Source organism: Bacillus rossius, chromosome 8 (genome assembly GCF_032445375.1).
Source record: "Bacillus rossius redtenbacheri isolate Brsri chromosome 8, Brsri_v3, whole genome shotgun sequence".
Lineage (NCBI taxonomy): Eukaryota > Metazoa > Arthropoda > Insecta > Phasmatodea > Bacillidae > Bacillus > Bacillus rossius.
Window position 1 is genome coordinate 57,020,874 of NC_086336.1, and position 269,138 is coordinate 57,290,011.

The window sequence follows — 269,138 nt, forward strand, 5'->3', positions numbered from 1 at the left end:
GAATGACATTACATGATTATTTAACAATTGTACATCATTTTCACATTATTACAGTATCCTTTAATTGTTATTAATTTGGTTGTTTTTAAAATAAGTATTAATGATTTAATTTAGTGCATTGCCACACCCGGCCGGGCGCTGTCGTTGCCTTGGTGTTCGTCGCGGTGCACTTTCACTCACTCGGCGGACATCACACTCGGGCGTGTTCGATGCACTTAAGAGTAAGTGTTGTTGTGACATAACGGCCTGTGCGAACCAGAGGTAGCACCGGCGGTTGGCGTCAAATAATTACTATTGTTCTAGTGTCTCATTCATTGATTGTTTTATGAATCGAGTCCCCGGGGTCTCGTGTCCTGAAGTTTATTCGAGGTTATTGAGGTCACACCCAAGGCGCTCGTTTGACTCATTCCGGCTGGGCTAGGGGTGCGCTCTGAAAATGGTATCCGGTTCTGGCGGTGCGGAGCACTGGCTTAGAGGCCATGGTCGGTACGACGACAACATAAATATAGAAAAACAGTTTTATATAATACTTGTAATGTAAATATACATTGGATTACCCCTTTTTTTTAGAAATTAACTATCAATATCATTAAGTGCCACAGTCTATTATTCTTTTTAATGTTTGTTTAATATACTTCAACTGTAATAAAACTATAATAAAATATTAACATACAAACAAATCAATAAAGGACTACAATTACTTTAAGTAAACAGCAGATGATATGTTGGACAAATGCACAGAAACAATGGTTATTTTAGTGTTTTTAGTTCAAAATCCATTCATATAGAATGCCGTCGCCCGGCTTCTCGTGTTCGAGACTCGGCGGTGTTCCTAGCGGGAAGGCTGTTCTGTTGCGGGGAAACGAGTCCGGGAGGGCGCCAGGCTAACGCGGGGGTTAGCCACGAGGTGGGTCATGAGGTTCGAAAGCCCCTGCGTGGCCCACTAGGAACTGCGGCGGTGGTGATGATGCTAGGGGTCCCTAATGCCTATTGCCCCACTGGCCCTACACAGCATAGGACGCTGATCCCTAACTGGATTGGTGAGGTTTAGAAATAATGTACACGGTTTGCACTGTCGTTCACACGTCGCGCACGGAGTGTGCGGAGTGGATTTTTAATTTCGTTGGCAAATTACACGGCACTTACAATCACACGAATTCCCTAACATAAAGTACATTGTCAATTACACACGAGGCGCTCTGACGCGCCGTCACTAACGTTATTCCCTCACGCCAGTTGCAGTTGAGGGAGAGTGTTTGATTAGAGTCGGCTAATCGCGTAATTGGTAATCGGCGACGCGCGGGTCCACCTGTGTGGACCGCAGCTCGCTATTAAATTGAGAACACGTCTACTTTTGGATGTAGCCAGTGCCTGTGCACTTGGCGATTTAAGCAAAATTCTGTGATGGCGGGAGTCGGCCCGTGCCGTATATTGCACGGCCCCACGTAATGCGTTGTGTGGGGCGTGTTAAATTGACGCGGCTGGGTTAGGCCCTACACCGGAAAAGGACCGGGCGTACACAGGGAGTATTTAAAAAAGGTTTCGGTTGTGACTTTAATTACCAGATTGAAGTTCGATGAATACAAAGAGATGCTGTCTCCCTGTGGGACGTGCGTCCGTCCCGGTCCGCGAGTCGCGCTGTACTAACGTTTGGCCCTGACGCGAGGGGAGGGGTGAGCTCCCTGTCGCGTCAGAGTTTCCAAAGTTCCGTTATTCGTACAAATCTATATAATTAACTAAATTTAAGTGTCTCTAAATTCAAACAATAAAACATAATGATTAATTTAATATATGAATATGTTTTAGAAATGACGTTTAGTAAATTTGTATAAAATAAGTTTGAATATTAGTGTCATACTGGAGACTGTCTGTTTCTTGTTAACTACTCCAGTGGCGAATGATAATGCTAATTTGGGGCGGTTTGAGTTACGTCACATATTTCACTATTGGATTTAGGCTGAAGGCCGCAAGGGTTGCACTTACAGCTGTTTTAGTAGAAAGCTACACGTGAGTGACTCGGGCACTCCTACGTCGCACTTGTGTTGCATGCAGTGGCGAGGCGTGAGGTTTACATGAGGGGAAGCAATAACTCCATTCACACCAAAACATGATGAGGTTGGGGGGGGGGGGGTCTGGGGGCCCTCCGCCGGGAAAATATGGATTTCAAGGTACAAAATGGTGCTATTTAAGTAGTTTTCTTAACTGAACATTGACTATTCCACAGGTAGAAAAATTGACATTTTTTTTAAATACATTATTTTTGAAAAATAATGATTGACTTACATTATTCTGATAGTAAAATACCTACTCTACATTACTTATATACTAAGTGGGAGTGGAGTATCATCGTACGCCCACAAATCCCCCACGCACTGCCAGCCAACAGCCCGCGGGAGAGATGCGCGCGCCCCGAGAGACGACCGCCGACTGAAACGCGACATCGCCACCTGCCCTGCCGAACTGTGGCGGACATAGCCGAAGCAGTCGGCGGAAAAATTCCGCAGTCTGCTTCGGCCATGTTCGCTCCAGTTCGGCAAGAAAGCGTTACCTTCGTAGCTTCTACCGCGTATTTTTCCAGCCAATCCCCTCCCTGAACCTTTGTACCATGCCACCCCCCCTCCCGAAAGGAAACTACTGCGGCAGCCTTCCTGCTGAAAGCGGTCCTGCCAGCGCTTCTAAACCTAGCAACGCTTCTAAAACAGCATGTTTTTGTGTCAACGAGTTCTTTTTTTATAGCGCACAGCGCACAGTATTGGGTCCCAAGAAGATAGTGTAAAAAATACATACACCTAACTGCACGAGCCAAAGTAAAATACTATTCTGAATAAAATATTTATTTAAAAAATACAATGTCTGGAAACTGCCTGGGCAAGCACTGCTTGCCTTGCTTGCCCTGACGAGACGCCACTGGTTGCATGGTGTTATTAATTCAATGTGGCGGGTTCATTAAAGTTTGGTGAATTTACTGTATACATGGCTTGGTTTGTCTTGCCAATTAATGAAAGGCGTTGAAATACCTAAGTTCCGCGGCGCTCGCCTGAATCGGGTGGGCCATGGCTAGGGGCACGTTCCGTTAGCAGGGTCGGATACTGGCGGTTGCAGGTCGGGCTTTAGGGTGGCCTTCGGTCGGACGACGTCAAGCACAACACATAATTAAGTCTTCATCAATATTTTTAAATATATGGTTCGCTGCGACTAGTTTTAACTCAATGGTAAGCAATAAGACAAGTACAAACAGGACTACTGAGTATGAGAACCAACTAACTTTAATATTGTCAATTTACAGTTATCATATTCGACTTGTTAAATATGTGTATGAATAACACCTTTTCGTTTGAAGTTAAGGAAAATCAGTGTTTTATCCTACAAATGAAACTTAAGACATGTAATTATGTTTCTCAAAATGTAATCAAGTCTGTATGTAAGTGAGGATAACATCAGTAGAAAAGGTACACATTTAAACACTTCTCACGTGAATATATCGGTGTATATTATATATTATTTTGTACAAACACACTTAAATTCATATAAAAATACTTTATTGTTGTAAATAATTTAAATACTTTAGCACAGTAAAAAATCTGATACCTATTAATACAGCGTTACTTGATTATTCTACACTATTTTAGATGCCTTCAAGTTCCTTTTCTCATTGTCAATTTAAAAATTTGACGCCGAACGCCAATGCTCTTCAATGTCGCATAGACCGATATGCCTCATCAACGTCTCGCAAAGACGTGTTCACCGAATGCGCTCGTGCGCGCAACATAATGTAGTTCGTGCAACGAGGCGAACGCCAGGCAACGAGTGTGCTACGTCGGCGGAAGGATCCGGCCGGGCGAGGCATATCCCTCCGCCGAACTACAACAAATGCAATTATGTATATTTTTTCACAGGTTTTTATTAGACAGTATTTTCATCATTTAATATTTCAGTCTTTTCAAAATTATGTTTCACTGTGCGCCTTGTCCCGAACCTGGCCGGTTCAGTTTCCCGCGAAAATCACATTTTTCCACGGGAGGGTTGACGGGGGGAGGGGGGTCGCGCGCGATGAGAGAGGCAGTGTCCTTCAGGAGCTCCGAGAGGCCGGCAGCCTTCGCGCAACGCGGAACCATCAACTCTTGCTTTCACCGACATGTAGTTTCAATAGTTATAATCTTTTCTTAATCTTTTATGTACAGTTCCGTGGTCGGCCTCAATTTACTATAAGGTATTTCATTTAAATAAATCAGTGCTCCAAGATGAGTGTTCAGCAAATTACGTATGTACTGTGTGGAGTCTACGAGACGTTACGTCGGCGCTTCACGAAACAGCCTAGCTTACCGGCTAAATAGTTTCAGCCGGCACAGGGCAGCCAGTAGGCGACACGTGCCACCAAACTTATTAACGAGTCAATATCTGGGACAAGCCTAAGAGTCATGTAGAGTCACCGGAGTTACGGGCCTACGTGTCATTAGCCCAGTGTAATACGTTGCCGTCGTCCGGGGTCTCGGGCTCGAGTCCCGGTGTGGCTCCTAGTGGGAAAAGGCGGTTCTTGATCTGTGTTGTCCGGGTGGGCGCCAGACTAGCTCGTTTCTAGTCGTGAATTTGGGGTCGTGGATGTGTGTGCCCCTGCGTGGCCCACTAGGGCCGGCGGCGGTGTTGCGTGAGATGATTTTAAATAAGAGACGTGGAGTTGAGGTGGCGGTGTCGTACCTTTTATTCAGAGGAGCGGGTCGTACACAATACAACACTCTACAGAGGTCCCCGGGGGGGTTTTTACTTGTTATTCCGTGGCGCCGTATTGTTTGTGTTCCGCGTTACGTGGCCTTGGATGCTGTTACGTCTCAGACGTCTCACTGGGTACGCAGGTAACGTAATTTCGTAACACAAAGGCGGGACACAAAATACACTGAATTAAGGGGGCGCGCACAGGTTACGTGGCACTCGTTACTCGGGTAACGTAAGTTAGCAGTACAAAATACGGGATACAAAAATACACTGAATTAAGGGGGCGGGCGATTGGAGACGGCCAATCCCGTATGCAAATGTCTCGGCGCGGGTGTTGTGCCCACTGTGGTGAAACACGCACCGCAATTAAGTTTGTCCAAGTTCCCTTGCGGGTTTGTGGTCAGCACCGTGCGCGTGACCTTAAATAAAGTTCTGTACGTTGCGGGAGACGGCCCGTGCCGTATGCTGAAGAGCAGCCCCGCTGACCAAGTGTGGTGCGGGGTGTCTTTAAATTGATGCGGCCGGATTAGGTCCTGGACCGAAAAAAGGGACCGGGTACTCACGGAGAGGTTAAGTAATAAAAGGGGTTTTGTTAATTAGTGACTATATTTACCGGACGTTACTTTCAGTGTAGACAAAGGATGTTGCCTCTCCGTGGGACGTAGGTCCGCCCCGGTCCGTGAGCTGCGCTGAACTGCCGAACTGGCATGGCGTCCGAGGGAGGCTCGGCCTCTCTCGCGCCAGGCGTGACCTCATTACGCTAGACTCCAAACGGGTGTGTCTGGAAGAGATTTTATTGTCGCTAAAATCCTAATTTAATGTTTCAGGAGGAATGGGTACGGTTCTTCTCTTGTCTACTCAGGTTTCCGCGGTTTTGCCTTTAATTGCTGTTCGGCTCGCCTGACTCGGGCGGGCCATGGCCAGGGGTGCGCTCCGCCAGCGGGAGCACACACTGGCGGGTGCAGGTCGGGCTCCGGGGTGGTCGTCGGCCAGACGACGTCAACGTAATGTGTAATAGTGAAATGTTTTTGTCGTCAGGGTTTAATATGTCATGTTAGAGTTTATTCCGTAACCGCCGCACGGTATCGTGCCACCAAACTTACTAATGAGTCAATATCTGGGACGAATCTAAGAGTCAGGGCCGCAAGTCGAAGTTCACGAGGTGGGCGCTGATGCTCCAGAACTTCGACTTCGCGGTCGAACATGTCCCTGGACGGGACAACTAGTTCGCCGACGAACTGTCGCGCCATCCCGACCCAAACATCACCTTTCAGGATGACCAGGATTGGGAAGGGCTGTTGCCGCCAGAGAGATTCGCGCTGCCAGTCACTCCGGGGGAGGCTCCCGCAACCTTGTTTCACATCCCATGGGCCCCCGACCATTCCCTCATCTTGCCTGTGGGGACCCTGAGCGACTTAGTTGAGTTCGTGAAACAGGCCCAGCGGACAGACGACCCCAAACAGGCCGAGGTGCAGTCATGTGGGGAGCAGGCTCACCCCTACCACAGTTGCATAGACGGGGTGTTGGAAACCCGGGTACCGGGGGACATGGACGCCTGGCGCCTTCATGTGCCGCTCGGTGCCCGTGAGCAGGTAATTGCCTTCCACCACATGCACGAGCTGGCGGGCCACCCGGGCGCACACCAGACACAGCTGGATATCCGTAAGACCTTCCATTGGCCAGGGGTGACGCAGGATGTGCGGGACCTGGTGCGGCGCTGCCAGCAGTGCCAGCAGAGGAAGACGAGGCGGTCTGACGGAGTGGAACAGCAGCGTCCCCGCCGGCCCCGCGACCCGTTTCACACCCTGGCCCTGGACATAATGGGGCCCTACCTGCGGACCACCTGCGGAAAGAGATTCTTGGTCGTCATCACCGACATTTTCACCAGGTGGGTCGAGGCCTTCCCGGTGTCCAACGTGCACGCTGGAACCATAGCCGCCCTGCTGGACCATAAAATCTTCTCGCGGTATGGTTTCGCGCGCGCGCTGTTGACGGACAACGGCTGTCAGTTCAGCGGGAGGTGCTGGCGAGCTGACTGTCACCGATGGGGCCTTGACCACCACACCACACTCATCTACCATCCCCAGGCCAACCCCACTGAAAGGAGAAACCAGGAGGTCAAGGCGCAGCTGCGGCTAAGGTTAGGGGACGACCACTCCAAGTGGGATGTCCACCTGCCAAAGCTGCTCTATTGTCTCCGGTGCCGCATCAACGCCGTCACCGGTCATTCCCCTGCCGAGCTCCTGTACGGGAAAAACTTGGCATTGCCCGGGGAGATCAGGATGGCCGACGTCGCCATGGGCACAGTGGTGCGCCCCGATCTAGAGGAGGGGGGGGAGGACGCCAGACAACAACATGCCCAATTCCTGGCGGCCTACACGCCCCTGAGTAGTCACCCCCCACCCCCGATCCAGCCAGGTCAGCTGGTGTATGTCAGGCAGCACCACTCGTCATCCGGGGCACAGAACTTTTGCGCAGGGCTAGCGCCCAGATGTTCGGAGCCACGAGAGGTCCTGTGGAGAACGGGCCCCTCATCCTATGCGGTCCGGACGCCAAGGGGGTGACCCGCTAAAGTACATCGGGACGACCTGCGCTTAGTCGCGCACGGGGTCAGATTTGGCCCAACGACCCCTCTTCCCCACCCCCACACTGCAGGATGCCACAGAGACACTGCGGGAAGGAGCAGAACCCGAACTCGCCACCCGGGGGGACACGCACACGGACGACCCAGACGTGGGTAACCACGATCAGGCATCCGAATGCACCGAACCCGACCTCCGGGACACCCCGTTCAGGTCCCCAGTGTCGCTGGTAACAGTTCCGCATGTCCCCGCGGAGGTAGGGAGTCCGTTAATCTGGTTCCCTGATGAGGAGGGGGGAGAGGTTTCTGAGGAGTAGGACAACGAGCCACTGTGGCCGCTGGACCTGAGCCTGGTGGACGCCACATTCCGGGTGTCCGTGGACGAGCCCGAGGATGGGGAGGAGGAACCGGACGGGAGGGGTAGGCGTCACACGCGCAGACGTCGGGCCCTGGTCAGGACGTGCTGCATGGACGACAGCGAGCCGGTAGAGTTCATCCCTGTCCCCGCAGTGGAGACGAGTTTCCCGACCACCCAACCGGACACGAGTGAGTCTACCACACTTTGCCCAGTAGAGACACACACCAACACCGTCCCCACCACACGACCACAGAGGGCCCGCCGACCCCCAGCCTACCTGGCAGAGTACGAGTGGTCCAGGTCCCCGTTGAGCTACTCCACCCAAGTGCTGCCCGTAGGGGGCGTTCCAGTGGTGCCAACACACGTGGCCGGACCCATATCATCTCCCCCATCCACGTCGTCCGTTCCACCACCACGCCACACCCTGACCACACTGACCCCTCCACCCACATGTCACCATATTGTGCTAGGAGAGGCGCACGTCTCCGCCCAGTCCAAGTGGGGTAACGGACATGGGTCAGGGCGTACCCCCTTGTCATTCATCGAGTGGGAGAGGCATTCAGAGCAGAATCATTACATCACAACACACCACCATGTCTTGCTTAGTGTAAGGCTCGCAGTGCGGCGGACATCAGTGAAGTGCTCAGCGTGTGAAGCGAGGCGTTGATGCACATAGCGGTCTCAGAGAAGGGGGGGGCATTTGATGCCGACCGCCAATGCTCCTCAATGTCGCATAGACCGATATGCCTCATCAACGTCTCGCAAAGACGTGTTCACCGAATGCGCTCGTGCGCGCAACATAATGTAGTTCGTGCAACGAGGCGAATGCCAGGCAACGAGTGTGCTACGTCGGCGGGAGGATCCGGCCGGGCGTGGCATATCCCTCCGCCGAACTACAACAAATGCAATTATGTATATTTTTTCACAGGTTTTTATTAGACAGTATTTTCATCATTTAATATTTCAGTCTTTTCAAAATTATGTTTCACTGTGCGCCTTGTCCCGAACCTGGCCGGTTCAGTTTCCCGCGAAAATCACATTTTTCCACGCGAGGGTTGACGGGGGGAGGGGGGTCGCGCGCGGCGAGAGAAGCAGTGTCCTTCAGGAGCTCCGAGAGGCCGGCAGCCTTCGCGCAACGCGGAACCATCAACTCTTGCTTTCACCGACATGTAGTTTCAATAGTTATAATCTTTTCTTAATCTTTTATGTACAGTTCCGTGGTCGGCCTCAATTTACTATGAGGTATTTCATTTAAATAAATCAGTGCTCCAAGATGAGTGTTCAGCAAATTACGTATGTACTGTGTGGAGTCTACGAGACGTTACGTCGGCGCTTCACGAAACAGCCTAGCTTACCGGCTAAATAGTTTCAGCCGGCACAGGGCAGCCAGTAGGCGACACGTGCCACCAAACTTATTAACGAGTCAATATCTGGGACAAGCCTAAGAGTCATGTAGAGTCACCGGAGTTACGGGCATACGTGTCATTAGCCCAGTGTAATACGTAATGTGTAATAGTGAAGTGTTTTTGTCGTCAGGGTTTAATATGTCATGTTAGAGTTTATTCCGTAACCGCCGCACGGTATCGTGCCACCAAATTTACAATCGAGTCAATATCTGGGACGAATCTGAGAGTCAGGTAGAGTCGCCGGAGATACGGGCCTACGTGTCAATAGCCCAGTGTAATACGTAATGTGCAACAGTGAAGTGTTTTATTCGTCAAGGTATAATTTGTCATGTTAGAGTTTATTTTGTAACCGCCGCATTGTGTGGAAGAGTACGTACTTCAGGCGTAGTAAAATCGTGTGCCACCACTGAGGAAGTGGGCTGCGCGTGTGACTATTCGATTCGGGACAACCGTTACGGCCAGAACGGGCAGCACTATATATAGGGCTATGCCGTAATAAATTCATCAGGCATCAAGCAGTAACTTTGTGTTCTTCAGGCGTCCCGAGTGGCCGTAACAGCTCGGGGGGCCCTACTGCGTTAACTCCTACCTCTAGCCACAAAGCCGAACCCTCCCTGAGATCTAAAACCATATAAAAATCACGTAAAATTCAATGGAGGTAGTGGGGACGGTGTTAATTTACTTAAAATTAGTATCCTGGTTCTTGATTGGCTTAAATGTGGTACAGATCAATTTTTTTAAAAATAACAGTCACACACCGAAACTGTCAACGAAAGGAGTTTAGCACGGAAAGTCACAATTTTAATATTGTCATATTTAGTATAATGGTGCCATATTTAATCGAATACTAATATTTAAGTTGTAAACTGCCATGATCATTAGTCAGTCCTTAGAGGTGTCTGGGCATTCTGTCAATGTTGCAACAGCAATTTTCTTAGAGTCAGAGGTGATATATATATGGCTCAGATTTAAATAATACAGTTTATTATGACAAATATGATAATTACAAAGTACTTGAAACAAAAGTTATTAAAACCATCTTTGATATATGTGTTTTAGCACATTTAGTATTTAGTATTTTTACTGTAGCAAACCTAACCTAACCATCCGACACCTTTTAATAGTGCTTTTAATGAAGCTAACCTAACGTTATCACCCACTTACTCTTTCAATGTATTTTAAATGTAAATAACTAACCATTCGCATGGAATAAAATAAATTATAATATTTACTCCTAACACAATCATTCGTTAAAATGTAAAGTAGCATTTTGCAATGTTAATTTTTTTTATTTTCCGAAAAGTGGCTTTCCTTCAGAATTAATGTTTTAACAAATCAACATACAACTTCTAATCAGAAATAGCACCTATGCTATTAATTGAATTTAAAATACAAATTTCCGATGTGATTATTTTATAGAAATTATAAGGAAAACAACTGAGAAGAAAAAAGAAGAACATACACAGCCGTGGTCTCGGCATGGAATAGTGCTTATTGTAGATATTGCCCGTGATCAGTTGATCTTGTACGGTATAGATGGCAGCATGAGTGTTGATTTTCCAGCAAGCGATTAGCGATCACGTGGCTGTACATTGAAGTGACAGAAACGGTCGTTGGCTAGTGGTAATTCAATCACTACTTTCAAAAGTAGCCCGCGTATTGTTAATGCTTCACACGGCAGTATGCTGTACTTGCGCGGTGTAATTAAAGATTTAATACTTCAAAATATTTAGACTTAGTAATTTGTGAGTGGATTACGAAACAGTGACTGCTTTTTTACGGAAATATAATGATTTCTTTCAGTAATATCAAGCGGTTTTTACAGTTTCAAGGAGATACCTTAAGTGTAAATGTATTTATGGTGTGCCTGAGTGTTTAGTGGCGTTCACGGTGTTTTCATATGAAGAAATTTGTGGCTAGAAAATCTGCTTCAAAAGGATTACCGAAACTGATGATGACTGCATTATTTAAAGACACCTTTGGGGTGAGTTTACTCTTGTTTAAGCTAATTTAAAAAGTGCTTTTATTTAAATATTCTCTTGTAGAACAAATATTAATGAATACTTATAAATGATCTTTGTATTGTTGTGTTATTGCTGAGTGTTGTTTTGGTGCCGGTGGGGTTAGCCGAATTTGAGAAACATGTGATTGAATTTATTTACCAGTATCAAGATTTACATTCTGTTGTAAAAGCGGAACTTGGTGTAGTTCGATTTATTTTAATAAGGTTTCCTTCGTTGGGATCCCTCCACCCTATTATTATTTAATTAGTTAGTTTTCCACACCTTTTTGTATTTTCGAGGGTTGAGTTTTGTTTGGCTATAATTGGTAATGCTTAGTAGTTTTCAGACTGTTTAAGTACTGGTACCTACTTATTTTTCATGTATTTTTATTCAAGCTAATACTGGCAGCTAGTACAGGTTGTCATAATACATTTTTATTAGAGAACAGCCTTAATATTCTTCAATAATGAGTAAGGAATGAAGTTTGCACAGTGCAACAATGGATCCCAATACTGACATTAGGGTAGCTAACAAACGGCGATAGTTGGTCGTGGTTTTTCGTGATTGACTCCTTTATCTAGATACATACTACCACTGTGGCTCTTTTAGCATGAGGCTTCTACAATATACAACATACACAGTGTACACAAGAATGACATTTATGTTCGACGTGTTTTTATTGCATTATCTTAACACTTAAAGACCTTAGGTTCCGGAATTAATAATTTCGGGGTAGGCATACCCATATACAATATAGGATGCTTGCTTTGACAATCGAAGAGAACCGAACCACTAAAAATGTCGTGGTCTTCGCATTTTTAGCGTTTACTGACCACATTATACGTTTATAAGTGTATGTCTATCCCAAAACCTACAATAAAATCAAATCATTTAGGCATCGTTTTTATGTCATATAAGCATATACGATGAATAGGCCCTAGCAATTTACATCAAATACGCTAAAAATTATCTTGTATGGTATCTGATTAAATAAATTCCAAAAGAAATTGTCACAGAGTACATTTAACGAGTGGCAATTTTCTTTTTTTTTTTTTTGGGGGGGGGGGGGGGGGGGGAAGGACAATTTTTGGACGGCCGCGTCGTCATAGTTTAAAGCGTGCATACGATACGTCGAGGGAATTCAACATTATTATAAAAAAGAACATTAAAAGAAACTTTCAGTGGAATAAAGTCGCCCGTGTAACGGCATGGATGCATTGCTCGGCTGAAAACAATAAAAGCGATTAAAGGAAAGAGCTACGTGATAAATGTTAATGTGCGTCCCGAACCACATGTTTACCCCTGGCTGCTCCTATTTATCTATAGACCTTGCCACGGTTGTACAGAGGACACGGACCGACGCGGCCCCACATGTTGCTTCGAAAACTAAAGTACCTACTGTATTTCTCGAACGCCCCTTCCTAACAGCTCCATATGATTTTTTATTTTCAATAATAAATATCGTTTTAATGAGCGTGGTGAATCCAGGAAACGTCTCGGTGGTGGAAACCGCGAAGGACGTGAGGTTATTTAATGCCAGTGTGATTATGCGGCGAGTTAAAATTGCCATCTGCGGTAATTAGGGAAGGCCATACTTCAACACAACAGTGAAAGAAAATTTTTAACATGTGAAAATACCTCCTCCTATCTGGCAGTGATTCTCACCCAGAAGCTTTTACCCACCAGTCAGGAGTTAAGTATATCGCTAGACTATTGTGCGCCTTCGGATAGGCCTAAACCATGTCTGTAATGCAGCAGCGAGCAGAAAATGTAAAGTTAGTTGTAACCAATCACTAAAGGCCGGAAATTTTCACGGGAAATAATAATACTGAACGCTCATTAGACTGCAGCAAGGTTATGACCGTGCCAGCGGTTTTTCCCTTGTGATTGGCGGTCTTCTGCAAGAGAAGCTATTGGTCGGGCCATTCAGGACGTGTTTGCTTTCCCACAAAATTGCTGCGATTCGTTTACCGACATTAGACATGAAACTGAGAGAAAAAATTGACCAGTTACGAAACTCGGGCGAGGATATAGGATTTTAACACTCAGCTAATTTCGAAATAATTTTCCAAAAAAAATGTGTCCCTGAAAATAACACGTATAAACGTGTGTATACACAAATGTACGTCACAGAGTAATGGTGAATGGTTTGGGATGTTGGCCTAAAGTTTATTTTATTTTGTAAATACCAATACAAAAATTCTCGGGTTCAATGACCTCCAGGATAAACTCCAAAATACTTGAGAAAAAGTCACCTATGCTGATTTGTGTGATTATATTCTTTGATTAAAGGTCTTTGATTGGCGCATAGTCATACCGATTCACAGTGAACCAATAGCAGAAGCAGCACAAAGGTACTATTATTTGAATTTTTGCATATCACGAAATGAATCCGCGAATTTTTCCTGTCTTTAATTAAAGCTTTTTTTCACTGCTTAGTTTTTTTTTTTACTCACACGCGCACGTTTGTATTCACTCGATTTTTGTGCTGGCATGATTTGGATCAGCGAGACTTCAACTCATATTAATATAATATTACTTAAAGTATGTGGGCCACAGTTAAAGATTGGGCGCCGAGCATGGGGTCATAAGGCTGTGCACGCACAAAGCACACTCGCACGGTAGTTGAATGTACACGAACAGATCGCAGCTGCCACACTGGAAAACAGCTCACGCACTGTGCACGGAAATTCATCGAACTTCTAGTTTTACTCTGTGCTGTGCGACGGTATCTGTTCGTGGCCAATCAACGTACACTTCGTCAGCGGCATAGAGCAAATAACGATTGTTTTGATACGTGCATTTCAAAGATAAAGACTGAAACTAATGCGAGGCATGGCTTGCTATTTAATAATTCCCAGTCATTAAAAACAAAACATCATTGAATTAAATGCTTGGATTTACGTAATCAAACTTCTATAAATAATAGCTAACCATAATCAAATGTTTGAAACTTAAAATGGTGACCGGGGGGGGGGGGGGTGTAGGCGGGCAAAAAGTGGGATGTTTGAACTGCTGTTTTGTGTGCAAATGCAGCTTCGAAGTTTGGTTCTGCATGTAGTTTGCTTGCCGTCGCGAATGTAGCCCAGGCTTGAACTAATACTTAGCTACTGCAGAAGCTGTGAGCGAAGCATCGTGCGCTTAGTGAGATCTCACACGGGATCTTTCATCGGGGAAGAAAGTGCCGCATACAGAGCGCGGAGGCGAGCTTCCGTGCCGTTTTCCACAACCTGCCCCCCCTCCCCCGCATTTCACCACGTGGCATTGTCGGGCTAGGCGGCGCGCCGAACACAAAGGCAGGGGATCCGCTTCCGGTGCGCCCCCGGCTCGCTCTGTGCGTCGCGGCGTGCAGCGGGACACAGAGGCGCAGACAGCAGCCCCCCCCCCCCCCGTACCCCCTCGGCGGCCCGCCCCGCATGCGCATTATGGGCCCCGCCTACCCGGGCGCACACACGGTGCGCAGAGCTTCAGGAAAAACAACGCGATTTCAAAATTACTCAAAGCGGGGTCTGTTTACGAAAAGCATGTAAGAGTTCGCTGAGGGCCGAAAAGTACTTCTGATTTCGGATTAAGTTTTTAAACTGCACTTTTAGAAGAGTTAAAATGGTTAAAACGCATGTTTTTCAGAGTGATTTTAGGCGTGAAACAACCGGTACAGGTTCTTGAAAGCACTTAAAGGACTTGCATGACACCTTTACCTTCATTTCTCGACCATGTAATGTTACGGTCACCGCTCGAGGCTGTACCGCGCTAGAAGCACCGGCGAGCGTCGTGCTTATCATCCCGCCTCGCAGACACAGAGGCGATGCTGCGAACATTCTACAACCCATCTAGAAAGTTCTCCGGCGGACCACGAGCCCTTGGCCCACCGGCTCGGCCTGCCTGCCATCTTCCAAGGGCTTCCCTCTTGTCGTCGAGGCAATGCTGTGTCGGTAAGGCATCCGCACATCCCTTCACGAGTGTGACTACCTGACAACGGAAGGACCCAACAATAAAGTTGGATTTGCAATATAAAAAAAAAGCGAGTGCATTACAAACCATACACACGACCTGGCGGAAATCAGTTCATAATTTGAAATCTCGTGTGTTAACTTTTAGCCAGTGAAATTTCTCGATGAAAATAACCTCTGTCGGTAATTTTAGTAAAATAAATATTTTAAGAATTATTTTTCCGCGACTGCTGACCTACACTATTTTTCAATTCAAACTTTATTAGTTTATGATAGGGTAAGCAAATGTTTAGTGAAGAACCTGTACGCCATTTTTTTTTTAGTATTTTTATGTGCATTTATCACGAGTCACTTAGCTATATATATATATATATATAATTTTATAATTTTATAGGAAGAATTACCAGAGAAAATCTAGTTTCGATAAATTCCTATCACCACGTGATATATAAATACAAACATTTCCCAGCTCCCATTCGAAATGGCACCCTGCTCTGCTTTCATTCGTTGTTACGCCATGCGTCCGCAACAGAAATAAAATATGTTCATCTCCCTCCTATGCGCACGACCGTTCGTTATGTGGTGGATCAGTCAGCATGCTCGACACTGTTGTTGTTTAGGTTGAGAATCCAGCCTGACGCCGTGGCGGCGGCGCGGTCGAACTTCTGCGCGTCGCCTCTATGGTCAGAGGGGCAGTACATATCCTCAATTAACATGTATCCATAATTTCCTGCTTCAATGCGTTATTTTTAAATTACGCGTAAAATCATAATATAACTATCGTTAAATGTTTATAAAATGTTTTTTCATATAAATTGAATACGTATTTTGTTATTGGTTTTTATGAAATAAAATGTCAGTTCTTATGTCAACCCTACAATGAACTAAAAGCGCTTAATCGTGATGTATACAGTTTTAGATTTTCGTTTTTGTCGTGTATTTCTTAATATTTTTATAGAATTCATAAATCGATAGGTTTTCCCACAATCCTACAAACTTTTGTTTTTTAGGGTTTTGGGAAATCCATTTTTTTTTTTACTTAGAATGATATACAAAAAATTAAGTAATGTATGTCAAAGACTACATGCAGACGATTAGATAATTTAAAACTGCATACAACGCGATTACATGCTAGGGTTTACATAAAAATTGGCCTTTAGTTTTATTAAAACTATTAAATAAATAGGTATTAGATACATTTATAAAACACTTTATAAACAATTACGACAGTTGTGTTATGAATTTATTAAAAATAATGTAAAAAAAAACACGAAATTTAATAAGCAAAATAATCTAGGATACTGCCTCTTAAAGTCGGTTACCTCAGGCGTCGGTTGGCCGAGATCGCTAGGGTGTTACTGCGTATGAACATCCAGGAACAATGACGCACCTCTAGCCTCCGACTTGATCTTGTGTGCACTGTCATTTTTGAAGTGAAAATAAATAAATATTCAAGAAAACTTACAAATATTTGTAAATTGATACATTTACATGAAAACACCCGTATCACCACAAAATAGCGTTCGCTGTTATACTGGGTATACCCGGGCATTTATACTTGTGTCGTCCCAGTACCGCCAATAGTTAAAGTAATTTGTAAACCGTTCCCTGAATAGCTTCCAGTATTAACTGCGAGCATAATAAGCATTTTATAACAAAATAAAGTTCAATTGTTTAATATTCCATTATCTTTTCCATGGTTTAAAAAAATATGCTTGAATGAAGCATAAAATAAAATATAAAATTGTGCGCCAATTTTCGTAGTAAGTACCTACTCAATATTATCTCGAAAAACGTATTTAATGTATGCAAAATTAACCATAGCCGTATGTTGTACAAAGCCACAATATTTGTCTTGTAGTATTGCAAACTATTTCTCGGTAACTGGTTTCCAAAGTAATCTTTTGTAAAAGTACAGATATTTTTTTTTTCCGCCTGTGTATTAGCGTTTAGGCGGTGTTGACGTGATTCGAGAGTCCGTCACTTTGATCCTGTCTCTATGTGAACGCACGACGTAAAAAAGACACCGCCCGACATTTCTGTCTTACTTGACAGTTCTGTCACGAGACAGCTAGCGGCACGTCTTCCTTCATTGTCTGCCCATCTCTATTTGGTCCGTTGCTGTCGTCGTGCTTCGCTGGGACGTCTGGAAGGTCTGGAAGGTCTGGAAGGTCTGGAAGGTCGCTGCACTCGGCACATGAACTGTATACGTCCACCAGGACCACGTTACTCGAGCACGTTCTGACGCAAATACGTTCTTCATTTGAGTGGTCACAGCTGAAACCCAGAAGTACCTATATTATGTATTCTAATTCTACCCGGATTTGTTATAAATTCACATATCATTTCTCATGCAAGAGGTAAAAAAGAAGTTTTTTTGGTAACTTAGGAATAATTTTTGCGATAGCTGCTATTGGTTTATTAGGTTTTGTTGTCTGAGCCCATCATATATTTACAGTAGGAATACACGTAGACACTCGAGCACATTTTACTTCAGCTACTATAATTATTGCTGTACCACACGGAGAAAAAGGTTTGTTTGAATCAAACAAATATTTGTTTATATATGGGGAAACAAATATTTACTTGGCGGAACAAAATATTTCGTTAGTTTAATCAAACTCGGTAAGTAACAAAAATAATTTGTTACACCTAACCAAATATACATTTGAGTTGACAATATAATTTTGTTGGGTCAACAGAATCTTTCCTACTACAAAATATTTGTTTGAGTTAACAAAATATATTTATTTCGCCTATATATAAACAAATATTTTGTTGAGGCAAATAAACCTTTCTCTCAGTGTAGCTTTTTCAGCGACCGAACGTGCTGCCTTGCAGCGAAGGCTATACGTCTTACATTGTTTGCCAGGGTGGTCCGAAACACACCGTGGTACAGCAAACTACACTTCATGGACACCCGCACCAGCTGCGCCTATTACCAGCCCTGGGGTCTGCGAGTCAACTTGTAGATCACAGCAAAAGGTTTACTTGAGTCGTTCACTCGCACACTTTTAAAGTAAGCTGGTTACAAATTGGGAGGAAAATTGCTTCCAAACTTCTCCATCAAATAAAGTTGGACAGATAACCTCAAATATTTTTCAAATTATGCCACACAAACAAAGTTTATTCGTGGACTGAGCGAATTGAAACTTTTCGATTTTAATCTCATTTCGAAATTTAAATGCTGCATTACAGTGCTAGATGTAAATTCTGAACTTGTTATAGTTGGGTCCATTCAATAATTTAAAAAAAAACCCTCGTTAAATTTAACTCACGTTTATACTCGTTACATGATAAAAATAATAATATGTGATTATGAAAGTTATAGACACACCATTTTCTGTTTACAAATAAAATTATTTTATACGCGACATTCAAAAATAATCTTTGACAATGTGACATGATTTAAATCAAATTTGAGGATGTGACCAACTTAATTTGACGGAGAATGAAGTGATTTTTCGTCCAATATTACCCCTCCAACTCTATTGTCAAATAATGTTGGAGACATAAGTTTGATAGTGTGACATGGTCTTTAAGGGGCCCGCCTCGTCAGGGGTGTGTGTGTGTTAGTTAGGCGGGATGATAAGCGCGACGCTCGATGGTGCTTCTAGCGCGGTGTCTCCTCTGAGTTTGGGCGTCACAGGATAACTGTGAAATTTGAGCGGTGACCGTAACATTATATGATGGAGAAATGAAGATAAATGTGTAATACAAGTCCCTTAAGTGCTTTCCAGAATATATACCGTTTGTTTTACGCCTAAAATTTACTCTAAAACACGCCTTTTAGCCATTTTAACTCCTCTAAAAGTACAATCTAAAAACTTCATCCAAAATCAAAAGTACTTTTCGGCCCTCAGCGAACTCTTAAATGCTTTTCGTAAGCAGACCCCCACTCGGATATCTTGAGTAGTTTTGAAATCGCGTTGTTTTTCCTGAAGCTCTGTGTGCCCGGGTAGGCGGAGCCCTCAGGGAGGTAAAAGGTGGTTTACACTCTGTTGCTTTTGTTCGCTATGGACAGTCGTCTTAATTCGCCGGTGAAACTGCAACAGACGCGGCTTCGGTTGGTAGGCCTATCATCTGTGTCAGAACTGTAGCTGATTAAGTAGATGGGAACTGTGTGCATTTGCAAAATACAGTCTCATTTCTTTGGTGCTCGATTATGAATTGTAAACGCCGCCAAAATTTGCATGAATGAAGAACATAGTGGATATTCACTTTCCGTAAGGGCTTTGTCTTTTTAGTACATTAACCTGTGTTGCCTTCACATTAGAAACTTCTGCCCGAATGCTGCCCAATATCCTAAGAAATCCGGACGATGGTGATTTTTTTTTTTTTTTAACCCACTGGGTGCTTTACCAAGTTTTGAAAAATCTCCTTCACCGGCCGGGAATCGAACCCGGGTCCCCTGGCCCACCAGTCGCACACGCTAGCCACTGGACTAAGTGGGCAGGCTAAGTTACTAAATTTATACTTACTTAGTGTAGTTAAAAACTAACTTTAATTTTTCTTGCAAATAATTAATAGAAATAAAATTTAAAAAGGAGTGATATTACGGTTGTTTAAGCATAGATTCAATCAAATATTTTTTTTTAAATTGAATACTCAGTATTCAATATTAATTAATATTGTTGTGTATAAAATTATTAGTTTTAATTTAGTAAAATAATCGAAAAATAATTTAAATAAATAAACATGCTGAATTTTATTGTAATTTATTAATTTTAACTATGCATTAAATAATAACGTAATAATTTATACTGCAAATAAAAAATACCTGTGGGAACATAACTTCACTTGTATAAAGATACTTGAAAAAGTTTATAAACACAATTTCTATCACTAATATTCACAATAAATAATTTTTTTTTTTTTTAATTATATGGACCAGTATTCAAAATCAATCAATAAAGTATAAGATTTAAAAGCACTTATATAATTTTTATTTGTATGTAGCTTTTTTTCCATCTTGTGAAAATATTGTTGCATGGTGCGCGCGCATCGAAAAAATTCACTCTCATAATTTTTTTCATAACGAGCCTCAAGAAGCTAAAAGCAAGAAAAAAAAAAAGTTAAAAGCAAACAGCGGGCAAAGACGTTCAGTGTCCCCCTTTCCCCGCTGTAAGTATAATTCTGTGTACGCTCGTGCCGGCGTCTCGGCGGCACAGTCTGTGCGGCTGAGCGCACAGCAGTTGGCAGCATGTACTGGCTACTGGGGGAGCGGCGGCGACAGAAGTCAGCGGGCCCTGCAGTCCGCGGGAGGCGGCGAAAGTCCCGTGCGGTCCGGTGTCGTAACGGCCGATGCCCGCCTCCAGCGAGGGAATTACATAAACAAGCAGTCCTCCCGCGCCGTCACGTTATTTATCTGCCACTGCGCGCCTCGGCACAAGAGCTCGTGGCTGGCGCCATCTTGTTTACATACACACGAGTGTAGTGTTTACTTTGTTTCTCAACAAACTTCAATCCCTCCAAAATAAACTACAGTTTTTTTTAAACAGTAGGGGCACACTACTACTTTATTCTGATTGGATAAAATTTCCACCTTCTACGAGACAGGATACTTTCATCGTGTTGGGAATTGAGTACATACGTAGAACTGGTACTACTTTTGAACAGACTATTTTCAATTTTGCGACAAGCTGCTCGACACAGTCTATATCACTTAAGTTGAAACTTAAGTTATAATGGAGAAGCGCAGACTCAAAACTACTGTTTGATTAATTGAAGGGGGGGGGGGGATGTTTGGGTGTGGAGGGAATGTTTTGGAATGGCTCCATGTACCCATAATTTATTTATTTATTTATTTTTTTTTTCTTTGCGGTTTATCAACGTGTCAAGACAAGCCAACAATTAGAGTTTCCTAGAGTTAAAGAAGACAATCGCACTCGTTATGTAGGCTATCATATTTTTCGGGACGTGAACGTTACAAAATCTAAGTTGTCTGTGTAGTCAGGAACTGCCAACCTATTGTCCATCACCCGTGCGTGCTTGCATTGTAGCTCAGCTTGTGGAAGTCGCGGAGGGAGGGGGGGGGGGGAGGTTAACCGTCGCGCATTTTAAAGCTGACGATGTATTTTCTTTTCTTTTCTACAGAGAGTGCGCTTGTGCGGAATGTTTGCTGTGTAAGTAATGTTTTTTGCTGTCGGGAAACGGACGCACGTGACACGTCTAGGTACATAAACCGTATAAATAGCAGGGCAAAAGACGTCATGGTTGTTCGCAATAATATACTCGTGCATACATTGTCATCGCACACGATTTATAACCGCGAAGCATCTTCATCTTAACCGATTGTGAGCACACGGTCTAAGGTTGTGTACCTCATAATATATATTTTGTCTTCACATTAATTATTTAATTATTTTCATAGTATGTAGAAATAATTTCCATGATAAATTTTCACGGGATTTTTTTTTGCTGGGTCTTTGTTTATTATAGTTTGGTGGTGAAATTATTAAACTTTCAATTCTTTTTCATAGTCACGTAGAATATTATAATACGCCATGATTAAACACACGGATTATTTTGGTCGCAAGATATATTGCAGACATGTAAACCTTCGAAATACTTTGAAGATTGGCTTGGATCACAACTCCCCTCTACTACCAGCCAATTACCAGTCAACTACCAGTCAACTAACAAATAGCAGCGAAGAGACCGAATCACATGGTCCCACTCAAAAGATAGAATCTGCACTAATAAATCAGCCAATATGGATGGAAGGATATGTTTGTAAAGTATATGTAGGACTGTGAATTTTTGCCTGACACCAACTGAACCAGCGAAGTTTCCGGGTCTCTAGCCATGATCAAAAAATAAAGCAACCGATTTATTTACAACCTTGATTTTATTTCTTTACTTATTAAATTTGTGTTAATATCTAGCTGAGGCGTATATGACCGGTGTTATGTAAAAATGGGTTAATTTAGAACGGAATAAATTGAGTTTAAAGTTGAACACAGTGTCATTTAAATAATATTTGTTTTATGTAGTGTTAATTTACATATATATATATATGTCAATAACCCTCTTTTTTTTTGTATTTTGTTGGTTAACATCCATCCATTGTTTTACGCGTAATGTTTAGAGCAAAGAGTAGGAATTGTCAGGAGACGGCTTGCTGTGCGTAGTTTAAGTCACTTTTTAACCTCGCCGTGCGTAGTTTAAGTCACTTTTTAACCTCGCCATCGCTATATTGTTCCACGCAAAACATTTCGTGAATGGTGCTTTACCACGTCTGATGATGGTTAGTAAGAATTAACTAAAATATCCGTCGTTAAAAAGTGTTACTTTCATAAAAAAAGTGATTTAAATCTGTTTCCACCATGCAAACACTGAACTTAAGTAAATTTTTGGAGCGTCTAATTAATATAGCGCAACATTTAGCTGAAGGAAAAAAAAATGGCTTCACACACTTACCACGTAATCATGCAAACGTGGCCACTGCCTGGTTTAGAGACGGTATTAGTTCGTGATAACTGCCTTTGTGACGACGTGTGTGATCAGACCTTCGTTTATTTGACACGCTCTTGCAGACCGCTAGCCACGGGAAAACTTTTACATCTCGTCCTTGTGGTTCAAATCATCCAATCGGCCGCCAATAAAAATTTAACCATTTCCCGATAATTTGCAAAATTGGCACAGACAGGAAAAATTCGTGGATTCACTTCGTGATATGCTAAAATTCAAGTATTTATATCTTTGTGATGCTTTGGTAATTGGGTAACTGTTAATCTGGAAGACTATGGCCCAATTAGAGACCCTAAATCAAAGAAGTATCTGATCACAAGTTACTTCGTTGAGACGTCTCGCGAGTCGGCAGCCAATGAACAGGTAACGTTGGTCCGAGTGTTCAGAGGATTGTGGAGTCTATCCTGGAGGTCATTGTACCCGCGAAATTTTCCAGTCCCTAACTAAAGGCCTACCGAGAAATGATGGGGTGTTCAGTAGTGTAACTGTCATTAACTTATCGTAGGCTAGACTCCACACACTTGAAATAAACAAGTGACTTGTTCATTGGTCGCTGTCGCATTTCACCTTCTGTCCGGATTGCACGTAGTTGGATCGTGTGGAATTTGTAATTTCGTTATTGGCGTCTTGTCCTTCATAGCGTGCCAAACTACCCATGATCCAATTAAAATTCGCATTTAAATGGTCTGTAGCATGTCATACGCGCCAGCCTGCCTGTCTCCAGGGCCGGCGCTTCCATACAGGCGAACTAGGCAACCGCCTAGGGCGCCAAGTAGCTGGGGGCGGCGCAGCACGACGCATAACAGCTGATATAATATGTTTAACGATTACTGAAACTAGATAAAAATGGATTTTTGTAACAGTTTGGAATGTTTATATTGATGTAAGTAATTATTTAAAGTCCACGGTGACCTGTTTATGATTTGTAATAAGTAAAAAATTAAAAAAAAAAACACAAGCCTGCTTACATTTGATTGTTGACGAAATCTTAGGCTTACGTGATGTATTTTGAGGCAAGGAAATTTTTTTTGGGGTGTCCGGCCGGGGGGGGGGGGAGGAAGGCATTAAGTTTTTTAGCCTAGGGCGCCAATTTACCTTGCACCGGCCCTGCCTGTCTCCAATTAACAACGCCAGCAGTTATCTGCTCATCATTCGAAACCGCTTATATTTCGCGAAAAGATTTCCAGATCAGCCGTGAGTTTAAACTTTATAGCATTGTCTGTGTTTCTTTTAGGTGCATGCCTACTGTCAATACACCGATATCAGCCATCCAGTGATGAATCAAACAAGTCCTGGATGGCCCGGCCGAATAGGGCAATGGCTTCTCTTGCAGACGGCCGACCATCACAAGGGTACAATCACTAGCGCAGGTTTACATTATTACAGTCTAATGAGCTATCAGTAGAGACCGGAAAAATTCGCGAATTCATTTCGCGATAGGCTAAAATACAAATAGTTATACCTCAGTGCTGCCTCTGCTATTGGCTCACAACTCACCTGGGTGACTCTGGGCCAATGAGAAACACCCAACCAAAGCTTTATCAAATCACAAGCTACTACGTTGGGACGTCTCACAAGACAGCAGCCAATGAGTGGGTGACATTTGACCGAGTGTACGTAGAACTATGGAGTTCATCCTGCAGGTCATTGAACCCGCGAATTTTTCCGGTCCCTAGTTATAAGTTAAAACACGGTAGCACCGTCTGTGTTTCGTGATTGGGTGAAGTTCTTCCAGGTACATGTCGATTGATACAACTTCAATCACAGTGATTCAGTGCGGAAGCACATACGTCCTGAGTGGCTCGGTCAAACAAGGCAACGGCTTCTCTCTCAGACGGCCGCCAATCACAAGGAAGAAACCGCTGGTGCGGGTATACCTTGTTGCAGTCTAATAGGCGTTTAGATTTATTCGCGAAAAACACATGTCGCTACTTATCATTTACTTCCTCACGACCCAGTGCCCTAGTGAAGAGAAGCGACGGGCCAACTGGGTTGCCAGCTTGAATGGGGGCTTGTACTCGCATGTCGTCCACGGAAGTCCAGCCGAGGCGCTAATGGGGGAGCGCTAACTGCAGGGCACACACGCGGACCCCTAGCGCGTGGTCGGCAGTCATGACGCGTCCAGGGTCTTTAAACACCGCATCGCAAACTTCGGCTGCAGCCCTTCACGAAGAAAAAAAAGTGACCGACTTGTGTTTAGAGGCATTTTTCCTGAAAACATTTTTTCGTAACTCCCACTAGACTGCAACAAACTATACCGACCCACGTCAGCGATAACTTCCTTGTGATAGGAGACTGTCTGCTAGAGAAACAATAATTGTCTTATTGGGCCGGGCCATTCAGGACGCGTTTTTTTTTCCCACACTGACTGGCTGTGGTTCGTGTACCAAAATCTGTGTTGCCCATTATCGACGATTTCCCATGACGTCCGGCGTAACCCAGCAATGTCGTTGTTCATGAAACTGTTTCAAATCAACCATACCCGTTGCAAGAATCATTCAAAGAACATTTTTGTAGATTTATTTATTAATAGAGACCGGAAAAATTCGCGCATTCATTTCGCGATAGGCTAAAATACAAATCGTTATACCTCAGTGCTGCCTCTGTTATTGGTTCACAACTCAGCTGGATGACTCTGGGCCAATGAGAAACACCCAACCAAAGCTTTATCGAATCACAGGCTGCTACGCTGGAACGTCTCACAAGACAGCAGCCAATGAGTGGGTGACATTTGACCGAGTGTACGTAGAACTATGGAGTTCATCCTACAGGTCATTGAACCCGCGAATTTTTCCGGTCCCTATGTATTAAAAAAAAAAAAACTCCAGGTCGATATGAAAGTCACAGGCGGTAGAAAAACACCAGGCATGTCGGGGTCGGAGCCGTCCAGCACTGGCCTCGCATGAGCTCGGGAAACCGCGCAGGGAACAGACATCAGGATGGCCGGGTCGGCATGCGAACCCAGGTACCCCGGGATGCAAGTCCAGTGACTTAACCACTGCGCAAACACACACAGTTCGAAACTTCAGCCGGTTTTGTGATAGAGTGACCTTCGTGTTGAGTCCTCAAGCATCAGCATATTCGGATGATATCGGGCGTTCATTTAAAACACGCCAGAAAAAAAATTGTGTAAAAAATAATATATTATTTCAAAGAAACCATTTATGACAGTTGCAAGTTTTGCGGTGGTCATAGGAATTACGTCAACTAAACATTACCCAGACACTCAGTGTTTCTTGTTGAATACTTTCTCTGTTATTTGCAATTAAGTTTGATCAGCTCTATTTTCAAAGGCGTATACTAGCCCTAGAAGCACTTTATACCATGCATTTTTTACGAAAAGATGTTGATACTAGCACAGAGTTAAAACAGTAGCCGATGAGCAGGTGGCATTTGTCCGAGTACGTAGAGAATTGTGGAGTCCATCCTAGTGGTCATTGAAACCACGAATTTTTCCAGTCCCTACAAATCAGGCTGTCTGTCTTATTGCTTCAAATAGATGTAGTCTCAGCAGTTGCTGCTATAGAAAAATCATTCACAGTATTTTTTGATCACACCTCGTATGTGGTGCGTAGTATAGCTATAGCTAGAGACCGGAAAAATTCGCAGATTCATTTCGCAATAGTCTGAAATTCATACACATATAGATTTAAGCTGCTCTTGCTATTGGCTCACTGTTCGTCTGGGCGACTCTGGGCCAATGAGAAACCCTCAACCAAAGAAGTAACGAATCACGGGAAAACCAGTTGAGACGACTCACAAGTCAGCAGCCAACTAACTGGCGTTATTTGCCCGAGTATACAGAGGACTGTGTAGACTATCCTGAAGGTCATCGAAACCGCGAAATTTTCAGGTCCCTATCTATAGCTAGCGCCATGTATTTTTCGCGAGTAGATTTTCAGACCAGCTCAGCTGTGTGATAAAAACACTACAGTATTGCCTGTGGTTGGCTGGATTTATTCCAGGTACTTCTCTACTGCCAGCACACCAATCTTAGCCATCCATTGCAGAAGCAAACATGTCCTGAATGGTCTGGCAATGGCTTCTCGTGCAGTCGGCCGCCAATCACAAGGGAACAATCGCTAGCGCGGGCATACCTTATTGCAGTCTAATGAGTGAAAAATACTTGCCTCTAGCTAGACACAGGAAAAAAATTCGCGGATTCATTTCGTGACAAGCTACCACTCAAATAATTACACCTTTTGTGCTGCTTCTGTTATTGGTTCACTGTTAATCTAAAGGACTCTTGGCCAATTGAAGATCGTAGATCACAAGTGACCCAACTGAGACGCCCCACAAGTCAGCGGCCAATGGACATGCGATATTTGCTCGAGTATGCAGTCTATCCTGGAAGTGATTGAACCCGCTATCCCTATCTATAGCCTGGAATGTATTCAGGTCATCTTCGCCTGCTTGTGATTGACATTCCTGGGTCCCGACGTATGCTCCTTTGCAGGTAGAGTAGGGTTACAACCAGCCTCTGTACAGTCCAGATCATTTCTTTAAGAGACTGCAGCTAAGTTAAACGCGTGTGCACTAGGGTCATCCTCCCTTTGGTGAAAGAGTGCCCTGCCGGGGCGTCCCTATGTGAGAGGAGCCGACCTTGGGCGCCCATCCCACTGTACTGACCCTTACACCCGTACACTCCCAGATCACCAACCAGAGCTTTAGGTTGGATGTGGCTGCGGTCGCATCCAGGAGGAGATACACTTCTTCCAATCTCAATCAAGCTCAGCTAACCAGACAGATTATTCCGACCTACGGCCGGCATTCTCACATTCCCCTCCCACATATGCGCCCTATAAGGGTAGGGTGGGAGAAACTTCCAGTTCGTTTTATAAACATTCCAGAGCTTATTTAAAACAGAACTGTTAGGGATAAACCCTCTTGTTTGATCTGGAGGGTATTAGAGCTTCGGCACCGACCAGCGGCTGGGGCCACCGACCCAGCATGGTCACCGCCCCACAGCCCCTTTTACCGCACTCAGCTATGACCAGACAGTCGGGCTGTGTCCTGAGCCCTGAGACTTTAAACAGCGCTGCTGGCGCCTTCCCCGATCTCCCACATCACGCTGAGACCCAGTGAACCCGTGGTCCGGTGGAGGGTCTATCCAACCTCTGCTAGCTGTCAGGGCTAGTACCGGAGCTGTGTCGTCTCAGCTAACCAGACAGTCGTCTGCGAATGAACCCTTGGCAAGAGAACTTCCCGATGCTCCACTTTTCATTTATTCATGTAACAATGATATAATTTATACTTTTTTTGTTTATACATAATGTTGAACTTTAATAATTATTTGCTCTTTTTAACTTTCATCTTTATACAACTAATGTAAAGTTTCTTAGGTTATATTTTATATATTTATTTCTCAGCTATTATACATTTACAAATGTTTACAATCGTCAAAATACCGCATGTAATTTGAAGTGACTAGATTCACTCACATACAAGCTTGCTTTCCTGGTTAATTAAGTGAATATTGTTAACAAAGTGTCAAAATTATGGGAAATAAAAAAAAAGTTATTATAACTTCCTCCCGGGAGCCCTCAGTCGCCGCGGGCAGGGACTCCACCGCGCGCGCGTAGTCGCCTCGGCCAGTCTCGCGCGGGTCGCCGCACTCTGGGGCAACGCCTCGCCCGCCCCCGGTCCTGTCGCAACTGCCCTTTCCTCCCCTCGGCGCGGCCAACTGGACAACTGGCGGGACGGGCTCGACCGGTGGCTGACGACACCTCCGCCAACCTTTCAGCTCGCGGTCTCGCGCCGCTTATTGCCATAACAACCATTCTGATAGCTCTTCTTCGTTATTTTTGTTGAGCCACAAACGTCCTAACCAGATCTTTACTAAAGTTATTTTCCAGCTGGAAGATCAAGTAAGTAATAATGACCATAAACATTTGTGCAACATTAGTAAATATCTGTTGAGAAAATATGAAACGTAAAATGTTAAAAAAAAAAAAAAAAAACCATTGGAATAAATTTATAAGCATATCCATTTTTAATAGAATAGTAGTTACAAGAAAACGAATTAACCAACACGACGTGTAAAACCAAGCCTTATATAACGAGAGCCAATACAAACCTTAAAAGTTCTACCGGGCCAATCTGTGTCATTTTATCAGAGATTTGTGTGGAAACCTTTATACATTGAAATAACTCCTCTCATCTATATAGTATATATATATAATTTACAAATTTAGATTAAAATGTATTTAGCTTACGAGTTGTACTTTTCTGTTGGTGTGGCGAGAAACTATGCTCACTTCCGGTGGGCACATACACTTAGTTTTAGTTAGGCTAGGAAAATAAAAATTGCGTTCAGAAGACAAGTGAAGCTACCCTGTTCATCGCCAACTCCTAAGTTGCGCGCGTCACCGACATTGATCCAACTGGCCAACTTGCAGGGCAGGACATAATCCACCAATAATTTCGAACTTTAGGTAGCCGCGTGTCAAGTGCGGCAAATAAGAGCGATGAGCCACCTATCAGATTCAAGGACCCGACTCGGCCAATGGTCGGTCGGGTTCTCCTGCATCAGAGGAGCCGCTGCTCCATTCAGCTTCTGAATGCCTAAGTATTCTGTGCCTTGGCGATCGGTGGCGAGAGTCCAAAATGACATTCTACATTACTGTAGGGACCGGAAAAATTCGCGGGTTCAATGACCTGTAGGATGAACTCCATAGTTCTACGTACACTCGGTCAAATGCCACCCACTCATTGGCTGCTGTGTTTTGAGAAGTCCCAACGTAGCAGCCTGTGTTGGGTGTTTCTCATTGGCCCAGAGTCATCCAGGTGAGTTGTGAGCCAATAGCAGAGGCAGCACTGAGGTATAACTATTTGTACTTTAGCCTATCGCGAAATGAATTCGCGAATTTTTCCGGTCTCTCTATGCATTAGACTCCACAACTCCACAGGCGCCTCTGCAGTCACACTCGAACCGATTTCGTACTTTCGTTCGTTGGCGGAGGGGTTCGTGGCTGAGGAGGTCACACGCCACTTGGGATCTGTATTTTCCTTTAGGACAACTTTTTTAAGAGTCAGCATATTAATTGGGCAGATGGATGGCACGTAAAACAATATATTACAAAAGGTAAAAAAAAGAACCTTCTTGATTTTTACATCGCTAATATTCATACACTGCCGTTGAACTTGCGTTTACATTAACACGTGCGAAAGTCTTGCAGTCTGTCGAATTTAACATTAACGTGGGCGAAATGACTTGTACCCATATAATTATTGCTAAAAATGCACTTTTGTATTAATTATGTGTGAAATAAAAAAAAACTTTTTATTTTTCCACCATTTCAATAATTGGACTTAAATATTAGTAGAGACCTGTAAAACCTTATGAATTTTCCACCACCAGGGTATAGAATCATGTTGTACCCTCTACCATGATTAGGCAACACGTTTTCATGTTTAATATTGGCGTATTATCTTTTAAGGATTGTCAAATAGCCCGTGCACCGAAGGCAGATGTCATTAAAACTTTTAACTGTTGGCAGTCTTGTCTATTGACGAATAATAACGTGAATTTTGCATGTCCCTATTAATTAGGAGCTACGAAGATATATATATTTTTTTCTCTCGCCTCGATACTATCTCAACTATGTAGCCTACCAGGCAAAAAAAATTACATTAATTTATTCGCAGTAATGCACAGAGATATATTTTTATTTTCAAATATGTAGTTAAAAAGGATTAAGATTAATGATGATTGATCATCTATATATAGAGACCGGAAAAATTCGCGAATTCATTTCGCTATAGGCTAAAATACAAATCGTTATACCTCAGTGCTGCCTCTGCTATTGGTTCACAACTCACCTGGATGACTCTGGGCCAATGAGAAACACCCAACCAAAGCTTTATCGAATCACAGGCTGCTACGCTGGAACGTCTCACAAGACAGCAGCCAATGAGTGGGTGGCATTTGACCGAGTGTACGTAGAACTATGGAGTTCATCCTACAGGTCATTGAACCCGCGAATTTTTCCGGTCCCTACCTATATAAAATAATTTCCCAGCCTGGTTGCAGCGGCGCGTTCACAAGCTCTGCACGGCAGTTAGTCGCGTTGCCTAAGCCGCCTGACAGGCGGGAATGCGGAAGCGAGACTCCAGCCCGGCGCAAGCTTAATCCCGCCCCCCCCCCCCTTCTCCTTTCCCTCTTCCAGTTAATTTGGGTTAAGGACCGTTCCAAAATGATGCGGAAACGTAAAAACAGCAACGAATCCGTACTCGCAAAATTGTTACATTTCACCATCCGTCTGCAGATTCCGCAATGCACGGCAAACGCAACAAATTTCGAGATGCGTTCATGATTTTGCACGCATAATGAAAATAAAACACAATAAGTTATACAACACGTATTTAAAACGCAAAGAAAACACTGCTACCGCCGCAACCAAACACCCGGCTGCTATTTGGTCGCACGGAGTAACGCGAAACGGAAGAGTTGAGCATTTACGAGCTAATCCGTACGGTCCATGTCTTCTTTCGTGCGTTTGTAGATGATCCGTTCCGTGAGATACGTCTCCGCTTCCGTGTCATTGTAGTACGGCCCTAATAATTGGGGACTGCTGTTTCGCGAAATATAAATTCTAACAACCGGGCTGCCCTTGAAAACATTTGTGCGCTTCCTCCCCGTGAGGGGCCGCAACATTGTGGTTTGGGCTCGTCCTTCAATGCCCCACGCTCACCCAGCCACACTCGGTGTGCAGAGCTTCAGAGAAAACCACACGAGTTGAAGGCCGCTCCCGCTGCCAGAGCGGTGTCTGCTCACCAAAAGCATTTGAGGGTGGATGACAAGTTCTGTTTCCTTATTTCGCTTTTGAACTTAATTTCTAGAATAGTGAAAATGGCTTAAAGTGGGTATTTTCAGATCAATTTTTTCAGGCACAGATTCTTGAAAAAAACTCAAGCGAACTGCATCTTTATCTTCATTTCTCCCGCCACACAATGTTACGGTTCATCACTCAAATGTCAATAGTTTCCCTACGCGCGCGCTTAGAGGCGATCCCGCGCTAGAAGCACCGACAGCAACCAGTGCGCAGTTTGCTCTTCTTCGAGCGCAGGCGCGTGATCCCGGGTGTATGCTGTTTGCCCGTTAGTGGCGACCATCACGAGAAGTCACAACAAATTTATTTCCAAGTGCCTTTAAGTAGGGTCCGGAAAAATTCGCGGCTTCAGTGACCCCCAGGCTGTAGACTCCGCAGTCCTCTACACACTCGAGCAAATATCCCCTGCTCGTTTGGCTGCTGAATCGAGAGAAGTCTATACTGGGTTGCCCGCGATTCGACACTACTGTGGCCCAGGCCAATACCAGAAGGATCGCAAAGGTAATAATTATTTGAATTTTAATCTATCGCGAAATTAATCCGCGAATTTTTCCGCTCCCTAGCCAGAAGGCCATGCATATTTGTTAAATCTCGATTTTGTGAACAAAATAAATAAAATAAAAACTCCCGCATTGATTAAAATAAACAACTAAAATAATATACTTAAATATATATATATTTTTTAAATTTTTAAATTCGATTTAATTTAAAGTAATGCATGTGACTTAATCAACTAGGCAAAACTCTTCGTAACGATCTTAGCCTAACCTGGTTACCATGAGTACCAGATGAGTACTTGAAATAACGCTAAGATAACATGTGCGTTTATGTACGTATATGAAAATATATACGTATGTATATATAATCAACTCGTGCTATATTCCTCACAACCATATCATACTTATTAATTTTTTACATTATTTGCAAATCACTATGTATTTCAGGAATGTTGACACTTAAAAGCAAGCTTGTGCTTGACTGCTACTAGTCTTTTCTTGCTATGTACCCTGTTTAATGCGGAGGGATGGAGGAGGTCAGGAGGGGGTACGGGGAGGGGGTGGAGGAGGTCAGGAGGGTGTTGAGGAGGGGGAGGAGGGGGGAAGTGTCAGCTGCGCGGCGGGTCGCTGGCCAGGTCCAGTATGCTAATGGCCGAGACCGGGCTACAGTTACACGCTAGGGCCGGCGACCACAGACAAGACATCGCCGTCCGACGCTGCTGGCGACCCGACCAGGCCACGGCCCGGCCGACGATGTCCTCCACACTCGCGTCATAACTAGAGACCGGAAAAAAAAACTCGCGAATTCATTTCGCGATAGGCTAAAATAGAAATCGTTATACCTCAGTGCTGCCTCTGCTATTGGTTCGCAACTCACCTGGATGACTCTGGGCCGATGATAAACACCCGACCCAAAGCTTTATAAGAATCACAGGCTGCTACGCTGGAACGTCTCACAAGACAGCAGCCAATGAGTGGGTGGCATTTGACCGAGTGTACGTAGAACTATGGAGTTCATCCTACAGGTCATTGAACCCGCGAATTTTTCCGGTCCTAGTCATAACTAATTATTTACTCAGATATTTAACTGTTTTTTTTTTTAATTTATTGATTTTATTTTTGCTTACTTATTGAAGGGCCAGCAAACAGTAATTTTAAAACCATAACGTGAAGTTACTAAATGCAACAAATACATACAAGACAGACACTGCAGGACAAATTAAGACCAAGGCAAGATACAGACAATCACACATGACAAACAAAATGCTACAAAGGGTTAACCTAAGATTAAGTATATTATTCAACCAAGAGGTGAAATAAAACCCCTAGGTATATTTTTAATTATACTAACAGATGCTGGAAGTAAATATTGGATTGCCTAGAGAAAGGATTAAAATTTTTTTTATATTTACAAAGCTGTAACTTCAAAGTTTTGTGTTTGGACAATATGTTCACATCTATGGTTGTGAGATGAAACCTCCATCGAGGCGTGATCCTTAACTGCAATGCTGTCGAAAATATAGAAGTGATTTTGAAAAACTATAATCTATAACTGAACTTACCTGCTTTTATTTTAGAAATTAGCTATATATAAGTATTTAAAATTAATTCTTTATAACTTGAATTTTGTTTTTTTTCTGTGTTATATTTAAAAAAATAATAATTCCAGAAATTTTTATTCGTAAATTTTCAAGCCGTTTTGATTTCGTCTCAGTAGTGGGGTTGCCATGAAAACAAAATTAGTAAAAGCCTTACACCACAGCAGTACTTATCAATCAATCTTTTTGAAAAAACAAAAACATTAGTTAAAATTATAAAAAAAAAAAATATTTGTTAGCATATTTTTTCCTGTCCTTGACATCGGTTTGTAACACTGCGTTGAGACACTAGTTGCCAGTCACGTGACCCCAGACACCGCCGGGGTGGGGGCAGGGACGTAGTTAGACTAGTTTCCACTCGGGGCAGGAGCTCATCTTAGCGCCCTCTATTTTTCTTCTTCAAACCAACACCTCGTATCGCCACCACATTTTCACGATTCCAAATATACTACATATAAGCTTATATTTTTTAAAATTCAAATTTGGATGGTAAATAAATAAATAAATTTATTTGTAGCAGTTTCATTCTTAATACGTCGCAAGTTGGATTGTACTCGAAAAATACCAGGTTTTAAAAATATTTTATGATGTTATCTTTCAACACAGATAATTCAGTTGGTCTGCCCTCCAACATTTATTTTTTTGTGTTCTAACGTTACGATGATCAAGTATATATCTATAGTAACAATTACTCTGCCGGTTTCAACCCCCCCCCCCCCCCCCCCCTTCCTTCCACCAATGCGGCGCCCGGGGCACAAGCTCCGCCTGCCCCCTCTAGTTACAGTGGAGTGCCTGAGGTGTTGGCGAGGCGGAAGAGATCAGAGCACTGCGCCTCTGCACGGCTCGGAAACGGGGACGCACCACAACGCCGAAATACCACAACGCCGAAATGCCAAATTGACCACAACGCCGACAGTTAGAAAACTGCTGTGTACCACAACGCCGAATTACCACAACGCCGAAATACACTAACGCCGAAAAATGTAATTGCAGGACTGCCACAAAGGTTAGGTTGGGTTAGACTAGGTTAGGTTAGACTAGGATAGGCTAGGTTAAGTTAGGTTGGGTTATATTACGCTAGGTTAGGTTAGGTTAGGTAAGGTTAGGTTTGAATGTGGTATTTCGGCGTTAAGGTACATTTAAGAAACACACACAAATTCATTCAGTTGTTAATTCGGCGTTGTGGTACACAGCAGTTTTCTAGCTGTCGGCGTTGTGGTCAATTTTGACATTCGGCGTTGTGGTATTTCGGCGTTGTGGTAACGACCCCTCGGCAACGGAGCCAGGACCCGGTGGAAAGGACAGCTGATGGCGGGAAGGCTCGAGCGCCACGCCCGGAGAGGGTTGGTGAGAGGGGCTGTTATCGCGTGTCGGGGCGGAGATGAAGGCCGCAGATTGGTAACTGGGACGAGAGACTGCCCGCCTGCACGTCTGTCGTCTCACGCCACTGCTCGCCCGGCGCGGCGTGGTCTCGTGGATAGAGCTCTTCCGTGGCATGTATCGTCTCAAACTACGCGCGAGGTAGCTAGCTCCGCGCGAACAGACTATACATCGTCAACAAGCTTTGCCGTGGAGAACGGGCAAGCAAGGGGTTCCCATGTCACGAGTGGCGGCGTAAGCCGTGCGAATGCATCACGTGATAAAACATTAATAACTCACGCCTTCTAACTATATACATATGAAATAGAACTGAAATATTAATGTAAACCTACAGATATTTGTTAATTTGTAAATTTACACCCAAACAACAGTATCACTGCAAAATTGTGTTTTCCAGTAATGATGGGTTCGGATTATTACCCGGAAATTTAAGCTTTGTGTTGGTCCCAGTACATCCAATGGTTAATGTTACTTGTAAACTGTTCCCTGTAATAGCTTTCCAATATTAACTACACATATTACAACTATAATGAAACACTATCAAATCATATTTTTGAAATTTCTTTTATCTTTTTGATGGTTTAAAAAAATTTGTGCCAATATTTCGTAAGAAAAAGCCAATATTATCTCAAAAAACGTATTTCATAGATACGCAAAAATAACCATAGACATGTGTTGTACAAGTATTTTATCGTCTCGCACAACATAAAAATGTCGAAGGAAAATACATGCATATTGTGGTGTTTAAATAAAACCCACGCGATTTGAAAACTACTCGAGATATCCGAGTGGCGTCTGTTTAAGAAAACCATTCAAGAATACGCTGACGTCGAATGAGTAGTTCTGTTTCTGTATTTCGTTTTCGAACTGCAGTTTGAGGAGAGTGATAATGGCTAAAATGCGTGTTTTCAGGGTAATCTTTAGGCAAGGAACTCCCAGTAGAGATTATTGAAATCACCCAAGGGACTTGCATTACACTTTTATCTTTATTCCTCCGCCATTTAACGTTATGACTACCCCTCAAATCTCACAGATTCCCTATGCACGACGTAAAGACTGCGCGCCAGCTTAGAGGCGATACCGCGCTAGAAGCGCCAGCAAGCGTCGTACTTATACATCGCAAATCACATCTGACTAGCTTGCGCATATAAAATTAATTTCATATGGTACTTTAAAAATATTAATTTATAAAAAGAATGTATGCGGGATGATAGATGAGTCTTTTTTTACATTCGTATTTTTTTTCCCTCCCTTCATTCACTCCCTTCATTCACTCCCTCGATTATCAAATGACTTGCATTTTAATCTCACGCTGTAAACGTCTTTTTTGGTTACCGGTATATTAAGTTATCTCCTTGGCGGCGCTAAACTAATTTAATCGACGCGAAAATACTTAATGCTGTTTTGTAATAAACCGGCAAGGTAATAAAATAAAGGAGTAGGAGGTGCAAAAACTCAATTGTATTACACACCACAAAATTAGTGGCTACCTAAATAGAGTGAAGTTTCAATGGTTTGTTTGCCTGATAATAACTTATACATTACTTCTCCTAATAAATTAATGTAGTTATGTCAGCAATATATTATGAAAACTACTATCTAGCGGATGGGCCCATAACTACTTCAAAAAACTAGGTCTCAGTCTCGGTAATCTGAGTTTCTCCCCCATGACCGCGACACACGGGCTGGAGCTGCTTATTTACCGCAGTGTGTCTGCCCGCGCCCGAACACGTATGCAACACTCTGCGCTCCGGAGCGCACCGGTCTGCGACACGTCCAGGCGCCCAGGGAAGTGTGTGTGTGTGTCTTCCTCGTCGCTCTCGGTGGCTCGAGGTCGCCAGACACGCCTCTCGCCTCCGGGGTCGGGGTTCGAGTCCCGCACACTCGGTCTTCGCCTTCGTGGCGGCAAAACACAGCCACGTGTTCAGAATGTTCCGGATGATATCACGAATCGGCGTGTTTACGTAAATATATATGCATGCCAGTGAAGTTTGTAGAAGTGAGGTACCCGTCAAGAAATTCATTATATATATATATATAACCACTGAAAAGTTCTTAAGGCTTAAAATATACTTTTGGAATAAAAATTAAACTTTAACGTGTAATAAATTATATGGGCATCGGGAACAATGATAGTTTTGAAAACCGCAATGAAAGTTGCATATAAAAAATGCGTAGCTTCATCCAAGATGCATATAACTGTTAACTGCTAAACGATATCTTGATTCCTTTGAAAGTGAAAACACGCGTGGCAAGAGAGAAACATGGCGGACGGTACCGCAAGCCGACAGGTCTTCTCTGCTCTGCCCCCCCCCCCCCCCCACCCTTCCACAACCGCATCACCCAACCAGTGCACTCGGTCTACTCTACAGTAAAAGTTATTCTAACGTTTTCCTTATTTTTTAGTTGTCATCACGTTAGAATCGTTAATGCTTAACACTCTTGATGCACAAACATAACATTTTTACTAAGCAATAATTAAAAATGTTAATTTTGGTTTTAAAGTGAGGAAATATCATACCAATTAAAATTTATTTTTAATACTGCAAACTTTGGCGCTTTTATTGAAGCACGAATTTTTCTTTACAACTAAGAAAAAAACTGTCTTTACAATCAAATTACACCTTAAGGTGTCGATTACATTTATATTTACCTACACCAAATATAACTAAACAACCTTTAATTGGTTACATAATTGCCAATACTTTTAAATGAGAGTAATTATATCTAGTAACATAATTAGTTTCTTCCGAGCTTAGGTTGGTTATTTAAATATTATTGAGTCAATACAATACACAACATAAATTTTTATATCACCAGAAAACGTACTTTTCCTTTAAAAAATTCAATACTAAAGTTTATTATTCATATTCATCTTGGTAGCTTATAAATAATTGCATATTGAGGTAAAACTTCAAGCATTTGCTTCTACATATAATCTATTTTCATTTTGATGAATTTACTAAAAGAAAAAAAAATGTTTTATTATTTACTGCAATAGCGAAATTTTTTTTATCAAGAAATACAGAAATTCTGCTTTAAGTGGTACATGAATTTTGGGTAGGGGGGGGGGGGGGGGTTGTCCGTAATCTTACGTAGACAATGAGTGACCTTCATCCTGTTTCGAATGTCAAGTGTGCAAAATTTCATCGATATTGGAATAAAACTTTAGATTTGTTTAAGAAACAAACAAACGGAAACATTTCTTTATCAAGATTTTTTTTCTTCAGAAAACGATGTTTTTTTACAGTTAACGGGTCCGTTCACCTGCAATAAAATTAAATTACACTACAGCAGTGTCGTGAAGTATACCGGTTGTCGGTATTGTCCGTCACTTTTCTGGTTTTTGTTTGTCGGGGGATGGAAGCGGATCACCGTGTTTGTGGGCCAGCGCGCCGATCGCATCAGCGCTACAATAACTCGAGAGTAGGGTTCAACAACTCTCCTGAACTACTGGCGCGGCGGAGGTAACAATGGGCGGTGTGGATTTTATCCCCGACTATCGCCTACTCTCTCCGTGATAAAAGTGTTGCAGTTTCCGTTTCCGGCACGATGGAAAAAAAAGGGGGGGAGGGTTGGGGTGAAGGGAATGGAGGCAAAAGTGAAATTTCTGCAGAGTGGTGATGGTACCCAGTGAGGCGTAGCTCCTGGCGTCAGTGCGCGACGTTACTTTTTTTTTCTTTATGGTTTTCCTAACATCAGGAAACTGCACGCGGCATTAACATAAAACAAAAATCTCATTAAAAAAAATCTTTGGTGCTATGTGATTAGTGATGGACTTCCGCCTAAGAAAACTAGGCAGCTAACCGAGGCCCCCAGCCCGGCCCGCCAGTGGAACGAATTGTTATCTTGAATAGCTCTAATCACAAGTGTAAAACCAAATATGTAGTTGGTACTAGTCTATTCGAGTTCCACGCTTGCGTGTATTTTGTATTAACCAAACGGCCTCTTTCAGTTCCTGTCTCTCCCCCCTTAAAGCCCACTAGTTTCGCGCAGAACTGCAAAGAAATTGTACGCCAGCTGCTGCCTTGTGCATAGATGTGACTGGATCCTCTGTACGCATGTTGAAGACGCTCTTAGCGCCTCTAGTTTCTGGACAAATAACATTGACTCCTGGGTATCCCAGTCCTGGACCATTCATTCCCGTAGGCGTCAGTGTTGAGGGGCCCGTCTAGTCGGCGGAGTATCTGTTAGTGAAGCTGGACGATAAGCGCGACGCTCGCTGGTGCTTCTAGCGCGGTATCGCCTCTAAGCGCAAGGCTGTGGACTGGCGCGCAGTCGTCTCTTCGTGCATAGGGCAACTATGACATTGTATGGCGGAGAAGTGAAAATAAATGTGTAATGCAATTCCCTTAAATGCTTTCAAGAATCTGTATCGGTAGATTTATGCCTATTAATAACTCTGAAAACACGCCTTTTAGCCATTTTCACTCTTCTAAAAACACAGTCTAAAAACTTAATCCGGATGCAAAAACTACTTTTCGACCTTCAGCAAATTCTTAAATTATTTTCTTAAGCAGACCCCACTCGGATATCTTGAGTAGTTTTCAAATCACGTTGTTTATTTTCCTGAAGCCCTGCGCACCGTGTGTGTGCCCGGGTGCTCTATCGCCTTGCGCTGATGTACTCCGTCATTGGGGCACAAGCCCATTTGGGTTCTCAAGCCTTTTTTTCACCCAAACTCAGGGACGTACCCAGCTTAGATTTTTGGCTGGGGCGTTTGGGGTGGTGGGTGGGTGGGGGCTGGCAGCTGATGACAGGCTTCTGGGTCGTAAGTATGGAATACCTCTCAGTAAAATATGGACAAAGAAATTCTGAGAAGTAATAGCCGCTTTGGCTATGTTAACGCATTTCCGACGTCTTGAAAAGCATTTTTTTAGATCTCAATTTATTTTGAATTTGGGAATTATGTGGGGGGAGGGGGGGGGTGGCTACATCGTCCTCCCATTGGACCACCACTGCCCGAGCGCCAACTGCTGCACTTGTGCCCCTCTGACTTCTTGCTGGTGCTTCTCGCCGCCAGCAGTGACGTCACATCGTTGCTACGCTGCCGTCACAGACGCGGGGTTTTGTTTTTTATTCCTCCGAAAAGTGCCTCGGAGAGATGAAATGAAATATCCCGATGAAGGATAAGATATGCCAGATGTTTTCTTGTTCACAAATTCGAGTCCCGGGACATTTTGTTTTCGTTGGAAGAAAAAAAAATCACCGAAGAAAAAAAGTTACTTTAAAGATATCTGGAATTAAATCAGCTACGATACATCAAAGTTTTGTTAGTTAAATTTAATGCACCCCAGCCGTCTTTGTAGAAGTGAAATGTCACGGCCTAGAAGGTATTTTCTATAAAGTTTCAGAAAATGTGTGTAGTGTGAAATCAAGCTGAAATTTTAACGTGAGAATATTAGGTCAGATATCAATATAATTTTTATTAAAATCAAAAAAAAAAAAATTCTCGTGGGATATTTTTACATGTACTCCAAACTAGATTTTCTGTTTCTTGAACATAGCAAAACTGGAGACACGGGAGAAAAAAGTTTGTATATTTATCTAAATAATTTGCAAATCGCTTCTATTCCCCCCCCCCCCCCCCCCCCGTTTTTTTCCTCCGCCTACTCAACGCAGTGCACCTTAAATTTTAAATACTGGAAACAATTCAAAATCAGGAAAATTTTATTAAATTTTTTATAAATGAGTATAACAATTTTTTTATCTCTCATATATGTATAGTCATGTACAACTCACACATCCAAACATACATAAATGTAACTTCGTTAATTTTATGACTCAATGAACAACTATTATTTACTGTGGCAATTGTTTAAAATTTAAAATACATAGCTTGCTTGAAACACATAGGAAAGCACGTATACTTGGTTACTATCATTTATTTAAAATACATAATGTTTGATATAGTGAAACTTTAAATCAGGTTAATATGATGCATTCTTGGTGTACTAATTAATGAACGGAAAGAATACTAGTGGTTTTCATGCAACATTGTGGCCATTTAAGCGTGCCCAAGAATGAGTTAATTTTATAACCAATGTTTCATTATAGATGAATATGATACTTCAAATATTGGCACTGACCATACACATGAATAGATAGTTTGCCTCTAGGCTAGCTCAGTCTTCAGAAAACATTAATAAGGACCCCTGGTTTTCTGAAGTTAGTAGATTTTTCTGATAAACACAAATAATATGTCTTTCCAATTAAGAGTAAAAATACTTCAACACATATAATAGGCACGAAACGTGTATAATTCTCAGTATAAACAACAAAATTTCAGTTGATTGAGAATCTTCATAAACAATGTCTTAGTTCAATATTAAAATAAATATGGAATACTTATACATTCCACGTTCATATTTATATTACCATCAGTTGAAAAATTGTAGTCACTAGCAATAATTCTCATTTACTGCTTTTAATTGGCACATAAACCGCTAGGCTCTTACATGCTATTCGTAATCAAACAGTTTCAATAAATGCTGAGCGGCTTGTGAATGGGGCGTTAACACCTGGAGCTCTGCGCGCCCTTTGGCGCCCGGTCAGGCGGCGACCTTATGGAGGTACCAGTCAAAAACACGCTGTTAGCATGATCTTCAGTTAGTGTAATTATACTGATCGTATCCCTGCCTCAGGCACTCCAGGCTGGGTTGTTACCACAACGCCGAAATACCATAACGCCGAATGTCAAAATTGACCACAACGCCGACAGCTAGAAAACTGCTGTGTACCACAACGCCGAAATAACAACTGAATGAATTTGTGTGTGTTTCTTAAATGCACCTTAACGCCGAAATACCACAATCAAACCTAACCTTACCAAACCTAACCTAACCTAGCGTAATATAACCTAACCTAACTTAACCTAGCCTATCCTAACCTAGCCTAACTTAACCTAGTCTAACCTAACCTAGTCTAACCTAACCTAGTCTAACCCAACCTAGTCTAACCTAACCTAACCTTTGTGGCAGTCCTGCAATGACATTTTTCGGCGTTAGTGTATTTCGGCATTAGTGTATTTCGGCGTTAGTGTATTTCGGCGTTGTGGTATTTCGGCGTTGTGGTGCGTCTCCCTCCAGGCTCGGACCTAAGTGCGGCGCGTGACGGAGGCTGTCTCGAGCCTCAGAGTCGACCTCGGCGACCCAGTTCGGGCACGGCGGCCTTCAGCGGCCTTGCAGACGCGTGTTGCAACTTGAAACAAGAGCGCGCGGAGGATCGCGTGGCAGGGGTCGATCCAGCAAACGGCCGTTTGTTTCGCCTCGAGACAATGACACCGTGTCAAGGTCGGAGTGTTCTCAAGCTGCACCTGCTACACTATACTTTTTTTTTTTTTTTGTAATTTTACACCAACTGTTGTTGAAAGCACGAATCTCCTCAAATGGTTGTTTTTACACCAGCACGCGTCCGTGTATTCTGACACATAGTCTGTGAAATATCATACCGGCGTACTGTAAGTTTAGCTTAGCTCCAGTGAGGAGTGCGAACTGAGGAACTTGACAGACATTGAGTGACTCGCGCGAATAAACATTTTTAAGTCCCGGTGATTGGTGATCGGACATTTTTTTAAGTACGATTATTTGCTAGTAATGTAAATACTAGTAATTAATAAAACTGTAATGCTATCCTTTGCGAACCCAGTTATCCCTACATAGAACGTAACAATATTTAAGAAAGAAAAAAATTCTACCTTCATATTTTTTCAAACGCTTTTCGCAAACAGTCATCGATGTGATGTCTTGAGCAGTTTTCAAATCGCGCGTGTTCTTCTGAAGCTATTGTCGCACACCGTGTTGGTTATTTCATTTTCTTGTGATTACTTTTTACTGAAAGATTTTCTCATAACGTTATTCTGGTAGCTCTTTTGCTTCTGTTGTTTCAATCACAAATTTTCTCACCAGTTATTCACTAAATGTTAAGTTCGAGCAGTAATAATTACGAAAACTTGCTCTACGTTTTACGACCAATGGAACATCTTTTGAGAAAATTAAAACATCTTCATCATCAACAGCTTCCAGCCTGTGGCCCGGCCAGCGAAGTAGAATTCCTTCATCTTCGTCTATTCCTACACCATTCTTCATCCTTCACTTTATTCCAGTCTTCTCTCCTGCACTCCTTTAACTATCTGCTTTTCCCGCCTCATCCTCCTTGATCTTCCTTGGGGTCTTATTCCTGTGTACTTAAGCTCCAACATTTTTCTACGCAGCCTCTCTTTTCCCATCCTGTGATCTGCTCTCGCTCGCACCATCTCACTCCTGATCCTGTCTCGCCTCGTAACTGACTGGCTCCTCATAAACTTAATGCATACTGTTCATTTTGCTTTCTTATCCGCAGTCCAAGTCTGCTCCGTTAAGCGACAATGGGCACATGGGAAGCCTTCTTTTCACAGACGAGAGAGCCAAAACCCGAAGTTCCCCGAAGTTCATGCTTTTTTCTCCCGTATCTTTAATGTAGCTATCCTAACCAAATCAACCGTCCACAATGTTTTAAAGTATTTATAATGTAGCTAACGTAACCTAATTGACCATCAGTATCCTTTTATCAACACCGCCATATTTATTTACAATGAACAAAGAAAAATGCACGATCGGACGTTTGGCTCTCTCGTCTGTGAAATGAAGGCTTTCCATGGGCACATGGTTGGTACTGTACAACAAACGTTTGCATTTTAATGGCACCTCTCTCTTCCGTACCGAAAGTCTCACACGCGTGTATCCTCCCTCCAGCACACTTGCTGTGTACTTGGAGGTGTGGGATGGTTGGCGCGCTCGGGGGCTGAGCGCCGGGAGAGGCCTGGCCTGCTGACAGCACTGCCGCGGAGACTTTCTCGCACGGTTGGCAGAAGACGACGCGGCGAGTCCTGCTACGTGCGTTGTTTCCCGCCGCGAGGCCACCTTTCTCCTCCGTGGAACAATTCCAGGCTGCTACAGGGGGGAAAAGAATACGCGTCACAACATCACCGAAATAGCAGCGGTTCTAAAAAAAAGTGCGCGCCAGGGAGCACTGGTTCTCCCTGGGAAAAAACTTCCGGGCATTACGTGGCATTCCACATATAAATGTGCCCGGATGTAAAAAATAAATAAAGTCAACTCTATAATGACATTTCATACGGATGTACCGCTCTTTTTGTCAACATGCCGTTATTTTTATTTAAACAACCCTTTCACACAGTTTGTTCGAATAGTGATTCAGTTCAGTACACGCTTTACCGTTTGTAAACACGCCTGAATAAACTCAAGGTATGTTTCATTTTTATTTTTAACTCATAATTTTTTAATGTAATAATTTACTTTAGTTATATTATATCTCAGAAATGTGTACATGGTGCGGCTACAGTTATTTGAAGGTTTTGAAATGCGCTCCGCTTCGAAAAGTCTGAGAACAACTGGGATAAATTCAACGGTCTGCTAACAGGAAGAGTCTGCTACCTGGGTCTTGAGATTTTAACGGTAACCACAATAACATTATATGGTGGATAAATGAAGGTAAAGTTCATAATGCAAGACATTCGAATGCCCTCGGGAATCTATACCGGATGTTTCATGACTAAAAATTATTCTGAAAAGATGCCCTTTGACTACTTTCACTCTTTTAAAAATACTGTCTAAAACCGAAAGGCGGAAACAGAACTACTCATCTGCCCTCTAATTATTTTCGTAAACAGAAGCCACTCGGATATTGCTAGCAGTTTTTAAATCTCTTGGTTTATTCTGAAGCACTGCGCACTGTAGGCGGGGGCCTTAAAGCGCCATCTTGCTGTCCTCGGGAAAGACAGGTCTGATAAGTTGTAAGAAAAATTACATTTCCTGACGTATGGCCGGTTACGCATCAGAGAACAGCTGTATAATTGGCTTGTATGCACGCACCTGCTTACAGCAGGAAAAGTCAATGCACCAATTTAAAATAATTTTACTTTCGTGCCCATACGCGGATACAAAACAAATATGACTTCAAGGTGATCCGTTGATTTATTTTGAGACACGTTCAAGATGTAAAGTATATAGAACACTGTGTAGCTTTACGAAATACGTCTTAATTTTATTTATTCAAACCAGATGCTTTTGAATAGCATACATGCATTTTGAACCTCTTTTTTTTTCATCCTCTCTCCGAATTATCATATCCCAGAACTTTATTAGGTTATATCTGAGTAACCGAAAATATAGTTGAGATTCTGACCGACAAAAATCATTGTTAACAAAGTTATTTACTGGAACAAGCATTGCTTGTAAGTTAGGATTTTTATTGATTGTCTGTTACATGTACAATAATTAAAAAAAGTGACAATAAGCACTTCGGCATGTTAATTGGAACACGGGTAACTAAATTTATCGTAAATACTGTGTATTTAATATAAAAAAAACATTGTTCTTGTTTCAATTTTTTTATTTAATTCTACTTTCTCAGAAACGTAAGACCAGCGCCCTTGAGGCCATCTGGCACACGGATTGAAAATCACTTTTTTAAACTTAGTATTTGCTAAGTAAAGAGTGTTAAAACATATTTCGCGTGGCAACCACGTAGGTTAAAAGTGGAAATTCACAGATAGAGATATAGTATGTGTAGGGTGCACAGATATTTGCAACACGTGTGCAAGTATGCAAGATAACATTTGCTTTGTTTATTGATTGTTGCTACTCATTACTCTTAACTTTAACTTCTCCAGAAGTCCTATTTTAAAGTTGAGAGTCGTAGATATTTTGCTCTTGGACTGATCTACTTGTTTTACATGTAATAATATCTCTACTGTTACAAGTTGCCTAATTAGACATTTAATTGCTTGTGTGAATTTTAAGATTTTACTATTCCCTTCATTAATATTCCCAGACAAATCTGTTTTGGATACAATTAACAACCTGGGGATTACTTTCTGACGATCAGTATATATATTATTTGTGAATGTTAGGTAGCGCGATATGTCATAGAGTGTCTGGCGCTGTTTGTTCACGATTACGTTGTAACTCTGTGACATGCCTTAAATACGACGACAAATTTTCTCAAAAGATTTGATAATTTTTCAGAAGTAAAGTACGTTAACTCAGTTTATTAACGCCAAGGTAAAGAGCTAGGATTAGTTGGCGCCCTGATCAACATCAGCCAAGTGATTGCTAGATTGTCATAAACATAACTTATATTTTTTTGCAAAGAATACTTATAATTTTATCGGTTAAATTTATTTGAGGCAGCAGTATGGCTAAAATATTTCTTTGTAGGAAGAACCATACTTAAGTCCCTACATGCATCCAGAAACTACCTTTTAATTACACAACTCATTCGGATAATTTAAGTGTTAAGATCTTGTTTGGTGTATAATGTTCTGTTCTTGTAAATCAGAAGACACGTTAATGAGCAAGCACTTGTTATTAGAGTGGAATTAGACCTTTCATTAAAAAAAAAATTGAGATATATTACAAATTTTTTTTTAAAAATAAAACCGCTCGGTTCCAACCGTGTTTTAAACCATTGTTGTGGATTAAATCAGTTAAATCAGCTTCCAATCACTTGCTTATTAAATCTACACGACGCCGCATGAGCAGATGACATCCGTGTGTCGCTAGCCGGCGTGTGAGAACGCAGCAATGTAGTGTGTGTCTGGCGGCGGAGGAGTGCATCGCGCGGGGCTGAGGGAGGTGGGCGGGGGTGACCTCGGGGCGCATCCCGGCTGTTGCGAGACAGCGTCGAGGTCGCCCCGCACCCGGGCTTGCGACCCACGAGACGCCATCCTGCCCAACACACGGGTTTTCTTGTTTGCCTTGTCATTTCATGTGCGGCTTCAGTTTTTTTTTTATATTTTGATTCGTTTTTTATACTTTTCGTTGCTGCACTACGCATGTTGGAACACTATATGTTGGCTGGAGCGTGCATTCTTTCTTTGATATTTCGAGGCACATTGGGGTAAATGTGACCTTCATTTGTTTCTGGACATCCTGTGCAGAATTTTACATTAATAACTAAAAAAAAAAAAAATTCTGCGGACCGACTGCGGTGGCGGTCCCGCGGGAGGGGTTTTGTGGGGGGGGGGGGGGGAAGTAACACCAATATTATGTATCGTATTTCAGCCATCAGTTGCCGAAAACACCATATAGAAGCATGAGGCATGTTCTCATTATAGCACATTTGCATGCTTGCGCTTGGACACGTGTGTTCAAACATGTGTGTATCCTACCCCCTGCGCGTGAAGACACCCGTGCTTGTTCGGTTGGCGGTGCCGCGCGGCGAGACGGCCTCTTGTGTCGCTCGTGGGAACGGAGCCGCTTCCCACGGGCCGCCGCTCCCCTCCCCTCCCAGCCTCGTGGCCCACAGGCCTGGTTCACACTCGACCTCCGTACCGTCACTATTTCTGGTTACACTGCATGTCATAGATAGAGACCGGAAAAATTTGCTAATTCATTTCGCGATAGGCTAGAATACAAATAGTTATACCTCAATGCTGCCTCTGCTATTGGCTCACAACTCACCTGGATGACTCTGGGCCAATGAGAAACACCCAACCAAAGCTTTATCGAATCACAGGGTGCTACGTTGGGACGTCTCAAAACACAGCAGCCAATGAGTGGGTGACATTTGACCGAGTGTATGTAGAACTATGGAGTTCATCCTGGAGGGCATTGAACCCGCGAATTTTTCCGGTCCCTAGTCATAGAGAAACCTCAGTAACGGTTAAAAACCTACGAATAGAAAACGACCCAGAATCTGCTGATGTCGAAAGTTAAAACCCATAGACAGCACAGAGAAAAAAAAAATATCTCACTGAAAACTACGAGACAGTTCCAACAGGATCGGTAAATTAAAAAAACAAACAAAAAACCGACCTTGGACAAAACAGTGACGGACGAACACAATAAGCTTTCTTTCTGTGTGTTTGCGTTTCTATATTTGATTTGTCCATTACTGATATTTCTCTATGAAATACAGTGCAACCAACAATGGAGTATGCAAAAAAAAACTTTTTAAACCAGTTATCTTCATTGCAAGAATCATTCAAAGAACGTACTATCATTATTTTTCGTTCATTTCGAAAGGTTTTGTTCTCTAAAATTATTTCTGAAATATATTTTTTTAATTGTTCACGCACAGTGATTTATCTCAGATTGAACGTTAATTTTGCATTAAACAAATTTCTCTCAACATTTCGATTAAAAAAAAAAATGGGTGCATGGCCGCTACGTGCGTTAGAATTACAACTTCTCACTTCAAGAGCACCCTTGAACGATTAAACTTAATCAAGTACAGAATGGAGGTTCCCTCTTGTAACAAATTTGACGACGGAAAAAAAAACCCGGCTGCAAAGAGTCCTAACGTTGTCTCACTCTAGTTTTTTTTTTCCGTTTTTTTCTCCTCTTTCCTCTTCGTCTTCATAATCGATTGCCCCACTCCTGGACGTTGTAATTTTCGTTGCGCTGTGCTGAGTCATCGCCTCGACTCTCACTGCCGGCCGCTATGCCAGGGGTGACCACGTCTGCACATGCGTGCTAACTATGCCAAGCTAATTGTTGCGCCGCATTGCATAGACGCCCAAAACATTGGCTGAAGCGTGATGTCTGAATTGCGGAAACAGTTTTAAACGACTTCGTTCATGAAATGTATTGTTTTATTCCACAACGGATATTCTAATTCATACTTACTAACCATCGTCAGACGTAGCGGCATTCCCGCGATGTTTTTGGCGTGGAAATATGGAAGTGGCGAGGTTGGAAAGTGACTTCAACTACGCCACAGCATGGCGACACCTGACAATAATTCCTAACTCCATGTGCAAGGCCCATTTTATTCACGGCGCTGCAATCCGCCGTGCTCGCGCGAGGTTGCCAACCTTGTCACGCTTTCCAAGGTCACTGCCACAGTTTGGTTCTGCTTGATGTTTGGTGTGAACTTGCACTGAGCAGTAAAGTACAAGTTGAATGTTTTATTTACAAGATAAAATGGAGGCAGTGCATTTGAAATCCCGCCTCTGAATACTAAAAGAGAAAAACAGTTAATTTAAGAAGCAGCAGTGGTTGGTGTAACTGCATTGAAAAAAAAACCACTACAGCTCTCAACCACGGAGGTAAGAAGTAGGGGAGTTGGTGTGTGCTATCTTAGTCGTGTTAATTCTTGAAGTGAATATGAGGACGACCCCTCGCCCCCATTTACTATCTGCACAGCAAAAAAAAAAAAAAAACTGTTGGTTATAATGAAGTTTGACGCTAATTTCGCGTAGTTGTGGTGGTATCATGTTTTTTTTTAAAAGCAACACTTACTACGTTATTGTATTTTATCGAGTGTTATTTTCTACGTAGGTATTAAACAACTACAATTTGTTTTGTTAGCTAGTTGCTGAACAGTTGACTTCAAACACGCAACAGACACCCGCGCCATAGACTGATAGCTCCGTGCGCGCATGCGAAGGCGCGAATGCAAAAGGCGGCCACTGCGAGGGGGCGGGTGGCGGGCCGCTGTTCGTCTGACGCCCCCGGTGACCTTGGGGCTCTCCCGGCCGTCGGTCACGCAACAGCCGTCACGACAAGCGCACATCACGGACATCTGCTAGACGTCGCTAGCAGCTGCTAATTGTCACATACCTCTACATATTCTAGAGACAGGAAACATTCGCGAATTCATTTCGCGATAGGCTAAAATACAACTCGTTATACCTCAGTGCTGCCTCTGCTATTGGTTCACAACTCACCTGGATGACTCTGGGCCAATAAGAAACACCCAACCAAAGCTTTATCGAATCACAGGCTGCTACGCTGGAACGTCTCACAAGACAGCAGCCAACGAGTGGCTGGCATTTGACCGAGTGTACATAGAACTATGGAGTTCATACTACAGGTCATTGAACCCGCACATTTTTCCGGTCCCTACGTTATTACTAATGAACAGGGCCGTATACTTTTCGCGAGAAGATTTCCTGACCAGCCGTTATGTTAAAACTGTGCACCATTGTCTGTGTTTCGTGGCTGGCTGGGTTTCTTCCAGGTGCATGTCTGCTGTCGGCGCACCAATCACAGCCATCCAGTGCGGGAGCAAACGCGCCCTGAATGACCCGGCCGAATGGCTTCTCTTGCGGGCGGTCTCCAATCACAAGGGAACAATCGCTAGCACGGGCAGTTTCATGAGCGATCAGATTATTTCGCAGAAAAAAATTACACGCCCCTACTAATAAAAATTACTTGAAATATATTTGGTGACGGACCATGAATTGTAGTGGAGATAACGTTGTAAAGTCTCAAGAATAATCCCTAAATACCAGTAATGACAGGAAATGGTGTGTGAGACAGATACATCGGGTCGGCGTGGCAATGGGTAACGGCTAGCCTCTCGCTACTAGTAGCTGCGCCCGTTTAGCGACTGTTTGTCACCTGGGGTTCGCGGGAAGTGAGCTTCGTCCGTCACTTGTCTGGCGACGGCCTTTATAAAATAAATAATAACTCGTTTATGAAACAGTTTCAGACTAAACACAACCTTTTAAAATTGAATTGGAGTGGAACTTTCAATGAACACAACTAACATCAAGTTCAGGGCGGGGGATGGAGGACTAGCATTTCAGTGATTTAGTACTTTTCATATTGCCTAAATGGAAACTTTTATGATACTAAGTTGAAAAGAAAAAATTGATAAATGCCACTTATGAAAATATGTAAATATTTTGCCCCAAAAAATTGCCCGTGGACGTTTTCCATCAAATGTGTCCGTTAGACACGACCCATTTGTAGGCAAATATTAGTTTGTATTGTTATGAACAAAATCCAATTTCTAAGAGATGTCTCAAGGGAGTGCAGTAGTGTAATATTTTGAGTAATGAATTTGTTTTGTCTAGTAGCCTCATCATGGATGTAGTGTGTGTGTGTGTGTGTGTGTGTGTGTGTGTGTGTGTATATATAACTACATCTTAAACCCCTAAATTCAATATAATATTCGGGAAGTTCCGTAAAGAAACAAATTATAAAAAAAAATATATAATATTACTGATGTTAAAAATACTTTGGGAGCCAAATCACAAAACAGCTTTAACAGTTTAAGGCCATCTACGACCTTGAGAGGCAGCCTCATACTGTTCGATATTTGCCATCGGCATGGCAAAAAAACTTCAGAAGCTAGTCGATTTTCATGTGGTTGTACGTCTGTTGTAGTCTTGCAAACATTACGTGGGTACTGCTGTTCACTGCCTATAACCACTTTGCAACTTCTGTGTTATAGATAGCGACCTTACTTCGCCTCGACTGCCTTCAAGGAACGGAATATTAGAATAAAAAAAATAGGAGAAATAATGGTGAAAGTATGCTCGCGTTCTTTAATGTTAAGGACAAATGTAATTAATTACTACGTGATATACGTGAACACATGATAGCTATATGTATATTCGGGTTTAAGTACTAACAAATATTTGGTAATTAATCGTGTACCACGTGAAGCCGATGAGGCAATTAGGCGTCCAAGTTAATGGATAGCATGTTCTGAAACAGGGAGAAGTGTTGAGCCGGACTCGGCAATGTGAACGTAACGTGCGAAGGACACGTGTGTTCCGCTTCACGCTGATTGGGCATCAGTCACGGGCCGGCGCATGCCATTGGCTGCTCCTGTCGGCTCGCGACCCTTTCCGTACTTTTCAAAACCTATCCTCCGAAGGACAAACAATGTTTAGCGAGATCACCTTACTGCGAGCACTTCCGTGTAATTTTATTTACTTATTTATAGGGGCATGAAGATTTCGGAAAAGATCTGAACACTTATTAGACTGCAACAAGGTATACCCGCAAATGTGGTGTCTTCCTTGTGATTGGCGGCCGTCTGTGAGAGAAGTCGTTGCCTTATTTGACCGAGCCACTCAGGACGCGTTTACTTTCGCACTGAATCACTGTGATTGGTGTTGTTACAATCGAAATGACCTGAAAGAAACTCACCCAATCACGAAACACAGACGATGCTACAGTGTTTTGACTTTCATCTAGTCCCGAAATCTTTTCGCGAAATCAGCATGTCTCTACTTATTTATCATCGTCTTTAAGGCGTGCTTAAGGGGGAAACATATAAACAATTTTTATAACACAATTTAAATGTGAAAAATTGTCTTCGCTAAGGCTGATAAAAAACAATTAAGAGTTTTTCGAAGACCAAAAAATAGCGTTTATTGACAGTATTACCTACTACAGCTGTAGTAATACTGTCAATATTTTGTAATTATTTTTTTAATTTATTTTTTCGCATCTTTTCCCTCGTGCTTAAGAAACTTTTATTTGATTGAAGTACCTTTTTGGTCAAATTAACATTTGGGTGTTTCCCTCGTTAAAGGCAAAGTTGGTGAAAATGGTTTGGATGCAATTTGCAATTTTTGGTAACTTTTGGCGGATTTTCTGCCATTCGTCGTGAGGTATGAAATCACTGTTAACCAGTGTACGCAGGAAGGAAGGAATAATAGCAAGTTCGAAAATAATACAAAATTTAATTCAATACTAAACTTTAAGAGTGTTCACAATGAAAACTACCGGTCACTATTAACTTAAAGCATTTCATTGAATTGTATACTACGCTGTAACAAAATCAGATTTTGAAAACTAAACTATAGAAAATGGTTATATCTTGCAATATGTTGACATCAAGATGGCGTATACGGTTTCTATCTCCCCCTTAAGTATTTAAGCCTTCTTCTGCACTTAACAGTTTGGCCAACTACAAAAATAACATTACAAAACTTACTGCAATTCTTGACAATTTTATCTTAACTAATAACTTTAAACCTAAAATCAAGAAATTATAAATTAATATAAAATATAAAATAAACTAACGTAAGTAATAAACGTTTAATAAATAACGTAGGTCTAAATGTAATTCATACAATAATGTAAAATAAAGGTAGATATACACATTATACGTATGTCTACATAAACATCTGTGGATGAATTAACCCGGCTGTGAACTGCCGAGAGTGATTCTGAGCCTCGCACCTCTGGAGGGAGACCACTCCAACCGCGCGCCGCAGATTCAGCGAAACAGTTGGAATGGTACAGCGTCTCGTGAGCTCGAGTACAAAAATCTGTGGCTATCACTTGACGACACCAGTCGGTCGCATGAACAGTCTGGAATAGAATTTTTTTAAAAAAATTTAAGCGATGGTTAACTGATTAAGCCCCCCTCAACTCCCTTACTAACTCTTCTTTTGGCTAGGTCACCTAAAATCTATGTTTGTAAATGAGAAAGGTATGTGTGTATGTACACACACACTCACTAGCTAATGCCCGCATGCTTTGCTATGCCCGTATTATATATATATATATATATATATTTGCAATTTGTTTGAAGTAGGTACATCCATACAAAGAAACTCTATATATGTCCCTCTATATAGTGCACTAATTATATATATATAGCGCTCTCCATAAAAATATATATATATCTCAATGTATCTATGTTTCTATCAATTACTTAGTACAATTCCCTATCTATATCTCTGTATCTGTAGGTATACCTCCCTCTATCTCTTCATACCTCTCTTTGTGTCTCTATATCTCTATCTCTTTATATATATTCCTATTTATATCTTTATCTTTACAAAACATAAGACGAACACACAAACATCCATTTATGTATACGTATTTATATTTACCTATCTGTATTTTTATCTATCTTTTGACTTGTCACAGGCGTGACATAGGTATTTAAAAACACGCGCGTATTCGAATGCAAAGTTGTGTCGAAATTTCAAAGCAATTGGTGAAGAACTTTCGGAGATAAAAGAGTTGTAACCAACAAAAATTTTCATTTTTATTTACCTACATAGATTTTTTTTTAAACTAATTTTGATTTTGTAACTGTAATTTGAAATTATTGCATCAAGTGAGTCCAAACAATCGGGAAACTGCGGCACCAGACGTGATCGCCGAGTGTCGCGAACACCACGTGACCCGGCGACCCCCGGGTGCAGCGGGGATCCCTGGGGCACAGCCCCTCGCGCGCCGCAGCTGCTGCCAGACGCTGACGTCAAGGCTCCCTCCTCGCCCACGGCAATTAGCGACGAGGGCGAGTCCGTGCGACAACTGCTTAAGTCGCCAGTCGCCCAGCAGCTCTTCATTTGTGGCTTTGAGAGTGGTCATTCATTTGCAACGAGACCTGTAAGCGTAGCGGTTGAACTAATAGGTAGGAACCGGAAAAATTCGCGGGTTCAATGACCTGCAGGATGAACTCCATAGTTCTACGTACACTCGGTCAAATGCCACCCACTCACTGGCTGCTGTCTTGTGAGACATTCCAGCGTAGCAGCCTGTGATTCGACAAAGCTTTGGTTGGGTGTTTCTCATTGGCCCAGAGTCATCCAGGTGAGTTGTGAACCAATAGCAGAGGCAGCACTGAGGTATAACGATTTGTATTTCAGCCTATCGCGAAATGAATTCGCGAATTTTTCCGGTCTCTACTAATAGGTAAAATCGCCTTGATCCGGATCTCCTGATAATTCGTATCAGATTTGTAAACATTTTATTTAATGTTCACATAATTAATTGTTTTTCTTAACTACGTTAGCAAGAACGTAACTATGAGTACGTGCGATGTAACAGCATTGAGAGCTTCCTCTGATGTGCAGTTGCACCAACTCCAAATGTCCTTCAGCCACGAATTTCTCCTCCTTGTGCCGTCCCCTTCAATGATGAGGTGCTTCTCACAACGTGTCCTAGGTACTGAGTATTCAAATAACTGATCCAGGAGAAATATGTCACCGCGTGTAAACCTGGCAACCGCTCCGGTCCGACCGAACATGGCGCGACACCGGCCGTAGAGCCGTGGAGGTAACCCGACCCGCTGGTTTGTCTAGTCCCTACGCTCGTGGCCTGCACAGCCTTCCCGAGGCTGACGGCCGAGCACTGGCCGTCATACACCGACGCTGGAGCCGTCGTGTGTAATGAGCACCTTCCCACGTGCAGCACACCTGCTCCTTGCTGCCGGAATATACAGTCTGCAGTCTAATTGCCCTGTGTCGGCCTTGCCGAGAAGCTGCAGGCGGGGAACGTAATTGCGAGTAAGTGCGGGTGGAGCTCGCGTCGCCGTCGGCGGTCCAGCGCGGCGGCCTCCCGCCTCCAGCTTCCTCCTCCTCCTCGCCCTCCTGGCCGCGTCCTCATGTACCAGTTGCCAAGAAATATTTAGTAATACTACAAGAAAGACATTGTCACTTTGTACAAAACGTGGCTATGATTATTCTTGCATATATATATATACCTGGGTTGCCGCTTTATCTCCCTCCAGCCCTCCGCTCCCCCCGCGCGGCACTGTTAGTTTGACATCCGAAACCTGCCAGCTGCGGAGTTGCGCGAGCCGCCGACACGTGTTATCGAGAGATTTCTGCCGTCGGGACGGCTCGGAACGACGCGACTGGCCCCGGCCGCTCTCGTGAGTTCTGGAATTGCGCCGGGGCCTATATATATGCCCGAGGACGCCAGGGCAGGGAGTCAGTGGAGTTCAGAGTGAAGTCGGGAGTTTTCCCGCGGCGGAGTTTCCGGGCGATAGAGCGGCGAAGTCCCTGGGCGAAGGTTCCAGGGCGAAGAGTTCAGTTCCGGGCGATAGTGTTGCGGGCGCGGCGGAGTTCCGAGCAAGTCGTCGAGTGGGATCTCGGCGAAGGGGAAGTGCGGCGGCGGCGGCGGAGTGCGGCGACGGAGTCCTGCGACAGAGGACCACGAGGGGTGCTGCGGCGAGAGTTGCGCCAGAGGTGCGGCCCAGCGAGGCGTGAGGATTGTGAGAAACGAGTGACTGGAGGAAGCAACATTTTTTTAAGTTCAATTGATTAATTTGCATTTTTATATTATTAGCTATTAATGTAAATAGTGGCAATAAATAAAACTGTGTGATAAAAATCTTTCATTGGGCTATCCTTTGCGAACCCGCAGTGAATCGTTGCGAACCCGCAGTGAATCGTAACAATATATCCCATATAGTATATATAGTATACATATAGTACGCGATACTGAATATTTCTTACGAAAATTGCAGCAAAATTTTATATTTTAATTGTCTTGAGTGTTTTTCACTTGAAAGGAACAATTTTATTTTAAAAAAATGTCTTTACTTGTTTGTAAATTACTTTTGAAAAAATAATCAAAGTAACACTTAATTACGTGAATATATAGTTTGGTATCACACGAAGATACCAATAAAAAAGTACTGTGAGATAGTCGCGGGTTTGGGTGACGTAGTTGTAACTTAGTTTCAATTATATTAAGTCACACAATATGTGTCAATCGTACGTGTGGCGGCGAGGGGAAAATGAGGGGGGGGGGGGAGAGAGAGAGAGTGTGTGTGTGTGTGAGAGAGAGAGAGAGAGAGAGAGAGAGAGTTGTGACACGGGCGGCAAGCAGCCCGGACGTCCGTCTCCCTCGAGTGACCTCTTTCGAATGACGAACGCCCTCCCACAGCTGATCGCTGATTCGCCGTCCCCCTCCCCACAATCTTTATCACGCACCAAGCTAAATGCGCCCAGGAGCGGAACTCCATGTGCACGCTCTCAGTGGTTTAATCAAGTGAAATATTTTTTCACTAAAACTTTGTCTTAATAGTAAAGACAGGGAAAAAATAAATTGCGAATTCGTTTCGCGATAGGCTAAAATTCGAATACTTAAATTTTACGCTTCTTCTGTTTGTTAACGAGCACTGAAAACCACTTGAAGTTGTTTACAAACACTTCTGGCAGAGCAAGTTGTATAGGATACATTTGAGACAACTGACATGACAGACTATGCGTATTTGAGACAACGGCCAATGTGTAAGGAACATGTACCCGAGAATGCAGAGGTCTGTGGAATCTATCCCAGAGGGAATCGAAACAGCGATATTTTTTTTCCTGTCCGTAACTAACAACCTTCTGATCACCGACAATTTAGTGGAATTCACCGATAACCAGTGGCTAAGGTAATGAAATATGCTGCTTAGTCGGGGGGGAAAAAATAAAATTACTGGAAATCTTTTGAAAACCAGGGTTATGTTTCGTTAAAATAATCAGTCGAATTTTATTGATTACAGTGGAGACGTTTCTACTATTTTTGTAGCCGTATTTCTCCTACTTAAAGCAGCTTCCTGTTTTTCAATTTAGATTGCACCGACTGTCAAACAGTCTTAACTGTCCAGCAATGTGGCGGAACATAAAGCACCAATCGTAGCTCAGTAGCCACTGTGTACGTGGAAAATCCTTATCATTGCGAGACCTCACACCTCGCGAACTGACCAATCAGACTCAAGGTCGTCTCTTCAGTCCGTTGCAGTCAATTAACGACCTAGTGCTCCTACAACTGAAGATACGCCACGCAATTGCGCTTCGGTAAGGTACTTAAGTCCGTGTTATCAGGCTAATATTGACAAATTTCTACAAACAAATACATTTTTTGTCAAATTAACATATTTTATAATTTAGTAGTTTGTGAAGACGCAAAAAAAACTGTTACTTTTTTCACACAAAAGCTGCGATTTTCTTGCAAAATTGATTTCTTGCAAATACCGACGTGTGCATGCAGGAACCGGGAGCATTTAGCTTTGCTGTCCTAGAAGTGATAGATCGCCGTCTAAGCTATAATTAAACTGTTTTCCGCGTTCTTTCACTCGTGAGTTCTTTATGGACGGACCTGCACACACTTTTTTCTACATTGAGATAATTGACTGGTTCTCTCGTTGGAGAAAAAATAGCGAAAAGCAAATAATTTAAATAGGTGTGATTTTTTTTTTGTCTTTACCATGCGAGAGTGGACCGAGTTTGTTTATCGCGTTATCGTTTTTTGATCGTGTCCCGTACGTCGCAGGTTAAGCAATCAGCCCGCGCTTAAACCAACCCTAGTGGAAGGGGGGGGGGGGGGGGGGGGAGTATTCCGAAAATGTCTCGCACCGTTTATGAAATCTTTCAATATGTTCAGGTACAAAGATATTTCCGAATAAATATTAAATTGTAGACAAAAACGTTTTCTCAGACAGTTCCATTTAAACAAACTTGTAAACATTGATGGTTGTCGCATACGTAATGAGAATGTAATAACAAACACATTTTATATGTTGAAGTTTGTATCTGCTTTTTTGCACGCTACTTAAATTTCGCATGTTCACAATGAATCGACAGTTTGCTGTCGAGTTATTGTGATTACACACTGTTAGAAATTTTCGAAAAACGCTGGTTACAAACTATCCAATGATCACCGATCATTTACAGCTTTATTTTTAAGTTTACGTGTGTTGAGTTCATTTACATTGAACAAGAATCATATTAATAAAAAATGGAAAAAAACGTCTTGAGTTCACAGCAAAAACCTTTTTTCTTCCGCACGTGTATTTACCTTGTTTACAACGGAACAATTTCGAAAATTACGTAGTTTCTACGAAGATCAAATTATCTGGAATTACTTAGACTTCTTCGTTTATTTGAGGGTATTACTTCGCTAAAAAGTGCGTAAATCTACTCTAATTTCTAACAGCGCAGCATGACACTAGACTTCGACACGTCGCGGGAAAGATGGGCTAACCTGGCTCACTAAAAAAGGAAACACACATTAAAAACTGAATGTAAAAAATAATCGCATTCCACGCCGAAAAAATCTCTACCACGTTTAGATGAAATGAAACACGTTTCATAGTCATGGTGTGTAAGTAGGTTCATCACCATAGTTATGGTACTTATGGTTATTGGTTGCTCTTAATATTTTTCTTTGGCGAGTGTTGGATTCACTGCCTTGAAAATACTTATTTTAGTTAATAAAAAAAACTAATTCTAACAATCACCTACGTACTTTGATTAGTGAGCAAGTATTTGATTTTTTTTCCTAACATGTCTTACTGCAGTTTTCAACTGTTTGCACGCTTCACACGGAACGTTTAGTTTGGTCGTTCTAAACTTGCGTAATGCACACGTGCTCCGGATGCCTTCTGCTGGTGTTGCAGGTACTCACACGAGGCGGCACTAGCAATTACCACTCGACACGACGCTTGCTTGCGGTGGTTAGCGCCCGCCTCCGCCACTCCGCTGCCGTGGTCGTGAACGTCCAGCTGTATCGGCTTACGTGGCTGTGGTTGTGTGCACCGACGTTTCGCTCCGTATCGCAGGAGGCATCTTCAGGCGGGAGCGTAATCAGAATTGTACTTCGGAAGGGAGGGGGGATAGAACCTCTTTGCCTGATGTTTGCTTTAAAATTATTTCTTTTTGTTGGTGAGCATGATATATGATTTTAGAATTTGTTAGGAATTTGTATTCCCCACCTTCTCCCCTGCGTACGCCATTGTGTTCATGGTCGAGGGACAAAATATCTTATCAGACTAGGGTTGCGAAGCCTGCTAGCTGTTTTTCACAAAAGCTTGGTAGTTTGTTATTTACGTTTTGTTGAACAGAAATTGTACGATGGTCTACACAGACTAAAATAAAATAAAAAATTATGATTTCAAAGTTATGGGAATCAGATTCCTTAAATAAGTTTAGAATTTCGTCTTCGTTTTCATTTTTCGAAAGCACCGAGAAAATCACCAGATGTAGGAACGAAAGTTCTGAACTGAAACGCACCCAGACTGTTAATACAGGTAAAGCTGTGAGCTGAGTCGGAGATATCACGTAACCCATGGAAAAGTTATAAACTGCAGTTTATGCAGTGATCACAATATCGCGACATTCGCGACGCGATGAACGCGATGCAAATAATTTTTTTTTTGACCAACCAATCACGTTCGACACATCTGTGACGGCAGCGCATCAAAAATCACGTACGTGACAGGCTTGCCTGTCAGAAATACAGGGTGTCCATGAAATAATCTCCCTGTTTTAATGGTATATTATAACAATTTAATTTAGACTGTTTACCACAAATCACACATAAAATTGAATGTAAACTAACCTAGTGCACCTTTAGTTATGCAGCACAAATCCTACCTAAAGTCAAGTTCTTACCACACTTTGGTTAACACGTCAATTCTTTGTCTCAACTCTGGCAAATCATTAGATAGCGGCGGAACGTAGACACGATGTTTTATAAAGCCCCAAAGGGAAAAAAAATATCGCATGGCGTTATGTCAGGTGAACTTGGTGGCCAGCGAAAAAGAGCTCTGTCATCTCGACCATTACGACCAATCCAACGGTCAGGGACTTCGACGTTCAACCACTCTAGTACAAAGAGATTCCAATGGGGAGGGGATCCAGCCTGTTGCCAAATAAAGTTTACAGGTTCTTTCACAAAGGTGGCGCTGCAGGCGAGAAAACAACAAGCAGTACTCGCTCATGCGCTTGTCTAAAACTGTTTGACTTACTCTTTAATTGTGACCTTGAACCAACACACTAACAACGCTCGCAGTTGATACTATTAAAATTTAAAACTGGGAGATTCTTGTATGGACACGCTGTATAATATTCTATTTCCTTCGCGTCGCGAGTACGACGTTTCTAAAATGAGCTTCAGAATTTTGTTTTCGAAATATGGTGCGTTGGTAATAATATTACAATTAGTGTCATTTTTAAGGTTTTGTTTACTTGGCTGAATTTATCTGTGAATTCTTTGAAATTATGTTCACTCACAGTGGGTTTTTGAATTAATGTTAGATTAGAATCAAACATAAGTACTTTTTTCTGAAAAATGTCGATTTTCAAAACTTGTAAACATTGATGGATGTCCTATTAGGCCTACATTTGCATAGGTATTGGCAAGACACATTTTATGTTCGTTGGTCTAATTAGCATTTTTTTCACAGGAGAGATAAAAAACAAAAAACTTCAAACTCCATACTTACTACTAGTTGTAACAAATTGCTACCTTTTTCTTATTCCAAGGTAAGATAAACACACACTTATGACTGATTACTATAACATAACCTTTTACGTTTGTTAAGATGTTTGCAGAAATGGTAACAGCGTTTCATTGAAAAATTTCTCGGTTATAAAACTTGGAGATGACACGTAGAAAATAATTACGAGGAACTTGAAGCAAAAATGTAAAAAATTAAAATATTTAAGTTTGGTCGGTTAGGTCGACGGTGTGATAGTTTAATATTTTATGAGTCGCATTTCGCAGTGAGGCGATGTTTTGCTGCCGCATCGCGTATTTCACGTCGCGCCAGGTCGTACTATTGTGATTTCAGCATTACCACGATCTGTGGCTGGTAATGAAGTTTGGTGATTGCTACCTTGCAAGTCTATTGCAAGAGTGATGGTCCTCTCTCTACTCGCTCTCTCGGCGAGCCTTGATCGTTTCTCGCTGCGTTTCCCGCCACGTGACCTCGGAGCTAATGACTGCTCTTTCGACCGCCGACCACACGAAACTGGCGAAATGTCAGGTACATCCATTCTTCACCATTTCGGCAATCCTGCATCAAAGCCCGTTTAAAATCAATCAAATGGAACGATTTCAGCAGTGACCACACTGTTTGAAATTACAGCAAATTTGCGGATTTTCCAACCAAGAATTGAACTCAAATAAACGAAGAATTTTTCGTAATTTCAAACACCTGAATCTTCGTAGAAACTACGCCGTATCTCGACTTCCGAGTTGTATGTTTTGTTTCAGACGAAGGTAGATTCACAGGTGGACAAAAAAGAGTGTTCTTTCTGTAGACTTAACCAGTTTTTTTTAAAAAATGTTTTGTTAACATACCAAGAACATTATTTTGGATTCATATTAAAAGTAAGTACAATCAGTGTCCGTAAATTTACGAAGAAAGCCGTAAATTAAAGAAGATCCCTGGGTGATTTGTAACCAGAGTTTATCGTAAATTGAAGATGAAAGTTATTAACAGTGCAGTCGATAGACTATTCACACGATTTATATTAGCCACACACACACACGTTTCTCAGTTTGCTGCAAAATTGACTGGCTTGATGAGGTTGGTTTCCGGACCGGAAGTGAACGACGCAAACCCCCCTCTCCCACGGGCGATAGAGCACTCGTTCGCCCTCCCTTCTAGCTGACTACCCTCGACGGAAGCGCTTGCGTGAGGCTAGTGGGGAAGTTACTAATAACCTTACTGTGTTGCATTCGAACACACGACTCTGCGTAGAGCAATGATAGCCACGCTGATCATTAAACAAGGGAGGCTGGTACGAGTTTTTTTTTAGTACAGAATATGTGTAAGGTTCTTGTGCTCACATAAGATATAAATTTCAACATACATGCACACCTAAGCGCAGTAAAATGAAATGTGTAGCGTCAAAGTTTTTTTTTGTAAAAGTAAAAGAAAAATGCTGTAAATTCAACCCAAAAAAAAAGGCTGCATTTCCACAAAGGTGTTTGCAAGCTCTGCGAAAATGGTTTGTAATATTTCAAGAATTTGCTTGCAACGTCATAAGAGGGTCGCTGCTAAGAGGGAAGACAGACCTTCTCTCTGGAAGCGACACTTTACCATAATAATTGTCTAAATCGTAGTTAAAATTAAGTGCCATCTATCGCAACATCCCGAGTCCATTGACCATGGTATGAGTGTTATATATTTAAAAAAAAATTAATTATAATGTTACGGTTCTTGTAATTAATTGAACAGAATACTCGGGCTTCAAAATATTTTCGTTGCTTTACAAACATAAGTACTTAAACCAAAAAAAAAAAAAAACAACATTTTGTTCAAATAACAGTTTTTCTTTACTTTTTAATCTGCGGGGTTACCTCTAGGATGCGAGTGATAGCAGAATGGTGGCTGGTGGGCCGTGTATGCTCGCTTCAAGAGGGGTCCTCTCTCGACTCTGAGCGCGGCCGGACTCGGCTATCCGCGACGCACCTGGCGTGTTCGCGACAGGCAGATACTGCGGTTACGGGCTGACGCATGGATAGGGGCAGGCATTTTTCGCGAAAAGATATGCACACCTATTAGACTGCAACTAGGTATACCCGCACCAGCGGTTCCTTCCTTGTGATTGGCGTCCGTCTGCGAGAGAAGTCGTTGCCTTGTTTGGCCCAGCCATTCAAGACGCGTTTGCTTCCGCACTGAATCACTGTGATTGGTGTTGTTACAATCGACATGTACCTGGGAAGAAACTCACCCAATCACGAAACACAGACGATGCTACAGTGTTTTAACTTTCAGCTGGTCACAAAATCTTTTCGCGAAATCTGCATGGCCCTACGCATGGAGAGTTGCGCGGCGCTGGCGAGGCGGCCGGCCAGAGCCGCGCAGCAGTTACGCCCTTGTTGCCCGCCGCCCCCGCGCCGCGACGCTCCGCGCGCCGCCGCCAGCCAGCCAGTGCCGCCCCGCCCGGCGCGCGACTCGCACCGCCCCGCTCCGCGCCTTATCGCCGCCGCCGCCGCCGCGGACAAGAGACGATGTGGTGGCGCGCGCCGTGGCGGTCCTCGGCGCACAGCGAGCCGCCGCCGCCGCAAGACGCCGCCCCCGAGCCGCCGCGCCCCGCCGTGTCGGCGCCGCTGCCGCCCCCGCCCGACTCGGCGCCGGCGGAGCCACTGCCGCGCATCAGCTTCTCGTTCCCGGGCGGCGAGAGGAAGCGCAGCTCGCTGGCGCTGGAGGTGCGGCAGGAGCCGTGCGACGGCGCGTCCAGCGAGAACATCCGCATCGTGGTGAGGGAGGCGAGGGAGGCTGCGGGGGAGGGGGAGGGCGACTACGCCTCGCCGCGGCCCGGCACGCCCGCCAGCACGCTCGCGCCCGACTATGAGTGCTACGAGGTGGCGCGAGGCGCCCCGGAGGCGGACTACGAGGACCTGGACTACCGCGAGCACCGCGCGCACCGGCCGCGGCGCCGGCCCCTGCTGGCGGGGCGCGCGTGGCGGCTGCTGCGGGGCTGGTGGAGCGAGGAGCGGGGGCGGCTGGGGGCGGCGGTGCGGCGGCAGGCGCGCGCGCAGGCCGTGCAGGCCTCGCCCCCGGAGGCGGCGGTGGTGCGGCGCCGCGGGGCCCGGCGGCGGGACGGCGCCCGGAGGAGCAGGCACGTGCCGGAGGTGAGCCGTCTCTCTCTCGCTCCTCGCCGTGAAGGGCGCGAGGACCACCCTGTACTCCGTCTTGAGTTGAACCAGTTTAGGATTGTTGTACTAACAAGCAGAGCCTTCGTCTGTAAACACCCGGTACTCAGCGCTGATGGAGTGTATCTCAGTCCTTTTCTAGCAGTCCAGCAGTGGCATTAATCTTTTGAAATTTGGACTTCAGAAGATTCCTGAAAATTCTGTTAGTGTAGGGTGAACCAGTTGATTGTGGGGAAGTTTGATGCAAACAACAGCTGTATGACGGATAGAATTGGTTATCTTAACTAACGTACCCATCCAAGGATTTTTTTTTTAAAGTTCTTAGTGTGTAAAGTTGTAAACATTTTTATTAGTCGGGTTCCTCTGTCTGTCGCCGTGTTGTTTTTGTTTGTCTGTGTTTATTGTTGACAAAAGTTTTGTCAGTCTGCTTGCTCGCGACGAAGTTGGAGCAGTCGTTTTCTGTCGTCGTCCCGTGGCTTCGTGCCGCGTCTGATGTCAGTGTGGAAGCTGACCACTACCACACCAAGTGCCCGGCCTCAGTACGATGTACCACATGCTGTCCCCGGCTTTCCTCCGGGTTCCCTGGACGCCCGCGTACCATTATCCGACTTGGAAGGGGAAAAAATATCTTCTGAGTGTTACAAGAATAGAATGCTCCCCCCCCCCCCCCCCCCCCCCACCCCCTTCAGGCGACTCCTTGTGCGTTAACCGGCTGACGCACGTCATCGAGTCTCCGACAAGTCAGAGCGACCACATTGTCACCAGATGTGGAGCAGCCACGAAGAAGTAGCAAGTGTTTCCACAGCAGATAACAGTTATAGACCTTTTTTTCCCCTACATGTTACATTTTTTTTTCAAAGAACTCAAACCAAGCGAGGTGGCGCAACGGTTGAACGTTGAACTCGCATTCCTGCGGACCCAGGTTCGAACCCCGAAATCGCTCCAGAAAAAAAAATGATTGTCTGTAAAGTCGGTTTACGGACGATAGTTTAACGTGACAACGTCATAACAAAACATTGATGAAATGATTGCATATTTTTATGAATAAAATTGAATCATTTTTACTTTAATAATAAAAGAATAAATACTTCAAATTATACTAGCAATCAGATTTTTAAAATGCAAGAATAATTAACCTTTATTGCCGAAATTGTTGTTGTAATAAGCAATGAAAACCACATTAACTTTTCACTTCACTTTATAAACAGTCGACGAAACAGTACACGTGTAGATGACTTGTAATTAATTTTAAAAACTGGCGTTTAGCTATAAATTTTAAATATAATTATGAACAAGTTTTAATATAAATAAACTGTAATAAAATATCTATCTATCATCAATTGTATGAATCACCATAATTTTTTAGTCGATTGTAATATAACCTATTATTACTGCACTCGCCGACAGCGTAACGGAACACAGCGTAACGGAACAATGAGCGTAACGGGACACTTTTTCGTGCGTGCAGCCGGCGTTCATCGATTGATTAGACGTTGTCACGTCAAAAAAGCTGTTACGATTCCGTACGAAAAGCCATGGCTGGGGGCGTGTACTTTTCGCGGGAAAAAAAAAAAAAAAAAAAAAAAAAAAAAAAAAAAAAAAAAAAAAAACTGATCGCTCACTAGACTGCAATAAGGTTTGCCTGCAATGGCGATTGTTTACAGGTAAATTGGCGGCCATCTGCCAGAGAAGCCATTGCCCTATTTGGCCGGGCCATTCAGGATGGCTGTGATTGGTGTGTTGACAGTAGACACGCACCTGAAACTAACCCAGCCAACCACTAAACACAGGCAATGCTACACAGTTTTAACACACATCTTGTCTGGAAGTATTATCACGAAAAAATACCTGGTCCCAGCCATGGCCGATTCATTACCCGATTTCCGTTTTTGTATTGTGTGTATGCGGATTTAATGACCTCGCTTCGACCGACAGAAAAGTGCAGATGCAGCATAAACTTGCGGCGAGTAAGAAAAAAAATGTTTTGTAAGAATTGAAGAAAGGCAAAAAGTACTTTCACATATTTGTATAGTATAATTTCTTAAAGTGAACACTAAGCGAATATAATCTCAAGTAATCTTTTTCTTATAGAATTTAATATACGTATATATATAATTTTCACATTGTATTCTACTCTATGGTGATTTGAATAATTGTATCAGGCAAGCTTTTCATTATTAGTAATATTTAATTATTTCATTATTAATACTTCATTTAAGCTTTGACAACCATCTAAAAATATCAAAATTAATGCAGAAATGGCTTGCTGTGCGTGATAGTCTAATCGAAATTATGGAATATTGAAACAGATTTATAGGGGGGAGGGGTGAATGTAATATAAAATAGTGAATGAGGTGCGAGTGGAGACAAGGTTACCAAACAATTTTCTTGGGTTCTTACTTCCCTTAAACTTGTCTGTTACGTTGTTCGAAATAACTGTTTTACGAACTTTTGAACTTCTAATAAAGTATTAGTTCAAGAAACTACTTCGACTCCCTAGTTCTGTGTTCAGATCATGGATAGGGTTAACAGGTACTGGAAACAATGAAAGTGCATTTGCCGTAGACATAACAAGTTTTTTGAGGTTTTGTTAACAAGCCGAGAAAATTTTGTGGGTTCGTGTTCAAAGTTATTAACCCAGTAATCATATATTTACGATGTTTTCTGGATGATTTTTACAGACGCGGAAATGTCGTGGATTCACTTTGTGTGAATTATCACTATTTTGTATGGACACAAAGGAGTCAAATGAAATCTACAATTTAATTGGTAAATTAATTTTTATTTGCACTCATTAATTCAAATATGTTTATTACTTTAACGAAGAGATTATTTTAACTATAACTTTTATACATGTTTGCTATTTAACTTCTTCCAATCTGTGTTATTCTGTTAAGGATAGGACGATGATAGGAAAAGTAGGAAACGAATGGGAGTGTTTGAAGTTTAATGTGCCTCGAAAAAGTCAAATCGATGGTTGTTCCAATCGAGTGGAAGAGAGATAGATGCGGCGCAAGCGTACAATGAGCGTAACGGGACACAGCGTAACGGGACTATGTGCGTTACGGGACACTTTTTCGTGCGTGCAGCCGGCGTTCATCGATTTATTAGACGTTGTCACGTCAAAAGTAAAAAAAAAACTTCAATGAGTGTTTGTGTGATTTAAATTTACAGGATTTTTTTTAAAAAATTAAGAAATCCACAAAAATAAAAAAAAATAAAAATTTCATCCAAAAATGTGATGCATTATTTTATAAAATTTAAATTGAAATGTTTGAGCTAGTTCAGTCTAATAATAGATTTTGATGTGTGGTCAGATTTAAAGCACGTTCGAGGTTATGTTTTGCAACTTTATGTGATGGAGGGAATTTGGAAGCCAAAGTTCTTCAAATAATTCACTTTCAAATTATTTGTTGTTAAATATAGTTGGAGACGAAAATTTGACAATGTTAGAGGACCACGAGAGCCGACCAATCAAGGTGGTTGATGATTCTGTCGAGTTTGGTGAAGGGTTCAACTGCTGGTGACTCACATACATGTGATCACTCGGCAAATGTTTTTCGATCAGCAAGAAGTTAAATGCTGAAAATACACACTCCTGTTTACGACAGTCGCGTATCTTAAGTACACAAAATTCTATCGAGATAGCATGGCTATCTTAATGCGTCAGATATTGAAATACTCCCATCTCTCTTCTCTTCTTGGCCCACAATCCACAAACACGGACTTTCCTGTATGCTGTATTTACTGTCTGAGCAGCCTCTTTCCTGGAAATGACAGGGCGAAGGTTAAACGCCACTCTTGGCCAATATTCTCCTTACGAGCGAAATTCCGGTATCTGTATGGTGAAGTTATTAGTGTGTTTACAATTAGATAATAGGGAAATCATCACCCAGTAGAGACGATGACGTCAATGTCTTCTAAATCGAAATAAATAATAACTAAACGAAAACCAATTGAATTTTATTCCAGGCTTTTTTTTAAATTGGTTTGTCGGATCAAAGGTCCCGTGCTTGATTTCTAGCCAATAACATTTTTTTTTGTTTATAGGACTGTGTGTGTTGTGGTGTTATTAAAGTCCCTTCATGTCTACACTGCGGAAGGGAATGATAACCCACCACAGAATCTCTCTGTCCTGACAGATCCGAGGGCGACGCGGCTTCCAACTACGTGGTGTTACTAACTGATCAGGACTCATCACCTTACAGGGGTTTCCGTGATTTTTTTAAATTTTATTTATAACCAGATAGATACATTTTTAGCTAGGCTATATTATGCAGTTTTTTATTCATAAAACATTTGATTCTACGTCCTCCGCTGAAAAAAAATTATCATTATATGATTTAAGACACCAAAGTTTTGATTTAATACAATTTCTTGGACATACGCCATTGCAGTTTTGCACTTTTTGTCATGGGGAATAAATTCATAAAATGCAAAATAATAAATACATGAATGAAAAACATAAACCCACAGAAAACCAGCCTAAATCAGCTGATGTCAAGCAGATGAATCCAACGATGAACCTTAACAGGTATTATGGACAACAACGACAGCAGCACAGAAGAACACATTCAAACTGAAATAACAGACCCTACAAGAATTCTGTGAAAGAAATTTAGGCATGAAAAAAAGAAATAAAAGCACAGACGAATACAGTGGGCCAACAATGACGAGGCAAACAATTACAACAAAACCTGGACAACGCAGCAAATAAACGAACACAACGATGAATGATATAAACAGGTGTTATGGACAACACGACGACTACAACATCGGCGTTGTCGTCATTGGGCTGTCCACAAATACCTGTTAAAAGTTCATCGTCGGGTTTATCTGTTGGACATCAGCTTGTTTTCTGTGGGTTAATGTTTTTTTATTTCTTATTTTCAGTTTATAAATTTTTCCCATGAAAAACAGTGCAAAGCTGCAATGGGGTTATTTACACGAAATTGCAATAGAAGAAGATGTCAAATTGCATGAATCATTGAAAGAACGTACCAAAGTTCTGGGCCGACAACCCTTCCCTTTGTGCTGTCATCATTTGGGGGGTTTTGTCGTTCTGTTAGTCCATTTTTCTTTTTTTTTTTCTTTGTTTGTTGACCATATTCCTGCTATTGAATATTATGTGGTGTTTATATCCTGTTGACAACAGCAATTTTTTTGCTTGATTTTTGTTTTTGTCTTTTGGTTTTTTTTGTAGTTTTCTTCTACAGACATACATGTGCTTAGCAATGGCTAGAGACCGGAAAAATTCGCGGGTTCATTGACCTTCAGGATAGACTCCAATATCCTCTGCACACTCGGGCAAATGCCAACTGTTCATTGGCTGCTGACTTGTGAGTCGAGACGACTGGTGTGTGGTGGGGCTGTGATTCGATACTTCTATGAGCGAGGGTCTCTAATTGGACCTCAGTCCTCCAGATTAACAGTGAACCAATGGCAGAACCAGCACCTAGGTAAAATTATTTGAATTTTAGCATAACACGAAATTAATCTGCGAATTTTAAAGGTCTCTAGCAATGGCGTATGTCCAAAAGCTTACATCAAGTCATGCACGTCCTCCACACACGTGTCCGCGCGAGTAGCGAGCGGGCCGGCACCAGAGGGCGGCCACGTGGAGTCGCCGGCCGCAGGTGTACGCGAGGGAGAGAGAGAGAGAGTTAGTTATTTTAACAGCAGGCCGGTCGGGCATCCAGCGGCGCACCCGCGGCTGGACGCGTGCCAGCGGCGCCCGAGGGACAGAAATACCCGCCCCGAGGGCTGAGTAGGAGACCTGGAGCGACTTGTGTGGGCGGAGACGTGTCTTCAGCACGGCTGGGGGATCCCACACACACAGTCACTGCCCAGCCTCCCCAACACACGACCAGTCTTGTGGTTGCTGTTGGAAGTAGAATACGGCAGGAACGTCGGATGTTGAAATTTCAGTTGCACCTTTAGTCAGAAATAAAAATTGGTTGTCTGTAAAGTCGGTTTACGGACGATAGTTTAACGCGACAACGTCATAACAAAACATTGATGAAATGATTGCATACTTTTATGAATAAAATTGAATCTGTGTTATTCTGTTAAGGATAGGACGATGATAGGAAAAGTAGGAAACGAATGGGAGTGTTTCAAGTTAAATGTGTCTCGAAAAAGTCAAATCGATGGTTGTTCCAAACGAGTGGAAGAGAGATAGATGCGGCGCAAGCGTACAATGAGCGTAACGGGACACGGCGTAACGGGACAATGTGTGTAACGGGACACTTTTTCGTGCGTGCAGCCGGCGTTCATCGATTTATTAGACGTTGTCACGTCAAAAAGGAGGGGGAAATAGCAAAGTAACCAAAGAGTGTAAACAAAGAATTCTACCACGGCACTAATGCTGGTGGTTTGGTCTTGCATTTGGAACTGGCGAGACGCTGTTCCCACACACACACACACACACACACACACACACACACACACACACACACACACACACACACGCGCGCGCGCGCGGCAGTTGGGACTGAGTGATCTCGAGCCCGCGGTCCGATTTGATGGGGGAAGCCATCAGTTCGTTAAGTCCATCAGTTCCGACTTATCGGTCCACCGTCCTTGCTCACACACGGCAGTTCCGACTGTGCAATTCCCACTGATATGTTCGAACTGATCGTGTGTGGTGGTTTAACAGTTACCAGACTACAGCACCGTCCGTAAATACCATAAGGCGGTAAAAAAGTCAGGGGCGGGTTTGTTTGCTATCTCAGTGATGTCAAAATCCCCTTTCCCGCCTGGATAGCAATTTTTTTTTAATGAATTGAACGCTAATTACTTGCTCATGTGTTGTTTACATATTTCTTTTTAAAAATGCTTTCTTTGTGGTGGCATTTATACGATTCTTCTTAGTGAGTGCCTGGCAAGATAAACTTCTAGCGTTAGCCTTTATACCGAAACGGTTTGTTCTGTAAATCTGTGGGTAACCAGAGTGGCTTCAACTTTAGAACAGACACCCACTCCAAAAAAAAAAAAACTTCCTTGCAATATATATATAACATTTTAAATCCTAGTTTATAAGTACCTATAACCAAAGCGTACGCAGAAATTATATTGTGTGGGGGGGGGGGGGGGGGCTGCTTGCTTTCAAATTATTTCCATTTGTTGTTGGTGGGAATCATAGATTATTTGAGGTTTTCGGTGTACGCCCGTGTTTATAACTGTTCCACGTTTACACGAACATTTATGCCAGCGGAATTAAAACTGCACGCCCGCTCGCTAACTGGGGCTTAGAGGCTACTGGGTGGGCACTTGACGCACGTGCCGGTGTAGTCCTTAGCGCTTCCTAACGACCATCCTGATAATGATAACTCCAGAGGGGTGGGCCCCTTAAGCTTAAACTATAATTTATTCATTCTTTGACACGCTCTCCTTCCCAGCCGTCGGAGGGGAGGGTAAGGGGGAGGGGGAAGCGTATGTGGGCCGGGCGGGGGCGGGGGCGTCCCGGAAGAAGGAAGTGGCCTCACAAACGTGTGTCAAGTTGGCGACCACACATTGGAATTTCAAGGTCAAAATTTGACACGAATTAGTGCTCAATTTGTGCTAATTTGTGCCGTAGAAATCAGAATTTGTGCTGCATTACGTAAAAAGTTATAGCAAATATTAAGGTGGTCGCCAACTTGACGTCAAGTTGGCGACCACCCAAAGAAAATATCAATTTTTTGGAATGAATTTTATGTCACGAATTAGTGCTCAATTTGTGCTAATTTGTGCCGCAGAAATCAGAATTTGTGCTGCATTACGTACAAAGTTATAGCATATATTAAGGTGGTCGCCAACTTGACGTCAAGTTGGCGACCACCCAAGGAAAATATTAATTTTTTGGAATGAATTTGATATCACGAATTAGTGCTCAATTTGTGCTGCGAGATGCCAAAATTTCGTGCTTATCGCAACGTAAACTAAAAAGTTATAGCACTTGATATGTTTGAAGTGAATTGACAGCTGGCGACCACACATTGGAATTTCAAGGTCAAAATTTGTCACGAATTAGTGCTCAATTTGTGCTAATTTGTGCCGTAGAAATCAGAGTTTGTGCTGCATTACGTAAAACGTTGTAGCATATAGTAAGTTGGTCGCCAACTTGACGTCAATTTGGCGTCCACTTAAGGAAAATATTAATTTTTTGGAATGAATTTTATATCACGAATTAGTGCTCAATTTGTGCTGCGAGATGCCAAAATTTCGTGCTTATCGCAACGTAAACTAAAAAGTTATAGCACTTGATATGTTTGAAGCGAATTGACAGCTGGCGACCACACATTGGAATTTCAAGGTCAAAATTTGTCACGAATTAGTGCTCAATTTGTGCTAATTTGTGCCGTAGAAATCAGAGTTTGTGCTGCATTACGTAAAAAGTTATAGCATATAGTAAGTTGGTCGCCAACTTGACGTCAAGTTGGCGACCACCCAAGGAAAATATCAATTTTTTGGAATGAATTTTATATCACGAATTAGTGCTCAATTTGTGCTGCGAGATGCCAAAATTTCGTGCTTATCGCAACGTAAACTAAAAAGTTATAGCACTTGATATGTTTGAAGCGAATTGACAGCTGGCGACCACACATTGGAATTTCAAGGTCCAAATTTGTCACGAATTAGTGCTCAATTTGTGCTAATTTGTGCCGTAGAAATCAGAGTTTGTGCTGCATTACGTAAAAAGTTGTAGCATATAGTAAGTTGGTCGCCAACTTGACGTCAAGTTGGCGACCACTTAAGGAAAATATTAAATTTTTGGAATGAATTTTATATCACGAATTAGTGCTCAATTTGTGCTGCCAGATCCCAAAATTTCGAGCTTATCGCAACGTAATTTAAAAAGTTATAGCCGTTGATATGTTTGAAGCGAATTGACAGCTGGCGACCACACATTGGAATTTCAAGGTCAAAATTTGTCACGAATTAGTGCTCCATTTGTGCTAATTTGTGCTGTAGAAATCAAGGGCTATAACTTTTTAAATTACGTTGCGATAAGCTCGAAATTTTGGCAGCACAAATTGAGCACTAATTCGTGATATCAAATTCATTCCAAAATATTAATATTTTCCTTAAGTGGTCGCCAACTTGACGTCAAGTTGGCGACCAACTTACTATATGCTATAACTTTTTACGTAATGCAGCAAAAACTCTGATTTCTACGGCACAAATTAGCACAAATTGAGCACTAATTCGTGACAAATTTTGACCTTGAAATTCCAATGTGTGGTCGCCAGCTGTCAATTCGCTTCAAACATATCAAGGGCTATAACTTTTTAAATTACGTTGCGATAAGCTCGAAATTTTGGCATCTGGCAGCACAAATTGAGCACTAATTCGTGATATCAAATTCATTCCAAAATATTAATATTTTCCTTAAGTGGTCGCCAACTTGACGTCAAGTTGGCGACCAACTTACTATATGCTATAACTTTTTACGTAATGCAGCACAAACTCTTTTTTCTACGGCACAAATTAGCACAAATGGAGCACTAATTCGTGACAAATTTTGACCTTGAAATTCCAATGTGTGGTCGCCAGCTGTCAATTCGCTTCAAACATATCAAGGGCTATAACTTTTTAAATTACGTTGCGATAAGCTCGAAATTTTGGCATCTGGCAGCACAAATTGAGCACTAATTCGTGATATCAAATTCATTCCAAAATATTAATATTTTCCTTAAGTGGTCGCCAACTTGACGTCAAGTTGGCGACCAACTTACTATATGCTATAACTTTTTACGTAATGCAGCACAAACTCTGATTTCTACGGCACAAATTAGCACAAATTGAGCACTAATTCGTGACAAATTTTGACCTTGAAATTCCAATGTGTGGTCGCCAGCTGTCAATTCGCTTCAAACATATCAAGTGCTATAACTTTTTAGTTTACGTTGCGATAAGCACGAAATTTTGGCATCTCGCAGCACAAATTGAGCACTAATTCGTGATATAAAATTCATTCCAAAAAATTGATATTTTCCTTGGGTGGTCGCCAACTTGACGTCAAGTTGGCGACCAACTTACTATATGCTATAACTTTTTACGTAATGCAGCACAAACTCTGATTTCTACGGCACAAATTAGCACAAATTGAGCACTAATTCGTGACAAATTTTGACCTTGAAATTCCAATGTGTGGTCGCCAGCTGTCAATTCGCTTCAAACATATCAAGGGCTATAACTTTTTAAATTACGTTGCGATAAGCTCGAAATTTTGGCTTCTGGCAGCACAAATTGAGCACTAATTCGTGATATAAAATTCATTCCAAAAAATTCATATTTTCCTTGGGTGGTCGCCAACTTGACGTCAAGTTGGCGACCACCTTAATATTTGCTATAACTTTTTACGTAATGCAGCACAAATTCTGATTTCGACGGCACAAATTAGCACAAATTGAGCACTAATTCGTGACATAAAATTCATTCCAAAAAATTGATATTTTCTTTGGGTGGTCGCCAACTTGACGTCAAGTTGGCGACCACCTTAATATATGCTATAACTTTTTACGTAATGCAGCACAAACTCTGATTTCTACGGCACAAATTAGCACAAATGGAGCACTAATTTTTGACAAATTTTGACCTTGAAATTCCAATGTGTGGTCGCCAGCTGTCAATTCGCTTCAAACATATCAAGGGCTATAACTTTTTAGTTTACGTTGCGATAAGCTCGAATTTTTGGCTTCTGGCAGCACAAATTGAGCACTAATTCGTGACATAAAATTCATTTCAAAAAATTGATATTTTCTTTGGGTGGTCGCCAACTTGACGTCAAGTTGGCGACCACCTTAATAAATGCTATAACTTTTTACGTAATGCAGCACAAATTCTGATTTCTACGGCACAAATTAGCACAAATTGAGCACTAATTCGTGACAAATTTTGACCTTGAAATTCCAATGTGTGGTCGCCAACTTGACACACGTGCCTCACAAGGGGGGGGGGGGGGGGGGGGGGGGCAGGACTATCAACAAACACTCGCTGGTCGGAGTCTGGGCGAACCAACTACGTCCCCAGGCGATCCATCAGGAGCGTACGCAGAATTTCATTCCAAGCAGTTGCTCACTGTTTGATTTAATTTTTTATTCATTCGTTGGTATGAACAAGAGACGAAATTTTTGGAGTAAAAAAAATATTGCGAAATGTCGTTGAAGGCAGTATGTTATTTTGGGCGATGCGAGGTGATCCGTTACAACTGAGTGAAGAAGCCGCCTCGCTTACGGGACTACTTCTGAAGTGTTCGTGTCAATAGTGATGTAAGTTTTTTAATACACGTGTTTAAATTTTAATTTCCCCCCTCCCCCTTCAAATCCCACGTTCTCCCCTCCTTAAAAATAATACCGTACCCGACCCGGGTTACTACGTGGACATACATTTTTCGAGAAATCCTATTTGGTGTCACTGGAATTTTATTTTGACGTGATAAAATCTTATAAATCGATGAATGCCGGCTGCACTCACGAAAAAGCATGACTTATTGTCACGTTCGGCCTGAGCCGAGCGTGCAAGAACCGGCCAACCACCGTGCGAGAAAATCTCTTTTTAACTAATTGTTCGTGATTATATTTAAACAAATTATTTAAATTAAATTTGCAAAAAAAAACTGTAACTAATATTTGAAAATTAAAAAGTATGCAATTTTTTATCGATGTTTTCTTATGACGTTATCACGTAAAATTATTGTCCGTGAACCGACTTTACAGACTTTACCCCCTTTTTTAACGTATGTCATTTGTAATTTCAATTATGGTAGGTGGGTCATGTGGTTTTAATTGACTGAGTTGTAATGTGTGGAGCAGCACTGAACAGTGGGAGGATCCGCTGAAGGCACAGCGCGGAAGAGGCGACGAGGAGGCGGCAGGGCGAGTGCTATTACTGGGCAGTCGAGTAGGTGACTCCCGCGGGGTGGTCGGCCCCTCCCCGAGATGGCGCGGCGCCAGCCTCCTCCCCTCCTTCCCTCCTTCCCACCTTCCCTCCTCCCCTCCTCCCGAGCAGGGGGCTGGCAACCATCCCTTAGTTCACACACCACACATCAGTCACTAGAGAAGTTGCATTCAAGCATTTTTTTTTTAACCATGGAAAAAATTAATCGAATGGTCAATCATTTGACTTAATTTTGTTTTATTTTGCTTATTAATATGTGCATTTAATACTGGAAAGCTATTTATGTGGTAGAGACGGATCTTTAGTGTATGTACAATGAGCGCATCGCAGGCCCTGTCTAGTGACAGTCCCCTGGGTGCGTCCATAGTGCACGGCTCGCTTGCCGAGAGTCCACGCGACTCTAGCTGGACCAACCCGTCAGTTGGCGTCATGAATTACTAATGTTGTAATGAAATGAATAGGTAGAGACCGGAAAAATTCGCGAATTCATTTCGCGATAGGCTAATATACAAATCGTTATACCTCAGTGCTGCCTCTTGTTATTGGTTCACAACTCACCTGGATGACTCTTGGGCCAATGAGAAACACCCGACCAAAGCTTTATCGAATCACAGGCTGCTACGCTGGAACGTTTCACAAGACAGCAGCCAACGAGTGGGTGGCATTTGACCGAGTGTACGTAGAACTATGGAGTTCATCCTACAGGTCATTGAACCCGCGAATTTTTCCTGTCCCTAGAATAGGACTCGCCTGGAGTGGGAGAATACCACACTTTGTCACCTAACCGCAAAGTTCACCCGGAGAAGTTTTCCGAATATTTCCGAATGAATGAACGGTCATTAGACTACATCCAGAAACAAATTCAAATCCCGATTTAAAAAAAGAAAAGAAGGTACTTTCACCAACAGAAAATTCTTCCTAAAGAACGTCTTATAATAACTCTAAGGTAAGTAGTCTTAATGATTTTATTCATACTAAAGAAAAAAAATTAGACGGGGTGCTGATTTTGAACGGGAATTCATAATAAGTTTGAAAATTTTATTTCAACGGGTAATTCATGATGGGAACGTTTCAAATACACTTATAAGTTACCCATCGGGAAAATAAAACACTAAGCATTATTTTCTCTAAGCGTTTTTAAAACTCTAGAAAATACACATTTTAATTTTTTTCTTCCATTCTATTTTTATTAATTTAGGTCATCTTAGATAATTATATTAAATTCAATATTCTTACCATCGACTGGATATCATCGAGAGCACTGGACTTCAGGGCAGTCAAGGAAACGGCGGACGCTACAAGGGCTGAACTATACCAGTCACACATAGCAATGCCAACTGCTGAATTGCTAAAAAAATAATCATAAGCAGCATGGTCCTTCAGGACCTTGTCGATGCTAGCTACAAGGACATTTGTCGTTGACGTGGGAGGATATGGGAAACAGAGCAATGGAGGAACGTATTTTTTAGCTTCTGACCTATTCATAGGGACCGGAAAAATTCGCGGGTTGAATAATTACCTGTAGGATGATCTCCATAGTTCTACGTACACTCGGTAAAATGCCACCCACTCGTTGGCTGCTGTCTTGTGAGACGTTCCAGCGTAGCAGCCTGTGATTCGATAAAGCTTTGGTTGGGTGTTTCTCATTGGTCCAGTGTCATCCAGGTGAGTTGTGAACCGATAACTAGAGCCACGGAAATTTCGCGGATTCATTTAGTCGCAAGCTAGAATGCAAACCTCCACACTGTCGCACTGTGTTCATGATTGGACTGCAGTTATCTGGACACGCCCCTCTATGACTGTGAGCCAACGATGTCCAGCTAGGGGAGAAGTAAGCGAATCAGGTAGTGCCAAATAACAAGGATAAAAATGTTCTCGCTAAGAAATCAACCAATGGGAAAGTAAACATGGGTCGAGCACACCTATAACTTTAAATTCTATCCTGAGGCCAGAGGAATCCGCGAAATTTCCGGGACTCTACCGATAACAGAGGCAGCACTGAGGTATAACGATTTGTATTTTAGCCTATCGCGAAATTAATTCGCGAATTTTTCCGGTCTCTACGAGATTCAGTTTTCTACACCTGACCAGTTGCCACAGCCAAATAGAAGCTCCGTCATGGAGCAGCCGCTGGAATTTCGGGCAGAGATGTCTATATCAGAGTGTTGCTGTGAGAAGTGTGTCAGGTTAGGCTGACGGGCTGCGCTGCGGTCTGCTGTGAAGGCACGCGATGTATGTGTGGTGCGATGCCCGCTCTGTGACGCAGCTTTGTGCGCCGCCAGCTCTCTGCCCCCTCCCCCTGCTCTATTTCCTCTGTACATCCTCTTCCCCCCCCCCCCCCATTCCACTCTCTCGCCGCCCGACATACTACGGGCCTGCTTCCTGTTTTCCTGACGCGTACCGGCTCGCCGGGTGCGTTCCGACACCGCCGCAGTTCGCGTCCTCCGTCATGCAGATGTGGCGGGACTATTTCTTTGTAGTAGACGTTATAACTATCTACTTAATACACGAGTTTATACAACTTCAATTAAAAAAATTGGTTGTCTGTAAAGTCGGTTTACGGACGATAGTTTAACGTGACGTCATAACAAAACATTGATGAAATGATTGCATACTTTTATAAATAAAATTGAATCATTTTTATTGAATTATCACTATTTTGTATGGATACAAAGAAGGAGTGAAATGTAATCTACCATTTAATTGATAAATTTACTTTTATTTGCACTCATTAATTCAAATATGTTTATTACTTTAACGAAGAGATTAATTATTTTAACTATAACTTTTATACGTGTTTGCTATGTAACTTCTTCCAATCTGTGTTATTCTGTCAAGGATAGGACGATGATAGGAAAAGTAGGAAACGAATGGGAGTGTTTCAAGTTCAATGTGCCTCGAAAAAGTCAAATCGAAGGTTGTTCCAATCGAGTGGAAGAGAGATAGATGCGGCGCAAGCGTACACTGAGCGTAACGGGACATAGCGTAACGGGAATATGTGCGTTACGGGACACTTTTTCGTGCGTGCAGCCGGCGTTCATCGATTTATTAGACGTCACGTCAAAAACTGATTAAATCTGAGTAAATCATAATTTAAACCATTTAAACAGCGTTATCATTAATACCATCATATAATAATAACACATTATTTAATGATAAAAAACTTACCTTTATTCGGGTGTGTTCTGACCTAAAATCGTCAACACTAATTCCATTTTCATTGGTTTTTTTTTTCTTATAGCAGTAATCTTCTTAATGCGCAGTGTTGCAACCTTAATTATTTCCAACTAAATCTGGCTGTTTTGAATTGCGTTTTTGATGGAGGAATAACTATATGGTTGCTAGTGGGAAATATAGTTAATGTCTTGATGTCTTGTTGGAATGTAACAGTTTTTCTGTGTATGAATAAATAACGAATTCTAGCTTTTGGCTTTATAAATTTACTTATTTGCGTGGGTTTTTTAGGGACGGTGTCCGGGGAGGTGGCAGAAGGGATATATTTCCCCTCATAAATCATAAACAAAATCCATTATTCCCACCAGTAAAAGGAAAGAATTTGAAAACAAACAACGAAAAAAAAAATTCTTCCTGTAATATAATTCTGCGTAAGTCTGCTTGGCAATGCAGAGGTAGAATTGGTCAAATAATTGTTTTTATGAAGAAAAAAAATCACGTATGGATAGTAAACGGGAAAATTCGCGGTTTTATTTAGTGAAAAGCTAACATGGGTTTAATAATACTTTATGTGCTGCTTCTGCAATTGGTTCACTGTTGATCTGGAGGACTCTTGGGGCCAATTAGAGACTCTAATTCAAAGAAGTATGGAATCACAGGTTAGCCGGTTTAGAAGCCTCACAAGTCAGCAGCCAATGAACATTTGACGTTTGCCCGAGAATGCAGAGAATCATGGGAGTCCATACTGGAGGTCACTGAACCCGCGAATTTTAACAGTCCCTGCGTATAGAGGGTCGGGATACTATACGTTTCCCTGGTAGCAGACAAGGAGCTTGAGATAATGAATATTTTTTTTTATTTTTATTTTTTATTTTTCGGGATATCGCAGATTTCGCGAAACGATTTTGAGACTAGCTGTAAGTTAAAACACTGTAGCATCGTCTGTGTTTCGTGATTGGGTGAGTTTCTCCCAGATACATATCGATTGTAACAACACCAATCACAGTGATTCAGTGCGGAAGCAAATGCGTTCTGAATGGCTCGGTCAAATAAGGCAACGACTTCTCTCGCAGACGGACGCCAACCCACAAGGAAGAAACCACAGGTGTGGGTATACCTTGTTTCAGTCTAATAGGCGTACAGATCTTTTCGCGAAAAACGCCTGCCCCTAGGGATATGATTTCGAGATCGGTTTCGGGTGCGCGTCTGTTTCCACACTGCAAGCACTGCATGTCACCCAGCCAGGCGGGCAGACAGCTGCTTCGGCGCGGTGTCCGTGCAGTAGGCCCTAGTGCTCAAGAGAGACGCAGAGCCGGAACCGGTGGCCGGAGCCTCCTGCTGTCCGGGAGTCCCGACGAGAGCTGTGTTAAGTGTGTAAGTAGGTCTTCCCGGCATGTGCCTAATAACGGACCGCGCCGGCTCTCGGCGGCCCTGCGCAAACATCTCCTCCGAGACGAGGCGTGCTACCCGTCCTGCAAACATCGGCCGCGCCCTCATTAACCTGCTGGCCTTCACGCCGTGTGCCTCTGACTCCTGGGGTCGCTCTTGATGCTGTAGGTGTGCAGAGAAAATCGTTGAAGAGGAGCTTTAAAATTCATATTCGGCACACAAATAGTTACTGGCGCATAATCTGGGTTCAGGTCACCTGCACGAATGAATTAATAGGGACCGGAAAAATTCGCGGGTTCAATGACCTGTAGGATGAACTCCATAGTTCTACGTACACTCGGTCAAATGCCACCCACTCATTGGCTGCTGTCTTGTGAGACGTTCCAGCGTAGCAGCCTGTGATTCGATAAAGCTTTGGTTGTGTGTTTCTCATTGGCCCAGAGTCATCCAGGTGAGTTGTGAACCAATAGCAGAGGCAGCACTGAGGTATAACGATATGTATTTTAGCCTATCGCGAAATTAATTCGCGAATTTTTCCGGTCTCTATGAATTAATAGATCAGGGCTTAACGTGTCGGCGACATCGAGATCTTTAGACACGAAGATCAGCTAAAATATTCATCTCAGATCACGCATGATCACGCAAGTTTTTTTGTAAATTCCTTTTTTTTTGACGGTGGATTATTAATATTGTAATCATACGCAAACTTTAATGAGTAATTTATTTTAATTTCGTCTCCTTGCAAATGATCTATTTAGTTTTTAGTAATTTTTTTTAAATAAAAGCCAATTTTTTATTGAAATAAGGTTAGGCATAATTGTTACGAACGTTTTAATACGTACCTTAAAATCTAGTTTACTACACGTCTCACGACACGTCATTTTAACACGACTCCTACATCTACATCACGCTGATCAACTCGCTGGCTGCTGGGCTGTGTTACGGATACACGCAATCATGCATTAGTATACACCGGAAAATTTTACGGATTCATTTCGTGACAAGCTAACATTCAAATAATTATTTCGATGCTTCTGCTATTGGTTCCCTGTTAATCTGGAGGACTCTTGGCCAATTGGAGACCATCGATCAAAGAAGCATCGAATCACAAGTTACCCATTTGAGACACCTCAAAAGTCAACGGCCAATGGTCAGGCAACGTTTTCTCTAGTATGCAGTCTATCCTGGAGGTGATTGAAACCAGCGAATTTTCTCCGGTCCCAATGCATTAGACTTGACAACCACAACTTTCTGCCGCCGACCAGCGTGAATGGTATAAGCTATGTTTAAAAGCTCAAGTAACCTGGGCTTCCGACCTTAAAAAACAACGAGTTCGGTGGGCAAGCGGGCTCCAAAGAGGTCCGGGGGGGGGGGGGATAAGGATATATTTTGGAGGGTATGTTACTTAAATTATTCATTTGTTGAACTCTTATTAAATAAAAAATCGTTAGAGAGCACTAAACTTCGGTGTTTAAGACCATAATTTGCATCCTTCTTTGTGCGATAGGTCCTCCCGAAAAGTGTGGAACCGCGCCTGTCGATGGATGTTTGTTGCGGGACCGAAACACTGCGAGTGCTCATAAAGTAACCATCACTAGTCCGGCCAATGACGCCTTAGCGACCTCGGCCACCAAGGATCCTGCCAGGGATACGCAGTTATTTCGTACCTCCATTCGTCCTACACTTCTGTGCGCAGGATGTTTTGATGGAGACACCCTTGGCAATGAATTATTCCAACCATCAAGGGCTTTAAAATGTGCATCGTTCTGTTGTGACACCACGTACCAGAGTGTTTTCTTACCTTATTGACAGTGACGACCTTCAGGATAGACAATCCTCTGTATGCTCTGGCTCAGTAAAGCCAGTTCATTGGTTGCTGACTTGTGAGACATCCAGGGACGTAACTAGAGCGGGCAGAATAGGATTGAGCCTCGGGCGCCGCTGAACTGGCAGAGTAATCTCAAATATTAAAAACAAAAACTAGTACTTTTCGCGTACTATCCAACGTATAATGTATATAATGTATAAAAATGAAATGACTCCAGATAAATCTATTTATTGACCATCTAAGTTGATTTAAAAATGCTTGTAAGAGTATAATTAATATGTGGTGGCGATATGAGGTGTTGTCGGTAAATGGTTTGTTTGTTTTAAAAATAAAAGATGGAAAATTGAAGGGGAGGGGGGAGGGGGTCGCAATATGAGTTCTTGCCCCGGGTGGAAACTATTATAATTACGTCCCTGGAGACGTCTCAAATGGTTTGCCTGTGATTCGACACTTCTGCGGTTGAGGATTTCTCGTCGGGTCAGAGTCGTCAAGATGAAACGGTGAGCCAATAGAAAAAGCAGTAAATGTATATGTATTTTAATTTTAGACCATCGCGAAATATATCTTCGAATATTTTTCCGGTCTCTTCTTATTGATACTTCTGCGAAGGTTGACCGGTGACTCCCCGGCATTGGCGTGAAAGGACAAACACGGCATCCAGCCGACTTGGGAAAGAACATTTTCATTTTCATCTGTACTCGATCCAGCTGGGAATCGAACCTGGGAATTTTAATCGACTTATCACTAGAGACCAGAAAAATTCGCGAATTCATTACGCGATAGGCTAAAATACAAATCGTTATACCTCAGTGCTGCCTCTGTTATTGGTTCACAACTCACCTGGATGACTCTGGGCCAATGAGAAACACCCAACCAAAGCTTGATCGAATCAGAGGCTGCTACGCTGGAACGTCTCACAAGACAACAGCCAATGAGTGGGTGCCATTTGACCGAGTGTACGCAGAACTATGGAGTTCATCCAACAGGTCATTGAACCCGCGAATTTTTCCGGTCCCTACTTATCACGTTAAAATACTGTAGCATCGTCCGTGTTTCGCGATTGGTCGAGTTTATTTCAGGTAAATGTTTGTCAGCACACCAGTATTTCAGTGCGGAAGCAAACGCGTTCTTAGTGGCCCTGTCAAATAAGACAATGGCTTCTTTTTTTTACACGGCCGCCAATTGCACTCTGGTGAACGTGCAGTTTTTTTTTTATTCTAGAGAAAAATGTCTGCCTTTACGTTGTCAGATTTCCTCAACTCTCTGGGTTCCAAACCCAGCTTCTCCAAAACAATTTTTTTTATCATATTATGTTTATTATTTTATGTGCTACAAACGTATTCTACCCTTTTTTAAATTACTTCCTGGTAATTAGTTTTCTTTATACGTGTAGGTGTTTTCAGACAGTGGGTAATTGTTTTTATTTAGGCTAGCTTATGTGTATATAATTTACAACGTGCAAACTTCTGTAGACAACGCCACACAATATAGACATGGGTCGAAGAAACAAATAAATGACAATAATGTTTTTTGGAGTGTGGGATGGAACTGGCGCAGATACAGCGCGGCTAGCAGGCCCTGCCGTGCTGTGACCTAATCTGAGAGCTTATCTGTCGCACGGCCGTGCGGCGAGTGTGTATCGCAGGCGTGTTATCGCTCGCTCGGCGCGGAGCCCCCGCGGGCAGTCACGCCGTGCCTTATCCCGGATTCAAACCACGCCCCCTCTCTCCGGCTTTCACCCCCGCGCCCCGCGCCCCGCGCCTCGCGCCCCGCGCCCCGCCAGCACTTTCCACGCGCTCCTAGCTATTGGCGCTGTTGTCACACCAGTCCAAGAGGTGGCAGCAGGCATGAGGATTGTTAATTGTATATTTGTTTCGAATGTACTATACCAACGTTTTTTGTTTCACTTTATGTAAGCTTTTGGACATACGCCATTGCTAAGCACATGTATGTCTGTAGAAGAAAACTACAAAAAACACAAAAGATGAAAACACAAATTAAGCAAAAAAAATTGCTGTTTCAGCAAATGTTTTTACCGTCATACAAATTTACTGAAGGAAAATAATAAACCTCCAGTGCTTGGCATTTCCTAATAGAGTTTCCGATTAGGAAACAGAAATCAAGATGGCCGGACCAGGACCATATTAAGTCGTGTAGCTTGACGTGGGTTAAAAAGAACACAATCGTAATTCAGCTTTTGTTTTAATATGCCTCGACGCAAAACTGTATAACAATCTAGAAACGTCAAGAGGAAGAATGAGGGCTGCTGTTCGCTGACATTTGAAAACGAGAGGGAATATTGCCGCGCCGTCTGCCTCGGGTGTCAGTTGGGTGATCAGCAGCGGCGATCTGCGAGCAAGGGGCGCGCCCACGGACAGCCAAGTGGCGACCCCGGCGACCCATCGGCAATTGGGCGGGAGGTGAGAGGTCACGGCTCGTGTCCTCGCCGGGGTGTACCGGGGGAAGGGGGAGGGTGTGAGAGAGAGTGTGTGCTCCGCCGACACACAGTGCCCGGGAAGTCTGCGCGACATGCACCAGGGTTCGGGCAAGGTGAGTCCGCCCGCCGTCTGCCGGCAAGTCGGGGTCCATCTCCCACTCAATACCTCCCTGAGCCTCAAGTCTCCAATCCACCCCATATTTTAATGGCTTGTTGCATTTTCACTACATTATTATTTTTTTATATATATATTTAAGACCATCCGTACGGATGTTTTGATATGAAAGCTTTGCTATGTGGTTTTCTGTAGAGAAAATAATTGTCACCACATTCTTATATACTTCAAGGTAACTGCTATTCGTGAACATTCAGGCAATTTTTTCACATTTGTAATTTTGACCATTGTTGCAATTTCAATCAGTAGAATAACATTTTTTTTTGTTCATGGTTGTGTAACGCATACAAAATGTCTTGTATAGTTTTTTTTTTTTCCGTAAACATCTGAGATTAAGAAACATCCGATGATTCAGCAGGGCTCGTAAGAGTGTACGTTTAAATACAAGTCTACTAACGTAGTTATTTGTATGTGTTCGGTTACGTTTCCAGGTGTTTTTTTTTTTTGTGTTTATGGCACCTAGCAGCTCATACTTAATATTTACTTTAAAGCGTTGCTCCACATGAATACTGTTTGAGTTACGTTACTAGGACCATTAAATTAATACATTTTGCATAATTAGCTGAAAAATAACCCATTTTTAATGCTTCCATAACGTAAACAAACTGAATTACAGAACGGAAACTTTGCAGTGTACTGGCATCTTAATGACAATTTATTAACATATATCACAGATGATTAATCTAACTTTAGCATTTATTAGCATTTATCTAATTTTATTGAAGTGAGAAAATTCTCAAATATTTCAATTTTTCTAACTAAAAATAAAGTTCCAGAAATTTCTTCTAAAGCAATGTACATTGTGCCATGAAGTAGCCAGCAGTAAAGATTCGATAATGTAATGTATCTACTTCCTCTTAATTACGCAGAAAAATGGAACCAATATTTGTATGTCATGAAAATTACAATATTTAAAAAGCCCGCCAGATGTTTCACGTAAATATTAAATAGTAAGTTGCTAGGTGCGCAACGACTTTTTGCCGGTAGGCTTGGTTGGAAATTGCTTTGCATGGGCCCACTAACTCACTGGCTCGAACTAGCCGGGCTGTGAGGAAATCGTTTTAAGTTTCCTTCCCCGCGAAGAATCGCAACACATACCATATTGCGCGCCTAATAGCCCGCACGGGGGTTTGAGGATATTTAAGGGGAAAACTGTTGCTGTGCTCGTATTTCGGGTGTGTGTTGACCCTCCTCGTGGCATGGTTACGTACAGGTATGCTGAGTTATAGCGGCGTAGGACCGTCGAGAAAAGCCAGCTCTTACCAAATACTAATTGTAACATTTTTCAAAGCCCACGATTCAAAAAGAAAAATCTAAAGACTATGGTCATAGCTGTAAACGTAACCATCTGCGCTTATTGCATAACGTGTAAGGTTGCAATGGTTTCTGTTAGTATTTGTTATTGTATTAGTAGAACTTGTAATTTCTTCCTACTATGAAGTATAAAACCAATATGCAGCGAAGTCATACAAAAATAAAATTATATTTCAAAAAACAAAAAAAAACACGTTTTCTATGTTGTATGAATTAAAAAGTAAAAAAAAAATCTTTGAATTTAAGTAATTTGTTCAAAAGTGAAAGAATGAACTACAACTTTTATAACGTAATTTTTTTAATAAGCTTAAAATAATCAAATAATAAAGAAAACAATTAGTTTTAATGAAAAAAAGCGTGGGTTGCTCTCTTCTTTCAATTTCTTAATGACTCTGTCCTAACGAATATACATTAGCGTTAGACAATTTAAGACAACTGATATCAAACACCCTACGCTTTTTTTCCATTAAAATTAATTGGCTTGTTGGTTACTTAATTCTTATTTTAAACTTATTAAAAAATTTACGTTATATAGAGGTGTAGTTCATTCTTTCAACTTGGATTTAATTTTTTTTTTCTTTTTAGTTTATACAACATAGAAAGGGTGAGTTTTCTGGAAAATTTTCCACCATGCCCCCGGACTCATGGATATACAAAAGGCATGGTAATTGCCTATAGCATATCACGAAAGTAGTGGTTTTTTTCCCCTATGCCTCTCGGGATTACATATTCTTGCAAAGTTTCAAATCGACACGACAATTAGAAGTAGGTTAAAATCGACTTACAAGATTTGATTACATATAGTTACAAGTGAAACTAATAAAAGAGTTGTTAAAAAATATTACATTTATGATATACATTTTTTCGAGATAATACTGAGCATTTCTTGCGTAAATGGGCGCACAATTTATGTTTTATTCAAAAATATATTTTTTTAAACCATGCAAAAGATAATCGAATATTAAATTATTTGACTTTATTTTGTAGTATAATGCTTATGTGCGTAGTTAATACTGGAAAGCTATTGAGGGAACGGTTTACGAATAACTTTTAACACAAAGCATAAATGCGCGGGTGATAATCCGGGCCCAGTATTTACATAACACTATTTTGTAGCGACACAGTTGTTCTCGTGTAAATGTACAAAATTTTACAAATATATCTAAAATTTACGTGAATATTTCCGTTCCATTTACAAAAAAAAAATTACAGTGTAGCTGATCGTCGTAGAGTGCCAGTTGTCGCGCGCTGCCCGAGGCGTGGGTAATTTTGACGATCAGCCGAGCGCGACGAGGAATTGATGGATCGCCCGCCAGCCGAGCAGGAACCTCATCTCTCTCTCTCTCTCTCTCTCTCTCTCTCTCTCTCTCGGTCTGTGCTCGTGCACGCTAGAGAGAGAGAGAGAGAGAGAGTGTGTGTGTGAGAGAGAGAACTCCACCGCCGGCCGTGATTACGACTTCAAACAACCGCCGCTGCTTTTCCTGCGGTTGGCGACGTGTCTCTCCGCGTAGTGATTACCTGAGGAGCCGGCGGTCGCACATCGGGGGAACCAACCCGTGGCTTTCTTCTGGGGACACGTCACTCGGTGCCGGTACGTCGTTCGTAGGACCCTTGAAAACTGCGTGTAACTCCACAGTCCCCTCCTCACTGGACGATCGCTTGGCGCCAGGGTCGTCGAGAGAAACTACGAGCATTTTGTCGGGCGCTTCTTCCCATTGCTATAGGGACCTGAAAAAATTCGCGGTTTCGATGATCTCCAGGATATTCTACACAGTCCTCTGTACACTCGGGCAAATAAATCCAGTTCGTTGGCTGCTGACTTGTGAGTCGTCTCAACTGGTTTGCCCCTGATTCGTTACTTCTTTGGTTGAGGGTTTCCCATTGGCCCAGAATCGCCCAGACGAACAGTGAGCCAATAGCAAAAGCAGTTTAAAGGTATATATGTATGAATTTCAGACTATCGCGAAATGAATCTGCGAATTTTTCCGGTCTCTACCCATTGCTCAAAGTAAAACTTTTCAAATCCGCGATTTAAAAATTAAATATAAGGACTACAAACGTTACCGTGAAAAATACCTGCTCGTAATCTGCGCCTATCGCGTAACTTGTAAGGCTTGTAATGAATTATACTAGCAAAAAACCTGTTATTTTTGTCCTGTCAGTGTAAACGCACACATTAAAAGAAAAATCATTGAATCTTTCAACCCCCCCCCCCCAATTTACCTTACTTGGGGTGAGGGTCCTGGGGATTTTGTCTCCATCTCCCCCCCCCCCCCCTTCCTCCGGCACCAATCAGGGCTGCCCAGGTTGTTCGAAACTTTTTTTCATTGAGTGTGTCTCGTTGGCTCAGAGTCCTCCGGACAATCTGTAGGCCAATCGCAGGAGAAGTCCTATAAATTTTTTGAAAATTTGGTTCCGTCTTTACTCGTTCGTGCCAGTGCTAAACCGTACTCAAGTGGTTCGGTGAATAACGGTTACGCAAAGGGTAGGTTTTACGTCACTCGAGGCGACAGGCATAGAAAGGCCAACTCAACAGTTCTATTATACATAGGTTAGTCGTGAGGGAACAGGGACCGAACTGCAGTACCAGCAACGTTTTTTTTTTAAGTTCCAGGCGTTTCAGACACAGTTATATATATATATATATATATATATATATATATATATATATATATACATACATACATACATACATAGGTACATACGTGAGTTAATTTTTTAGTACCGTTCATAACCCACCATAATACGACATTTTGGATCGGCAACACTCCAAATCGAAAAAGTATTGAGTTTTAAATTGGTCGAAATTTTGGGACTTAAACCTTCCCCCCCCTCCCCCCAACCGCTCGAAATTAGTGATTTTTCGACCCTCTAAACCCCCCCTCCCACACACACACACAGTTAGGTCTTAAGTTATCAAAATATAGGATTTGGATTTGGACCTGATTTTCGACGATATATTTTATTAAATTACTGCCCATATAGTTAAATTAATGAAACCGTTTATACTATAAAGTTTTTCTTTGGCTTTGTGAACTTTGATTCTTGCCATCTGCCACAGATGGCAACACTGTGGTTACAAATTTCCGTTCCATGCGACTTTCGTTCCATTCGCTAAATTTCTCCAGCCAAATGCCGTTTACCGAGAGCTCAGATGTTGCACACCAAAACTTCAGTAATGTTGCGGAGTTATTACGTCATGAAGTGTGATAAACTCCAGACACCATTCGTGAAGACGTTTCGACCTTGTCTGGTGGTTAGAGACAGGGTCATATCTGAGTGGGTCACTAGGTACTTGCCCTGGTTCCCTTGCACTGGCTTTGTCATCATCATGACTTCGGCCCGTTTCTTCTTCGCCGTCTGTGCAGGGACTCGTCCTTGAGAGCCTTCGTGGTAAACAACCGAGTCTGAAGAGTGATGTCTCTCTCGTCTGTTCTCCTGGTTCGAGATCGTGCCTCGTCGAAGACCTTCACTCATTCTCTGCTTTGAATATATATACTGTATAGAAGTCGCGAGTGGATATGATTTACTCTACGTTTTTCAGAAGCGTATGATGAGCAGCTTGGGAACTTCACCGCTGCAGTGCGCTGCCGTAACGCCCTGTATCGTCTTAGTTGTTATTTACACGTTAGAGCGCAGCTCTGTCGCCCGCTGTCATTCCCCGCACCCCCCCACCCATCATTCACTGCAGCTCAAGATCGTTCAACGGGAGGGGGAAGGGGTGTCTGAAGAGTTGGACACTTGTCCGCTAGGGACCACCACAAGTCGATGCCCTAGAGATGGTGGCGATTGCGGCGGTGAATTAACCAACTACCTCAAACCGTATTAGAAATTTTAACCTGGGCTGGCGACTTCTATACAGTATATATATTCAAAGTTCTCTGCGAGCGCCCTTGCCTCGCACGTCTGACTCCCGGACCGTAGTGGTCCTACACGTCGAGGGCCCCTGAGCCACTTACTTCTGCGGTACCTCAATATCTTGAGGAGGAGTCTTAGGAAAGCCTCTCACGGAAAATTGTGGGGAAAAAAAAAAAAATCTTTAAAACAACGAATTTACACCAACCTGCAACTTAAATTCAGACGATGATTTGACTTAAGAAATGTCGATATTCTTTTCCTGATAAATTATTATTGATACGGTCAAAATCGCGACATTATATGAGGCATTAAATTTCTTTGAAAGATTTCTGGTACGAAATAGTGGACATTGAAATTTTTAAAACATCGATTTTACACCAACCTGCAACTTAAATTCAGACGATTATTTGACTTAAGAGATGTCGATATTCTTTTCCTGATAAATTATTAATTGATACAAACGGTCAAAATCGCGACATTATATGAGGCATTAAAATCTTTAAAAGATTTTCTGGTACGAAGTCGTGGAAATTGAAATTGAAATATTGTATCAACCAGCATTTTGAATAACGTAGTGACAACCAAGGACACAAATGTGTAGGATTCGCGGGCCCGCGGATGTGGGGGTGGTTGCCTGGGGCTGGGGCCGCGCCTGCCATTGGACGCGGCTGTCGACGAACAGAACGAATGTATCAATCTAAAGATCCTTTGCCCTACCTCTCCGTCGCTGCTATTGGCGCACAGAGCAATTCCATGTGAATCCATAGCATTCCAAAAAACTTGAATAGTGAGTTGAAGTTACATTGATTAAGTTATTCGTCATTTTACACGTTGTAGATGGGAGACAGAGTGACAAGTGCCTTTTTTTTTTTTTTTACCTGTTGCCTTAATTTAATTTAATGGAACATCAACACAAAATGTAAATTATTGCATGATTATAAAATTTACACACCATTCGTAAATGAAAAAAAAAAAGCATTTTCAATGCAGTTTTGTTCACTTATTAAATAATATCCCCATACTACTAAATACTGGAGAAAATTATTAACTTTTTTTTCCATTTAGTTGTTAAATTATGCGCTGCGGCATGCGGTCTTGGGACGTTTCTAGTTAACTTTATGACAAAATTGGCTTGCGTACTAACTCTTAGGGCCGTTTTTACGACCTCCCGTAAAACTGAAGGATAGCCAACCGACAGTCAAGCTAACCTCCGGCTGAAAAGCGAATGGTGTTTTACGACTCGTATTTAGCCATAGGTTGGCTAACTGAGTCCTGACGTCTTTGGTGTATTGGTAATAAAATGAACTAGAATTTGGTTACTTTTGTTTTTTATGTGTTGCAAGACATATTTTTCCTGTAGTTTAATAGTAAGATGTTAGTTTGAATTTTATGCGATATTTTGAATTCTGATGGCTGCAACAAAAAAAGAGTAAACTATATGTGGTAACAGAATTACATAAAATTAAATTTTAAAATAAAAACTACGTTGACATCTAACTTCCATTGCATTAAACAATACAATTACAATTACAATTTAAAGCGCATAACTGTGTCCGTTTTGTTTTTACCGATACTCCTGTATTTCAAAGCACGATCTCTGTTTGGTTATGATAGGTTAATTTAAGACAAAGCATACGGAAATAAGTATCTACACACAAAAAAATATAGGGATAGGGCTAAAAGGTTTCCGTTACAGAACAACTATTCTTTTATGTCATATTTTTTTAATTTAATAATCCATATATGTAGACCCTTTATAAATTTGATAATTAATGAACCAGGTTCGCTTTAACCATTCACACAGAGTGCAAGTAGCTGAGGCGTACAGCTTTATTTATTTGTTTATTTTGTTGAAAATGAGTGAAAAAACAAAGGAATATTTTAAACTTTATTTCAATGAAAGAATGACTCCGGGAGCAGCTTAAACCTATCACGAACTCTGGCTAATGGAATCCTACGATGGTGACACAAGTTTAGCTGTTACATGGGCTGATAGCTCTTAAAATTTGTCAAGGTTTGAACCCTGCACTTAAGGGGCCCGCCTCGTCAGGGGTGTATGTGTGTTAGTGAGGCGGGATGATAAGCGCGACGCTCGCTGGTGCTTCTAGCGCGGTGTCTCCTCTGGACTGGCGCGCAGTCTTCTCGTCGTCACAGGAAAACTGTGAAATTTGAGCGGTGAACGTTAAATTATATGGTGAAGAAATGAAGATAAATGTGTAATGCAAGTCCCTTAAGTGTTTTCAAGAATCTGTACCGGTTGTTTTACGTCTAAAAATTACTCTGAAAACACGCGTTTTAGCCATTTTCATTCTTCTAAAAATACTGTTTAAAAACTTAATCTGAAATGAAAAGTACTTTTCGGCCCTCAGCGAACTCTTAAATGCTTTTCGTAAGCAGACCCCACTCGGATATCTCGAGTAGTTTTGAAATCGCGTTGTTTTTCCTGAAGCTCTGCGCACCGTATGTGTGCCCGGGTAAAGATACAGATCTCACTTAACATATGTCATGTAAATAAGCGCAGGTGTTAAAGAAAAGGTATATATACACACACACAACATACGAACACATATATCTTGTTATATTCTCGCCTCCGCGCCGTGTCGGATTGCTTCTACGATTACGACCTTGAAACCGACCTCTTCCCTTCCTTGTACGGTTTGTCTAGCCACGCGGCTACCTTCCACCCTCCTTCCCCTCTATCCATGGCAGAGGTGCAGCCAATGGAAGCGAAGTTCAGGCCCACGTCGGCGAGTCGATCTAGGGAAAGGAAGTAAGCGCCCTTTAGGCTCGAGCTTGTTATTTTAACAAGGGCTATTTCTAACATTTTTATTCGATACTTCCCTTGCGTTTGTTGTTCGGCAACAATTTTTTTTAAATATTATAATAAAATAGGTGCAAAAAAGCGAGCAAATGATAATAATTACGAAGACTTCGCCTTTTTTAATATACAATCATGATATTATACTTAAAAAAATCAACACGGTGCGTTATACCGGGACTTCATAAGGTTAAACAATCACATAGGAGGAAGAGGATTATTTTTTGTTGTACCCATTCCTGTAAGATCGTGTTAGAAATAAGCGAACTTAAGGGGCCCGCCTCGTCAGGGGTGTATGTGCGTTAGTGAGGCGGGATGATAAGCGCGACGCTCGCTGGTGCTTCCAGCGCGGTATAGCCTCTAAGCGCAAGGCTCTGAACAGGCGCGCATTCGTCTCGTCGTCACAGGATAACTGTGAAATTTGAGCGGTGACCGTAACATTATATGGCGGAGAAATGAAGATAAAGGTGTTATGCAAGCCCCTTAAGTGCTTTCAAGAATCTGTACTGATTGTTTCATGCCTAAAAATTACTCTGAAAACACGCGTTTTAGGCATTTTAACGCTTCTAAAAATACAGTTTAAAAACTTAATCCGAAATTAAAAGTACTTTTCGGCCCTCAGCGAACTCTTAAATGCTATTCGTAAATAGGCCCCACTCGGATATCTTGAGTAGTTTTGAAATCGCGTTGTTTTTCCTGAAGCTCTGCACACCGTATGTGTGCCCAGGTAGGCGGGCCTTACCTGTTAGGGTTGTTTTTTCATTACATTAGTTATTTTGGTTCTCGGCATGTTTAAATAAAAGCCATACAACATCCCGCTTTCTGCCACTCATGTTGAAGCAGAAAGGTTATAATATCAAAGAACTGAAGTGCAGCAAATATGCACATTTGACTGGAAAGGGTATTTCCCCACAGGAGAAAGATTCTCCATAGAACGGGTGTTTCCCACAGAATAGGGATTTACAGTACAGTCAGGGACTTCCCACAAAATAAGATTACATATTTGTTAATAATCAATTTATTTATTTCGTATTGTTCTACTATTTTTAATACAATTTACTAATCTATTTAATTTTAGAGGAGTATTTAGCTGGTATAGTTTACAACTTATTCAGATAATTTAAATGATATCTTGATTAGTATATAATTATTTGTTCCTGTATCACAAGAATCATTCATGATAGGCGCATGCATATTTCGCGACAAGATTCCGCGACTAGCTGAAAGTTAAAACACTGTAGCATCGTCTGTGTTTCGTGATTGGGTGAGTTTCTCCCAGATACATATCGATTGTAGCAACACCAATCACAGTGATTCAGTGCGGAAGCGAACGCGTTCTGAATGGCTCGGTCAAATAAGGCAACGACTTCTTTCGCAGACGGCCGCCAATCACAAGGATGAAACCGCTGGTGCGGGTATACATTGTTGCAGTCGAACAGTCGTTCAGATTTATTCGCGAAAAATGCCTGCCCCTATTTATGAGCAAACTATTGTTATTATAGTGGAATTATACCTTTCGTTATATATATATATTTTTTTAAATTACATGATTTTAAACCCGTGGTTTAAATCAGCCAACCCTGCGTTAGTTGAGGGAGATGCCTGGATTGTTTGCGGGTGAACGTAGCGAGCCCAAGGCTCGGGCTGTGGCGGGCAGAAGTGAGGTGAGCGGGGAGCGCGCGGCCAGCGGTGACCCCGCAATTAACCGGCCGAGGTCGCGTGCAGTCACTGACCCTCTGCGCGCGGCTTTCACTGATGAACTTGGCCGGCGCCTCCCAGGGCGCAGCGCGGTGGCTCGGACCGGGAGGCTCCGGGAACATGTTCCCCGAGGGGCTGGCGTGCAAAGGAGGGCGCAGTTGAGACTGGCCATGGGCATACTGACAAAACTTTCGTACAGTCATGAAAATTTTCATGAAAGTAAATTTTGAGCCTTGAATTTTATTATTTAACTAAATATAAATACACCCTATGAATAAGCGCGTGTAACTCAGTGCATGCGATAGAAGTGAAACTTCTTTGGCAATTCAAACCTCGATTCGTAAGTATAACAGCGAGAGAAAAAGAGAGAAAGAATATAATATTTTTGAAATAAACATGAATAAACAAAATTATTACTCATTTAAAAATAACTGCTCAGGAGATCAATAATTATTGATCAATCGATATGGTCAGTTAACAATATATATTACTCACTGTTGAAATAATAATTACACCATAATATGTTATATTAAGATTTTCAGGAACCCAAATATAGCACGAAAAATATTCTAACTGCAATTTATACACATTTTAAAAAGTATAAAAAATTTAAATAAATACTCAGTATTCAAAAAATATTAAAACGAGTATATAAACGTAATTATTTAATCTAGTAAATTATGTGGGATGATATTTATTGAATTATGAAAACCTATATATATATATATATATTCTGAGTGTGATTATGATTATTAATTTTATTATTTATTAGATAATAATGTAATAAATCAACTTGCAAATAAGTTATAAAAACGGGAATATAACTTACTTATATAAATACACTTGAGAAAGTTCATTAACACAATTTATATCACTAATATTCACAATAAATAAACATTTTTAATTATATGGACCAGTATTCAATATCGGTTACTAAAGTAGAAGATTTAAAAGCACATACATAATTTGGATTTGTATGCAGTTTTTTTTTTCATCCTGTGAAAATTTCGTTTGCATAATGCGTGCGCATCGTAAAAAAATTCAATTTCGTAATTTTTTTCATAACGTGCATCAAGAAGTATAACTTATCTATGGCTCGCGAAGGGCCGAGGTCCCTGCTTCCTCTTCCACGAAGCCGCTCCTGTCGTGGTGTCACTGAGACGAACCGGGCGAGATTACAAACACGATGCCGCAGCACACACTGTGAGAGCGTCTCGCACATGGTGCGACATCATTTTGGGGGAAGCCTTCTTTTCACAGACGAGAGAGCCAAACGCCCGATCGTGCATCTTCGGTTTTTTTTTTTGTTCATTGTAAATAAATATGACGGTGTTGGTAAAAGGAAAGACCATAAAAAGGCAACGGTATTTATAGCTACATATTAAAAAAGGTTATTTGCTAAGCAACCATAAAATTATTTTACAGTATTTTTAAATGTAGGTATACTTACCTAATATAACCAAGCATCCACAATGTTTTAAAGTATCCATAATGTAGCTAACCTATCCTAATCGACCCGCAAAATTTAATGCCGCACCGGTTTATACAATGGGAAAGAACGGCGTATGACGTATGAGTAAGCTACATCCCAAATAAATACACATGTTGTGGTACGGGAAAAAAAAATGGCTAGCATGAACTTCGGGGAACTTCGGGGTGCGGCTCTCTCGTCTGTGAAATGAAGGCTTCCCTCAGTTTGGCGTCAGTTATCGTTGCCGGGAACGATACCATGGTGCGCGTGTTCACCCCGCGCAGGCATCGCCGCGCCCGCCACTGGCGTCCGGACGACGGCACGCCCTTGGCCGTGTGTCGCCCCCTCCCCCCGCGTCGAGTGCCCAGGGTCTTCACTGCGGGCTCATGGAGATCCTGCTTCCTTTGGAAGACTGCAGGAAAGATATTGCAACTTTGTACAACACATGGCTAGGGATCGGAAAAATTCGCGGGTTCAATGACCTGTAGGATGAACTCCATAGTTCTACGTACACTCGGTCAAATGTCACCCACTCATTGGCTGCTGTCTTGTGAGACGTTCCAGCGTAGCAGCCTGTGATTCGATAAAGCTTTGGTTGGGTGTTTCTCATTGGCCCAGAGTCATCCAGGTGAGCTGTGAACCAATAGCAGAGGCAGCACTGAGGTATAACGATTTGTATTTTAGCCTATCGCGAAATGAATTCGCGAATTTTTCCGGTCTCTACACATGGCTATGGTTATTTTTAGAGACAGGAAAAAATTCGCGGGTTCAATGACCTTCAGGATAGACTCCAACATCCTCTACACACTCGGGCAAATGCCAACTGTCCATTGGCTGCTGACTTGTGAGTCATCTAGATAGGGTGGCCCGTGATTCGATACTTCTATGAGCGAGGGTCTCTAATTGGCCCTCAGTCCTCCAGATTAACAGTGAACCAGTGGTAGAAGAAGCGCTAAGGTATAATTATTTGAATTTTAGCATGACACGAAATGAATCTGCGAATTTTTCAGGTCTCTTGTTATTTTTTTTTTACATATGTAGAAATACGTTTTTCCAGATAATACTGAGTATGTCGTGTTTCATTCAAGCATAATTAAAAAAAACAGTGGGAAATATAATCGAATATTCAATCATTGGAATTTATTTTGTCGTTATTACGTTAATACTGGAAAGCTATTCAGGGAACGGTTTACAAATAACTTTTAACTATTGGAGGTACTGGGACAACACAAAGCATAGATGCCCGGGTAAGAATCCGAACCCAGTATCACTGCGAACACTGTTTTTTTTTTTTTAGTGATACGGATGTTTTCAGGTAAATGTACAAAGTTACAAATATCTGTAATTTTGTATTGAGCACTCTGTTACAATTACAAAAAAAATTGCAATGTGTTCCAGGATTCTCTCTCTCTCTCTCGCTCTCTCTCAACGCGCAGCATCCTTTTATCTCGGAAGGGGAAGGGGACACGGTTGGTGGAGTAGTCAGATCAGTAGCCCTTTACTCAGCCAATCAGGTTCGATTCGATTCCCGGCGAGGTCTTAGAAGAATACGGAGCGCGTTGTGTTTATTATTTTTTAGGGGCGGTGAGGGGTTTGATAGGTTTGCTACAATAAGCACTACTCTCAGCCTTTAGTAAAATTACATTTGTGGATTTTGTAGTCTTGAAAAGTAATAATATTATAAACAGCCATGTACAGTCTTATTATATTGCTTTTTTAGTATTTGTTAAAATATTTAGAAGAGTTGGTTTCGTCTGTACCCCAGACATGACACAACTTGCTACAGCCCTTCTTCGGGTTTCAAACCTCCCGGGAACCGCTTGTCCAGCAGCTAGGCCCTTCGCGCCGGGAGAATGCCGACCCCAGGAATGCGAGGGCGCGTGGCTTGTTAGCCTTCCCGGGCATCTCCCAGCGCCGACGGACTCGTTTTCCTCGACCCCCGCGCCCTCCGTCCGTTGCGACCACTTTCTACGCTTAAAAACACACTCGGGGCCATCAGCGACCTTGGTACTTCACAAACGGGAAGCAGAGCTGAAGTTATCGCGCGGGGCGTAATGGAAAGAAGGCGCAGCAGTCGAAAACGCCCATGTTACCGCATGCGAGATCACATTAGCAGCTGACACTCCAAGAGGTTTGTTTTCTTCATAGAGTTCGCTGCCACGTAGAGATCGGCTCGAGCAACACCGGCCTTGAACGACGAGCTGACCTGGTGACGTGGGCCTACATAACCGCCTCGGTCATACGGGTTTTTTTAAAGTTCAAGCCGATATTGCTGCTTTCGCGATGGTCTTAACTTATTGAAGTCAGCCTTGGGAAGGAAAAAATACATTACCATTCGTAAACTCTTAAATGAATGAACTTCGCTCATTGCCAGGTGTACATTATCCATAGGGGCAGGCATTTTTCGCGAAAATATCTGAACACTTATTAGACTGCAACAAGGTTTACCCGCACCTGTGGTTTCTTCCTTGTTATTAGCGGCCGTCCGCGAGAGAAGTCGTTGCCTTATTTGACAGAGCCATTCAGAATGCGTTGACTTCCGCACTGAAACACTGTGATTGGTGTTGTTACAATCGATATGTACCTGGGGAGAAACTCACCCAATAACGAAACACAGACGATGCTACAGTGTTTTAACTTTCATCTAGTCTCGAAATCTTTTCGCGAAATCTGCATGGCCCTAATTATGCACATTACGATCTAAAAGGTTGGCCAACTTACGAAATCGTCCTCGAATAAGCTGTCATTAAGAAAATATCAACCTTGTGTATGATCAGTATTTGATGTCTTTTTTCAAGAATATATTCAACTGTCACAAAGCTTTCAGATATCCTGTGTGCTTACTGTAGTTTTGGAGTCAGCGAAGAAAGGCGAGTTCCCATCAGTTGACTTCATATCAAAGTGTGAAATTTTGATATGTGGCCATTTAAATCCGACACGTCCATGTTGAAACCTGTCAGAACCAAGATGGCGTCTATTTGCCCTCGCAAGTTGCGGTTCCAACAGCACGTCTGCGCGGTTGAAGGAAGGACTGTTTCCCGTCAGCCTTCGGCCCGTTAACGGCGAGGCGTCCGTCAGGCGGGGACCGTTACCCTGTCCGTGTTCGTGTCCGTGATCGTGTCCGTCGTGCGGGACATCACGCCCGCGCGCAATGGCGCTTTTCCGCGGCTGGAATAATGGCCTCGGAACCAGGTCGCCGCGGTTATCCGGCGCTGTTTGACGGACGTCTGCCGTGCCGTCCTGCGTCTATGTAGGCCGCGGCGGGGTTCGCGCTCTTCATGAGCGGTTATTACTTCACGTCCCGCTTTATCACGACTTGATTACCCTAGGCAGCGAACAGACTTGCAGGTTGGCCAACCTCACTCTGGCTCGCTGTTTGCTTTTACACCTGCAACCTGATCGAGGCTAAATATCCCTCTTACAACTTATGGTTTTCGAAGCGAAATTTTTCGAATACAATGGAAATATTTGTTTTATGCGTGTTCTTAAAAAAACCCAAAATTAAAAGTAGTACTAATTGACAACAATAATCAAAAAATACATTTACGCATGCGTGCAAGGAAACAAAAAAGTCCTTATTTATTCCAAGAAATGCTGTGTGGCATTACATATTCAGTATGAATATTTAAAGTTTAACAAAAATGCATTAAAAAAGGTTTGAAATCACATGGGCCAACCTCTTTGGTGAAATTAGATTCAGTTCCAACTTTGGCGTGAAGAAATCCGCGTTTTATATTGAATACGGTGAAGAAAAAAAAATTGATTGTGGTTTCTTCGGCAAGTTTCCATCTTTCAGAATACCTGTCCATCGGGAATACCGAGTAATTCACGTCGTTATTAAAAATAATGGTTCAAAGCCTGGCATGACCGAAAAATATTTTTTTTTTTTTTTAGTGGGCTAACTGATGACGTTTTTGAGAATGTATTTTTTTTCACCCAAGAAAGTTTTTAATATTTCTCCGTAAAGATGTATCAATACAAATCAGGAGGTACAATTTAAGATGTTGCACTTTTAAATGAGTAACTTAAAGAATTTTGTTTTTAGGAAAGGTTCCAACAGCACTAAAAGCCTATATCTGTCAGAACTCCTTAATTATGAAAGTTTCACCGGTGCATTAGTCTGTTCCTCGCCTGCCTGCGACACGCCCCCTTCTTGAAACGAACCACACTGTGGGCCAATCAAAGGCGGTGATGTATTACTGCTGCCACTGGACAGCAGGTTTCCTCAAACGGCAGGCCACGTTCCCCGCTGTCGCCCGACTCTCTCTGCAGCTGCGAGGCTGCCGCGCTCTGCCCAGCGGCGAGGCTGAGTCCGCCTTCACTGCGGCGTCACTTCCAGAGCAACACCTTTCATCTTACACACTTGGAAAACGGGAAAAATTTTATTTTCAAGTCCCGTTGATATAGACCGGAAAAATTCGCGAATTCATCTCGCGATAGGCTAAAATACAAATCGTTATACCTCAGTGCTGCCTCTGCTATTGGTTCACAACTCACCTGGATGACTCTGGGCCGATGAGAAACACCCAACCAAAGCTTTATCGAATCACAGGCTGCTACGCTGGAACGTCTCACAAGACAGCAGCCAATGAGTGGGTGACATTTGACCGAGTGCACGTAGAACTATGGAGTTCATCCTACAGGTCATTGAACCCGCGAATTTTTCCGGTCCCTATACCCATTGATTGCACGATCTCGGAGCGCCAAGACTACCCATTAAGCAAAACCGGGACGCCAATCTTCAGCTTCGTTTCGTGGGAAGGCTGGTAAAACCCCTTAGGCAATGCGTGACCGGACGCACCAAACGATAGCGCGTTACAAATTCAAGGCAACGCCATTTTTTTGACGAAGTTATAAACTAAACTGTTATCAGCGCCTTTGGTTCGCTAGCAACCGCGAACTTCACTGAACGGATGGGTTTCGCCAAGGAGAAGGATAGGAAGTTGCCAGACCTTACTATATGACCGTGTGGCGGACATAGAGGAATTACACAAACTCACTGTTTGTGTGTCCATGAGCTACCTCTTATGATTTTCTATTATAAAACTAAAATTTTCTATTATAAACTACCCTTTTTTCACTCCCTTGGTGATGATATTTAATAATTATATGTAGTCTATGTCACTCTCCGGCCCATAAACTATCTATATGCCATCATTAATATGCGTTGCTCCGTTGCTGCTTGAAAGGACAACCAGACAAACACACTTTCGCATTTATAAAATTAAGTAGAGCACACTCAAGGTGTGCACAGTTTCAGAAGAAAACTCGTGATTTGAAAACTACTGGAGATATACGAGTGGCGTTGTTTACGGAAAGAATTTAAGAATGTGCTGAGGACGGATGAATAGTTATGTTTCCGTATTTCGTTTTTAAACTGTATTTTTTATAAAAGTGAAGATGGCTAAAACGCATGATTTAGAATAACTCGATACAGATTCTTGAAAAACCTCTAGGGAAGGACTTGCATCACACCATATAATTTTATGATCACCGTTAAAATATCATAGTTGCCGTATGTACGACGAGAAGACTGCTCGCCAGTTCACAGCCTTACGCTTAGAGGCGATACCACAATAGAAGCACCAACGAGCGTCGCACTTATCCCGCCTCGCCGACACAAATGGGCGGGCCCTCCGCGTAGTCACGATTGTGCGAACGTTTACGTTCAAATACCAAAATTTATATTAATTTTCTTGTACCCATAATGTGTTTGAATGTATTGGTTGATTCTTAAAGGCACTAGTTAATAGTAGATTCCTATTTGCGTATTTGCGGTGTTTTTAGTTACCACTTCCAATAAGCAAATATTTATGTAGGTATTGAATTAGATGGGCTTTTATGTAAATTAATATCGCTGTTTTACGAGCCAAAGATGGTTATGTATTATGAAATAACTAGTTTAACCTCCTACAACGAACACCACACCGTCTGTAATAAAATTTTATATGATATTTTATTAAAACGTATAAATTTATTTAATAGACCTAGATCCTGAACCCGAAGAATTCTAAAATACCCTAAGTATATCATTATATCATTCGGTACAAAACTTTTTTTTTGCTTTATTCTGTGTGGTTGGTAGTGTGAGAATCGTTAGTGACTGATTTCATCAGAGATAATAAATAAGGAATTATGTTTTCCCTGGGAGTGAAATCTCTGTTTACTTCTGTAGTCCTTGGTCGACTCCTCGCGAACCCTGCATTCACTTTCTACTCGCAAAAACAGCGGCCGGCGAATCTTCCTCCCCGTCCTTCTCTTCCCCCCCCCCCCCCCCCTCCACAAGCCTCTACGAAACTAACTACGGGTTTTCACCAATTACAAGAAAGCAGGCACCCCTCCGGGCAAGAGCTGTTCGTGCTGCTAACGGTAATGTTGGGTAAACAAGTAATGGTTGCACTGGTAAATAATTTTAAAAAAGTTCGGTAGATCGCCTTGTGACGTCGCCAACAAAACTAAACTCACTCAACTTTGAGATTATTTACGTCCCTATTTCACTTTACACGTCCCAAACATTTTGAACTTTTCCAAGTTAACATTTATTATGTTTAAGGGGGGAAAAGAAGTATAAACCAACCAGGGCTTTGAAGTTTCGAAATTGGGTCGACAACTTTGGTGGCCGCATGTGGTAAGGCGCCGTCCTCATGTGACTGTTAGACCGGTTTGACTCCAGTTTGGAACTATCCTCTTTATAAGCCTTACTGCGTCTGTGAGACGGAAAACAGGCTTCCTCTAGGCATTTAAATTTTTGTACAAATCCAAAACACTTTATCACAAATTTTTGAGCCATACAAATGTAAAAAAAAAATCTTAATTGATTGCATGGCATATTGATCTTTCTATCTCTCATCTCTCTTTGCGTTTGTTAATATTTCCGACAAATATTAATACCGTGAGATGAATAGGAACCCGGAAATTTCGCAGGCTAATTTAACGACAGGTTGAACTCCGAGTGGTGTGTTTTTGAGCAGTCTTCAGTCGGGCCACAGTTGTTAGGATACGCCCTGGGGGTAGTCTAAGCCAGGGATGGCTCCAGGGCTGGACAACCGCCCAATGCCCCGCGCCTAGCTGGGTTTTCTGTTAAAAATAAGGACGTTATTGGGAACGGGAAAAAATTCATTTCTATTCGCATCTAATTTAAAATTCTGGCCAATACCTTTCAATTTCAATTGAGTTTTCTTGATTTGATGTAGTAAAAACATTCAAAGATTTTATATTGCCTCATATAATCACATGAATTCACCGAAATTTAATGGTTAGAATTAATAAAATAAACCAGAGTACAATTTTGCTAGAAATAACATCAAAGGCCGCCATTGGCATAATAAAACAATAATAAAACGAACAACAACTGAACGTTCGTATCACAGTCGGGTCACTCAATTCCAAAATGTCCTCTCTTGATGATGGTAGCAAATGGACAACTGTTTGATGTTTGAGAAACCACAGCTTCATCAAAACAAGTCTAGCCTACAGGTACTTGAACCCGCAACATTTTCGGGTCTCCATAGACAGAACTGTCGGGGGTTCAATTACACCTAGGATTGACTTCACAGTTCTAAATAAACTCGGTAAAATGACACACACTCATTGGATGCTGATTCGTGAGACGTCCCTACTTAGTGAAGTGTTTACTTTGGTTGAGTGTTATTCATTGGCACAGAGTCCTCCAGATTAACTGTGAGCCAATAGCATAGGCAGCACTAAGGAATAACTATTTGAATTTTAGCCCATCGCGCAATGAATCCGCGAATTTTTCCGGTCTCTAGGTATATTTATTAGTATTTTTAGCATGTAACGAACTGAATTCGCTAATTTTTCAGGTCTCTCGGTATGAGTATTTTTTTGGTAGAGAAAAAAGAAAGTTTGATTGTAATGAGTACACCGTAAGCAATTGCGTGCTGATTGCACAGAACCGGCAGATTTCATGGCGGGTTATCTTTGGTACAGCTCTCTACTTTCGAGGAACAAAAACATACCCCGTCTATTGGTAGTGAAAGTTGGCTGGCGTCTTAACTGGCTGCAGTGTTTGATGCCGGGTCGGCTCAGCTGGCAGGCGGCGTGCGAGTTCCTGCTGCAGTCTCCTCAACCTCTCGACGTGGCTGTTCAGTTGTTAGAATCCATGCCGCGATTGGATATGGCTAGAGACCGGAAAACTTCGCGAATTCATCTCGCGATAGGCTAAAATACAAATAGTTATACCTCAGTGTTGCCTCTGCTATTGGCTCACAACTCACCTGGATGACTCTGGGCCAATGAGAAACACCCGACCAAAGCTTTATCGAATCACAGGCTGCTACGTCGGGACGTCTCACAATACAGAAGCCAATGAGTGGGTGACATTTGACCGAGCGTACGTAGAACTGTGGAGTTCATCCTGGAGGTCATTGAACCCGCGAATTTTTCCGGTCCCTAGATATGGCGTATCTATTTCCCCCGTTCTCGGAACCCATGCCCAGTTTGGACTTGTCCGAATTTTGACATGTAAAAAATCCACTTATCTCCTAGCCCTAACGGGATCAGTTGCCGAGGGAGTCTGTGCAGGCAAGGTTGTAGACCATTGTTGTGTGTCTGTGTGTGCGTGTGTGTGTGTGTGCAGCTGGAGTTCTACTGCTGGAGACAGGAGAAATTCGCGGATTCATCTCGCGGTTGTCTATAGTTCAAACAGTTTTTATCTTCGACCTGCTTCTAGGATTGTCCCACAGCTAATGTGGAGGACTCTGAGCCAATCAGGAAACCCTCATCAGAAGAAGTGTCGAATCACAGGCAACCCAGGCTATAAATCTCCCAGTCAAGCAACCCAATGAGCAGGGGAGTTCTGCCCACGTGTGCATGGGACTGTGGAGTCTAGCCTGGAGGTCACTGGAACCGCAACATTTTCAGTCCGGCACTTGTCGCTGCCTGTGGGTGCGAGGGACGCACCATGCGGTTCCTCATGTTTCTGAAACCGACGTCTGCGACTGTATTTTATTGTAATTTGTCTAGTCTTGTCAAAGACCCTGTCACTCTGTCGAACATTCGCGTCCCACACCTGACAGTCTGAAGGTTGTGACGACACCGAAAAAAAAAGTCACTAACGCAGCAGCCGTATGTTCGTACGACGTGTTGAATGATTTGAGTTACCATCGAATATTTTTTCATACGGGACTGCTCTGTCGTTCCTGCTCGGGGTTGCGCTACATCGCTCAGACAAGTGGGTTGGTCCCTCGCTGTAGGGCAGTGGAGTGGTGATAACTGGGTGTCCGCGGGCCACATCCGGCCGAATCGCTGTGAACGGTCCGCTTGAGTGGCCTGCCGGGTCGGGGGGTGGGGGTCTGGTGCTTCTAGCGAGCAGTCTTCTCGTCTTGTGACCGTAACATTAGATGGCGGAGAAATGAAGATAGGTGTAATGAAAATCCCTTAAGTGACTTTTCAGGTGAAGAAGTTGCGTCTGCATAATCAATTGAGATTATTTCACCAGTTACAATATTTTTCATTCCGCTGAACGACTCACAGAGTGTTCATATAAACTCAGGATACATTGAATAAGCAGTACTGCTCGCTCCAACACTCTACATGTTTTGTGCCTAAAAAGTACTCTGAAAATACGCGTTTTAGCCATTTTAAATATTCTAAAAATACAGTTAAAAAACTTAATCCGGAAACTACTTATCGACCCTCGGGGTACTCTTAAATACTTTTCTTAAACAGACCCTACTCGGATATCTCGAGTAGTTTTCAAATCGCGTTTGTTTTTCCTGAAGCTGTGCGCACCGCGTGTGTGCCCGGGTAAGGTAAGGCAAGTCTGTAATAAATTGTATTTGCCAGCATCGAGCCATTTACTTTTAGTGACAAACCTTGTATTACAGCGAAGGCTAAGTAATTATGCGCAACTTTCTAGTACACGCGACGGAATATGCTGTTGCAACACTGTTAGAAATTACAGTAAATTTGCGGACGTTTCAACGAAGAATTAACTCAGACTAACGAAAGGTTCTTCGTAATTGCAAATAACTGAATCTTCGTAGAAACTATGCCGTACTTCTACTTCCGAGTTGTATGTTTCGTTCTAAACAAAAGTAAACAAACTCTTGACAGAAGAAGTGTTTTTAAATGTTCTGTTAATATACCAAGAATATTACAAAGTAAGTGAACTCAGTGTCCGTAAATGTACGAAAATAGCTGTAAATCAACGAAGATCACTAGGTAATCTGTAACCAGCGTTCACCGTAAATGGAAGGTGAAGAATTTTTAACAGTGTATACGGCATCCCTAGGGGCAGGTATTTTTCACGCTCATTAGACTGCTATAAGGTATGGTCGTGCCAGCGGTTTCTTCCTTGTGATTGGCGGCCGTCTGCAAGAGAAGCCGTTGCCTTATTTGGCTAGCCCATTCAGGACGTGTTTGCATCCGTACAAAATTGCTGTGATTCTTGTGCCCACAATATACATACACCCGAAAGAAACTCAATCAATCAGGAAATACATACCATGCTACAGTCTTTCAACATACAACTAGTCCTGAAATCTTTTCGTGAACGATACATGGCCTTAGGTATGACTTTTTGAACTTTCGGTTATGGTCTGAATTATAAGTGCAATCAAGCCGTGTCTTTATAAGGCTTGTTATGCGTAGTAGCCATCGCTAGTGAATTATCTCGCAGCTAGCCTACATCCGTGTATGCTTCGTAATCGTTATAAATCTATCAATAAACCAGAGTTGCAGCATTATCACATTTAAAATCTGAAATTTGCCTCAAACTGTTTCTAAGACAATGAAATTAGATTGCAAGGATCTGTTATAACTGCTGCACTTAACACGATGGATTCCTGCAGTTTATTTCAGTAACTGAAGTTCACTGATTATACAGTTTAATTGTATGTATGAGTTTTACAGTTTAAGTGTATGTATGAGAAGTTCACTAATTCATCCATAGATTCTTTACAGAATTTTTGGTTGTTATCAATCCTCTGATTGAAATCTTTGATACAGATCTGATTATCTTACCAACACGAAACACATTTCCCCTTCCTGTTCTTCTCATGAAGGGAGTTTGTAGCCTTGTTGAAAATTCCACGACAAAGCGAAACTGAAAACTAATCTTCGGCGCCCCGCTGTTTCCGTTGCAGGAACGATTGTCAAAGAACCGGGCTGGCCTTCGGGCACGCCTCATCAATCATTCCTTATTTCCCTCCCTCCCGCCCGCTGGAATACCCGTTTGCGTTCCTGCGTAGTCCCGTTACATGCGTTTCTTTTTTTAAATCTAAGGTTGTTTGGTTTGTGGTCTCGTATGTGGTTCTAGTGCCAGTTTTAGAAAAGCACTTTTAATCAAGATTTATGTGGAAATGTGCACCGTATATATAGGATGTATCAAACAAATTAAGATTTTTGACGTGACAACGTCTAATAAATCGATGAACGCCGGCTGCACGCACGAAAAAGTGTCCCGTAACGCACATTGTCCCGTTATGCTGTGTCCCGTTACGCTCATTATACGCTCGCGCCGTATCTATCTCTCTTCCACTCGATTGGAACAACCATCGATTTGACTTTTTCGAGGCACATTAAACTTCAAACACTCCCATTCGTTTCCTACTTTTCCTATCATCGTCCTATCCTTAACAGAATAACAGATTGGAAGAAGTTAAATAGCAAACATGTATAAAAGTTATAGTTAAAATAATCTCTTCGTTAAAGTAATAAACATATTTGAATTAATGAGTGCAAATAAAAGTAAATTTATCAATTAAATTGTAGATTTCATTTCACTCCTACTTTGTATCCATACAAAATAGTGATAATTCAATAAAAATGATTCAAATTTATTCATAAAAGTATGCAATCATTTCATCAATGTTTTGTTATGACGTTGTCACGTTAAACTATCGTCCGTAAACCGACTTTACAGACAACCAATTTTTTTTCGAACCGCTATGAATGGGAATCGTTGCCTCCTGCAATAAGAATAAAAATGACGTAATAAATTAGCACTCAGCTTGCACCTCCCGGTTGAGAATCGTGCTCAAGTTTGCAGAAACAATTTTCCGTATATGTTTTTTGGTATTGCTTAATACTTCCACAGTGATCTAACAATGTTGCATACGTCAGAATTTGACTGTTTTCAAGATCCTTGAACCTTATTTTAATGGAGGATAACAAGTAATTTTTGAGTCCTTGCAATCCAGAACCAGCTGGAGCAGGCTTTTGTAACTCGTTTTCAATGACATTGGTAAAGGGGATTGACATGAAATATAAATTAAACCAGTCACTCACTGAATGATATTAGAAGAAAACTACAAGACATAATGTTAAATATAGGTTACACATACGTACTTACCTCTGCAAGAGTCACATAAACCCTTAGTGCGGTGCTTGACTGGAAGATGTCAAGTGATTTTTATTTATTTTCCTTTTTTTTTTTACTTTATATTTTCTTACAGTAATGGTTCGAAAAAAATAAATGTTTTTTGGTTTGTTTATAACCCGAAAGTTTAGTTATTTGCGATATTGTCCGTGGCAACCATGCATTCTGGGCGACGGGGGTGGTCCGGGTTCAATCCCCGGCGGAGGTTTTGCCCGGATGGAAAACGTGGCGGACGTTGACGATATTTGGTGGGTTTTCTCGGAGTGCTCCCTTTACCCTCGCCTATTCAAACCGCCAGTACTTCGTCATCATTTCGTAGAACACAGAAAAAGCAACCACGCCGTGACCACTGGTTACGGCTTCCCTGAATATTGCGAATTCTGCTACTAACGATCAAAGGATTGGACATGCGATATATATATTTTTTATTTCTTTCCTCCTGCGTGTCTCATGGTTACAGATGTTTCGCAAACCACCGTAGCTTTCTCTTTACACTTATGGCTAAATGCATTTTTTTTTCCTCGAAATTAGTTGTGTATTTAAACACTGCACCGTTGTCTGTGTTTCGTGATTGACTATTTTTTTTTTCTTCAGGTAGGTAAATGTGTACTGTCGGCTCACCAATTACAAGCTATTTAATCCAGAAGCAAACGCGTCCTGAATGGCCTAGCCAAATAAGGAAATGTTTTTTTTCCCCCTTGCAAACGGCCGCCAATTACAAAGGAAAAGCCGCAGGTGCGGGCATATCTTTACTGCAGTCTGTTGAGCGTGTAGTTTTTGTCGCATAAAATACTACCTGCCCATACTTATGGTTGGTAGGGTCATAATTTCAGTACGGCATAACCGTGCTGTTAAAGCCAATCACTGACGTTTAATAGAATAGCAACTGCTTTGCCATTGACCAAGTGAAATGCGGAAAGGTGTTCTTCGACATAGTAGCATGGATGTAGTATGTCGAATTCTAAAAGAAACTTTTGACATAGTCTGACTAAGAATCTGTCTGTAACTTACGTTCACTATACGAAAATACTGGATCAGAATTTGTACTGTTTTCGTTGACTTGCAAAACAAATGCAGCTTTCTTTTGTTCACAATTTTTTTTCTGTGGAAAATACCTAAATACGACTGGTTTCAGAGGATGGCAGAACATTAACAAGACAAAGTAAGTGAATTTTTTTTAAATTTATTGAAACGTAAATATCAAACAAATATAAGGGGGAAAACAATTCATTAATAATCAATCTGAACGTATTACTTTTTTTTTTAGATACAATGAAGTTATTATATATATATATTTTTTATTAATTACACGAATTTTATCTCGAAAATGTTTTCAACTGTTCAATATAAATGTCAGTATCTGAAGTTACTTTGAAACAAATGTTTATGAGCGAGTGTAAAATACGTAAACACGGACAACGAGGCGCACTTCGCGTCTGGACTCGCTGCTCGCACGCACGTCTCGATGTAGTTTCGAGCTCGTTGCGCTGGCGCAAGGCCGAAGTAGTAGCTCGCCGTTTTTTTTCTGACCGAGATCGAGATAGCAGTCGGACACGCTGAACCACAATGGAATACGATCGATAAAACGGTTGACGTCGAACGCCACACCTGTTCGATCAGACAACAGGACAAGCTGCGCTTAGAACTTTTCCCAGCCTTGATTTTAGTGAGTCCTCGTTCTGGAAAATACCTGTAGGGGGATTTACTTTCGTCATGACAGGCTGTCTCTAGAAAAATACAGCAAAGCAGGGGCAGTTAAGTGCCTCGTATGAAACTCTTTATATCTACTTGTGTATTCTGTAACTTTTTTTTCATAAGTGTTATATGCAGATTGTCAATCAGGTGGCAGGATTACAAGCTAAGCTTGACCAAATCATTAAATCAGAATTTAAAAATAAAGTTAAATACTATGTAAGGACCATGGAGGTAAAAAGTTAAGGAGTTAATTTTTGTGCAAAACTCCCGATTTTAATAATGGAAATAAAAATGAGACGTCCCCAACCCTCTTTCCCTTTTGGATAGCAATTTTTTTTTTATTTATCTATGATGGCTATTTTATGATTCTTCCTAGCTATTCCCTTTCAAACTGTATAGGCCTACACCAAACAAACTTCAGAACCATTAGCCGTTACACAGAAACGGTTTGTTTTACTAACCAGTGGATAACCAGAGTGATTACATGGTAACCGGGTGAAAACCTTTTTATCGTCCAGCTCATGATGTGCACCGTGTTGGCTAGACGCCGAAAGCATTGGCTGGTGTAGTGTTTGCACTGTGGAAACAGCTGTCAGTGGCTGCATTTTATGTAAGTGACTGTGTTTAAAGTCGATCATAAGTCATACTTACTATTCAACATCAGACGTGGTCAAGAAACATTTCCGCAATGTTCTGGGCATGACAATATGGCGATGGCGAGGTAAAAAAAAAAGTGACCTCATCTACGTCATAGCATGCCGTCTCCATGTTTATAATAGACACCCATTCCATGGTCTAATACCGGACAGCTCTACACTAACATCACAGGTGCTAGAGTGAAAAATAACCTGGCGGCAAGAGCTGTGACTAAGAAATATTTTATAGATAAAAGTTTAGATTATATATTATATAATATATTTTCCGTTGTCAAACATTTCAGTTCTTTTTGATAAATTTGAAGCTCTGGAGGTTTATTCCCCACAATAAATCTGTATAATTTTTAAATAAGTTTTTTCTAAGATATAAGAACGTTATTTTCGTTGTCATAATGCTGGAACCATATGTATTAAACAGCTACATTTTTCATGCTGGGCATACCGTCTGTCATCTATCGGACTGACGTAAAAACATCGTCAGGATTTCACACAAATATCTTGGAGCCGTTCAGAATTAGTAGATATTTGATGATACTGAGGAATCTGCCAGGACGGCAGTGCGCATGTCTACCAAGGACGTTGTAAACAGTAGACTAGTAAACTGTGTGGGCTGTACGTGGGAAGCCTTCATTTCACAGACGAGAGAGCCACACCCGAAGTTCCCCGAAGTTCATGCTCGCTTTTTTTCCCCGTTCTATCTCATTCTATAAACCAGTGTGGCATTAAATTTTGCGGTCTATTAGGATAGGTTAGCTACATTATAAATACTTTAAAACATTGTGGATGGTTGGTTATATTAGGTAAGTATAGCTACATTAAAAATACTGTAAAATCATTTTATGGTTGCTTAGCAGTAGCGGATCCAGAGGGGGGGGGGGGCTAAGGGGCTCAAGCCCCCTCCAAAAGCATCTGGGTCCACTATTGTTTTAGTGTTTGCCTTGATAAAGCCTAGCCTCAGCTGGGTCAAGCCCCTCCCAAACCAAAATCCTAGATCCGCCACTGTTGCTTAGCAAATAACTTTTTAATATGTAGCTATCCAGGGCTAGGAAACCGTTTGCATGATTTCACAGTATCTTTAATGTAGCTATCCTAACCAAATCAACCGTCCACAGTGTTTTAAAGTATTAATAATGTAGCTAACCTAACCTTTTACAATGAACAAAAAAAAACCGAAGATGCACGATCGGGCGTTTGGCTCTCTCGTCTGTGAAAAGAAGGCTTCCCTGTGCGTAGCCTGGTTGGCTTCGACCTGCGGCGACCGTGGCTCGGCGCGCGATAAGACTTTCCCCCGCAGATAAGCCCTCCTCGCGGCAGGCGGCGAGTGGCGGTCATTGTTCGCCACCCCTCCCCACCTCCTTGCCATCAGTCCCACTGCTAACCGCTCACCGGGGCACACACACGGTGCGCAGAGCTTCAGTCGAAAACTACTCAACATATTTACGCGGCGTCTGTTTACGACAACCATTCAAGAGGGCATTTGAATACTTCTGTTTCCGTTTTTCGTCTTTAAACTGTCTATTTAGAAGAGTCAATCGCTGAAACGAGTGTTTTCCAAACAATGATTAGGTACGCATGAAACACTCGTTACAGATTCTTGAAAGCACTCAAAGGGACTTGCAATGCAACTTTTATCTTCATTTCTCCGTCATATAATAATACGTTTATTTCTAAAATCTCACACTCGCTCTATGCGCAACTATAGAAGACTGCGCACCAATTCAGAGCCTTGCTCTTAGAGGCGATACCGCGCTAGAAGCACCAGCGAGAATCGCTCTTATCATCCCGCCCTCACTACCACAGATACACCCCTGCTTAGGTGGGTCTCTTAACTAACACTTGCAAGTTACACTATACTTTACAGCTGGTAGGGTAAGTTCAGGCGATGAATCATCAGAGCGTTGGGCGCTCCATGGTGTAGAGGGGGAGGGGGGAATATTGATTGCCCCACTCCTCACTCTCGAGCAAGCATAGTGAAGTGACGTTACTGGACTGCATCTTTCGTTACGCTGTCGACACGCTGCGACCCACTCGTAGAATATCACCATGCGAATAAAAATTTTTTTTTACAAACCATCAATATGACGTCAACGCGACAGAATACGATTAGGAAGGTTTTGTATTTCCATCGCGTCTTAAGCGCGATGCTAGTGGAATGTGAGTCATGAATTTAGTTTTCAGAAGGTTTTGTTTACACAGTGTATCTTTCAGATTTTTGAAATATTTTCAAACACGGGAAATTTTTCCGATTGAATGTTAAAATTGACAGAAAGACAGTTCTCCTCGAATATGTTGATTAAAATAAAACTGTAATTATTGATGGTTGAGGTATTTTGGCGCGTATGTGATGGCGACGAACATTTTACGTAAAATCGTGTATAATTGTTGTCGCGCTTCTGCCAAGCCAGCGCTACGTAAGTAGCCAGCTCCCGGCACAACCTGCCGAAGGTCGCCGCGTAATGGCCGACGCTCGCAACAGGTTGCCCGGCCGCCAAGGTCGCCCCGCCGCCCGGCTTTCACACGGCGCGGGCAGAACAAACACTGGTCGTGACCGTGTTACTGGGCCGCGAGCTGGACAGCTGGCCGTCGAGGGGCTGGCGGTGGCTTGGGCGCACAGGCCCCTTCGCTTCGTCGAGTGCTCGTCTGCAACTGTGTCAGTGGCCATGTGTAATATGCCCCCCTTCCCTTAATAAAACTGGAGCGATAACAACTTGACGTTGAAGTAAGTTCGAGTTTTTTTTTGTGTAAAAATGTGTAATTATGTATTATTAGTAGAGCCACGGAATTTTCGCGCATTCATTGAGTCGCAAGCTAGAATGCAAACCTCCACACTGTCGCACTGTGTTCATGATTGGACCGCAGTTATCTGGACACGCCCCTCTACGACCGTGAGCCAACGATGTCCAGCTAGGAGAGAAGTAAGCGAATCAGGTAGTGCCAAATAACAAGGATAAAAATGTTCTCGCTAAGAAATCAACCAATGGGAAAGTAAACATGGGTCGAGCACTTTGAATTATATCATGAAGCCAAAGGAATCCGCGAAATTTCCGGGACTCTAATTATTAGTACTTCTGTACTCTTTAAAACATTTTAAAGACTTTTTAAGGTGCCAGAAAAACGCCCTTTTAACTGTCCTTTTTTTATATTTTTAATTTCCCATTTAACTAAGAGGTATTCCATACCACCCAAAACTCCTCAGTCATCCGTCCTTCCTAAATTCGAGGCTGGGTCTGCCGCAGAACTACGTACCTATGTTTTACAGTTTTAGAGGCTCCCAATTCCCGCCATCAAATAAAGTTGGACAGAAATCTCAAACATTTTTCAAACCCTGTCACACTACCAAAATTTAGATATTATTGGACATAGCTAATTCAAAATGTGTGTATACATCGTGTATTTTCTACTCTTGATGAAAGCCACAGTGATATCGACATTGATACGTACATTTTGTAGGTTTCTAAATGTTATTTCCTTTTTTTTAACAATAATTTGAACAATAGTTTGGAATGAAGATGTATAGTAACAGGTAAGTGTCTTTAAGCCTCGGTCACACACATAATGTTGAACATTTCGTTGGTCCGTCATTATACTTTTATAAGAGTTATTTATAACATTTAAAAGCTATACCTCCCTGGTATTTGCTTTTCTCCCACAAATATTTTCAACATGTATTAACTTAGTGTAATATTATGTTTGTTAAAAGCCGCGCAAGCGAACGTAAGTACGAAGAATTGCGCGCCTTTTCTTACCCATGGTATTAAAAGTGAATATCCGTTGAAAATGTTAGTGGTAGAATCACAATCACAAATGCAAGGAAGGAATCGACGGAACGACGCAAAAAGAAACGTGTAACTCAAGACGGTGCCTGCAGTGGCGGATCCAGAGGTTCACCTCGGAGGGGGCACTCTAGGATTTCAGAGAAGCCAGAGAAAAAACGTCTTAAAATTACTAAATTTGTATTTAATTTACTCACACTACACATAACATCCAACCACCAGATTTTATGATTCTACAAGAAATTCATTAATTATATTAAAATATTTTATTGGTTTCAGAAACAATCATTTTTGTCGGCAATGTTAATGTAGCAGACAACTAGTTTTTCGTGGTGGGGGGGGGGGGGGCCACTTGCCCCTGGTACCTCCCCTTGGATCCGCCACTGGGTGCCTGAGACCGCACCACGAGATGTTGACTTGAAAGGCGTCCGTGCGATGGCGATTGCGTCACTCTGTCCCGTGTATGGCGAGCTCGTGGGCCGCGCGTGTATGGAGACTTGAATGCACGACTGGGTCCAGCGGCGGTCCTCCCACGGACCCGCTGGCCACCCGGGGACCCTGGAGGTCCTCGCGTGGGTCCGTCCCAAGGCCTCGCCGGCCAGGCACTCTGGCTACCCCAGCGGGGACGCACCACAACGCCGAAATGCCAAATTGACCACAACGCCGACAGCTAGAAAACTGCTGTGTACCACAACGCCGAAATACACTAACGCCGAAAAATGTCATTGCAGGACTGCCACAAAGGTTAGGTTAGGTTAGACTAGGTTAGGTTAGGCTAGTCTAGGATATTCTAGTTTAAGTTAGGTTAGGTTATATATTACGCTAGGTTAGGTTAGGTAAGGTTAGGTTTGATTGTGGTATTTCGGCGTTAAGGTACATTTAAGAAACACACAAAAATTCATTCAGTTGTTATTTCGGCGTTGTGGTACACAGCAGTTTTCTGGCTGTTGTGGTCAATTTTGACATTCGGCGTTACGGTATTTCGGCGTTGTGGTAACGACCCCTACCAGCTCTCAGGTCCTCGAGAAGACACGGATCGTCGGAGCACACACGCGGTGTTCAGAGTTTCAGAATAAAACCACGCGATTCGAAAACTTTTACAGATATCCACGTGGCGTCTGGTCACGGACCAGTATGTCTGTTTCCGTTTTTCCTTTTTTAAATCGTCATTTTTAGAGTAGTGAATGTTGCTTAAAAAACGCGTGTTTTCAGAATTGTTTCTAGGCAAGGGCGTCGCCAGCCGATGGCCAGCCGATGGCCTGGGGAGGAGGGGGAAAGTTGTGGGAAAAGTGTGTATTTTTTTTTGCATTTGGCTACATTTTTTTGAATCTCCAGGGCTCTAGCGGGGGGCAGCTGCCCCCCCCCCCCTACCCCCCCTTGGCGACGCCCTTGTTTCTAGGCATGAAAAATCCGGGACAGATTCTTGAAAGCACTCAAGGGGCTTACATTATATATACCTTTATCTTCTTTTCTCGCCATACAATGTTATGGTTACCGCTCAAATCTCATAGTTGTCATATGCACGACGAGAAGACTGCGCATCAGTTCACAGCCTGGAGCTCAGAGTCGACATCGCGCTAGAGGCACCGGGGAGCGTCCTTTTATATTGGAATTGGCCTTCGTCTTGTTGGCTTTCGAGTTCTGTGTTCTACGGTATAGACATGGCGAACAGACACGATGAAGACGACCGTTCTGTTGTAGACCTATCAAGTTTTTGAAGGTTTTGTTAGTAGGGTGCCCACCAACAGTAAAGACCAGGGAAACCGGGAGAATGTTGGTGATTCGACGCGGCCGGGAACTAACCGGGGAAAATTCGAGCATTTATAGACACTTGAAGGAATATTTTTGTTGTTTTGGTAATGTTTTTCTCTTTGCTTGGCCGTGTGCGACGATTGCTGGGATCCTGTGATGCGACACAGCATGACGATTACGGCGGCGTGGTTTCTCAAAGGGCAAACTTTGACTGTTTTCGTTGGGTAACTGGATACGCGCTCAACTTTGCATATGCCAACAGGCCGTCCAACTTATGCCTCACAAATAACCAGCCAAAAAAGGATCTAGGAAAACCGGTAAAACATCATGAATTTTAAAACTATGTAGTCAGGTGTACACCATTTTAATATGATTGTCGTGAGTTAACTTTTAAAGTTAGAACACTCATCATCCGTATATTTACTGAGAGAGCAGTAAATTCACAAATATCCTTGGGTAAATTGAAACCATAATTTCTCGTGAAAAGTGTTCACTAAGCGTAGTTAACACAAGGGTATGCGTGCTTTCTTGTATGAATTTTTGCCTTCTATTACTTTGTCGAAACGTCAATCTACGTGTTGTGTGGATTGTATTGCTAATTGCTTGTAATGCTTATTTTCATCATAAGACAATGATAAACATTCCAAATGGTTTGTGAATATCACTCCTGAAATTAATAAATTTTTGCAAAAAAAAAAAATTGAATTCTTTTGATGTAGCTAACACCTTTTTGAGGAACATAACTGTTATTTGGATTTTTAAACAACAAAGTGGCAAAAAATGTTTCGTTCGAAAAAAATTACGATGAAGAAAAATATATGCACGCTTCCATCGTTTTGGCCTGTTAATGAGGACAAAGCAAAATTTGTGCACGTAAAACAGGAGCTGATGTGCGTAGATTACTTCCAGGAAGAGCCTGAGTAATGGAAAGCGTTATCTTTGTTTTCTTTAGCCTGTTATCAGATAAGCGCTCACATGTTTGGGGTGTTGTGTGGTTCGTATTGGCACACTGCACTGACCATTAGCCCTTGCGTAAAATTGTTTATTTGATATGAGCGTGGTTTTGTTTACATGTACAGACGTTTAGTAACATGGTCCAATGGCCTTTTCCTTCGAATTTTGTTTAGTGTAAAGGATAAAGTCTGTTTTACAATACATTGAGATCAAATCACGTTCTATAAATTGACCCGTACACTTACTTCACGAACCAGTTTTTTAACTCTTTATAACCAGCAGTTATGTTGTACATAAACATTTTACTATTTCACTTATTAATTTTTTTTGGTCGTATTAATGCCTAAATGATTATTCATAAAACCCATTATCGATTGAAGCTCCAGAATGTATTGATCAGCAGCATACACCACGTGATTTTTTCACAGACTTGTGATTGGTTCATTAACTCGATCTGTTCTTTGTTAGATAAAGTTCTCGACTATGGAAAAAAAAACACAGCTAACATTCCAACGAATTTTACCGCAGTTATTACACAAATGTCAGTTATCATTTTACCAGCCATGTTTATTTTACGCCTTCTTATGGGAGAGAAATAGAAATCTCGTGTGCAACCATTTTTAGGTGATACGTATTTTATATAGTTTAATATTTTAAGTGTGGCTTCGTTAAAAGCATATTTCTGTAATTTAATTGTGTAATGGTAATTGGCGTTTGTTATTGAATCCGTATCTGGGAATGACTACAACTGAAATAATTTAAACTAAGGCAAATTTTCAATATTAAGATATATAAAACTGTTTTGACATAAAACTGTTGAACTTAATGGCGTAGTTCAATTCTTATCTCCCACCTTTAAGCCGTCATCTCTCCGGCCCAGTATTCTCGGCAGCCATCTTAGAGTTATAAATATTTTGACACAGCTTGCGGTACAGCAACAGTATTATTATTATTATTATTATTAGTTTGGCTTCACAGGGCACTTTTAGAAGTCAATATCTGTGGACTGAGGTTAATTGTTATTAAGGTTGTAGTCGCTGTTATTTCTTCACGGAGGTAAAGTTAGTAAAGATCAGATTCTAACGAGGTACAAAAGCTCTGGAAGACATTAATTACACCTTGTAATGTCAAAGATTTCGATTGATTACTCAAAATTGGAAATTACTGAAAACAATGTAAAAATCCAACATGCCTCTGCCCCCGCGTTACTTCACAACTATGCATTCGCGCAACTCTGCCAAGTTTCCAAATCAACCTCTGGGAGAGCTCACCTCGTGACTCTGTGGATGGATGAACTACGGAATCTCCTCTTAACGTCTTGTGGAAACGTCGGGCAGCACACGGTAATTTAAATTTTGTAAATGTAACAGTAATAATATTCTAAAATACATATATTTCTACATTTGTACATTTACGTTAAAAAACTACAAAATAGTGTTCGCAGTAATACTGGGTTCGGATTCTTACCCAGCCATTTATGGTTTGTGTTGCCCCAGAATAATGAAACAAAATAAAGTTCAGTTATTGAATATTATATTATCTTTTCCATAGTTTAAAAAAAATTATGCTTGAATGAAACATCAATTAAAATAAAAAATTATGCTCCAATTTTTGTAATAAATACGCAGTGTTATCTCAAAAAAAGTATTTCACGTATGCAAAAATAACCATAGCCGTGTGCTGTACAAAGTTACAATATCTTTCGTGTAGTATTACAAACAAAGAATCTTTCGTATAAGTACAGAAAATGATGTTCTGTGCCAAGCGCGGCTCCAGAAGGGGGGCGGTGGGGGCGATAGCCCCTCCCGAGACCAATTTTTATTGATTAGTGTATATTTATGTTTACTTAAATATTTAATTTCACATGTTAATCTTTTATCTCATCAAAAGTTGCATGGAGCTACTAAGGTTCTGTATTTGAAACCTGTAATTTGTAAATAACATTCCAAGGCCAATATTGATTTTGATTTTTTATTTCATTCAATAGACCATACAATGGTATAGAATGTGTCAAAAGAAAAATTACAAATAAACATAAATACAAACACATAAACAGGTACAAGAACAGTATTAAAAGCATTACAAAATTAAAATAATAAAAGATAACAGCTGCTCTTCCATGAATAAGCACCTATTATATATTATATATGAAAGAAATTAGATATAAAAGAAAAGTCATACATAAAAAAAAATTACGAAGCTACCTCCTGTTCATAATCATCTGACCACTTTCATTTTTTTTTGCAACTACGACCTTTCTTTGTGTGATAGCCCCTCCCGAAAAGTCATCCTGAAGCCGCCATTGTTCTGTGCAGGACGACAGTTCGTCGCGGGTAAATACGCGTGTCCCTCTCTGGCGGCAGCACCGTGAACTTGGTGTTTGCTCCCTCCCCTCCCCCGGGAGCCAGCCGCGCATCACGCCCTGCCCCGAGGGTGCTGGACTGGTGTCTACGTCCTCCCTCCTCCCTCCTGTGGTTCAAGGTCACCCGTGGGCGAGGCGCGAAGGTCCCCGGGAGAGAACGGGAAGCCTTCTTTTCACAGACGAGAGTGTCGAAACCCGAAGTTCGTGCTTTTTTCCCGTATCTTTTATGTAACCAGGGGCGCAACAACTAAATTTCCAAAAGGGGGGGGGGCAATATACCTTTTTATAAAGAATCATCGATCCCCCCTATTGAAGCGGGGGGTCCGGGGGGCTTCCCCCCCTGAAAATTTGTATTTCAAGGTGGAAAATGGTGCTATTGAAGCAGTTTTCTTATCTAAAAATTTATTACACAGCACTTTCTTTGCCCCCGTTTGCCCCCACATCATGGTTTCAGAGGGGGGGGGGGCAAAAAATACCCTTCCCCCCCTGTTGTTGCGCCCCTGTATGTACTATCCTAACCATATCAACCGTCCACAATGTTTTAAAGTATCTATAATGTAGCTAACCTAACCTAATTGACCATTAGTATCCTTTTATCAACACCGCCATATTTATTTACAATGGACAAAAAAAACCCCCCGAAGATGCACGATTGAACGTTTGGCTCTCTCGTCTGTGAAAAGAAGGCTTCCCGGGAGAGAACACAGCAGCCGCACCAACTGCATGAAGCGACCCCGCGCGGCCATCACTGACTGCAACTGGACTATCATCACAGCCATTGCGGTTTATCAACGAAGTCACGAAATTCACGTTAAGCCATTGCAGTGCTAAACCATCTCAATAACCTAATTGTGAAGACACATTTAAGAATAACATAAAACATTAGCTTAGGTTTTCTAGCGTGGACAGATTATTCCAGACATTAATAATGATGTCTAGCAAATTTCTTATCCTACTAGATCCAATCCCGAGGAGATATGTCCCACGATGTCTTCTTATTTATGTTGAGCCAATCTTCTGATCTTCTCGCGTAGACATATTCGGACTCTTGCGGCATTATTATCATAATTTCTATCCTCCCTAGATCCAAACCTTGGTGATGGTGTACTAGGAATTTGTAATTATGTTATAATTACGTCATCTATTTTGTATTTTTGAAGTTTCTTTTACCGTAGAGTAAAATAATAATTTTGTGGGTCATTGTAAGGGTTATTTTAATTTATTGTCAATTTATTTTACAGATGATAATGCATTTATTTTGTAGACTGCCTTAATATATCAGTGGCTAGACTATACCATTTCTTCGTATCTTATTCATTATTTTGCTTTCACTTGTCATCATTCCTTCTCGTGTTGATGTTCTTCTATCTCCCTCTTTATTTAAATAGCGTAGACAGCTTCTAGTAGCTATTGGAAGAAGGGCCTCATGGCCCTCACAAGGGTGGGGCTGGGTGGACCCCTGGTCCGGGCCCAGTATCGTTTATTTTGAAATGTTTAACTATTACAATTTTTGACATACCAGAAAATCATATCGAATATTTTTATAAATAAAGCTTAGTTTGGACTTATAAAATAGTAACCATAATGATACCTTGTATTTTCAGGTTAAATAACATTCAAAAAATAGTGTAGGTCAGGAATAACCGTGCAATTACAATGTAGCACGTGACTGTAACATTTGGGGGGGGGGGGGGTCCAGGACCCGCATGGGCGTAGATCCCGGGGGGGCCAGGGGGGCCCGGGCCCCCCTGGAATTAATGGGCCCCTCCTTGGGGGGGCCCACTTCGTGATTTTAAAGTTAATGGTGTACACAACACACACACACACACATATATATATATATATATAAGATTATTATTTACAACGACAGACACTTTGACATGCTTTACATTCCTACCTTCGAGTTCCGTAGTTATTTTCCCTTACCCCTTCTGCGAAAGCCATGGTATGGAGTTTTCCAGTGAGAACTTTGAAACCCTTAATTCCTAGAAACCGTTTATTTCAAAGGACGAAGCTAGGGTAGGGTTCCGTTAGCATTTTCTTCCCATTGTTACCCACACTACCTTGTCCTCTGAAACGATAGTATTATAGGTTACAGGTAGTCTGTTTTTAAAGTGGTTTTGCTCTCGTGTGCGCCAGTCTTCTGCTTTCTTGGCAAACATCAACATGGATAAGTTCGTGACGCGGAAGAAACGGAAAACAGAATCTGATTCTCACCTGGTAAGCTTGATTGTTTTATAAGTAGTGACTATTATTTAGGTAATATATTTTATTTAAGTGATTATGTAACGTTATTTTTTTCCAGTAAAAAAAACAACTTAATACTTTAACAGTAATTATAGCAAAATTTAGTTTATTTACGAACTGAAACTTATATACCATTTTCTGGAATTTTTTAGCTCATCTCCATTCTGTAAGGCTAGCTGCTCTGTACGTTACAAGTGAATATACAGGAAATAATTTTTTCCTCGTCAATATGGAATTTGAAATCACTCCCCTTTTATTATCAAACGATAATTTTCACAATTCATTGCCGATCATCACTTTATAACATTTGTTATTTGATGACTGCAACACTGCATGAGTAAACAGAAGTAAGAGTGAGAAAGACGTATTTAAACGTTACACATCCGTATTTAAGTTAATAAGGAAGCAAACGCGTCTCTTTAATAACTAATCAAGTGGCATATTTTAACTAAATAATTCACTGCCAAAATACTGATTATACTAAATATAAGCCGAGGAATGTATGTGGTTCCAATTAGCTGTAGGATAAATTTCATAGTTCTATCTCCGAGATTTTTCATTTGTGCCATTAAGTTATTTTTCTTTTTTACCTTGTTGATGCCTTTACTAAATAAAATAGTCTTTAAGGGTTTTAATATGATTCGATCGTTCATTTGATGTTGATCCGTTTATTAGCTTTGGCGCTTTGGGTTTTTAGGGCGCATCAAAAACTGTGAACAAAGAATTTCATGAACAGCATTCGAATGGCAGTAATTATGTGATGTGGCATAAAAAACCCGACAAAGTGCGAGTCGAACTCGCGCACGAAGGGTTCCGTACCATTATCTATAAAAACGGCAAAAAAAAAAAATCATGTCTGTTGTATGGGAGCCCCACTTAAATATTTATTTTATTCTGTTTTAGTATTTCTTGTTATAGCGGCAACAGAAATACATCATTTGTGAAATTTTATTCTGTTTTCACGTTTGTTGTATGGGAGCCCCCCTTAAATATTTGTTTTGTTTTAATTTAATCATTTATTTTTAAATTGAAATTAGAATAAACACTTTTGGAAAATGGAAATGTATGGGTGGGGTGTTATCAATTTGCATTATATTCACGTATATTATTTTTATAGATTTTTTCATGGATATTTTATGTATTTAGGTTAGCAAATTATTCAAACATGTTTGAGAGATCACTTCTTATAGTCATTAATTAATAATTACTAAAACTTATGTTGCTCTACTTTATTGTTAATATCACTTACGTAAACATAAAGTGTATAACATACGAGCATGTCAACCAGAGAAGACTTGTTTCAGTTGACCTCTAGCGCAAAATTCTTAAACCACAGAATTCACGGGCCCCCCCTGGAAATCCTACAGATTTGCGCCCATGAGGACCCGTAATCGAATGTGGGGGCCCTGAAGGGCACAAGAACCAGCCAAGGCCGCCTCGCGCTAGGCGAGCCGGACAGCCGATACCCGCTGTCATGGAGCCCGCCTCGTGTAACTCTGGCCGGCACACGAGGCCCAGCAGGAGGCCACGCGGACCTGTTCGCAGCTGTCGGGCGCCTGGTCCCGCCGCTCATGGCGGCTGGCCATCAGCATTGCATGCCCAGTCATCTTTATGATTACATCACACTGAGGCTGTTCCGTGGGGGGTTTGTATGTTTTACGTTTAGCTTTAACAGAGATAGAGCTGATTGAAAGCCCTCAATGTTAATATTGTCAACAAATTAATACAAAATACTTATAAACTGCATTCTTCGATCATTCGATAATGGTTTTGCATATTATAATTATTGTACATAAATATTCCTCCTGTCATATCTGGCACATGTAAAATACTGTTACGATAGTAGGAAAGTAAGTTCCGACAAGGATAGCCCAATTAATTAAAGACAGTTTTATTAATTAACTACTTAAATTATAACACTTAAAATGTCTGGCCACAATTTAATGTCTCTTTCATTTAGTCCACAGTTGACTCTCCCCACCGGAACTCGGATCGACAGTGGCTGGTCTCCTACCCCGCACTGCGGTCCCAACACACTGCCTCGCACCACTCACTCGTCCGTCGCACCAGTCTCCGCACACGAGGCCTGTCCCTTGTCGTCCGGCCATCGCTCACCGAGGGTTCGCTCTCTTTCCTCACTTCACTGCCTCGCCGATTTTTATAACGCTCAGGCCCCTTATGGAATGGTCTCGCATCCCCTTTGAAATGTCGCGCAATCAGGGGTCGACGACACGGGAAGCTCCCAGAGCAATGGCGTCCTAGTTACGCCACTCCGTGCGGCAGAATCCTCCAGAAGGACGATGAGAAGGGAGTATCGAGGTGCCGCCGCTAGTTCGACAAGGAACGTGTCGCGCTAAGGGTCAGCTGACCGGTAGCAGGCCCCTCCTCCAATGTGCTCGTAACAATACATCTAGAGGAAACCTTCTTTGCTTTGGCTTGCAAACGTCGAAATGGAAAATTTCTAGTAACCGTTCGTTTAAAAACTCACTGCAAACGTTTCTGCCATAGCGTATGATTGGTGTGTGCGCAATTTAGAAGTGTCAAGAAGGAAAGTTATGGCAGTCTGTGCAGTGTCGTAGACAGGTGGGTGCAGAACAAGAGAGCTGGGGATCGAGCCAAGGGAATCTGCCCTCCAGGTGTGCCGTTAGTCTTAGTGGTGCTGAGTCAATCCACGACGCCCCCCAGGTGTGTTGGCGAGCGCGGCTGGCGCCGTGCGATCGCCGATAGCCATCACGAGCCGTTACCATTGGGTCAGGGGGAGGGGGGAGGGTCCGTCGAACCGATTAAAACATGGCCACTTTCTCTTTGTTGTGCAAGCGGTCTTCCGGCGTCCATCATCTGCGAGAGGCGCAAAGGAAAAAAAAAACGGTTCCTCGCATTTGAGGTTCCGTCTCACTGCCGCTCTGGCCACTTTGCCGAGCAGGCGGTCCCGTCAGCTTGGCCGAGCAGCGAAGCAAGACGAAGGAGCTCCCAAACGTTTTTGGATACTTGGACCACGGCTGCAGCCAATCAGGAAACATTCACCTGCACTGTATTTTTGTTGTTGTTGTAAATGGAACAGAGATTTGTAAATTTAAACATTAGTGTGAAAACAACAACAAAATAATGTTCACAGTAATACTGGGTTCGGATTCTTACCCAAGGATTTATGCGTTGTGTTGTCCCAGTACCTACAATAAACAAAGTTACCTGAATAGCGTTCCGTTATAACTGCGCACATTAATATGTACAATAAAACAAAATCGATATTTCGATTATCTTTTCCGTGTTTTAAAAATAATCGTGCTTGAATGAAACATAAATTAAAAATTTTAAAAAAAATTGTGATCCAAATTTCATAAGAAATACTCAGTATTATCTCGAAAAACGCATTTAATTATTGAAAAAATAACCATTTATTGTTGTATTACAAACTAGTTCTTGGCAACTGTTTTCCCGGGGAATATTTTGTAAAGAACATAATTTTTTTTTCTGAGCAGCCGGCAAAAATATTAAATTCCAAGGTGCTCAGCAGGAGACTGCTACCCTAAAGATGGCGACCTTAATGTCGACCGAAACGTCGGTGAACCCTTCGCCTGAGACGCGGCTGGAACGTACAAACCAAAACAACCTCAAGACAATGGCCGAGTAGGTCTACTGTGTTCATATGTAGATTACGAGCCGTTCTGGTGACCAATTGCATTTACACGACTCATTTGAGATTCGGCTTCCAAAGCGAAACCCTTCATTTATCAAGCTATGAACAAAGTATAGTAAAAAAAAGGGGGGGACGTAGCGCAAGTGGTAAGCCACGCATTTCTGAGGTCTCGGGATCGTGTACAGGTTTTCCATGTTCTTTTTTTTTTCTTCCTGAAACACTGGAATGCAGTGGTTTTACTCCATGGCTGATTCCTTTCCCTATAACCTGACTGACTGTATTTCCGGCTCTTATGACCTCGATTACAATTTAAAAAAAAAAGTATTTTACTCTTTCTGCTTAATATAGGCTCTTCTAGCATGTTTGTCTGGATTCTAATCTGTTATTGTAAAATAAGTATTTAATGGATGTACATGTGCGGCGTCTTAAAATTGTTCAGGAAAGTAAAACTTTTAGCGTAGCCGAACTGAAATTGGATGTCCGCAACACAAACTGAGCCTCCTGTGGAATGTCGCGCTACGGCCACGCAGAAGTGAACAGCAGTCCTGAGCCCCACTTCCGTCCCCCATCCCCCCCCCCTCCCGCACACGCGGTGTTTTAGTCTCGTGGTCGCACAAAGTCACAGGAAAACCATTATTTTCCTGTGAGGGTATATTAAAAACATTGCGTACGCTGAAAAGATAACGAACATCCAGCACTATATTAAAATGAGATTTGCTGCAAAAATTGCAACTGTAACTGTGGACACGAATAAAACAAAAATTGTCACGAAATGGAATATCGCATGGACATCACAAAAAAAATATATATATAAATTGTGCCTATGGCTAAGTATACTAAGCTAGGTCTAAAACTTTAAACTTTCCTGTACTATTTAAGACGCCACACGTGTATGTCTATTAAATATTCATTTCAAAATGACTGTTTAAGAGTCCTGGCAATCATATCGATGATCCTGTATTTTGTGACGGTTCGCTTAAGAGGCCACTCCAGTGTTTCAAGGGCACTACGCAACCCGCGTTAACCTCATAAGATTCAATGATATTTTCATTTTGCTTATAACTAATTAACTAATATAGATTTCGAAATGATGCTTGCTTGATATGTAAGACTACGATGCTCTTATCAAAGCCTCTTTCTTCAAAAACGTGCATAAATTATGGTTTTATTCTAATCTTTACTAATATGCATAAGAGTATTGTCTAAGTTTGAACCATAATTTATGCACGTTTTTGAAGAAAGGGGCTTTGATAAGAGCATCGTTGTCTTACATATCAAGCAAGCATCATTTCGAAATCTATATTAGTTAATAAGTTATAAGCAAAATGAAAATAGCATTGAATCTTATGAGGTTAACGCGGGTTGCGTAGTGCCCATGAAACACTGGAGTGGCCTCTTAAGTTTTGTAATGGAATTTAAGACGTTGTCTGTAGTCTCGAGAGATCTCTGTGTTCGTGGCTTTCAGGTGTCTGTACAACGAGCATAGTCCGTGATTCCGGGTTATTGCGACAAACGTTGTCGGTTGCACGAAACAGTTTTCGTCCCGGACACGCCTGGTGACGAAGCTAGGCGTGGTTATCTAACAGTTCCTCACGCCTGGCGGGCAGGCATTAGGCGTGCAACGCTCGCCGGCTGCCTGACGTTCCGGTCGCTAGCCGTCTCCCCGTCCAGGCTGGGTCGCACTCATCATGCTCTTGCCATTGCTCTCTTCTGCATATTATGTTTGGTTTCAAACTTTCTTATCAAGCTGTAAAAAGTCCCACGAGTTTTTATAGTCATACTAACTAATGCCCGGCATGCGATGCAATGCCTTAGTCAATTTTTTTTTTTGTAATTTGTTTGAAGTAGGTACACATATACGAAGTATATTTCTATCCATCTCTAATTCTCTATCTCTCTATATATCTCTATATATCACCATATCTGTATCACTATATATCTCTATATATCACCATATCTGTATCACTATATATCTCCCCTCTATATACCTATATCTATATACTTCTCTACATATTTTACTCTAAAGAAATGAAAATATTAATAAATCTATGTTTTGCCTATCTATATTTTATATATCTGTTTACCTGTCACAGGTGTGACATGTGTATAAAACACGCGGTTATTCGAATGCAACGTTGTGTCAAAATTTCAAACCAATGGGTGAAGAACTTACTGAGATTTAAGCTTTTGAGCGAACGAACATTTACATTTTTATTTATATCAATCTGTAAAAAGTCCCACGAGTTTTTATAGTTATACTAGCTAATACCCGGCATGCAATGCAATACCCGTCATTTTTTTTGTAATTTGTTTGGAGTAGGTACACATATAGGTACAAAGTATCTTTTTATCTATCTCTCTATCTCTCTCTATGTATATATGTCTGTATCTCTATCACTCTGCATCAATATATATCTTCCCACTATATACCTATATCTATATACTTCTATATATCTATGTTTTTGCCTATATATATTTTATCTATTATTTTACCTGTCACAGGTGTGACATAGGTATATAAAACACTCGCGTATTCGAATGCAACGGTGTGTCAAAATTTCAAAGCAATTGGTGAATCACTTTCGGAGATTTAAGCTTTTGGCCGAACGAACCTTTTTCATTTTTATTTAGATAGTCAAAATGATTTGTAATGTGACATTTTTTTGTTCCTACATATTTTATAGTCGGGGCAAAAAATTCTCCTGAACAGAACCGTCACCCTGGTGATAGGGTGTTGTGAATAAGAAATATAATTAAATAAAACATATAAATAAAAAGATAAATAAAAAAGTAATCTCTTTATTGTTAATCATGTGAAACATAATAATTTTTATTTTCATTGTAGTGCATGATTAGATCGGTAATTAGCTTGGTTTGTAGCATTTCGGTATCTTCTACCTAAATTGATTCGTCTAATAGGAGGCATATCTATATTATAGATTATATTGTCACATGTAATAATTAGCGATCATAGGTAAATAAACACTGCACAAAACACTATATATGTAAGAATTTGTTTCGTGTATAAGTTGACAAAAGCAAACTCATTAGGGTAGGTAACCTAAAATCCAAGAAAAAAAACACTGACATTGACAGTTTGTTGTTGTTTCAACTTTTTTTTAAATTTGATATGACTTGGAGTCAAATCCTTCAAACCGTATTTAAAATAGGGAAATGAAATAATAAAAACTTAAACATATGAAATACTTTTGGTAACGCTGGTTTTGTTTGACTGATGTAATGACTTGAAAACTGATGCATTTTAAAGTAAAACAAATGAAATAATATCGCGAAGCCGACCAAATTGAACTATTCGATTTCGGTTTATTTATTTTTTTGTTTATCTGTGCTCCAACGCACACTGTTTTGATAGATATGATTGAACTTTGTACAGAGGTAATAAAGTGCAAATTGACTCTTTGACGTTAGGAACATACCTACATTGTTTAAAAAACAATGAAAGCTCGTTTTAGTTAGAAAACGTTTGTATGGGAAAAAGAAAAGGGCTGGTTTTAGGGGTTTTCCGGCAATTATTCGAATTTTTCTCGCCGTAAAAACCATCTTTGAACTTCAACGAACATTTAAAAAGAGTTCCAAGATTACGCATATTATAAATATCTGGTAATAAAATTTATCCAACAAGTGCAAGAGAGCTATTAGAATAAATTTACTGGAAAATATAATATGCATATAACAGTTATGACAAAGAAATTTAAATAACTAACTTGGCGTGGGAGGGAAGACCTTAAACCCTCAGAATATATTTGTTTTATGAGCACTGGTACTATGTTAGCGCATGAGATGTCAAAATCTGGTGATGTAAACAGTAACACGTTTTTTTTGTTTAGAATTCGTACTTCAGCAGAACGCGTTTTTTTTTTCCTTCTTTCAAATTAATTGAATGTAAAGTAAATGAGTTAGTACTCTAGGTTCCACGGGGGAAAAAAATCACGGTGTTTAAAAATTGTTCAAGATATCCGAGTGACGTCCCTGTTTACGAAAAACATTTTATAATACGCCGAGGTCGAACGAGTAATTCCGTTTTCTGGATTTCGTTTTCAAACAGTTTTTTTTTGAAGAGCTGAGACTGCTAAAACGCGCGTTTGCATAATAAAGTCAGGCAATGAAACATCCGGTACAGATTTTTTAAAATCACTCGAGGTACCTGCCTTACACCTTCATCTTCATTTCTCCGTCGTATACTGTTATGGTTACCGCTCCTGTGTACGACGGGAAGACTACGGGCCAGTTCAGAGGAGACCCCGCGCTAGCAGCACCAGCGAGCCTCACCAACACGGTGAGGGGCGGTGACGGTAGCCTACAACTCACGTAGTTTCGGTTCCCTACCACGTTCGTGCAACTTCGGATTTCTCTCAAAAATTGAAATTAAAAAAAAAATCGAAGGGTTAGGTTAGGTTAGGTCAGTCACAACATGCTTGAACTTCTGATTTAGCGGCTGAAGTGGCGTAAATATCAAAACGCAAAACCTCGGAAATCTTCGGAAATTCTTGCAGAGAACCGAAACTACGTGAGTTGTAGGCTTCCCGGGCGGTGAGAGGACGATATACGACCGGCGACTGTGGGGAATGTACGGGTGGTGGTGAAGGGAAGCCTTTTCACAGACGAGAGAGCCAAACCGATCGTGCATCTTCGGTTTTTTTTTTTGGTTCATTGTAAATAAACATGGCAGTGTTGATAAAAAGATACTAATGGTCAATTAGGTTAGGTTATCTACATTATAAATACTTTAAAACATTGTGGACGGTTGATTTGGTTAGGATAGCTACATTAAAGATACGGAAGGCGAGCATGAACTTGGGGGAACTTCGGGCGTGGCTCTCTCGTCTGTGAAATGGAGGCTTCCCGGTGGTCATGGTAACTGATGGGGACCGGTTCGTACCGGCGGCAGAGCGAGTGAACCTCGCGGCTCGTGGGCGCGGGTTCGTTACCCCGGGGGGGGGGGGGGGAGCCGGGTAGCTGTGCGCCGCGCCGATTGCTATCCCAGGGGCGGGCACGGTCCTCGCGCGACGGCTAACGGGCGCCACGAGCCACGACTGCGACACTTGCCTTCCTGGTCGGCCCTCCTCCCCCCTCGCCACCCTCGTCTCCTCGACGCGCTGTCTGCTGGGAGCTGGGGCGGCATCACTCGCCCTCCTCCCTCCTCGAGGACCACCGTGCAGATGGGAGGGCAAGCATCGTCGCCACGCGCAATACGAGTGAATCTCCACAGATGGTTATGAACATGTATAAGATTGCCAGTTAGCAAGTATGCGAGTGAGCAAGTATGAAAGTGCGCGATATACAGTAATAAACACATGGCATCTAGAGACCTACTCCTGAGCCCCCCCCCCCCTCCCCCCCTTCGCTCTCTCCGTCATCGAGAACCCCACTTCCGAGCCATCCCACAATCTCCGTCGTCAATTGCTCCACACACACCAGCCCTTCTCCCCCCTTGCTGCCATTGAACGCCCCACTCGTGTGCTCCATATACCCCTACCCGTCCTTGAGAGCCCTACTCACGTGACCCTCCCACTCTCCGTCATTGACCGCCCCACTCACAAGCCCTCTACCATTCTGTGCCATTGAACGTCTCACTCCTGAGCCCTATACGCCTTTCCGCTATCAAGCACCCTATTCGCCTTCATTTAGCGCTCCTTTCACTAGCCTCCTACCCCTCTCCGTCGTTGAGCGTCCCACTAATGAGCCCCCATCCCTCTGTGTCATTGATCATCCTACTACTGAGCCCTATACTCATTTCCGTCATCGAGTGCCCCCACTCCCTAGCCTCCTACCCGTCCCCGGTGTTTAGCGCACCACTCACGAGCCCCCCTACCATTCTCCGTCATAGTGCGCCTCTACATTTATCCATAATAGAGCGCCCCACTCCTTGGCCCGTACCCTTGTAGGTAATAGAGCGTCTCATTGGTTCCCTAGCCCTCTCCGTAATGGAGCGTCCCACTTATAGCCTGTACCCTTCTCCACTATTGAACGCCCCACTATGAGCACTCTACCCCACTACGTAATAGAGCGCCCCACTCATGGCCACCCTACCCCTCTCTTTAATATAACGCCCCACTCATAGTCCCTACCTTCTCCGTAATAGAGCGCCTCACTCATTAGCCCGCTACCCTTTTTCGTAATAGAGCGCCTTAACTCATGAGCATCCTACCCCTCTTCGGAATAGAATGCTCCACTCTTGAGCCCTTAACCCTCTCTGTCCTCGAGTGCCCCGATCTCGAGGGCTCTGAATTCCCTTCCTTTCACCATCATCGAGCGCGCCACTCCTTGATTGTAGCACTATCCGTTGCTCTCTGAGCGTTTCCTTCCGTTAACACTCGGATGACGTCGACGCTTTGACTTACCCTATCGGCTGCACACAAGTGTTTCGGGGAAGCCTTCTTTTCACAGACGAGAGAGCCAAAACCCGAAGTTCATGCTTTTTTTCCGTATCTTTAATGTAGCCATCCTAACCAAATCAACCGTCTACAATGTTTTAAAGTATTTATAATGTAGCTAACCTAACCTAATAGACCGTTAGTATAATTTTATCAACACCGCCATATTTATTTACAATGAACAAAAAAAAACCGAAGATGCACGATCGGGCGTTTGGCTCTCTCGTCTGTGAAAAGAAGGCTTCCCAGTGTTTCGTTGGGGGGAAACAAACAGACAAGTGGCTGATACAGAGCTGCAGCGAGGGGAAGCGTACAACTCACGTAGTTTCGGTTCCCTGCAAGAATTTCCGAAGATTTCCGAAGTTTTGGTACTAACGCCACTTCCGCTAAATCAGAAGTTTCCAATGAAAACAAGCATGTTGTGACTGACTTAACCTAACCTAACCCTTCGATTTTTTTTTTTAATTTCAATTTTTGAGAGAAATCCGAAGTTTGCACGAACGTGGTAGGGAACCGAAACTACGTGAGTTGTAGGCTTCTAGCGCGGCGGGCGAGGCCAGACCGCGCGACAGTCGACAGTCGACAGTCGCCTCGGCCGGAAGGAGCGCACGGGCCGGTCACTGACTCTGGCCCCCCAGTCTGTCCGCGCGCCGCGTCTGCAACACACCGGGGGCAGGTGGGTTCCGCCGTCTTCACCAGTTCACGTGCCACGGAGTCATGGCAGTAGAAGTTAATAATTATTGAAACAACACACTAAGTTTCCAAACAGTTAACTCTATTATTTTTTTGTGGGTGCGCCACTGCGTGTAGTTGGTTGGTGGTTGGAATCCAACCCCCCTGTCGTGACACGTGTTGACTTGCGAGTCTGTTCGGCGAGTGGTTCGAAGCCCAGTGCGGTCTTGTGTGTCACCGAGCGATTTTTAAAACCCTGTAGGTGTGTGTCTTGCGCGCTATTTACGTCAATCATCTCATGAATAAATCTAGGTCGATATTATTATATAGCATTGAATACTTGCACAATTCGTGTTTTTTTTTTTTTTTTTTTTTTTTTTGTGAGTTAATTGGTTGGTGCCAGTAATCGATGGGCTGCTGCTTATAATTGGGTCATTTGAAATTTTATAATTTTGTTATTTGTTTCTTGGCCTTGAGAGTTTATCAGAACTGCCCATAATCAGTGAAAACGTATTGAAAATGTATAATGGTATACATTCTAGTCTCTCTCAAAAGTTTAACGCGAATTTTTAGTGTTTATTTATGTTTTAACGCAAGTCCTGTAGTTTGGTTGTCCTAGTATGGTCGTAGCAAAATTATTATTTTACAATGCATATATATTTTTTTAAAGTTCAACTGAATAAGGTTTTTTTATTAATAAAATCATAGCTCTCTGTATACGGCATTGTGTAGGATATTTCGTGAATGGAACGGAAATGTGCAACCACGGTGCTGCTATCTGTGGCGGATGTCGCAAACCAAAGTTCACAAAGCCAAAGGCAAACTTTATAGTATTAACTGTTTAATGAATTTAAACAAAATGGGCAGTAATCTTAACGAAATTCATTTTCTAAAACCATGTCCAAAGCCGGGGTTTTGTATTTTTTTTTTTAAATCTTTTTCGCTTTTATCGGAGCCGTATCATATAGTTCTAACATTTCGCTCTACAAATCGAATAATTCGATAGTCAACGTAGCTGCTCTGGGGGCTTATTCTAGCGACGGGCGCAGAAGCTACGTGTGATTCGCGCCAAGAAAAGTTGAAGGAAAAAAAATCGTTTTTTTTATTACTCTCGGCATGATTTTAAAGAATTCTACGTTAAATTTAGTGTCCGAGTTTCGTATTACAAGTGTATTTTGTAACACCAGGACTCGTGAATTTGCTCGTTATAGAGGTTAGATGTTGCATATCTGAAAGGATATATATTTTTGCAGTCATTGTTATATTTGTGCAGTTCGTTACGTGACGTGTCGGGCCGTCTTACGGGCCGTCTTACGTAAATGGCGTGTCCCCCCCCCCCCCCCCCAGGCCCGTGGAGCTGGCGAACAGCGCGACTTCCTGTCGTCGAAAGAAAGGCGCAGGAACTGTCGCCACGTGCCGCTGCTCTGCTGTCGTGTTCGCCAGGTCGCGTCCCGCCTTTCCCTCGCTCCCTCCACGCTGACAGCGTCGGCCACTTCCGTGCCACCTGCGTTATCGGGAAGCCAGCCTGAGATGTACATCGAGTTCTGTCCCTGCCCGAACACGCCCGAATATTCACCTTCGGCCAACCTCGGGTTTATTTATATATACATATATTTATATTTCTCTGTTTATTTTAATGTAGCTATACTAACCTAACCAACCGTCCATAGTGTTTTAATGTAGCTAACCTAACCGACCACTTTTAATATTTGAATTCATTTTTCCTGCGCAAAAATAAAACAAATCCCGAGGTTTGGCCGAAGGTGAATATTCGGGCGTGTTCGGGCAGGGACAGAGCTTGATGGACATCTTAGACTTCTCCTGCGTTATCAGGAACATACGGTCCCCCCCCCCCCCCCCCACTCCCCGGTGCGACAACCAAAAATTAATTATTGTTATCGAATGTTACTTGCAGGATTTTTTTAATAGACATGTTTTTTTCCCCCTTAAAATCTCGCACATACATTTAGCATACAAAACCTTTAAAACTCAATAATAATAATACTAATAATAATAATAACAACAATAACAACAACAGAACTGCCAATGCACCAGTTTAATCATCATTCGAAAGCAGAATTGTGACAAGCGTCTCCGCGTACCACGAGTGCTGCGTGCTACGTATCGGGGCTGGGCTGCGCCCGACATGTTCCATTCTTGTTTTTTGATGTGTGAACATCTGATCTCTGGGTGTGCGGCATTTGATGGTAGTAGTTTCCTGAAAATGGGACGCAAGTCGTTCAGCGGCGGACCCACGTGTAGCATCCACATACCCGTATATAGTCGCTTCCGTAAACATTAGTGAACATACCGAACTTAATGGTGTGCCAGATCGAACCTTATGATAGTGTTACTACTCCGAAATATATTTGGTAAACTAAAATAGCCATAGTAAAAAGTATTCTCAAGTTTTAAAATACTTTAGTAAACTAGCACTAGAATGATTATGATACATAGTCTCCTTGCAATATGTCAATGGGCTCGGTAGCACAGCGATAGAGCGCCTGATTTTTAACCTTAAGGGACGTGGTTCGTTTTCGTCGCTGAAATTTATTTTATTTTTAATAAAATTATAATATAATAATGTTGAATGTGCTCACAAATGTATAGGTTTGTTTGTAGTAAAAATTCACAGACTAATTTCAGTCGTTTAATAAAAAAAAATACAAATATGTGTTTTAAAATGTTTCAGGTTAATTAACTGATTAACTTATAGTGAATTTTAACAAACGGACGTTATTTTAATAAAATTCATTGTCAAAAATAAGGTCTATAGCCGTTTTTTTTATCAGAGCAGTTATAATAGTTTAAAATTTCCATTAGTTTCGTGCTGTTATTGCGGGTGATGGTAAGAAACGTTGACGATTCAGGTAGCGAATTCTGGCGGCGGGTGCAGAAAATATGTGTGCGTTGTGATTCGCATCCAAAAGTTTTGGTATTTGAAAAGCGAATATTTTATTTATCACGCTTGTCATTATTTTAAAGAACAACTTTAAATTTCAGGTCCGAGTTTTCGTATTATAAGTTTATTTGCAACATGCTCGTAACGAAAACACACGAAAAAGTTTTTTAGCTCACTGGCGATTACTGATTGTGTGATTTGTTGTAAATAGTATGAAATAAACTGTAATGATATCCCATTGAAACTGGAAAACTCTGTAATGAACATTTTGTATTTAACAAAAGTAAAATATCTTAGGGCTCCGCCTACCCGGGCACACATACGGTGCGCAGAGCTTCAGAAAAACAACGCCATTTCAAAACTATTCAAGATATCATAAAGGGGTCTGCTTACGAAAAGCATTTAAGAGTTCGCTGAGGGCCGAAAAGTATTTTTGATTTTGAATGAATTTTTTAAATTGTTATTTTTAGATGAGTTATAATGGCTAAAATGCATGTTTTCAGAGTTATTTTTAGACGTAAAACAACCGGTACAGATTCTTGAAAGAACTTAAGGGACTTGCATGAAACTTTTATCTTCATTTCTCCGCAAAATAATGTTACGGTCACCGCTCAAATTTCACAGTTATCCTGTGACGACGAGAAGACAGCGCGCCAGTCCAGAGGTGACACCGCGCTAGAAGCACCAGCGAGCGTCGCGGTTATCATCCCGCCTCACAGACAGTGGCGTAGCCAGGATTTGTGTATGGGGGGTGTTAAGAAGCATGCCACCCCCCCCCCGTATTAAAGCGGGGGGTCGGGGGGGTCTTCCCCTCGGGAAAATTTGGATTTTAAGGTGTATAATAGTGCTATTTTGGCAGTTTTCGGTACTTAAATTTAAATATTGTAATGGTAAAAATTTTATTAATTTTAATATGAAATTTGTTTTAGTGATGAATAAGAAATTAATTAAAGATTTGGTGCTAAAGGGGGGGGGGGGGCGTTTTAACCCCTAACCCCCCCCCCCTCCCTGGCTACGCCCCTGCTCACAGACACACATACACCCCTGGCGAGGCGGGGCCCTGGACGGTGGTTCCACCTGGAGCCGCCACTGAGCGTCGTGTGTCGTGTGTCGTGTGTCGTGTGTCGTGTGTCGTGTAGCTGCCAGCGGGACGGCGCGTGTCGGACAGAGTGCTTCCTGCCGCACTGGCGAGGCCGCCAGGGTCACACACACACACACACGCACTGGGAGACCTTCCATTCACGTTCCTTCTGGAATACGAATAGCTGCAGCAACGTCCATCCCACGTCCTGCTGGAACCACAGCGACGCGACGCGACATTTGGAGGGTTTGCGTTATCAGGAACATACTTTTTTTTTTTCTCTCCCGCGCGAGAACCAAAAATTAACGATTATCGAATGTTTCTGTGCGGGATATTTTCAATAGCCAAGTTGGATTAAAGTCTCGCATATACTTTTGGCACACAAAACGGTTAAAATTCAATATGACAGAACTACCAATGCGCCAGTTTAACCATTGTTCGAAAACAGAATTGCGACACGCATTTCAGCAACGCCGCGCCCGCGACGCGATGAAGTACGATTGATTTTTTTTTCCTAACCTAACTAAAACTAAGTGTATTTTGGAGGGGTCCGGGTTAGGGAGGGACCTAGGTGCGTCTCAGGCCGAAGCCTATACGCCTAGTCATGCTGGGATTAGCCATGCAGGAAGAGGGTCGCATGCATCGTGTGCTGGGAGGGGATTGGCCAGCCATGGCAACGATTGGCGCCATGACTAACTCCCCTCACTCTTAAATCTAGACTATAACTAGAGATAGGTTGGGCCCAGGTAAATCCTGCATAGACACAGGGAAAACACTGGGCAAATTCATGCGGGATGCAAATTGGCATGCATTACGTGCAGGAATTTACAGGAGACAGAGGCTGGTCTGGATGAAGAAGTGCGATACTGAGACATGGTGTTCCGTGAGAGCCGAGAGGAGCGCGTCTCTGCGGCCGTGTGGGTGACGTCACGATCCCACGACCTGGCCCCGTGCCTCGGTCTCCACATGAGGGGCCCGCTCGCGCCAGCGGAACAAGTCGGTGGATGCATGCGGACGTTTGAACTCTGTTTTATGGGAAACTTTCTGTGTATAATACTGTGTGTATTATTGATGCACAACATGCCCCGAGACGACTTGTGCCGGTGAAAACCCACGCGCACAACTCTCGGGGTCGCGCGCCCTGGCTTCCACCCGACCGAACAACAGGCCCGCGAAGAGTCGCACATTGCACCTCTGCTGATGACGAATATACCTAATCATGACTTCATGTAAGCTTTTGGACATACGCCATTGCTAAGCACATGTATGTCTGTAGAATAAAACTAAAAAAAAAACAAAAGACAAAAACACAAATTAAGCGAAAATTGCTGTTGTCAACAGGATATATACACCACATAATATTCCATAACATGATTTTTCGTTTTGTTGTGTTTTTGTCTCGTTTCAACTGTTGTGCTGATTTTTTTTTTTTTGGGGGTTCAATTCCTCATTTGTTTTTTTTTTTCTCTTAGTCCATTTTTCTTTGTTTGTTGACCAGATTCCTGTTATTTATTTCAATTTTAATTTTAGCACTCGGGGCTCGAACCCGCGCTGTGTGACGCAGCTTCGAATCTTAGGGAATATGGAGGGTAATGAATGGTATTAACGGAATACCTCGCAGTTTAGTAGGACGTCCAGAAATATTTAAAAATAACTGCCTTATTAAAATGATATTTTAACTCATTTCTCAAATCTTAAAAAAAAATATTAGCGATATGAAGTAGATTATTTGTATTTTTATCACAGATTAATTAGTTACAGACGGTGTTATGAAAGTTGGGGGGGGGGTGGGGGACGCCAACATCGCCCCTCTGTGGTAGTGTGTCGCAATTAGGGGATCAGACAAAAAAGTACTAAGGAATCGGACCCACATAATTAAGGGATCAGACAAAAAGAGCTAGGGGATCAGAGAAAACGTGTTTTCAGCAGCAGTACGATCTACAAGCAGCGTATATTGACAGCTCGTCGGAAGGGGGCATAATGCAACGCTACTGCAACGTGCCGTGCAAACAGTAACAGGACGCAAGGCGTCATCCCAGACTTGGCTCATGGCGTGTGTGTTCCATTATCGTACGGCGCGTAGAAACTGGGCGGGGGGGGGGGGGGGGGGCACACGTCAAATGGATATTCGTTATGTTCTCCGATGAGTCGCGATTCAGTTGAGGAGCCTGATATTCGACGTATTCTATTTTTGTCTGCCCCCACCCCCCACTCCTAACATTTGACCAGTGCATGTTATCAGTGGCGTAGCCAGGATTTGTGTATGGTGGGTGTTAAGAAGCATGCGCCCCCCCCCCCCCCCCCCCACATATTAAAGCGGTCCTCCCCCGGGAAAATTTGGATTTTAAGGTGTAAAATAGTGCTATTTTAGCAGTTTTCGGTACTTAAATTTAAATATTGTAATGGTAGAAATTGTATTCATTTTAATATGAAATTTGCTTGAGTGATGAATAAGAAATTAATTAAAGATTTTGTGCTAAGGGGGGGGGGGTTGAACCCCTAAAACCTCCTCCCCCCCCTGGCTACGCCCCTGCATGTTATCGGAGACGTGTCGGACATGAACCGAACGGATTTCGGGAAGTTGGGCTGTTGATCCCCGTGTGGAAGCAGTTTGAGCTGTGCCGGTGTTTGTCGACGGACACTCTCGCATGTGGAACACGCGCGCAGTCGCTCTGCCTCGCCCGCACTTTCCTCCTGGAGAGAGCCCCGGGCTGCTGGGCGCCGCGTGCTTCTCAACCACAACCACACCGCTGAAGACCGGGCCTGCTCCCGAGTGCAGAGGCCGCGGGTTACCGCGACCAACAACATCTATGGGAAGCCTAAGATGTACATCAAGTTCTGTCCCTGCCCGAACACGCCCGAATATTCACCTTCGGCCAACCTCGGGTTTATTTATATATACATATATTAGATTTCTCTGTTTATTTTAATGTAGCTATACTTAACCCAACTAGCCGTCCATAGTGTTTTAAAGTGTTTTAATGTAGCTAACCTAACCGACCACTTTTAATATTTGAATTCATTTTTCCTGCCGAAAAATTAAATAATCCCGGGGTTGGCCGAAGGTGAATTTTCGGGCGTGTTCGGGCAGGGACAGAACTTGATGTACATCTTAGACTTCTCAACATCAATACGACTTAGAAGAGCCTATGATGTACATTCTGTATTGCACAGACCCGAACAAGCCCGAATATCTACCTTCGGCCAACTTCGTCAGTTTTTTTTATTACTTTACAAAATTAATTCTGGATGGTTGGTTATGTTAGGTTAGTATAGCTACATTAAAAATACTGTCAAATCATTTTAATGACGACGTTGGCCAGAGGTAGATATTCGGGCTTGTTCGGGTCTGTGCAATATAGAATGCACATCTTAGGCTTCTCAACATCTACACGACTTATGGTCCGAAGTGCTTCCCAAGACTGGTGTACGTCCTTGAAGTTGCACCTGAACAACTTATTGAAGTGAAAACTTCTATAGGAAGGTTTGGATAGGGAGTAAATACATGTAAGTCGTCATCGACGTGTTAATTTTTTTTTACATTTCAAGGATAAAACTTAATTTATTCTATTTTTAAAGATACGAGTATTTAATTTTATCTTTATTTTCGAAGGAAATTTTAACGTTATTGTGTGGTACATATTGCAAGTATTGGATATTTTTTAGTTGGTAGTTAAGTTGAGGTTGTTTTTTTTCTTCTTCTTTTGTTTATTTATTTACGATGTGAATTTCTTCAAATGTCAGTTTATTGATTTATTAGAGATAATGTTGCTTATTTGGAAATTTATGTTAATAATTTTTTATTCTTTCAATGAAAAAACTTCATTTCTTCCAGTTTTAAAGTTATTATTGGTAGGGGCAAACCTTATGGGTTCGCGTCACCGACATGCTAGTGATATAATAACAAAATCATTTTCTTGAGTACATTTGACGTAGAAATTATTTCATGTTACCCACTTAAAAACTAAATTTTAAGTTTTCACTTCTGTCAACAGTCCCCATGACAGACTTTTTTTTAAAATTGTAAATAATAGACAATGTATTTAAGATAGAACACTAAGAGTCTGGATCATGTTTGATTGGACGAAGTTTTATAACTACCGCGTATTTCGTGGCTGCAGAAAAAAAAATATTACATCGAAATAATTGGGTCACAAACATATGAGGTGTTACTCCCAATTATTTCAGTAAAATAATTTTTTTACAGCATAAAAACCGCTGGAGTTGTAGATAAACATATGTCAGACACTCATTGCTCCATTTTAAAGACTCATCTTGTCATTTACAATGAAAATGTTGTTCAGCTGCAACTTCAAGGACGTACACCAGCCTTGAGAAGCACTTCAGACCACAAGTCATATAAATGTTCTCTACTTGTTTTGTTTTGTTTTGTCATGATGAATCTGCGGTCAAAGTTTGTCGGTCGAACTCAGAATCACTCTTTATATAAAAACGATTTTTTTTGTTCAGATTTGATAAATCTAACTTTGAATCAACGATAAAGTAAAATAATCTATTAAATATTATCAGTAAAAAATATGCTCTTTTATCTGTACTTAATTATTATTTTTGAAATTACAATAAATTATAGCAACAATAATTAACTTCGTATTAAGTAAGCTGTTGAAATATATAAACGGTGAAATAAGCATTTCCTCCAGTGGCTCATAATTAAAATTAATGTTTGTCGAAACCAACGATTTGTTGTGGCAAAGAAAAGTGATTTTATAGATGTTTCCATGAAGAAGGGTTCGTTTCGGACAGTTAAAAATTCAAACGTCTTGGCGCCTGTTCGATGAGCCTTTGATAGGCCCCCGGTTAGAGCGGAGACGTGTGCTCCAATAGCAGGACTGCCGTCGTGGAAGTGCCGACTGCAGTCGTGGAAGTGCCGACTGCAGTCGTGGAAGTGCCGACTGTAGTCGTAGAAGTGCCGACTGTAGTCGTGGAAGTGCCGACTGCAGTCGTGGAAGTGCCGACTGCAGTCGTGGAAGTGCCGACTGCAGTCGTGGAAGTGCCGACTGTAGTCGTAGAAGTGCCGACTGTAGTCGTGGAAGTGCCGACTGCAGTCGTGGAAGTGCCGACTGTAGTCGTGGAAGTGCCGACTGCAGTCGTGGAAGTGCCGACTGTAGTCGTAGAAGTGCCAACTCATGAGAAAACCACGCAAGACTCGAGAGTTCAGCAGCCTATGAACAGATTACAGAGACTTGGATGTAGTTACAGAGAACTATGGAGTCCAACATTAGGCCTTTTTACCTGCGAATTTTTTACAGCCCCTATAAGTTGAGAAATATTACAGTAATGTTATAGAGTAGCTTTTTTGAAAATAAATAAATAAAATTCTGAAAGTGATATTTTTATCACCTCTGTTTATATTCGATGATTTGGTATAAGAGCATTGCTTTATTTGAAGTAATTTACCGCCTTGAACAGATTGTTAGGTAATGTTAGCTGCATTAAAAATAATGTTTTTGTGATGTTTTCTAAGGTTAGGTTAACTAGTTCAATTAAAATACTAAATGGCGTTTGTCGGGTTAAATAGTACTCGAAAATGCCACTTTCTTTAATTTTTTTTCAGAAGAGCAATTATTTAAAAAATTACCTCAAATTTTGTACATAATTATGTCTGTATATGCAGGCACATTTTTGCAGTTGAAATTAGATTTCTTTATTTAATTTTATCTATAACTCTCATTAGAGTACTGGAGCGTGAAAGGTTACTTATCTTGATGAAGGTATAAATAATTGATTCCCTGGTAGTCGAGGTATAGGCCTGGGCTACGAACATAGCGTGTTGTTGCCGTCGGTACGGCCTGGGCTACGAACATAGCGTGTTGTTGCCGTCGGTACAGCCTGCGGGGTTAACGTGGTGTTTCTCAACGCCCCAGCGCGCCTTGAAGTGGTTCCCGGGCGTGACGAAGCACGTCAGGACACTGGCCATTCGCAGTGCCGCTCGCCTCAACTGTTCCACGTGCCGGTTCGCATTCGACCTCGCGTCCACACGCGCTGCTCTTCGGCTGCGGCGAGGGCGCTCATGTTCTGTGCGTGGGGCGTAACGGGTCGTTACCACAACGCCGAACGTACAATAACGCTGAATACCATAACGCCGGATGCCAAATTGACCGCAACGCCGACAGCTAGAAAACTGCTGTGTGCCACAACGCCGAAATACAGTAACGCCGGAAAATGTACCACAAGCTAACCTAACCTAGGCTAGCCTAACCTAGGCTAGCCTAACCTAGCCTAACCTTGCCTTACCTAACCTAACCTAGGCTAACCTAACCTAGGCTAGCCTAACATAGGCTAGCCTAACCTAGCCTAACCTTGCCTTACCTAACCTAACCTTACCTAATCTAACCTTTGTGGCAGTCCTACAATGACATTTTTCGGCGTTAATGTTATTTCGGCGTTGTGGTAATTCGGCGTTGTGGTACACAGCAGTTTTCTAGCTGTCGGCGTTGTAGTTAATTTGGCATTCGGCGTTATGGTTTTCGGCGTTATTGTACGTTCGGCGTTGTGGTATTTCGGCGTTGTGGTGCGTCCCCGGGCGTAACCTGCCCAAGTCGTCTCAATAGGCGGGCTAGGCTTGTATGCATTCCATAACAGGAAAACAACAACACAGATCTGGTGTTATTATCTATCACGTTTATCATCAACGTTTCACAGTTAAGGTTGCCTCCACAGTGAGGGGCTTTTATTCATTACTTCCCCTCCTCCTCTTACACGCCACCTTGCTTATGGCCGACAGCGAGGTCATTGGAGGCGCTAACACACGACACACACTTGGGTGCTGGTACAGGAATCGGCGATGGTTCATAGTTAGGAAAAAAATTTACAGGATTTTTAAAATACTATATCGAAACCCGGGTGCTCTGCAGTCTTACCACCGCCCTCGCCTCGCTTTGCGCTAGTCTGTCTCGTGTAACAAACGTGACGGTCTTCGCAAATCTACGTATCCTGCCACTGTTGTCCTGTAGTTTTAAAAACTAACAAAGTGTTGTTTTTAAAGTGAAATTGGGAAATGGGTATCACTGTACTGCTGGAAAACCACGACGTAGGTAAAGACCAGGGAGGGGACAGATGGAGCTCCCCCCCCCCCCCCCCTTTTATGAGGCATTCGTAATTGGGAAACGTGGTTGATGAACTTGATAATAATAATAATAACGCCGAAACTAAGTTTTATGGAAACCTTTAAAAATATTATACAATTGTCTGCTTATTGCATGCATGCCGGCCCCTCCACGAGCGAAAAACCCTTGTCCCCTTAACTTGATCCCTGGGAATTCGACAGACTTGCGCCCTGCTGAGGACTGCCAGTGCCGACTCCGAGACGAGTGACGAGACTCGCAGACGTGGAAGGTTGTGCGTGGCGGGCTGGCGCGGCTGGGACAACAGCCCAGGGGAAGGCATTAATCCACACGTCCTGCCCGTCGATGCGCTGGTTGCGTCATGCTTCCTCGCTGCCCCTCCCCCTCCCTGCTTACACGGTTCGACCCGAACGTACCCCAAGTTCGGGTCTTAAAAAAACAAGCTATTTTCACGATCATATAGTATATACTTGGAAATTTTGCTGGTCTAACGTAGCCTTTCAGCTGCTATCACCTAGACGAAGAAAAATTATCTTCTTGAGAAAAAAAAAAAAAAAAAGGAAAAAGCGAATTTTTTGCGATGATGTTAATCTTTTTCTTAACCACGACTTCGCGTATTTGTTATGTAACTAACCCTAACCTAACCAAACTTTCAATAGAGTTATGATCCCCTAAGACGTGCAAACACCCTGCCCTCCCGGGAAACCAGTAAAGAACGAAGTTTGCGAGAAATTTTTTTTTTATGTAACAATCCTTACCTAACTATTAACTTTCACGACAGGACATGAACAATGTGTAGGCGGGGGAGCGTCGCGTGTGTCGTCGCTCTGCCGTCACTTCCTGGCTGGCGCCACAGTCGCTCCTCGTGAGGCTACTGGCTCCCGAGTGCCAGCACGCACATTGTGATATCCCAGCGGTGCCCGAATACGAAAACCATGGTTGGGTCAATGGTCAATGCTAAAAATCTTGTTTTCGGAATATATATTTTATTTCATTCGGGAGATTCCCAGTACGCATTCATGAAAGCACTCGAAGGACTTGGCATTTCATCTAAATCTTTTATTTCTTCGCCACGTTATGTTATGGTTACCTCTCGGAACCTCATTAGTTTCCCGACGAGAAGACTGCGCGCCATGCTAGAAGCACCAGCGAGCGTCTCACTTATCATCCCGACTCACTAACACAGATACACTCCATACTAGGTGGACCCCCTGATCCTTTTTTCAACCTTCAAATAATGATTCGTTTAATCAATACAATTTTCAAATTAAGCTACATTGTCACACATAACGTAAATTCTATAACGATGATATATAGGCTACTTTAACCTAGTTTTTACTTAAAGAACAATATTACTGTTTTAATAAAATTTTACAATTATTTACATTTTTATGTTTATTGCTTCTGCAAGGCTTCATATTGTTTCAGCCTCTCCCAAATTGAGGTGTGTTAACTGACATGGGAAATGTCTCTTACACTTGAACTTTACTCTATCAGTGCTGCCAAGTATAACGTATTTTTCGTATTTGTAACTGATTTATACTTCCAATTGCGTTATTTCGGAGTAGTATTTTTTTTTTTTTTTTTAACGGGAACAAAGAATCTTGTTGACTCGTCAGAAATATCGTGTGTCTATCAGCGTTTCGTACGACAAATCTCGTGCATTCAGCTGAATGTGTGTGCTGAATGTATGACACAATAATTTTATTGAAATCCAATTTGTTAACAACCAGTTCAACGTACTATTTGTGCTATAAATAATAATTACCTCCAAAAATAGTGCTTGGGTAGTCAAATTTAAATTATAAGCAAGACCTTTTGAAAATAACAACATAAATTTGAGCCCTAATTATATTAATATAATGTTACTTTTTGTTCCTTTGTACGTTTTGAATTTTTTAACAGATGGATTACATTATTACAATAAATGTTTTAGTTCATACAGTATAGTATTTGACGTAAACTTAATTACGTTTTATTTTCGTGTGTTTTATTGCAAGCGTGAATATGATTACTGATGGGTGTGCCTGGAGGTTGGCTCACTACTATACGTATTTAACTACCATACAAAAAAAATAGTTTTAGAATATTAAAAAAATACTGCTAAATCATTTCTCATTTTTCACAGTGAGAAAAAAAAAAGGGTTGATTTCGCTCGGTACTGCAAGTTACGGAACGAACCACTCGTACGAAATAAACACTGTCTCGTGGGCGCGCGCAAGGCACATTGCACAGTAGGGACTAGCACTTGCTAGTCACAATGCCAGAATAAGCTACATCTTTTTTTGTGCATTAAGTCAGGCGTCGGTAATAATTTCAATTCAACTAAACAAAAGCGTAGTTAGGTTAAATGAACACAAGTATGTGGTTCGGTCTGAATTTCCATAGCCGGATTTCGATACATTTTTTTTTTTTTTATCGATTTCAATTATTAGCCGTGCATTCTCTGGCTACAGCCAGGGGTTTCCAAAGCGAGCGCCGGAGACCGTAGCGTAGGCTTACACTGCCTTAACAGTGGAGTGGAATACTTTATACCACCTTATGTTATTTACTTTAAATATTCACGTTGGTTAAAAATAGCAAAAGTTTAGTTTCACTTGCAAGTTTTGAATTTTGTAAATGGATAAACGTTGAGTGTGTTGGGTTAGTACTGCAACTGGGACGAGCCTGGGATTGGTTGGCGGGCCACGGGGTTGAGGAAGGTTCGCGGGTGAGTGGACGGAACAGCTGACGGGGCCAGCCATGCAGGGGGCGCGCGCCTGCCACGTGGTGCTCGACTCCCGCGGCGCCAGGATCCTCCACCGCGCCGACAAGGTACCGTCCCGCCGCCCCATACCTGGCCACTCCAGCCTCGGTGTGCAGCGTTTACAAGGAAAATTAAACAGAATATAAAACTGGACCTTTTTAGGTTTAACATCATTATTACTGGCTGCTGTGTGATATGGTCTCGTTTATTTCGGAATAAATTATTTAATTTTACCTAGCCTTTTAAAATCCTCACAACATTTATTATTTCAAAAGGCTTATTAAAATTTAAATATTTTTTTTTCTGAAATAAATTTAAACCATACCACACAGTAGCCACGATCATTGCCTTTAACCTCCCCCCCTCCAAAAAAAAAGTTTATTACTTTATGTTTTCATTAATCTGTAATGCACAAAAATGTGAAAAATTCATATTTTGCCAGGTAATTATGATGAAAAGTATGCACTTATATTTAATATTTTTTTTTCATTTTGTTGATGTTCGACAACTCTAAAAGTCTTACAAGTTTGACCGTGTTAAACGTAAAATAAAATAATTACCTGGAACGAGAACTTGGGCCCAGGTATAATCTGCACAGAGACAGGGAAAACCCTGAGTGCGGTCATTTGGGATGCAAAGGACATGCGTTATTTGTGGAAGAATACAGGAGATAGAGGATGGTCTGGATGAAGAGTTGGCCGAGCAGAAAAGAGTGTGCCATGTAGAGGATTGGGCACGTGGACCGAGGTTTACTTTTTTTTTTTTTGTTTTATCCATGTGTGGATTTTATTTTGTAACCACGGGCGCTTGTGCCCGTGGGCTAGGGCAGTGTATCAACAAGTAGCGCCCAGGACCGGTGTCTGGAGAAGAAACAGCAGGACACTCCAGTGTCTATAGCAGACGTGTGAGTCAGTCGCAACGTCTGTCGTGTCTGGGGTCCGTCTGCTGTGCTTGTTCGTGGTCAAGAGGCATCGCTCACGCGCGAGGTCGTTTCCTTGTCGACTCATCGCAGTTCGCCGCTCGCTTGTGCAACTTTGCGGTTGCGAGTTTTTATGCATTTTCACAACTCAGGGCCGGTGCAAGGTAAATTGGTGCCCTAGGGCCTAGGCGAAAAAACCTTAATTCCCCCCCTCCCCGGCCGGACACCCCAAAAAATTTTTCCTTGCCTCAAAATACATCACGTAAGCCTAATATTTTGTCAACAATCAAATGTAAGCAGGCTTGTGTTTTTTTTACTTATTTACTTATTACAGATCATAAACAGGTCACAGTGGACTTTAAATAATTACTTATATCAATATAAACATTCCAAACTGTTACAAAAATCCATTTTCATCTAGTTTCAGTAATCGTTAAACATATTATATGAGCTGTTATGTGTCGTGCTGCGCCGCCCCCAGCTACTTGGCGCCCTAGGCGGTTGCCTAGTTCGCCTATATGGACGCGCCGGCCCTGTCACAACTTCAGAGGTTTCTCAATGTGGTTGACTTAGCCCAACCAACCTTTAATATTGTTTACGATCACATAGACATGCGAAAACTTAACCTCCCGGGATAGAAAAAACTGAAGAACGAAATTTTGTAAGAACTTTAGTAGTTTAAAAACGATTGTACTTATTATTTATGTGACTGATTTAAACCTAACCAAGCTTCCATTTTAGTTACGATCATCTGGACGTGTAAAAAAAAAATTTTCCTCCCGGAGGGGGGAAAAAACATGATTTCTAGAATTTTGTTGTGTAACGTGTCTAACCCAACCTGTTTTTTTACTTTTACGACAGTACAAATAAATCTGAAGATAAACGAACGGGGTTATTCAAGTATCTGACTCCGGGTCAGTGAAACGTAGGTTTACCTCACTAGATTACAAGCGGTATTAGCATTTTGTGATGTGATATTTGCTGTGTGTTACTCTGGTTTTTCAAAAGCCAAGTAGAAAAAGAAATATTCCTATTTTATTTTCATTCGGGACCTAAGCGTGATGGACAGCGATGACCTTGCAGACGGCCACATGCCACTAGCTCAGTGCAGGTTGATTGGCTGGTAGGGCTTGTCTGCGGTTATGTCGAGAAACCGAGGAAAACCAAAACTGGGTTGTTGAATCTAGCGTTTTCCCACTCGGCTGTTTCGCTCGGTAGTGAAGTTTAGCACACAAGACTGCAGTCTTGTGTGTATCTGTGTTGTTGAGGCGGAATGTTAAGGGGAATGGAAAGGTAAAATATCTTGGGAATGCTGGAATCGAATATCAAGGATAAAATCTGAACTACTCATCATATTTATTTGCGGTTTGTTTTGCCAACTAGATAATTTAATTACAGAGGATTGTGTGTACAGCAGTGGCCACAATAATGCATAGTTTTTTTAAAAAAAAATTAAATAACTTTATGCAGAAATAAGGGGTATTAGCCACAAAATTATAAATTATACCAAAATATAATTTTTGAATGGTGTAATACAATATTATCTAGAGCTCTATAATACAGAATTTTACGTAATTGCTCAACAAGCGTGTCCTTCCTTACCTAAATGTTGCATGGCAGGTTTTAATTGGTTAAAATTCCTTTAAAATTCAGCGATCAAGTGTTTTTTCACTTTGATTATAATATAGTTCTAGATAATATTATATTACACAATATAAAAATTACATTTTGGTATAATTTTTAATTTTGTGGCTAATACCCCTTATTTCTGCATAAAGTTATTTAATTTTTTTTCTAAAAAAACTATGCATTATTGTGGCCACTGCTCTACACACAACCCTCTGTAATTAAATTATCTAATTGGCAAAACAAACCGCAAAGAAATATGATGAGTAGTTCAGATTTTATCCTTGATCTTCGATTCCAGGATTCCCAAAATATTGTACCTTTCCATTCCTCTTAAGTGCTACGCTCGCTGGTGCTTCTAATGCGGTGTCGCCTCTAAGCGCAAGGCTGTGGACTGTCTCGTCATGCATTGGGCAACCGTGACGTTCGAGCGGTAACCATAACATTATATGGCGGGGAAATACCCTTAAATGTGTGATGCAAGTCCACTGAGTGCTTTCACGTATCAGTGCCGGGTGTTTCATGCCTAAATATTAGGTATTCAGAAAACACACGTTCCAAAAATACAGTTTATAAACGAAATACGGAAACAAAACTACTCATTCGCCCTCAGCTTATCCTTGAATTATTTTCGTGAACAGACGCCACTCGGATATATTGAGCAGTTTTCAAATCGCGAGGTTTTTTTTTTCTTTTCTTGACCTCTGTCCACTATATGTGTGCCCGTGTAGTTTCCAGGACTCATGGTAACAAAAATTACGTGTAGTTGTGTTTCCATAGATTGTCACTCAAAGTTCGCTATTTTAAAGGAATTTTTTCTGCATAATATAAAAAAAATGCAAAACTGTCAGAAGTTCGGGATCTTGCCCACGCGAATGTCAGAACGGAGAAAGTGTTTGCCAGCTGCAATTACTACAAAGTAAGAGTGCTGCGACAGCAGGCTTTCCACCAGAACCAGTCTTGCAAACCATTCAAGCTTAGTTTCCCAGACAAGCCGTCTAATTTCAGCTCACTTAACTAACCGTTATACTAAGTTCTTGCTTCAAATTACATTTTTTTTTTCCTTTGTAGGGAAATCTTTCACTGGCACAATAATTGGCAATCCCATATAAGTTATACCTACATATCCCTAATATTAAACCATATATATATAGATAATTAAATTCAAAGAAAAAAAAACATTCACGTCAATATGTATTTAGGCCAATGAAAATGGGTAATTTTTGATAGTGAACCTAGTCGCTAGCGGAAACCAAAAACTCCCTCACCTATCCTAGACAATCAAGAGAGAAACGTTGCAGACATGAATACAATGTCTTAAAGTCTATCATTCAAGCTCTCACTTTCTGCGGAACACAACGTTCTCCGGATATTGTAATGTAATGCGGACGTCTGAGTTTGAGAGAGAGGCAAGAACCGAAATACACCATTTTGGTTTCAAACAGTTTTCCGGCCATAACTATTTTCTGTCGCTTCATTTTCACAATTTGACTTTGTTAAATTATAGTATGTAATTTAATGAAATACCTGAAGTGAATAGTGACTGGCTTGTTACAAATAGTTTTCCCTGTGAAATCATTATTGTTCAGTAATTAACTCATTTTTGGTAATGACAACAACTGTGATAAAACTGTATATTGACCCTTATATTATGGGCTTTTTGAATGTCTTAATGTGTGATCTCTGCTTTACAAAGGCAAATTTTCAATATAAAACGAAAAAAAAAAAAAAAAAAAATCACATATCTTGACATGAAAACTGTTGAAACGAATAAAACGTCTTTCAGTTCCTATCTGTCGCTCTTAAATGGCCTGTATCTAATAATTATTTGCTCAGAATGTTAAATATATTTACTGCGTGAAATTATTATTTTTATAATAAACTATGATATAAACAATAGCGCAGATATGACGGAAGCTTACGATTCACAAATCCTTACATGCCCTCGTCACTAGTCTGTGCTCGGGACACACGCCCTGAGCGAGTCTCCTCGGCGGTTCCCCCCCCCCCCCCCTTTACCCCCTCCTCAGCCAGCCCAATTGGCTGCGCCGCGGGTCACACGCTTTCTCTCGCCTTCACCTTGCCCCTGCGGCCGCCGTCACAACACTCGCGGTGCCCGGGAAACAGAAACACGCGGTTCTCCATGTTCTCATTATACCTGCCATGGGAACAGAATGATGAGTGTCTCGGGCCAGTTGCTTGCCGGGTCGCCAAACGGCTTGCAGAGCTGCGGGTGTTTAAACGCCCCATTTATAAACCGTTTAAGATTGATTAAAGGTGCCTGATTACTAGGAACTGGAAAAATTCGCGGGTTCAATGACCTGTAGGATGAACTCCATAGTTCTACGTACACTCGGTCAAATGCCACCCACTCATTGGCTGCTGTCTTGTGAGACGTTCCAGCGTAGCAGCCTGTGATTCGATAAAGCTTTGGTTGGGTGTTTCTCATTGGCCCAGAGTCATCCAGGTGAGTTGTGAACCAATAGCAGAGGCAGCACTGAGGTATAACGATTCGTATTTTAGCCTATCGCGAAATGAATTCGCGAATTTTTCCGGTCTCTACTAATTACGAATAGCAATTTTGAGCCATTTTACTTGTATATACAAGTTTAGTCTGTCACGTACTTTTTTCGACAGCAGAAAAGGTTAAAACTGGTGTTTACACTGATGTTTAAAGGTATGAAAGATTCTAAACACCGTATTGTAAATGGTGTGGGGAAGTGCAGGTATTCTTTATCTTTAATATTACGCCTTCAAACTATAATATCACCGCGTAAAGTTTCTTTAGAGGCGCGTTATCGACGCGATGACTGCAAGCCAGTTCGGCGCCTGGCGCGTAGAGGCTATAAGGTGTGTGCTGCGCCAGCCAGTGTCGCCCTTAGCGACCCCACGTGTTTAGAGGCGAGATGACTTGCGCGTAGTCTTCTCGTCGTGCATAGGACAACTATACGAGATTCGAGCGGTTACGATGACATCATATGGCGGAGAAATAAAGATAAAGGTGGAAATGCAAGTCCCTTGAGTGCTTTCAAGAATCTGTGTGCTGGGTGTTTTCGCGCCTCAAAACTATTCTGAAAGCACGTGTTTCAAACCATTTTCACTCTTTTAAGAACGCGATTTTAAACATTTACTCAGCGTATTTTTAAAATGCTTTTCGGATATGTTGAGCGCGTGGTTTCTTGTGCGTGTCCGGGACGGGGGGGGGGGGGGATATTGGTCTACTATGCAGCAGGGTGTGCCGCAGACTGTAGTTTCGTGGTCCGACACTGGGTGCCCGAGGAGTCCAGAGTGACCCAGAGATCGACCCCACGCCTAGCTGTGGAACCCAGCGCTGTGGGAACATGCCTCCAGTGCCTGCCCAGTGCGAGCCCAGCTTCGCTGATCACTCTCCGGTGTCACCCGACAGGGCGCAGTTGCAGGGCCCGGGCGTCGATCCACGGACCCCATCACCTCTGTTGTTGAAGTGCGGTACATGTCCGGGCTTGATCGCGGTTAATTCAACGAGAATAGTGGCTATAACTGTGGGCTGAATTAAAATAAGTGTGCGCGGTTGCTTTCCAGACTCGAACCCGCGTCACGCTGTTTGCAATCTTAAAACTAAGTGAGGATAAAATAAGTGAGTGATGTTAGACAACATGGGTTCGGATCCCACTGCCTCCCCGGCGCTCTTTATGCAAGTTTCTCCCTTGAACTTGCTGGTCAGATGAAGTTCAGTTTGTATTTTATATATAAAATTTGTTGTTGAGTGTCTGTACGTTATCATTATAGACCCGAATGTTTGCGGGTTCAATGAAATTTAAGCTAGACTTGATAGTGCTGGGTTCATTAACGTATTAGTAATCTATTCATTGGTTGTTATTCTCGTGGGAAGCCATTTCTAGTGCTGAATGGATTGTTTGGGATTCGACCATTCTATTTTTATTGGTCTTTGTTGGCTTGTAGTCCTTAAAAAAAAAATACACAATTTGTAGAAGCCGTTAAAACATAGGCTCTGAACGTCAAAATGTAAAAAATACCGCAAATCAGTGGAATTTCACTATAAAACTGCTACATACAGATTATAAATAGAACAGTTTCGACCGTTTTCCAGTGAAATTCCGCTGATTATCAGTCTTTTAACATTTTACCATTTAGAGTGTATCGTGCAAAGAATTGAATATTACTATGTTTATATAAATCCGCGAAATATCCGGGGCTCTGCTTATTGTGAAGTCTATCTTGTTACGAGAAAGTAAGACAAGTCTTTAGTGAGGAAATGGCGGCCGAGTCTATAGTATGATGTAATCCTCAAAAGACAGATAGCCTGACGGAACGGAATTTAAGCATGCGTGCCGGGTTTTTCTTGATGTGTGCTTCCTAAAACAATAACGAGTAATTTTTTTTTATATATTATTGGATGTGGAGGGCTTTGGTAATATGTCGCTTGTGTTTTCGGTCACGTCATGTTTGTGGAAACACAGCTAGAATGGTCGGTTGCACCACAACGCTGTTGACACTGTGGTTAGTTCGCTGTTTCATACTTTGCGGTGTGGAAACTACGGATAACCTCTGGAGCTGATGTTACGGTTTTGTTACAGCTTCAGGGAACCACTGTTACATTTGCATTTCTGTCAGTATGAAATCCTGTAGAATTTAACCACTTGTAGAGGTGAACAATTCAACTGTGTGTCGTGAATTGCGTGTAGTTTTAAATGTTAATTGGGATTTAAAATTAAAGTCTTGTACTTAAAAATAGTAAGATAACATGAGATATTGGCAAATTTATTGCATAAAATAACCCTACATACATATGACTTTTAACAGATATCACACATGCTGAGATGTTTAAAAGTTTATATTATTAAGGTTTTAACGACGTTGGATTGTACGTTGGAAAACCAAATGCAAACACTCATGGCATGGATAACGATGAAATCTCTTATGACCAAGTTCGAGCGCAGGAACCTTGGGGCCAATTACACAATAAGGTGCAAGTCTTGTAAGTAACGATTGTAATGCATAATCACTAGTAATCACAAGCTGTTACCAACAAGCATTCCACATAAATTTTCTAAAATTGACACTAACAAGTAAAAGTTTTGATTGTGTGTGACAAGTGTAATAGTTGGTACAATTGTAACTACTAAGATTTTGTAACATAAACCTTTTAATTAATGTACTAACAACAGTTATTATTTATCTTTAAATTATAATATAGTTCGTTATTTTTTTCAAACAGTAGGGAAAAAAAGGACCAAAAATATTTCTAGGAGACGCAGACACACAGACACACAGACAAACATCACACACAGACACACACCACCGCAGTCTCGTAGGTGGAGGCTTTATAAGAACAACCCTTTCACGTGATATCACGGTACTGCGTTCTGAAATGTGTTTCTTGACTGCGCTGCTGAGCGTACATAGGCTTACTGTACATACCGACCCCGAGTGTGTGTGAGTGTGACCCGAGGTGTTCATTGCTGCCGGCAGGGTCAGCATGGATTCGAGGAGTTGCGCCGGTACATCAAGCAAGGAGGGGACTTCTGCAAGGATCTCAGCGCCATCTTGCAGGAGAGGTGAGTCGTTCTTTGCCGTTTTAAGCGACTTGTGCCACTATTTTTCTTTGAATAACACATGCAGTTTAGTATTTATAGTGTTATTATTTTGCAAGGGAATATGCATCACGTCTTGCATATCGCTATGAACAAATTAAAGAGAATATTTGGATTGAAATAATTTTTTAAAAAAGTTTAGATTTCTGGTATGTATAGTGAGACATATAGAAATAACCTTTGACTTGTTCACACGTGTAAATAGAAATCCACGCAGGCAAAAAAAAAAAAACAGATGACATGAGCACGGTCATCTAGGAATGAATCCGCGACTCACTACTATACAGGATCCGATCAAAAATGCCCTCAATAGTCCGCGAGTTGAGTGGTTCACGTGTCCGCATTCAAAGTCATGACGTTGCTCATCAGCCTGTGATCACTGAGTAGCGATTGTAGTTTATCCAGCATATTTGCATATTTTACAGAGTTCAGGTTTGACATATGCTGATTGTAGAGTACATAGATCAGTTTTTTATTTATTGCGCTGTATACTGTTTTGCACGATAAATTATTGAATATTTTAAACATAGCAATTAATTTTGTTTTGCGCAGGGCCGGATTTAGAGGTCTGGAGGCCTCGGGGCAACAGAGGAGCGGAGGCCCCCTGGCCCCAAATTATTTTACAAATAAAATGAACAATTTTTTTCAGTCGAGTTTTCCAATAAATAATTTATTGTGAAATCAAGTAAATTCTCTTAGTATTTAAAAAAAACATACATAAATATAATCGGAGACAAGAATTATATTAAATTAAATTTTAGTTTTAATGAATATTTCTGTTAATATTTAACAATAATATAATCATGTATGTACAAAGTACTGTAGGTAAAGGTAAAACAGTGAAAAAAGAATATCAAAGGAAAAAATGTTTACTAGTGTTTACTTGTCGGAATTTGAAAGATTTTTTTTCCGACCCTGATTTTGCGTGTTCGACGTGAATGCAACATGGAGAACACTTCCTGAAGTATGGATGAATGAGGTGAGATGAGGAGAGATGTGTGGATGAAGCCGAGCGAGCACGGCGCGGCGAACTGTGCCGGCAGGTCCGAGGCGGAGACCCAGTATGCCAAGAGCCTCAGCAAGCTGTCCGGCAAGCTGCTGAAGGCGTCCAAGGACTCCGTGGGGACGGTGAACCAGGCGTGGCAGAGGGCCGGCACCCAGATGGAGGCGCAGAGCGAGATACACAGGTGACTGCAGCGCTCCACAGCCGCCCGTTCATTGGCTGCTGACTTGTGTGATTACATTCTTCAGATTAACAGCAAACCAATCGAGCGCGGCTCCAGAGGAAGGGCGCAGGGTGGCGATAGCCCCTTCCGAGCCCAAATTTTACTTCTTATTTCTTTGTAGGGAATATTATTGTTAACTTAAATACGTACTTTTGTTAATGTGCTAAACTCTTCTTTTAATCAAAATTTGTACGAAAATACTAAATTTCAGTATTTGAGACCATATATTTTGTGAATATCCCAAGGGCAGTGTCATGATTATTAACTGCAACCCCCATTGTGTGAGCCCTGCCCGAAGCATGACAACCTTGCAAGACAACGCTGTATAGCAAAAGTTCCTTCAAGCTTCAATATTGGTTAACCTGGTGTTGGTTTAATGAAAACAGACATCTTGGATGTGGTTTGAAAGTGCAATGATAAATCCTGAAATATTGTTTGAACAATTAGTTATGAATTACCAATATAATGTAGCTAACTTAAACTAACCAAACATCTTTACTATTTTAGAGTGGTTTTAATGAAGTTAACCAACAGCTAACATAATTTAAAAGTAAATCTAAAGTAAGTAACCTAACCTAAACAACCATCCACATACTTGTTTTTAATGAAGCTAACCTAACCTAACCAATCATTATTACAGTTACTCTTATTTAATGTACCTAACATAACCACTCTTTAAAATGGTCTGTTACTGGTAAATTACTTATAGTATCACAATGCCATCTTGGATAATAATTATAAAACATGTTAGGAAGTAAAAAAAAAGAAAAAAAGAAGCATTTTGTAATTTTTATAATTGTGGAAAAGTCACTCTCCTTAAAAAATTAACTCTGTATTGTCTTGGTAACTTATTGTTGCTACAATTCATTTGGGGTGTACGTACATAATCTCATAATGTTTTTACTCTGTGAGTTTTGTACCTACATGGATATTAAACAATTAGAAATACATAACACCTTTATATTGCGTAAAATTCTATGTAGCTCCTGCGATCCTGTTAGACCTGTATCTGAAAGAAACTTAACCAATCACAAAACCCAGGTAAGGATACGATGCTTTAACACACAGCAAATCTCTAATTTATTTTGCGATAAATGCGTAAAATTCTACGTAGCTCCTGCGATCCTGTTAGACCTGTATCTGAAAGAAACTTAACCAATCACAAAACCCAGGTAAGGATACGGTGCTTTAACACACAGCAAATCTCTAATTTATTTTGCGAAAAATGCTTATTCCTAATATGTACGTATAAAGGGAAAGAAAAAAAACAGAATTTCAAAACTGCAGTTTGGCTGTGAATCTCTGGCTACTTTCGTTTCACATTTCAACTTATTCATGAGTTATGAACATCGACAGGAGAGTAAGACTGGGCTTATAAACTACGCAAGGAACACGACACAACAGCGCAAGAAAGTCTTTGTCGCATGTAATGCACGCAAGTTGCATGACGTCACCAATCCTATAACTTAAAAAAGTAAATAACAGAAAACTTATTGTTACTAGTGGAAAAACAGGTTCGGAAAGGATAGCATAATTAATTAAATGCAGTTTTATTTATTACTAATATTTACTCCCTTAACTAAATTAAAGAAAAAACATAAAATGACTGTCCACAAATTAATCACTCCTTCTTCCAGTCCACAGTTCACTCTCGGCTCGATAGTGGCTCGTCTCTTACCCTGCACCGTGGTCCCGACACACTGCCTCGCACTACTCACTCGTCCGCGCCTCGACTCAGTCCCCGATACTCCAGTCCCCGCACACGAGGCCAGTCGCCAAGGGGTCACTCGCACTCTTCATTTTACTCTCCACTCCACCGGCTCGGGGGCTGGCGTCGCCGCTTTTATACCCCTCCCCCATTTTTTTTCCCCGGAACGGTCCGAGATCCCTTTGACGTGTCACGTCATCAAGGTCGGCCCGAAGCACCCAGAACAGTTGCGTCCTGTTCACGCCACTCCACGCGGCGGCCCCCGGGGGGCCCGTTGAACCATCCAGACGGACGGCTCAGGGTCGCAAGGGGGTAGCAGGGGGAGGAGGGTAGCGAGACGAGGTCCTTACCGGGGGCCTACAGGCCAGATGACCGCTAAAATGTTAGTAACAGTATTTCTGCCCCTGGATTTTTTGTTAATTCATATTTATCATGAAAAAAATATATATATTTTTTTTAATAGTTTGTTTTATCACTGTGTTCAAGTTTAACAAGTGTAAGCATTATTCATATAATGAAAATAATATCCAGGGCTTGTATGCACATAACGTTGAAAGATTTCAGAAAAGTCGTGTTCCTTGCGTAGTTTATAAGTCCAGTCTTACTCTCCCGTCGATGTTCATGAATAAGTTGAAATGTGAAACGAAAGTAGCCAGAGATTCGTAGCCAAATTGCAGTTTTGAAATTCTGTTTTTTTTTTTCTTTCACTTTATACGTCCATAATTAGGAATAAGCAATTTTCGCAAAATAATGTAGAGATTAGCTGTGTGTGACGAAGCCGGGGCGGGGCGGGGCTGGTCGCAGGGCCTTCGCGGCGGCGCTGAGCGAGGAGGTGGTGAAGCCGCTGCGCCAGCTGGCGGAGTCGCAGCACCGCATCCGCAAGTCGGTGGAGGCGGCCGTGGACAAGGCGGGCAAGGGGCTGGCGGAGTGGCGCGCCGCCGAGACCAAGAGCAAGAAGCAGAGCTTCGCGAGCGCGCGCGAGAACGAGAAGCTGCAGGACGGGCTGCTGGACGCGCGGCTGGGGCAGCTGCACCAGCTGCACCAGCTGCAGCTGCAGCGGGCCGGCTCCGACAAGGACGCCGCCAAGGTGCCTCCCCTCCCCTCGGGGTCCTACCTAACATGGGACGCTAAATATCGTGATTATGTCAAATTGAACCAATTTCTACAACCATCGCAAATTTTTTTTCTGTTGTAAAATAAATTCATCACAATATGTGGAAAATAAAGGTGTTGCCTCCAATTATTTCAATTAAATATCTAGACGCTTAGAGTTCTATCTTAAATACTTTCTGTATTTTTTACAATAAAATGTTGTTCAACTCCAACTTCAAAACGTGTACCAGCCTTGGGAAGCAGTGCATCATATGCAAAAGTGCCAGGGCCATAGGCAGCGTGTAGCATCTAGTGCTGGGCAGTCGAGCATTTCTATGAGTCAACGTGCCCCGACGCTTGTTCTAGCTGGCTCATTCAAGTCTTCATAATGTTTTACTGTAGGCATGCTTTTCAAGGACAGAGTTAATTTTCTACTGAAGTAACGGAAGAGTCAACTGCATAACAATTGTCAGACTCCACTCCTCAATATCTGCTGAACATCTGCTCACAAGAATGATATTGCTATCTCCGCCCATTTCTGGCTCGTGTAGAAAAGGAGGTTTTTTTTATTACACTCGTATTTCATGAGTCTTCCACCAATCCTCCTCCACCACCTCTGTTTGTTACTAAAAGTTTGAGCTTAAAAATTATATTGCCTTACAATTATTTTAAAATGTGCAGAGGCATATTTCAGTGAAGTGTTCCTTTTTTTGTAGTTGGAGTCGAAGCGCCGGAAGGCAGAGGAGGCGGTGAAGAAGGCAGATGTGGAGTACTACACGTTCTGCATCCGAGCGGAAAGAGCGAGGTATCTTCTTGTCCACACGTGCACCTCGAGGCTGTCCAGAGGAATAAAGGACCCGGTCCACCTCCCCATTAGTTAATGTACAACTTTTCAAAAACCAAATTTTAAAAAAAATTAAATAACAAACTTTGCCAGGGGCGGCTCCAGAATTAATTTTTGGGTAGGCCCGGACTGTACCGCAGGGGCGTATGCACAATTTTGGGAGCCCGGGCTCTACCGGGAGGTCCGGTCTCCCACATCAGAGGGTGGTCCGGGGAATTTTTAAATTTCAGATGCAAAATGGTTAGTTTTGTGGCTTTCTGAGGGTAATTTATCTCTCTGAACAGAATATGCTTTAATACATATAAAGGTCACAAAATTAATTGTTAGGATTAAACTTGTGTTAATATAAGGTGAATATTACAACATAACGCTTACGCTAATGTAAAATGTTTTACAAATCTGCAGGCAAATGTATAGTTTCATGTCATTGCAATCTGCCCTTCTCAGAAGGGCACATGATTATAGTTTGTTTTTGTTGATTTACTTTTCTTATAGTTTTCAATATAAACCTAACGTTTAATATTAAATGTGTATTTTTATAAAAAGTCTTTATTTCCAATTTTGAATTTTGAAAATGTTGGGCCTACCCGCTGGAGCCGCCACTGAACGTTGCCATGGCCATGACTGTAAATGTTATCTACATGTATTGCATAACTTGTGAGGTTTCCAATGGATTATATTTGCAATAGCCTTGTAATATTAGTCCTATACGGATCTCAGAGCCTCAGGGATTTTACCTCCCCCCTAACCACCCCTCCCCCCCCCTCCCTTTCTCGACGGGCCTGGGTGCACTCGGGGAAACAGTATTCATGTTGTCATCGTCGCAAACAAGGCTGAATAGCACAACTGCTGGTCTGTAATATTCCAATATAGTGGGAGTGCAGATGCTATACGTCAGCAAGGTGTTTACAAGTGACAGAAGTAGTTCAAGTCCCAAAATAAACAGATGCAGTGCTGGAAGTCACAAAAATTTTAAATTTCCAGCAGCATTTTGCTTACCGGCATTTTAGTATTTATCACTGATGCCTGAGTTTAGTTTATTCTAATTGCGCATTAAATATAAAAAGTTGTAGGCTATCCACTAAATATCATGTGCAGTAATACCTATCAACCTGCTGACATAAAAATTAGGCACATTCTTATAAATAGTAAATTTATTTCGTAGTATGTAGAAATTTGTATTTTATATGTAAACAATGACCCAGTGATATAAAAGAATTGTAAGAAAGTTTTTATTATTAAAAGTTTCTCAAAACCCCTGAAATTAGTTTGCCAGGTATTTGTAGACATTTTATATGAGATAATCACTAAAAAATACTTTTAGGTCATAAAAATTTATTCTTGATAATTTTGTTTACACCACATAGCTGTATGTAGGTAAAAATTCTCGTAGTTTGTGTGCATTCAGTGGCATTACAGGGGAATCAATATTTGGAAAAAAAATGGAGGGGAGAAGAAAGGGAAAAAGTACTTAAAAGTTTAAGGAGGGGTCTCGCACGCTATGTTGTATTTTTTTATTTTCTCATATTACTTTAAGTTAGGGTCTATTTCTGTAAATTTAACACTATGCCTCTTTTGAATTTGCATTTCTGTTACCTACAAATACAAATATTTTCAAAAGATATTAAGTGTAATACTACAACTGTAAAAAGTCGCACAAGTAATAACAATTACAAACACTTGCGTGACTATTTACGCTCTTTATATAGTAACACAGTAAATATCTGCTGAAAATGATATGACAACAAAAGATTCAGGCAAGGTATTGAATTAAATTGACAGAAATAGCCCTTATCTAGTAGTAATGATGAGAAAATGAAGAGAGAAAAAATCAACATGGCATGTGAGACACCACCTTAAGGCATATTATTTGTTTATTGTGTGTCTCAACACAGACATAAAATGCATACATGTACAAGCAGCTTGTAGCAGCACTCAGGCAGTGACGTCATGTGTTTGTGGAGATACTGCATGGCTTTAGATATCAAGACATGTAATGATAACATTATCTCCCACCAGATAACAGATATGTGTGCAGCAACTGCTATGCATTGTATCTTTGGAAAATCTTCAAAAAAATAGTGGCTGCTGTGCTATGTTCTCATTAATAAAAACTGTGTGAGTTTCATGCTGGTATCAGTACGCATTGAGATCACAATACATTGTTGGGTCGGCGATCAAAATAAAAATTTTGTTATGAATCTCTAAATATTAAAAATACTTATAATGTTAATTATATAGCCCTGTAAGTTTAAGTATGCTTTTCAGTAATTTTATTAATGTTTTTATTTGTCTATCCGAGTTATCACTTAGGCTTAAAACATTTTAAACAAATCTTATGCCAAACATCTAAAGTAATATTATACTTATACAAAAAAAATAGAACAGAATTTAGAAGCTAATTAGTAGATGCAACTGTCGCATCCTAAGAACCTCAATTTTAGTGGCTGAATATAGGGATGCCGAAGGAATGAAAAAAAGACAGACGCACCTTGTGGATCCCTTATCTGAGGATCCATTAGACTAGCGTTCGGATGCAGCTCATGCTACCGTTGACGCCGACACGCGCAGCAGTAGCAGCCGCGGGGGACGTGGCTTCTCGCAGGTGTTGTAACAGCTCACCTTGCTAACGTACTGCGCGCGGTGCTTGCAGGCTGGAGTGGGAGACTGCGGTGATCCGCGGCAGCCACTGCTTCCAGGCGCTGGAGGAGGAGCGCTTGCAGCACCTCAAGCAGCTGGCGACCGGCTACCTGCGGCACCTCAGCGAGCTGGGCCCCAAGCTCATGCAGGTATACCGCTCCGTCCCCCGCTTGGGTTTACAAGTTACCTTACAAGCAGGGGCATAGCCCCTCCTTAGCACCAAATCTTTAATTAATTTCTTATTCATCACTCAAACAAATATCATATTAAAATTAATAAAATTTTTACCATTACAATATTTAAATTTAAGTACCGAAAACTGCTAAAATAGCACTATTTTACACCTTAAAATCCAAATTTTCCCCGGGGGAGGACCCCCGGACCCCCCCGCTTCAATAGGGGGGATTGATGATTCTTTATAAAAAGGTATATTGCCCCCCCCCCCACTTTTGGAAATTTAATTGTTGCGTCCCTGAGTATCAACATTCTCTCATTGCAGTTTCTAGTCAAAGTGTGTTACTTGCATTTTAAAGTCTTGTGTCATGTAATTTGCCTGTTAATAACCCTGGTCCACATATCCTTCCGCCACTGTTTTCTGTAACTGGTGTTTGTTAACAACTTCAAGTGGTTGTCAGTGTTTGTCAACAACATAAAGGTGATGTTTTGCAAGTTACGTCTGAAAAATGGGCACCACTGATACTACTATGAGAACTGTCGAATTTGAGACACGTTACACGACTCAGAATGAATTAAAGTTTTTCCAGTATTGGCATAAATGTGATGTGGTCGGGGATTCGGGCGCTACTGTGTGTGAGGGGCACGGAACCAGCGAAAATTGTGTCCTCTGGGTGTGACGTCACCTATATGGGAACGTGACTCGTATCCCCCTTAAGCGCGATTACCAGTAATACCTGAACCTGGCCCGATTATAAGTGTCAGGCACGCTATAAGAATAGATGGTGTCCCACACGCCGGTCTGCAGTAACACGTGCACACTTGGGCGAACACAGAGAAGCACAAGAGTTGCAGTTCTGTGATTTAATACACGCCACTGCACTACATGCCCCTCATACAAGTAATTGCAAATGATAAGTACAACTGTAAAAACTCTTAATGGCACGACTGGTTTCCTGGTTGTCCAGTCACCTCGTGTTTGGAGACTAGATTCGCGTTGGTGACTTAAGTCTTGTTAGCGGATTACTAAATATTAAATCAAACAGTCGAGCCCCCGAGGTAAGCTCCAAGGATAAAAGAAAACAATTTAAATGTTGAAGTGCTCGAAGATATCTGATGTCGACATAAAGATGCCGATATTTACACTGCCTATGTTTATAATATCTGCATTTTCAATATCAATACCAACATTAAAAATATATCACCATCAATTTGCATATTTTCAAAGACTTTTACATCTCTCCAGTATCAGTATGGCTTGTATGTACTGCAGTGATATGTAACAAGAGGATATCACACAGACCTACTCACCAGTTCTGATCATACGTCAAGTGTCATCTCTTTGAAGCAGTCATGGAAGTTTGTGTTTGAAACATCATTTGAACTAAAGCTGTTAATTATTTTATGTAAAATGTAACAGCTAACTTTGTTAGAATGATAATTGATATTTTTGTTAATGTACAAACATCTTTGAAAATATGTGCAAGTGTAACCCTCCATCCCCCTTTCCCCCCTCCCCCCACGAAGCATTATAGCTAAATATTTTGTGCTACTTTTCATTTGGATAAAGCATTACAAAAAGCTTAAGAACTAAAAAAAAATTTAGAAAGGGAAAGAAATGGAGAACAATTTTTATTTATTGATCTTTGTTTCAAGAATAATCATGTTACAGGTAGGGAATATGTTTTCTAGTGAGATGTGGCATCAACTAGGTTCGTATACAGAGGGGCCGGATGATGGGGGGGAGGGAATATTTATTCCCCCTGAAATCATAATAAATCTTTCATTCCCACCAATAAAATGAAAGAATTTGTAAGCAAACGGTGGACAAAGTGGTTCTATCCCTCCTCCCAACTCTGAAATGAAACGTGTGTGTGCACTCCTGCCATCAACCTTACATGAACGGAGAATAAGAGAAAATGTGTACTAGTAATAACTGATACACATTAAGTACAAAAGTTGCAAATAACCATGACTCACATAGTTAATGAAACACCGCTATACCTGCCAGCTGAACGTTCCAGTGTATTGTTCTCTGACGCAGAGCCTGGAGCACCTGGGGGAACCAGTGACGCAGTGCGACGTGGGACGGGACATACAGACGGTGGTGTCCATCAAGGGCACCGGCCAGCCAATCCCGGAGCAGCTTCTGCCCGACTTCTACGCGGAGCACATCACCCTCGCCATGAACCGAGACAGGCGCCGACAGGTTAGCTACAGTCGCGCAGTTCGACTCCTCTCTGCCCGGGGAGTCCACTCCACTGCATGCCCTCTGCGATTTTCCTCTCCTTGTTTACTACCTGAAGTCAACGCATCTGGGATTTGATTTTTAATTCCATTTATATAGTACATATTTGGTTAGAAGTTTTATTTTTATATGTTAAAACATTGGTAATTCTGAAAGAAAGTCACAATTGTTAAGATTAAAAATTTCAAAACATTAGTAGTTACCACTTCAAGGTTTGGTATAAACATTGCAAATTTGTGATATTGTTTCGATGGTCAGTTAAGTCAGCTGCATTAGAAATAGTTTAAAAGATTGAATGTTTGGTTAGGTTAGGATATCAACATTAAAGGGGTGAAAAAGGGTTAGGTATGTTTTAAGATTAATAATTATACCTCCAAATTTAATTAAGCATAATAATATTGGGTACCAATAATAAACATATGAAATTACCAACCACAATTTTTATATTTTTAGCAAAAGGGGAAAAAAAAGGGGTAAGTATGTTTTTAAGATTAATAATTATATCTCAGAATATAATTAAGGGTAGTAAATTATTTTTGGGTACCGTTAATAACAATACGACAACTACCTTCGCATATCCACCGTAAAAAATAATCTTTACTAAACCGGTTTGTTATGAAATAAAAACTTTTATGCACCTGATAAATTTATTGTGTCTGTGTAACAAAAAATGTTTGGAATTAATCACGTACTTGTCTTTAAAAGGCATGAGCGAAGTCACAGGTTCCAAGCTAGCAGACATGCGGAGACCAGGCGGTGCGAGTGTATACGGTGTCTGGCGGGTTGCAGTCGCTGGTGAAGATCCTGCAGCTCATCAGGCAGGACCTGGACAGGGAGAGGCGGGGCAAGCAGGGGGTGGAGAACCTGGCGCGAGCCCTGCAGCAGACGCCCACCTTCGGCACGGACGACTCCCAGCAGAACGTCACCGAGAAGCTGCACCACGTGAGTCTCCCGTCTCCCTCGACCCGCTCGCCATCTCTACACAACTACTGCCGATCCTCCGTGGACCCGGCGGACTCCAGGCAACAGGACCATGAAGTGACCCGTGTGGGTGCAGACTCTTAATTTCCCCCAATATGTCCGACCACAGGACATGGCCCGCTCTCGGCGTAGAGCAAGCTACTTATGGTTTATGAAAAAGATGTTTAATATGTGGCTCTAGGCGTCCTACACACCTTTGTCTCTTTGTCTCGAACACGTGGTTGCACGAAAGATACACTATGTGACTATGTTAACTGGCCAAATTTTGTTTTATATCGTACATTAATAAGTTGGATTACAATGCAATCAAAACTTTTCACAAAGGCACAATAACACGAGATGGGAATACATTGCAGTCCAGGACACTTAACACTAACTTCAGCATTTGTCAATTTAACTCCAAAGTTCATAAACAGAATCAAAATATGTATTTAAGTCGAACAGTCTGCCACCAGAAGTAGATCCAAGTAGAAACTAAAAGATTTATAAATACCGAGGTTAGGTAAATGATGGCTGCTAACTGATCAGTGGCGAAAAGAGTTGAAGTCCTCAGGGTGCGATGAGTGTCCTACCTCGGGTGGTTATCTCAGAAGACTGGTCTGAGCGTACGCACAATGGCCGCATGTATGCGTCCGACCACTGAACTAAATGACCATTAGGTCTATTTTAAAACCGTTAACAAAATAAACCGTTAATATCCTTATAACAAAACAGAGACCCTTTTACAGTAATATTATTAAATTATGTAATTATTTAGATTTAATAGTTGGTATACAATATTTATGAATTGTGTGCGTTCTGAAACATGTGCATAGGTCCTTACTGTTCCATGTGCTGAAAGGGGAAAATGTACAATCAGGGTGGTAAATAAAAAAAATTACAATATTAAAGTACACTAATAATTAATAGAATGCGGCACTGGCTTTACGTAACAAATACACAGCACACGTTGGTAGGAGATTCAAGCACTGCTGGGAGGTGACTGTTGGTGGGTCATATTGAGATCATAGGAGGGGAGTAGACACTGTTTGACAGAAAACAAGTCTAAATATAAGAATAAATCATCCTTGGCTTCATAGATGTAACACTTTTTCATTAAAAAATTTTTTTGTGAATGATTCTCATTTGCTTGTATCTGAAATAAAATTACTTGATTTTTAAATTTTGAATCAAATATCAAATAAATCAGTTTGAATTGAAAGTTGTCAAATGCTCGCAGACCCCTAGCTGTTGGTGCTGTGCAGACTACGCCCAGTATGCAACCAGCAGGACACTGTGTGCAGATGCGCTCCATGCTGACGTACCTGGAGGCGGCGCGCTACAAGGTGCAGAGCGCGCTGGCGGAACTGGACGGGCGAGCGCGGGGCAGCCACCCCCTGGCCTCGCACATACAGGTCACCCGCGACAGGCAGGGACTGCAGCAGAGCGTGCTCAAGGTGTGTGCGTGCAGTGCGACCTCCAGGGGTTATGTGGGGAGGGGTGGGAAACGAAAGACAACCGTTTGGATTCATCAGTTTTTAGGCCATAAGAATTTTCTACAGCTTAATTTGCGATTTGGCTTCATTAAAGCAGGGTGCCTACAAACACCAGGTAAACTAATTTCACGACCTTTTAGTAAAATTTTTATACAAGGTTTTTTTTTTTCCCTAAAGGTTGAAAACACGAGCATAAGTAATAACATTTTCTACAATTTGAACAAACATTACTGACTTAAATTCAAAAGTTAAAACCTTTTTCAGTGATAATTTCCAAACATTTTAAGTAGTGGTGCGCCGATGCGGATACCGATGAATCGTAATCGGCGATTATGAGTACTTTCCGATTAATCGTAATCGGCGAGTATCTTAACGATTACTTTGCCGATTATCAACGTCCCGGCGTAATTAAGTAGGATTTTACCGTGTAATATTTTGTTACACATTTTAGGACGAAATACGGTAATATTTGTATATTTTACAAAATTCATCTAACTCCGTCATATGATGATTACAGATATTTCGTTAAATTTAATAAATCTCATTGCCTCGAACAATAAAAAATACGTTTTTCCTACACGTTTATTTACGTTTTGTCTTTTGTTTAGTGGCCTTGTACATCAATTATAGCCAGAGACGTAAAATATATGGCACGCAATCAAAATACCACAAGCAGTTGCAGTGAATTCTATGACAATCGATCTTTTCGAGTTATAGTTGCGGTTCAAAATCGTGGTCCCGATACCGTCTAGAGTTTATCACTGGGTTTTACAAACTCGTTATGGGTATCTTAGGTAACATTATCCGTTGTTGTGTTATTTGTATGTGACGTGAAAAGTGTAAAAGTATTTATAATTTTATATATTCAGTCAAAATAAATAATATCACTTGTGCCAAAATTGGTTTTGAGTCATTTATATATAATTATAGTGAGATGGCGAGTAGGGAGAAAAAAAAGTGAAGTGTGGAAACATTTTTCTATAAACTCAAGTGAACAAAATAAAGCAACATGTTTACATTGTTAAACGGTAATTTCTCGATGCAACCTTATGTGGTAGTCGATAATAATGCTAGTTTTCCGCAACAAAAACTTACCCATTGTAAATTACAATTATTAGACTGTAGTTCAAGTTGTGGTAAATATGTATTGTACGGATTAGCGCCAAAAAAAATCGTACAAATATGAAATAACTTTCATTATATGCTATCTTACGTCCTCTTTTCAGAACCGCCTGCGGAGATAAAAAATTCCAATTACTTTAGGAGATATCGAATTTTTTAATCTTCATTTTTTGGCGATTTTTTTAAAAAAAATTTTTAAAAATCCGAAAATACCTTTATTCTGTGCTCTTAAACTTCCTCTTTTCATTAAACCCGGCTGAGATAAGAAATTCCAAATACTTTTGGAGATATCGAATTTTTTGATTTTCATCCTGTGCACTCATGCGGCGATAACGGTTGCTTGTTTACAAGTATGATTTTTTTTTTTGCGATGTTCCCGAACGGAGAAACCTAAGATGCACATAAAGTTCTGCCATTCCCGATTACACCCGAACAATTCACCTTCGGCCAACCTCGGGTTTATTTATTAATATTTATATTTCTCTGTTTATTTTAATGTAGCTATACTAACCTAACTAACCATCCAAAGGGTTTTAAAGTGTTTTAATGTAGCTAAACTATCCGACCACTTTTAATATTTCAATTCATTTTTCCTGCGCAAAAATAAATAAATCACGTGGTTGGCCGAAGGTGAATATTCGGGTGTAATCGGGAATGGCAGAACTTTATGTGGATCTTACGACTCTCACGCGAACGAATACATCATGTAAAAAGAAACTTACGTGAGTTTATTCTGTTCATCCTTTGTCCCGGTTTGTTAGGTCAGGTCAGCTACATTATAAATACTTTAAAACTAAACAACCAATAAAATTAATTTTATTATTTTTAATGTCCGTTCAGTTTCAAAGTATTTATAATGTAGCTGACCTGACCTAATCTACCTTTGTCCCATTTTGTTAGGTCAGGTCAGTTACATTATAAATACTTAAAACTATACAACATGTAAAATAAATTGATATTATTTTTAATTTCCGTTTATTTTGAAGTATTTATAATGTAACTAACCTTACATAATGGAAAATTTCTGTTATTTAGACATTCACGCGCACACGGCAAAATATAAAATGGCGACGGTCAAATTATTACACACGTCTGGTATAGCAAAATAAGAACGGCCATATCTCCAAAAGTATTTGGAATTTTTTATCTCCGCAGGCGGTTCTGAAAAGAGGACGTAAGATAGCATATAATGAAAGTTATTTCATATTTGTACGATTTTTTTTGGCGCTAATCCGTACAATACATATTTACCTATATTTTTATACTGTTATTATAACTGTATTCTTAATTTTACCTAATCTTGTTATTAAATTCACATGGGAATAAAAATTTTTGTGTGCATTATTACACTTAAAAACATTTGTTCATTATAATCGGTAACTGAATCGGTATCTGCCGATTATTGCTCTCATAATCAGTATTCGAATCGGTAATCGGTAAAGTCATATCGGTGCACCACTAATTTTAAGTGGACAGTCACCAACTATATTATGTATTTAGCGTGCAACTATAAACTGAAGTAAAGTGTGAAAAATAAAATGCTGCTGGAAATTATATTTTTTGCAACTTTAAGCATCATTTGTGTTTATTTAGGGATCTTATTGTGACTTTTGTGGCCATTCTTGAGTTTCCTTATTTTTTCATGACTTTCGGGACCTTTGTGTCCTGTAGATAGCCTATGAAGTGTATTGTATAATTTAATGAAACTCCTGAAGTTAAAAATGATGTAACAGTTACGTATAGTTTTCGCTGTGAACTCTTTGGAGTTTGGTATTGAATTTATTATTGTGACTGCAGCTGTAATGATACAATACTGGCAATAGACACTATGTTATGGCTAGGGGCTGGAAATTTTAGCATCTTACTATAGATGTATAGATGCTATTTTTTTTTCTCATTTACACTTAAGATACTATTTATTTATTTTTTTGCTAAATTTAAACATAAATGCTATTTTAGCTCATTTTTCTAAATAATTTTTTTTATAGCTGAATTAGTTTGACATCCGTTTGTTAAAAATATCCTTTATAAAATGCCACAATACTGCTACTACATACATATTTTTTGAGAGTTTTCAAAATTGTTTACAAAATGAATATTTTCACACTTAGAAACAACCCAGTCTTGAAGACTTGGTGACCTAGCTCACCTTATATTCATACTTTGCAGTTTGTCTAGGACACATGCGCATGTATGATGAAATAATTATTTTCACTTATATCTGTCACGTAAGACTAATCAGCACTTAGTTAATACACAACACACCACGGCCACCATCTTAGCTGCAGATTTTCTCTTCTCGCAGACGAAAGGTTTACTGTTGGCTAATAAGATGAAAACAAGAGGCTGCACACTCTTGCATTTTGCTTTAGCAGGAGTGTGAAGTAGACTGCAGCAGTACTACATACTTACCTGTCACACTTGACCCATATGGTGATATGCCATGTGTCTGTGATGCAGTCAAGTTACATGTATAGGAAATAACTTGAAAATATAAGTCCTACCCATTTAATTAGTTGATTAGTGTATTATTGTATGAGTTAAACCTATAACTTGATGTTTGCTAGCATATTGCACTATCAATTTTTTAAGTAAAATAAGAATTAAAATTGAAATAGAGGGTTATTTGTATGTATTTGGATGTATGAATATATTTAATTTACAAACATTGAGGAATGTATAAAATATTAATAAATAAATAAAATATAATAATATAATAAAAAATATAATAATAATAAATAAAATATTAAGATTTAAATAAGTTGCTTTAAAAAATGCTAATTTTATAATAATATATGCTAATTTATAAAATATTTTTTGAAACAAAAAAATTTATATATAGTCAGTATTAAACAATAAAAAATTGTTATTGCATAAAAACTGTTGAAAACAAGCTGGCATCTTTTGAATCCCCTCCCCTTAAAGATCTACTTACAGGAAAGTTGAACAAAATATAATATTTATTTACAGTTTACAATACCATTAACACACGTTACGTACACTACATGTGTAAACTTGGAAAAGTTACTAAAAGTAACTAATTTAGTAAGCACCTCGTGCATTAGTGAACATCGCAGTCATTTACAGTCCCAGAGAACATGTTCAGCAGTCACTTAATTACGTGCACCAATCAACACTAACGCTGTCCATAGTTCTGAAACAAAATGCTTTTATTTTTGCTCTTAAATATTTATTTGTAGCTAAATTTTAGATGTCTGATTATTGTGCTAGACTTCTTTTTTGAAATTTATTATGTTTCTCTAAATCAGTTTGGGTTATTTGGAAATCTGATTAAGTGGGCCAACTTAGTGAGATTCTAATGTATGTTGTTATCGAATCAGCATCCAGGAACTAAATTTTGGTCCCAACCTTAAATAGCTGTTTTGCCATTTCACTGCAATATGGCATACACATGTGTATGTAAGATTATAACAAATATTGAGTAAGTAAAAACTGAGCTAGAATCTTTTAATAAGAATGTCCATTGAAAATAGCATTGGCATACACTATTCAATTTTTTTCTTGTGTATCTGGATTAATGGTTAGCAAATTTTGTAATAAATGATCAATTATCATGTGATCCTAGTTTCTCTTTTAAAATAATAAACAGGTTTCTGTATTAAGTATAAAAATTAGGAATTAAAACTTAATCTAAATTTCATAGTTAACACTGGAATTAGTCGACATACATTTCGAACCGACCCAATTCTAAAATAACAAAATATTCATCAAACATTTTCAGAAGTTATAATAAATATAATTGTTTTCTAGTATAAATCATGCTAATGAAAACTGCAAAGCAGGTCCAATGACCAGCTATGCAACTGCATGTGCATCCAGGTTCCTCCGTGGGTGTGCAAGGAGTCGCTGGAACTGCTGGCTGGCGACTCTCCTGATTGGACGGATCGAGGGGCTGCTGACGGCAACTCTGTCCAGCCGGACAGCGACTTCGGTAATACTCACCGAGATGCCTCTCACTGTTAGTCTGCAGCAGAAGTCCCTTCTATGGTTGTAGTTTTATTCAAAATGGCCATTTAGTTTTGGTACCGGCCTTTAAAGTGTATTTCAAGTTACTAGGGATTGTTTTTCTAATTCTAAACATATTTACTTCTTTCTTGAATTTTTGAGAGCAATCAGAGCTTCAATTAACAATAACCAATATTTTTCTTGTGTGAAGTGTATTAGTATTGATAGTATAGATAAAAGAAGTCAAGAATTAGGTAAAGACATCACTTATAGCTTTATCTTCAGTTTTTCATTTATTTGTAACCGGCTGTACCCGACCATGCGTTGCTGTGGCTCAATCTGGTTAAATGGAAAAGAAAGAAAAGGAAAAGCATGCATTAATAATATGTTTAATTTCACAATTAAGTAAAACTTCTTTGGGTGCAATGAGAGTAAAGTTTCAATTACGATTTCAAGGCAGAATTTTACTGTAAAGTATTTGTGAAACATTTTTATTATACATTTCTGCCACCAAAGAGAGATAAAGATAGCACTTAACGAGTTGAGGTTTCAATTGCGAAATAAGTTTCACTTGTGTCAAAAAGTACTGAGTTACATGTGTTTTTTTTTATTTTTATTAATTTTTTTAGTGCATAAACACACACATATTTATGAATGAAACATTGTGTCAAAATTTCAAAGCAATCAGTGAAGAACTTTCAAAGATTAGCCATTTTGTACAATCTGACATATACATTTTTATTTATATAGATCACAAGTGTTGAAATTTTAAATAGAATATGTGATTGATCTTGTGACTTTTGTTTTACTGACAAGGGGACCACCAAGTATGGTACAAAGGGATTTTAATAGGTCTTATATATGTTGTGGAGGGAGCCCCCAGAGTACTAAGCTAAAAGGGTTTTGTCCAATGCACCTTAGTTTTCGCGAAAATGGCGGTTAAAGTTATATACGAACGTTTTAGACCGGTACATTTTCCGTCGTGCCAGGCGAGCCAGCCTAGCCTAGTTGGTAAGGCTCTTGCCTAGCAGCCGGCCGGTCAGGGTTCGCTTCCTGCTCATAGAAATTTTTTTATTTTATTATTTCATAATTTTATAATAATTCTTACTTTAACGCTGAAATAAATAGTCAAAAAATATTTTATTTTTGCGTGATGTATTCTTTTCAATCATACTTGGGCAACGATTGCTACCTGATTTTGCCGTTCCCAACCTTTCTTTTAATAATCGCTCTTATGCTGTAGTTATGGTAGGCGAGTCCTAATGGGATTCTAATCTTTTAAAGGGGAAATAAATGGTCAGGAAGTAATGAAGTATAACACATCATTCACTCATTGTTATATTTAATGCTATTCAATGTGATTTTAATACACTTCTAGTACAAATTTATTACATTGTCACTAGCGTTAAAATATGAATTATTATAAAATTATGAAATAATAAAAAACAAAATTTCTATGAGCAGGAAGCAAACTGAATGGCCGGCTGCTAGGCAAGAGCCTTACCAACTAGGCTAGGCTGGCTCGCCTGGCGCGACGGAAAATGTACCGGTCTAAAACGTTCGTATATAACTTTAACCGCCATTTTCGCGAAAACTAAGGCACATTGGACAAAACCCTTTTAGCTTAGTACTCTGGGGGCCTCCCTCCACAACATATATAAGACCTATTAAAATCCGTTTGTACCATACTTGGTGGTCCCCTTGTGAGTGCTTTCAACTTCAGAATAAACTTAACTAGAAAACCGATGAAATGTACAGTACATAAATGACTCATTAAAATTCCTGAATTTTCAACATAAAGATAGACAGTACATGACTCATGATGAGTGATAGTAATGGAAAGAATACCAAGCACATATTCTTAATGCACAGGGACAAGATTTTATGGTCAATTTTGTTTTCAAAACAGAAGTTTTCAGTGTTTTTCTTTATTTTCATAGTCTGTATTCATAAAAATAGTGTATTAAACATGTATCAAAATAAAATATTTCTTAATACTTGACATGATGCTTTTGTACAATAAAATCATTAATAATAAGCATTTGAAGACCAGAACTTAAAATGAAAAGAAAAAAAACCTGTATATTTTTGTGTGTCATTATCATTAGTGTAAAACTGTGTTACTAGAACAAGCGTCAGTGCAAGATATACAACATAATATATATTAATTTTTTCTAGTACATTCAGTTCATACGTTTTGGTACAAAATTCATGTCACATAAATTACAGTCAATAAATTTACCATACTAAAAGTTACTTTTTTTGTCATTTATTTGGAGTTACATTTTGTCAAATTGCTGGGTGATTGGTTTCATGATTTTAGTTAAATTTTGGTGCTAAATAGTGTGTTAACTTGTATTTCGGTATTGTATCGGATTTATCACAATTCACCGTATCATCTCGTCCCTACTAACGTGATGTTCACAGATGAGTTCTCGAGCCAGGGCAGCGAGAAGGACTATCAACACAGCGTCATGACGTTCCCGGTGATCTCCGAGTGCGGGGAGACCAATGGCAACGTCACCAGCGTCGGCCGCTGCAAGGTGCTGTACGAGTACTCGGCAAACTTGTACGACGAGCTCAACCTGTCTCCAGGTAGGACCCGTCACCTGCTGTGCGTACTACTCGTGAAATTTGGGTTTAAGGAATTACTTCTTCATTAAACTCTTAAATACCACATATAACTAAAGACCTGGAAAATTTGTGGGTGCAATGACCTACAGGCTGCACTTGATGTTGCAGTGCTTTGTCGAGTCTTAATCACTTCATTGGCTGCAGTCCTTGAGTTTGAATGTGATTCAACCATTCTGTTGCTATTGATTTTTTTATTGGTTTTGTCAGAACTGTGGCCCAACTTAAGATTGCTCTAAAACATACAAGTATTCAGAGTTCAGAATCCACCAATTTTTCAGGTCTCTTCACATAACATATAATGACAAGATGTGCATGCCTCACCATTGTTTTTTTTAAATTGTTCAGTCAGTGTTTCATCGCCAGTGAAGTCATCAGAGACATAGGACTGAGACCAGTGGTTTTTGGGAAAATATTGATAATCGAACCCACATCTTACCATATTGGTACCTTTAAAGTTTTAACAAACAACCAGCTGCTGTAATCTCTCTAATGTGCTCATCATACTTATCTATTTTCTTCATCTTTCTTCAGTTGGCAGTTCGCTTGCCTCTCACCAAGCTGATGTTGCTGTGAGCTAGGTTGAATTCTGGAGTTACTCTCATTTCCCCACGGATTCATTCCATCATTGCTCCATTCTCATTATCTTTAATTGCCTAAATGTAGACAAAAAGTTAAGCCCATTCATTCATCTTTGGCTCTTTATTGTCACGATAATCTCCATCACCACCATCATGTAGATTGTCATTGTCATGATCACATCTGTCCACCGTCATATTTGATGTTGCCTTCATGATGCAGATGCTATTGGAGTATATGATGATGGAGTTTATAAAAATAATGAAGATGAAAATTAAGATGATGATAATTATTATTATTATTATTACCCATGAGTAGTCTGCTAGAGATGTACCGATTCAGAAACTTTTTTTTTGTTCCGATACAACTGTTACTGATTCACAGATTTTGAAAGGATACAGGAGAAAACACATTTTGGTAAAAATATTTTTATAAATAATTATTTAATAAGTGATGAACAAACAATAAGATTATAAAAGGTTAAGTAGAATGTAGAATCTCAAAACAAAAGGTACAGTAGAACTCATTACTAAGTACTCACATGAACCTCACGTTTTTGTACTTAATACTGAAAATACTTATTACTTAAAAATACCAGTACCACGTACCTCACAACGATGTATTTTTTACTTCAACATATTTTTCTTTAAATCCATGCCGAAAATCTTATAATTTCAATACAAAATTGTTTCGGTTTAAAGTATCAGAATTTTCACTACAATGTATAAATTCCACTACTAAAGTGTCTTTGCTACACCAAAATTTACTTGAACTGGTAAATTAATTTCCAACTGAATGATTAATGTTATAGAATACACACAAATAGAAATCAATCATACCACAACAACATAACTAGTAACCTCAAAACAAATGTGTGCGTGTACTACCATAGATTAATGTACTTAATGTGTGACTTGAACAAAACAACACCACCATTCGATACATCGAAACATTGAAATTTGAGAGAAAGGTATATTAATTAAGAGGAAAGTGACACGCTAATGTATTGTTTTAAGTCCATGCCGTAATTGTTATTGTTTTGAATTTATTTTCACGTTACGTTTTATGACACCTCATTGCATTTGTGCTACAAAAATGAGTGAGCCTGGAGATAAAAAGAAACAAAAGCATGTCACACTTTAAGTGGAAATGCTCAGAGAACTGGACAAAGAGAAAAAGCAGGTCACAGTTGCAAAGACATAAGGCATTGGGGCGGCGACCGTACATAAGATTGCTAAAGACCGGGCAAAAGGCTTTGTTCTGGAGATCACCAAGGTCTGGAAGACTGGAAGATGCTGTGCACAAATGGATAAGAAGTACCTTAATAAAATGTTCCAGTAACTGACCCAATGTTACATGCTAAAGCAAAACCGTTTGCATTGCTTATGGACATCAAAGACTTCCAAGCCAGTTCAGGGTGGTTGCACCGCTTCCGGGAACCACATGGTATATCATGGAAGGTTGTGTGTGGGGAGGATAAAGATGCAGACACAAAGGCAGCAAACCAGTGGAAGGAAGAAAAGCTTGAGAGTATTTTTAAGTCATACTCATTAGACAGTATTTTCAATGCTGATTAAACTGCCCCCCCCCCCCCCCCCATTTTTTTTTTTTTACAAGCTTCTGCCTAACAGGAAAATTGCATATAAAGGTGAAAATTGCACTGGAGGAAAAAAAAAAAAAGCAAAGAGGTTGTCATTGTTATTTGGTTGCTATTCCACAGGAACAAAAAAAAAGGGGGGGGGGGGGGGCTGTTAATCATTGGTAAACACAAGACTCTCGGGTGCTTGAAGGGAGATTCTTGTCTTCCTGAAGATTATGCTAGTAACACCCGTGCATGGATGACAAGAGAACTCTTCTCAAATTGGCTGGTGAAAACCGATAAGGGTATGAAAAAAAGAAGGAAGAGTAATTCTTTTGTTAATAGACAACTGCTCAGCTCACAGTGTTGATGTTACTGAAAAACATCAAACTGATGTTTCTGCCACCAAACTGCACATCTCAGTTGCAGCCCCTTGATAAAAGCATTATTCAGAATGCCAAATTATATTTTTGAAAACACCTTGTTGAGAGGTTGCTCTTCAACATTAGGTTGAAAGTGCCCACCAACATCAATGTTCGTCAGGCATTGTAAACTGTAATGCTGACGAGCACACTGCAACCTCATCAGACCAGGATGCAAGCCACACTACAGGAAAAACATGCGAAAACAATGACATTGACCCTGAAGTATGGTAAGAAGTGTCAGCCTCCTCAGCAGTATAATGCTGCTTCATTCACAGACTACGACTCTGTGAATAATGTAATAGAAACAACACAGTGTTGACTGACAGTGACATCTTTAGTGAAGTCATTCAATCAGTCATCAAAAGCTGAATCAGTTGATGATTCTGACTGTGAGAACCGCCTGTGACAGCTACAAAAGCTATTCTGAATAAAAAAAACTGAACATATTCAACTTATAAACATGAAAAGGTTCCAGAAGAGATCAGGAAATCTTTCTCGGACATAGAACATTTTGTTCAACAGAGCATCATTCAAACTATATAAAAATAAAAAAACCAACAGATTTTCTAAAAATATAAACTAACTTAAGTTATGGAGAAACACCTACTTTTAAACTGATGTCAGATGTTTGCCAAATGATGATGTATATTATAATGATGCTATTAAATAAATAAAAAATAGCATTATAAAATACAACATTATCATTTGGTGAACATCTGACATCAGTTTAAATGTAGGCGTTTCTGCATAACTTAAGTTAGCTTTTTTTAAAAAAAAAAAAATCTGTTATTTGAGTTTGTTTTTGAGTTTGAATGATGCTCTGTTGAACAAAATGTTCTATGTCAGAGAAAGATTTCCAGATCTCTTCTGGAACCTTTTCATGTTTATAGTTGAATATGTTCAGTTTTTATAATTCAGAATAGCTTCCCTAGCTGTCACAGGTGGTTCTCACAGTCAGAATCATCATCTGATTCAGCTTTTGATGACTGATTGAATGACTTCACTAATGATGTCACTGTCAGTCAACACTGTGTTGTTTCTATTTCATTATTCACAGAGTCATAGTCTGTGAATGAAACAGCATTATACTGCTGAGGAGGCTGACACTTCTTACCATACTTCAGGGTCAATGTCATTGTTTTCGCATGTTTGTCCAGTAGTGTGGCTTGCATCCTGGTCTGATGAGGTTGCAGTGCGCTCGTCAGCATTACTTTTTATAATGCCAGACTTTCTCCAGCAGTTGGCAATAGTTTCTTGTTGAACATTCCATCATCCACCTGTGATCATTTCAATTGCCTGATGAAAAATGATGTTAGTGGGCACTTTCAACCTAATGTTGAAGAGTAACCTCCAACAAGGTTTTTTCAAAAATGTATTTTGGCATTCTGAATAATGCCTTTATCAAGGGGCTGCAACTGAGATGTGCAGTTTGGTGGCAGAAACATCAGTTTGATGTTTTTCAGTCTAACATGAACACTGTGAGCTGCGCAGTTGTCTATTAACAAAAGAATTACTCTTCCTTCTTTTTTTCATACCCTTATCGGTTTTCACCAGCCAATTTGAGAAGAGTTCTCTTGTCATCCATGCACGGGTGTTACTAGCATAATCTTCAGGAAGACAAGAAACTCCCTTCAAGCACCTCAGAGTCTTGTGTTTACCAATAATTAATAGCCTCCATTTTTTTTTTGTTCCTGTGGAATTGCAACTAAACAACAATGACAACCTCTCCTTTGCTTTTTTTTTTTCCTCTAGTGCATTTTTCACCTTTATATGCCATTTTCCTGTTAGGCAGAAGCTTGTAAAAAAAGGGGGGGCAGTTTCATCAGCATTTAAAATACTGTCTAATGAGTATGACTTAAAAATACTCTCAGGCTTTTCTTCCTTCCTCTGTGTCTGCATCTTTATCCTCCCCACACACAACCTTCCATGATATACCATGTCGTTGCCAGAAGCGGTGCAACCACCTTGAACTGGCTTGGAAGTCTTTGATGTCCATAAGCAATGCAACATTTTTTTTTTCTTTAGCATGAAACATTGGGTCAGTTACTGGAATATTTTATTAAGGTACTTCTTTCATCCATTTGTGCACAGCATCTTCCAGTCTTCCAGACTTTGGTGAGCTCCGGAACAAAGCCTTTTGCAGTCACACCCAAAGTTTCTTAATACATTTTTTTCAATTTTTGGGAGGTCTTTAACAATTGTATTTACGGTAGCTGCCGCAATGCAATATGTCTTCGCAACTGTGACCTGCTTTCATTTCTTTTTATCTCCAGTCTCACTCATTTTTGTAGTACAGATGCAATGAGGCGTCATAAAAACGTAACGTAATAATAAATTGAAAGTAATTACAAGTACTGCACGGCCTAAAACATATTAGCGTGTCACTTTACCCTTAATTAATATACATTTCTCAAAAAAATTTCAATGTTTCGTTATATCAAAAGGTGTTGTTTTGTTCACGTCGCATATTAAGTACGTTAATCTTTTCTAGTGCACACAAACATTTGTCTTGAGTTTAGAGGTTAGAAGTTACGTTGTGGTGGTATGATTTATTTCTTATTGTGTTTTATATAATAATCTTTTTTTTTTTTTTTTTTTGAAAATCATTTACCAGTTCAAGTAAACTTTGAAGTAGAAAAGGCATGTTAATAGTAGTAGTTATACATTAAATGACAATTATACTTTTAAACTGAGACAATTTTGCATTGCAATTTTTTTTATTATTTTTACTATTAGTGATATATTAGAATGAAGAATGTAATTTTAATAGGGTATTCAATTTTTATATGTACTTTTGGCACATAGCCAAGAAATTATGTTCAAAGAATGTAGTAGTCTGACAAGTGAAAAGGGCTGTAAAATTTGAGACATCTACACATGTTTAATCTGTCATTTGTTATTTTTCTTTCATGTTTTTTTAAGTACTGAGTTGTGAATAGTGTGACGACCCAGGCTTTTTCCATAGTATTTCAGTTGATATTCATGTTTGGGAATTTCTTCTTCTTTGCTGAATATTTGCAATTTGTTATTCCATTTATTACTGATTTTGCTTCACTGCACTTGTTAGCTATGATCTTTGGGTTTTAATTCTCTTGCCAAGTAGCAAGTGGGGTTGCTTAGTCACTCTTCCTAGCCGAGATCCTCGCTGGCCGATGATTGTGAAAGAGCAATTATTTAAGTACTGTGCGTGGGGTGGTCCCTCGGTCTAGGGATCCCGCGCAAAGATCGAGAAGATACGTGGCTACTGCAAATTTATGTACCTTTGCAAGTTTCAAGTAGGAAGTGCGGGTTTTTACCATACGGACCATAGATAGTCGTGTTTCGCAGTCATTTACACTACCACGTTGGGCGAATATCCGCCATTGTGCTGAGAGACTTCCAATCAATTCTACAGCTACAATTCCAGTCTTCATTGGTGAGACACACCCATTTTAAGAAATTTTCGACCAGGCCTGTGCGGAGCCAAGCTGAGTCGCCGTCATCAATAGTTTTACTGGGTCTTAGTGCTAGACTCTCTTTTACAGCGAGAGTTGGAGCACATCCTGAACTGGCTGGGGTCAAGACCAGAGGTCCTCGAAGAACAGAGTTATTCCAATTGCCCTCCCCTGAACTTATTTGAGTATATTTTATCTAATTATCGTGTGTAGATTCATTAGGCTGAACCATATTCTCTAGACTGAACAAAACATTATCTTTAATCAGTTACTAATATTTAAAGTTAAGGTACTTAAATGAAACAATATCATTTAAGCAATTTTCTCCAGTGTACGATGATCCATTGAAACTGATTGAAGATAATGTTTAGTTCAGTCTAGAGAATATGGTTCTGCCTAATGAATCTACACACGATAATTAGAGAAAGTAGACTCGACTAAGTTCAGGGGAGGGCAATTGGAATAACTCTGTTCTTCTAGGACCTCTGATCTTGTCCCCAGCCAGTTCAGGATGTGCTCCAACTCTCGCTGTAAAAGAGAGTCTAGCACTAAGACCCAGTAAAACTATTGATGACGGCGACTCAGCTTGGCTCCGCACAGGCCTGGTTGAAAATTCCTTAAAATGGGTGTGCCTCACCAATGAAGACCGCAATTGTAGCTGTAGAATTGATTGGAAGTCTCGCAGCACAATGGCAGATATTCGCCTGACGTGGTAGTGTAAATGACTGCGAAACATGACTACCTATGGTCTGTATGGTAAAAACCAGGACTTCCTCAACTTGATGCATGCAAAGCTACATAAATTAGAAAATTGGCAGTAGCCACATATCTTCTCGATCTCTGCGCGGGATCCCTAGACCGAGGGACCGCCCCACACACAGAGGACATCTTCTCAATCCGAAGCCCAACACTTAAGTAATTGTTCTTTCAAAATCACTGGCCAGCGAGCATCTAGGCTAGGAAGAGTGACTAAGCAACCTCGCTTCCTACTGACGAGAGAGTTAATACTCGAAGACCATAGCTAACAAGTGCAGTGAAGCGAAATCAGTAATAAATGGAATAATAAATCGCAAATAAATATTCAGCAAAGAAGATTAAATTCCCAAACATGAATATCAACTGACATGCTATGGAAAAAGCCTAGGTTGTCGCACTATGCACAACTCAGTACTTAAAAACATGAAAGAAAAAAAATAACAAATGACAAAGTAAACATACAACTAAGACATAAATGAGTATAAACATGTAAACATGTCTCAATGTTTACAGGGAATTGGATTTTTGGTTATGACAAGCACTTTTATTTTTCAATAAAATTGGCGTCTGCCAATTCAAATCAGTACAGCTCTATGCTCTGCGTGACAGATCTTCATTAAAATCCTACTTTTATGCAACCCCAGTTCTCCCACAACTTTCTTCTCGTGCACTTTCATATTCTTTTTTCTTCCTGTTGCTTGGACATCCATGCACCTGTCATTGGGAACTTGCTGAGCACACAACCTTACATGTACGTATTGCTCATGTCACGTGATTCAGGGGATGTTATCAACATCCACGACAAGCAGACGGACGGCTGGTGGCTGGGCGAGTTGAACGGTGTGGTGGGCATATTCCCAGCCACGTACGTGGAGGAGATCAAGTGATGTGACCCCTCCCGTACCACAGCAGAGCCGTGCACATTCCAGCAATGACTCGCATACAGACTGCCTTCGCACCGACTGTTCCCTATGGTTTCAACACACAGTGGACATGTTCATTGTGGTTTAGTGGAAATTTTGTGACTTTAACTGGACATTGCGAGAATGGCCATAATAGGTTATGTCACATCAAACTGTACTGTATGTAAAAATTTAAATATGTACAAAAATCATGCAAAAAATGATATACCTCTGGCTATTATAAATTATGGACTGTGCTACACTCGATGGTTACACAATTTGTCAAATATGTCTCGTATGAATTAATGCATAATTCATATTGGTTTATTACAACAAAATAAATGGTATAACACAATTATTGTAAAAATTTATTAAAATGTTACATAAAAATAGTTATAGTCTTTTTTAAAGTAAATAATTCAAATATAAATTATTTGTTTGGAATACATATGCCTAGTGAGAAACAGCTTTTAAAACAAACTGAATTTTACACAAGGCTGCTGTCACACTATATGTTTCTGGCGCTGCTGCCAACACTTCTGCAGAGTTTTTATGGCTGATTAGTCCTTCGATAGCTTTTCTTAGAGTGCACTGAATAAGCATGTCAATATCAAACATGTAAACAACTGATCCAGGAGAAATCACTGTGTAGAAACTGGCAATTGCTTCGATTCAACAGTATAGTGTGACATCGGCCCAAATATGTTACTGACAAAGTAAGAGAGACACTAAATAATTTGTGAAAATGTTTACAGCCAGTTTTACCTGCTATCATCTAGTTATAAAAGTTTGATACATGCGTGCAATATTTTATGAATGCGTAATGGAAGATATTATACTTGGAGTGCAGTGTGTTTTGGAAGTGATTGTTTTTTTTAATCGCTGTATACCAAATGTTGAAAATAAATTTTTTATAATAGCAGTACTTTATTTGCATCGTTCCTACTGAGGAGCATAACAAAGGAGCTACCAGATAGTTATGAAAATGAAATGCGGGAGATACCTAAATCAAAAACCAAAGAGGAGGTGGGGGGGGAAACATAATGTACAATAAGAGTAAAGAGAAGGACAGAATAATCCCGTGATAGGCTAAAAACATTAGTGGATGGAATTTGGAAAATAAGTGATAAGTGTGTGTATGTGTGCACACATTCGCACCACGCAAGCTACAAACTAATTTAACCAAATAATGCAATTTTTTTCTGGTGAAAAGTTATATTTGTCGAGGAAATACAATCTACACATCTAACCTATTTTTTTTAAAAGTAGGTATGTACTTATTTTCATAATATGGACCAAAGTACATTTTCATTAACCTCTGGGGATAGTTATGGATCCTAAAAATAAATCTTTGCAGAAGGAAAGGTTTTCTGTAGTACTGAGGGACATGGCTAGTTGCACCGCCAAACAGCACAACGGCTTAATAAATAAAAAAATATCAGATCTGTTGTCTCCAAAAAAAAGTTTCCTTTGGGCATAAAAATTAAATATCTCAATCACGTATTACACCTTATTTACATTCATGCTGTCAGGATCGCTGCTCACTGCATAATGGAAAGACTGCATGGTATGTAGCAATGAATGTAGAACCTATGTCTACTTAATTCACAAAGAAACATTACATCACGAATTTGATGTGTCTACATGGCTCTTTCCTTCCTCTTACGTGGACTGGCGCCTACCATAAACCCACAATTGCTGACCGAACACTTCTCGTTTCCGTTCATAGTATTTGACACCTCACGACACTTTTCCGTGGGCATCTTTATGGTATCAGGTGCTTAGTAAAATTAATAAAATGTATGCTTAAACTTCAGACATTATGACAATTACCCAGCTGTAGCTTCAAAAAAAAAAAGGGGGGGGGGGAAGTGATAATACTATTGAAACAAGATTCAAAAATAGTGTTGGAACCCTGCCATTTCGCAATTAAGATTAAATTTTGAACGGTTGAGTTGAACTCCAACTTCTCAATCAGGTTCAAGAACAGCAAGTCAATAACTTAAATAATTAACAGATCATACAAATGCACAGTAGTGGTACAGAAATAGGCCTGTACGAATATATGTATATTTTAACATTCATATTTAATTAGACTCCAAATATTAACACTTTGAAATAACAAAGATTCAATTGACACCAAACATTAGACATAGCATACCTCGTGAGTTTGTTTACCATATATCACTGTTGAGGTTAAATAATTTGTATGATATAAATACCCAGTTGAGATGTTGTAAGAAACAAAATGTATGTAAAGTTATTTTAATACCGTCTCATAAAACAGTATCGGAATAAATCGTGTGACGATTCAAAACACTATTTGGGTCAATTCAAACTTAAAAAAAAACTATTATTTGTATTTGTTTCATCACACGTACTTGTAATGAAAAAAAAATTTTTTTTAAAAAAACATGTACCACAACACAAAAAACAGACACTCCTGTGTGATGGCCATTAAAATAAATAAACACGATAGTTACAACAGAATATAAATCAATACAGTAGAGTACCCCTCAACCGTAATTCCCACAAACGGAACTCCCGATATACAGAACTAATTTTCCAAAAAAAAATTAAAACATTTCCGCACTGGAACGAGGCGTTTTTGCTTTTGCCTGACTGTACATGTCTTGTAGGCGCGCGCGCACGTCTGTCAGACAGCTAATTATAGCCAGTCTTTCCCACGCATTGCGTAAATACACCACTGGTTTTCGCATCGGACGTGAATTACTATAAAGATGTTTATGCTATAAGTAGAGACACGGAAATTTCGCGAATCGCGATATCGCGAAATAACACCGCAATTTACCTTAATTCGCGACAAAACACCGAAATCGCACCGCATCGAGAAATAAAACTGATAATAATGAATTAGACCACCCATGCAAGACATCGCGAAAAACAAGTAAACACGACGTTGACGGCACATCGCCATTTTTCTAAGTTTCAACATGGCCGCTTTGTAGTAATGAAAGTAAATAATGATTTACAGTATTCCCGTCACGTAATCATTACAATTTGAAACGAAAGCAGTAATTGCAATCATAAACTAATTAAAAAGAGAAAAATGTACCTGAGCATCAACACAAAGTTAATAAAAAATACCGGCGATGTTTTCAACACAATATAGCTGCCATGATTTTCAACCCGCTGTATTTACACATTAATCTTGTAGAGAAATATAAAATTTTAATTCTTCCTTTCATGTTGAACAGTTAACAACCTCATGCTTTCAACTACGTTTGACTGGCTTGGCAACCTACTCGTTAGAGCTGTAGGTGTAGCAAACCGTATGTATTCGGTACTGACTGAGTAACGGGTGCGCCATCTAGTATCGAGTAACGAAACGTTACACACGGCTGGATTTCGTTACTCGCATTTTTCGTATGTTTTACGCATGCGCGCGCATATTCGATGAATTTACGTTACAAAGAACGATGTTTGTTTATTAAGTATAATATGGAAATTTGTCGTCCAAGTTTTTTACTGTTTATAAGAAAGTATTTTTTACAAATTAGAAATATGTATGTTTTTGTTATTTATTATCGCGTATTTTCACGTTTTTTGTTGTTTTTATCTTAAAAGAGATAATATAATAAAACCGCTCTAATGAGATTTAATTGTTTCTTGGTTAACAAAAACTGTTAATTATCAAATATTGTTAATTGTTTATATTCTATTTATTATTATTTACGTGACGTCATACTGTACGCGTACGCAATACGACTCGATTCGTTGCTGCAACATAACATTGCATGTTATGCGGTATCAGAAGTAACGAGTAACGTAGCGACACGATAGTAACGAGTACTAATTGTTATAGTAACGAATACATACGGGTACACTTTTTTTCGTTACTTTTACACCTCTACTACTCGTAAACATGAACACATGGCACTACGCCGATTGATAAGCAAAATCAGTGACCTTTAACTGCCGTAACTACACTTCTCAGCAAATGCAATACGACCGCAGAGCAAGTGAATACGGCGTCAACGGGACAAAGAACAGCAGCAAGAAATATTAAAAGAATACTAAGTTGAGACATGCCGTGCCGAGGCAGCGCGCTAGGCGACACCGGGCCGTGCCGAGGCAGCGCGCTAGGCGACACCGGGCCGTGCCGAGGCAGCGCGCTAGGCGACACCGGGCCGTGCCGAGGCAGCGCGCTAGGCGGCACCAGGCCGTGCCGAGCTGTTTCAAGCCTACAATTTTTATTTGCCAATAGTGTTGACTTTAGAGTGCAGTATACGAGTATACGCCGTGCCACTATTATTTAGCCAAGCAAAACTTGTAGGTCATAAAACCATTCTCAAAAGTTAAAGTAAACATGAAAAACCAAAACAGCGAAATAAAACCGAAATTTGATTTTTTCAAAACGAAATTTAAGGAAAAATAAAACCATTTTTACGGGACTCTAGCTATAAGTATGTAGTTTTAATGTTTCACTATGTCAAGTAAACGGCAAATTACGGCCGGCCCGAGAGTATGTACACCGACTCCCACTATACACGCTGACACACGTGATAGTGAGTAACATTTACTTCCAACGTGTGATGCTTTCAGTTTGTAGACAATAATTTAGTGTACAAATATAAATATGTATTATGTACATATTTATACGTTAATACATATATGGTTAAACAGTCTACTTTTATCTGTAGTTTCTATCTCTGTGTTTTTAAACAATATGCTTGAAGTGTTATGTGAAATGTAAACTGTGCGTGGCAGTAACTATACACTCTCCAGGAAGTGTGAATCACTAGCACGTCAACACAGAAGTAACACAACACTGTAGCTGTAGTCTACTACCTCCCCCGAACCCTCTTCATCGTCCTCTTTGCTCACGCACGCCCCCACCCACCCACAGAGATAAGAAACACGTGCCTGCCAGCTTGCTTGAATGAAGGTAATTCAACCAGCCCAGAGTTTTACGACCTGGCACATTTTGATAACAGTACGTATGTAGATCTACATATTTTTTATTGAATGGTTTTATAACTGTGGAAAATATTTACAATACAACTTTGGCTATACATAGAAGTTAATATGTGCAGCATGTAATGGCTTTTTTCTTTGCCTCCCTACCCCAACTCCCCTTACCCGGAATTTTCCCATAACCGGAATAGACCTCCCCCCAATGATTCCGGTTGAGGGGTGCTCTACCGTAGTCGCAATCTACCACCATGCACCAGTGGCAGCTTACTTGCTGTATGTATCTGTGACAAAACACACGTTTCAAATTGAAAACTAAATAAGAAAACTTAAATAATGGTTCCAAATTTCAAAGAAAATTAGCAGAAAATGTGTCTGTAATTTTGCTGGACTAGAATACACTTTACCTGGCTGCCGTTAACAAAAAAAGTGTGAATAATTAGGGTGTAAATATGAGCTCATGTTATCACTATTTTGAAAATGCATAATTAAAAATAAAATCAAAATTTTGTTAAATTTTTAGGATTTTGCTATTTGCAAAAATTTTTAGATCAGTATTTGGAGTAGCTGCTTGTAGGAAATAACCAAACTTTCACTTAAGTTTTTATTTGCTCTATGTTAGGTTAGGTTATCTGCAACTTTTTCTTTTCTTTCAAAATGTTAAATATTAAAAAAAAAAGTATATAAACATTTTTGTCGCTGACAATCTAACCCACCTTTCACTTCAGTGTTAAGTGTTTAATTTCCCATAATACACCACACACTATATTTATCTTTTTACTTCTCCAGGTGTGTGTTACATGAAGCAAAATTTTTTTTCTTCGTATCATCTCAACTCTCACTCTTATTTTTCAAATTTGATATTCATATTTGATTCAAACTAAAAAATTTAGGTATATTGGCACAGGCCTACCCAGAAACTTACTCGGAAAGAACCTACATTACATGCGCTTGTTCCTTAATTATTTATGTATTGCACACTGCAAATAATTCTAAATTACACTATTATCGTTCAACTAACAGTGTGTTCCTAAAACTGGTCCTAAGTGCTACACGAGGTAAAGTCTTCAAACAGTCATAGCTCCAAAGCGAAGCTTACACCAAAGTTTGCACAGTTCCAACAGGAAGTACACGCTGTCAGCGCACCATACCGTCTCTCAGGTGCGCGAACCTGCGGTGCAGGAACACCACCAGTCGCTGGACGTCCTGAGAAGCTGCGAGGTACTTGCACAGCCTGTCGTACTGAGCGAGACGGGGGTGCATGTCCAACACTGCAACACCACGCCGGTCCGTACACACCAACATGAAATTTAAAATCTGTTCATAAGCTGGTTTTCTGATTTAATATCCTTGGCTAAATACAAGCTTAAGGAGATGAGTCTCCAAGGATTTAGTAGACTTATAACCACTAAGTCTGTGTTTACAAATTGAAGACATTTTGAGGTGTTGGAATCAATGCCACGACCCTTGCTATATGAGTGAGACGCCTTAGTAATTACTGCCACTAAGGACTCAAACAAGCACTGGTGTGAAAATGTTAATGTGATTTTAGACTTGCATAAATAATTTCAAAATTTCATACTTTATTTTAATTTTAATGTTTATGAAAAGAACATTCTAGTACACACAATGCTTCCTCCGGCGAGACTCGCTACTCACGGGCCCAGCTCCCGTCCCGGTCGTACGACAGCTTGGCGAAGTACAGCACCTCGCTGCCTCGCTCCGTCTGGAAGAACTCGAGCGTGAAGGTGTGCTCTTCCTGCTTGTCCAGCGAGATGTGGCACTCCAGCCGCAGCTTGTAGTGCATCGCAGCGTACACCAGCTTCTCCCACCTCTGCTTCGTCTTCACCTTCATCTTCTCCTTGCCTGCGCCCACAGTTCCAGTTCAGGAGCAAACCCAGGTGTACGTAAGTACGGTAGAGTCTCAGTTAACCGTTGTTCCGTAATATTCAAGCCGACCTAAGTGCCGTTTCCAGCATTGACACAAATGCTCGAGGACCTAGGAAATGATCAAACAGTGGTCGAAAAACTTAATAAAAGTAACCTAATTAAGGGAATTGTTAAGTGAAAGAATTTCACACCACAGAAAAGCTGCAAAAATGCTACCACTGTGTCAACTGAATTTTGAATTATATTCGAGATATTGCTCATCCAAGGTTGGCAAGGATTACGTTAACTTGGTTAATCAAGACTCTACTGTAACCCTGTTTTTGTTTATTCCTTATCCTTTTTGCTTCAATTTTAAACTCAGCATCATTTTATCAACCAAGTTCACTTCTTTTTTTTTTTTTTTTTAAAAAAGGATCAACAAGACCTAGTTCAGTTTCAATTTTGGGGTGGCAAAAATAAAATCATGTAACCCACACTGAAAATTTATAGGTAGGGACAAGATTATATGTTGAATTGCAATAAAACTGAAATAACACCGCAAAGCATGTCAATACACAATATTATAACTGAAATGCAAGTGGAACTAAACAGCAATTAACCAAAGCTTAATTCAAATTTTAAAAAAAAAAATCTTTTAATGTTTGAAATTCAAGGCATACCATTATTTCTGGACAAATAAAACACAAAGTGCACAGATAAAAAAAAATAATTTCATTTGTTTCATTGTGCATCTCTTATTAAATCACTTTGAAACCACAAATGCTTGCCAATTTATTTTTATTGTTCTGAATGTACTATCTGTTTTAGACCAATTTATTACAAATTATTTTATTGTAAAAATGCAGCATACAAATACACTTATTTAGTGGAGTAAGTATTAGAAAACAGTATGTACTTATAAAATAAAAACAATAACACTGAAATCTTCTGTTTTAAAAATGAAATTGGACTAAACATGAAACCATGAAATCTTGTCTCTAGTTATACGACCTTGCACACTTGCACTACCCATGCCTGCTGCTGCCACTACTAACCCCAACACACCTAATGAATGTGAATAAGTTTCAAGTGCAATTCAATGGCGGCAGACACAACCATGCAATTCTATTGTAATCATGAAAGCAAAATACCTAAGAAGTAAGCACAACTGTTTCAGAATTTTTTTTTTTTAAATACTTTAATTTCCGTGGTTAAAATGCCTAACTGGTATATCTAGGATACAGGGGACTGCACAAGACAATGGGATGTACATGACAGCAGAATCATCTTATCAAACAAAAACCTAAACTGCATCATCACTACTGGCTGACTAAGCTAAGCATCGAGCAAGAACAATCATTATCTCTTCAAATTTAAACATGTTAATCCATTATGGTTAAGAAATAAATTAGAATGCTATAGCCTTTGCCTAAAATGAATTAATTCTAACAATAAGAAATACACATAGAATTTTTCAAGATGAGATATAGGTATGTATAGTAGGGTGTCCCTTAAATTTTGAATTTCACTTATTTTTGACGCATACCCCCTAAAAACTTTCGTTATCACCCAACGTACTCCAGCAAAAAATATTAGCCCTTTTTAAGAACATTACCTAACCTGTGCCAACTTGCAATATAAACTTGTTCATACAAATTGCGCGAATACTGTGCTGTGAACTGTAACCAAATATCATAATATGACAATATGGGAAACTCTGGCCAATTATCATTGGTGAAGCATGAGACAATTTACTGCATTACTTTCAAGCAATTTTCACTCCACCCCGCTAGATGCCATTACTCTCACACACTGTAAAAAAAACTTAGTTATACTCCACGCCACCAGGTTTGCTGACATCACTGTCTCACATATTTCTTACGAGTTTCCTACATTGTCCCTATTACGATATTTGTTGTAACTACGTATTTTATTTGTCACTTTTGCGTGATTTTTGGATTATAATTATGCTGTTACTCTTTGCATAAAGAAGTCAGGTTGAATTACGCAGTGATAAAGTATTTTTCTTATTGGACTGCCTAGCCACCAAATAAATGGTGCCAAATTACTGTCTAATCAATAAGTACTCGCTGTCTTGTTTAATAATATTCGCAAAGTCAAGCTGATTGTCAGTAAAAGTGCTAATCTTGTGATTAGGGAGTGCATTATATTTTGGGAAAAAGCAAGAATTTCCACAAAGGCATTTCCTAACTGCGTGAAGAAATTCTATGATTTACACCATGTTTGGAGAGACCTGCAAAAAAATTGTAAGATAACTCAGAAGAGTTTTAATAAATGTGAAAATAATTTAAAAAAAAGATATGGCTAACTTATTTGATATTTCACTTGCTGATGCCTTTGCAAGAATGAGAATAGAGGAAGCCAAAGCATATTTGAAGAAACAGAGAGAACCTGGTCGACCGAGTTGCTTGGCTGGTGAAGACAAAAAGTTGGCAGACGAAGAAGAGAGCGCTAGGCAAAGACGATTACTTTCAGTGTTAAATTTTTAAAGAAAACCATTCCCAGTACTTCTACATTCACACTGCTTAGGAAACTAAATCCCCTTAATACAGAAAACTTTGTTACAGACCAAATGTAAGTAGGCCTATAACTTGAAAAAAAAAGTGCTCATATCTGAGAACTATTTACTAAACAAAGACAGTTTCGTTCAGATCATTGAAAATTAAACACTACAAGTAACATTATACGGACAGCATCAAGGGCCTGCCATATTCGTGCAATCAGGTCTGTACCTACTTCTACTATTTAATTGGATATAACACAACTCGGTAATAGACAAAACCAGAGTAGCAAATAAGTTTGCAAGGTTTGTAAGTATTAATTTTTCTAGACCCTATAATTATACAGTATATAAGCTGTAAAAAAAAAAAAAAAACAGTAAATCATGAAAATTGCACCCGTCAACACCTGCAGCACGGCCAAGAAGTGGTAATTATGGAGGGGAGCGGCTTTTCTATAAAAATAGAGATAAGTCTGAGAATTATATTTCTAAATTCAATGTTACAACAATTATAATAAGTATTTTTTTTTATATTTTTCTTATTTTTAATGTTTTTAATTTAGGTGCCTTTTTCATGGATTTTATTGCACTTCCCACTAACAGTATTTCAGAATCCAGTAGGAATTTGAAAATGCAGTTTATTGTGAGGAAATCAAAGAAGATTAGACGTACCTACTCAAAAATTATTGAATCACAAGTTAACGTTATCCAAGATACGTGAGATAAATTACCTACATTCAAACACCCATGTGGGACAGGAGTTCTTCAAACCATTTCAGCTTCAATAATAAGTTCTTTAGAATAAATTACAATATATTTCAGTTTTAAGGATAACTTAATTGTAGAAGGCATATAGGTTTTATGAGTTACTCACAAGGTATTTATTTTGCAGTTTTTTTTTTAATTATAAGTATTTGACCAACATTTTCCATGTTATCAACACATAAACAGTTCAATACACAACATAAATCAAAACTATGTGGCCTACTTTAACACACAGTATGCATTAGCAATTAAAAAACCATTAGGTTTAACCTTTCCACAAAAATAAATAAATCAGGCCATTTTATTTTCTTTGCAGTGGATAGTAATAGGCTTTCACAACACGTCCTCACTGCGTGTCACTTTCCACATATTGTTATAATACAAAGAAACATGAAAACATTTCTCTTTTCTTAAGCCTCTTGCTTCCCCAGTCCTCGACAAAGCTAAATCCTTAAACAAACCTAGAATAAATTAAAATTAATAATATTTTTATCCTTACAACTCTCTCAATACAGCTTATTCCATTATCAGTAGGGACAGGAAAAATTTGCGGGTTCAATGACCTGCAGGATGAACTCCATAGTTCTACGTACACTCGGTCAAATGCCACCCACTCATTGGCTGCTGCCTTGCGAGACGTCCCAACGTAGCAGCCTGTGATTCGATAAAGCTTTTTTGGGGCGTTTCTCATTGGCCCAGCGTCATCCAGGTGAGTTGTGAGCCAATAACAGAGGCAGCACTGAGGTATAACTATTTGTATTTTAGCCTATCGCGAAATGAATACGCGAATTTTTCCGGTCTCCAATTATCAGATACTGTTTGAATTCCGTCCCTCACGGCTGACACCGGCTGTCACTTGGACTGCTTGGCCCCGCCGTACTCACCGCTCTTCAGGTCCGCCAGCTCGCGCATCAAGGCTGCGCACCGGGACTCGAAGGCTGCCTTCTCGCAGTCGGCCTCCTGCTGCCTCAGGCGACACTGCAGGCGCTCCCTGGCCGCGCCCTCCACGTCCCTCTCCAGACAGTCCCGCTGCCTGGCCGCCTCCTCCCAGCGGAGACGGGCCTCCTCGCGGGCCCGCTCCAGCCCCCGCACCTCGTCTGCAGCACAGCCGGCCCTCGCGCTAGAGCTCTGCCCCCACCAGGGCTGATAGTTACAGTACTATACGACTATTATCTTCAAATAGGCACTTGCAAATGTAATAGATTTTGTTTCAATCAATAAAAACAACTGTTTCAATAATGGCTTAAAACTGTCACGTTTTCCTACTTTGTCTCATCAAAAATTACAATCTATTAATAAAAATACCACTCCTGTTTCAACCGTTTCAGAATGTAACTTTCAGCGGTGATGATACAGTGCCGCTTGCACAGGTAATTACAGCACAATGACTGATTGTTACTAAGAACAAATCAATAGACAGGACATTGAAAGTAACACGGTAGCAGCATCTTTGATTGTACAAGTACCAACTCAGGCCAATGCAGCATGAATGGCAGGGAATTCCTCCCAAAGTGAACCTTGAGATGCTCCGTCGCTCCGATGTTTCACACCACACGCACAGTTGTAGCTGTCAAGAGCAATCAGCCGAATATTGATTGCCTACTGTGTGACTACGTGTAAGTATTGCATACACGTATGTGTTTTTTCCTTCACAAAACTAAAATAGGACAAAAAGAATTACCCGATATAGAAATAAGCGATGCTGAAGTTTTCTTCTCCACATGCTTCACTTCACTGAGAATTATTTCATGGAGTTTTTGTAGATCTGTCTCATTCTCTTCTATCCACTTACTGTCTGAAACATTAATTCTCGGCAAATCCGGAAACGGCTCTGAAACATTTCAGTGTTCATGTTACTGTCTACACATGTACAAACTAACACTTTTAAACCTTTAACAATAGGAATTTTTATGGAGTGCAACAGTTATTGTCTACATGTGCACACATATGAACTGATAAATTGTTTATTTTCTTGGGGTTCACCTATTAAAGGCTACCTTAACAGTCATTCCTCATGAATAATTTGATGAATGAAATTAAAATGAATTAGGGTTTAACTCACCATCAACAAGGGTCATTACAGAGACAATGAGGGGTAATCAGATGAAACTGAAGCCATTAGCAAAATGCACTGGCTCACTGCACAATCCACCATATTACAGTTGTGCGACAAAATTTAGGTTCCACCTTGTCAGGAATCAAACCTGGATTGCCTTGGTAGAAAGTGAGTGATACGACCACTCTGACCTGTTAAAGGTTAGGAAATTCTGCAGATTAGCAGCTTCTGGGAAAAAGGTAAAAATATAAGTAAAAAGTTGTTTAGATTAGGTCAGCTACATTTATAAAATACATTATTTACATCTTCTTTTATGTACCAAACCCAACCTAACCAATCTTTCCTAATCTGCAGACATACCATATTTCTCTTAATATAGATAACTTATTTATAACTGTAAATGGAAATGCCTGGCAGAGGAAATCAAAAGAAAGTAGTAAATATCACATTAATACAGTGGCTCAGATAATCCTTTGTACCACCACTGTGTATGAAAAACATTTTTCAATGTGTAAGTGGGTTCCGAAATGTTTATCATTTTAAAGATAACTTGTTGATTTTAGCTTAAATTTTAAAAATTAATTTCTGCAGAGGTATAAAATTGGTTTTGAGGCTTCTTTTAACATTTTAGAAAGCAGTTTCTCCACTTAATTTCTTTTATTTTTAGGATTCCCTCCAGGGAAAAACTGTGCAACATAACTTAGAAGAGACCACAAAAAGAAATCGGTTTAGATTATTTAATAACTTAATATTGAATTGTACTAACAAAATAATTACACATATTACATAACAAAAACAAGTATACTTGGGATTAAATAGTACAATGTACCTCTGCAATTGGGCTTCTGCCCGGTCACTAGGAGTCCCTCCCTCACCTATTCCTTTTACCTTCCTCCGTAGGACCTTGGCACCTCTCACTTCCAATAGGATACCTCCCCCCCCCCCCCCACAACAAACCCATTCCACTCCTTCCCTGTCCTCACAAGGAATGAGTTTTTCCTTCTTTCTGTTCCCCTCCACTCCCTCCATCTCACAGTTTCAGACAACCTTCTCTCCTTAATCACCATGAACAGGCTTACCAGCTTTTCTACCCACCTTCTCCCTTGTAGTGCTTCCCACCCCACTATTCCTCTTCCTTTCTCCTCCACATATGCATTACCCATATCGCTACACCTACTCTAGCTCTCTTATTTTCGTCACCAGATACAGACCCCAATCACTGCTGCATAAATAATAACATCCTCACTAGCGTGGAACACACATTTGCCCTTCCCTTTCTTCATGTTCCCTACAATCTCCTGCAATAATACCAGGCTCCCTGTCCCTATTAATAACGACCCACTGTAACTGCGTCCCCTATATCAGCCTCCTGTCTCTCCAGCCCCATCCAGCAATATACTTTCTTTGATATTCTCCTCCTTGAAAGCCTAACCCCCTTCATCTTGTTTGCAATCAACTATCTTACTCTTCTTGACCAACGCTTGACTATGTTCAAATCACCTTGCAGGTTTCGGCCCTCCTCCACTGTTTCATACACCAGACAATCATCCGCAATACCGCCACTTACCTCCCATTTTCTCTTCAGTATCGTTCTGTTTTACAAAATTTAAATCTCTCATTGGTGGTAACATGGAATTAGCTTATAAAATCATTTTAATTAAAAATGTCACGAGACAAATCAACGTACATAAACAGAAATTCAAACGACGGAGCCTAAAACAAAACAAAATTACGTCAAGGCTGCCACCCAACAATTTGTTTTTTACTTTTCTTCGTGACCAACTGCTCAAAAATAAATTATTACACGAGTGATCGTGATGCTTCGTGTTATCGTGTTAGAGAAAACTAGAGGTGTAAAAGTAACGAAAAAAAAATTTGTTGTCTGTAAAGTCGGTTTACGGACGATAGTTTAACGTGACAACGTCATAACAAAACATTGATGAAATGATTGCATACTTTTATGAATAAAATTGAATTATTTTTATTGAATTATGACTATTTTGTATGGACACAAAGGAGTGAAAGGAAATCTACAATTTAATTGATAAATTTATTTTATTTGCACTCATTAATTCTAATATGTTTATTACTTTAACGAAGAGATTATTTTAACTATAACTTTTATACATGTTTGCTATTTAACTTCTTTTAATCTGTGTTATTCTGTTAAGAATAGGACGATGATAGTAAAAGTAGGAAACGAAAGGGAGTATTCAAGTTTCATGTGCCTCGAAACAGTCAAATCGGTGGTTGTTCCAATCAAGTGGAAGAGAGATAGTTTTGGCGCAAGCGTAACGGGACAATGTGCGTAACGGGACACTTTTTCGTGCGTGCAGCCGGCATTCATCGATTTATTAGACGTCGCATCAAAAGGTGTGTGAAACAAACTGAGGTTCTCAAAAAATCTTAATTGTACACCCTAATTAAAATTCCACCCCCTCCCTTTTTTTTTTTTTACTGTTACAGCACAATCATTCGGCATATTGAATTTTGGTTAGGTTTTATGAAACTATTTTGTTTATATGAAAATCAAAATGCCAAACCTTGTATCTATGTATTTTTATATTTTAGGAAAACATGCATTTTTTTTCCCCTTGGTTTAGCAGCAATCTAACTAAAACAATGCTCGGACCTAGGTGAAGTATTGGATATTGGTGACGCAATGACGGCTGATGGTTACTTCATGGAATGACGGTAAAGGTGATACGTCCGCGTGGCCAGCCCGGTTGAAGGCAGAAGTGAGACTGAGCAAAAGCCATGGATTTCACTTCCACCACTGCTCATGTGCAAAAAGATACGTCAGGACAATGCTCTGAAAATGATGTTTACATTAAGTTTGTTTACCTGAAAAACATAATCAGACGTACTGTAAATTCATAATTGAATTACACTCAGCCGGCAATTGACTGTGGTGATGATGTCGTTCGAGGCACTGCAACCGTTTGCGCACATTCCCTGTAGACAGCGAGATGGCTGTACGAGCAGCAACCAATGGTGACATAATGTACTAAGCAGTTGAGACTGAACTACCACTAGCGCCGTTAGTTCGCAGATCGCTGCGAGGTTCATTTAGTAGACGGAAAATGTTGGTATGTTGTCAAGCCTATCAATATGTTTAAGTGATTTTCTTTTATTATCAGTGTACACACGAGTGAAATTTAAATGCTTTCGTGATGGTAAATATTATGAATATATTTTGATGTGCAAACTTGTAAAGAAAATTAGATGGAAAAAAAGTGTGACTTCATTTAAAGAAATGAAAATGTTCAGACTTATCAGAAAATTACCGATTGTTGGAAACTATCATAAATTGTTCAGTGAACAGGTTAGGTTAGCCTAACTACGGATAATTAACATTAGCCTAAGTAACATTTATCTAAGCAGCTACCATTTAAGATTTTCAAGAGTATATGGTCTAACAACAGTTACTCATTCAATTATCACCGAGTGGATTGGGTGGATGGTTGTCAGTTGGCACACAGGGGAAGAGAGAGGTGAACTTAGAAGCAGGAGAACTCCAGGAAAGTTTTCAGAGGGGTAGAAACTAGTTAGTTTTTGAGAACTATGAAGGTATGGAATAGTTCATATTAGAAGAGAGTGTGTGTGTTAACTAAGGCTGTGATAAAGGCAGTTGAGGAAAAGAGGAAGGTAAGGTGACTACTTGCCACTGGCCTTACGTCCAGCAGCAGCAAGATTGAAAGTCAAATTCACCACTCTCGATCACTTAACTTTTTTATCCTGTTCAGTTCATACTGATGTACATATTGTTATACTTTGTTTTTTGCCCTACATAAAAATATTTTGTATTCTTAGATTGTTCTTAAGAGATTTTTTTTTTAGATGAGCTAAAGCTGTTAGAAATTAGCTAAATGACAGTGTATGTCATAAACTAAAGTTTATTTTATCTTGTTTGAGCCAAATGCCTGTGACCAATTGACAAATTGAGTAGTGACAATAGTAGTGTGCCTACAAAATGCTGGTAGGCAAACTACCTTATTTGTTTATGTTCTCAAAGGACACCTGCAGAAAAACCAGCAGTTAGGCAAGTGAAACTTGCAATGCTGTGTAAAGAATTTACAGTACTTTTGAAACATTGTTAAAGGTACACAATGTACTTTCATCATACCAGTACAATGTTTCTGAACATTTTATATTGTAAGGCTTATTGCTTGGCAAGTAAATAAATATATTTATTTTATTTAGATCCCATTGAGCCTTATTTCTGGTTGATTCTATGCGGCTATGGAACACGCCATTTACATATCCAGAATATGCTACAATTTAAAGTGATGCATTGATACACTGAAATATAAATTACAAGAAATATAAATTTCAAGAGCTTTGAAAGGCAACAATTTTCAGAATTTTTTTACATTTAGTTTATACGATTAATAAATATACAGACTTTTTTGTACACACACATCTGATATAACTTGTTGCATGTATAACCATTACATGATATACATAGTATGGACTAAAATATGTACTTAAATACTTAAGAAAGCTGTAGAAAACTGAGTAGTACCTATGTATTGTTATTGCCTCAGTAAACTTTGCAACTACCCAAAGGAAACCTGAAGTAATCTTATCCATTCCAGAATGCAGTATGTTCCGTAAACTCTTTTAAATCGTAGAATGGATGACATAAAAGAGGGTAAGTTGATGTGCTGCTATGTGGACTCTGGAGCTTGTACCTACAGAAAAACTTTGATTAACCATCACTGTTCGTCCAAGGTTTGACAGATGACAGAAATCTTGTAATCCACATGTACAGTAACTGATTTTACTGCGGACTTGGAACTAAAACAATTTCATTAAAAGTAATTAATACCTACATATTGTATTTAAATTTAGAAAACAACTGTCACAGTTGAGACCAGTATTGTATGTAAACAAAAATTGTGACTGGTTAGTGATGGACTTGTGGCGTAAGAACGATAAATCACTTACAGCTTTATACAGGTGGGTGTAAAAGAAATCCGTGGACAATTATATAGATGGCTGTTTCTTCGTTTGTTGAAATACTGTTTTTAGATGATGATGGATAACAGAAACTGACTGTTAATGAAATTTTTACTGTATTCACGACAATGTTAGTTCATTTTAAAGTAGTTTCCTTTCATTTCAGATGCAGAAACCATTCTTGTTTGCCTTCGACTTTGACCACACCATAGTGGACGACAACACCGACACGGTGGCTCGCGACCTGGTTCCGAGGGAGAAGATCCCCAAACACGTGGAGGAGCTGTACGCGGTGGACGGCTGGACGACGTACATGGGCGAAGTGTTCAAGATACTGCACGCCAGCAGCATCACGCCCGCCCAGATAAAGGCAGCGGTCCGCGCCATCCCGGCCGTCCCCCACTTGGACGACCTGCTGCGTTACCTCCGCGAGAACGACTGCGAGGTGGTCGTCATATCGGACTCCAACTCGGTGTTCATCGAGGAGTGGCTGCGGGGCAGCTCGCTGGACGCCACCGTGAGGCGGGTGTTCACCAACCCCGCACACTTCTCCGAGGACGGCCTGCTACACATCAGCATGCACCACCTGCAGGACTGGTGCAAGCTCAGCTCCAAGAACCTGTGCAAGGGACACATCCTGGAGCGGTACATCGAGGGGCGCAGGGCGGAGGGGGTGTCCTTCCCCCGCGTCTCGTACGTCGGGGACGGCAGGAACGACCTGTGTCCCAGCTTGCGGCTGTCGGCCGACGACTTGGTGTTCCCGAGGATCGGCTTCGCTCTCCACAAAGCGATCGAGAAGCAAGAAGCTGCCTTGGAAGCAAGTGTTCATCCCTGGAGAGATGGAAGCGATATTATGAATGTTGTGTCCCAGATTTTAAAGTGAACGTTCCATCACATAACTTCCATTTGTGCGTGTAGCGATGACAGAGATGTTCGCAGGTCAACATAGCCTGTCCCTGGAAAAGTGGTTTCTGAGCTCAACATTTTTATTACAGACCTTTATATAGCTAAACGTTTAGTTACAAGAAATGCTAGTTATGAACTACCTCAATCTGATGTAAACTTATACGGTGAATTGTCATCACATCACGTCAAAACTGGTAAATTTAAGGACTCTGAAAAAAACTTTGTCTTAAATCAACTTATTCAAAATGAGTTACTGTCACACGTATTCACTGCATCCGGTGCAGGAAACTGTTATTGTTTTTCATTACGTCAAGATTCTAAAAAATCACCAAAAATTGTCATACAGGTATTTGCATCTGCAGCATTATCCCTCTTACTTCTGAAGGTTGCATTGTTGTGAGAGCTTGTATGTGTGGCGAGAGTCCTGCAGTATAGCTGCTCTCCCTGGAGTACCTACATACGAGCTGTTAACATCACGAGTTACAAGGCTGTGTCTCATGTAGGTCAGTATTATAGTCATCAGAATAATCGGACGACAAAGTGGTGAGAATTGCATGTAAATTTTTTCTGACCCCAGTGATGGGCAGTATGAAAAAAATCTATTTTTTTAAACTGCAATGAAAAATGCTTTAAAACATTTTTCAGTAATGCTTTACAAATAAAAAATAATATACTTTCATTAATCTCAATACTCAAGTCTTGGTAGGAACACACAGTAGTTACATATTACAAAAATTATTGAGCATTGAGCAACATTTTCAAAAAATATTAATGAGTTTGTTTCAGGCATATTAAAGGCAAGCATAAAATTGCTACGTGCTTAATGATAAGTGGAACCTGGTATTGGAATAAAGATGCATGGTTATTAAGCTTGGATACCTTTGTCCGTAGTGTCTGCAGTTAACAGGGAGAGAGTGCATGGCCTGCTGTGAAGACTTTTAAATGGATTTATAATAAAACCCCTGCATAATATGAAAATTTATGTCTTTCTATTATGGAATACTGTGATATTATAGACTTTAATAAAACTCACACAGAGTAATTATACTTAACTACTTATAGAGACCTCTTGTGTAACATACCTTAAGTGCCAGAAGCTATGGTCAAAGTGTCTTCAAATAACGGGTGAACCACTTTCAACATTTCAAGACCTTTTTATAACATGCCATGAAACAGATCTACTATTTGTAAGGAATGTGCCAATTTCGAGTTAAAGAGCTAAAAAATTTTCAGAGAAAATTTCTACATGATTTATATTCTGTGTGCGTAAAAAAAAATGTAAGTTAGCAAAAGAACTTAAAATAAGTGTTACATTTCTTTAATTTAAGAAGTTCACACTACCACACAAATAATTCAGAAATCAAAGTCAAATAAATGCAAGCATGTCTTAGCGAAAACACTTTAATGCCACTTAACAAATTTTGACTGTACAAAATATTTTTCAAATTATAATAAACCATTTGATTGCTTACACTATTTCATCTATTGAGGTAACACAAAGTACACATTTACCCATTTTGTTCAACTTCAAATTATAACATTTCATACAAGAGATTGTAAGAAATGTTTTAAGTATTTAATCCAAATAATGACCCTGCACACTGGATAAACAAACGTCGCTAACACAGCATCTACGGAATAAAATTATGAACATGAAGGTCTTGTATAAAAACTGAACTACAGTATTTTAAAATGACTTTGCACTACCGAATATTGTTTAAAAAAAAAAAAAAAACATTTACAGTGAGCAACAACATTTTTAATGTTACATCAAACATTTATGCAAGAATTAAAAAAGGAAACATTTGAAATGTCGTATAGCTTGCATATTATTGTACCATCACTGATGGTCGTCACAACCCTCTTTGCTGCAAACCATGTTACAAATACTGCTTTAAGCAAGAGTTGAACTTTTACTGCAGTAAGTGCCACAGTTCTCTTCCGAGCCTCGCTCTTCAACAGTTCGTGAAATATATTAGAAGAATAGTAAGCATAGTTACAGGATTTGTCTGAAACCATGATGTCGTTACACGTGACAAACAGGTTTCTGAAGTACCGACCGCACGACTAGAAAAAATGTGAGCACCAAGTATAACTAATTCAGTTAGTACTGACCTAATGCTTCCACCATTGAACACCACATACAATGAAGAAAATACATGCCCATACCTATACAACCAGGGCTATTTAAAAATGTTTTAACATATATACAATAAAGCAGAATGACTCCAATTTTTATAATTTAGCCTAACCTGTTATATATCTAAATTATACATTACTAAATTTTCAAGAAATGGATTTTGAAATGTGTGTGAAATGCAAAGTGCAAAGCGAATGTTTTGCTATCCATGCAAAGATATCAAATTTAATAGCAAATATTTTTTTCCTCTGAAAATTTAAATTAATAATTTAAATTTTTTTATTTGTTTGAATAAAAAAAATATATTTATATTTTAATGTAGAGTGAAATCACAATAGTAGTATTGTGAGATGATCTGCATACTTTCAAATATGTAGAAGCTTTACTAGATAACTCCCCAAAAAAGCTATATTACACAATAAACAGTCAAAATTATGTTTGTCCATTTCGCCTGTTTTCTGAAGTTGTACAATAGAGATGTTTGTTCATTACAAATTTTTTAACAGTGTATTTGTATATTAAGGCGAACTTGCATGCCTCTTTCTAACTAACGAAGTGAAGCTCGATAAGGCTGAGTTTCTGCAAACACTGAATATGTTCAAAGAGTACATCGCAAATCAGTAACTAAGGCTAGATGCAAACAGTGCCAATTTAGAACATATAATACAGACTTCAGAACATGCATATACAGTAGAGCACCCCTCAACCGTAATTCCCACAAACGGAACTCCCGATATCCGGAACAATTTTCCAAAAAAAAATTAAAACATTACAAAACATCTCCAAAACATTTCCGCACTGGAACGAGGCGTTTTTGTTTTTGCCTGACTGTACATGTCTTGTAAGCGCGCGCGTGCATGTCTGTCAGAGAGCTAATTATAGCCAGTCTTTCCCGCGCATTGCGTAAATACACCGCTGGTTTTCGCGTCGGACGTGAATTACTATAAAAATGTTTATGCTGTAAGTAGTTTTATTGTTTCACTATGTCAAGTAAACGGAAAATTCCGGCCAGCTCGAGAGTACACACGCTGACACACGTGATAGCCAGTAACATTTACTTCCAACGTGTGATGCTTTCAGTTTGTAGACAATAATTTAGTGTACAAATATGTATTATGTACATATTTATACGTTAATATATGGTTAAACAGTCTACATTTACCTGTATTTTTAAACGAGATGCTTGAAGTGTTATTCTTGTGTATGTGAAATGTAAACTGTGCAACTGTGCGTGGCAGTGACTATACACTCTCCAGGAAGTGTGAATCACTAGCACATCAACACAGAAGTAACATAACACTGCAGCTGTAGGCCTACTACCTCCCCCCCCCCAACCCTCTTATCCTCTTCGCTCACGCATGCACCCACCCATAGAGATAAGAAACACCCGCTTGCCAGCTTGCTTAAATGAACAATGAAGGTCATTCAACCAGCTTGGAGGCCGGCCCTACCGCAACTCCCCTTACCCGGAATTTTCCCATAACCGGAATAGACCTCCCCCCAATGATTCCGGTTGAGGGGTGCTCTACTGTACTGCAAATGTAAGCTTTTTTTTACAAACTCTTTTAACATGGAGACAAATTTTATAGTAAGAGATTGATAGTTTTGAGATAGTTGAAATAATCTCCAACACTGCGGCTCTCTGCGAAATGTAGTCTCAAGCACAGTAACACAGGCTAAATACAGCCTAGCACAGAATACAAGAAATTTTGTGCCTTGCGTCAAATGCTAGATATTTGATATATGCTCTTCAGTTTTTTTTTCTGTTGTCATCAGCAACAGCTCACCAAAGCTAACTGTTTCAGTGAAATGTAAATCCACCTTGTTACATGTGTGCCAAAGTGAATGCACGACCACTGTACCTTACGTTGATTCATAAATTGCATCCATGGCTAGACAAACACACCAGCTAGCTTATGTAATCAGGTACTATTGTATTTCAACAGCCTTTGGAAAGCAACACTCGCTGCAGTACATCATTCAAAACATTCACGCAGCTGAAACGCAAGTGGGCAGTTTTTTTATGGACCCGTGCACAGCAGAAACAAAGACGATCCCCTTGCCACAGCGGTTGTGTACTTATACAACAAAAAATAAGGGTGCTGACTTGGCCCTGCTTGCCATTTAAAGTGCTTTGGTGATTATATCCTCCAGTGCCCTGAACAGAAGTGGCAAACTTACGGTCCAGGGATACCACTATTGAGCCAGCTGCTCCGAGTTGTAAAATAGGTCAACTGTTTGATCACAACAATGGTTGTGCTCGCTGAAGTCATAAGCTGAGATCTGCAAGAATTAATCTAAGTACAAAGGCAAATTCTGAACTGGCGGTTTATTACAAGTTCCTCAGAAAGGCGTTCTCGATAGTTAAATTACGATTATCGGACAATTTATTGTGTTTGGGTATTCAAACTTACGTTTAAGTCTTGATTCGTACTTGACTGCATGATTGACAACTCGCTTTCAAACAGGGCGGATTGGAAGCATGGTAGCAACTGTTGTGCCTAAGCTGAATATTCAAGCGCTAACTTTCAGGCACTATTCACAATATTAATCGAGTAAAACAAAACTCACTTATAAAGTTATAAAAGTAATTATTTTTCTAGTATATACAAGAGAATTATACTACAGTTTAAGTGCAAGGCGGTTCTCGGTTAGATTCTTAGGTAAGGCAAAGGTTGTAAATTTGTGTTGACTCGATTTGTCACAAAAATGTATCAAAGTCAATTAATAGTTGTCAAATCATACAAATGAATTTCCATAAAAAGTCATGAAGGTGAAGAAAATTACCAAGCCAAATGCTTAAAATTATTAAAATTACTTAAATATGAAACTTAAATGTTCTATGATACTCTTTTCTCCAAAATAGTGTTATTCTGACAGATAGATACATGATGCACTTTTACAATATAATGATTTTAAAAAAGCATGTCTATCTTTTTGGAACAAATAAATTAAATATGTTAAGTATTTCTGAGATTGAAAAATGTTCTAAGGTCATAATATAAAAATGAATAACTAATAACAGTTGCCTCTTTTTTAAAAGTTAACTTTTTCCAATATTTTTTTATTAGATTGTGGTACAAACATCACGCCAAATGAATTACTTTAGTTGAATTTAATATTTAAAAGAAAATATATTTGTCATTACAGCAAAGTTTTGATTAAAAATGCTGATTGCGTAGTTTCACGATTTTAATTGCATTTCGGTGCTTAATGGTTTACTAACTTGAATTTTGGTGTTATGTATATGTTACACTGACAAACTTTTTGGTGCTATTTAAGTTTTATCGCAATTGACCATATTATCTTGTCACTGTGCATTAGCAATATAATATGCTGTTGTGCATTTTTACATTATATGACCATTTTGTAAGAATGGAGTTGGTAAAAATTGCTAAAATTTTGTAATAAATTATATTTAAATTTTTTTTAAAAAAGGTGTCACTAATATTGTTGTCTGAAACACTCAGGACAGAGAGAGAGAGAGGGGCAGAAAAGAAGTGTTAGGAAATCCTTAGACCCAGTCATTGCCAAGAGAGCAAGTCCACATACAGACGAATTGCTTAGAAGAGAACTTAAACAGTTCTCGGTCAACTGCTTGGTTATGATTGGTAAGCGAGCAGTCTGTTGGAACTGATATCAATATTAGGATCAAATACCCGAGAAACTTGTAATAACCCCCTGTACAGTAGTAAATGCAACCTACATATGTAAAGCTTTACAGCCAAAAATTCTTTGCCAACATTCCCGAAGGACAAACAAACAAGTTCGCCAAACACATGTGTTTCAGCTGAGGTAGGCTTTGTTAAGAGGCAAAGTGACTTGTATCTCTGGTATGCTATACGCCTGGCCACAAAAAACTTCCACTTACCTCAAAGATGCAGCCAATGGGTGGCTTCTTAACACTTTGTGCCAAGCATCCCACATATGCATCATTTTACGTGAGCAATGTTAGCATGGACAAGCTGTGAGCTGAACTGAATACTATACACACAATTTTTGATTTGTACAAACGTATCTGAAAAACATTTTGAAAAATTACTAAAAACCTAAAAAGAAAATACTTCAGGCATAATGGAGATCTTTGGGTTCGTTTTCAATGAATTTTCGCATTTTTAATCCTATGGCACTCGGTGTCATACTCTGAACTCCAACTCCAATGCATGGCCAATGAAACTAAGGATGTCTGTTGTTTCTTCTATCTGTAAAATAAAAATAAAGAACATTTTAAAAATGTGAGCAAGTATTTCAGTACTCGCCAGAGATGTGTAACACATAACCTCGGTAGCGAGCAAATTCATGTGTTCTCATGTTGCAAATAAACTTATAAATATAAATTGCGTTATTGTATTTCTTGCGTAGTTTATAAACCCGGCCAAAGAAAAACGAAATGGCAATGTTCTGTGCTCTTCAATGAGAGCTTGTTAAGTATTTGCTTTTCAAGTACGTACTTTCTCCATCTGCCGCTATAATTCGCCGCCTGAATAGTAAACCTTGATTGCCACCATCACGTGCAAATGGCAACACGAAACAGAAGGAAATTTTTAACTATTAGAAACAGCTTTGATAAAAACTTGAAAAAAAAACCTAAACCTGACTTTGGAACCTGATTTTCGACAAGGAATTTTATTAAAATACTGAAGATCTTGTTAAATCTCACTAAACAGTTAATACTATAAAGATTAAGCACATATTAGATGACTATAAACTATATAAAAGTATCAGTTTGAACTATTATTAAGTTTTATTTTTTTAATACCTATGCAAATTAATTTCCTAATAAATGTAATTCATTTAATTTTAAGTAAAAATAAAGAATATAGGCCTGCCTGGTATTAAATATTCAATCCAATGGACTGCTATGTATTTGTAACAATAAGATAAACAAATAAAATGTATTCATATATATATTTACTTAAGCACAATTTATATAATCCAGTAATCTGTAATTAAAAAAAAAGTTTTTCAGTGAGAGCTTTGAACCACGTCAAAAATTACCCCTTGAGCTTATAAACCACGCGTTCTAACATTGCGTTATTGAGGCAGCTGGGGTTGGGAAGGAAACTAGTATCAACAGTGCAATGCCAGTTTTCTTAGGCCTTTTAAAACTTGGAATTACTCTTTTCTATGACTATTTTAGTCCACCAAATATATTCTGGGTAGTTTCACTGTAATAAAGATTCATTTGAAACACCATAACGTTTGGTATGTAACCTAATATTTACAAAGGTGAGTATATACAGGTTTTATTTTTGTGTCACATTTCCAGTCATAGACTTCCGTTCCATTTTTACCAATGTACTCTTACTAAATGCTGTATACCGAGCTAAGATGTTTACACATCAAAAGAAATGTCAAATACCACAGCAATGAAAGAACTGCTGTCCTTAACACTTGTAACTCAGGAGGATTTTGTCCATATTGTTTGTATATGGGAGAAACTAAACATTAATCTTTGAAAAATATGCCGAGCAAGCCTCACTACTACATTACACTATTTTCTGTTACTTGAGCTTAAAAAAAAACTTACTACTCAACTTGAAAATACTCTTATAGTCCGGTCAATTTAGCACATAAAATAGGAGTGCAGATACACAAATTCACAAAAGCTGAAAGTCAGTAAAATTGTTTAAAACATAATTATAAATAAAATTTAAAAAGTCCTCATCGATCCAGTACCTGGAAAATAATGGGTTTTTCGCGATTTTCAGCAAAATCGTAAGTTTTTTCATAAAATTAGCCCAGACAAAAATTGTAGATCATGTAATTATCTATAAAAAATGTATCATTACTTTTTTTTCCTAAGAGCCACCGTTTCTGAGATATAACGATTTAAAAAGTTGGAAAAGTAGAAATCGTCATAATATGCATAAGTACGCCACGTATATACATCACTTAAGCTGTAATATAAGTAAAAATAATTTTTTATTGGTGATTGTAACTTACCTATATAAAATATACATAAGAAGATCAAGAAGAAGAGGAAGCAGAAGTATTTGAATGTTATGGATCTGAAAAATAAATTTCTCTACTTTTTTTAAAAATTTATATTGCTTTTATCATTTTCAACCCTTGCTAATATCTGTTATAATGCAATAGTTTCAAATTAAACAGAATCACAACTGTGCCGGAAATTTGGTACTTCGACACATTTTTTTTCTTCTAATTTTATTATAATTTTAAATTAATTTTGGAAATTTTATTTGCTCTATAATTTGGTTACTAAAGGGCGATTTACACTTTGTTAGGCTGGTGTACTCCCCTAAGTTAAACTTTGTGCCAGTAGTCTGAAGCACCTTTCCCAGAGACGTATCTGATATTTTGCAGACCCAATACATTGTTGGCAGCTCGCTTAAAATTTCCCTCGCTTCCAGGCACGTCCCAGGCCTGTAACGTTACTTCACTTCATGACTAAAACCACCTACAGCAGCTCTGGACGAGCTGTTACCATTTCTCAGAGGCGAGCTGACCATAGCCTTTACTGTCACGAATACGTATTAGGTTCTCTCCTCGAAAAGCACGTCATGGACGCTTGTTCCCAGCGTCTTTGCGTTTTTCCCCTCTCTTTAGTTCTAAGAATACATCTAAGGCCAATGACAGGTCAGAAACCCCAGGTGACAGCGACCGTCTCCAAGGACGCCTTGCATAAAAAATGTGTGTGCCAAGATGGACCGCACACGATACCTAGCGGCAAATTCGCGAACCACCCAGCCAACTTACCCTGTAGGCCGCCAGAGTGTAGCACCGGACTGTCCCTTTAACCCTTGGTTTAAGCAGACGCCTTGGGCGAGTCGATTCTTTTATTTCAGACACCTCTCAACAGGTAGCGCTAAAGTCGGCCAGTGCTACCAACTTCGAGACATCAGTCAGAGTTTTTTTTATGACGCCCTCTCGGGGAACTTCGGAACCTTTCGGTCCGGACTCCCAGTCACCCCCTCCACTTTTGATTCAAGAGTTACTTTTAATTACGAGAATCGGTTCTCCGCGGGACACCGCGTCGCGATTGCAGACGGACCATTTCGCGATTATCGGCGAGTCGACGAGACACTGCAAGACTTCCATCCGGCCGCAACCGACAATGTAGTCGCATAAATAAGGGATGCTATCCCAATAATCTTTTTCAAGTAGTTTAGTCCGTCTGCGTAGTACAAAATGAAATAGTTATTTTTCTTTTAATTTTTTTTTGAAATGATGAAAACGACCGCGCCCAGCCGCGTAATCGCGGGATCCAGTTCCTGGCGAGAGACGCATCAGTAAACAGAAGCGAACTCCCCTGTCTGGTGAGTGACGATCCGCGACTTTCCCCAACCTCCCCTTAACTTTTCCTGGCATTTTCTGCCCCGTATACTGTCTGTGTTCAAGTTCTGATCAGTTTTGATTCGGACTGTTCCAGACAGGGTCCGACAGCCGGACGCCGAATTGGCATTTTCATCTCCCTTCCACAACAGGACACAAGCGCCCAGGCATCATGTACCCGCGTGATCTCCGGGAAACGAAGCCCCGACCTCCGGTGCTACTGTATCTTTTGACCCTTTTCTGAACTTTCTTTAAATTACGTCGTCAGATGCAGTTAATTAGATAAACATAATTTCTGGACTTTAAGTATATATCCTGGGATCGTTTAAACATTTTTGTGTTTTTTTTTATTGGTTTATGTATTTTTAGTAAATGAAACTTTTGATAATTCCATGTACGGCCGGCCAATAATTTTTTTTGAATATACCTAAGAGCTGTTTAAGAATGTAATTAATATTGTACGTTAATATTTTCTTGTATCTGTTATAAGCTTCCTCAGTATGGAGTAATTATATTTCAGACGGAATCACACCTTGTTTTTGTTCATTTCTAATAAACTGGTGAAACCTAAAGATCCACCCAGCAAGGCAAAGATGGTAATCAGACCATGGTTTGCTGCTACAAAAATAATAGCAGTTAGCATGGTTTGAACCTTGCTACACAACAGACCCGTGGAATAGGCCTACAGGGGAAACCACGTTAAAAAAAAAAGCGCTAAGTACACTACCTCATAGGTGGCGTGGAAAAGTGTTCATATTATGTATGACGATACTACTTTTCCAACTTTTTAAATCGTTATATCTCAGAAACGGTGGCTCTTAGGAAAAAAAGTATTGATACATTTTTTATAGATAATAATTACATGATCCACAATGTTTGTCTGAGCTAATTTTATTAAAAAACTTACCGTTTTGCTGAAAATCACGAAAAACCCATTTTTTTTACCTTTGACCTCAAGTAAATTTTTTTCCAGGTACCGGATCGATGAGGACTTTTTAAATTTTATTTATAATTATGTTTTGAACAATTTTACCGACTTTCAGCTTTTTGTAATTTTATGTATCTTCGGATGTCTAGATTGACTGGACTACTAGTTTTTGTACTACTTGACACAACTTAAAATATGATACTAATGCACCCCTAGTTTTGGAGTCAATAAAGTCTATTTGTATTTTAAATAATTAATTGTTTTTTTTTTTTTTTGGTCTGAAGATGGCGATCGTGGTGACTCGTGAATTTTTGCAATGGATTAATAAAAAAAATGTAAAATTCACTGTGTCTGAGAGACATTATTTCACTAATCAATCATCAACAGTAACATTTATTTTGGGAACCTAAATATTTTATTTTAATATTCTATCCAAATCTCTTGAAGTGTTTACGTATGTGCACCCTAGGTTAAATCTGAGCTACCCAGAGGATTGGATTATTACAAACTGTCTTCTTATTTGTTACCTCAGAACTCCAACGTACACAGAGTTATGTACGTATAATGCAGAGAGGATACTTACAACTTTACTCATTGGCTTGCCAGCACCATGACCACTCTTCGTATCCACATAAATCATAAGTGGATTAGTCTGCAAAAACAAAATTTATGAGCCTGATGAAAAAAAAATTTGTGCACATTTACAAAAACCTTTTGTGTACTGCAATCATTCATCATCAAAGGCACGCGTGCACACGCACACACACACACGCACACACACACACACACACACACACACACACACATGTATGTATACATATTTTTTTTTAGGAAAAAGTGCAAGGTAATCTCTGTGACTGCTAAGTTTTCATTGCTTACCTACTCTAATCTTCCGTAGCTACACATTTCATCACTTACACTGAAGGGGTTCATTTACAGGGCTGATTTCCTTAAAAAGTCTTTGATTCTATTAATTGCTTGGAGGCCCTTGAATGTTCTTAAATTTACTGTGCTTCTATAAAACTCCATAAAAAAAACATTTTTAATCTAGTCGCATGAAAACTAGAGTGTAAGGGATTTCAAAATTTGAGAAAAGTTTCAGGGTTACATTATTTTTTTTTTGTCTGGTGAAAAAAAAAATTAATTATATGAATATTATAGGGTTATTTAAGTGGAGTTTTTTATTTTACACATTCTGATAACTTAAATGTAGAGGACTTTTTTTGGAGCTAAAACAATTAACACACTACATATATAGGTTACTCACATTTCTTGGAAAAGAGAATAGTCCAATTTAAAAATAGATTAAAACTGTCAACAGTGATAAGGATGATGTGCCTATAAATCAGCCCCCCCACCCCCCCCCCCCTTTTTTTTCCAAGCCCACACATACACTGTGAGGTGTTGTTTATTATTTATAATTTTTTGAAATATGTAAATAAACCAAACAGGCAAAAGTTCAAAAACACATTCTTCTATGTGAATCAAAGTAAAACATAGAAAGAATTATCTTTATAAAGTAGTTGACAGGACCAATAAATTGGACACTACCTTATATAATAGGGTACTTCATGAAGGGGTTTGCCAAATGTTATACTGAGTAGCACCTTTGAATATATATACTGTATAGAAGTCGCCAGCCCAGGTTAAAATTTCTAATACGGTTTTGAGGTAGTTGGTTAATTCACCGCTGCAATCGCCACCATCTCTAGGCATCGACTTGTGGTGGTCCCTAGCGGACACGTGTCGAACTCTTCAAACACCCCTTCCCCCTCCCGTTGAACGACGTTGAGTTGCAGTGAATGATGGATGAGGGGTGCGGGGTATGACAGCGGGCGACAGCGCTGCGCTCTAACGTGTAAATAACAACTAAGACGATACAGGGCGTTACGGCAGCGCACTGAAGCGGTGAAGTTCCCAAGCTGCTCATCATACGCTTCTGAAAAACGTAGAGTAAATCCTATCCACTCGCGACTTCTATACAGTATATATATTCAAAGGTAGCACTGCATTACCTTACAATACTGTCTGGACGCGCCTAGGCTTCTGAAGGACACGGAATCAACAAGCAACCTGGCAGCTGGAGGTGTTACCTGTTTCTCCACGTGGCCGAGCGTGGCCTGCAGGGTCGCGATGAACTTGAGGGAGTGCAGCGGCACCACGCGGTCATCGTGGTCGCCCGTCAGCAGCAGCGTCGCCGGGTACTGCAACACGGGTACAAGTAGCAGAGGGAGCGTGCTACCACGACTCCATCTCTATGGTACATCGTGCTGAAATATGGTTCACTGCAGTGGAAATTGTGGAATGCAGAAGGGAACCAGGGGAGAAATTATCATAATGCTGTTTGTACAAGGGAGAAATATATTATTTTATTCCTCAATTTTTGAGTTCCATATTCAGATTCGGAGTGCTCTTTTCAAAATTGGACTTAAAAAAGTAGATTTGATCATCACTGGAGTACGTTTTTTTCCCCAAGAATAATTTTTTTTTATGATATTAAATAGAAGTCAAGATTCCATTTCTATGCCTAATTGAAACTGCACTCAAACACAAACACTTCCTCACTACTTTTCTAGTTATCACACGGGAGAGGAGTAGGGGCGTAGGAACCGGGGGGGACAGGGGGGACGTGTCCCCCCTGAACTTTTTGGGTGGAGGGGACTGTCCCCCCCAACTTTCTAGACCGTGGTATTTTTATTTTATAATATTATTCTGCCCAACTTTATTTTTAAATTCTACTCTCATCAAATTTTATCTTGGGGAAACAATAATAATTTTAACATCGATGTATCCAATGGTTAGATACAAAAACTGTTTATAAGCACTATTTTGCACTTTTAAAATCAAAATTTTCCGGTGGAGGACCCCCGGACCCCCCTCTTAGTAAGAGGGGAATGGGTTTACATGACATCAAAATCATTATTTGTCCCCCCCCAACATTATGAACACAGCTACGCCAATGGATGGTACCAACTGACACCCATCAGTGAAACCAGAACGTCCCGGTGGGCACTCACCTGCACATCGTCTTCAGCGACGTGGACGTTGTGCAGCGGAGAGTACTTGATCAGCGTTTCAAAGTGTTCAACATCATCTGAGCAGCCGTAATCAGTGGTCCACGCATGGCCGATTGTGAACTTGTGAAACCGCAGCATGTCGAATACACTGCACAGTCAACACGATTAAGTCAGTAACACAATCGTGACAAAACAAATTTCTAGAGACATAAAGAGAGAAGTGCTGTACCACATAATTCAGGGTGCACTTGCTTACAGCTCTAAAATATAATCTGACATCAGCGTCCACTTCTACACCCTTTCAAAAACGTACAATGAGCGGTGCCAAATTATACAACATCTTAATAAACTAAAATGAATATCTACATGTAGTGTCCTGCTAAAAGAAGGGCCTTCAACTGACCCTCAACTCAGGAGCTGGTGTTTTTGCAGCACTTGGGGGCTTCTGGCTATACCTGGCAATCGGGATTGAGGGTGTGTGTGTGTGGTGGTTCGTATTTACAGGTTAATTTTTCTGAACCATTGTCAAACCCAGACTCAACTCGACTAGAAAATTAACAAGTGTGGACTCAACTCAACTGGAAGGTAATTTTGGGTTGAGTTCTTAAAAATAGAACAGAGCTCAAGCAAATGCAAAAGAAAATTTTTAAGAATATTTTTATGCTCCTGGTGTTATTTTATCTTAATTTACCGGTAGTATTAAAAGTAAAATGGTTTAGATTTTGCATTATTGTGTGGTTACTTCACGGTTCGAGAAATATTTTTACCTTTACTGATAACAAATTAACAATTGAAATTGCAGCTCTCTAGTGTCTACTGATTCTTCCTCTCCAAGCCCTCCCTAGGCTCACCTGCCTCGGTGGGACATCTGTGAAGCCCAATGAACTCACCCCACCTCAGCGATGGCCGCCCCGAACAAGTCGGGACGCTGGTTTATGCAGGCGCCCACCAGTAGCCCGCCGTTGGAGCCTCCCTGGATGACAAGCTTGTTGGGGCTAGTGTAGCCCTCGGCTATCAGGTACTCTGCCGCCGACTGGAAGTCGTCGAAAACGTTTTGCTTGTTGTGAAAGCGCCCACCGTTGTGCCACGCCTCCCCGTATTCCCTGCAACAGACCAACCATGCCACCGCTAATGCGAGTCTTTTCTTTACAGCATTGCAGTACAGTTATGCACAATTCAGATCACTTTAAAACTAGTTTAAACAAAACAAATCACATCAATCTACTTTACAAGAAGGAATGCACATATTATCAGAATGCCTAATACCTAAACAGTTCATTTGCTGAGAGTTAAAAAAAGTATGTACATAAGGTATTTGTTTAACATTAGTAAATATTATGGGTGCACAAGCATTCAAAATGTAATTCACCATTCGGTCTATGGAAACAATAAAAATACTCACTCTCCTGCTAAATACAGGATTGGACAATTCTGGGGCGACAACTAAAACCCTTTGCCAACCCCCGAATTACCCCTATGTGAGATATGTACAGTATGACCTATCGTGCCACTATTTCCTGTTAGTTGAGCTTAAAATGAAAATAAAAACAAAGAAGAAAAAATATGGTGACCATTTGACTCAAAAATACTCAATTTTTTTTGCACTACTCGACAACAAATTATGCCATTCGTGCACCCCAAGTAAAAATGTGATATGTGATGTAACATACATTGAATGTCAACATAACTATTATATAGTGCTGGGCAAAGTTCGAAAATTTCGAACCGAACCGAACGTAAGGGTTCGGTTCGAAACCTCTTAAAATATATTCGAAAAACCGAACGTTCGTTTAAAAAATTACGTTTTTCTAATTTTTTAAACCCCATTTGAGAGCATCCACAAAACAGCACAACAAAATTCCATTACTTGTAATATTCAGACTTTTATCGCATAATCGTCGCATCAACAGTTTCAAGCGCAGACAAAATAAAAAAAAATTCTTATTAATCGTTGCATAACTCGCATAGCATTTTTTCATATAGGCACGCTTCGTTTTTTGTTTACTGTAGAGAATTTTGTATGCATTTCTCGTACTACGTAATATAAACTATCGTACAAATGCCAAAGATCTTGTATATTATACCTTTAACTATAGTCCATGTACGATAAGTGTTGTAAAATCACCAAAGATTGCATACCCCATACGTTAAAATAAAGCGCATGTACGAGAACTCTCGTATTTGGGAAAAAATTCACGTGATCAAGTTAACACAAGACAAATGCGGTAGGAAATGATTACGTAAATTACGCATTTTAAATTACTGGGATGTAGGTATTTATTTTCTTTGGCCTTTTTGGATATAACAGTCAGGTATAGTAAATATTAATTTAATCTTGTGTATTAAAAGTACTGGTCCAGTAAATTTTACAGTACGGTACTAAGTTGACTAGCATAGTCGCGGCAGCCATCATTATTTCTCGTGTTTTCTTTTTTCCGACGCAAATTTCTATAACCACACTTCTTACGTTACGTTTACAATATTATTGTTCTTGAGGTGATTTGCGATGAGCAGGCTTACGTCGTTTAAGTTTTCCAAATGTAGAAAAGATAATGACGACCCAGATGACCCAGAACTTGTCATGGTCGGGCAGAGAAATTTGACATCGGGCGGGCTCGGGCAAACTTGGTCGGGCATCAAAATCAGTTAATGAAATAAATTTTGAACATAAAATAGTCGTACTTAAGTTTGCATTGACAAGCCTGAACTGTTTTTATTTATTTACTATACCACACCAGTACCTAATGGTTACACTGATATGAAAGTTAAACATTAAACTAAAAAATAGAGTGCATATTAATCTTGGAAATAAAGTGCTTATTAACTAAATTGTTTTTGGGTAGTTGCTTGAAGGTTCATTGTCACTGCTGATTGTTTGACCTACACTTCCACTGGTATCCATTTTGGTAAAATAATGATATGAATTAAATACAAAACAATTCACGACCACTTTCTGCAAATGCCACGCAACTACGATGTGTGTAACTAAAGTCAGCATATAATCCTTCTCGCACACAGCAAGCAGCTCCACCGGCCTTGGAACACTACTTGTGACTATTGAGCATTGAGCATGCGCCGTGCGTTCGCGCGCGTGTGTGTGTGTGTGTGTGTGTGTGAGAGAGGCGGGCGACTAGCTGCATCGTTAGTAGGGATGGGGAATATTTACTGTACCGGTGACTTTGTCACGGCGACTGCAATGTCACGTGTCACGGTGGTGACTTTAGCTATAAGTAACAGGGCCAATGTCACGTCTCTTCGCGCTTGTCGCTGCGATGCGTGTCACGGGTCACGTGTCGCTACGAGTGTGTCACCGCGGTGCGAGTCGCTGCGGCGTGGGTCGCAGGTCGCTAAGAGTAACGGCGCGGTTGGCATGTCACGGGTCTCGTGTCACTGCGGTGCGAGTCACAGGTCCCTAAGAGTAACGGCGCCGGGAAATTAATGGTGACTTGCCGCAGCAGCAACACGTGACACACGAGTACTCTCTCGGCGAGGCAGCGACACTGGTGTGTCCAGTTACTCTGTTCAAAATCATTAAATGATTCACAAATTTTGTGAATCTGAACTAAATGTTATTGTCCAAATTTAAAAAAAAAAGCCAAACAAACACTGTTAATTCGGTGAAGTAGGATATTGCCAAGTTTTCGTGTTTTGCATATTATTAAAAAATGTGATGATTGTTATATTTTAATAAAAAAATATTTTATTTAAACATATTTATAAATAATATAGAAGATATTTATTTCATGTGTAAAAATGCATAGTTAATAATTCCAATAAACTATGAACTAATTTGGTTTATCAATGATTACATGTTGTATGTCACATATATAAAAATATACAATTATTAGGAGATTATGTTACACTATATTTATTAATAAAAAAACTCCGGTTTTACATTTTAGCAGCAAGGTCACTAACAGTGACAATGTCACGGTGACTTGACCCTGTGACTTTCATGTCACTGGTCACGGCGTGTCACAGGAACAAAATTTGTCACTGCTCCCATCACTAATCGTTAGTCAGCCAGCGAGAGTGTAACGGTAAATGTTGACCTTGACCACTTCCGCTTGCTGCAGGGCTCGCTATCTTATGTCTCCCCCTCCCACAAACACACTTGCTGACAGGGCTCGCTCCCTCTTCACCTTCTTTATCTTATCTCTCACGCACACTTACTTCACCGGCTGGTGCCGGGCGGCGGCGGCGTGGCGTGTTCCTGTAGCTGCCGCGTGTTCCAAACAAAGAAGCTTTGTTTATTTGCGCCGTGCAGTATTGCCGTTTTCCAAGGTGCCCGATATTTTCGGGCACTGAAATACCCGCCCGGAATTTCGGGTATACTTTATACCCGAAACACTGCCCGAAATTTCGGGTATCCGACCATCCCTACCCAGAACCACCCCAAAAAATGTCTAAAGTTTCTTCTGACGAGCAGCATTCGTCAAAGAAAACAGCAACTGCAGTCAGCGGGTTTTGTAATGTAGATAAGAAACCTAATTCTTCTTAGAATTTTTTTTAATGTCCTATTAAAAAGTTTTACTTATTAAAAATGTTAGGTTATGTCTACCACAAAAATATGTTATGTGGCCTTATGCTGAATGTTCGTCATCTTTATAATAATATATTTTTTCAAATGAAGGTTAGTGTACACTGAAAAAGGAAGATAGTCTTTTTGAAATTTAGATGGAACTTCTTCATGAATTAAAAGTTTGTTTGTTTGTTTGTGTGTGTGTGCGCGTGTGTTGCTGGACTTCTGACAACGGGAATAAAGTGTTAAACGCTTGTGTACAATTATTTGACTATACAAAATTTTTATAGACATATTTTATAATATTGTTTTTAAACATAAAAAAACTTTAAAGATAAAAGAAAGCTCCTGGGTTTTACAATAGCTTATAAAAATAAACAGTATATACGAAGCGCCACACACACCCTCCACCTCGAATGTTGGGTATGGCTAGAACGCCTCCAAAGTGCTGCAAGAACACCAGCCGAGGCACCCTGAATGTCGGCTGGATGCTGATGTTGAAGCCTCCGTAGCCGTACAGCAGGCACGGGCTGGATCCATTCTTCACCAGGTCCTGCATGTGGAAAATCCTTTCAGCGAACATAGGATTCGAGTTCTCTCCTGCGACAGAATACACTGAGCGCGAAATTACACCTTTAAAGTATTAAAGAGAAGTCTTGGTAAACAACATGCATAAAATAAAGTAGACAAGTTTATAATAAAAATATATACCGTATTTACTCGTGTATAGCGCGCCCTCGTGTATAGCGCGCACCACGATTTTTGCAACAAATTCCAAAGAAAAAAAAAATTAAATTTTTTTCCCATAAATAAATATTACTAACATTTTGTGGTACCTGTTAAGTAATTACTTATGAAACAAATGATAATTTAAATTGATGTGTGGTGATGCGTCAGGAAAATACTTAAACTCTGCTGTGTAGACGGAAGATAATGAAGCGCTTTATCGTACGTGGGAGGGAGGGAGGGAGGGAGGGAGGGAGGGAGGGAGGGAGGGAGGGAGGGAGGCAGGCAGGAACGGAGACGCTGAGGATTAGATAACTCACCGGTAGCAGCTGGGACGAGGAAGCGAAGGAAGTGGGAGAGGGGACCGGTGTCAACATTCTCTCTCTCTCTCTTTCTCTTTTATTTTACTAGCTGCGCTGGCTTTCTGTAGAGGGGGAGGTCTAAAAATAAACAAGAGACGTGGGAGCTTGCGCGCGCACGTGTGTGTGTGTGTGTGTTGTGAGCGTGTGTGCGCGAGAGACCAGGTTGTGTGCGTGCATGCGTGTGTGTGAGTGTGTGTGAAAGAGAGGCCTCGTTGCTTGTATATATGTGTGGGGGCTGGCCAGAAACGTCACCCGGCAGTTAACGACTTCCTCTCCTCCTCCCCGCCACACCCCCTCACTTTTTTTTTTCCCGTGTATAGCGCGCATCCTTATTTTTTTTCTTTACTTGAAGGGAAAAAAGGGCCCCGCTATACACGAGTATATACGGTACATTTAAAACTATATTACTTTCCAACTAAAAACATTCCAGTAAAAGCATACTAAACTTTCCAAATAAATGTTATCATTTCTTCATTGGTTAAGCATTCAAGAAATGAATGAATGGGTTTGGCTGTTCTCAACGTAGAGGTTATTTAAGACATTGATGAGTGATTGCTAAGTTGTGGTAGGTATCTTTGCGTCTGGCGAAGTTCTAATGCTACCTTGATGTACCAGATTAAGCACGCAGTACATCCAGCACAAAGTGATATCACTAACCTTTCTGTGCACGAGAAACATTGGTATCCGTGCCCCATCTTTACTGGAGTAGAATTTCTGAGTTGCTAAGAACGGTGATGCATCAAAACCCTTCAGCTCAGTATTACGAAGAACCTGGAAAAAAAAAAAATCATATTTGAAAAGATAAATTCATGGTTACACAAACATTGTAACACATCATAATTTAAATTTATGATAGATTCATAGATGTACAATATTTGTGGACATACAATAAAGTTATACATATTTGCTAACAAATACAAGTGATCTGATTGATTCAAGTTGACAAAAAGTATATAACAGTACCATAATATTGAATTAAAAACTTTAAATATATTTTATCCAAAATATACAAAAAGGAGTAAGTACCTACATAATATAATTTATGACTTCCAACTAGTTATAAATATCACACTAATGTGTGTTCACTCTTTGGGCGAGAAGCACTAACATTTCGAACGAGAACTCGAATTTGACTGTCCGCTGCATGCACCGTTACATCGCCCGAGTCAGCGTGCATGCTCTCTCTCCTCCTACATCTCTCAGACCCCGAGGACACTGAACCGTATCTGACCGTGCTGTTCGCACACCACGCAACACGGACAACTATAACTCTCCTTGAAACAGGCAGTGACCATTGGAAGGCAGCCAGGTAAAGATTAGATACGTAACTCAATATAAAAAACTACCACCTTCGATGCTTACACACATTCAACCAACACTGGCCTCCAAGTGTGCTTGTGCTGTTGCTGGCTTGTGTTCCCGAGGAAGGTGGATTTTGGCTTTGCACAACAGTTGATTTCAAACTTAGATTTAAAATAACGTTGTATTTAGTAGTGATGGGTCAAATCCAAATTTTCTTGAATCAGAATCTTAAACTCTAATCTTAAAGAGTATCTCGAATGTACCCCTCAAATCCAAATCTTATGTCAGAAGGTAAAAAAATAAAATAATGTCCAAAAGATGAAAAAAAAAAAAAAAAAAAAACTAACTATGGTGTATAACATTTAACCCTTTAAATGTTTGTTACACAAACTAAGTTTAAGTTTCCAGAATAAATACTTATTGTAATTTTATTTATATAATTACATGTTAATTATATAAAACTATCTTAGGGAAAGGTTACAGGATAGGTGTGAATAAAACAAATTTAACTAGTAAAAGTCTGAGGTTATCAATGTCAACTTTTTTAGATCACTTTATTCCCTCAAATATTTTACTTCAAAACTTTTTCCTCAAAAATTGAATCCTTCGAATACTAATGATCTGATGGTGAGAATTTGATTGGCCCATCCCTAATATTTACAAATTAGCTTTAAAAAACTAAACATATAAAAAAAAATTTGCTTCAAAAAACATGTATTTCAATAATTTGAACCAACCAAACTAAAATACAGTAGCACATTAACAAAAAGTTTGATTTATGCTGCATTCCTAGCTATCTGAGTTACAATCAACAAGGTTTTACTGTAATAACATATTTAATTCATTTTGACAATATAATAATTAAAAAAAATCTTTTAGAAAATAATAGCTACTTATGTTACCTAGAAAATAAAAAAAACGTGAGTTATTATAACAATACTTCCAAGTCCAACCAAACCACATTGCAACTATTAACACACAAACTTTGCTAACAATAATGCGATGGCAAACTTAATTATTTTCATTTAAAAAAGATTTTCAGGTACCCATCTAGTCAGTTGTGCATCAAGAATTTAAAAAAGTCATGTATCAGAAGTGAGTGCAATTTTTCTACGTTATTTTTTTTTCCCCAGACATTAACTCCTGTGTACGAAACAATGCAATTGTACAAGTGTGATCAACCGCCTGCCGAACGTCGCAGCACGGAGCTACTGTAAAGCAGTCACCTTGGTGACAGGGGAGCCCGCCGAGAGGTCGCAGTGGTAGATGACGGCCGGAGTGAGGAACGAAGTGAACAGGTAGAACATCTCGCTGTAGCGCCGCTTGCCGGAGAACTGGGTCACCGTGCCCAAGCTGAGGGGAAGCGCAGACAGCTGACTGCCTGTCTCCAGGTCGCACAGCACCAGGTGACTCTGGAACCACCAATCACCCCACGGGTTTAATAACGTTCGCAGGCTTTCACGGCCATTGTCCGAAGTAGCTTGGCTTCAGGGGTTGTAGCCGCGTCCTTTGCCGAATAATTCAGCGACGTTTCGGTCTACATTGCAGTCGCCGTCATTGGGAAGCAGTTACCTACAGCAATGTCGACCGAAACGTCGATGAAATATTCGCCAAGGACGCGGCTACAACCCCGAAGCCAAGCTACTTCACACACAGGTTTCTTTAAAACAACACAAAATATTCCCTCCCACAGAAATAACTGACCGCAAAAATGTAAAGACCATTCCTGACTTATTTAAACCACTGTACTTGTAAAGCTAAAAATAAATAGAATAAAACATACTTATTGTAAGGTTCACCAAGTTATGTTTAGTTTACATACTTCAAACTCAGTGCCAAGTTTACAGATTTATTTCGGGGAGGCCTATTACGTCCTTTCAAGAGATGCTGTCTGACCCTTAGCTAACTACCGTGTTTTCTTGTATAATCGTCGCACATTTTATTCTAAAATCAAGTTTGAAAAGTAGGGGTGCAAAGATTATGCGGAAAAAAATTTTTTGTTAGGTAAAGTTATTCATAAAAACAAAACCAGTTCATGGAAAGTACGTTTATTTAAAAAAAAGGTGGAGTATACAAGAGCACGCCAAACAATCAATATTAATAATGCCTTAAACAAAAACCTTTCTTCAACTTTAAATAGAAAAACGAAAACTCTAACGCGAACGCAAGCCACTTGAATCTGACGTGAACTTATGTGTCGTAGTACACACTTGCCACGAAAGAATGCGGGCTATCAAATGTAGTTAACTCGGCACCTGACAGAGAGCGCGCGTGGTATGCACTCGGCGAGATATCGATATTCGACTACGTGCACGCGCTCTATACGGGAAGCAACATAACCAAACATGAATGATGCGCTGGCTACATTTTTATAAGCGATATTCCGCGGTAAGGCAGACGATCAGATAAAGGAAATAACGTTTAAAAAGTCTTTAAAAGAAAATTTACACGTCAGAAAACTTTGTATTTCCGTTAATTAAATAAAGAAGTGGTAATGACCGAAATTAAATTTTATATTATACCTACACCGCGGCTACGCAGACGATCAAATAAAGGAAATAACGTTTAAAAACGTCTTTATAAGAAAATTTACACGTCAAACAACTTCGTATTTTTCCGTTAATTTATTAAGTAAGTGGTAATGACCGAATAAATATTAGATTCTACTTTAAAATACATTGTTTTATAAGAAAGATACCTACACAAAGCGCTCGGCATCTACTAGCGGGACCAAAAACATCATGCGACGTTTACGCGAGAAGTTTTTTTATCCCAATTTTGACAGCCTAAAATATGGTTGCGACGATTACGCGCGTGCGAAGATTATGCAATAAAACACGGTATGTACTCACAATACTAGTATTACCTACTACAATGTTCACAGAAACAGTGCGACATGCCCATCTAATGCAACATGCACTTAGCTACATTACGAGCAGCGGGCGCTCACCGTCACGTCTCGTATGTAGCACACGACCATCTTGTCGCCGGCGATGGGCGCCACCCAGTCCAACACGTCCTTCTCCTGTCCCCGCAGCACCGAGCGCCAGTGCCGGGGCTCCGGCCGGTCCAGGTTCATGGCGACCAGCTGGTAGTTGGGCGCATCTTTGTTGGTGCGCAGGAAAACAATCCTGCCGTTGTTGGTCACGTACTGCAAGCACCATCAGCTACAAGCTCACAACCAACCAACCAAACAGCCTACAACCATCTTATAACTTCATACTCAAGTTCACACCCATGGTAGGTACACATACTTTTACTCAGATGACATCATCACTAATTGAGACTACCACCATGTTACAGTATTATATTAGAACTGTAATAAAAATTTTAAAATAATATTCTGACATCAAATTCTTTATTTTTTTGTGCAAGTAGCAACTGAAAATGTACATTGTGTGTATATGTATACTGCTGATAAGCAGCACCTGTTACAAGCGCAGATTTTTTTTGTAGGTAATAATAAAAATAGAATGTACAGCTGATTTCAGTCTATTACTGCATTTCAGAAATGACTTCAGGAAAGGAAGTGCACAGATATTTAACCTCGAAAAATTAATATAAATAAACGGGAATTAAAAACACGACTATTCTTGCAGACAGGATACATTAGAAATAGGTAGGGCCAAGATTATATGGTGAATCGCGAAATTGCGAAATTTTCCGCGAATTTGTATGGAAAATGCGAAAAAAGCGATTTTTAAGAAAAACCGCTAAATAACACCGAAATTACACAATACAAGTCTCTTATATTTTAATGTGAAAAGCTTGATAGTCACGACATTCCCGGGTCCTGGTTGATAATCTGGAAGAATTTCCTGCCTTGCATTTCTACGTGCTTCCTCTTATCAGCTTTAGGGCACCGTCTGGTCAGCGTGTGTGTTAGTGAAGCAGGATGATAAGAGCGACGCTCAATGGTAGTTCTAGCGCTGTAAAACCTCTAAGTGCAAGGCTCTGAACTGGCGCGCAGTCATCTCGTTCCCTTCTGATAACTGTGAAATTTGAGCGGTGACCGTAACATTATATGGTGGAAAAATAAAGATAAAGGTGTAATGCATTTCGCTCTGATACTTTCAAGAAATTTTTAACGGGTTTTTTACACCTAAAACTTCGAAAACATGCCTTTTAGCCATTTTATCTCCTCTAAATCCTCTTGATCCGATATCAAAAGAACCAGTTGGGCATTAACAAATTCTTAAATGCTTTTCGTAAACAGACCCCAGTCGGATATCTAGTGTAGTTTGGAAATCACGTAGGTTTTTCGTGGCTGTGCGCGGCACACGACTGTAGTTGCCATGCGCAACGCGCCGAGAATGTTGTCCGGCAGGAAGGGCAAGTATAGTTCATTTGCGGTAAAAATGAATACTTTTACAGCCCTGCTAAATTTTTCCATTAAAGAAATTTAGAAGTTTCAGTGATTTTCCATCAGAAATAATATTGTGTAACTAACAAACAAATTGTATCAAAACAATTAACGGTAAATGGCTGTCGCGGGGGCCCTTAAAAAGTTTTCATTTTACCAGAAATGGACTATACAAACCTGGCTTCCGTCGCACGCAGTTTGGGGAAGGGGAGGAAGGATGTTGACAGTTTCACATGCCAAAGGACGTTGAAGAAGGAGGGGGAGAGAGCCATGATGGTTTGTATGCCTGGGAGGGATGAACCTTGAAATCTGGAAAAGGGAAGGAGAGGTAAGCCGTATGACGTCATGCATCCGCCGCCTGTGCTGCCGCCAGCCTGTCTAGACGAGATTCCCGCGCTCCCACTTACGTTGCACAAGCTACTGCTTCCGTATTTTAAAGCAGAATGTCCGATTTCTTTTTCTCTTCTTATACGAACATTAGTACGATTATTATAAACCCACACAAAATATATGCTGCGTGTTAAATAATGGCGTTTTATAAGCTTTTATTGTGAGTTATACCATTTTTTCCCCAATTATTTTTGTTTTGGTACCAAAATATATGGTATGGTACTTTTTAAGATAAAAAGTTTAACCAGAACATTAAAATGATGGTTACATGTGATTCTAAACAACACAATACGGCCCAACTGCTATTTTTATGTCACAATTGTGAAATATATTGTGTAAGTACCACGAATAGCTTAAAAAACCCATATTTTTTTTAAAAGACGAAATAACGACGAAATGTGTGTTTTTAAATGACGAAATCAGGTTCAAAATAAAACCATATCTTGGCTCTAGAAATAGGTATATCAGACGCACAGCATCGCATATTTTCGTTACCTTCAAAAAATTTCCGAACCTTTTTTGTGGCTTCTCTGACTGTTTAGAAGATTTCTTGACCATTTGATTATTTGTACTTTTCCTGAAGCAACATAATGATTCAGAGTGAGTGCAAGGATAGGCACCTGATACTCGGCCTCCATCTTGTGGACGAGCTGTGTCAGCTCCAGCCTGCCAGTGATCTTCCCTGCCGGCAGATCTGCCAGCCGAGTGCAGTACAGCAGGTTGTCTTTGCAGCCCTCCTGCGGCATCACGAACAGGTACTCTCCGTCGTCACTCACGTCCACGTGCCTGCAACACTCTCCTGCTCACTGCCGCTGCCAACGGTCGGGCAGCTTGCACAATCATGGATGGGATGTACACTAGAGGTGTTAAAGTAACGAAAAAAAGTGTACCCGTATGTATTCGTTACTATAAAAATTAGTACTCGTTACTATCGCATCGTTACGTTACTCGTTACTTCTGATACCTCATAACATGCTATGTTATGTTAGAGCAACGCATCGAGTCGTATTGCGTACGCGTACAGTATGATGTCACGGCGTCGCAACATTCGTAATTTGTAGAAAAAATACTTATACATTACATAACAAATTTTTTTTTTCACTTTTCCGTATTTTAAAACAGACTTGTGTTTGTCATTCTAAATTTAATTTGATTTGATAGGTAAAGTGTAGAACTACAACGGAACTTTTCCATACTACGAAAAATGCGAGTAACGAAATGCATTCATGTGTAACGTTTCGTTACTCGGTACTAGATGGCGCACCCGTTACTCAGTACCGAATACATAAGGTTTGCTACAGCTCTAATGTACACGCTAAACATTTACAGGTAACACCAGGGTTCTTACATTTGGTAAGTATTTTCAAGGACGTTTCAAGGAATATTCCTGGGTTCCACAATTCCAAGGACCAAGCTGAAAATAACAATACTGATATAAGTTAAGATTATATGTCTCATTTTCAGTTAAAAACGGTGACATAAGGTATTCAAAACAAGGATCAATTTAAAATTAAATACATAATAGACAGTCCTGGGAATGTTTGGGAACACCTGGAAGTAAAGACCTGAAAAATGTGCAATCGCAATACTTTGTGATACTTTTAATTTGAAACTAGATTTTTTTTTTCTTTTTTTTTTCTTCTTTCTTCTTCATTTTTCACACGAATCCTAAACAAATAGTACCTCATTTGACAAACGTTATATTTCTCACGACTTCCTCGTCTTTTCAAAATGGTGCATCTTAGGAAAAAAAATTGCATTGAATAAAACTTGTTGCAAATTTAATAATGAACAAAAAAATATATGTATTTATTCTTTTACCTTTAACTATTTTTTAATTTTAATGGCAATTCTCCATATGCCATGCAGTGCTGCTGTTTTGAAATGTATCTCCAAAACCTTTTGACAGCTGTCAGCTACGGGAAGAGCTTAGTTGAAAAACTACATGCTCAACTTCTAAACTGCGTCACTCTGCCACTTCTAACTCTACTGAATCGGCACGGGTGGAAAGATGAAGCGAGTGAGACCAAACTAAATGGGGTTTGTGGCAGTGCCCCTCCCTCTTCCTTCCTCTCTTCTTCCCTTCGGCTGTCAGAGAAAGTTGCTCTCTCTCCCTCTTCACTCTCACACCCAGGCACAGTCCATTGCTACATACTTTACTTTTCCTACACTTGATTTCTCAATGACAGCTTTACTTCTGCAGTGGCAAGAATCAATTTAATTCATATTTGCCGTACCTGTTTAAATCACTCGTAATGACAAATAATACAGGCAAATGGTGGTTTCAGGTTGCAAAAAAAATCCAGTATTCGGTAGAGATGGACGAGTTGAGGTTTTTTGGCTTCGAGTCGAGTCGAGCCGAGTTTAGCAATTCATATTTCGAGTCGAGTCGAGTTCGAGTCACAAAATTTTTGAAGAGGTCGAGTCAGTTCGAGTTTCATAATTTTATAATTTTTTGCATCGAATATGATAAATAAAATATTACTACACCCATTAATATAAAAATTGTGTATCCAAGATGCATCTGCATTATTTAAATATTTTAAATGATTAATTAGCAAATCATTATGTTATTTAAATATTTTAAATGATTAATTCAAATCATTGTTATTTAAATATAAAAAAATAAGCTTTATTTCAACATGATTTCACAGTATCTTTAATGTAGCTATCCTAACCATATCAACCGTCCACAATGTTTTAAAGTATTTATAATGTAGCGAATCTAACCTAATTGACCATAGTTATCATGAGTTGTCCAAAATAAACATTCACGGACACACTGCAAACGAAAAATATGGCGGCGTACAAATAAATACTGTTGCCTTGTTTATGATATTTCCTTTTATCAACACCGCCATTTTTATTTACAATGAACAAAAAGAAAACAAAGATGTACGATCGGGAGTTTGGCTCTTTCTTCTGTGAAAATAAGGCTTCCCGAGTTACATAACTTTTTTTTTCCGATCCACCGGCAGATCCCCACACGAACAAACAGCTCAGGGGATATAGGCCTTGTCACATTGTCACATTCTCAATGTAAATACACTTTCCGCGGCAAGATTATTCGCCCGGAACTTGTTACAACTACAAAATATCAATATGTTTTTAAATAAATATTTCATGCATTTGATTTGGCGATCAGTAACTGATTGCCAAATAAAAATGCATGAGCGTTGTTATTATTATATTTTATTCAAACAAAAAGAAAGTAATTTTATCCTAGACGTTATTGACACGCAGCGCTGCGTAGCGGAGCACAGCTAAATTTAGTTCCAAAATGCAAGGCTGGCTGGCCTAACACGCAGCCATTTTCACGCATCACGGCTTGGTGTTATTTACTAGATATTACAATATAATTATTTTATGTTTTTATTTTTAGGTTGCGGAAATCTCTTGTTTATACGAGTTATTATAAACAGGCCACGATAAACGTGATGATTATTAATATATGTGCGTTTTGCAACAAATTTTTCTTCAGTGAAAATCCATTGACGTATTTTGTAAACAAATGCGGTACCGTATTTGAAGTAAACACAGGATGAAAAACAAAATGAAAACAGTGCACGCTGTTTTCCAAGCTTTTTTTTTTATATAAAATGGTCATGTGACATAATTTTGTCCTATAAACTGTCGCCACTATCGACAAAATCACGTTACGACGTCACGTTCATAAATGAAGGTAGGCCTAGGTTTGGTTGCACTTGTACTTATTATAGCGCCGTAGCACGGTAGCGGGCAAGGTTAGGTTTGCACGGGATTTGTTTTGTTTAAAGGTCATTATCATTTCTTACTGTATTAATGACTAAGCGAAAACGTTAAGACAACCTATAATAAAGTGCTATAATGTCGCGATGCTGGTACTTAACTCGAAACGTGTTTCGAGTCTCGAACTTGATAAAATATGTGACTCGGTTTTCGAGTCGAGTCAATCTGACCCAACTCGGCTCGGCTCGACTCGATAAACCAAGACTCGACCCATCTCTAGTATTCGGTTTTATTATAGTTCCTCAGGTTGTTTAGGGTACTGAATCCAACAGATTTAGGAGCAGGCCACAGAACTTCATTAATCCTGTTGTTTAGTTTTTACCTTGTCCTGTTCTATTTATGTATTTTTACATTTGGATACATGGCACAAGCTTGATGTAATGACACTAGAGGTTGTGAATAATATTTTGACATTCAATTCTTTAGTTTTTCTGCAAGTAGCAACTAAAAAATTTCCGATATGTAGCACCTGTTACAAGTGGAGATTTTTTTGTTCATATTTCACTAACAGAAAATCAGTGCCTACTGGCAAATCCAAGACCTCGTGAATGAAGAGGGAATGGGTTTAAGTACATTTTACTCCAAATTTATTTTCCAGGAAAATTAATTTTATCTAGCGTAAGTAACCTTCACAAGGGGGAGGGAGGGAGGAATCTGCTAGATGGCGGGATCTGAGGAACTGTCATTAATAAATTGTGATAAGACTTGACCTGGTAGCAGTAAACTTGTATCTTGATAATTTATTTTTAATGTTAGATAACACTGTTTTATGTATCGAGAGACTATTTATATCGTAATTTCCCAAGTCCATCCAAACTAGTAGCAAAAATGTTTGTCCGACGACATAGCCAATATTACACCAATACCTGTTGAGTTTGATTATTAGTTAGTTACAAAGAAAGAGATAAATAAAATTTATCACGTGAAAAATGTAGTGCTACTATTAACACATTAGGTTCAAAGAGATATCAGACAAGCTATCATACAAGACTCCTTCACGGTTTTTGCCTTTTTTTTTTACATCTAAATTCCCTAGATAAACCAGATACATTAGTACTTGAGCTCGCAAAACATCCAGTAATTCTGATATTTTGATAGTTAACAATATATTTGAGGAAAACTAAAAAAAGACCCATTTTTTTGATGGTTTTACTATAATGGCAGCGCCCACACAGGTGTGCCGATGTTGATTTTTGTGTAAGGGGAATAGTACAACTACCAGACCTTTTGCAAGTTCAAAACTTTTTCCGGGCTAATATGCCCGGATAAAGACCATTCACCAGAACTTCAGTTTTAGTTTGAAATACCCGTCCCTCCCACCGACCAACTCCGCAACACACGAGATGCACAAGCCAGACATGCTCAAGGAGACTCACATGAGCCACCGAGGGTTGTCCGGGAACTCCACCACCATGATGTCCTCCGACTGGCTGGTGTTGAGCACGTGGTAGAACAGCTTCTGGTCGAGGTTGCTCTCAGTCTCTGTGCCGTCTGCCTTGGTGCTGCTCTCCGGGAACCTCTGCGCACGGGAGCGATAACCACGATAACCACGTCACCACAAACACAGCAGTGTCTCCACTAACCAAGAAAATGTGAACCGCTGCAACCTTGGATAAGCAAAATCTCACAACAAGGATAGAATTGGTTTCCAGGTGGCTCAGTGGTATATATTATTTCGGAGTGATGTTTTTCCAGCTCCGTAATTGGCCGAATGAGTAAATGGCATCTTTGTTGTTAATTTTCTTTTGGCTTTCAACTTCGGTTAGATTATTTTCTGGGCTCTCAAGGAAATGTTTCAACAATCTATGTCAGTAATGGCGCTTCAGGTCAGCTCAGATAGTTCGGAACCTCAGTTAATCAAAGCTCGGTTAATCGCGGCTCCACAGTACCGCCTTCTTCGACAGACACAGTTATGTAGTCACAGCTATTTGCTCCTCATTTTCTCTCTCTAGTGATAGAGGCAAGATGATTTAGCTAACCTAAGAAGGCTTGAAGCACATCTAGGAACACATGCTTTCCTTCTATGGTTGAACAACAGTTCTTGTCATTGCCTAGACATCCGGACAGTAATACCGGTTTCCCTGCCAGTAAAGAATGGTTTGGAAAGTTCGTGGAAAGGTAGACGACATGAGTTGGTCACGCCCGGGCGGGCAAGTCAACCAGCCGACTGACAATTACTATCTCCCGTTATGCGGTGACATATTTGTCATACAAAGGATTTGATGGTAGGCTTATAAAGATAAATGGTGTGACGTATTTATCGTCGAGTGTTATTCTACGCATTTACACTACGTAAAGAAAATTCCCCTAGACATTTTGGAACCCATTAAGTAAATTAGCCTTGCTATTTATGGAGACCAATGATTTAGAATACCCAATTTCGGATAGCATGAACATTTTTAGAAATGCATTAGTCGTGCTAAGCGAGGGATTGGTGTATTAGACCACTTTAAATCATGATAGTTTATGTTTACAATAATTATGTAGAAACGTGTTATTTTCCCATAGTTCTACTGTTAGTTGAAATGATCATCCCTGTCTCCTAGATAAAGTGGAACAAAAAAAAGGGCAAGGGGGTGAAGGGAGAGAAGGTGAGACTGCACACATCTGTAGCAATCTTTAAATATTTACAAACCTTTACTGTCATGTGTTACACAGTTTTCTGATAGCATTTATTCATTGGCTTAATAAAGTGAAGTTAGTAATACTTGCACGTGCTGGCAAAATACAATGGCGTTTACTTAAAGTCTATTGTATTTTCACCGGAAAAAGGTTTAGCTGTTAAGCTCTCCGTGGTACCTGGGATTACATTCACGGTTCCCAGAGCCGGTTAATTTGCTCAGAACTGGTGGAACCGAGAACCAAGACCAGGACCAACATCACTATCTCACAGTTACGATAACTAAAATAATTTTTTAAAAAAAAACTCACTGCATAGAACAACCCTTTGTTGTCGTGTGTCCACGCGAGTGGCGAGAACTTGACATTCTTGAGAACGTCAGGGTAGTCCTTACCTGCGAACACACACAACATTGGTATCCCCACTCAAACTCAGAAGATAGGTAGCATTGAGTGAATCAGTGTTTAGACAAGGAGCACACGTACCTCAATGATACTGAGATCACGTATGCTGCAAGTACACCAATATTTAGTACCAATAACTTAAAACAAATGATTTCAACTATTCAACATTTTACAGTATAACTGTGACCAACAATAAATTATGTAGATAGTTTACTTAAAAATACAAAAAATTTTTTTTATACAAATCATACATTTATAAGTATAAAAAACTTGAGTTCAATAGAATTTACAAACATAATTCATGCATTAATGTGAATATAAACCCTAAATGGTTTAAACATATTATATATTTTGTAGGCAATTTTGTTCGAAGAGTTTTTCAATGTAAAAACAAGCATTTAATTTAGTGGGTTGATTCCACATTGCTTTGATACCGATTCTAAGTTTTTCTTCCTTTCTTATTTAAATTATAAAAATTTAAGCTGGAAGCAAACCTAACATAAGACCACTTTAGAAGCCTAAATATATTTTCTCTTATAATAACTTTTTAATGTTTTTCTTGGACAATTTACTTACCTATGATACCTCTGAAATAGGCAGTAAAAAGTAAAAAAAAAAATATATTTTCTTACCACCATTAGTGGCATCACCTAAGTCAAAAGTCCAAAAGGTTTATAAAGCAGTGAAAGACTAATGATGATCGTGGCCAGGCCAGCCTACCAGTGTCAACATCCCGGAAATGTATGGTGACCCAATCAGAGCCGGCCTTGCTGAGCGAGTAGGCAAAAGTCTTCCCATCCTCTGAGAAGCTGCTGCTGCACAGGGCAATGGTGCCGTCTTCCGACAGCAAGTTGGGGTCCAAGAAAACAGTCGGCTCTGCGTTCAACGAGTTCTGTACGTACAGGACACTGCAACACAATGCACGCGTGACACTTACTCATGAACCCTTGTTTCACTCCAAAAGAGGTGCCTATCACATGTGGCTACAAATGGTTAGAATTTAAATAAACATTCTCAGAAGCAGTGTAAATTTCCTCGTTACAACTGTGTACCATAAATATTGATGCAGACTTAGTCATTTGTCTCTATGCTCAATATGGGAATATAATTTTGGAGGAATTGTTTAGTTTAAATTTTGTGGAAGTAAAAGCGCTGTGTGAAGTTGTCATGTCAGCAGTCTCCATTGCTTGCCAGTTTGCTGAGCCTTGCAGTCCTCGCAATTAATTTTTTCTTACAACTATTGTTCTTGAGAACGCTGAGACATCATTCTGTGGCACTGCAGGGTTCAAGGGAGGTCAGGGACAGTGCATTATGCCAGAACGGGAGATGGTAGTGAGAGAGAGGCGATGTCAGTCCAGTGGAAAATTGTGATGTTACTAAAAGTAAGATAAATGCGTTCAGCAACTAAGCCGTGGAGTAGACTTAAGGCGCCACGAGCCTTACCACGGTGCACAGAGCAGTGGGTGCTCACGAGTGACATTCTAGATTCGACACTTGGGTAGAGTAGAGCCTACAGCAATCAGACTTCTTGTACAGGACTGAACATGCAGAGTTACGAAAAATTAATAGGAAAATCTTTGGAAAAGCCTGTTGGTGTATTAATTGAAGGCCAATCTGACTAACTCCCGAGAAATCTTATAGGCAGGCGAAAAGGGTGAAGATCACAAAACCCAGCGCCCTACTTTCTCCCCATCTTCTCCCCTTCTATCCGCACTCAGCATCCCTCTTCCTAAATCCCTTAGTCCAGTTAGATGTGGTGTCAGAAACTTTTGTTACACTAAAGTGAATGAAATAACATATCAGCACCTTCACTATTTGAAGATATTTAATAAGTAACCTGTAATCATCGCACAGATTCATGAAGAAAGTTAGATTAAAATTGTTCTAGTACATTTAACTGTATTACATACTTGCTTTAAACACTTTATGATATATAACTAACATCCTTTGCACATAGAGACAATACTTAGCACCCAAAATATGAATATGTAGCTTGATATGAAACAACTAGTGTTAACTTGAACGTTTATTTCACAGGTGACTTTAAATACTGTGATTACCTATAAGTCACGATTTACATGATCACATATCACTTTACCATTCTGAACTCTAGCACTGCCAAAAAAACAAAACAATGTATTGTATTAAAACACAGTGGCGTAGCCAGGATTTGTGTATGGGGGGGGTGTTAAGAAGCATGCCCCCCCCCCCCCCCCCCCCCCCCCGTAATAAAGAGGTGGGTCCGGGGGTCCTCCCCCGGGAAAATTTGGATTTTGAGGTGTAAAATAGTGCTATTTTAGCAGTTTTTGGTACTTAAATTTAAATATTGTATTGGTAAAATTTTTATTATTAATATGAAATTTGTTTGAGTGATGAATAAGAAATTTAATTAAAGATTTGGGACTAAGGGGGGGGGGGGGGGGGGGTTGGAACCCCTAAACCCCCCCCCCCCCCCTGGATATGCCCCTGTTAAAACAATTATTTTAATTATAAATACCACTTCATTGTTTGATGACAGTCTAACAGCAACTAAGTCATTCATCCCGACGCACGCGTGCGCACCTCTGGTTCTGCAGGCCGGTGTTCATGAAGAAGAAGTACTTGTCGCCGTGCTTGCGCGGGCACGAGTAGCGCGGGTAGTTCCACAGCTCGGTGAGGCGGGCCTTGACGCGGTCGCGCGCGGGGTAGGCGTCCAGGAACGGCCGGCTGACCGCGTTCTGCTGCTCCACGAACCTGACCGTCTCGGGGCTGTCCGGGTCCTCCAGCCAGCGGTACGGGTCTGCAATCTGAGCGCAGTGAACACTGGGGGCAGGCCGGCGGTGCAGCTATGCAGCATCTACATTTAGTTCAATGTGACTGACTACTAAACTTCATTATTAAACAGCATGTTAAATTACGAAGCATCTGATAAACAGTTTTTTCAGAAATAAAAAGCACAATCAAATATAAATTTTAAAAACTCACCTTTTAGTAAATGTAACATTTGCACAGTTGGAATTATTTGGACGTCTCCGGGTAAAAGGTAACAAGTCAAGAATTCACTTTTAGCAGGAGAAACAAAAAACTCTTAGATAAAAATTGAATTTAAATACTTAAATTTTTCTTGCATTATTCTTTTATTTACCAACATATTTACCAATATAGTTGCCAATGATTAAAATGCATTACATATTCTAAGTATACTTAAGAGTTTAAGTGGTGGAATAAACTAAAAATCACCAAAATATGACTTGTTACCTTTTACCCGGAGACAGTCCATTTCATTACCTGAGATAAAGGTTATTCTTAGTTTTTTTATATGTAAGTTAGTGCCTCATTTCCAACATTTTTAACATGTGGTAATTGATGTATGTGTGCCATCTGTAGAAAAATGTATTAACTCTGATTTCATTAATTGTGAAATTCTGAAGGGGTCCACCTAGACAGAGGTGTATTAGTGTTACAGGGTGGAGATGGTATGCAGTAAGTATTCTCGTCTGCATGCGGAAATTGTGAGATTTGAGTGGCAACCATTACATTATGTGGCAGAAAAAATAAGATAACTATGAAATGCAAGTCTCTGAATGCTTTCAAGAATCTATACCAGATATTCCGTGCCTAAATATTAGTCTGAAATCACACATTTCATCTTTCACTCTCCTAAAATACAGTTTAAAAACAAAATACAGAAAATGAACTGCTTATCCATCCTCAGCATATAAATACTTTTCATTGACAAACGCACAAATACTTTTCATTAACAGACATCACTTGGATATCTTGAGCAGTGTACAAATTGTATGCTTTCTTATGAATTTCTGCATACAGTATGCGCACCAAGATAGGGGGGGCCCTTAACACATTTTTCTGCACGGAATATGAATGAGTGTGAAAAGTTGGTTAGGTTTGTGACATTCAAAATACTGTATATTGTGCAAAAAGTTGGTTAGGTTAAAAATATTAAAATATCAGTGAATCCATTAGAATTTTAAAATGCAGTTAAGCAAGATAATAAAATCACATTAGTACATATTTTCAAAAAATACCATATCCTGATTTAAAAAAAAAAAAAAAAAAAGTTATTCCATTTTCCCAAATATATTCCCAACAGTCCTTGGATTCACTATGAAGCAACACAACAGCAAGATATTGACGATAAATAGCTCACTTACCTTTCTTCCATGGAGTTCTTCTACTACGTCTTCAACTTTTCTTGCTTTGGGATAGTTGAATCTCATTTTGAAAGAGAAATTTTTCACCGGTGCCAACCTACACAACTTAAAGTTCTGAAAAAATAAATGATAAAGAAAATATTAAACTTTAGTTACTATTCCACACATAGCACCCACTGCACATCACCTGCAAAAGAGGAAGGGGAAAAAAAACACATAAGTTCAGTTTGGATAGTACAAAGTCTCAAGTGTAATATAAGTTCACCATCTGTTAAGTATAATAAATTACATTATGTCAAACATTCATCAGCCTAAACCACATAAATTAATATCCAAAACTCAAACAGACAAGAAAATTGCTACATTTAATGTACACAGCCTCAAATTTATAATCTATAGCTACAACCTTTCAAGTATGAGCACCATTAGTAAAATGGTGAAAATTCTTAAGGCTCGCTAAACAAGTGTATAGTAAAGCACACTTTATACATGCTGCAACCTTACTAGATTCACAACTATATCCTTAGGTCTTTATGGTATTGTGTTGTGGGGTGTTTTATTAATTTCATACTTATTTGAACCCTTGTTATTAGCCTGCTCTCAACTGCAATCAATTTTACTTAAAAACTACCTGGCACACACACTTTCCCAACGATAACCTGTTACGATACGTGGTTTGACATTTGACCTAAGAACAAATACTAAGTAGGGATATGGGAATGCTCTTTTAAAACCAGGAATCACTAGGGGTGGCTCCAGAAAGACTTGGGAGTATTTATAAATTCAGAACTTTAAAAGTTTCATACAACTTTTGATGAAAGAAATGTCAAAAACATGAATTCAGGTATTTAAGTATCTAAGTCACGGCCAAATTCACTCTTTTGATGGGCCAGATATTTTTTCAACAATCCGAGGGGCCTGACACAAAACAAAAATAATTCTCTTAAAATGAAGTATGTTATATGCAAAAAAAAAAAAGCTTTAAATATACCTAAGAATAATTACCATGAAACAATTTATAGATTATAAAAATATAAATATATTTTCAATATTTTAATGAGGAAATCATGGCTTCCAAACAGTGGATGCTTACAACGTATTAAACATGAACACAAACAAAGATGTCTAATACACACAACAGTTTACAAGATCTTATTAATTTGTTGGAGGATTCTTTAAATGGGCACACAAAATTATGTTGTGGGCCGCAACCAGTCTACAGGCCGCATGCAAGCCATCACTGATTTAAGTAAACATACATATGTTATGTGTATATATCCTCGAAAATAAAATCTGGCCTCGTGAGAGCCTAGTGGCCCTATTACCACCCTCTGAAGCCACACTTGTTCTGTATCATCCAAGTCTATCCCTTGATCCTGATGGTATGATCACGTATATAATGATCCGTGGTAGATGATACTTGCTGTTTCAATTTCATACATCCAAATATCCTGGCTAAAAAAAAATTTATAATCAAAATACAAGCAAATATGTTGGATCTTGTGAAAATGTTTTCCTTTGTATTCGTTATATCAAAAGTTTTTGTGTACAGGATCATGCCATCAAGATCAAGGGATAAACTTGAATACAGGATATGGCATTTTTACTCCGCAGAAAAGTTGTAGGTCTTGTGTCCACATAAACCCAAACTCCTAAAATAGAAATTTCCTCAATTTAGTGCTTGCATTTGTTACTCGCTACCTGGTGTGTAACTATGCAGACTAGTACCTGTTGTGGCAGCATGGAAATGCAAAGAAGTTGGCACCATATTAAAGGATAGGCGCTGCATGTACCTACTATCCAATCTGGCTACATATTAATGTAATAACTAGCCCCTGGTTAATGAAAACCTTGCATTAGGTTGACCAGACTACCTTCTTCACCCTCTCCTATCCTAGTGACTAAAGAGCCACCCCCAAAAATTGCAACAAATATAACAAACCTTTAACTTACAAATTACCTGTAATTACAACTGTAATTTTGAATAGCAATAAAAATTATAATCTGCTATTAATGTTTGTTCAATACAGAGCCTAAAACCTTGAAACTAAATGAATGAAAAAATGGTTCAAGGCAAGTTAAACCTTTTAAAAAGAGCAACAGTTAATAATAAGCTAAAGTACCAATAAATGGCTAACAAACGAACATTAATAGTAATAATTTCGTGCTATTTGTAAATCCAACATGAACACATTGCACTTGAAATAATGTTGAAACTTAGGCAAATCATTGAAGCGTTTGCAACTTGCATAACACGTTTTGGGAGTGAATAAGCACTCAAACTTTTTTTTAAAAATCTCTAATTCATAAATAAACATTTGTTGGAACAGAATAATTAATGATTCTGAATCACCTGTCAACACTTATCAAACATTTTAGGTTCCAAACTCATAAAATTACACAGAGAAACATCGTAACTTACCCTAAAAATGCAATGACTCAATATTAACATAAATTACAGTAATGTTTATACTTGGAAAACGTATCAAAATTCCAGTTTATTCAAAAAATATTTTCTATCAGCCTGTTCAAATCTGCATACACGGCAACACCGCATACCCAACAATGGCCAAAGACCACACTCAAATAGATAAGCTTAGTGATGCTTGCGGTGGCCTGCGAACTATTGGCGCTAGTAGTAGTTTAATTGCTTTATAACACATTAATATTGTGTTAAATGATAGTTTCATATAAAATACTATACCATTCCTAATCACGTCTTAATTTTTTAACTTTTCCCAGATTATGATCTTTATGACCGTGCCAAAGATTAACATCACCTTTTGCACTTAAGCGGATTTTAGGCTAGAATGAAAAAGGATATGTGGTCCCAAAGTGAAAACAGAGCTGTCAAAAACAAGTCTAAGGTGCTATAACATCTCAATACACTTTGAATAGAAAGTTATCAATTAGAAACGTATAATTTGTTCTGTTTGTTTTATAGCTTCTCCTGAGATATCACATATATAACTTATTTTTTTTCTTAGTTTGCCACAGTGTACAATATTTGATAAATACAACATTATACCTACCATCCTGAGATATAACAAAACTACCTTCCAGGAGTTCCCGAGGAAACTCTTATGTTTGATACTTTGTTACAATAAGCTTAGGTATAGTGCTATCATATATTGTAAACTTACAACTCTTTGTTATAAAATGTTTACCCTTATATTTTATTTTGTTACATGAATTAAAATTTTCTCAAAAGCTCTAGTCATGTTACAACAATACTTACTCACACCTACTCCTCCACTGGTAATGAAACTCCACAAAGTGAGTTTTAATACTTGTTATGACATCGTACCTCCTTGGCCCTTATTTTAAGCCCAGGTTCCAGCTCTGTCTGTGCCATTCGCTGCTGCTGGAACATGCCTGGTGACATCATGGTCAATCGCCACCTGTGCTGTGTTCAGGTATATTGCTTTAAAACTTTAACCAGCAATACATGATGTACGACATCAGTAATAAAAGTGTTTTACGTGTAATTTTTGGCAGTCATTCAAATACAGACTGGCAACCTCAGATTGAAATTAGTGTTGGTACTACTTCTGCTCCCGCGAAGAGAAAGGAACATCCTTGTCGTCCTTGCAGACAGTCCTGTCCGGATCAACACCGAGGCCAGTTGCGCCCAGGAAGCAATCTGTTGCCAATTTTAGTTTTTTGCCTGTTTTTCCCATTGTTTGTCATCTCGTTTCCATCATTACGACCCGGACTGCATGCAAGGGCCATCATAAGTTCATTAAGTTACTATTTGAATGAGTGTGGAGTATGTACTGTGAAATTGTACTGTAATTTCATGTGTACACTGCATGAAATCTGGATGTGACTACTACCTGTGTGCGTACTGTTTACCCCTGATCGATATCCTGTCCCAGTAAGTGTTCACGGAGTGTAAGGGCATACCTATGAGCCTGCAACAGTGAGGGTTCAGTCTAGCTTAATAACACTGTTCTTCAGTGTGGGTGATGACCACATGGGCCAAATGGTCTATTACTTCCTCCCTGCAGACTGGTGCTCTTAATGAGAAAGCTAGTGCCAGGTAACCACACTGCTGAGAGACAGCTACCACATATCCGCACTCCGCAGGTGACCAAACCATGTCAGTTATGCAAAAATAATTGTAAAATTTTCTTGAAATATTAATATTAATATTGAAAGAGAGAAGTAGGTATATACAGTTTGTATCTTAATTTTTGCGAGCTGGGCTCAGTTCGATTGAAATGCATTACTCGGCATGGAGAGCTAGCCAAATAGTGTCTACTTGGCATGTCCAGGTACACGTGTACTAATCTAAAAGCATATTCGTGATAATGAATCTGTGTATATCTCCGTGGTAAATATAATTTTGAACAGGTACAGCAATCTAAGAAAAATACTGTGCTCATTGAGATTTTTCAACCTCCTTACTAAAATGCATTCCTTTCTCCGACTTTCCCAATCGCCCCATTTACCTCTCTTACTCCTCACCTTCGCACTGACCACTTGTAAGACTTCTTATGTGTACTATAGCGAGCACTCGTTGTCACGTATGTTCCTAGTGATGTCATAACTTAATTATTTTCTTTCTTCAAGGTTTTCTTTTAAATTACTGAGCTTCTAACCTTGTTATCAGTGTTTCAGATAGATTATCTGGCATATTTCGGATCGGTGGCTCAGTTATAACTTACCCCCAGGGCTTCAGGCTTTATAGTTACCCTGGTTACAAACCAGCAATGCCTCAGCTCATTTCATATCACCTTAAATAACTTATACAAATCAGTTGTTTTGCTTGCAAAGTAACACAACCTATTTTTTTTCCGACCTTGCTCCTTTAAAGATATATGAAGCTTCTTGCTTGCGACTTTCGCACAAGTTTGTTTGCCCTGAGAAGAGTACATCCTCCAAACCTTTACTTATCCACTAATATGTATGCCGGAGGCCCTCAGAACTGTGAAGGTGCTCACACTGATATAGCGGGATATGGAGGATTTCTGGAGAGAAAAGAAGGTCATGTTTGTTAATGGTGGCTTATCATGTCAAATAAAGTTCAGTGACTAAATTGGAAACACGTAGTTTTAATAGATGTAATGGATGGTTGCCTAGAACAATTGAGAGAGGGTATGCCGTTCTTCCCATGGCTAAGAAAAGTTTTAAATTTAGCTTCGGTAATGTGAAATTCATGTTGTGGGTGGCTGTCCAACATTACTGACAATAAATGATCATATGGTAGTTGGTAGATCGAGTATCTAATATTAATTTTGACAGTTTAGCATGTCATTCTATCAAGACATCATCATAAGCATTTGGAATGGAGACAGGATACCATAACACTTCAGGTATTGCACTCATCATTATTTCCCACTTATCTGAATGTAAATAACTAAAAACCCATGGTGGTTAAGGGGTCTCAATTCACTCGCCTCCCACCAGGGCGAGCCTGGTTCGTTTTCCGACGGAGACAAACCCTGATTGTTCGAAAGTGGTAAACATGGCAGACATCCTTCCGTACTCCAAGCGAGTGAGTTAAGCTGGACTCACAATGATCCGTCTTATCCGTCCGTGACCTGCAGCCAATCATATGAACCGAAAAATTATATCCTTCCAACCGTCAAAAGCTTGATAACTTCATTCTTTTGACGGATGGGTCGGGTAAAATTATAACTACCAAATGCCATCCTGCTATTTGCTTGTCAAATATTATTATATTATAACGAATTTAAGTTTGTCTAATTGATTAGCTGCTTCCAAAATTATTTCTTAACTTGCGTTTGAAAACATTTCAAAAGTTTTTTTGACGTGATAACATCTTATAAATCGATGAACGCCGGCTGCACGCACGAAAAAGCATGACTCATTGTCACGTTCCGCCTGAGCCGAGCGTGCAAGAAACGGCCAACCACCGTGCGAGAAAATCTTCTATAATTTTTTTTTTTATTTTAGAAATATCTCTTGTATATCATTCGAACCAGATGTTCCCTCCACATCGCAAATTTAAAGACGGGCTTAGAAATGCAAGGACACATTTCAGTTAAACTACAAGGCCATACTTCTATGCAACTCGATTTTGAAATTGTTAAGAGTAAACATGAGGGCAAATATTTAAAAAAATTACCATGCTTGGTGAAAGGAGAGGTGTTTGAAAAAAGATCATAATTGCATAACTATTGACACGAAGTTTTCTGAAACACGTTTCAAAGCAAGCACTCGTGTATTTTCGTATTCCCCCCTCTCCCGTCTCCTGCCCCATGAGGGTGAAGGAGTTCCGATTATCTCCGGAGCTATTTGTTCGCTGTTATCAGGCTGGCTGGGTCCGGGGGCGTAGGGGGGAATGACATTGACGAGAGAAACCCAGACGCTGCGACCTCGCGAGTCACGTGTCGCGACTCGTGGCTCGCTATCAACGGCAGATAACGGCCGGCTCAGGGTGGATCAAAGCTGCCATCGGCCCTGGGGGAGTCACGTTCTGCAGCACGTTCTCAACCACTGCTTGCCAGGTGGCAACACTGCTTGCCGGGTGGCAACACTGCTTGCCGGGTGGCAACAGAGTTGTTTATTACGTTCGCGCTATAAACATCACGGTCCAATTTCCGAAGGAGAAAAAAAATTATTCCAACACTAAATTCTGCAATTCCATTGCTTTTATGGGTTATATAATTACACATTACCAACGACATCAATATTCTTGTTTTTCTAAGGCTTAAATAACCTAAATAAACAAAGGAATAAAGGTTAAGTTTTTGTCCCTTGTAGCCAGGCCGATGTGCTAGTTTTGTGTTGTGAAAGTGCTCATCGTTATAGCTGTCAATGTTTTAATACCGTGTTGATTGTGTACGAGACTTTACTTGTGGTGTAATGAATATTGGCAGTAGCAAAATTCACGCGACTAATTTACGAATATGAATATCAGAAGAAGAAAATAATATTTTAAAAAAATGTGAAAATGCTATTAATAAAACAAAACAAAAATATTAGCATTTTTTTCAGAAGTTTTTCTTCTTTTAAAAAAAACTTAATTCTTTTTCACTGAAGTAACCTAGCAATTATATATTTTATCGGCCTTTAGTTTATCATTCTGATATACTTCCACGATATGTCCTGTGCTGTTTTATTAACTTGCAGTGTTTGAACGGCAAAAGTTGTAGTCTCCAGACAGGTTGAAATACTACAATCTAATTTCCCCCTTCTGACTACTACTAACATGATTGTAATAGTCTCAGAATTATTTTTGTTTATTCAAATAGCATAGTAACGTTGCACACAGTATACAGCCAATAACGTAAGTAAAAAAAATTGGAAATTTGTTGACCTTATATTAAAACCAAAGAAACAACAAAAAAATATCCCACGATATATAAAAATTTATAGCCATGTTGTTTGAGCAGAGGTTCCATCAATATGGTTTAAACGCTGCATTGCTCACGAGAACGGCTTATATACTGACTTAAAGACTTAAACCAACGTCCACGAAACAAATAGACCGGCCGGAATTCGAACCAGCAACTCTTGTACCATAAGTTGGTATTCCACCAAGTAAGCGATGATAGCTTCAGTGTACATATAAAATTACATTAATTAAACGTAAAATTAACATACATAACTACAATAAAGTGAAATACCAAATTAATTTTAAAATTTAACAATTTGTTAATGAGATCTCGCCTTAAATTTTGAAGCAACACAATGCAATACTCAAATTGCAAAATTTTGCGTTTTTTATTTTACATTTTCAAATTCAATTCGCTTAGCTATATAAGCGTAACGTTCGATGGTGCTTCTAGCGCGGTATCGCATCTAAGCGCAAGGCTCTGAACAGGCGCGCAGTTTTCTCGTCGTGCATAGGACAACTATGAGATTTGAGCGGTGACCGTAACATTATATGGCGGAGAAATGTATATTAACGTGTAATGCAAGTCCCTTAAATGCATTCAATAATCTGTACCGGTTGTTTTACGCCTAAAAATTACTCCGAAAAGACGCCTTTTATTCCATTTTCACTCTTCTAAAACACAGATTAAAAACCTTCATCCGAAATCAAAAATACTTTTCGGCCCTTAGCGAATTCTTAAATGCTTTTCGTTAGCATACATCACTTGGATAACTTGAGCAGTTTTCAAATCGCGTGGTTTCTTCTGAAGTTGATTTAATTTTCATTTGCTCAAAACTAGTAGTTAAGGGCGATACCTGTAAAATTAACACTATACCTCTCTTTTATACGTTGTCATGTCACAAATATAGAAATTTGAGCAAGTGTTTCCGACAGTTTGTAGTTACATATTTTCAACACACACTGCTTAGGTACTCACAATCAACCTGATATCAATAACAATATCTCACAAACTCCTTAATTTTAGTCATCATAGAAATATGTAGTGGGCGGCAGTCCGTGGGCTGATGCTCTATGATGGCAATGCTCTCAGGGTGTCCACAAGGAAAAAATATTTCGTACCAACTTAGGCGAGAAAAAAGTACTAGATTTGAAAGAAAAAAAAAGTACTAAATTATAATTTGTTATGGTTTTAACAATTTAGGAAGTTATTATGACATTGCAATGCTCGAACTTAAATATCACACCACACACACACATTAAATTCCATAGTTTTTAAACATAATTACGCTTAATAATAAAACATACTGGAGTTACTGTAATATTATTATATTAAAGAAAACAGTAAAAACAGTACTAGAACTGAACGTAGATGTACTAGACCACTAAAAAACTTATTTAAGTACTAGATATAGTACGGAAGTACTAACTGTGGACACCCTGAATGCTCTGCCGCCGTGTCGGCCTGTCGTCTCACAAGCGACCGGCGTGGGTAGCAGCACTAGCGCGCTCGTCCCTCGGTGGTTGCGGAGGTCATTACCCCGCGGTCACGTGGGCGGGGAGTGAGTCACCAATCAGAGCGCACCGCCAGCTCGCCAGCACCTGGCCTCGCCTCCGCGAAATAACCCTTGTTATTTTCCACCGTGTCTGCTCTCGCGGCGGCTTCGACGCCTACAGTCCAGTCAGCATAACTGCTGCGCGCTTCAGATCCTACAGTCCAGTCTGCTCAACTGCTGCGCGCTTCAGATCCTTCAGTCCAGTCTGCTCAACTGCTGCGTACTTCAGATCCTACAGTCCAGTCTGCTCAACTGCTGCGCGCTTCAGATCCTTCAGTCCAGTCTGCTCAACTGCTGCGTACTTCAGATCCTACAGTCCAGTCAGCATAACTGCTGCGCGCTTCAGATCCTACAGTCCAGTCTGCTCAACTGCTGCGCGCTTCAGATCCTTCAGTCCAGTCTGCTCAACTGCTGCGTACTTCAGATCCTACAGTCCAGTCTGCTCAACTGCTGCGCGCTTCAGATCCTTCAGTCCAGTCTGCTCAACTGCTGCGCGCTTCAGATCCTACAGTCCAGTCTGCTCAACTGCTGCGCGCTTCAGATCCTTCAGTCCAGTCTGCTCAACTGCTGCGCGCTTCAGATCCTACAGTCCAGTCTGCTCAACTGCTGCGCGCTTCAGATCCTTCAGTCCAGTCTGCTCAACTGCTGCGCGCTTCAGATCCTACAGTCCAGTCTGCTCAACTGCTGCGCGCTTCAGATCCTTCAGTCCAGTCTGCTCAACTGCTGCGCGCTTCAGATCCTACAGTCCAGTCTGCTCAACTGCTGCGCGCTTCAGATCCTTCAGTCCAGTCTGCTCAACTGCTGCACACTTCGCACCAGTGGCGGATCCAGAGGTTCACCTCGGAAGGGGGGCACTCTAGGATTTCAGAGAAGCCAGAGAAAAAAATGTCTTAAAATTACTAAATATGAATTTAATCTACTCACACTACACGTAACATCCAACCACCAGATTTTATGATTCTACAAGAAATTCGTTAATTATATTAAAATATTTTATTGGTTTCAGAAACAATCATTTTTGTCAGCAATATTAATGTAGCAACTACTGGTTTTTCCGGGGGGGGGGGGGGGGCACTTGCCCCTGGTGCCAAACACCCCCCCCCCCCCCCCCCCACTTGGATCCGCCACTGCTTCATATATCAACAACTGGAGACAACCACTGTGCAATTCTGGGTAGGCTGTATTTATGACCGCAGTCGCCAGGGGTTGGTTTCATGAATTTCCATCGCGCTGAACCGGAATGTTGTGTATGAAATAAATAAAATAATTTAACAAAATTGACGATGCTTTATTTTTTGACGTGAATTCCATGAACGTCTTGCTTGACGGTTTAATATAATTAATGACTTCTTGTAGAATCATAAAATCTGGTGGTTGGATGTTATGTGTAGTGTGAGTAGATTAAATACAAATTTAGTAATTATTTTAAGACATTTTTTCTCTGGCTATTCTGAAATCCTAAAGTGCCCCCCTCCGAGGTGAACCTCTGGATCCGCCACTGCTCCTTACACACTTAGATTAACTTAGGCTAGGGAAATAAAACACCCTGACACGTCGCCATGATCGCCAACACAGCGGACACCTGAGATGCAGCTGGCGCAGCGAACACAGCGCCCTGTGCGGGCGTGGCTTACCGGCTCGGGGCGAGACGGCGCTGCGACCAACTCCACCGCCAAATAAGGGCATGCTCTGCTATCGCGAGCACGTGACCGCCAGCGTGCGATTTTTTAACCCGCGTTCCGCTCTTAAATGTCTTTATAGGCACCGGGCCGTCATCAGCGCGACTGAGTGTTTTGTTTACTTATCCTCGTTGTAACTACACACTTCCAGCCAGACATCTAGACCTACAAGCCGTGTCCTGATTCGCAGAGAGAGAGAGAGAGAAGAATACTCTCTCCCTCCCACCCGCTATTTTACGTAACCGTCCCGATTCACTCGCTGCACACACTTGCCCATTGTTAGGAAGCCGTGAACAGTCGTTTATGTTATAACATCTACAATGTTCTAAAAAAGGTAGAGTTAAAATAAATATAGTACCAATTTGTTTTAATGGATGATTTCTATTGAACGTTAAGTACAATTGTTTTGGCTATAAATTTCAAAAAAATTTCACGATGAAATCATGAAATAGATCTGGCAACAATGAGGTGACGCCGTGTTTGGAGCACCAGCGACCGTCGCACTTATCAAGCCGCGTCACTAACACAAGTACACCCCTGGCTGGGCACACATACGGTGTGCAGAGCTTCAGGAAAAACTACCACCCAAGGAAAATATCAGCACTAATTCGTGACATAAAATTAATTCCAAAAAATTGATATTATCCTTGGGTGGTCGCCAACTTGACGTCAAGTTGGCGACCACCTTAATATATGCTATAACTTTTTACGTAATGCAGCACAAATTAGCACAAATTGAGCACTAATTCGTGACAAATTTTGACCTTGAAATTCCAATGTGTGGTCGCCAACTTGACACACGTCCCCTTAAGGGGCCCGCCTCGTCAGGGGTGTATGTTTTTTAGTGAGGCGGGATGATAAGCGCGACGCTCGCTGGTGCTTCTAGCGCGGTATAGCCTCTGGACTGGCGCGCAGTCTTTTCGTCGTCACTGGACAACTGTGAAATTTGAGCTAAACAGACCCCACTCGGATATCTTGAGTAGTTTTGAAATCGCATTGTTTTTCCTGAAGCCCTGCACACCTTATGTGTAACCTTTGAATATATATACTGTATAGAAGTCGCGAGTGGATAGGATTTACTCTACGTTTTTCAAAAGCGTATGATGAGCAGCTTGGGAACTTCACCGCTGCAGTGCGCTGCCGTAACGCCCTGTATCGTCTTAGTTGTTATTTACACGTTAGAGCGCAGCTCTGTCGCCCGCTGTCATTCCCCGCACCCCCCACCCATCATTCACTGCAGCTCAAGTTCGTTCAACGGGAAGGGGAAGGGGTGTTTGAAGAGTTCGACACTTGTCCGCCAGGGACCACCACAAGTCGATGCCCTAGAGATGGTGGCGATTGCGGCGGTGAATTAACCAACTACCTCAAAACCGTATTAGAAATTTTAACCTGGGCTGGCGACTTCTATACAGTATATATATTCAAAGGTGTAACTGCACGAGAGCGGCGGTCGTTATCTCCGAGCGGGAGGTGACGGGTGTCGACTGTTGGGATCCATCCCTCGACAAGGCTCGGCTTTAGTGGTCGACGTCCCAGATAGCCCGGGGCCCTGTGAGAATGTCGGGAGTCTTGTCAACCAGACGTTCGGCCCTCTCCGCCGTTCTTCGTGTTGACCTAATGTTCCCGTTTCTCTCCGCCTACCCGGGCCAGGGCCCCCACATGGCCGGTGCTACCTCTGCTATGGCAACGGGGCCAATGGGTCTAGGGGGCCTGCGAAGGAAAGGAAAAAAAAAACTTAAAACAAAAAGTAGACAATTTTAAATAAATCATAGAAAAACAATTAAACCGTAAGGCCTAAATTTAGTTACCGATGAAATATTACGCCAGAGTAATATTATTCGGGATATGCTGTGCGTACAGAACGTGTCTGAATCTACAACTGTGAGTAACAAAACCACCACCAATTGACGTGACACCATGTTGACAGTGCAGAGCACTTACACTCATTTATTTGCCATTATTCAAAATAAATTTACGTTGACAATCGAAACACTGACTTAAAACTAGTTTTAATGTGTTTTAAAAATAATTGTGAAAAGGCTAAAAAAAAATATAACTAAAACAATGAACATAAAGGTAAAAAAAAAACATTTTTTTTATCTCTGTTAGAAAAAAAAGGGGGGGGGGGGGGGGGGGCATCATGACTTCTAGAAACGGGGCCCACAGAATGATGTAGGGGGCCTGACTCGGGCACACAGACGGTGCGCAGAGCTTCAGGAAAAACAACGTGATTTCAAAACTACTCGAGATATCCGAGTGAAGTCTGTTCACGAAAAGCATTTAAGAGTTCGCTGAGGGCCCAAAAGTGCTTTTGATTTTGGATTAAGTTTTTAAAATGTACTTTTAGAAGAGTTAAAATGGCTAAAACGCATGTTTTCAGAGTAATTTTAAGGCGTAAAACAATCAGTGCAAATTCTTGAAAGCACTTAAGGGACTTGCATTACACCTTTATATTCATTTATCCGCAATATACCTAATGTTACGGTTACCGCTCAAATTTCACAGTTATCCTGTGACGACGAGAAGACTGCGCGCCAGTTCAGAGCCTTGCGCTTAGAGGCGATACCGCGCTAGAAATACAAGCGAGCGTCGCGCTTATCATCCCGTTTCACTAACGCACATACACCCCTGACGAGGCGGGCCCCTTAACTCTCGGTAGTATATACGCATTTTGGCGGTAGTGATTCCGCGAATGGCACGAAGTCGCACGTGTAACCACGGTGCTGCCATCTTGGCGCATGGGACGAACCATAATTCCTAAAGACAAAGGGAAACTTTATAGTGCTAACTCTTTAATGTGTTTTAACAAATTTGACGGTATTAAAAAAAATCCTTGTCTAAAATTAATTCCAAACCGGGGGTTTAGTTTTTTTTTTCCCCCCAAGCCTTTTTCGCTTTTATAGGAGCCGTATCTTTATATAGTTTAAAATTTCGGCCTGTAAATGGATGATTCGATACTCTACGTAGCTGCTCCGGCAGCGAATTCTACCGGCGGGTGCGGAAACTTCGTGTAATTCGCGATCAGAAATGTAGATGATAAACATTATTTGGTTATATTTATCACGCTCGGAATTATTTTAAAGAATTATACGCTTCGTTCGTTTAAAACTATATATAATGGAAAGGCTCTGATAGAAGTGAGAAAGACTTGAAAAAAATATTAATCCCCAATTTTGGACTTGATTTCCCACAAGAGCTTCCCATCTTGATAAAATTCACTAAACAGTTAATACTATTAAGTTTCCCTTTGTCTTTGTGAATTTTTCTCATGCCTTCTGCCGTAGATGGCTTGATACCCATTTCCGTTCCTTGACTTCCGTCGCATTCACGACATTTTCTCCTACCAAACATAAAAAATTCATTAAATAATCTTATGATTTACTGCAAAGAAATTAAATAATAGTATTTATGCAACATATTAATCAAAATTCGTCCAATATATATGATCGAAACATATGTTAATAACCTACCGTAGTACCGTAATACTCAAAAGTATTAATCGATACTTTATATGCATGCAGTTTCAAAACTCGCAAAACAAATTATTCTAAACTTTAGGCGGTTGTTTCCGTCACACCAAGGTAACTGTTCGTCCGAATGAGCCACGTTTGGAAGCCGGGAATACCTGACGAATTTTTCTCGTCCGGCAAAATTGCTGTAATTTAATTCCCGGTCACTGGAGCCGGATAGTAGTGACGTATTGCGGTGTATTGAATGCGTTTCGTTGTTGGATGCAGTCAGTTTGTCATTTGTTTCGTGCTATGAACACATCCACGCACACTCGGATCGCACTTGGCGGTGGTCCCTTCACGAGTCCAACAATTGCACAATTGCACGCGGCCTGCTTCCCACTCGTTCCAAGCACACCTGCTCGTTTGCAGTGGAGCAGGCGATCCATCCTTCTGGAGAAATGCCAAGCATAGTTTGCTAGTATGTATGGTCACGGGGTTTTGGGGCTCCGGATTAGGATTCGTGACCTTTGACCTCTGACGTCACCAGATTCCTTGATACTACCACACCACTGAGTTTATTTTCCCCATCAACACACAAGACAACGCTCAATCATTTTGTCGCAACCAGACGAAATTTGTGTCAAAGCAAGGCCAACAAAATTATATATATATAAAAAAAAAGGCTGGGGCATACACTTGTCACATTATATGTTATCAGAATAAACCAAACTCGCTCTTTGCTGTTACCGCGCACTTGCGTGCGTGTCTGTATTGAAATCTCGAAACAAAAAAAAAACCTTCGTACAATGAAACTTATTTTGCAACAATCAGCTACAAAAATATAGTTTATGGCATTAGAGATTCTTTCACCAGATGAAAATCACAAAAAATGCCATATACAGCACAAATAAAAGCAAAACCAAAATAAATAAATAAATAATTGTGCATTTTTGAAATAGGTAGGAGTTATTGTACCTTGAGTGTGGACATGTAACCTTCTGGTGCAAATCAGTGTAGCTACATTTTTGCTGAGGGCAGTCTAGGTCAGCGGTTCCCAATATTTTTCGGCCAGGGAACCCCATGATCGACTTTTCTTTTGGCGGAGCCCCAGAAAGTTAATCATTGTGCCTGCTTCATATGACACTCGTCCTCTGACCCTGCCATGGAACCCCAGGGTTCCGCGGAACATCTTCTGGGAAACACTGGTTTCCATTGGCGTAGCTGTGTTCATAAAGTTGGGGGGGGGGGGGACAAATAATGATTTTGATGTCATGTAAACCCATTCCCCTCTTACTAAGACGGGGGGTCCGGGGGTCCTCCACCGGAAAATTTTGATTTTAAAAGTGCAAAATAGCGCTTTTTAAGCAGTTTTTGTATCTAAACATTGGATACATCGATGTTAAAATTATTATTGTTTCCCTAAGATAAAATTTGAGAGTGAAGAAACTACAAATAAAATTGGGCAGAATAATATTATAAAATAAAAAATATCACGGTCTAGAAAGTTGAGGGGGGGGGGGGACAGTCCCCTCCACCCAAAAAGTTCAGGGGGACACGTCCCCCCTGCCCCCCCCCCCCCCCCGTTCCTACGCCCTTGGGTTTAGGTGAGCCAAGGTCGTTGCCGCGCGGGGGACGCGGTTTGTTCTTGTCCGAGGTCTGACACCCCCCCTCCCTTCCCCCGACAACTCCTCCTGGCAGCCGACTGCGAGTCCGGGAGTGTCCAGAAATACACCCGGAATGCCATGTCGGGGCGACACTCCTTTGTCGCCTCCAAGGCTGCTATCACACTGTGCGTTTCTGCCGCTGCAGCTAAACCTTCCGCAACGGTTTTTTTCTTTCTTTTGTTTAATATTATTGATCTAAGCTCTCGATTACGGTAGTTGGTAGGAGTGATTTCGTGAATGGGGACGGAAATGTGAAACCACGGTGCTGCTTACACACGGTGATGTTTACACATAAAAAAAAAACACTCCCGCCAATAGTTATATCTGGTGTGAAAAACCAGGCAGGGTGTTTATCTCGGTAACTCGGATTGCTTCAGGGGACATAATGATCAGGGGGTGGAGGGTAACGTGCTCGACATAACGCGAAGTGCTGACCGCTACACTACGAGACTCAATGGCAGAGCGACCGCAATCTCTCGCGGCGGGTAGACCAAACCGGGAGGGGCGGAAGGTATTCCCCCCACTGTGCCACCCAGTCGAAGTGACGCACGAGTAGGGTTACCAGACACTGATAATAAAAAAGGAGGACATTCATCTCGCAAAAGGAGGACATTTCATAAAAAAGGAGGACAATATATTTTCTTAAAAAGCCATGAATTAATTACAATGGAGTACGATATTTTACAATGTTTTGGCATTTAATACAGTTTCAGTATAAAGAATCAAGCAAACTACGCTTATACAGCATATTAATAACACGTGCTTCTGCATGTGCTGCTACCTGTCAAGCTGTCATAGAACTACTTACTAGTGGGGTGACTGCGGACAGCGCATTAGCGCGCACCGCGCGCTTTACTCAGAGTGTAACTTCAAGAATTATCTCACTTTATAAAAAAGCCGGACATTTTGGAGCATTAAGGAAAATCCGGCCGGACGCAAAAAAAATACATAAAAAGGAGGACATTTCCTCCTTTTGCCGGACGTCTGGTAACCCTACGCAGGTCCCTATCCAGGTCTCCAGCCCACCAGCTTGTCCCGCCCATCCCCCACGAATGTGTACGCGCTGAAACTGCTGACGGAGTTGTTGCCTGTCTGTACTCTGTACAGGCCGTTATATGGCGGAGAAGTGAAGGTAAAGGCGAAATGCAAGTCCCTTGTGCGCTTTCACGAATCTGTACCGGATGTTCCGAAAACAGCAAGTTAAGTCATTTCGACTCTTCTAAAAATGCAATTTAAAAACGAAATACCGAAATGGAACAACGCATCCGCTCTCGGCGTATTTTTAAATGATTTTCGTATACAGGCACAAATCTCGCGGTTTCTCCTGAAGCTGTGTCCACCGTGGTAGAGGGTGAGATCTCTATAAATACATAATCCCAGCACTGCTTTACTCATACACATACGGAGGTGCGGTGTATCCTTGAATTCCACAAGTGAGTGAATAAAATTATACCTACGATTCTTGGTTAGGCAACATGCAATCCTGGCATCAGGCGCATCAAATATCCAATTGATATGAATAAAAAAATAAGCTAGCATAATTATGTCGTTGACACAGCCGTAAAGTCACGTGTGCCTCTGCTAGAGAATTATCGTCAGCATCAATTTTAAAACAATAAAATATTAACCTTTTCATTTTTTTTTTTTTTGTTGTCGGTAAACTATTACATGAATTTGTGGCAGTAACATTCTCCATCATGCGTATTTCGCGAAGGGATGTTTATACTCTCAACACTAAACAGGCAAATCAGAGGCTTATGTAAAAGAGATTTCGTTCTGGAACTACGTTGCCAAACTTGTTTAGGTTGAATGGGAAAAGGCATCGAACGAAAAATGTTCAGACTGTGCGTGTGTATGTCCCGTGTGGGTGTCGCGTCCTTGCATTCGTACCTTCGTGCATCTCCGCTGCCACCTTCGTGCATCTCCGCCGACGCCATGCTACCATGTTTGCCGAGCGACCCACGAGGCCGGCGCACGGCATCCTGGGGAAGTTGTTCCCCTGAACACGAGCAAAAACCGTGAACGCCTTCACCGACACACGCGCTGTCTCGAAGCGTCGGCGCTAGGTTACTAAATATTTGTACGTAAGATTAGGTCTGAGTATCTCTCTCTTGCCTCATTTTGAACTAAGCTAACCGATCCAGTGCCAGAAGTCCAACGTCTACTTTTCACATCGGCTTACTGGAAAAATATTTAGACTGGTCGTTGTCGCCTTCAATGTCAAACTTAACATATACAGCATAAATTATTAAGAGACATTCCTGCAACGCTGCAGAAACATTTTAAGACAATGTTTTAATGTTTTACGTTGCTGAAAAAAATTGTGCTCTGTATTTGAACTGCTCGGACAAGCTAAAGCCTATGAAACATAAAGGAAATCACACCTAAAGACTAGTGCGTGATTGCGTTTTTCAAGACAGTGAACTTGTTTGATTTAAAATGTAGGTAATATAAAAAAAAATGCTTTGCAAGCCTTAACAAGGCATGCAGTATAATGTTATCTCGGCAATGCCTGCAGGCTAAATATCAGTTGTTTATAAACCGTGGGCCCAAAATTAAACTACGAATTTGTCAATAGAACGGCCAAAAACAATTGTTGTGGAGTACCCAGTTGGCACATAGTGGAGGTTGTAATTAGTATATATAAAAGCACTTTGTATGTTGTGTTTCAATAGCCTTAAAAAGAACGGGAGCGTTTACAAGTCCAATTAACAACAATTAGAACGTCGCCCACATTTTCACGAGCTCACGGCGTGCGAGGGCCGCGCCCCACGAGGCTCGGCATGGCCGCTTCAATCGGCGGGCGGCGTCGCGTCACGTGACCCGAGCCCGCCCGAGCCCGCCCGAAGACGGCCGGAACCCGCGGCGTCACTGCACGCAAGGATATCCCGCGCGGTCGACCACACGCTTACATGTGGCGTGACGCTATGACGCGCAGGCTGAGTAAGAATTCAACCGACAAACGTTTCCTGTAGCTTCGTCGCGGGGGAAAAAAAAAAAAACAATTCCAAAAATATAAAATACCAATGGCCTAAAAAGCAAGTATCGTCTCAAATTTTCTGAACAGATATTTACTCAATATTATCTGATCGCAGTAAAGAGTCACTGAAGTGTTCATGATTATGATAGTTTGCGTAGCATTTAAAAGTTCTAAAATAACGTTTAGTACATGTCTGGTGACAAAACGTGCTGATTAAAAATAAATTTACAAGAAAAATCGCTTCATTCATAGGAATGACAAGAAAATTAATGCAACCACCTCAGCGTGTGAGAACGAGCCTTAAAAATCAACACATATAGAATTCATGTGTCACTCTTGTCTATTAAGTTGTGTGATACTTTTGATGGTTATCAAAAATATTAGAGAATATTGGTAAATTATGACATATTAAGGTGGTATTTCAGGTTCTAGGTCATTATTTTATATTTAAGTTTAATACTTTTAATTTTTTTTGTTTAAATTGGGTGATATGGTTTAGAATTCTTTCTATTTAATATTATTTAGACTTTAAATTAATAAATATGAGGATTTTAAAAGGCTAGGCATTATTAAAAATACATATTTTTTTAATAAATTAAATCATTTCACATAGTAGACAGTAAAACTGACTTTAAACCTAAAAATTCCAGTTAATTAATGTTAAAAATGCAACTTTTCCAGCTTATTATGCTAAACATATGCTATATAAATACATATATACATAGACACACAAATATATACATACATATAATTTTGTGACTTAAAAAGTCAAGTTTAACCACGTATAACGTAGCTTAAATATAAAATAATGACCTGCAACGAGACATTACCCCTTCAAAAAAGAACATTAAATCAATTCTCCATTGCATTAATAATTTAAAGATCAAAGAGACGGAGCTAGGTATTCCTTCGCACGAGGCAGAAAATGAGATTGGTCCCCTTTTCCCGACACCAATAAACATAACAGGCATTTTTTTTGCAACCGTATATATTAAATGTAACTTTAAGTTAAGTGAGTTAAAGATCTGTAGTGATTACATGGTTATTGATAATGATTAAAATCAAAAAAATTAGTAGATATTGTTTAATAATAATAATTTTTTGTTTTCGCCTTTCATTTCACACATGTTGTAGAACATTCCCCCTCTACGCCTCCCCACGGCAGCCACCGTAGAGCCGTCTGCACCCAGGCAGAGTTCGGAAATATTTTTGCCTCTAGCTCTGCATCTGCCAACAACGGGCCGTTGCCCTTCGTGTGCTAACAGCGGCGCGAGGAGTCTGCCGACAAGTTTGCCGAGCTCATTAGCGGAGCGATCACGTGACAGATCCGGGACAATCCACGCGTTCCTGATCACGCCGAGCGGGCGTAGGAGAAACCAGAGAGCGGCTTCGTTTTTTCCTCACGAGGCTGCCTGCACGCATAATGCATGATTTCTTTTTTAATTTTGCACCCCACCCAGGGTTTTCCCTGTGTCTATGCAGGTTTTACCTGGGCCCCACTTATTCTAGTTATAGTCTAGTATAGTCAGTGAGGGGAGTTAGTCATGGCGCCATTTGCGGCCCTGGCTGCCCAATCCCCCTTTTAGCACATGATGCATGCTACCTCGCCTGCATGGTTAACAACCTGCATGATTAGAGCGTATATGCTTCGGCCTGAGACGCACTTAGAGTCTACCCTACCCAGACCCCTCCCGCACAATGTTAGCTTTAAGTTAAAATTAGGAAACAAAAAATTGAGCCTTGCCGACAATAATTTCAACCTCGAGCCGAATTTCTCCCCTCACCCATCCGGCCAATTGCAGGGGTTTAAGCGCGTGCATGAATTGAAAAACTGCGTAATGCGGAATCACAGTGGCCCGACACCGCCATTCGTCATCCGTCCGTCCGTCAACGCCACGCATCCGGCCAAGCGATTTACAACTGGACTTCATCCGTCTGTCAGGATATTTCCCCAAATAAGTGTTCCTCTATCGGAGATTTATATTGATTTTTATGTCGTGTTTCCGTGATTAAATATATTGAACGTGAGTTTTAAGTACCGCAATGATATTATATATATATATATACGTATATATATATATATACACGTATATATATATATATATATATATATAATCTGAACGATTCAATAAAAACTCTTTAAAAGAGTGGGCGCCCTGAATCATGAATACAAAGACGACACAGGAAAATGTTCTTCTTTAAAAGAGTGGGCGCCCTGAATCAGGGGGCGAGGAAGACTACCATACTGGAAAACTACCATGATGACAGAATTCCGCCTGGCCTCTTCGAAAAAAGGAGAAAAAGTACCATAACGGAAAACTGCCATAACAAGACGGAATTCTGCCATATTGTATTATACACTCAATGGAATGAGTACAGCAGCATTGCTCTCGAAGTTGTGCATAGAATACTCGGTGGTAGCGCTGTCAACCTTCTAGCTGTTTCTCAGGATAACATTAAAGCCTACAGATAACGCTTCTGACTGTCATAGTTACAATCACAAATCACTGCATAGATCGCGTAACAGTAGAAACAAATGTTTCAAAAAATGTGTTGTAGGGAGAGGCAATATTGTATTATTATTACGACGATTTGTAAAAAAAAAACTAAAATTGTAGTTTTGCATTATGGTACTTTCCCTTGCCTCCGTCAAAACAGGAGGAAACTGTTTTCATCATTCCATTATGTTATGGTACATTATGGAAAACTGCCATAACTTAATGAGGAAAATGGCCTTACTCGGAAAATCGTAATTCATAGAATTTACATTTTTTCGCGTTGGAATAATTGAAGTAATTGTAGATCATTATTATTTAATGAGTGCAAATCCGACGGAAATATTCAAGGGTTTTCTTATGTAATGTTTTCATTATTAGGGTGATATAACACAAAAAACACAGATATTAACGTTATTAATATCCATATTATACTGCTTAAAGTCTACAAAATATATTTTTAAGATGTGAAGTTTAGAAGGCTTGCAGTCTTTCAAAAATTTAAGTATATTATATTAGGAACAAAAAAAAAATATTACAATGTGTAGCATATTCTTCTGCTACATTAAAACTGTAAGATCATATTGAAATTCAGTTTATTGTGCCTTACAGCACATATAAACGAATTATGACATATAAAAAAATTAAAAAAAACTTACACTGACACATAGAAATAATTTTTCGTCAAAATACGAAAAAAACACAACACATACAGATAGATAAAGTTCATGTTAACTAATTGGTTTTCACCAAAAACTTAAACAAAAACGTTATATACAGAATAAATATGTAGATTTAAAGTTTAAAATAACTTTTTTACCAATGAATGTTTCTAGATTATTCAAAAAGAGTTATAATTTTCAACGTATTTTATAGTTACTAATGATTTTAATTGTAATAAAATGTATATAATAAAAAAATTGGCTGTCTGTAAAGTCGGTTTACGGACGATAGTTTAACGTGACGTCACAAAAAAACATTGATGAAATGATTGCATACTTTTATGAATAAAATTGAATCATTTTTATTGAATTATCACTATTTTGTATGGATGCAAAGAAGGAGTGAAATGAAATCTACAATTTAATTGATGAATTTACCTTTCAATATGTTTCTTACTTTAACGAACAGATTTGCTATTTAACTTCTTCCAATCTGTGTTATTCTGTTAAGGATAGGACGATGATAGGAAAAGTAGGAAACGAATGGGAGTGTTTCAAGTTTAATGTGCCTCGAAAAAGCCAAATCGATGGTTGTTCCAATCGAGTGGAAGAAAGAGGCAAAAGCGTACAATGAGCGCAACGGGACAATATGCGTAACGGGACACTTTTTCGTGCGTGATGCAGCCGGCGTTCATCGATTTATTAGACGTTGTCACGTCAAAAGTGCATCATTGATTGAACTTCTAACAAATAAAAATTCCAATAGTTTATATAGGAATGAAGTATATTCATAATAATTTAAATGTCTGAAATTTTGAAATATTATTTTAAGAACATTTCCTGCATACTTTCAATCCTATTCTATTTAAATCAGTTGATGCAGAGAAAGTTATAAATTTAATAAGACCTAAAGATCTTTATGTGTTCTTAGTAGTATTATCTACATGTTGGTGAAAAAAAAAGCTTGGCATCCAATATATCTCGAAGGCCTTAAAAGAGGACACCGCTGATTAATTGAATTTTTTTTTTTAAATAAAGGTTATACAATAAGTCAGATAAGGAAAGCTGAAAAATCATGCTGAATAGTTTCACAAACATATTTCCCAATTATATTTTTTTCTTCAACATCTTTTCTTGATCAATTCTGATTACAGTTGGAAAATCATTTATTAAATATTAAAGAGTAGTTGAGATAAACCTATACTTTGAGGAACACCTAATACTATGAAATTGCATTTGATAATTGTACTGAAAAGTGTCTATTTGTAAGATAATTAAAACATTTATATACCATGCATTGCTCGACGAGGCCAAAAATTGATAATTTTTTTAATCATAAGATTGTGTTGGAAAGTATCAAAGGCCTTGCTGATGTTGAAATAAATAGAATACATTTTTTTTTATATCTGGATGCTATACTGGTACACATGCTACACTGGATACGATCTTCCTGATTGAAAACTATGTGGTTTTTCAGAAATAACATTTTTAGGAATAAAATTTATGTGCCTATAAATATTTTTTCGTCAAAAACTTCTAAAATACTACATGGCAAAGGTAATGGTCAATAGTTTGTGACTAAAATTTAACTCTCATTAATAATGAAGAAAATATATACCGATAAATGGTTAAACACACACCATCAGTATACAACCACTCACTGACTGATACACACTTAATTCAAATAATTTGTGTTCAAAAGCAAAAAAAAAAAAAGTTGGTTTCAGCTTTATTTATAACATGGTGGAATGATAATGCTGCAGTTACTAAAAACTAAAAAGCTACAAAACTACAAAAAATATTTTTGCAAAACTCCGTTCCCCCGGAGAAACCCCCGGAATGGCCACCGCATGGGGAGCCCAAGAAAAGAAATGGGCCCCCCATTTGGAAGCCACCTGGAAGGTTTTTTTCTGTTCCACCCACCGTTTCTTTGGTAGCCTGACTTGTTACAAGGGATTGTATTCCTACCAGAGAAAATGCTACCATTTAGTCTGGGCAATCCGCCTTGGAGGAGCCGGGGCGCGAACCCGGGTCCTACAAGTCACAAGGCAGGCGCTCTACCCCAGAACCAGAGTGGTAGAGCGGATACATGCAGTCTTCTTAACACTGACATGATGTTATTCCACGAGTTTACTGTAGTTTCGTGTGTCATTAACACGTGCAGTCGGTAATGAACAAATTTATGTGTTCTTATTGTTGTTCGTTCAGCATGAATTATGTAATTTCATAACAGTGAAATATAATTTGTATAACTAAACTGGCATTTTTTAGTTACTTTCCTGCAAACAAACTTACAATCCCGCTGTACAATAATTACTTATATAGAACTATAGACTAGTAAAGAAATATGTAAGATGTCGATGGTAAAGTTATTTTTAAATAAATGTAAAATATTAAAAGAGTGTGTTTTGTTAAAATATGCGTGTGCTTACAAGCATGAAGTTATTGTATAAACATTTTATTTAATTGGTTTTAAAGCCACAGAAAAGTTTACTTTTTTATATCACTTTTGGCTTTCTGGATACTGAATACTGGAAAGCTATTCAAACAACTTTAAATATTGGACGTACTGGGGCAACACAAAGCATAAATGATAACAATATTTTGTAGTGATACAGTTATTTTCATGTACATGTACAAATTAACAAATATGTAAGTTTACATGAATATTTCTGTTCCATTTACAAAGAAAATTTACGGTGCACAATGGCAAACAGAAAAACTCAACAATGAAACTTAACAGATAAAAGTTTAAACAAAAAAAAAAATTGGTTGTCTGTAAAGTCGGTTTACGGACGATAGTTTAACGTGATGTCATAACAAAACATTGATGAAATTATTGATCCAGAAGAAAAGGAAATATCATATTCGGCCTGAGACTGAGCCGTAATAGGTTTTTGCAACCAAACCATTTAGGCATTAAAAATATTATATTCTTTGAGGAATTTTTTTTTTTTAAATTTTTCTATCTTTTGTTTGATAAAATCTACCTCTGCATACTTTTATGAATAAAATTGAATAATTTTTATTGAATTATCACTATTTTGTATGGATACAAAGGAGTGAAATGAAATCTACAATTTAATTAATAAATTTACTTTTATTTGCATTCATTAATTTAAATATATTTATTACTTTAGAAATGTTGCGTGCGCCGTATTTATTTTTACAAGTACAAAAAAAATTGCAGCTGCCGGGATTCGAACCGACAACCTTATAGTTTCAGATGTTATAAACATATTTATAAAAATTTAGTTCACGGTAGGGAAATAATATTATTTCGTTTTTATAACACGATTTTATAAAAAATACGTTATGTATAATTATCATAGGGAAATGAGTTACCGACACTACCTATTACCATCTGAGATAATTATTTGGAGTTGCAACGTCACAAAGAAATGGTAAAGTCTCTCCGAATCATTTACAGTTAGATATATGGATATAATCTTAGAATTTACCGGAAAAAAAAAAAACATTTTTTTTTCCGGCGTGGTTAAGCAAGCTGAAAGGCTAGCACAGAGGAAGGAACAATTGAAACTGGTAAAAGTATGTGCTTTGCAAGAAAAGAAAACTTAGTCGAAAGAGTTACAGACGGACAGACAAACAGTTACAGACGGACAGACAAACATACAGGTGAAGCTAATATAAAGCATGTAAAAAGGCTATAGAGAGAGTCACAGGTGAACCCAGTGATGTAAATAAACAGTGACGAACACCGTAAGCAACAGTTGAGCGAAATAAAACCAGATATTTTGAAAACCACAACGATGATACGGCAGACTAACACAGTACGTATAAGATTCCAAAGAGAACAGTTGCGACGTTTCGGGAAATAGATCTATTCCCGTCTCCAGGCACGAATTCAAACAAATATAACATCTCAAACAATTATTTTCCATATGGCCTCGTGCTGTGCGGTTTGCATGGCTGATTGGAAGGTTGTCGGTTCAAATCCCGGCAGCTGCGAAATTTTTTTGTATTAGTAAAAATAAATACGGCGCACGCAACATTTCAAAACTAATAAATATATTTGAATTAATGAATGCAAATAAAAGTAAATTTATCAATTAAATTGTACATTTCATTTCACTTCTTCTTTGTATCCATACAAAATAGCGATAATTCAATAAAAATGATTCAATTTTATTCATAAAAGTATGCAGAGGTTAATTTTATCATACAAAAGATATAAAAATTTAAAAAAAAAATTCTTCCTCACAGAATATAATATTTTAAATGCCTAAATGGTTTGGTTGCAAAAACCTATTACGGCTCAGTCTCAGGCCGAATATGATATTTCCTTTTCTTCTGGATCAATAATTTCATCAATGTTTTGCTATGACGTTTTCACGTTAAACTATCGTCCGTAAACCGACTTTACAAACAACCATTTTTTTTTTTTTTTACAATCTAATCGGTTATATATGTTTGTCGCTCGGTTAAAAAGATCCACGTGTTCACAATAATTCAGGGGTGAACAGCGCGACGACGGGGACGCCAATCACGCCCGCCACTTCTGTGACGTCAGCGCGACATGAATGGCGGACGCGACAGGATATCCGATTAGAAATTTCCCACCGCGTCACGGGGGCGGCGTTACTGCAATGCGTGTCAGAATTTTGTTTTCGAGAGACGATTAAACTGGTGCATTGGTAGTTCTATTATTATAATTGTATTTTTAAAGTTTCGTTTACTAATTTTATCAGTGAAATCCAGGGGCGCAACAACTAAATTTCCAAAGGAGGGGCAATGTACCTATTTATAAAGAATAATCTATCCCCCCTATTGAAGCGGGGGGGGGGGGGGTCCTCCCCCGGGAAAAATTTGTATTTCAAGGTGGAAAATGGTGCTATTTAAGCAGTTTTATTATCTAAAAAATTGATTACACAGCACTTTCTTTGCCCCCGTTTGCCCCCACTTCAAGGTTTCAGAGGGATGGCAAAATACCCTTGCACCCCCCTGTTGTTGCGCCCCTGGTGAAATCTCTGAAATGTGTTTTTATGCACTGCGATTTTACAATTAAATGTTTAATTTGAGTTGAATAAATTTCTTCCTCTCAAACATGAAACTTCAAGTAGTGATGGCTGTTGCGTATGTAGTAGCAAGAAGCATTTTATACACAATCATTTAATTTTGGTTGTTGCGCGGTTACAAACCACGTGTTCACAATAAAGTGATATTTTACTGTCGCATCGCTATCTTTCGCATCGTGCCGTTGGGCAAGTGTGATTCCAGTATCATAATGTTAGTTTCTTGCATAACCGTGCGAAGTATTGCAAAAGCAATAGAAAGAAGATAAACATAAGATAGCATCGTCCACCATGCAGCTTCTGTTGCCAGGGGCACAACAACAGGGGGGGGGGGCAAGGGTATTTTGCCCCCCCCCCCCCCTTCTGAAACCTTGAAGTGGGGGCAAACGGGGGCAAAGAAAGTGATGTGTAATCAATTTTTACATAATAACACTGCTTAAATAGCACCATTTTCCACCTTGAAATACAAATTTTCCCGGGGGAGGGCCCCCGGACCCCCTGCTTCAATAGGGGGGATCGATGATTATTTATAAATAGGTATATTGCCCCCCCCCCCCTTTGGAAATTTAGTTGTTGCGCCCCTGACTGTTGCTGCAGTAGAAATTTTGCCGTGAAAGAAGTAATACGAGAACAGCACTGACAAAAAAAAAACACCATTAGAAATATCACTTCACATTTTTCAGCTTCCTTTCTGCATTCATTAAAATTTAATATAGTATTAGATACTGCAAAAATGCAGTAGCGTAAGTTAGTTATTTTCAACTTGTCAGTTTGCAGATCATGATTGAGCAATCATGTCTGTTACTTGTGGGCAGATGATTACTGGATATGTCAAGGTCCACTGTCAACTCACTAGAGATAACTGTGATTTTATGTATAAATAACTATATTGAAATTATCGCACAAACAACTTTGCGAGGACTTTTTGTAACCTTGCCGTTAAAAAAAAAAAAAATGTTACTAAACTTGCTGAGATTTCACCAAAGGAAAAAGAGTTTCAAATCATTATTATTCGTATAAATGTTATTACAACCACAAAAAAAAAAACAATACGTTAAACTTCATGATTATTTTTCACATAATCAACTGAAAATGCCTGGGCCAGAAGTAATTCTAGGCTTGTCTCTGGTGTTTATTGATCGTTCCCAAAACTTTGACGTGTACAAAAAAACAAATGGAGTCGCATGGAGAACACAGAAGTTAGTTTCCCCTGAATCATCCGAAATGACAATGTGGAACTGTTCTTGTGTGCTGGAATGAGAACTCATGCTGCGATTAGATTGTTTGTGATCATATAACATGACAAGAAAACAAATACTTCGTGTATATTAAATTAAAGTGTTAATTATAATAATAATTTTTCAAAAGGCGCCTTACAACTAACTAATTGTAGCAAGTCTTACAAAAAATGTTAAATTATACCTAGCTGCTTACAAGTTTTTTCTAGTTAGAAAAGGGTTATGAAAAAAAAAAGGGGAAGGGGGTGGATCACCACATAGGACAGCCTATGCAACGTGAAGATTACGTGCCAGATCAGAGGCGATACCACACTAGAAGCAGCCAGGGGCGCAACAACAGGGGGGGGAGGGTATTTTGCCCCCCCCCCCATACTTCTGACCCTTGAAGTGGTGGCAAACGGGGCCAAAGAAAGTGCTGTGTAATCAATTTTTAGATAATAAAACTGCTTAAAAAGCACCATTTTCCAGCTTGAAATGCCAATTTTCCCGGGGGAGCACCCCCGGATCCCCCGCTTCAATAGTGGGGATCAATGATTATTTATAAAAAGGTATCTTGCCCCCCCTCCTTTTGGAAATTTAGTTGTTGCGCCCCTAAGAAGCACCAGTGAGTGTCGTACTTATCATCCCGCCTCACAAACACTGGCACACGCCTTACTAGACCAGCACTTTAACAGATGACTCGCGACTTGGTATTTGAAGAGGAGGCGTGGTCTCTGTGTAGTGTCCTTGGTCGACGAAGAGCCTTTTTCAAGAGCGAGCCGAACGCCGTCTCAATAATGCAACCCGTTGCCAGCATGCCGTCAGTTTTCTCAGTATCCACGTCGCGTCACGGATCATTGTCCTCTGTAACCGCGAGCGCTCGATAGCAGCCCACGTCTCTCTACCTTCACCTCTTCAATGTCAGGCTGAAGGTGAACTCTCTAAGGCTGGGTTCACAATTAAAAAAATTAAGCGAGTGCATAGCAAGCCATGCACACGACCTGTGCACACAACTTGTGCGAACTGCGAAATCGGTTCACAATTGAATTCTTACTGTTAATTTCAGCCAATGAAATTTCACGAACTATGCGACATCTGTTAGCAGTGTTAGTAAATAAACATGTTAACTTTCAAAATAACGATAATACTATTATTATCTCGAAATTTTCTTACCACAATATGGTTAATAAATATAAACATATTTCTAGTCCCGCCAAAAAAGCACCCTGCTCTTCTCCTATTGGCTGTTGTGCCATGCGTACGCGACCGAAATAAAATATATTCATTTCACTCCTATGTGCACGACCTCTCTCCCATGCACTCGACCAACTTTCTGCTATTGTGAATCGTTAGGTTAGGAAACATGGCGTTCATATCCTATGCACACGACCTACTGTTACTGTTACTGTTATTTTTTCAATTGTGAACCCAGCCTAAGATGCGCCGCGTCTGTACGTCATCCGTCCGTCCGTCAACAACGATCCGCACGTCCGTCCAATACTTTCCCATTTTGATCCTGCCAACAGACTATAAGGCTTGAACAGTGGCGAAAATCTATATTTTTTAAAAGTATATTAGATTGGCTGACGATCATGAAATTTATACACTTGATAAAACATTAAACTTAATTTTTTCGCTCTGATATTTATTAAAACATTTTTAGTTTTTAAAAATGTGTTCAAACGAAAGATAAAAAATAATAATGGAAGCAGCTAAACAAATAAACAAACATAAACATAGAATACCGGCAATAGGTATCTTGCTAACATTTTGGAGACCCGTCCGTCAATTTCGGTCCGTTTATTTCTCTCGGCAATTATTACCGACTCTCAACCATCCGCCATCCGTCCGTCCGTCACTATTCTAAAATATCAGTGCTACTACTTTCCGCCACATACTTTCTCAATTGTAGGTAAACTTTTGGTGAAAATAATTTACTTGGGATAATTAACTTTTGTTTTTATGAATATGATAATAAGTTGACAGGCAGGAACCGTGCTTTGACAAGTGGATTAAACGGGTGCCGTCTTAAAAATAACATTAGCCAGCAATAAATAAAATTATGCTTCTTTTATTACTGCGTCAAAGGAAACAGAAAGAAACTGTTTCTATCCAGGCTTTTTCCCTCAGTTGCTTATCCCGATAGTCTTTGCTATATTTATTATACAAATGCTCCCTTTCCCGGACGTAATTTATCAGCATTTTTCCGAAAAGCTCATTCTTATAAGCAATATTTACCGTTATTATGACAATAATAATAGGTCAATACGACACAGCCTTCTATATATTGCAAATTAAAAAAATCGAACACTGTTTTCGGAAAGTCGTATTGAAGACGATCGACTTAACAAGGCGGTGGACCATCCGTTGGTCCGTCAAAAGCTAAAGCTTGGCAAGGTTTTGACGGACGGACGGATGGAATTTTTCGGGCCATCTGATTGGCTGCAGGTCACGTGATTGACGGACGGATGAAACGGATGATTAAAGGTTGGTAAGGGTTTGACGGACGGACGGATTGAAAATTCCGTGAAATATGATTGGCTGCTTGTCACGTGATTCACGGACGGACGGATGAGACGGATCATTGTAAAGCCAGAATTACAATAGCCCGTCGCGTCCATCCGCCAACCGTAGAATGATTAATTTTTTTTATTGGGTTAATGGTTATTGGCTTCTGCCCAACCCCAGCATTGCCTTTTCTTAGTAGAAGCCTTTTATTATAACGTGACAACGTCATAACAAAACATTGATGAAATGATTGATCCAGAAGAAAAGGAAATATCATATTCGGCCTGAGACTGAGCCGTAATAGGTTTTTGCAACCAAACCATTTAGGCATTAAAAATATTATTTTCTTTGAGGAAGAATTTTTTTTTAATTTTTCATTCTTTTGCATGATAAAATCTACCTCTGCATACTTTTATGAATAAAATTGAATCATTTTTATTGAATTATCACTATTTTGTATGAATACAAAGGAGTGAAATGAAATGTGCAATTGAATTAATAAATTTACTTTTATTTGCATTCATTAATTCATTAACTCGATTTTATAACAAATACGCATCCCAAATACACCAAACTTATTTATAATGTGTTACAATATTTTTTAAATCATTGTGCAAAATATCCCGGGTGTAATTTGAATTATTATGTGTAACTGTAAAACACCATTGTTGGTTCAAAACGTATTTGAATTTTCAACATTACTTTTAAATAACTGTACCGATTGTGCTGAAAATCGGTGGACGATCGTTAAATTAACAATATTAATAATTCAAACGACGAAAATATGATTGAAAAGTCAAATCGATGGTTGTTCCAATCGAGTGGAAGAGAGATGCCACGCATGCGTAGGCCCTACAATGAGCATGAAGAAAGATGGCACGCATGCGTACAATGAGCAAACAAAACACATCATTAGTGGGACATTCGTAGTGGGACACTTTTTCGTGCGTGCAGCCGGCGTTCATCGATTTATTAGACGTTGTCACGTCAAAAATTCTCTTATGTAATTATATTAGTTAAACAATCGTGTAAACTAAGTACTTAGAACTCATTAAACTCATATTTTCCCCCCACTCTGGTATTTATTTTCATATTTACTGTGTTACCATGTGTAATTAATACACTTCTGTGACGACTTGGACAATTTTTGATTCAAAAAAACAACTTTTGAAAAGTGTTCAAATTTAAGTTAGGAAATAATTTTGGAAGCAGCTAAGCAATTAAACAAAATTAATGCATTCTAATGTAATAAGATTTGACACGCAAACACTTAGATTACATTTTGAGGTTATAATTTCTTCCGTCCGTCCGTCTTGAAGTTACCAAGCTTTTGACGGACGGGTGGACGCAGGGCCGGCGCGTCCATACAGGCGAACTAGGCAACCGCCTAGGGCGCCAAGTAGCTGGGAGGGCGCAGCACGACACATAACAGCTGATATGTTTAACGATTATTGAAACTAGATGAAAATGGATTTTTGTAACAGTTTGGAATGTTTATATTGATATAAGTAATTATTTAAAGTCCACGGTGACCTGTTTATGATTTGTAATAAGTAAAAAAGTTTGAAAAAAAAAAAAAACACAAGCCTATTTACATTTGATTGTTGACAAAATCTTAGACTTACGTGATTTATTTTGAGGCAAGGAAATTTTTTTTGTGGTGTCCGGGAAGGGGGGGGGGGGGGGGGGGGGGTTGGATTAAGGTTTTTCGACTAGGGCGCCAATTTACCTTGCACCGGCCCTGGGTGGACGGAGTTTTTTCGGGCCATATTATTGGTTGCAGGTCACGTGATTGACGGATTGATGACGGACGGTGGTGACGGGCTATTGTTATTCCGGCCGAAGTCCATCTTTAAAGGTTTAAAGTACACAGTTGCGTAATCAATAAGGTCATAATTCACACCACACATCTCGTTAATTTATTTTTACCCAATTTTGGATGTAGTTAAATAAAGTAAATTTTGTGGGTTAATTATTTGAGTTGAGGGGGGGGGGGGGGTGTTTATGGAAGATCGCGTGCATACTGTTTTCAGATACTCGCAATCAGTGGCGTAGCCAGGATTTGTGTATGGGGGGTGTTTAGAAGCATGGCCCCATCGTATTAAAGCGGTGGGTAGGGGGTCCTCCCCCGGAAAAATTTGGATTTTAAGGTGTAAAATAGTGCTATTTTAGCAGTTTTCGGTACTTAAATTTAAATATTGTAATGGTAAAAATTTTATTACTTTTTGATATGAAATTTGTTTGAGTGATTAATAAGAAATTAATTAATGATTTGGTGCTAATGGGGGGGGGGGGGGTTTGAACCCCTAACCCCCCCCCCCCCTGGCTACGCCCCTGCTCGCAATCAATAACATTTACGTCATTTAGTGCACACTTTCAAGAGGTGATGGGCCCCCAATATTGGGTTTATCTTATCTGCGAGCACCCACTTATAATTTTATTTTAGTAACTCGCGAGTACTTTATTATGAACGAACTTCTTGAAGCAAACATTCCTGCATATGCTTCACCGTTATCTAACAGCTTTCATTTCGGTTATCACTAAGTACGTGATCATGGACTAGTGGGTTGCCAAGGTATAAAGTACCATCGAACACACCTGTCACGTTCACGTGTTTTAATAATGGCGCTCGGGTAGAAAAAAAACACACACACGT

General features: G+C 40.3%; 3 protein-coding genes across 10 annotated transcripts; 2 read left to right on the forward strand and 1 right to left on the reverse strand.

The window, feature by feature from the left end:
* Positions 1–10,604: 10,604 nt before the first annotated feature.
* Positions 10,605–182,849, forward strand: LOC134534990 (nostrin). 4 transcript variants are annotated; one of them, XM_063373783.1, is made up of 13 exons: positions 132,134–132,196; positions 145,909–146,074; positions 154,024–154,109; positions 155,189–155,332; positions 157,884–158,166; positions 158,888–158,976; positions 161,669–161,804; positions 163,874–164,038; positions 164,867–165,019; positions 166,342–166,494; positions 171,496–171,607; positions 174,049–174,216; positions 181,806–182,849. In XM_063373783.1, exons 2-13 carry the CDS (start codon positions 146,003–146,005, stop codon positions 181,910–181,912), a joined length of 1,668 nt encoding a protein of 555 aa, XP_063229853.1. In that variant the 5' UTR covers positions 132,134–132,196; positions 145,909–146,002; the 3' UTR covers positions 181,913–182,849. The 4 variants fall into 4 exon arrangements, with proteins under 4 accessions (XP_063229854.1, XP_063229856.1, XP_063229855.1 ...); XM_063373784.1 differs by lacking the exons at positions 132,134–132,196; positions 145,909–146,074 and adding an exon at positions 10,605–11,039; XM_063373786.1 differs by lacking the exons at positions 132,134–132,196; positions 145,909–146,074 and adding an exon at positions 63,543–63,640.
* A 14,196-nt stretch (positions 182,850–197,045) lies between these two features.
* LOC134534991 (probable phosphatase phospho1) lies at positions 197,046–200,983 on the forward strand. 5 transcript variants are annotated; one of them, XM_063373789.1, is made up of 2 exons: positions 197,046–197,162; positions 199,202–200,983. In XM_063373789.1, the coding sequence occupies exons 1-2, from the start codon at positions 197,157–197,159 to the stop codon at positions 199,916–199,918; spliced, it is 723 nt and encodes a 240-aa protein (XP_063229859.1). In that variant the 5' UTR covers positions 197,046–197,156; the 3' UTR covers positions 199,919–200,983. The 5 variants fall into 5 exon arrangements, with proteins under 5 accessions (XP_063229859.1, XP_063229860.1, XP_063229858.1 ...); XM_063373790.1 differs by having other exon boundaries at positions 197,090–197,249; XM_063373788.1 differs by having other exon boundaries at positions 197,122–197,643.
* Positions 200,984–201,326: 343 nt separating this feature from the next.
* LOC134534989 (prolyl endopeptidase) lies at positions 201,327–238,500 on the reverse strand. Its single transcript, XM_063373782.1, has 16 exons — positions 238,353–238,500; positions 235,931–236,044; positions 234,342–234,565; positions 232,500–232,687; positions 231,687–231,769; positions 230,132–230,274; positions 225,608–225,773; positions 223,185–223,385; positions 221,461–221,646; positions 219,590–219,703; positions 218,249–218,397; positions 214,213–214,425; positions 213,323–213,470; positions 212,399–212,509; positions 210,889–210,957; positions 201,327–206,283 (listed from the first exon to the last, which is right to left on the reverse strand). Exons 1-16 carry the CDS (start codon positions 238,380–238,382, stop codon positions 206,218–206,220), a joined length of 2,205 nt encoding a protein of 734 aa, XP_063229852.1. The 5' UTR covers positions 238,383–238,500; the 3' UTR covers positions 201,327–206,217.
* Between the last annotated feature and the right edge of the window lie 30,638 nt (positions 238,501–269,138).

Bases quoted from the DNA above. Each gene is read 5' to 3' on its own strand.
- LOC134534991 (XM_063373787.1), top strand. From the start codon at position 197,273: ATGTGCAAACTTGTAAAGAAAATTAGATGGAAAAAAAGTGTGACTTCA. The intron at 197,399-199,201 runs GTTAGGTTAGCC...CTTTCATTTCAG, and splicing joins ATAAATTGTTCAGTGAACAG to ATGCAGAAACCATTCTTGTT.
- LOC134534989 (XM_063373782.1), bottom strand. From the start codon at position 238,382: ATGTTAATATTGAGTCATTGCATTTTTAGG. The intron at 232,688-234,341 runs GTGCGCACGCGT...ATTGTGTTGCAG, and splicing joins ACCGGCCTGCAGAACCAGAG to TGTCCTGTACGTACAGAACT. The intron at 219,704-221,460 runs GTGACTGCTTTA...TTTTTTTTCCAG, and splicing joins CGGGCTCCCCTGTCACCAAG to GTTCTTCGTAATACTGAGCT.
- LOC134534990 (XM_063373784.1), top strand. From the start codon at position 10,956: ATGAAGAAATTTGTGGCTAGAAAATCTGCTTCAAAAGGATTACCGAAA. The intron at 158,977-161,668 runs GTATCTTCTTGT...CGGTGCTTGCAG, and splicing joins ATCCGAGCGGAAAGAGCGAG to GCTGGAGTGGGAGACTGCGG. The intron at 164,039-164,866 runs GTTAGCTACAGT...GGCGGGTTGCAG, and splicing joins ACCGAGACAGGCGCCGACAG to TCGCTGGTGAAGATCCTGCA.